Consider the following 266543-nt stretch of genomic DNA (forward strand, 5'->3'; position numbering starts at 1 on the left):
TCATAGGACAAAAGAGTACTAACCATGAAAGAAAAAAATGGATAAAGGAGACTTCATCAAAAGTAAAAATTTCTGCTCATCAAATGATACCCTTTATAAAATGAAAAAGTAAGCCACCTGAGTGAGAGAAAATAATCAAAATACATATATCTTTTTTTTTTTTGAGGAAGATTAGCCCTGAGCTAACTACTGCCAATCTTCCTCTTTTTGCTGAGGAAGCCTGGCCCTGAGCTAACATCCATGCCCATCTTCCTCTGTTTTATACATGGGACGCCTACCACAGCATGGCTTTTGCTAAGCGGTACCATGTCCGCACCCAGGATCTGAACCGGTGAACCCCAGGCCACCAAGAAGTGGAAGGTGTGAACTTAACTGCTGCGCCACCAGGCCTGTCCCAGAATACATATATCTGACATGAACTTTATATACAGAATAAGTAAATAACTTCCATAACTCAATAATAGAAAGACAAACAATCCAATTTTTTAAATAGGCAAAAGACTTGAAGAGATACTTCACAAAAGATACTGGAATGGCTAATAAGCAAATAAAAAGATGCTCAACATCATCAGTCACCAGTGAAAGTCAAAGTAAGCCCACAACAGGATACGCATCAGAATGACTCACATTAAAGTCTGAAAATAACTACATATTGGGAAGATGTGGACAACCAGAACTCTCCTACATGTAACATAGTACAACTACTTTGGAAAACAGTTGGGCAATTAAACATCCTCTACCCTATGACCCAGTGCTCCCAGGTCTCCCCAAGAGGAATGAAAACGTGTCCACACAAAGACTTGTACATCCATGTTCATGGCACCTGTATTCATAATAGCCCCAATCTGGAAATAACCCAAATATCCATGAACAGGAGAATGAATGAATAAATTAAGGCCTATTCATACAATGGAAAACTATTCACCATTAAAAAGGAACTAATTACTGATGCATGCAAGAACACGATAAACCTCAAAAATATTATGATTAGTACAAAAAACCAGACACCAAAGAGTACAAATGATTCCATTTATATGAAGTTCTGGAATAGGCAAAATTTAATCTATGTTCACTGGTTGCCTCTGGAAATTAACTGGAAAGGGGCATGAGGGAATTTACTGAGGTGATGGAAATGTTCCATATTTTAATTGTGGGTAGTGGTTATATAGGAATATACTTTTGTCAAAACTGTATTTTTGAGGGGCCGGCCCCGTGGCTGAGTGGTTAAGTTGGCACGCTCTGTCCACTTCAGTGGCCCAGAGTTTCGCCGGTTCGGATCCTGGGCATGGACATGGCACAGCTCGTCAGCCCATGTTGAGGCGGCGTCCCACATGCCACAACTAGAAGGACCCACAACTAAAGTATACAACTATGTACTGGGGGGATTTGGGGAGAAAAAAGCAGAAAAAAAAAGAAGAAGATTGGCAACAGTTGTTAGCTCAGGTACCAATCTTTTAAAAAAACGCAAAACTGTATACTTGAAAATTCATGCATTTCACTATAAATTAGACCTCAATAAAAATTTAATCGTTTTAAGTAATACATCAATTATATATAAACTGGATGTTTTAAAGAATTAAAACAATTGTTTGGTTAAAAAAATTATGGTTAGCATCGTACTTAATGACAAAATATTGAATGAATGCTCTTCTCTTAGTTTAAGAATAAGACAAGAAAGTCCACATTGCATTGGTTTTAGCCAGTGTAAACAGGCAAGAAAAGGATACAAAGATTGGAGTGGAAAAAGCAAAACTGTAATTATTTGAAAATGATGTGCTTTTGTATGTAGAAAATCCAATAGAATGTGTAGATAACTATTAGAATTAATAAGTAAAATTAGCAAGATCTCTGGATACAACAAGCTCAGTATCCAGAATTAATTATTTTTCTACACATTAGCAATAAATGATTAGAAAATAAAGTTTAACAAAAATCAAACACCGAGGAATAAATATAACAAAAGATGTGCAAAACTTCTACACTGTAAACTAGAAACCAGTCTGGAAAAAATGAAAGAGGAACTAAAATTTTTTTAATGGATTTAAATAAATAAAGAGCAATACCATGTTAATGAATTAAGAGACTCAATGCTGTTAAGATGTCGATTCTTCTCCTAATTTTTTATAAATTGAATGCAATACTAGTCAAAATCCTGCAAGGCTTTTTGGTAGAAATTGACAAATTGATTCTAAAATTTGTATGGAAATGCAAAAGAACTGGATTAGCCAAGACAATCTGGAAGAAGAGCAGAGTGGAAAGACTTATACTACCGAGATGTATTATAGCAAGACTTATTATAAAAGCAACATACACAAGTGCATATAAAGCCACGGTAAGACATTAGCACAAGCACAGGCAAAGAGACCATTAGTACAAAACAGAGTCCAGAAACAGACCTACACATATATCATCACCTAATTTACAATGAAAGGATGACTGCAATTCAGTGGGAAAATGATGGTGCTTTTCAATACGTGGTGCTCGAGTAATTGGATATTCATGTAGAAAAAATGGCATCTTGGCTCCTATCTCAAACATACCCCCACATTAATTTGAGATGGATCATAGGCTTAAGTGTGAAAAATAAAAACAATAAAACTTCTAGAAAAAAATATAGAAGGATATTTTCATGGCCTTGGGGTAAACAAAGATTTCTTAATCAGGACACAATAAGTACTAAACATAAAGTGAAAGATTGATGTGTTTGACTTCATTAAAATTAAAAACCTCTGTTCATCAAAGGATGCCATAAAGAAAGTCGAAAAAGCAAACCATAGAATACACAAACAACTTCTGTTAATTAATAAAAACATAGTCAAGCAATTCAGGTTTTAAAAAATAGGCAGAACACACTTCCCAAAAGACGATATCCAAATATCCAATAAATACATATGAAAAAGTGCTCCAATCATTAGCCATCAGGAAAATGCAAATCACAGCCACAAGGAGATAATGCACATCTACAAGTATGGCTAAAATTTTAAAAACTGAAAATTTATGATGGGAGCATATGTTGGTATAATCACTCTAGACAGCTTCTTTCTTTTTTCGAGGAAGATTAGCCCTGAGCTAACATCTGCCAATCTTCCTCTTTTTTCTGAGGAAGACTGGCCCTGAGCTAACATCCGTGCCCATCTTCCTCTGCTTTATATGTAGGACGCCTGCCACAGCATGGCTTGACAAGTGGTACCATGTCCGGACCTGGGATCTGAACCGGCGAACCCTGGGTCACCAAAGAAGAATGCACACTTAACCCCTGCGCCACCGGGGCAGCCCCTGGACAGCTTCTATGGAAGATAAACACAGTCTGCCTTATGATCTAGCAACTGCACTCCTAGAAACATACACGAGAAATATGAATGTTTATTTCCAGCAAAAAAAAGTACAGCCAAAAAACTAGAAGAAACAGATGTCCATCAATAGTAGAATGGCTAAATTGTGTTATAGTCACACAGTGGAATTCTCTACAACAATGAAAATAAATGGAATACTGCTACTATAGCAATATGGGTGAATCTCACAGGCACAATGTTGAGTGAAAGAAACCAGACACAAAAGAATATGGACCATATAATTCCATTAATATGAAGTCCAATAATAGGCAAAGAGAAAATAAAAAGAACAGACAGAACAAATCTATGGTGAAAAAAGTCAGAAACATGGTTACCTGTGGGGAGGGCATGGGGGGGCTGCCTTCTGGGGATTGAAAATGTTCTGTGTCTTGATCTGGGAGTGGTTACACCATATACCTATGGAAAAACTCACCAAGCTTTAAGATTTCTGCCCTTTACTGCATGCATGTTATACCTCCATTTAAAAGTTTTAAAAATATAGTAAGAGGATATTGTTACTTACTGTATGCTAATAAATTTGTAAATTTAGAAAAAGTGGGAAAATTCTTTAAAAAACACAACTTACTAAATCTGACACAAGAATAAATTAAAAATCTGACTAGTCCCATATCCATTAAGGAAATTGAATCAGTAATTAAAAGCCTAGTCACAAAGAAAACTCCAGACCCAGATGGCTTCACCAGTAAATTCTTCCAAATATTTAAGGAAGAGAGATAAAACTTATACAATAAACTCTTCCAAGATTAGAAAGAAAAGAAACACTCCCCAATTCATTGTATGAGGCTGCCGTAACCTTGATATTGAAACATGATAAGGATATTACAAAGAAAAGAAAATTGCCAGTCTCTCTCATGAAAAGAAATGGAAAAAAAAATCTAAACAAAATATTAGCAAATCTAATACAATAACATATAAAAAGAAGAATACATAACTACCAAATTGGGTTTGTTCCAGCATGCAAGATTGACAACATTAGAAGATCAAGCAATGTTATTCACCTCTTTACCAGAATAAAGCGCAATAACCCACACGATTATCTGAATAGATGCAGAAGAGGAACTTGAAAAATTCAACACCCATTCATGATTTTTAAAAAAGAAAACTCTTAGCAAAGTAGGAAGAGAAGAAAACTCCTTTAATCTGATAAATGCCAAAATATCAAAAGCTTTCCTCTGAAATAGAAAAGAAGACAAGGATGTCTCTATCACCACTATTTAACACTGCACTAGAAGTTCTAGTCAATGTAATAAAGCAAGAAAATTATATAACAGGCACAAGGATTAAAAAGGAAGAAAATTATTATCATGATTCACAGATAACAGTGCATATAGAAAAAATATATAAATGTAACTATATATTATGTATATAGGTCAAATTAGTTAACAGTATTGGTCAAACCTTCTATATTCTTACTGATTTTCTCTCTACTTGTTTTATCAATTATTGAGAGAGAGGAGTTAAAATCTCTGGCCACACTTGTGAATATGTCTATTTCTCCCGGGAGTTCTATCAGTTTTTGCTTTATGTATTTTGAAGCTTTGTTATTAAGTGAATAAATGTTTAGAATTATAACCTCTTGTAGAAACGACCCTTTTATGGTAATGAAATGGCCGTCTTTATCCTTTGTAATAATCTTTGCTCTGAAATCTATTTTGTCTGATATTAATACAGCCCTTTTGGTTAGTGTTAGCCCGACACATGCTAGATTAACATAGCCATTCTAGCATTCTTTTGATTAGTGTTAATATGGTCTATCTTGTTACCTTTTACCTACTCGTATCTTTATTTTTAAAGTGAGCTTCTTGTAGACATATAGTTGGGTCTTCCTTTTTTATCTGCCTTTTAATTGGGTTGCCTAGACCATGTATATTGGTTGTGATTATTGACATAGTTGAGTTTAAATCTATGATCTTGATCGCACAACTGTATAATTTTACTAAAACTCAGGTGGACCACCAGGCTCAGTCACTCAGGCAGTAGGCTGGGACAACCGTAGAACTTACAGTTTCATTTCTCTTCTCTCAGGGGTCATTGTCCTGCGCTGCCTGATGTCTACTGTCGGAATCCCACTGTTTCATACGTTGGAATCCCACTGTTTCATATATTTTGTCTGGTTTTCTAGCTGTTTCAGGCAGGAGGGTATATCCCTGTTACTCCATCTTGGACAGAAGCAGAAGTTCAGATCGTTCATTTTAGAAATTCGTGTCCCTCAATTCTGTGAAGTTTTCTTGTATTTTTTTTTGTCGATTCCCTACCCTCTTCATTGCTGTCTTCTCTTTCTGGATCTCGTACTAGTCACATATGGTACCTACTGGACTGGTCCACGTAAGTATTCTATCCTTTTCTTCCCACGTATTTCTCTTCTTGGGGGACTGTGAAGAGCAAGGGCCTTGTGAATTTTGTCTGCTGCTTCTCACCAGAAACTAGAACAACACTTGGTACATAATGGGTGCTCAACAAAGTTCATCTCTTTGTCTTTTTGTGCTCTCTGAGTGATTTCTTTTTTCTTTCTTTTTTTTTTTTTCACCTTTCCAACTTTTCTATGGTAGATTTAATTACCAAGAACTATTTCTTATTCTTTATGGCTCTTTTTCACTGCATTCTATGTTTTTTATAACTATTAGAGGATATTAATTATTGGGAGGGATGTGTTTAAGTTTTGTTTTGTTTCGCTTTTTCTGTTTCCTTAGCTTTTCTTTTCCCTTGTTTATTTCGTCTTTCTCTTTCATGCTGGGAGTATAGCAGCTATGGAAATGCACCACCCAGATCTCACTTCAAGAGGGAATTTGCAGTGAGCGCTGTCAGCTGACAAACTTCAGCTGCAACGCTTTCTGGATCAACAGCGTCTGAACTGAGGACACACTTTCCCCAGGCAACTCCAGCCAATTACCAAGCACGGTGGGGAGTCTGAGAGCCTGGACATTTCAGCCCAGCAGGGTCTCCTCTACGGGCAATCTTTTCTCTGAAGCTCTGGCTGAGATGCTCTCCGGAGCTGCACCACAGTCTGAAACTCTTCCCGCCTAATCCTCTTTCCTTCCCCCTCTTCTTTCACACATGTCAATCCTGCATCATAGGCTGAAGACTTTCCCTCTTCTCTTCATTCTTCGTAATCAATTAGCCCCAACAAATCTCATGCACTTCTAACTCCATTTGGTGTCTGTTTCCTGGAGGACCTGACCTGACATACCAGTTTCCTTCATTTGTCAAATGATCCTTGCTCAGCCATTTATATTTAAGGGAAAAGCATTAAAAAGCAGACTGGAAGTTCCACAGACATGAGTGAGGCTTTTCTACCGGTGTATTTTGCCTTTCAGTGGTTGGGCAAAGAGCCAGCTGTTTCACGGGGACCCTCCGAATGTCAGTATAGGGAACCTTTCTTTGGAGCCTTTCAGTTTCTACAGATAAGAAACTTCTGATCTGCCTGGGGGTAGCAGCCTTGTTTCCGCCTTTCTGTGCAGGGCAGCGGTGGAAGGGGTCAGCTGTTCTTCCACTTCAGGCCTCACCTCTGCCCCTCTGCCCAGTCTGGTGCCTCCAAATCCCCTTTCCCCTCATGGTCGTCTGTCTTCCTCTGTTCTGGTCACTCAGTCTATGACTCTTCCTCGATCTGCTTCCAATCTTCCCAAACATTACTGAAATCCTTTATCTGCTGGGATATCATTTTCTCTGCCCTTGTGGATTTATACCTTCCTTCTTTCTTTACTACCATATCAGTGGGCTCTTAAAAGGGAAAGGAGATGCAGTTCCTCGCCACTAACTAGAAGCCCCACATCTGATTTACATTGTCCCACGGCCATCCTGGCTGCTTGGTGGAGAATGGACTGTACAGGAACACGAGGAGAAGCAATGGAGTTGGTCAAGAGGCCACTGCCATAGCAGAGGCGAGTGAAAAGGATGAGTGGGACTAGGATGGTGGCAGTGGAGATGAAGAGAAATAGATAATTCAAGACATATTTAGACAGTGGTTTTAAAATATATCCACGAATTCTTTCACTCGCATCCCGTCAAGAGATGGAAATTAATTCTCCTGCCCTTGAATGCGGGCTGGACTTAGTGACTCATTTCTCATGAATAGAATATGGCAGATATAAGTGTGTGACTTCAGTACAAGATCAGAAAGGGCACTGCAACTTCCTCTCTGCTCTCTCTCTCTCTCAGATCACTCACTCTGGGGGAAGCCAGCTGCCATGTTTTGAGGACACTCAAGAGCTCTACGATGTCCACACGGCAAGGAAGTTAGTCTTCTGCCAACCATCAGCACTAACTTAACAGGCATGTGCATGAGCCCCCTTGGAAGCAGATCCTCCAGCCAGGCAAGCCTTTTAAATGATGGCACCCTCACTGACATCTTGACTGCATATCATGAGAGATCCTGAGCCCAGCTGTCACTTGCAGATTCTCGACCCAAGGAAGCATGTCTTATGTGAGATAATAAATGCTAACTATTTTTAGCCACTAAGTTTTGGGAGTTATATGTTACACAGCAATAGATAACTAATACAGGGAGTGAAGGAGAGAGGAGTCAAAGACTTATTCTGGGTTTTTGGGCTTGAGCAACCAGGTAGATGACAGCACTATTTACCGAATAGGGAAGCCTGGGAGAGGAAAAGGATGAGAAATCACTATGTTGATTTTGAGGTACCTTTTAGACATCCAAGTGGAGATACCAGGTCAGCGTGGATTATGAGTCTCCAGGCTAGAGAAATAATGAGAGTCCTTGATATGGGGCTAGTGGTAAAGCCAGGGACACCCAGAGAGAAAAGATGAGGGGTCTTGGGACCAAGCCCTGGGCCCCCCAAACTTTAGAGGCAGGACAGAGCAGAAGAAATCAGACTAAGAAGAAGAGGTCTGCAAGGTGGGAAGAAATCCAGAAGACAGCAGCAACTCAAAGCCGAGAGAAAAAGAGAGCTTCAAGAAGGAGAAAGAGATCAGCTAAGGGACCGGCAGCATAGCAAGAAGTTCGAGGGGCAGTTCCCCCCGGTGACAGCTCCTTCAGAGAAACCAGGCTGAACAGTAAGCCCAACAGTACATTCTTGAGTGCCCACCAACTGCCTGGCACTTTCATAGATTTTCTTGTTGAATCACCACAGTAACTCCAGAAGGTAAATATCGTTCCCTTCGTTTCACAGATGAGGGGACTGAGGGGCAGACAGGTTAAATGATTTGCTCAAGATCATCCAGTTTGTGGAGTGGCAGAGGCTGGGGTGAAACTCAAGCACGTGGGACACCGAAGGCCATAGTCTTGACCACAAGAGGAGGGCAGAATGCAAGGGACCTACCTTTTCTTGCTTCTCACCATGAATTGCTTTCCTAAATTTTCTGTGCCCTTGGGGAACCTAAGCGAATGTGGGCCCAACAGGTGGGTGTTCCCCAGAGAGTGAGCAAAGAAAGAGGGGTGGGCAGAGGTGGGAAAGGCAGGGCAGGGGCTGGGAGATCTGTGTCTTTTGACTTTAAAGGAGCATCATGCAAATTATATTCAAAGCAATATGCAAATGGATGTAAATTGCATTGCAAATGAGCATCTGTTCTTTTTGAGTCAACAGCTCAGGCACTTTTGGGCGAGCCCTCCCCAGCTTTCTCCCAGGGTTGTCCCGGGTCAGGGCCCCTTGTAGGGTCCATTAACTAAACTGGAGAAGTAACATGTGCCTCCCTCAAGGCAAACTGGGCCCTGGACAGAAAGGACAGCGCCACCTACCATGTCCAGCTGAGTCATTGATTCACACATTCATCTGACAAATACTTGTAAAGTGCCTTCTCAGTGTAAGGTGCAGGGGCAGGTGCAGTAGACAAGCAGAAGACTCATTATTTCTAATTTCTGGGAACATATTCTTTGGAGGGGAATAAATAGATACAGTAAAGACTCCAGCATCATCTAGAGTCTACGCCCAGGTTTCTCAACCTCAGCACTATTGATATTTTGCACTGGGTAATTCTTTGTTGAGGCGGACTGTCCTGTGCATTGCAGGGTGTTTAGCAGCATCCCTGGTCTCTCTCTACCCATTAGATGCCAGTAGCACCCCCTCCCCAGTTGTGATGACCAAAATGTCCCCAGACATTGATAAATGTCCCCTGGGATGGGGGGACCAAAATCACCCTAGCTATGACCCTGTGGCGATGAGTGAACTCAGGGGTTCACCTTCAAGGACCCAGGTTGCTCCATATTTTTACCATTGTGTGTATTTTAACCATTGTGGAGGGCAGTCTTTCTCAAATTTCTCATCTAATTCCTTTCCTTCAAACATGACCTTCCCTTGACGCCCAAGGCCCCCACTCGGAGCAATCCTGGGGAGCAATCAAAGTCACCCCCAAAGTAAATGGCCTCAGCCTCAAGCCCTTCAGGTTTGCTTGTCTGCTTTTTAGCATCATCCTACCTCTTCTTCCCTTGTCATCAAGTTGTCACCTGTGGGACTGCCACTGCCGCTCCTATCTCTGCCGGCCCCCATTCCCTTTGACTGATAGCTTCCAGGAGCTAAGACATTAGATTTTGCAGATCAGTGTTTTCCTCACTGGGCTCTGCCAAGCACTGGGAGGCCTGCAGGGCCTCTGGGAAGCCTCTGGGGGACTGCGGGAGGGGTAGGAGAGGCTTCCCAGCGGCAGGAGGAGGAAAGCAGGCGGGTCTCCTGGCCCCTTGGCTTCCACCACAGCAGCTGGACTTTTCCTGGGTTGGTTTCTCTCTGCTTCTGCACAATATCCTTTGGACAAAGAGCCCCAAGGGTAAAAGGCGTTTGCACACTGCTCACCTAGACGGGGGTGTCGTGAGGAGCAGAGGGCTCCCCAACAGGTAAAATGCCTGTGCTTTGGTGCAGAGCTTGATGGTATCCATCATGGCTGTTTGGAGGCCCTTTAATCCCCTTCCCAGCTCCTTATTACAGGGTGTATGGTGGGGATGCCGACAAAAGGGTCTCACCTTGCACAGAGGCCAAGCCCTCTGTGTATGTGCAGGGGAATGGACCAGAGAGGCAGACCAGGCCTCCAGGCTTCCACATCAGACCATGACTCCTCCTCCTGAGTGGAGGAGGCAGCAAACCCCGGGACACGAGGGCCCCTAATCCCCCCAGATAGCAGAACAGAGAGAAACTGCGCTAAAATAGCAGCAGAAAGAACGGAGGCAAGACACCAGGAAGAACCTCCCAACTTGGCACCTGCGGGAGGAGCAGTTGGGAGCAGCTGTGGAGCAGGCAGCCCTGGGGCAGGAGGGTGTCTGAGTTGCAGGCTGAGGGATAATCACACACACCCTCCCACACACACCCTCTCCTGGCCCCTGCCCCCACCCCGGGCTGAACCCTGCACAGATAAACCTGCAGGCCCAAAACTTGGCCAGGGTTGGGGAGGAGGGTCTGGGGCCAAGCCCCATCCTGCCATCTCTAAGGCCTTTCTGTGGGAGCCTTGTCAGACTGCAACAGAATGTGTGGGGACCTTGTTCCCCAGGGGCTTGGGGGATGGAGCAGGCTCTCTCTTCTCTCCCCTGACCTCCAGGCCCCACTGAACCCTCTGGACACAGGCACAATCAGGCATTTCATGCCTCCCCAGGGTCAGAATGAAAGGCCTGTGTCTGTCTGCGCTCCCCGCCCCCCATCCATCTTCAGAGTTTTCCATCTGCCCTGGGGCCAGAGCCTCATCTTTCTCCCCACTTTCCCCCTTCTGCTCACTAAGTTCTTTACAAATATCTAGGAGCAGAAGGGATTGCTGTCCATACTGTGTACTGCTTGTCACTAATTCAGGTCTCTAACATGCCAGGGAGGGCGGGAAGATGTCGATGGTCCTCTCCTGTCACTCATAGGAACACAGAGAACTCAATGACACCCCAAGGTCACACAGCACCAGCCAGACTTGCCATTCTTCTTCCCATCTCCTCCCTCCCACCCTGTCCTCCTCCACTGTTTGCCCGGGTTTGGGGGACCTGGGTAAGAGGATGAGTTTCTTGCCACTTCCGCATGGAGCCAAAGGGCTTTTTCACACTGGAAAATCCCCAGACGCTGAAATGACCAAGACCTGGAAGAGCCGCGGAACCTAAAATGCAAATCCAAATCAGAGCTCAGCCTTCCAACGGCTGTGTGCCCCAAGGAAGGGAGGCTCTCTGCAGGCTGGGGTGCTGATCCCTGACAGGTTCTCCCCACCCGCACCCCAATGCCGAAGCCAGACAAGCAGCCGGGAACTGGCGTCACCATTCTCCAGTCCCCCAGACGCTCGTCCCACCGCCACCACCCGTGAGCAACCATTCCGGGGCCTGACATTCTGTCAGATTCACACCACCTCCCGGGGCCCCAGCCAGGAGCACTTCCTGGATGAAATATTAAACATGCATATCTGAGACAGCGCCTTAACTAGCGACAGACTGCACGACCACAGCCTGGCGAACGAGCCGCATGCCGTCCGGGGGTGGGGGGGAGAAGTATATATAGATATAGACTTTGGATCTATCTGTACGACGTGTGTGTAAGGCAGAGAGCAGCAGGGATGGAAAACTACTGCAGCAGCCTCCAGCTGGGGTGGCCTGAGGTCGGCGGGAGGCTGGTGGGGAGGGAGGGTCAGGAGGATCCCCACAGCCGAGCTCAGAGTGGGGGATGACAAAAGCCCTTTGTGCCTGGATTCTCTGTGGCCGGGCCAGAGACTCAGGGCAGGCGAACAGGCACTTGGTTTTGGAGAAGGAAGTTGGTTAGAGGCAAAGCCTCAGAGAGGAGGAAGAGAACGGTGAGACAGAGGAGGCAGAGGTCTGGGGAGACACAGGGAGAACACCCTAAGTCCCATGGGGCGCTGGGGGCTCTCTGACATGGCACCCGCATTGGCCAGGGTGTCATGGAGCTCATGTGGCATTGGGTCAATGGGGTTCCACCTTGATCCTGATTGACATGAAGTTGACGATGCTGTTGCTCAAACTTTAATGTGCATACGAATCACGAGGGTCTTGTGGACAATGCAGACTCTGATTCAAGGGGTCGGGGTGGGGCCTGAGATTCTGCTTTTCTAGCAAGTCTCGGGTGATGCCAGTGCCGCTGGTCCACTGACCCCAATCAAGCAACCACAGTCTACAAGGAATTAGAACAGCAGGGAGCTCACTTTGGCTCCGATGAATATAGAAACTACCAGAGTCCCTGGGGACCCAGGGTGCTGATGAAGATGGTGTTCATGGTGTCCAGCAGGTCAAGAAATTTGAAGCATATGGCACCTCCCTGGGCCCAAGCTGACATGGAATTCCCAGCCCAGAGTGTCATAGCACCCACAGCAGCCCACATGAAGAAGCAGTCCACAGGGCTCCAGAAGGACCAGAGCTCACAGGGCCTGGAGGGACATGCAGCCCAGAGGGGCCTGTACTATAAGGGGACCCACAAGGAACTAGACGGACATAGAGCCCACTTTGGCCTGGGGTGACAGTGAGCTCACAAGGACTTGGACTAACATGGCACCTGAAACAGACCCCTGACCTAAAGAGGGCCTGCAGCATGGGCCCCAGACATAGCAGGAGGCTCTCCGAGGACTCCAGAATTCACAAGACAGGGAGGGAGGGGCTGGAGGAGCCTGCAGAGGGGAGCAGCAGGAGCCAAGGAACGCCGGCTTTGCTGCTGGGAGCCTGCTTGCCGTGGGCTGAGCGGTACTTGGCTGGGCCCTGGGCTGGAAGGTGTTGAGAGAGAAGGTGCTGCTGCTGCGGCTGCAACAGCTCAGACGGAGGAGGAGGCGGGAAGCTGGAGGAGGGGCAGGCACAGGGCTCTGGCACAGGGAGAAGCCTGGCACTGGCAACAGCCCTGGCATCATACACAGGGATGTGGGAGTTATGGGGCTAGAGCTTAGGGACCCTGGGTCAAGGGGTGTCCAGCACTGGGGGAACAGACAAACAGGCATCTCCCTGGTTGGGGGACTCGTGGCCCAGAGGAGTAAGGATTCTTGCCCCCTGGAACAGGAGGCCCTTCCCATGCAGTCAGGTCCCTGGGCACAGTGCCCCGACCCTGTTGTGTCCTTCCCCAGGGGAAAGAAAAAAACAATGCAGGTTCCCCTTCCCCAGGTCCTTGGCAAAGATCCTTCATCACTATCTGGAGACAGATGTCCTCCATCTTTTTCTTAACTAAAGCTCGCCCTCACTCCTCCATCTAATCAGACGTCCCTCAGGCCTCTTCCCCAGTGAGGCGAGAGGCTACTCAGGGTCCACCTGCAGCTTCTCTTTATGGCCAGGGGAAGGTGAGGAGGCAGGGATGGAGAGAGGGGTGTTGCTATGAAGTCTTGCTACAGCAGATCTGGTGGTATCAGGCAGGAGGGACACCAGCCTTTTCAACAAGGGAAAAAGACATTTTTCTTGACCAAAGCCTCAGACAGCTGTTCCAAGCAACATCTGGCCCCCTACTCTACTAGCCTCAGGCCAGGATACCCCCAACGTCTTTGCCTCTCTGCCTGGCTCCCCACCCCCATTCCTGGTCCCTAGGATGAAGTCTCCCCGACTCCCACTCCCTTCTTTAGGCCCCTCCCCAGGGCAGGTGTCAGGAAGAGGCAAGAGGGCTCCTAGATCCAAGGGTACCTTTTGCAGCCCCCTCCAGCTCCTCCACCCCTGCTATCTTTCCCCATTAGCCTGTTACTGCGGGAGAATTGATCCCTAACTCCACTCCCGCCTGCACGCTGACCTAGTTACTGCCTCAGTGCAGACGGGACACATCCTTACACGCTCCCAGACACAGGGCTGCTCAGGGCCAAAAGACGCACGCTCAGCGCACGCGGGATGGCCTGATGCAGGGACCTACGACGTTCATTCCCAAACACACACAGACTCACGCACACACGCGGGCATGTCCGGAGGCACCTCCCCGACTCAGGAACACACCAGGGACCCACTCACAGACACACAAGAACAAGGCTCCCTTGTTCACAGGATCAACGGACAAGTGTGGACAGACATACAGGCCCTCATAAGACATAGACAATTCCCTACAGGGGTCTCCATCTCCCGCCCCCAGGTCCCCATCCTCTAGGCCAGAAAAACACCAAAGGAGGCACATGGCTCCCCACGCCAGCCCTGCTGCCATGCTGCCACAGCATGGGATCGGGGATCACCCCAAACCCAAGAATGGATCCCCAGTCTCCCCTCCTCCCTCGACGCACCCACCTTATGGAACTGCAAGTGCTTCGATTCCCTAGCCAAGACCCTGAACCTCCATGGGAGGCACCAAGGGTGAGGGACACTTCCTGTCTGGTTTCATGGCAATAAATTTAAGGTCACATGACCACAGTCTGAGAAGACATCAAGAAGTGGGGTAAGGCAACCCCACTGTGGGGCCCTGAGAATCTTAATCCCTCTTACCTGTTCCTCTGTTAAAACAAACACACACAGGTGGGGAATATGAAAGCCTTTGTAAACGCTCGGGCCCCATGACATAAACATAAGAGATCATTGTTTATTCTGCCCCTTGATGTCTGTGCGGTGGGCAGAGGGGACCTCCCACCTCTGCCTCCCAACAGCCTATCCTGTGCTGCAGGAAGGCATTCGGCCCAGCGGGGAAATGGGGACAAAGCCCAGGGAGGACAGGCTAGGGGCAGAGGGAAGGCTCACGTCACCATGCGTCCTGCCCGCACCCCTCATATTTCACAGACTCTGGCTCTTGACTCCCAGAATGTCTCTCCAACCCACACCCTGCTGTCATCCAGGTCCCTGCAAAACCAGAAAGGTAAGCAGCCGCCACAGACTCGCCCCCCTCCTTGCTCGGCCCTGCTTCTTCCACCAGCTGCTCTGTGCCCTCCTCAGCACCTCCACGCCCTCCAGCATCTCAATGTTCTACTGAATTCTTGCCCCCCGCCTGGCTTTAGCTTCCTTCCCTGTCCAACCCCTGGATCCATCACTTCATACCCTCACTCTCGTGGTCCTTGACTCCCTCTGCCTGCAATGGGAAGAACCCTTGCTCTAGCCTCCCCTCCCCCCCCCACCCCCCCCCCCGCCCCCGCCTGCTGCACTCCTGGACCCCAGCGGCTAGGCTCGGCTGGAAAAGCCCCCATACCCAGGAAGCTTGGTGCCTCCACCAATTCCCAGTTCCCAGCTGTCTCTGGAGCGTTCGCAGATTCTTTCTCTTAGCCTCACACTCTCCCTGAGCTCATCAGACCTCTACCCAACTCTTTCCCTCCCCCACTGCACCCCTCAACCTAGTCTCCCACTTCTCAGAGAAAATGGAAGCACTCTAGAAAGTACTCCTATAGCCCTGCGCCCACAGCTGCCAACTTGCCTTTCTCCACACTCGTCTGCTTTTCTCTCTCACGCGCGTGTGTGTACATATGTGTATATGTGCATGAGTCAGAGCACGTTTCGGAACACACATTTCCTCCCTGTCCCCCTGGGTCCCAGCCCCGGCCCCTCCACAGAGGCCTCGCTCCCTCCCTCATCCTTTCCCCAGTGTCTTCAACCCCTTACTCTCCCCCAACTCCACTGTAATCATGCTTGATCCTGAGTCCCCTTCTAGATCCTTCTCCATCGCTTTCCTTTCCTTCACATCCAAGTTCCTCAAAAGAGATGCCTGCACTTGCTGTATCTACTTCTTTACTTCCCGTTTCGCCCACCAGGCCCCCGAAAGGGCTCACTGGAGTCACCAGTGACCTCCTAGCTGCCCAGGCCAGGGCACCTTCTTCATCCCTTATTTCATCTGATCTTTGTGCAACATTCAACACTGCCCCCACTTTCTCTTTCTTGATACACTCTCCCCCCTGGTTCTTATACTGGTTAGGATAAGTTATCGTCTATTAGTTAGGCTAATTTTCACATTTTATTTTAATTTTGTATTGTATTATTTAGGCTATTAATTTTTTATTATTAGTTGTATTGGTTGGGTTATGCTAAACTCTATTACTTAGTTAGGCTAAGTTGTATTAGTTAAGACAAACTCCTGTAACAACAAGACCCAAAAAATGACAGCAGCTCAAAAACGTCGTTTCTTTCTTTCTCGTGTTCCGAGTGAACGTTCCTGTCATTCGGAGACCCAGGCTCCTCCGTGGTGTTGCTGCACTGCCCCCTAGGGCACTGTCAGGGACTCGACGAAGCCGGCAAACACCATGCTGGGCTCCAGCCTCCCGCAGGAGGGAAGGGAGCGTAGAGAGGGTTTGCCTCTGGCCTCAAAGCCCAGGTGGAGAAGGGCCCAGGCCTCTTCCCGGGGCTTCCCACTGTGGGGATGACGTCACACAGCCTCCCCCGACTGCAAGGGAAGCCGGAAAGCGAGTCCCCCTGGGCAGCCATGGGAGCAGAGGTTCTGGAGGACGACCAGCAGGGGCGGCCAGAGCTTCCCCAGAGTCCCTCCTGCCCCCTGCCATTCCTCCCACCTTCATTAGCGTCCCTCAGGGGTCTACTCTTGCATCTCTTCTCACTCAACACACGTGCCCTGGTCATTCCTGTCCAGTCATCTGCTGACGACTCCAAACACTTCTGTCTCCAGCCCGGATCTCCTTCTTGAGTAGAGACCCACCTGGGCACCAAGGCCAAAGGCTGGGATTCAAGCCAGACTCCTCCTCTCCTTCCCTGGGCACTCAACTCGCCACCGAGGCCTGGCAATCCTGCTTTATAAACCCTCTCCTCCCCATCTCCCTGCTGACTCCCTCCTCTCCTCGTTGCTCACAGCCTCCAAACTGGCCTCCCTGCCTCGCTTGCCCCTCAGCGCTTCACACCATCCTCCAGTGAAATGCGGGGATTCACGGCCCAGTCTGAGCCCTCTTCTCTTCTCGCTTTTTAGTCTTCCCCTGAGCCCCACATCCAGCCTCCTCTGTCCATTCCCACAGACACTCACACGAGTACCTCTCTGGCCCTCCCCTCTTCTCTGAGCATCAGACCCAAACATCCACTTGGATGCCTCCAAGGCACCTTGGACTCTACACATCCAAATCCAGGCTCAGGGTGTTCCCCACCGCGCCCCGCTCACTCCACAGCGCAGCGTTTCCTGTCTCATTGTCAACCAGTGTCTAAAGCCAGAGTCCTGAGATACACTCTTGTCACCTCCCCCTTCCTCATCCCCCGGATCTAACCCTCACCACATCTGGTCAATTGTATTGATACAAATACAAACACAATTGTATTTGTGTCCACTTCACTCCACATCTGCACCCCCACCCCTGCACCCATCCTCCTGGCCCAGGCCACCCTCATCTCTTGCCTGGCCTATGACAGTGGCCTCCTAGCCAATCGCCCCACATCTGTCTTTGTCCCCATTGTCCACACTGATGCCACAGTGATCCTCTCCAAATGCAAATCTGATTGTCGCAGCCCTGCTTAAAACCCCACTCTGGCTTCCCAGTGCTCTCAGAAGAAGCCAAAATTCTTACCTGGGCCTGCAAGGCCCTCCGAGATGCGGCCTGCCCCTGCCTCGGCCCAGCCCCTTCCCGTGACTGTGACTCTAGGCTCCGGCTGCACAAATCTCGCAGTTCTTTGATGAACCTGGCTCCCTCCAGCCCCTGGACCGTTATCCATGCTGTCCCCACTGCCTGGAACACTCTTCCTCCCCCTCTGCTTGTGGTTAACTCCTAGCCAGCATTCCAAGCTCATCTCAAGCATCCCTTCCCCAGAGAAGCCTCTTCTGCTCTCCCCGACTAGGGCAAACACCCCCGGCACAGCCCCAGCCCGGCCCTCCTCTCCTTCACAGCACTTGTCTCAGCTGCGTGACTGTTCCTTACGATCAGTGCCCATACTGCAAGCTCCAGAGGGCTTTTGCTCACCACTGTCTCTTAGTACCTGACACAATGCCTGGCACATAGTAGGGGCTCAATTAATATTTTTGGAGTAAACGAAGGCTTATGGCCACCATGGTCTGATTGGGTCATCCCTCAGGGGCTCCCTGTCACCTTCAGAATAAACTCCTTACCCTGATATACAAGACCTTTTGCGATATAACCTCTGTCTTGTCACATGCACCCTGTGCTCTGGGCAATATGATCTGTTCAAGAGCCCACTCCCTCAAGCCTCAGTGCCTTTGCTCTGCCCACTTTGCGCTCTGTCCTCAGCAACCCCAGGCCTTCTCCACTTCATTCATTCCTCCCTACCCTTCAAGACTCAACTCAGATATCTCCTCCTCTGGGAAGTCCTCCCTGACCCCTCGGGGCTCCTCCCACACACTCCATCATTCCCTCAGCCTCCCTGGTCACCATCTCCACGTGTCAGGCTGCACTCAGACTGTCTGCTCACTGTCTCTCTCCCCAACTGAGCTGTGAGCTTTGGGGAGAGGAATAGGAGGTTTTAGCCATTTTGAAGCCCTTAGGCCATTGTCCAGGACATTAATGCTTGAGTAAACGTTAGCTCCCTTCACTTCTCTTCACCGCCCCTTCCAATTCCTTTAAAACTGTGCCACACAGCTTTCTCCATAAAGCTAAAAGCTGGAAACAACCTCAACATCCATCAACAGAATATGGAAATCCTAGACTATTCCCACAATGAATGCAATGCTACGTGGCAACGAAAAGACTGAGTGACTGCTCCGTGCAACCACACGACAAATCCCACACGCAGAAGGTCAAACAGAAGAAGCCAGACCCAAAAAAAGAGTACCTTCCATTGCTCTCAAGGCCAGAAACAGGCAAAAGGAACCTGCAGTGATGGAGGCCAGCACGCTAGGCGTCTCGGCGTCGGAAGGATTGATGGCAGTGGGCAGGCCGGAGCCCCCCGGCGGGAATCGTTGCTGACCGAGACCTGGGCGGTGACCACACAGGCACGCACACGTGTAAATGTTAGTCAGGCTGGCCTTGCGTGCATGTTAGAGTAGGGAACTTTACCTCTATTTTTTTAAGTGCTATAATTTTGCAATAAATCATCATGGATGACAAACCTCCTGTGTCTGAGAGTCATTTACTACTACAAAGTCCCCTCATTTTAGGTGGTGATGCTGAAGCCCAGAGAGGGTACACCACTCAGCTGGAGTGGCCCACTACATCTGTGGAGAGTCCACGCGCTAAGGAGGGGATTGCATGTCCTGCTTTTCCCACACAACTCCTCAGCGGCAGGTTGCTGCTGGGTGGTGAGACATGGCAGCAGTGTGGGCATTAAGAGCACAGACTCTGAGGGGGCCAGCCTGGTGGCGCAGTGGTTAAGTTCGCACATTCTGCTTTGGCAGCCCAGGGTTCTCCGGTTCGGATCCCGGGTGCAGACATGGCACTGCTTGGCAAGCCATGATGTGGTAGGCATCCCACGTATAAAGTAGAGGAAGATGGGCACAGGTGTTAGCTCAGGGCCAGTCTTCCTCAGCAAAAAGAGGAGGATTGGCAGCAGATGTCAGCTCAGGGCTGATCTTCCTCAAAAAAAAAAAAAAAAGAGCACAAACTCTGAGGGCACAGTTCTGTAGCTGTGTGGGCTTCACCTCCCTATACCTCAGTTTCTTCGTCTGCAAAGTGGAGATAATAATAGTAGCTATCTCACGGTGTTCTAAGGATTAGATGTGTGACTAAGCGTGAAGCACTTAGAACAACGCCTGGCTCCAAGTAAGTGCCATGTGAGTGTTTGCTATGATACCGCTATTAGGGGAAAACCCAGTCAGACAGACCAGAGTTAAACTCTGCACCTCCACTGGCTGTGTGACCTCAGAGAAGTCAATTAACCTCTCTGACCCTCCATTTCCTCATCTATTAAACAGATTTTTTAATATTGTTTTAAAAGCAAAATGAGGGGCTGGCCCCGTGGCCGAGTGGTTAAGTTCGTGCACTCTGCTGCAGGCGGCCCAGCATTTCATTGGTTCGAATCCTGGGTGCGGACATGGCACTGCTCATCAAACCACGCTGAGGCAGCGTCCCACATGCCACAACTAGAAGGACCCACAACGAAGAATATAGAACTATGTACCCGGGGGCTTTGGGGAGAAAAAGGAAAAAATAAAATCTTAAAAATAAAATAAAATAAAATAAAAGCAAAATGAGGGGCCGGCCCAGTGGTGCAGCGGTTAAGTGCGCACATTCCGCTTCTCTCCGGCCCAGGGTTCGCTGGCTCGGATCCTGGATGCAGACATGGCACCGCTTGGCACGCCATGCTGTGGTAGGTGTCCCACATATAAAGTAGAGGAAGATGGGCACAGGTGTTAGCTCAGGGCCAGTCTTCCTCAGCAAAAAGAGGAGGATTGGCAGCAGATGTCAGCTCAGGGCTGATCTTCCTCAAAAAAAAAAAAAAAAGAGCACAAACTCTGAGGGCACAGTTCTGTAGCTGTGTGGGCTTCACCTCCCTATACCTCAGTTTCTTCGTCTGCAAAGTGGAGATAATAATAGTAGCTATCTCACGGTGTTCTAAGGATTAGATGTGTGAAGCACTTAGAACAACGCCTGGCTCCAAGTAAGTGCCATGTGAGTGTTTGCTATGATACCGCTATTAGGGGAAAACCCAGTCAGACAGACCAGAGTTAAACTCTGCACCTCCACTGGCTGTGTGACCTCAGAGAAGTCAATTAACCTCTCTGACCCTCCATTTCCTCATCTATTAAACAGATTTTTTAATATTGTTTTAAAAGCAAAATGAGGGGCTGGCCCCGTGGCCGAGTGGTTAAGTTCGTGCACTCTGCTGCAGGCGGCCCAGCATTTCATTGGTTCGAATCCTGGGTGCGGACATGGCACTGCTCATCAAACCACGCTGAGGCAGCGTCCCACATGCCACAACTAGAAGGACCCACAACGAAGAATATAGAACTATGTACCCGGGGGCTTTGGGGAGAAAAAGGAAAAAATAAAATCTTAAAAATAAAATAAAATAAAATAAAAGCAAAATGAGGGGCCGGCCCAGTGGTGCAGCGGTTAAGTGCGCACATTCCGCTTCTCTCCGGCCCAGGGTTCGCTGGCTCGGATCCTGGATGCAGACATGGCACCGCTTGGCACGCCATGCTGTGGTAGGTGTCCCACATATAAAGTAGAGGAAGATGGGCACGGATATTAGCTCAGGGCCAGGCTTCCTCTGCAAAAAGAGGAGGACTGGCAGCAGATGTTAGCTCAGGGCTAATCTTCCTCAAAAAAAAAAAATAAAAAAAGCAACATGATGCATGCAAAGCACCTGACACCTGTCCTAAATTCCTTGTGTGCAAGGACCATGTCTGTCACATCCTTCTCCCCACCTCCCAGCACTGGGAGGCATTCAATTACTTTGGAGAATTAATCCCTTCCCCACCCACCCTTTGGCCAGCATCCTCCTTCTGGTGCTAGCAGATAGCAGCATCTAGTGGACAGCTCTGGAACTGCATTCCGGTCAAGCGCCCCTCACCAAGCGGCTGTGCAGTCCTTTAAACAAGCCTTTTAAGATACACACGTTGCATTGGACAAGTATTCATTAAGTGCCTGCTGTGTACAGGACACGGATCCAGGACCTAAAGAAAATGAAGCAAGACATACAAGATCACTGTAGAGGGGTGCAAGAAAAAATCAGAAACAAGAATAACCTTGCCATCAATACCCTAACTTTTTACCTTAAAGAAAATATGAACACTAAGTAGGGGGACTTGCCACCCTGGACGGCATCTTCTTGGGCAGTTTCTACGATCGCTGTGTCATATCAACAACTCTCAGTAAAGGCCAAAGCAGTGAAATGAAAGCTCAGGTCAGAACGGGGACTCCCAGGGGAGCCTGACTTCGCTTCCCAGGTTCTCCGTAAAAGGGGGAGCTGGAGGGTTCGATTCCAAAGCCCGCATCCTTTCACCACACTCCACTCCCCCCCCCCAGACGTAGAAGAGTAAACAGGATCTAGAGGTGGCCTGGATCACAGCCAACTGGTCAAATCAAAGAAGACTTCATGGAAGAAATGGCATTTCAGATGGGATTTGGAGAATGAAGGTGAAGAAAGGGGTGGGTGGCTGGGGAAAGAAGGGCATCCCGGTGTGATGGGCCACACAGCGTACAGAGTGAAGTGACAGGGATACACTACACAGGAGAGTTGGGGCTAAATCACAGAGGGCCCCAAATGACAGGCCAAGAAGACTGCATTAATAAAATCAGGGGACCCACTGAGTGAGAAGATAACCTGATCCGAAGGGATCAGAGAAAAACCAGACATCCAGAAACTAGTTAGGTGGCTACCGCAATAGGCCAGACTAGACGTCGTGGGTGCTGCACCCTGATGGAGAGGATACCAGAGATACTGGCGAGGCGAGAAGCAGGGAGAGGTTCAGAAATAGATAGCAGTGGGTCAAATGGGAGGACCCAGGTGCAAATTTAAGGTGCTGAGCTTTGGGGAGGTAATGGGGAGGAAGGCAGAGCTGTAACCAGAATGTGGACTTGGCCGGGGGGACTGAGGCGGACATAGGGTGTAGACAATGAGCTTGGTCTTCAACAGGGAAAGTACGAATTGCCAGCAACTCCTATGGGAATGGGACCAAAGCTCAGGAGAGAGGCTGGGCTGGAGGGAGAGGAGGCAGGGACAGACAGTCACTGGGAGTCACTTACCTATGCGGGTGCAAGCTGACGACTTGGGAGAGGAAGACAAGGGGAATCACGAGGGGAGCTGTGGGGGCGGAGGGTAGACACCATCTGGACATCATCGGGCTCCCTCTTTTTAGAGCTTCCTGAGGACAGAGGAAGAAGAGGAGGCACAGAAGAGGAGGCACCTTTGAGGGAGAGAAATAAGAGAGCTTGGTGAGCGTCCAGCGGTGTCACAGGTCACCAAGAGATCCAGGGGTCAGGGCGGCCGGGAGGCAACCATTGGATTTGTGGTTGGGAGTTGCCAGGAGTGACCCTGGAAAAAGCAGTTTCAGGGGGCAGAAGTCAAGCCGCAAAGATTTAAGAGGCAAGAGGCAGAGGGTGTGGGGGTGGTTGAGGCTCCCAGGAAGAGGGAGGTGATGGTAAGCAGGGCTGGACTAGGGTGAGGCAGACGAGGAGCCTTGGGAACAAAATTTAAGGAGACATCAGCTCAGGGTCGTTCGTGCAAGTAGCCTTGATAAGCAGGGGCAGACACCCAGCCCCAGAGTTGTCAGAGATAGAGGCCCACGGAGAGAGACCCTCTGAGACTAAAGGAGAAGAGATGACCCAGTAAGGGAACTTAGAGACCCAGACAGAAGCTAAGACCCTTCGACCTCCACATCCCGCCAAATACACGGTGGCCAGTGGCAGAGCCTCTGAGGGGAGGGGTGGGAGGAAGGACGCACACCGACAATCGAAAGTCCGATAAACCGGGAGCAGGGGCTGGGGACCCTGACGGAGACCCAGAGAGGCGAGGAAACCAGGGAGGGAGGGAGGGAGAGCTTCCCTCCCCGCTCAGAGAGTGTTGAGGGGAGGGGAGTCTCAGCATTCTTGGAGTCAGCCTGGGAAAAGCAAGGGGTCCAACTCCAGCATTTCCCCAGGGCGCCCCAATTCGGGAAGACCTGTGGCCCTGGCTCAAGATGGGTGACACCCCACACCAACTCCGCACACTGCAGCACATGCTTCCTTCCCCCAGAAAGTCTGGGCAAGTTTCTCCTTGCGGGGACTCAGTTTCTGTGGTGGGCTGAATGGTGGCACCCAAAAAGATACATCTGTATCCTAACTCCCCTCCCTTCAGAACCTGGGAATGTGACCTTATTTGGAACCAGGGTCTCCGTAAATGCAATTAAATTAAGGTCGTCAGACGGGATCATGCGGATTATCTGGGTGGGCCCTAAATCCAATGACAAGTGTCCTTATAAAAGGCAGAAGAAGAGAAAGGCACGTGAAGGTGGAGGCAGACACTGGAGTGATGCAGCCGCAAGCCAAGGAACGCCTGGAGCCCCCAGAAGCTGGCAGAGGCAGGGGAGCGATTCTCCCCTCGGGCCTTCGGAGAGAGCACGGCCCTGCTGACCCCCTAATTTCAGACCTCTGGCCTCCAGAATTGTGAGAGAATGAATTTCTGTTGTTTTAAGCCACCAAATTTGTTGCAATTTACGGCAGCCCCAGGAAACTAATACAGTTCCCTATTCTGTAAAATGACTAGAAAGTTTCTAGGGACCCTTCCAGCCCTGAGATTCTCCAAATTAAACCATTCAGCAAGGAGGGAAGTTCCAGATCTGGCCAAAAGGTGTGTTTTTAACTCACTGCCCAGCCCTCGTCCAGGTGGAGGGCTAATACTTTCACTTACGAGAAGAGGAGGGAAGCCAAATGAACGGCATCACCTCCCACTCCTGGGAGGAGAGTCCACAAGGAGTATTTCATGACCCAGCACTCCTTCCTCCTTCAGCCAAGCTCACGCCATCCCGACCAGGCTGGTCAAAAAGGCCAGAGCTGACCTGGACCACATTATTAACAGCAAGGAACTTTTTAAAAACAGGATTGTGCCTGCCTGCATTTCTCCTTGCAAACATCACCCTCTCTTCATCGCGACGCCCTCCCCACCCCTCACATCTGCTCTCTCCCTCTGCCTTCCCCCATTCTTGGGGGGCAAGATAAGACGGATACCCCTGAAGCACAGGAATGGAAGGCACTCTCTGGGCCCTCCCCCCTCCTCCCCACAACACAGCTGGAGGGGGGAGGGGAGGTCAGCAGGGTTCATAAAGGCCAGATGTTGAGGAGAAAGAGAGCAGTGCCCACCCCACGCCCACCCACCCCACCCCCACCCTCACCCCCAGCGAAGGAAAAATTAAAAGAGACAGCTTTTAAAACAAAACTTTTGTGGTCCAAGACAGTTTTTCTCAAGAATCTGCTCTACGCAAACAATAACAACTTTTTACAAAGCATTTTCACAGAAAAGGAGACAAGTCCTTCCCCAGTATCGTATGTGGGAATTGCTCCTCCCTCAGCCCGTTTTGGGGGAAAAGGGGGCACTATTCACTAGTGTAGGCAGAAGGGTCACTGGGTCCCTCAGTTGTTGGGCAGAGCCACAACCCTCGGGTCCCCTTCACACCTAAGCGTGGAATCTCCCTCTGAGCTAACCTCCCCTGACCTCACCTGGGTGGAGGAGAAAGCGATTCCACTCCTCTGGACTCTAGAGGGTCCTCCTAGCCCGAGGGCGTGGTCCAGGCCTCTCTCTCCCTTCCCCCCCTAGAAAACAGAACCTCTGACCTCAAAACTAATCCCCTGGCCCTGCCCACTTCGGATCCATCAGGTCCCTGACAACTCCCGAAATGCCAGAAGTTAGGGAGGGAAGCTGAAGGTACCTCTGCCCAGTTCCCATCCAAACCCAAACTTTGCCCCTTCAAACCCCACTGGACCTCGTGCCTGGACCAAGAGCCCTTTCATTTACCCCTTCACAAAAAGCAGCTTGTCTCTACCCGGTAAGGGGGCTGAGTGTCTTTGGGTGTCCCAAGAACGGACCCAGGCCTGCCCTCAACCTCCACCCCCTCCCATCCACAAATCGGTGGAGAGGACCTCGAAAGGCAGCTTGTTTGGTCTGATTTTATTGATTTCTTCCACCTTCCATTACTTTCCCTGGGACGTCTCTGGCCCCTTCCCCAGGCAAAGTTTGCACTTTTGGAGGGGAGGAAGGCCCTCAGCCCTGCCCCTCCTAGTACCGGGAGTAAACTAGAGGAGGGGGCTGATTTATGGGGGCGGGGAGGGAGTCCTCTTTTACCCATCAGACGTTATAAACTGAAAGCAAACAGGGAAAATTGAAGAGGGTAACTCCAAAACTGGACAAAAGGGAAGAGTTGGTGGCTGAGACTGAAGACCTCGCTCATTAGGGGTCACCTGAATTGGGGGGCCCTGGGAAAGAACAGGAAGGGGGTGATCTTCCCCTTGCCCAAGCTGTCTCCTCCTCCGTGAACGCTGCGGTGGTGCTTGGAGATCTAGGGAAGGCCTGAGGGGAGTGAAGGGTTAAAAGCCTGATGGTGGGGGTGGGGGATGCCCCCAGGGAGCTGCCAATCACCTCCCCACCCCCACCACAGCCCCCTCATCCCCAGGCTCGCCCACAGAAACAACCGGTTTGTCCATCACCAAGGTCTCTCTCCCTCTTTTTTTTCTTGTCTTTGAGCGGTAGCCTCCTTTGCTCCCCCTGGGGTGAAGGCCCTGCCCCCAGAGATCCGAGATGGAAGAGGGGAGGGGCTGGAATCTATGTCATTAAGCCTTTTTCGGTTAAGCCTTCTCCTGACGCCAGCCTTTGGCTCGTCTCCAAAGGATGAGGATGAGGGGGAGGGGGTGTCACTTCAACCAGTTAGGTGCTTGAAGATCACTGTCATTTGAGGTCCCTCTGACCACAGGCCGTAAGCCATAGAGGGGACAGGCAGATGTGAGAAGCGAGGCTCGACCCTCAAGCCCGCAGTTTGGCTGTGGCCCCAACTTTCCCCCCTTGGCAGAAGAGGTCTCGCGCTCAGAGTTCCTCCAAGTTGATCCCCCAGAATTTGAGGCCGGGGGGCTCAGGGACAGCGGGCCCCCCTATCTGCCACCTCCAGAGCGGGTGGGCAGGCGGGGGCTTAGAGTCTCCCTGGAGGCGAAGTGAGGATGCCGGCCCTAAGTCTCCGTCCTCGCCCACCACCAGGGCCGGGGGGCAGGGGAAGCAGTCGAGGAGGCTGAAGGTGCTCGCGGTGGGGAGCGTCGGCGCTGGGCGGCGGGGCTGCGCGCTGCGATGGGGGGGCGCCGGCCGCCGGCGTTTCTTGGCGGCTCCTCGGTTGGGCCCTTTTGCTGGCGGCCGTTCGGGGCCCCGGCGCAAACTCGGAGTGTCGAGGGCGAAGCCCTTCGCGTAACACCAAAGTTTAGACCGGCGGATCAGACGATCGAAATGTTCCTGGCGGAGATCGCCGGGCGCGGCCGGAGCTCCGCTGGCCGTCGAGGGGCTGGCGGCTGGTGCCTCGGGGGCGGCCTGCGGGGAGTTTTCATCGACCGCGGCCGTCTGGCCCGGCGGAGGCGGCTCCGACGCGGGCCCGGGATCCGCGGGCTCGGTGGCGAGGCCCGCAGGTGGCGGCGGAGGCCGGGAAGCGGGCTCCTGATGCGGGCTGGCGGCGGGGCCAGGCTGGGAGTCGAGAGCCGGGGCTGGCCTAGGTGGAGCCGAGGCAGAGCTGGTCGGAGATTCCCGAGGGCGCCGGGGCGCCGGGCAGCGGCCGGGAGCTACGCCGGAGCGAGCGCCGAAGTGCGGGAAACTGCCTCCGCCCTCTTCCTCCTCGCCGCGGCCCCGGCACACGGCGGCGTCGGCATCCTGGCCGGCCGGGCAGTTTGAATCGCTGGACCGCCCGGCCTGTCCCGCGAGGTGCTTCAGGCCATCCGGGGACCAGCTGCCGGTGCACAGGGGGTCGCGAGGGCCCAGCAGCACCGGGGCCCGCGGCGCCAGCTCCCCAGGCCCCAGGCCCATAGAGGACGCCCGGGGTTTGGCAAGGGCGCAGAAGGCAAGGGCACGCAGGCACAGCGGAGAGAACTCCTGGGTCCCCCGACGCGGCTTCCGGGGTGTAGGGGAGCAGGGCGACCCTCGCGGGGACGCCGGCACTGCGAGGCGGGGAGCGGGGCACAGAGTCTCCATGGAACCGCCCGGGGGGGTGCCCACTGCGGGGGCCCTGGTCCCAGCGGCGGGATGCCCTGGCTGCCCGAAGAGCCCACGGGCGAGGGGAACATCGCCCCCCCTCGACGGGGAGGTCTCTGCTCACGGGCGCCCCCGGCCCGCACCCCTGGGCCGCGGAGCTCTGGCTCCCTCCTCGATCTCGTCACGCGGCCCTCCCGGCGGCCGGACTCCTGGGTCCCTGCGAGTCCCGGCGCGGTCGGCCGCCCTTCCTGCCGCCGCTTTCCCTGCGCAGCCCCGGCGGGAGCCCCTCTCGAGTAGCCCGGAGCGCAGAGGCTGGGGAAACAAAGCGGCCGGCGGCCGCGGGAGGCGGGAAGGACCCCGGGCCCGGCACCCGGTGCCCGGGCCCAGGCGGCGGGGAGGGCGCCTTCCGCCCGCTCGGCTTCTTTCTTCCCCGCTGGCTCCCGGAGACCGCGTTATAGAGAACTGCCCCCTCGCTGCCCCAATACCAGCGCCGGGGCCGCGAGCCCGCCGCTGATTGGGCAGCACTGCCTGTGACGTTAGCCCGGACCCCACCCCTCCGGCGGCACCGCCCCCGTCCCCATTCCGCACACAGACACACACACGTGGACCCGGCGCGGCTGCGGCTGGGAGGGGGCGAGGACGGAGAGCGCGCGGGTGGGATCGTGAGGGGCGAAATGCGCGGCTGCACGTGGCCCGGTGGCGTCTTGGTGTGCAGTCGTCGCAAAGCAATTGTTTTTTCCCTTAGCAGTCACGGTTTTCGAATCTGTAAAATGGGATTGTTCCTATCTACCTTTTGAGGCTACGTGAATCAAGGTAGGTGAATCTCAGAAACAATGTTGATGGAAAAGGTGAAATGAGGCGATGGTGGTTTGCAAGCTTTGCACGGCAGGGACTCCTGCAGGCAGAGAATGTTCCCTACCTCTCTGTTCCTGTCCCCAGAACAGTGCCTGGCACACAGTGGACTAAAAAAAAGTCGAATGAGTAGTTAGGAATTGGGTGTGTGCAAGATGAACAAAGGAAAAAATAAATTCGGAGGAGGAGTATTATTACGCCCACGGAAGACGATAAATAGACTCTCTCGGTACCTGCTTCCATTTCTCTAATGCAGTTTCTAAGTGGCCCCTTAACCAAATTCTGCAGGGCTAGCTGTGTAGCCGCCCTGAATCCCAAGACTCTGCCCTCTGAGGCCTAAGCTGCCAAAATGGTTTGAGGAGGCCAGAGGAGGGGACACACAGACCCTCAATCTTATCTCCCCCAAAGAGAGTAAAGGAAAGAAAAAGTGAATTCCCACTAAAAATCCTGATAAGGGAGGACAGCCTCCCTGCAACACGTTCTCTTTCCTTACCCTCCTTTAGTTTCTGTAGAGCTTACTGTTACACAGAAGTCTGTGAATGTATTCTTTATTGTCCATCTCTCCCATTAGTCTGGAGATGAGCTGATGAGAATTTTGTCTTAATCACTACTGCATCCCCACTGCCTAGAACGGTGCCCGACATAATAGATGCTCAGTAAATATTGGTAAGTCAATGAATCCCCAGAATATTTCTCTCTTGATAAAAATCAGGTTATTGGAATATGACTGCCTCCCATCCCCAGAAATATAAAGAGACATTGGTGTGAGTACATGGAGTAAGAGGGTGTGTGTGCAGAGGGAGGGTCACAGAGACAAATGTCTCATTCTGGGGCCAGGGTAAGAGAGGGTTTCTGTTAGGGGACAAATGACGCAGCTTGCTTCCTGGCGCTCCTGGTGGTGACAACAGAAGCATTGTTTTCCTACATTTCATCAAATAATATTTGGGAGGAAAGGGACCCAGAAGGTCTGCCTCCCCTACCTCCCTTTTGCAGAGGCCCGAGGTAAAGCCCCCAAGGTGGGGCAAAGACTTGAGGAACAAGGAGTGTGGTGTTCTATTGCTCAACACACCCCCTAGCATCTTCTGCTGAAGTCTTCAGGGAAGTTGTCATGAGGGGGGACCCTGGGGTCCTGCCAGTCTAGACTCCAGGGTTCCTGAGTGCCCCAAGAGCCCTGGCCCCTCCCTACACACACACAGGGGGAAGTTCTAGAAGGATGATGATCTTCATAGCTGTCTCTTCTGGTCGACAGTGCTGAGAACACTTATTCTGAGACAGTAGTGCCAGATTTCTTTTGCTTCTGGGGCAGAGGGGCATTGCTTCAGTCCCAGCCAACACCAGCCCTACTTAGCAGCTGAGATGCCTGGGGAGAGGTCTTGGCCCCACCTGAGGGAACCTGGACTGGGAAACTCCTTTTATCCCCTAGAGTCTCATTCATATTTTCATTCCTGCACCTAGCACAGTGTTGACACAAGGAGAGAACACTCAAGAAATTTTTCGGTGTGAAAAAAAATGAATGAAGCTTATATAACAGTGTAGATCAATGGCCTCCTCCTTCTCCCGCTCCAAAAGCTACCAGTCCCCCAAATCTGAGTTTAGGGGCTTTATTGGGAATCTTTACTATTGAGAGTCCTTCCCTGGAGGAGGAATCCCCTCCATCTCCACTTTCCCTTCTTCCTCTTCCTGGAATAGGACACCCATACAGCCAGGAAGGCAAAGCCTTTTGTAGACCTGGAAGTGCTCTACAAACATTTGGAATGAGTGTGAGTAACTCTCCAGCCGAAAAGACCTGGAGTCATCTAGCCTCCTTTTTCAGAGAGCTTGGGCTGAGGGTGCCAGCTGTGCAACCCTGGGAAGGTCACCTAGACATTCTGGGTCTCAATGTCCCCATCATGAAAAAGGAGACAACAGTAGCGTCCTCACAACATCGTCAGGAGGGTGGAAATGTGATGAGAGCCGGCTGGCTCAGCTGATGCAATTCCTGTTGCCTACAGTAGAGGGCACTGGATTCCGTTCTCAGCCTGTGGGATGAGGAGGAAACACCCTTGTCCGGAGCCCCTTCTCTTCAGAGCAGAAAAAGAGAGCCGAGGCTGGATGCTGGGTCCCATCTGACATCTCCGGAATAAAGGATAGGAAGGCCCCCGAGGGACCTGGAAGCCAGCCCTTCCCCTTCGTGGCCCATCTCGGTCTCACCCAAAGGCCTGTGTTTGCGGATTTGGGAGCAGGGGACCTGCCCGGTTGCTCTTTCCCTGCGAGAAGACACAGCAGGGAACGGGCCCCAGACATCCAGCCCAATAATAATAACTTCTACAGCACTGACTGCATTCCAGTCTCTGTTCTAAGCACTGTATGTTATTAATCTCCATAACAATTCTATGAGATACTTTTGTTTTTAAAAAAATTTTACATAACATACATTACCCATTTTAAGTGTCCAATTCAATGATTTTTAGTAAATTTACAGAGTTATACAACCATCACCATAATCCACTTTCAGAAAATTTCCTAAGAGAACCCTCATGGCCACTTGCAGTAACATCCTGTTCCCGCCCCCAGCCCCAGGTGACTAATCTACTTTCTGTCTCTATAGATCTCTCTTTTCTGGCCGTGTCATAAAAATGGAATCTACCATATGTGCTCTTTTGCATCTGACTTCTTTCACAAAAGCCTAATTTTTTGAGATTTACCCAGGTTGCAGCCCCTATTAGTAGTCTGTTTCTTTCTATTGCTGAGGAGTATCCCATGGTATGGACACACCGAATTTTGTTTATCCAATCACGTTTGGGTTGTTTCCACTTTTCGGTTATTACAAATAATACTGTTATAAACAGTGGCATACAAGTCTTTGTATGGACATATGTTTTCATGTTAGAGTGGAACCACCAGGTCATATGGTAAATTTAGGTTCAACTTTTTAAGAAACTGCCACACTATTTTCCATACTGGCTATATCATTTGACATTCCTATGAATGTCCATGTTATCAATGAGGAAATTGAGGGACAGAGATTTTAAGTGACTTGCCCAAGGTCACACTGCTAGCAAGTGTCAGAGCCAGGACTCAAACCCAGGGAGCAGGGTCCTGAGTCCACACTCATGATCCACACTCATGACCATAAGTCTACACCATGACAATGAACCTAAGAAGGAAGCCATTTCTTACCCCACCACGCTGTGGCTAACATTTTTGCTCATCTTGCTTCCAGAATTCCCTAAGTCAGATTCTATTCCATCCCAGTAGGGCTGCATCACCCCCAAGCCAACACCCACACTTTGCTCTACACCCTCTGGAAATTTGCACCCACAGTTAATAGCTTAAGTTCTGGACTCAGATGGCTCTGTTCATATTCCAGACTCATCCTTTTACCAGTTGTGTGATTTGGGGGCAAGTTACTTAACCTCTGCTGGAGTTTCCTCGTCTCTAAAATAGGAATAGCGTCTGCATGCAATCGCAAAATGTTTGATTATGGAAAATTTCAAACCTACACAAAAGTAAACAGAGGGGTATTTAATGAACCTGCATGTACCCAACACCCAGCGTCAACACTTACCACCTTGTGGCCAACCTTGTTTTACCCTTGCCCCCACCCACTTCCTCTCCTACTCCCATTGGGGAAAAAAAATCAATTTTATTCAGGTATGACTTACACACAATAAAATGTGCATTTTTAATGTACAGTTCAAATAGTTTTCACAAATGAATACACCCATGTAACCACAATTCAAATATAGAACACACCCTATATTATCTTGAAGCAAATCCCAGACATCATATAATTTCATCCCTAAATATTCCAGTACATATTTCAGCTCCAAGATAAGGACTCTTGAAAAATAAACATAACCCCAATGCTATTATCAAACCTAGAAAGAATTGTTATCCATTAAAATCATCAAATAGCCAATCAGTGTTCAAATTTCTAATTATCTTATAATATTTTTTCTTTACAATTTGTTTAGTTTCTTTGAATTAGGATCCAAAGAAGGATTTCAAGTGGTTGATATGTCTCAACTCTCTTTTAATCTATAAATTCCTCCTTTATCTCTTTTTATTTTCTCCTTCCAACGTATTCATTGAAGGTACCAGACTGTTGTCTAGATTTCCCACAGTCTGGAATTTACTGATTGCATCCCCATGGTGTCATCTAATCAAGCAATGTTTATTTAACAATATTTATTAAGCATCTACTATATACGGGATTGCCAAATTTAGCACAAAAATACAGAACTTACTTATTCTAAAAAAAAATATTTGTTGTTTCTTTGTAATCCAAATTTAACTGGACACCCTGTGTTTTGTCTGGCACCCCTGTCTACACGCCTATCGAGTGCTCAAGGCACAATGGTGACCAGACAGACAACCCTCCCACAAGTCTACATTCTAGTAAAGTAGGGTGAGCCAGGTAATATACAAGCAGACAATATTCCTTCTGGGGATACCGTGAGGATTAAATGAGAAACCATACATTTAGCACCTGGTCCACAAAAGCCCTTGATAAATGCAAGTGCTCTGGGCAGTAGCTTAGCATTTTCCCCTCCTCCTGTTTCTTCCCTCGTCCCATCCCTGCTCCACATCCCCCCAGGAATTACTCCAGGCTTGCCCTCCTCCTGCTATTCTCCCTCCACATGTCTATAGGTAGTTCATTCATCTACTCACTCCGCAGTCACTGAGCACCCACCTGTAGCAGGCCCTGGGGACTCAGAGGCAATGGGGGAGATGCACATTACAGGCTAATTTGAGAAGGAGCAATAGAGGGATGGCCACCCTTGGAATGGTAGAGGAGGGAAATCTTTTCAGAGCGGGTAATCTTCCACTTCCATCATCTAAAGGATGAGCAGGGATACGCAAAGGAGGCATGAGAGAATTCCAGTGAGGAAACAGTATGGGCAAGGAACAGAGGCAGGCAAGTGCCCGTCCTGTGTGCCACCAACTACCAGCCACCAACATCTTTCCCTCCTGTTAAGTAGAGGGATGCCCTGGCATTGGTCCTGTGCCATCCTCCTGCTCAGAGTCAGCCCTTATCTCTCTTGCAGAGCCACTCCCATCAGCGTGTCTCTCCCATTAAAAAGTCAACTCTTCTCCTGACCACACAGGCTCTAGCCCCATCCCTCTCTCCATCCCTTCACAGCCAAACTTCCCCCAGGAACTGTCTGCACACTGTCTTCCTTTTCTCACTTCCCACTTACTCCTCAACCCGCTTCCATCTGCTTCCACCCCCACCCGCCACCAAAATAGCTCCTGCTGAGGTCCCAGTAGCCTCCATCGCATCAAAACTGGCAGGCTCTTGTCAGCCCTCCGTCTCGACCTCTCAACAGCATCCCACGTGACTGGCCACTTCCTCTTTCCAGGAACTTTCCAGTCTCCCGCCCTCTGGGCACTGTGCTTTCCTAGTGTCCTCCTGCCTCACCAGCTGCTCCCTCTTGGTCTTCAGCGCAGGCTCACTCTCCCCTCCTCAGCCCAAACGTCGGGGTTCCTCAAGGCTCGGTCCAGAACGTCTCTCTTCTCTCTCTGTACACTCGTCTGTGCTCGCTCTGCAATTACCATCCGGCCAACGGGAGCTTTCCTCTCAGCTCTGACCAAGACCGCCAGTGCCCACTCAGCCTCTACCTCAGGCATTTCAAGACCCCTGCAAACTCAACTTGTCTCAAATCATCAGCGATCTGCCTCTGCCACACCTTCTGCTTCCAGGGAAACATGTCCCAATATATGGTTCCTCCATCCACCCACTTCCACAGCCAGAAACCTAGGCGTCATCGTGGCACCGCTGAGCCAACACCTCAGCAAGTCACATCATTACACCCCATGTCTGCTTATTCCCACCTCCATCTGACTCGAGCTGGCAGCACCCCTACATCCTGCCATGCTCTCTACATAGACACTAGTTATCTAAGCCACAAATTGGATTGTGTTACCCCTGCTCAAAACCTTTTAATGGCTTCCCATTGCTTTCATGATGAAAGTGAAATCATTAACTTGGCTCATATGTAGGGTTACCTAAGCCTGATAACCCCACCCACAGGTCCTCCTGGAGAGGGCCGGTGGGTTCCCTCACCTTCCACCTCCCCTGTCCTGTCCTCTCTCCCATCAGCCACTCTTTAGTGACGAAACAACAAGCCCTCACTCCCCCTTAGCACATGTTGTTTCTTTCTTTCTTTTTTTTGCTGAGGAAGATGTTCCCTTTTTTTTTTTTTTTTTTTGCTGAGGAAGATTTTCCCTGAGCTAACATCTGTGCCAATCTTCCTCTGTTTTGTGAGTCACCACCACAGCATCACCGCCAATGAATGGTATAGGTTTGCACCCGGGAAAAGAACCCAGACCACCATAGTAGAGTGCACCAAACTTAACCACTAGGCCACGGGCTGGCCCTTGTTCCTTCTGACTGTAAACTTCTCCCCACCTCCCTTCTCCTGTGCCTGGCCAACACCTGCTCCTATCAAGAGTTCCACTGACTCATTCCTTCCTCGAAGATAACCTCTCCCTACCCCTCCAGACTGTGACCAGGTCAGCCTTCATCATTATCCCGCCTCAAGAACTGGATAACTTTCCTTCAGAGCATTTTCATCTGCCTGTCACTATTCGTTAGTGTGATTAACTGATCATTCACCTCTCCCCTACCACATTCTGTGCTTCATGGGGACAAGGACCACATTAGATTTTGCCTTAGCCCATAGCTGTACACATAGGGGGCACTCAAATACATTTTTAAAAATCTTCTTTATTATGCACGTTTCAAACCAAAAGAGAAGTAGAAAATAGTAAAATGAACCCCCACATACCCATTACCTAGATGGGTAATTATGGTAATAATTATTAACATTTTAGTATATTTATTCATTTGGGGGAAATATTTTAAATGATTTAGAGTTTGCATGGCAGTTCATCCCTAAATACTTTGGGAAGTTTTCTTACTACAATATTACGATCACATCTTACAAAATTAACAATAATTCCTTAATATCATCTAATACCCAGACCATATTCAAATTTCCCTAACTGTCCCCCAAAATGCTGGTTTTGCATTTGGTTTGTTCCAACTAGGATCTAAATAAGGTCCACACATTGCATTGAATTTTGTCTCTTAAGTCTCATTTAAATCTCAAATAACTTTGTGGTCCCCCACCCCCATGCCATCAAGTTGTTGGATTGCTAAAGTACTTTAAGTAAATTACAGACATCATGCCCCACCTTCTCGATTTCTCTGATTGCTTCCTGGTGGTGTTGTTTATCCTGTATTTCCTGTAAACTGGAAATTAGATCTACAGGCTTGATTAGATTCAGGTTGACTATAGGGGCAAAAACTCTCCATGGGTGACACTCCCTCCCTCATGCTGCATGACGCTGGGGAGTCCTCAGTGCCTGAGCTCCACTCTCAGTGATGGAATGTTGACCAGTAGGTCCCATTGGTGACAGGTGATCCCTTTTTGAGAAGTTGCATTTTCTTCCTTTGGGGCCAACAGGTAATCTGTGGGATGATAACTTTGGAATGATTGTGTTTTTAATAAAGGAGTGAAGGTCAGTGTGGCTAACAGTGGTGAGGATGGTGGCAGGAACCAGAACTCAAAGGGCTGAATGCCTTGATAAGAAATTTGGACTTTGTCCTGTAGGAAAGGGGATTATGGACCACTTTTAAGCAAAGGAAGTCAGGTGATCAAACTTGGGCCACATGAAGGGAGTAGGAAACTAGCATTTCCGAATGCTCAGCCTGAACCCAGCTCTACACTATGCATTTGGCATACTTGATCAACATGAAACCTTCACTGTGCTTAAAAGAAAAATGCTATTTTACAGATGAGGAAAATGGAGGCTCTGATGGGGAAGACCTAAGGAAGGCAGTGACCACAGGTTGGACAGGTGTCTGAGGGAGAATCAGCAGCACTTGTAACCAAGTGGCCAGGGGGAGGGGAGATCCAGGAGCCATGGCTGAAGCAGAGGCTTCCTGCACGTCATGGTGGAACACCTGAGAGAAACAGGTTGGAGGGGAAAATAATGAGCCAGGCTCCTAGCTGCCCAGATGTCTCCAAGCCGCTCTCATGAGAAATGGTGTTTATAACATGACAATGTCTATAATTTGGCTTCCGGCATGACTCGATAATTAGCTTAAGTTATTGCTCATTGGCATTTCATTCACAGCAAGGACTCTCTTCCATTCATTCTGATGAGGGCTGTTTCCTGTGAGCCTTAGAGGGTGAGTGTGAACCTGGAGCTGTGCGGTCTCTCTCAGCTCAGTGGGCCAGAGACTGAAGTCAGGAGGTGGGTGGGATGTCTGTTCTCCCAGCTAGAGTCTGTCTGTCTCTGGGACTTGGGGGTGTGGGCTCCCCTTGGACAGGGATCTGCCTGAAGGTGGGTTCCTGGAACCTGCACATTCTGTGCCCAGCAGGAGTATGCTCCAGAGATTGGTTCCAGGAGCCACGTGGAGGGAACAGGGACAAGGAAGAAGCGAGATGAGAGGTCAGTTGGGAGGCAGCTGCCTAGCTCAGCAAGAAGGATGCTGAAAAAGGGCTGTATTTAGGGGAAGTGGGGAAGCATGTCGATTTAAGAGGTGTTGATAAGGTCGATTTTACGGGACTTGGTGGCTGATTCAGCGTGAGGGAGAGAAAAGGGTGAGAAGGACCCTCAGGTTTTCATCTCAGGAGAAAGCGGAGGTTATTGACTGAGGTTACAAGACAAGGGGTGGGTCCGGGGATGGGAGATGTCAAGTTCCATCTTGCTCTCAGTTCCCGGGAGCCAATTCTAATGAGTGTAATGCCAGGAGACCCGCGACAGGAGATCTGGGACTGGAGAGCAGTCAGGGTCAAGCCACGGGCACACGGGTCAAGGTGCGGCTATCGGCACAGGCGTAGATAAGCTTTTCCAGGGAAAGTCATGTGGATCCAGAAGACCCCTGCGGGATGGGCAGGGGGAAAGGACCCCAGCAAAGGCGGCTGAGAAATGTGGGTGAGTGAGCCGGGCAGGGCGGTCACGGGAATCTAATGCCACGGGGAGGTTATGTGGGACAATGACTGATCAGCTACTGGCCTTAGCAATTCTGAATGAACCCGTCATGGGTCTGAGAAACCGACTCTGGCTTCTTAGCAAAAACAGAGAACACAAAGGATCACCTGGAGGTGGAGCCTAAGAAGCAAAAAGCACAGCTGTCTCTCAGCAAGAACAGGCACAGGACATGGTACCCCACCCCCACTCCGCACACCAGGAGCAACGCCTGCCATCAAGACGGACCCCCACCAGCCTCTGTTCTGCTCACTTGCTCCTTAGAGCAGAGCATGAAGGCATCAGATGGGCGAGGATTGGATCATGTGCCCATAGCTCAGTGCCCAGGGACGAAGACAGAGGCTCAGAACTCCCTCCTTCAGTTCTTTCAGTAAATATTCACTGAGCACCTAGGATGTGCCCGGCACAGGTCTAGGCATTTGAATACAGCAACCAAATCCACAGAGATCCTTGTCTTCCTGGCACTGACATTAGAGGGGAAAGACTGATGACAAACCACAGAGAGAAATATGTGGCTAATGTAGAAGGTTGAGGACAAAGAGAAAGTAGGAGGAAGATCAGGAGTGGTGGGGGGCACGGGCTGCAAGGCGAGGCAGTCAAGGAGAGCCTAATGGAGAAGGCAGGAGCCTGCCGGTGTGCACAGGAAACAGCAAGGAGGCCGGCGCCACCGCTGCAGCAGGTGAGCACAGGGAAGAGGGGGATGGGGCTGAGGGGGTGGGGCAGCAGACTGTAGGGGACCTTGCAGGCCCCTATAAGGATGTGGGCTCCCCTCTGAGCACAGTGGGAACTCCTGGAGGACTTGGAGCTCAGGAGTGACCTGATCATCTCCCAGTTGAATGGGATCACTCTGGCCACTGTGTAGGGACTAGGTGGCAAGGACAAGGATGGAGGCTACCACAATAATCCAGGGGAGAGAATGATGGCGGAGACCGTGGGAAGTCCTCAGATTCTGTGGTTATTGTGAGGTAGAACTGGCAGGATTTGCTGACAGAGCGGACATGGGAGAGGAATCAGAAATGATTCCAGGGGGCCGACCCCCATGGCCGAGTGGTTAAGTTTGAGCACTCCGCTTCGGCGGTTCTGGGTTCGCTCGTTCACATCCTGGGCACAAACATCACACCGCTCATCAAGCCATGCTGAGGGAGCGTCCCACATACCACAACCAGAAAGACCTACCACTAGAATATACAATTAGGTACTGGGGGCCCTTGGGGACAAACCAAAAAACAAAGAGAGGAAGATTGACAATAGATGTTCATCTGGGGCCAATGTTCCTTACCAAAAAAAAAAAAAAAAAAAAAAGATTAAAAAGAAAGAAATGATTCCAGGTTTGGGGACTGAACAACTAGAAAGACTCTGTCATCATTTGAGATGGAGAAGGGTGTGGGTGAAGCAGTTGGGTAGGGGTGGGGAGGTGAGGGTAGATGGAAAGTTCTAGGGTAGATGACCCTATGGGGCATTCCCCTGAAATAGGAAGGGGGACACTGGACAGCCAAAAACTCCAGAAAACATCCAGGACAAGTGGTTGGTAGTAACCTTTGGCAGCAAAGTTTCAGTGGGGATGAGGGGGAGCCAGAGAGTAAAGAGGAGTTGGGCATGTGGAGACTGCACCTGTAGTCTCCCGATGGACGAGCAGAGCAGGGATGGGAGACAGAGGGACCCAGAGACAAGGCCAAGGGGGTGGCCTTTTGGAGAGAAGTGGCCTGAGCCCATTTGGAGGCTGAGGGGAAAGAGGCAGGTGAGGGAGAGGTTGCAGATCAGGATAAAGAGACCCCACAAGAGGGAGGAGAGACGGTCCCAGCCAAGGCTTGGCCTAGGAAAGCAGACGTTCAAGCTCAAGGCACTGAGGGCCCGGGCCAGGGTCAAGGAACAGAGAGAAGGATCCCAGAGATGTTTTGGCAAAAGAGGTGGCCAGGCTGACAGCAGGAAAGTGGGACGTGTCAAGCCCAACTCCAGGATTTTGAATCCCAACTCCGCCATCATCCTTAGGCCTCCCACGTCCACCTGAGACCCGGCTCATCTTCACACCACTTCAGCCCCCAGGCCTGGCCCTGCCCCTGCTGTCACCAAGGTCTGCTGCATCCCAGAATCCTCAGCTCTCTGAGCACAGCCTCATACCTGAACCCAAATCCACGCGGCTGCTTGCTCTGCTTCTGCTGCAGGTCACAATTGGGGGCCACTGCTCACTTGCTGTCCCCCAGCCCTGAGTGGCCCCCTCTCCTGCTTTCCACCTGAGTCCCAAACTCAGCAATGGTTTTGCTTCCTGTTTCAGAAAGAAAATACAGTGCCGAGCGAGAGAAGCCAAACACAAAAGAGCACATATTGTAAGATTCCACTTTTAGAAAGCTCTAGAACCAGCAAAACAAATCTGTCATGATCTATAGTGATAGAAATAAGGTAAGTGTGGCCTGAGGCTGGGGGAATGATTGCCATGGGACATGAAGGAACTTTCTGGGGAGACGGCAATATTCTGTATTGGGGTGGTGGTTACATGGCTGTACACATTTGTCAAAAGTCATCACTTGTACACTTAAAATGTGTGCATTTTAGGGGCCGGCCCCGTGGCCAAGTGGTTAAAAGTTCTGCACACTCTCCTTCTGCGGCCTGGGCTCGCGGGTTCAGATCTCGGGCGCAGACCTGCAACATATATCAAGCCACGCTGTGGCGCCAACCCACATACAAAATAGAGGAAGACTGGCACAGATTAGCTTAGGGCTAATCTTCCTCAGCCAAAAAAAAAAAGTGCATTTATTATGTAAATTATACTATGACAAAATTTATTTAAAAAAATAGAGTGACAGATGTTAACTAAACTTCTTGTGGTAATCACGTCACAATATATACATTTATCAAATCAGTATGTTGTACATCTTAAACTAATATAGTGTTTTATGTCAATTATATCTCAATAAAACTGGGGAAAAAATGGAGAGAACTGAAAAAATTTTCTAGAAAGGGAAAATACATGCTATCAAGCAGAAAATCCTACACACACACATTATCTGTCCCCATCCTTCACTTCCTCCCTTCTTTCTGGGAGAAGCAGAGTGCCCCCTCTGGTCAGCCCAAGCCCAGGTGCCTGAGTCTGTCTGGTAAACTGCAGGCCACGCCTCCCTGACCTTGCATCCTCCCCTTCTGCTGTCCTGTCTCCCTCCAGCTCACAGCCCAGCCCAAAGGAAGGTTGTCTAATTCACACTGTCTCCCCACCTCAAGGAATCCACCGCCTCCCCTTCCACCATGCTGGACCAGTCGCCTCTCTCTGTGACACTTGCCCTGCGGGCCACTCCCTCCCTCCTTCCTCTCTGCTCCCTGGTTTCCCTGAGACCCCTTTCTCTGGGGTTCCTCCTCCATCTCTGGACACTCCTTCTCATCCTCCTTGCCTAGCTTCTCTCCTTTCCTCCCCCTCTTAAATGCCAGTGTCCCCTGGGCCTCTGGCCTTGTTCTTCTGCTCTCTGCACCTGCACAGCCTCCCAGCGTGACCTCACATGCGTCAGGGCTTCAGTTACCATCTATTGCTGACAACGCTCAAAGATACCTCTGAATATTTTTTCAGAGTACCAGGGATACAGCAGAAGAGGTACACAGAACATTGCACATGCTTCAAAAGCCTTTTACAATTTTTAAAGTGATATATATATCCAACTGTCTTCTGGGACCGTCCACTGGACCTCAAATTCAGCAAGGCCCAACCTGAACTCAACGACTCTCTCCAACCCTGCTCCTCTTCCCTCCTTCAGGAGTCCAGTTGTTTAAGGCAGAAACCTGGAAGTCACCCTCCCACTCCATCACCGCCAGCTGTCAATCACCCCTCCTCTCAACTTCACCCCTACACATGCCCTCTCTCCATCCCCGCTGACACTCCAGTCCAGGTCTGCCTCCTCACTTCCAGAGACCTTCAAACATTCATCCATCCATTCATTCAACATTAACTGTCTACCTACCATGTGCCAGACGCCAATCCCGGTCCTTGAGTGAACACAACACACAAAAATCACTGCCCTATGGAACTTATGTTCTAGTACTTGGCGATAATTTCAGAAGTCACTCCATCTTCCGCCTTAACCCCTCTAACCACCAGAAGTCACTCCATCTTCCGCCTTAACCCCTTTGACCACCAGAAGTCACTCCATCTTCCGCCTTAACCCCTCTGACCACCAGAAGTCACTCCATCTTCTGCCTTAACCCTTCTGACCACCAGAAGTCACTCTGTCTTCTGCCTTAACCCTTCTGACCGCCAACTCTGCTACGGCCACAGTGAACTTTGCAACATGTGCATCTGCTCAGCATCATCCATGGGACCTCATGCTCCTGGGTCAAGTCTGGGCCATGTGTGAGGCGCCCTGATCCCTTCCCTCCTATCTGCTCTCATGTCCTCTTCCCTCCCACCCCCAACTTTCCATTCCTCCTTCACTGAACACTTGTACCCGCTGAACACAGCAGGGCTCTCACAATAGCGTGTCCGCTTGCTGGTCCTCAGCTGTGATGCTCTTCCTCGCCTGGCTACCCAGCAAACTCCTGTCATAGCTCAGACCCTGCCTCCTCCAAGAAGCCTCGCCCTACTTCCCCAGGCAGATGCTGGAGCTCCTTCTGCAGGCCTCCCTCTGTACGTGGTCCATCCCCCATTACAACACATATCAACAGCATGGCATGGTTCACCTGCCCACCAGCCAGTCGCTCCTCTCCACCCGGAGCGCCTGCAAGGCTGCAACCTCCTTTGATCCTTTCTGCAGCCCCAGTGCCTGGTCCGTGATCTGGCACATAGTAGCAGTCAGCAAACAGGGGTGGATGAAATCAACGACAGCAAACTCGTAGTAGTGTCACAGATAGAGAGAGGTTTGGGGAGAGTTCTGAACCAGCCCCAGAACAGCTCCCGTACTGATAATTTAGACGGACCTCATGGGTAGAAGCACCGTTCAAATTCTGCTTCTGCACCTACTGGCTGTGTGCTCTTTGTGCTCAGAGCTTGTTTCCTTCCCTTAAAATGGGAACAAGGACAGAACCTATCTCAGTGTTGTTGCAAGGGGCATGTTAGATGCTTAGCATAATGTCTGGCACATCAGCTCTCGTTAAAAGCGACCTGTTGCCCTTATCACTGCTGTTGTCATCACCACCATCACCACCACCAGAGGTATCCATCCTCGCCTCCTGACCCTCCCATCCCCCTAGCGCTGTTCTCCACTATTTCCTCCCTTCTCATCTTGCAGTCCCTGCTTGACCCACTGCGGTTGGCCTCCACCCCCTCTAGTGCCGGGAACTTTCCGGGGCTGAGGTCACCAGGGACCTCTTCCTTGCATAACTCTTTCTTCCCTTGACCTCTCAATGGCATGTGACCCTGGCATCACTTCCTCCTTAAATGTCCCTCTCTGACTTCCATGACGTGAACTCTCCTGCTTTTCTGGACAGCCTTCTGGGTCTCTCCAGTTGAGACTCTCTGCTGATCCAGACCCAAACAATCGACTGCCTACTGAGCATCACCACCCCATGTGCCACAGTCACTGGACATCGGCATGTCTAAAGCAGTTCCTCACCAGCTCCGCACCCCCATCCCTACTCCTGGGTTCTACTGGTGAGTTGACAGCCACATCCCCTCCACCAAATCCCCCCAAGGCTGCAGCTCTGGGAGTCATCCCATCAGTCTTGCCTTGCCAAACAGTCTGAGTCCTGGTTTTAAGACTCTCATACCTGGCCCTCCTCTCATTCCCTCTGCTTCTGCCAGAGTCAAACCCTCATCTCTCATCTGGACCCATACAAGTCTCCTACCACTCACTATTCAAGTGTTCTCTTTGGACCAGCAACACAGCATCACCCGGGAACAGGTTAAAAATACTGGATCTCAGACTCCCACCCCAGACCCACTGAATCAGAATCTGCATTTTAACAAGACCTCCAGGGGATTCACACACACTTTAAAGGTTGAGAATTGCTGTCCTAATGAATTTCCCAACCTCTAGCCTCCCCTCTACCCTAACCAATCCCACACTTGACAACCGATGTGCAGATTTGACCATGTACTCCTTACTTAAAAGCCCCTAGTGCATCCCCACTGCTCTCACGACTAATTCCAAATTCCTCAGCAAAATATGCAAGGTCTCCTTAATCTGGTTTTTGCCTTAAGGCCACTCCTCTAACCCCCCTCCTGCTCTCCTACCACACATGCAACCATGCAGTTGCCACATGCACAACTTCAATACACATTTTGCTGTTTCCTACCTTTGTGCCCTTGAACACGCTGTTCCCCCTGCCTGGAATGCTCTTCTGCCCCTTATCTGCCTGCAAACCCTCCTTCACCCACTTGGTCCCAGCTCAGGCCTTCCCCGACTCCATAAACACAGTTCCTTCCTGCCTGCCTGTGTCAGCACTGTTCTCAGCACGATCACAGCCCTTATTTCTTTATATGTCCGTCACTCCCACCATCCCGGTGCTGTGTATCTCCTAAGGCCTACCCAGAGGACTCAATGAAGTGTTCGCTGAAAAACTGAATAATACAACTTTCTCAACTTCTGTCCTGAAGGCAATCATAACAGGAGGAATGAAGATTAGACTTCAGGAGGAACCGGGGGAAAAGAGGAACCCAGCAGGGCAAATGTGCTATTCATCTGTCATCTCTTAGCCTGGAAACTTCCCCAGGAGCAGAGTCATCAATCACAAAATGTTAACTCCAAGGGGATTTTCAAGGTCCAGTCACCCAGCCAAATGCCAGAGTAGGCAACTGCTTTACCCAAGGTCGCACAGCTGGATAGGGGTGGGGCTGGGACTAGACTCCAGGTAGCTCTGGAAAAAGTTTGTGCAGGTGGCTACCTCATCTCATGAACCTCTTCCCTTCCTACCCATCTTAACTCCCTAAAGGAAGTCCCTTATGCCCTCACATGGTCAAAGGGACTACCTGGGCTCACTCATAGCTCTTAAAGCACCTGCCAGGACCTTGATTGGCTGGAGTTGCCAAAGCCCTGAAGATTGGAGGAGGGGATCCAATTATTCCCATTTCACAGATTGGCAAACTGAGACAGCAAGAGTCTGGGTCACACTGCTAGCTAATGGCAGAGGCAGGATTTGACACTAAGTACTGTGCTCTCCCTGTACAAAGATGTGAAAAGCCAAACCTCCCACCGGAGCAGAGTCACTGTTTACAATAATCACCACGACTGGCCCCCTAATGCCTGGGAAATCCCCTCCTCCCACCAGTTCCTCTTTAAATCGAGCCTCTATCCCTCTTGCACAGGATGTCTGACTTAGGAAAGAACCCTACACTCACCCTGGCACCCCCACCAGGTTACTGGGGAGAGCACGGCACAGTCATAACCTTTGACGGGGAAATCACCCTCCGCTGTGCCGGCACCTGACAGTGTCACTGCTCTCATCAACCCTGAGACTGGTACTACCAATCACATTCTGAGATGGGGAAATGGAGGGTCCCAGATAAAGCATTCCTAACCCTCAGTCAAAGCCAGTAAGCGGCTAGGCTGGGTCTCGAACCCTTGTTTTCCTGACTCTAGCGCCCTCTCTTTCTGTTTGTCCACGCCAGGCTCTCCTACCCGGCAGGTAAACCACCTGAAGCTTCGGACCGGCTGGGTCACCTCGGGAAAGTAACTTAACCTCTCTGAACGCCCCCAAGGTCAGAAAGCTTTGCTTTCGGGGGAGAAAGCGGTATGCAAACAAGACGCATACGAAACACACACCGCGGGCGCCGGCGCAGTCCTTTCCCGGAGCCTGGGGCTTTCTAACGGGGAACGCGCGCCCCCAGCCCCCGAGACCGGCGAAACCAAGCGCCGAGCCGGCTAGCAGAAGCGAAACCTCAACACTCTTCAGCCTCCCCCGCTCGGTTCCGGGAACCGGCGAGCCAGGCTTCGTGGAAGCGCGCCCGGCAGCCGCGGGCCTCGGGACCGCCCCGACCACAGCCCGCAGTCCCGGGCCGGGAGGTGCGGGGGCAGGCGCGGTCGGGCCCGAGCAGCTGCGCGACGCGCGCTTCCGCCCCGCTCGGCTCCGGCGGCGGCCGCGGCGGCCCCACAATCCCCTTCTGGCTCCGGGGACGGGCGGGGCGGGGCGGGGCGGGGCGGGGCGTGCCGAGCGGGCGGAAATAATTTTCTGTTTGGTCCTCTCTGCCCCAGTCCCTTAGGCGCGGGACGCGTGAGACGGGCGAGGATGCCGGAGGCGGGAAGCGAGAGCGGGAATGCCCAGCCCTGGCAAGCTGAGAGGGGCGGAGAGAGGACCAGCAGAGATTGAGCGCCTACTGTGTGCCTTAGCGCTTGACAACAGGACTTTCGTTAGATCTTCACTACAGCCCTTGCCAGAGGGAGTTAATGCCCCATTTAAGAGGGATAAACTGAGCCTCTGAGAGGTGAAGTCACTCGCCGAAAACTGCACAGCCAGGCTCAGCGTGACACCCCAAATCAGGGCTCAGTTACGCCAAGAAGAGCACGATGAGCTTGAACCACTGGTTTGCCGAGTCCTGTTCTTGCTCTTTTTGTGTAGACAGACACATAGTAGGTGCTCAGGAAGATACTGGAAGATGGAAAATGAGCTTGACAGCTCAGCCCCGGAGTACGCGCCGCGAATCCAGCCCAGCCCGCGGGGCACCGGGTTTCCCCAGACCTCAGAAGGGAACTTTTGCGATGGGCGGACATCTCAGTTCGACACAGGCATTCGACAAACACGTGGTGGCGGAGCCCCAGCCCTAGCGGAGGACAGACCGGATTCAAATCCCAGCTCTACCGCTATCAGGCTGTGTGACTTTGGGCAAGTCACGTCATCTACCGAACCTCGGTTGTACCGCCTACAAAATGGGGATATTAACATCCACTTCCAAAGGGTTGTGGGGAGGATTAAACGAAACAATGTTTCTAACACACTTACTAAACGCACAAGTATCGTCGCGCGTTCATCCCGCAACCTTCAGGCGGTGCACCCGTTCGGGATGAGGACCCGAGACTAAGGCTCCTCGGCCCCAGTTCCCAAGTCGGCCACCCCTGGACGCACGGACCGACGGGCCTTCCAGTCACCCTCGTCCGGCGAAACCCGAAATTTCGGGCACTTCGGCCGCGGTTGGTCCCGAAAGCAAATATTCAAATATTCCGAAACTGGCGCATGGCTAGGGCTGACATTTTTGCGTTTAATTTTCTTGAAGTTTTATTCTTGTCTGTAAAGGTAATTCGTTAGACCCTCCTAAGTGAGACTTCTCGTCTTTGTCTTGTTTAACTTTTCGTAAGAGCGAAGTTCACAAAGCAGACCAAGAATCCGGGCGCGTGGCGGTCCTTGTGGGGATCCGGGTCCGCAGACCGGCCCCCGGCGAACCCCTGGCTCTCGGCGCCCTCCCCCGGGCATGGCAGTGGCAGAGACAGGCCGCCCCCGACCCCGGCCCGTTTAGATGGAGCCTCTTCGTCCTGACAGCCCTCTGGGATTCCCGTGTCCCTGCAGGAACGAGGGGAGGTGGGGGCTGCAGCCCAGAATTTAGCATCCCCGACCTCCCCAAACTCCAGCCTTGCTGGGATTAAGGGAGCAAATCCCTGATGCCACAGACCAGGTCAAGGACAAGTTCTCCCCCGCCCTATTCCCCCCTCCTGGGCGGGGATTCACCCCCCCTTCCGGGATGAAAGGTACTAAATAGACGCGAGGGGAGGGGTGGCGGCGGGCTCCGGCCCTTGATGTTCCGGTTGAACAGGTGCTGGTGAAAAGGAGGCGGTCCCGACGGAAGAGTCGGCCAGGGGGGCATTGCGCCGAAGGAGGGGCAGCCTCCTCCACCCTCAGTCCCCCCGCGGATCTTCCCCTCTCCTCTCAGCCTGCCCCTCCCCCGCAGGAAGCGTTCCCGGCCGTAAGGTCTTTGAAGTGTCACTGAAGCCCCCAGGGCTGCTTTCTCCCCTCCGCCACCCCACCACCCGCTGAGAGAGTGTGACCTTTGGTCCCTGCGGGCGTCCACCCCCCTTTAGGAAGTAGGAGAGTCAGATTTCGTCCCTCTTACCCGCACCGGTCTTGGGGATGAAGCCTTCGGGCTGACGCCTCCTCACTTCTTCCCCAGACCCAATTTCAGAGAATTTAATCTTTTGGGGCGCTGTGTGTGAGTTTGTGTCGTGTGTTTGTGTGTGTGCATAGAGGTCAAGTGTAACCGTGTTGTTCGTGAGCACTTCCGTAGTCGTGGGTCTCTAACTCGCGGGAGTCTCTAAGCGCGCCTGTGGGGCTGGACCTGGGGTTTGTGTCACTCTGGGAGGGTAAGGTGGTGTGGATGGATGAGGCTAGGAGTGAGTCTGTGTGTCTGTGAACGCCTCCGTGTGCCTCTGAGGGTTCTGAGTCCCTGTGCGCGCTTGCGTGTGTCTGTGAGCTGGACCGGAAGCTCCCCGAGGGCAGGAATACCTGTTGTGTTCATTGCTCTAGCCCAGCGGCTGTACGTAGTCAGCATTCAACAAATGTTTGTTGAATGAACAAATGTGCGTATGTGTACCCGTCAGAGGGGCCTCTGAGGAAAGAGCCCACGAGGGGCCATCCCAATAGACCCCCGGACACGGAGGGGCGAGCGGCCCCCGTCGCTCCTGCTCCTTCTAGCGCCCCTTCCATGGTCTCCATCTCCGAGTTTCTATGGGGTTGAGGAACAGACGCAGAGACGAAGACATGGGCGGAGGGGCTGGAGGGAGAATCGGAGACCCGGGACCGAGACGGAAGGGCAGGCAGAGGAAGGGCTCAGGAGCGCCAACCCACAGCCATAGAAAGGAAAAGAAAGGGAAAATCAGCGCGGAGCGAGCGAGCGAAAAGCTCCCTACCAAGCCAGGCTTTTGTTCCCTGAACCTAAGACTTTACCCGGCGGCGGGCGGCGGGCGGCGGGCGGGCCGGGAGCGAGCGAGCGGAGGCGCGCGGCCATGGCGGCCGCGGCCGGGCAGGGAGGCCGGGGGGGCGGCGCGTGAGCGGGCGGCGCGGGGCGGCGCGGGGCGGGCGGGCGCCCGCGATGTGCCACTCGGCGCCTCCCCCGCCGGGCCCGGGCTGTGCGGCGGCCGGGCGGCCCTAGCAGCTGGGCGCGCGGCACGGAGGGGGCGAGCCCAGCGCGCGGGTCTTATTGTTGGGGGGGGCCCGTCGGGGCATGAGGGCGAGAGCACGGCGGGGGGGGCGGCCAGACAGAGCGAGCGAGGAGGAGGAGGAGGAGGACGCCGAGGAGGAGGAAGGAGGAGGCAAAGAAAAGAAGCGGCGGCGGCGGCGGAGGCGGAGGAGGAGGGAGCGAGGAGGCGCGCGGCCCCCCGCTCCCTCCCTCCCCCCTGACCCCCGACCCCCGCCGGCCGGCCCCCCGCCCCAGCCCCGGAGGGAGCTCATGGGAGTATGAAGGAGATGGTAGGAGGCTGCTGCGTATGTTCGGACGAGAGGGGCTGGGCCGAGAACCCGCTGGTCTACTGTGATGGGCACGCGTGCAGCGTGGCTGTCCACCAAGGTACGGGGGTGGCCCGCGGGGGGCGACGGGACCCCGGGGGCGGGGCGCGCAGGGCGCCCCCGGCCGCGCCCTCCAGAGACCTCCCGGGGCTCGGGCGCCCCTCCCCCACCCCACCTGAAGGGAAGGGAGGCGTCGGGGGGCTCCCCCCGCCCGGTCCTGGAGGACCGGGTCAGGCATTGTTTTCTTGCCTATTGTTCCAGTCCCACGCCCCCCACCCCAAGTTGAGGGAGTTTGGGGACAGTCTAGGGGGCAGTGAGTGCACTCTCCGCGCCCCACACTGCCAGTGTCGGGGCTGCCGGGTGAATGTTTACCTGCTAGGTGTCCCCTCCCGCCGGTTATTTTGGTCCCGGCTACAAGAGGGAGAGGTCAAGGGGGGGTCATCCCCCCTCCCGCTTCCGGATACTGGGAGGAGCGGAATTGGGAAGGGAGGAGAAGGGTCCCACGGGAGAGGGGACTCCTGGAATCCTCCGGGGAAGAGCTGCGGATAGGAGAGCGGTTGTGCAGGGGGCCGGGAATCGAGAAGAGGGAGGTTTGGAGTTTCCCCCAGCAGCACATGGTTCGGGAGTTAACTCCTTGAGGAATCTTGCCGAGGGCGCAGGCTGGCATCTCCCGCCTGTCTGGCACAGCCAGCTGGGCACCCCCCTTCCTGGGACAGCCCTTACTGCTGTCGCTGTCGGCTCTTCCTGCCACTCTTGTCTCGGTTACCTGCACTGCACCTGCCCTCGGCCTTGACTTTTGACCTATGCTTCTCATAGTTAGAGGCAGAAGATGAGGTCCCTGGACCACCGACTTCCCCGCCTCTTCTCTTACTGGCCCTTTAAGAAATGCCCCCCCCCCCCCATAACAACAAAACGTGTTTGACTATCTTAAATGTTGTCCCTTTGGTTTTCTCTATTCCTGGTGATGAGAACTGGTCCCAGGCAGGAGATGGGAAACAGGTCCAGAAAGGGCGTGGGGGGGAGGATCTTCTAGAAGTTTAAGGTCAAGGACTCAGACTTCCCGCCTCTGCTTGGAGTGCTTGGTTGTGTGGTTGAAGGCTGGCTGCGTGCTTTTGGGTATTCCTTGTGGTCCTGCCGTCTATTGAGTGACCTCCAGACAGGAGAGTAGCCCCCTCCCCAAAGTGGCTCTAGTCCTTTAGACTCACCCCCTACGCACAGTTACTCTGAGAAAAGCCACTGCTGACAGATTTGCTCCGTGATTCTCCTCCCCCACCCCCAGCTTGCTATGGCATCGTCCAGGTGCCAACAGGACCCTGGTTCTGCAGGAAATGTGAATCTCAGGAGCGAGCAGCCAGGGTGGTGAGTCCCCCTCCTGGACACCTGAGCATCCCCTCCCGGATGAGCTAGGGGACTCTGAGGCTGAGGCGAGGGTGGGCCTGTCACACAGGACTTCCTGTTTCCTGCACACCTATCACCAGCCCCATCTCTCCCTCAGCTCCTCCCTCACTCTGCCCCACCTCGGCATGGGGCCTTTTATTTTTGTTTGCTTGTTTGTTTGCACTTTTTATTAGGGAAAGTTTCCAACCTGTACAAAAGTAGAGGCAATACCATAATGAACCTCGTGTCCCCATCACCCATCTTCAACAATTATCACTCATGGCCAATCCTGTTTCCTCTAGACCCCCTCCCATCACCTATACATCTTTTTTTTTTTCAGTTGAGGTAACAGTGGTTTATAACATTACATCAATTTCAGGTGTATATCATTGTATTTTAACTCCTGTATAGACTATATCATGTTTACCACCGAAAGTCTAGTTTCTATCTGTCACTGTACAGATGTCCCCCTTTACCCCCCCCTTCCTCTTTGGTCACCACCACTGTATTCTCTGTATCTGTGTGTTCCCCAGAGACATCTTATCGTTTCATCCTGGGGCCCTTTGAATGTGTTCAGGGAGGGCCCAGTTCAGCAGATCCCCCACCCCCTTTTGGAAAGCCCCTCCCAAATCCCTGTGCCCCCTTGCATTGGCAGAGGTGTGAGCTGTGCCCACACAAAGACGGGGCATTGAAGAGGACTGACAATGGAGGTGAGGGGGGCCCTGAGCCCAGGGCTTATCTGTTGAGGTCAGCAAGGCCCCCCGAGCAGGGCCTGGGAAGGCAGGAGTGGACTGGGGTAGGGCGGGAGTGGAGGCTGGGTTTCCCTTCCCTGGTTGGCACTGGAATCTGATGGGAAGGCCATGGAGGAGGGTCTGCAGTGTGGGGGTGTGAGGGGTCGGGGTCTCAGGCTCGCCATCACAGCTGAGGCGGGCCCCACACCGCCCCAGGCTGGGCCCACGTGGTGTGTGCCCTCTACATCCCCGAGGTGCAGTTTGCCAACGTGCTCACCATGGAGCCCATCGTGCTGCAGTACGTGCCTCATGATCGCTTCAACAAGGTCAGCGGCCCCTGCCGTGCCCCGTACCAGTCCCCTCCCTGGCCAACCATGCCCGGGTCCCTCCAGCTCTCTCTTCGTCACGTGTAATTTGATTCTGTCCAACCGACATTTTCAGGGAACTCAGGAGGTGGGTGGGCAGCTTCCGCTGATGGACACCTGCTCATGTTCTGGAACTCAAGTGAATAGTAGGCTCCCTCGCAGTGGTACTGCCAGAGGGTGGACATTAACAAGCAGTTCACTCCTTCGTCCACTGCACACATTTTACTGAGTGCCCACTATGTGCCAAACCTGGGGCAAGGCACACAGTGTTCAGTATTAATCAAGACATGTGCTCCCTGCCTCATTGAACTCACACTCTCCTGTGGGAAGACCGTAAATATCAATAAACAGGCAAATAAAGTAAATGCATTTTGTGGCAAGTGCTATGAAGAAAACAAACAGGGTACTGAAATAAAGACTACCTCGTGGGGGGCTTACTTTAGATAAAATGGTCCAAGAAAGACACATTTAGGTTGAGACCTGGGGATGAGAAGGAGCCAGCCTTGAGGAGGATGGGGTTCCAAGTTCCAGGCAGAAGGAACAGCATGTGCAAAGGCCCAGAGGTGGGAAAAAGCTCACCAGCAAGGCAGACACAATCCATGGCCTTACAGAGCTCCCCATACAAGGATTTCACTATCCAATATAGTAGCCACCGGCCACATATATGTTATATATTATTAAATATTATACATACAAATTATATAGACTAAAATTAAACACAATTTAAAATTCACTTCCTCAGTCACACCAGCCACATTTCAAGTGTTCAATAGCCTGTGTGGTTCATGGCTACTGTCTTAGAAAGTGCAGTATAGAACATTTCCATCATCACAGAAGGTTCTGTTGGATAGCGCCGACTAGATCAGGGGGAGAGGATGGAATTGAGGGGGAGGCCAAAGGATCCCTCAGATAGGAGGAAGGGACGACCCCACTGTGTCCTACAGACTTGTTACATCTGTGAGGAGCAGGGCCGGGAGAGCAAGGCAGCCTCAGGAGCCTGCATGACCTGTAACCGCCACGGATGTCGACAAGCTTTCCATGTCACCTGGTGAGACCCCTGCCTGCCCTGCCCCACCCCCAGGGTTCTCGGGGATCCTGGCCGAGTGTACCAACCCCTCTGAGGTTTGCTATGGATGGCGGCTACATGGGCTCATCCTGATTGCTGTCTCTTTGGTGATGACGGCAGTGCTTTTCTTGGATGATCTTGGCTTTGCCTCAGTAGGGGTCTAGGAGGGTGGGAGGGAGGTAGCTGGGCTGCTCTGGGGCCATGCCCTTCTTAGGCTGACCTCTCTCGGTTAGCGCCCAAATGGCAGGCCTGCTGTGTGAGGAAGAAGTGCTGGAGGTCGACAACGTCAAGTACTGTGGCTACTGCAAATACCACTTCAGCAAGATGGTGAGTCTCGTCTGCCAGGTGTGAGCGGGTCAGCAGCCCTGGTTCAGAGGGCGTGGGCTTCAGGCCAGGTTGGTGCCTGGTGCTAGGAGGACAGAGATGGCAGGAAGCCAGTCCCTGCCCTTGAGGAGCTCACCATTCGATGAGGAGTAAATTAAAGTACAGCTGAGGGATATGAATCAGAGCTGAACCACGCAGTCCATCCCAGAAGACAGCTCAGCCCCAGCCTGTCAGAGTCTGGGAGGCTTCAAGGAAAAGGAAGCAGTTAAGCTGAGTGGAGGTGGAAACAATAAGAGCCAACATTCACGGAGGTTGCTGTGCCCCGGCCTCTGTACTAATCTCTTTACATGTGTTATTTTGTATAATCCTCCCAACAACCCTAAGCACTAGGTATACTGTATTTCCCATTGTACAGATGAGTAAACTGAGACCCACTGAAGTTATATATCTTATCTCACCGCTGGCGGATGGGATTCAGAACAGGAAGTCTGATTTGAAAGCTCCTCAGGAGCCTACTCAGCAATAACAGGGAGAAAGGAATCAGAGGCCGAGAGAGTGGCGTGGGCAGTCCTGAGATGAGAGGGAATTTGTGAGCAGAACAGGGAGTTTGGGGCAGACGAGGCAGGACATGAGGTAAAAAAGCTCAGGCAGCGCCAGAGCTGGACTTGCTTCTGCCCCAGGCTTCAGGGGCCCAAGGAGAGGCTGGAGAAGCGGTGCTCTCCCGGGTTTGTGGAGAGACCTGCATGTCCTAGAAGCTGTGGGGCGTCCTGGAGAGGCAGGCTGTGGTCTGACTGGGAGAGCAGCTTGGATCTCACCCCCAGGCCCCAGGCTCGTAAGGCTGCTTGTCAGCAGGAGGGTAACATGATCAGATTTGTTTTTTAGGAAGATTACTCTGGCAGCCACTATGAAGCTGGATCTGAAGGGCCAAGGTTGGCGGTTGGGAGACAGCTGCGAGGGCGGGTGGGGGGTGGAGGGATGAGGCTGGACTCTAGCACCGTTTCTGGCTCCACTTGCCTGCATGGAGTGGTGGCCGAGAAGGAGGAGTTGAGGGTAATATGTCGATCTAGGTTCTCGCCGCTGGAGCACCTGAGAGTGCTGGGAACAGGGAGTGCAGTGAGCTTCTGTAGGGTTGGCGTATGTCCTGGTCTGCCCAAGACAGTCCCAGTCTGTGCCAGTTGCCCTGGTGTAATTAGTAGTTCCCCCTTTCATTTTCAGAAGTGTCCTGGCTTGGATCATAAGTCATATGGTCACCTTAGTTTTAGGGTTTGATGATGACTTAGGACAAGGTAGGGAGCTCAGTTTGGTTTATAGGTGGTGCCGAGTGGGGATGTTCAGGTTTAGTGGCTGTCAGACCCCCAGGCAGGGTGGTAAGGGCAGCCCCAGGTGTATAAGGATGGGGCTGGAATTCCCAGGTGCCCGCCAGGGTAGGGTGGGTCAGGGTGTGAAGGGAACCAGAAAGGGGAGTGCCGAGAGCTCAGCAGGGTAGGAGCGCTGTCCACTGCTGGGGAGTGGGTGGGTCAGATGAGGCCTGAAATTACCCCTTGGATTTGGCGATTGGGAGGTAGTGGGTGACCTCAGAGGGAGCAGCTGCAAGTCTGGGGCGGGTGAAGCCATCAGACAGGGCAGAGGGGAGTCTATTAACAGTGAAGGGAAGGAGGGGGCAGGCCCTGGCTAGGAGGAGGGGCGGCACGAGGGTCATTTGAGTTTTTCCTGTTGTGGATGTTTACTTCCCCCCTTCTTAAGGGCAGCAGGTCCTTTGGGACAGAAGGAACCACTGTGGTGGAAGGCCAGGAACAAAGGAGAAAGAGTGATGACTGGAGCAAAGTGCCTGGAGGGAAGGATGGGGTGCAGAGTACAGGGGAGTAGGGGCTCCCCACGAGGGCCCCCCATACATCCTCTACCACAGGGAAGGAGGCAGCAGTGGGCCGTGGCCCAAGCTGCTGGGGATGGGCCAAGAGGGCTCCCTGGAAAGAGATGGGTGGAGAGTAAGAGACCTGGGCCCCAGTCCTACCTCTAGCCGGGCCTTGCTGGGGCCAAGATGCCCCTGGCTCTTCTGGGCCTCACTTGCCAGACCTGTGCACCGGATGAGCCAGCGGAGGAAACTCTAGGATTTTAGGCTAGGGAATGCCCTTCTGTTGAGCAGAGTGTTGGTTTTTTTTGTTTTTTTGTTTGTTTTTGAGGAAGATTAGCCCTGAGCTAACTACTGCCAATCCTCTTCTTTTTGCTGAGGAAGTCTGGCCCTGAGCTAAGGTCCATGCCCATCTTCCTCTACTTTATATGTGGGATGCCTACCACAGCATGGCTTTTGCCAAGTGGTGCCATGTCCACACCCGGGATCCGAACCGGCGAACCCCGGGCCGCCGAGAAGTGGAACGTCCGCACTTAACCGCTGCGCCACCAGGCTGGCCCAAGCAGAGCATTGTTGAGGATACAAGATCCACTTAGTGACAGGCAGGGTTTGGGGATTGGCCCCCAGGGTCACTTGACCTTAAGGAACCTTTCCCTAAGCTAGTGAGAAGAGGTTTGGCAATTCTTCTCAATTCTCTCCCCAGAAGACGTCCCGGCATACCAGCGGGGGCGGTGGAGGAGCAGGAGGAGGAGGCAGCAGCGGCACAGGGGGCAGTAGCAGTACCTTCATCGCTGGCAGGAGAAGCCGGTCAGCCTCACCGTCCACCCAGCAGGAGAAGCACCCTTCCCACCACGAGAGGGGCCAGAAGAAGGTGAAAGTCCTCCTGTCTGCCTCTCCTGCCCACACTCACACCTCTTTCAAGAAGCCACCACAAGGTTCCCCCAGGGCCTTGGGGCCTGTCCCCTTCCTTCCTCTGAGGGCCAGGAGGGGGCTGAGGAAGTGATATGGGAGGGTCACAGAGGGTGAGGTGAGAGCCTGGCTTCCCTGGGGCTCTTTGTGTCCTGTGGTTCCTGTGTCCTCCCCATGGCATGACAGTGTCTGCAAAGCCCCTAACACATGGCCCTGCACATTTGCACACATCTCCACAGTCTAGCCGTGTGTCAGCCCAGTTTGTAAGTGTGCCACACGTCACAGTGTCCCTGGCTCCCATCCCTCTGCACAGCTCTGTGTCCCAGGTGGACACACTTGCAGGTGTGTGCTCACGTGTTTGGTGCTCTGTGTCACTGGCATGATAATGGGACAGGCTATTTTTAACAGGCAGTTAATGAGGGGGAGGGGCTGTTGGCTCAGAGGAACCTGCCTGAACCACTCCTGTCCAGCCAAAGTCCCCTAGTCCCTCTGTAGGGGGGGATGACACCCACAAAGCCCCTTCTCTGAGCCACCCACATGTCATGTTTATCCTCACCCAAACTGCCCCCCAACACCAATATCTGGTCACCTCTCCCTCCCAGAGTCGAAAGGACAAAGAACGCCTTAAACAGAAGCACAAGAAGCGGCCTGAGTCACCCCCCAGCATCCTCTCCCCGCCTGTGGTCCCCACTGCTGACAAGGTACTGCTGCCCACACCAGGAAGGATGGCCACGGCAGTGGGAGGGAGCCCAGGTGTGAGGGGTCGGGGTGAGCCAGGGAGCCGGGCACCGCCCACAGCTTCAGGTTAATGTGCCTCAGCTCCCCACCCCAAACCCCGGTTCTCCCCCATTCTAGCCTAGAAGGGGCCTATGCAGCTCAGTGCCACCAAGCACTGACCAACCAGGAGAGTGAGGGTGGGGTGGGGGGTACCGCCCTGCTGCTGGCTGCCAGATGTTTACATCTGCCTCTCTCCAGACACAGGGCCTCAGCACTGGGCTCTTGTCTGCGGGTACAGTGTTCGGGCTGGTTCTCCAGGTTTCTGGGGCCTGGTGCCCCAGAGATAGGCAGAGAGGACCCCTTCGCTCTCTCCCTCCCCGACGTCAGGAGGATGCCAAGCCTGTTGCCTAACCAAAATCCCACTCCACGCAGAATGGAGGGGCTGGGAGTGCGGCCCAGAGTGGCATGGGGGACAGTCCCCTGGACAGCACCCTGAAACTCCCACTCATCCCACCCTTCCCAGTCAGGGCTTGGTATGTCAGGCCTGTCTCCAGAAATGGGCAGCATCTGGATGAGCAGCCGGCAGGCCCTACCCAGGCTAGTGAGTCGCTAATCCAAGCCAGAGCAGCCCTCCCTGCCCCTCCTTCCACCCGCCCTCCCCATGGAAGGACAGGGGACTGGAGAAACTCTTTCCTTCTGTCGCCATTATTGCCCCGTTCACCTCCCGCTGCCTCTGGAGGTTGGCAGGGCTCTGGGCATCATAGCAGGAGGCTCAGATATCAGGTTTCCAGGGTGATGTTGCTGTGGCAACTGTGCCAGTAACCCTCTCCCCACCCTGCTTCCCAGGGCTCACCTGGAAAAGCTTGTCACCTATGCCCTCTGACCTTTCCTTAGGGCCTGCAGGCAGGTGGAAAGAGAGGGCCAGAGATCTGGGTATCCCCTTGGATATGTTGGAGCATTCTGCCCATCCCCCTCCACCCACCCCAGCATTTCAGCTACCCCTCCCCCTGGCCCCTCTCCTCCCTTGCTCTCAGAACCACATCTGGCTCCCTTCAGAACTCCAGCTGTTGAAAAGAACAAAGAGGAAGACAAAGACAAGGGCTCCGCCTAGGGAGGGGCAGCACAGGGTGGCTCTCATTCCCCCATCCATCCTCCCTCTGGCAGTTGTTCCTTCAGCACTCTTTACTGAATACCTTGTCTCCACCAGGAGGAAAGGCACCATCCCTTTTAATATGAAGCCCTGACTCACTCACCACATGCCAGGCTCTTCCAGAACAGGGGGATGGAAGGGGTGCCTGGGGATTAGTTCATTTAATCCTCAAAATAATCCAATGAAATAGGTATTTTTTAACCCCATTTAATAAATGAAGAAACTGAGGCACAGAGAGGTTGAGTAATTTGCCTAAAAGCACACAGCTAGTAAGTGGTAGAATTGAGATTTGCACCCAGGCAGCCTGGTTTGAAGGCCTGCACTCTTACCCACTGCAAGACACTGTCTCTGCAGTATATTAATAGCAGCCACCACTATCAGAATCATTGTTATTGACCCCATACTACGTATCTGCCATTGTGCTCCTCATAACTCTCCAAATAAGCATAATGAGCCCCGTAAGGACACTGAAGCTTAGTGAGGTTGAGAGACTATGCAGCATAACACGGTGGGCAACAGCAGAGCTGGCCAGGCTCACAGCCTGTGCTGCCCGACCCCAGAGCCCGTGTTCTTCCACCCACCGCCTGCCGCCCTCAGCGAGGTTACTGGGGGCCTCAGAGGTGGGGACGGTATGTTTCAGTACAGTGTGGCAGTTGCTGACATGGCTGATGTGGGTATGAGATGCCCTGAAAATAAGAGGACAGTGACTTGTTCCACCCCAGGTATCTAGGGTGGCTTCACGGAAGAGAGGACTTCAAGCTGGATTTTGAGGGACGAAAAGTTTCCCAGGAAGAGTAGGGACAGGCTCTCCTGGCAGAGGGCTCGGCACTGCCAGTTCAGATTGTCTAGGAAGGGCACAGGGTGACCAGGGAACTGGTGTCCACCAGGTGGCTGCAGCTCAGGGTGAGCAGGGAGGGAGCGGTAGTGACTGGGGGGCCCAAGGGTGGGGCCAGGACAGCTCCTTCTCGCTCGGTCCCTCTTCCCCGCACACACCACTTCTCAGCACAAGTCTAGCCCTCTCAGCCCCCCTAAGTATTTCTTAACTGAATGACTGGACAGATGAGCACATCAGCACAGACTCTGGGACCGTTTTCATCTTTCCCCTGCCTGAGGTGAAGCACAGACAGCTCCGTGGGTTCAGAACACTCCCCTCTCTTCACACCCAGAAGTTCCACAGCTGCCTCCCCATTTCCCTGGTCTAGGGGCTCCCACCACCATCGCCCTGCCTGGAAGTCCTTCCTGAAGCTAACTCTGGGCTCTCCTAGTAGAGCCCCAGGTCCTGTGTCCTCCTGCTCCACCCCCAAGTTGGGGTGAGCCCAGGCAGCTGGGCTTGAGCCTTCCTCTGTCCTCCCTCCCTCAGGTCTCCTCCTCAGCTTCTTCCTCCTCCCACCACGAGGCCGGCACTCAGGAGACCTCTGAGAGCAGCAGGGACTCGAAGGGGAAAAAGTCTTCCAGCCATAGCCTGAGTCACAAGGGGAAGAAACTGAGCAGTGGGAAAGGTGTGAGCAGCTTCACCTCCGCCTCCTCCTCCTCTTCCTCCTCCTCTTCCTCCTCCTCTGGGGGGCCCTTCCAGCCTGCAGGTGAGTGTGGGCATCCTGGAGGAGGTGGGAGCCCGACAGCTTTTGGCCCTGAGCTTTTCTAGCAGAGGCCTCTGCATATGGGTTTGCATCTCATTTGCTTCTTAAATCGGTTCAAGTTAAAGATGGGGGAATCCCCACCCAGTGACTCCTCTCCAAACCTTCCCCTCAACCCTTCCTTCCTGGGCTGGAACTTTCCTCCCCTCCCTCTCATGGCTCACCCTCCCACCCCCGGAACAATGTTCCTTATCCCCTACACTTGTGTAGTAAAGTGCCATCTGTAAAGTACCAACACTAATGTTAGCTCTTGTACTCTCTCCAGTGGTCCAGTGAGGTCGTAGGGAGGGAGTTATTCCCCTCCTACTCTATCACAGGTGGGAAAGCTGGAGGGGGAGGACACTCATCCCAGGACACAGAGACAGTGGTGGAGCTGGACAGGAAACCAGGCTTCCCCAACCCCCAACCAACTAGTGCATGTTGGGAGTGGGAGGGAGTGAGGGGATCTGGGGTCCAGCTGTAATTCGGTTTTCCCTTTATGCAGTTTCGTCCCTGCAGAGCTCGCCTGACTTCTCTGCATTCCCCAAGCTGGAGCAGCCAGAGGAGGACAAGTACTCCAAACCCGTAGCCCCCACCCCTTCAGCCCCCCCCTCCCCCTCAGCCCCCGAGGCCCCCAAGGCTGACCTCTTTGAGCAGAAGGTGGTCTTCTCTGGCTTTGGGCCCATCATGCGCTTCTCCACCACCACCTCCAGCTCGGGCCGGACCCGGGCCCCATCCCCTGGGGACTATAAGTCTCCCCATGTCTCGGGGTCCGGGGCTTCAGCAGGCAACCACAAGCGGATGCCCACCCTCAGCGCTGCCCCTGCGCCTACCGAGGAGACCCCTGAGACAGGCCTGAAAGAGAAGAAGCACAAAGCCAGCAAGAGGAGCCGACATGGGCCAGGCCGGCCCAAGGGCAGCCGGAACAAGGAGGGTACTGGGGGCCCAGCCGCTTCCTCCCTGCCAGGTGCCCAGCTGGCTGGCTTTACCGCCACCGCTGCCTCACCTTTCTCTGGAGGTTCCCTGGTCAGCTCCGGCCTGGGTGGTCTGGCCTCCCGCACCTTTGGGCCTTCCGGGAGCCTGCCCAGCCTGAGCCTGGAGTCCCCCCTGCTGGGGGCAGGTTAGTGACCCTTGGGGACAGAAGGCATCTCATGCCAATCTAGTATGGGGACAGAGGCATAAACATGCAGTTAGAAGGAAATGTGATAGAAACTGCTCCAAAGGGCAGGGATAAAGGATGGAGATGACAGTCACCTCTAAGACACTCCTCCCTAGCCATCTTCTGCATAGTTGTAGTGGGAGAGATCAGGATAGACTGCCAGTAGGACTTACCAAGTTTTCGGTGGGGAATTAGAAAAGCTGGGAATTCCTCAGGCCTGGGCAGGGCAGTGTAATAAGCAGGCACGTAAAGCAGATGTCACCAAGGCAAAAAGTGACATCTTTGCAGCAAGAGAGTTAGGTATGTGAGGCCAGATCCAGAGGAGTGCTCTCATTGGGGAGGGGCCGTCCCAGCCACCTGACTGAGGAGGGGCCTGGGGACGTGGTGACTGTAAGCTTCCCTCTTGTCCTTCTTGTGCCTGTAGGCATCTACACCAGTAATAAGGACCCCATCTCCCACGGTGGCGGAATGCTGCGGGCTGTCTGCAGCACGCCCCTCTCCTCCAGCCTGCTGGGGCCCCCAGGGACCTCGGCCCTCCCCCGCCTCAGCCGCTCCCCATTCACCAGCACCCTCCCCTCCTCCTCTGCTTCTATCTCCACCACTCAGGTGAGGCCTTACTCCTGAGCCCCTCCATCCCTGGGCAGGTGGGGGACAGGCTGCCGAGGACCCCAGCTCTCCATGGGATTTTGAGATTGGGCTGGATCACCACCAGAACTTCTCTCTGGTTGTCTCTCCTCCCCAGCACACCTGGTCCCCTCCACCCTGGTACACACAGTTGTGCCCTAGATCCAAGAATAACCACCGGGCTGGACTCTACCTCCTTTCCCTCAGGTGTTTTCTCTGGCTGGCTCTACCTTTAGCCTCCCTTCTACCCACATCTTTGGAACACCCATGGGTGCCGTTAACCCCCTCCTCACCCAAGCTGAGAGCAGCCACACAGGTATGTGAGTCTCTGACCCCACTCCCCTTTCTTCCCAAAGGCCTGAGGGGCACCCATCATCTGCATGTCACCCAAGAAAGGATGGGAGGGCTTTCTGGCTGCCCCCTCCCTCTGGCTATTGCCCACCCTACCAAAAGAAAATATTTCACACACAGCAAACCACTTTTACGTTAAAACCAGTTAGGGGGACAGGCAGGGCAGGGAAGAATTACTACTGTTCCATCTCACAGAAGAAAAAGACAGAGAATAACGACTTGCTCAAGGCAGTTGAAGGAGGCAAAGACATAGGGGAACTCAAATTCTGGCCTCCCGACTCCAAGCCCAGTTTGCTCACGGCTGCAGCATAGCTCCCGCCGCCGGCCTATTAGTGAGTCCTTGGGATCAGCGTTTACAGACAACCCACCCGCTGGGCAGCTGCTCCCCGGGTATTTAGGAGTTAAGGGGGCGGGTCACAAGTGCCCCTCCCTTTCCCTAGAGAATTAATCCAGCCCCAGAGAGCTGATTGGTGCAGAAATACCACCTGGCCGGCTAGGGGGCGGGGCTTGCCTCTCGGCCGCCAGTTCAGGTAGGCCTTCTTAAAGGGGTCAAATCCAATTCCAGAAAAGAACCCGAGAGTAGGGTGACTATATTTTCCAAAACCCAGAACGGAATTGTGTGGCCCAACAAAGGGTTTTGCCAACTAACATGTGAGTTTATGACTATAAAAAGTCGCACAAAACTAATAACAGCTACAATTATTAAGGGCTTTCTGCAAGGCAGCTAAACCCTTCAGCTTACCACCTCACATTTACCTATTACCTTATTTTAAGCCACACAGCAGTCACTTCAGACAGGTTAGTTACAAGCCCAAGGTCACATGGTAAGTATCAGATCCAGGTTCAACCCAGGACTGCCTAGACTCCAAATTTCTATTACTCTGAGGCTTCCATGAAAGAAACTGGGAGGTGGATCTGAAAGTGGCCAGACAGTGGGAGCCTTTCTGCCTAGAGAAAGGGGAAGACTAGATCCCATAGCTTTGCCTCCCAAGGGGCCAGGTTTCCAAGCCAGGGCCCCCAGCGCCTTACAAGCTAGAACTGCCAGTCTGGGGTTGGGAGATCCTGGGTTAAGGTCCCAGATCCCGCACTCACTTTCGAGGCGGGGACCATGAGGCCAATGGCACCCCTTCCCCGCTGATCCCTGCCCCCTTCTCCTTCCAAGAGCCAGACCTGGAGGACTGCAGCTTCCGGTGTCGGGGGACCTCCCCCCAGGAGAGTCTGTCTTCCATGTGAGGGAGGGGTAGCGGCTTGGGGGAGGGCCTGGGAGCGGGGCTGGAGGGACACCTGGTGAGGAGGGGGTGGAGAGGCGGGCAAGGGAGGGAGGGGGGTCCGAAGGGAACACACTGGAACCCCTGAGGGGAGAGGACGGAGGGAGGGAGACTGGAGTCGGGGCGTGAGGTAAGCCTGAGCCCGGTTTTCCCTTCCGACCCCAGGTCCCCCATCAGCAGCCTCCCCGCACTCTTCGACCAGACAGCGTCTGCACCCTGTGGGGGCAGCCAGTTAGACCCAGCGGCCCCCGGCACAACTAACATGGAGCAGCTGCTGGAGAAGCAGGGCGACGGCGAGGCCGGCGTCAACAGTGAGGAGGGGTGGCGCTGGGCTGGGGGACCACCCCAAGCACCCCCAGACTCGGTCACCCTTCTCCCCGAGGTCCCCAAACGTCTTTAAGGTTCCGTCCCTCGGCCTCGCCCCAGCCTTAACTCCTGCCAACCTCAGCTTCACCTTTAACCCCTGCTAAGCCCTGCTCCCGGCCTCGCCCCCTCTGCACCCGCCTTTGGCCCTCGCGCCCCCTGGACCTTACCTTACTAAACCCCAACTTCCGCCCGCCTCTTCCCTCCCCATCTCAAGGCCGCGACCCTCAGGCCCCGCCCCTAGTCCTCACACCTCCGGCTCCCCACGTCCCGCCTCTCGAAGCTCACCTGTGTCCCTCGGTAGCCGGCGCCTTCTCTTCTAGGTTTCGTCCGATTTCCTCCGCCAGGTCCCGCCCCAGGCCCCGCCCCCGGCGCTCTGGCCCCGCCCCCAGCCCGCGCCCCGCCCCTCCGGGCCTGCGGGGCTCAGGCGCTCTCGCTCTTTCTGCAGTCGTGGAGATGCTGAAGGCCCTACACGCACTGCAGAAGGAAAACCAGCGGCTTCAGGAGCAGATCCTGAGCCTGACAGCCAAGAAGGAGCGACTGCAGATTCTCAACGTGCAGCTCTCTGTGCCCTTCCCCGCCCTGCCTGCCGCCCTGCCTCCCGCCAACGGCCCTGTCCCTGGGCCCTATGGCCTGCCTCCCCAAGGTAAGGGGATCCCACCCAGCCTGGGAGTGGGGGCCTCTGGCGGGCGGTCCAAAGTGGCCTCGACTCCAGCCCCTGACCTCCTTCCCTGATGCCCCTCCTCAGCCGGCAGCAGTGATTCCTTGAGCACCAGCAAGAGCCCCCCGGGGAAGAACAGTCTCGGCCTGGACAACTCGCTGTCCACGTCTTCCGAGGTGGGCGCCGCGGGGAGGGGCACGGGGGACGGGCAGGAGGGGAAGGCGCAAGGGCCTCCTGGTCCCATCTCCACCCTGCAGCTATTGGAGGCCGGGCAAGGAAGTGATTGGCTGAGCGATTGGTTGACTGATCCATTCATTCCTTCCTTAAATAAGCAATAATCACGAGGTGCCTACTTACTGCCAGGCACTGGCTAAACAATCAGTGAGGGAAACGCACACAGTCCTGCTCCTGAAGAGAGGCTAAACCCAAGAAAACAACCGAGAATTACAGACCTGGAAAAGTGCTAAGATGGAAATACTTTGAGGGCTGTGAGGAAGAATGGGGGTGGATTCTTCTGTAGATAGGAGGTGGTTAGGGAGGGCCTCCTTGGGAAGTGTTTGCGAACGTTCACTACAGTGCCTCACACGGAACAGTCCCTGTGTAACTGGTGGAGTTTGGGGGAGTAGTTGCTATTGTTACATTGTGGTTATTATTGAAGTCAAACAAACTGGCTTCTTGCTCCCCTGCCCCTTACTGACTGATGGGCCATAATAATCACAATAATAACTAACATTAATTGCACACTTGCCCTTTGATGACAGAGGGCATGTCTCCTGTGTGAGACTTTTAAAGCATTGGTTTGTTTAGTCTTCACAGTGACCTTATGCAGTAGGTACCACTGTTACATGCATGTTTTGAGGGAGTAAACTGAGGCAGAGAAGCCACCCAAGCCTGTGGAATAGTGGACATAGGAATTGTGGACATAGGATTTGAACCTGAGCTTTTCGCTCTGGCTGCTGTTCTCTTGACCGCAGTTACTTAGTCTAAGAATCCGTGGCTTCACCCATGAAGTGGGAATGACAAGACAGGACAGGTCAAGCAGCAGCAGCGATCCTGGGTCTGGTTCACGAGAGGGTCACTGCTGTCACGAAGGGACTTGTAGACATGATTTGCGAAGACTATTTGGATTCTTAGCCTTTACCCTGGCCCTGCTTCTTCCTCCTGGGTGGCTCTGCCTGGGGGTGAGGTGGGGGTGACTATGCTCTGTGAGAATGCTGATGGGTGCTGGGCCGGGGGCCAGAAAAGTCCTGCTGGCCCCCTGCCCTCTGACCCCTCCCTTCCCCCTCCCTCCCCAGGACCCACACTCAGGCTGCCCGAGCCGCAGCAGCTCGTCGCTGTCCTTCCACAGCACGCCCCCACCGCTGCCCCTGCTCCAGCAGAGCCCCGCTACTCTGCCCCTGGCCCTGCCTGGGGCCCCTGCCCCGCTCCCGCCCCAGCCGCAGAATGGGCTGGGCCGGGCACCCGGGGCAGCGGGGCTGGGGGCTATGCCCATGGCTGAGGGGCTGTTGGGGGGGCTGGCGGGCAGCGGGGCCCTGCCCCTCAATGGGCTCCTGGGGGGGTTGAATGGGGCTGCCGCCCCCAACCCTGCGGGCTTGAGCCAGGCTGGCGGGGCCCCCACGCTGCAGCTACCAGGTTGTCTCAACAGGTGAGGGAGAGCTCAGCCTGGGGAGGGGAACGGGGAGGCTGGCTCTGGGAGGGACTCCCCCAAACACCCACCATCCCCCAAAAGGCAAAATGTCCCCCAGTCTCACAGGCTGTAGAATCTAGTCACCTCCTGCCTCGGGTACTGCCTGCATGTTAGATGGGAGTGTCCTCTGGATGGTAGCTCTCCAGGTTCAGATCATCTGTTGATTTATTGTACCCAATCTAGGTTTTCCTCCTGGCAACCTTCTTCCATCTCACTTGTCTCCCCCCAGCTGCCCTCTCTGAGCTCTTCTGTTTCTCGTTAGTCCTCTAAAATCGCACATCCCTGCCTCTCTCCACCTGGGTCTGAGGGAGCCCAGGAACTTGGCGGGGGGGAGGAGTGTTTCCCTGTCCCTTCCCATGGTCTGTGTTTTGTCCCCCTGCTCAGCCTAACGGAGCAGCAGAGACACCTCCTGCAGCAGCAAGAGCAGCAGCTCCAGCAGCTCCAGCAGCTCCTCGCCTCCCCACAGCTGACCCCGGTAACTCCTCTCTTCCCAGGCCGTCTCCCCGCTCTCCCTCTGCTGGAAGGTCCCATCTCAGAGGGTCTGGGCCAGCCTGGGGAGGACAGGTGTAGAAGGGAGGGAGGGCAGCCCCAGGCAGGGCTGATACTGCACCTGTGGGCCAGGGCCTGGCCCCTGTGGAGCCTGTGGGGGCAAGTAGAAAAAGGTTGCTCTCAGGGGCCCCTGGGCATTGGGGAGGGGATGCTGGAGTAGCCCCAGAGCACATCCTAGTGTGAGGATCGGGAGGGCGCAAGTCCTCAGTTACTGAGCATTTCCAGTCCCAGCCCCAAGGATCTTCAGAGAGCAACTTCAGGGTCACTGTGGAGAGGTGGCTGAGCAGGTGACACCCCCTCAACCAGAGCAGCCCCTTTTGGGTCTCTCTCTCGTATGCCGGGTTCTGCTAAGATTTCCTTTGAAGGAAATTGTTCTGCCTTCTAAAAAGGAGGGAATTGATAAAATGGAAAAAAATAATCATTTTCATAGAAAGAAACATTAGAAAGATACACAAGAAACCAATTCAGGGGCTGGCCTGGTGGTGCAGTGGTTAAGTTCGCACGTTCCGATTCTTGGCGGTCCAGGGTTCGCCGGTTCAGATCCTGGGTGTGGACGTGGCACCGCTTGACAAGCCATGCTGTGGTAGGCGTCCCATGTATAAAGTAGAGGAAGATGGGCATGGATGTTAGCTCAGGGCCAGTCTTCCTCAGCAAAAAGTGGAGGATTGGCAGTAGTTAGCTCAGGGCTAATCTTCCTCAAAAAAAAAAAAAGAAACCAATTCAGCTAGTTGCCTATAGGACCCAGGTGGGAACAGGAGTAGGAGCAAGATTTCTTAAGGTAAACCTTGGTCTGCTGTTTTGGTTTTTGGAACACTGAAAATGCTTTGCCGATGCAATGCAAAAATAAATGAATCTTAAATGAAAACTAAACAAACAAAAAAAGGGAGGGAGTTGAAAACTATTGACCTAGTTTAGTATTTCTCAACTTGGGGTCATACCACCCCTGAGGGCCTCAGTTGTCATAGCAACTGAGGAACTGATTTAGTGAGGGAATGGGCCTGGGGATGTTGAATATCCTGCACTTGGCCGGTGGTACCCCAGTTGACAAACACTGATGGTATGCAACCACTCCTTTGTTCAAATGGGAAAACTGAGGCCCGGGAGTAGGGAGTTAGAGACAGAACCTTGACTGTCTCCTGGGTCTCCTGCTTCATGGTTCCATTGTGATGGCATGGAGCCCGGGCCAAGCAGGGCATGCTGGCCCCAGGGACCACTGGCCAATGAGCAGTCTGGCCCCCTCGCAGGAACACCAGACTGTTGTCTACCAGATGATCCAGCAGATCCAGCAGAAGCGGGACCTGCAGCGGCTGCAGATGGCCGGGGGCTCCCAGCTGCCCATGGCCAGCCTGCTGGCAGGAAGCTCCACGCCGCTGCTGTCCGCGGGCACCCCTGGACTGCTGCCCACAGCATCTGCCCCACCCCTGCTGCCCGCCGGAGCCCTGGTGGCTCCCTCACTCGGCAACAACACGAGTCTCATGGCCGCAGCAGCTGCGGCCGCAGCAGTAGCAGCAGCAGGCGGACCTCCAGTCCTCACTGCCCAGACCAACCCCTTCCTCAGCCTGTCAGGGGCGGACGGCAGTGGCAATGGCCCCAAAGGAGGGGTGAGTAAGGGGCCCTGGGCTGTCCTGTCTTCCTTCTCTGGGATAGGCAGAGGTGGATCATCAGAAAGCACATCAGAGGCATCATCAGAAGGAGGAAGGAGGCCACCCTTAGGTTGGCCAAGCGCCCTGCTCCAGACCCCGGGGCCTCTGCTAGCACGGGGGTGCCCTCCTGCAGATCCAGGAAAGATACGCTCTGAGTGTGAGCTAATAGTAGAAGGACCTTTAGAAAAGGCTATTTCCTCTCTGAGTGGACTGATTAGGAAAAAATGAAGCTCTGGGTGGGCCATTTCGAGAAAGGTCCTCCCTCTTTCCTTCTGCTGACAGCACACCGCCAGAGCCCAGGGTGCTGGCCTTGGCTGGCACTTGCCTGCTTAGCTGGGTGCCCTTGTGCAGGGTGACTTCCCCACACACACGTTGACCTTGGTGTGCACCTGCCACAGCCCATGCCAGGAGCATCAGCTGGGCTCCCTCGCTGCAGCCTACAACAGCTTCCTTGACCCAGGAAGCTGTTCTCAACTGGGTGTTAGGACCAGACACCTCCCAAACCCGCAGCCTCCCTCTCTCTTTCCAGACCGCTGACAAAGGAGCCTCAGCCAACCAGGAAAAAGGCTAAATCCACCCATGGCCCTCCTGACCCTCCAAGTGGAGGGGGCAGATCCTGGCCTGAGGGGTCCTAGCCTGGAGCAGGCACCCGCGCCCAGACACTGGAGAGCCCCAGCCCACATCCTGTGCTGAGGCCCGGGGAGTGTGAGGCACTCCTGGTGCCGAGCGAGGACTGAGACCAGAGGCGAGCCCCTTCCATTGGCCCCTTCCCTCTCTGCACTGACCCCTTTGTGAGGGGCTCAGAGGGAGGACAGGCTCCAAGCCCGCCTAGGAGCCCCCACTCTCAGTGAGTGTTTGAGGTCTCAGAGAGCAGAATGGGCCATGGCATAAGTGGGGGTTGGTTGGACCCTCCACATAAAATGGATCAGCACTTGAGTGGGGAGAAGAGGCGGGTAGGCCCTGGGCCTGCCCCTGCGTGGAAGTGGAAGTCTTTTACCAAGAAGGGTGGCCCCACTTTACCTGCAGTTTCTTCCCAACTTGGGCAGATGGCAGGAGGGATCCCTTGGACTGTTTCTGGCCCGTCCCCTTTCCCTGCCCCCCAACAAGGGTCTCGAGCTGAGCTTGTAAAAGCCCACAGACTCGGGGACTGAGGAAGGGACAGGATGGCATCAAACTGGGCCCAAGCCTCCCCACCTCTGGTTCCCCAATGATGGGTTGGGGGAGGGCAGGGGGAAGAGGCCCAGCCCACTTGGTGCCCCGCCCCTTTTTGCACTATTGGGTTTAGGAGTGCTGAGGCTGGGGAGATGGAGCTGCCTGACTCAGAGAGCGTGTGTGCGTGTGCGTGCTTGCGTGTGCATGTGTGTGTCTCCCCTGGACCTGGGGCAGCTAAGGGCAGGGATAGGAGCAGTGCTCAGATGAGGCAGCACCAGAGGGGGGGCTCCCAGCTCTTGTTTGCACCCTCCCCACCTCCCCAACTTTGGTCCCTTTCTGGGGCATGAATGGTTAACAGAAACCGAAACAGTACTCCAATATTGGAGAGTAATGGGGCCTGGGGGCTTAGAATCAGGGTAATATCCTGCCTTCCCTCCCCCAGCCCCTGCATAGTCTCAGTGCCCCCTCAGAGCTCCCCTTCCCCCACTGATAGTTGGTCTTGCTTCCCTGGCACAAGGGGAGCCCCAGGGATGGGGATTGGGGGATGGGGCAAGGGGCGGGCGGTGGGGGTAAAGTGCCACTTCCTTTAATGAAAACCTCCCTCCCAGAACTAACCAGCCTACTCCCCTGCACCTCCCCCCACAACCAGGGGACACTTAAGCTTAAGCTGACCTAACAACTGTCCCTTCACCCACCAGCTATTTTCCCCCGGGCTGTAGTGGGAAAGTCTCACCTTAAAGAGTCCCCCGCCTGCCCAGGGCCTTTGGTGGCAAGGCGGAGGGGCAGCGGGACAGCCAGGAGAGGGGCAGGGTTGAAGCCTGTGTCTGTTTCAGTTGCACTGGGGTTGGGGCCGGGAGAAGGCGTTTCCAGCTTTCCCTGATGCTCATGTCTTGTCAGTCTCTTTGCATGTGTGGATTTTTGTGTGTGTGTTTCTGTTTGGGTTTTTGTTGTTGTTGGTTTCTTTTTTTTAAATAAAGAAAAGAAGATGTGTATATTTTTGGCAACGACAGAAACGTAGTGCAGATATATTTTTGCCTGTGCTGCTCAACTGGTTTTTTTCTGATACTGAAAATAATATTCCTGTTGATAAGACTTTGTAAGATGTTAGGGAGCTGATAATGGAGGGGGTGGGTGGGAATCCTTCAGAGGCAATTTCTTAGGCACTTGCAAGGGCTGGGGGGAGGGGGGAGGCAATTGTGATGACCTCAGAAATACTCACTTTTTATTAATGCTAAATATCAGTTAGAAAGAAATGATAGAATTCAGCATTTTATTCATCTTTATCTGTTAAGCTCTCTAACTCCCTGACCCCAGACCATTGAAAAGAAGAAGAACCTTCAGAGATTCTTAGAAGAGTTGCTCATTCACACCCATGCCCTCACCCACGGCTGGCCCACTTAGAGCTGAAGTCCACTTCTGTTCTGGGTGGGAGGGAAGTAATCTTCAAGGTTGCCGTGGTGGCATGATTTAGTGCACTGGAACCAAGACCTCCTCCCTCCCTCCCAGCACCCAAGAGTCTGGGGTTCTCATCTCCAAGAGTATGTTTTCCAACTTCCCCAGGCTGGGGTGCAGCGTCAGGTAGTCAGGTTAGATTTGAAGAAGGGACCCAGGCTGGGTATGGATTGGTGCTGTCCCTCGATTCGGGGTGGGGGGTGGGGGGCATGAGAGGTAATACATTTTGTTCAATTGAGGGAGCTTTATAATAGGAAAGGTCTGGAGATCTTCAGAAGGGAGCAGGGTCCCAATGCCAGGCGGGGACGGCTATACTGACCTCACCCTCCTCTCCCAGCCTCAGTCGCTTTTTCCAGGGTGAAGTTGGATGGAGAGTGAGAAGGGACGCAGACTTGTAGATGGCTCTGTCTAGGGGAGGGGAGGGATGTGGTTTGCAGGGCGGAAGTCGAGCTTGAAAATGCATGAGAGTGGAGCTTTGTGTCCTCACCCTCAGCTCAAGGTATGAGTGGGTATGCATGCAGGGCCGCTGTTCTGTTTGGCCTGAGTGTCAGAGCTGGAAGGGACCTGTCTTTAGAGGTCCTTTGAGCCAGCTCCTCGTTTCGCAGGTGATAGATCCAAGCCTAGGAGGAGCAGAGGCTCGGACAGAGCCAGGACCAGCCCTCAGGACCCTGGCCTCCTGGTCCTGGCTCTCTCGCCCCACTGTACCACCTCCATGAGGCTGTCCATCTGTCCCTGTGTGTGTGATGTGCAGTGTGAGTGGAGTGCAGGGCTGTGCCCCGGCTGGGAGGGTATGTGTAGCACTGATGTCTTAGCTCAGAGCTGATGGATCCTCTCTATAGACAATGACACTTTAAAGCTTGCCTTTTTTTTTTTTTTTTTTTTTTGAGGTTTTCTTATTTGTGTGTGAGTTTTCCCCCTCGGGCTCCTGGGTCTACTGCCGGCTCCAGGTGCCGTTACCTTGAGGCTGATGAGAGCACCCCTGCCTGTTCCTGTACTGAGTTCTAGGAAGCACTCCTGGGAAGGGCCTAGACCAGTGAGGGGAGCCACAGCCAGGGGCCAGCTCTGAGAAAGCGTAACCTTCCCCACACTTCTTTTCCCAAACTGGAAACATGGACAGATTTTCAAAGGCACAGGCTCCCCGTGCCAGCTTCCAGCATCTTCCTTGTGCAGTGGACTAGAGTTAGGGGCAGGCAGCCTGCTCCTGATTCTCCTTTATCCCACTTATTTTGTCAGGGAGAGGTGCATGGAGGGATCAAGGTCACTTCAATTGGGAATTTGGAGGAAGATGGGGCACAGTCCCCTGGCTCCCTCTGGTCACATCAATCCCAAAAAGTGTCTGCCTCTCCTGACCATTTTGACTTGATCTACTGAAAAGTTGGGGACCGAGGGGTGACTTTATTGCCTTTTTTTTCACTTCGGGATTTGGGTCATAGGACTGGAGAACCCAAACCCTGACTCCCACTCTTGTGCCCCTCTTTCCATCCCATCCTGTCTCAATGTAGCAGACCCTTCCCAGGGCGCAGGGAGGGGAAGCCGCAGTTCGCAAACCCAGGGGCTCCTTTTTCATTCTTTCTAAAACCTTTATATCCTCAGCCCAAAAGGCAATGGCCACTCCTGCCACCTCCAAGCCTGGAATTGTGCATAACCCGGATCTTGTATCTTTGTATAACGGATGTTATTTGTACGAAGGGCGGTTCGTAAACAGCACTTGTTCTTTTAATAAAAGAATGTTTTACAAAAAAAAAAAAAAAATCCTAAGAGACCCTGCTTTGTCTGGCTTTATTGAAGGGAAAGGAGGTGGAGCGCCGACTGTGGGCGCCTTGGGAGGGGAGGGGCATGGTCTATTACACTTCTTTAGGCACTCAGAGTAGTTTACAGACCGGAATGCACAGAATACCCGGGCTGCCTGCTGAGAACGGGTACCTGTGCCCCACCCACAACAATGTAAGGCGTAAACCTGGGCCGACGGAATCTGTTAAAAAACCAGCTCCCTGGGTGATGAGATGGACTCCACAGCACTTCTAGAAACACTGCCTCAGACTCGGCCAGAGATAACGGCTCCCAGGAGGGTCCCCGCTCACCCGGGGGGGTTGCCCCGGGAGGCCCAGGCAAGGAAGGGAGAGGCGAAGCTCCGCGCAGGTCATTCCGGAGGCGTGCCAGGGAGGGGGCGCCAGGACAGTCCTCTTTACACTCCCGGGGGGACCCGAGTTGCTGTCGGGGTGGCACCTCTGCTCGGCTTCCGGAGGCCAGGGCTGGACCGGACCGCGCAGGCCGCCGCCCCACCCGCGCGGAACCCGTGGCGTCTTCCGGGCCGAGGCGGGGCCGGGCCGGCCGGGGGGCGGGGGAGCGGGAAGGTGACCCGAGCGCGAGGCGGGGCCGGCGGGGCCGGCGCGGCGTGACGGGGCGGGGCGCAGCGCGGCGGAGCTGACCAGTATGGGCGCCGTGGGTGCTCTCCTGTGGCCGGCGGCGTGGGTGAGCGCCCTGCAGCCCCGGGCCCCCTCTGGCCCTCGCCCACTGACCCCCGCCCCCGCCCCGTCCCTCCTGCCCCTTGGCCGAGCATCCCCCCATGTCCTCGCGTCGCCTGGTGCTTTGCAGCCCTCCCTGAGCGCCTGCTGAGTACCAGCACCTCCCCTACTTCTCTTGTGACCCTTTTTTCTTACCCTCTCATTTCTCCCACGCTAAGCCCTGTCGTCTCTCCCCTCCCAGGTGACTTCCCTCTGGAAGTCCTCCGCTTTCCATTGACTTTATTTTTCTGTTTCCAAACCGTCTCACGATGCCTGCGTGCCTTGCAGAAGCTGCACCAGAGGCGGGACATCTCCTCCTGGCTGGTAAGCACCCCCAGTTTCCCCCTCTCTCCGCGCAAGTCTCCCAGGCCCAGTGGCCCCAAAGGTAGAGAGGACAGAATGGAACCAGAAAGGGTCAGCCCTGCTTCCCAGACTCCAGCCTCCGAATTCCTGGCAGTGGCCACCTGCTGATGGCTCGGGGGAGGTAGAGTGGACAGGAGGGCACAGGGCAGGAAACCAGGCTTCCAGGCTGGGAGCTGTGCCCGATAAAGCAGGCCTCAGGTGCACTTGGCCCGCTTAGGCTGGCGGGATCCTGGCCCTCCCCTCCGTAGCACCCAGGTGGGAGCCAGGGTTTGAAGGGAAGGCAGCTGGCCCCGGGAACCTGAATGTCTGCGTGGCCTTGAAATCTATCTGGAGCTCAGGGTCCTTATGGTGTCCGAGGGGGAATGTCCTTGCAGGGTGGCATCAGATCAGCCTCCTGCAGAGGAAGCCTGCCACAAGCCAGGCCAGTGGGAAACTGGACAAGGCCACAGGCAGGCAGGTGCTTCCAGGGTGCCTCATCTTCCCTGCCACAGGCCAGATGGTTCCCCAAAACCCCAGCCAAGGCTGTGGTGGCCCAGAAAACACCCATCAAGGTGGAGCTGGTGGCTGGGAAAACCTACAGGTGGTGTGTGTGTGGCCGCAGCAAGAAGCAGGTAAGAGACCTTTCCCCTTCCCCTAGACATATGACACCCTTTGTTGGGGACAGCACGGTGTCTCCTGGGAGTTCCAGCCCAAGATGTTCCTCTTTCTCCCACACATGCCTAAGGGACAAGGGAGGTTAGGGGTGAAAGGATACTCTTGGGCCAGTGCCACAGCAGCCTGAGCTCCCTGTTCTCCGCATCCACCTTTGAGATGAGGGCAGAGACAGAAACTCCGTCACAAAGGCAGGTGGGTGATGCCCGGGGGTTCTGCACTCCTCTAGCGCTCCCTCCTTCTCAGAGGCAAGGTCGGGGCTCCCGCTCTGAGCACTGAGAGCTCGCTTGTCTCTTCCCGTCTCCTTCCTCCTTCTGGGAAGCATCTGGGCCAAAGGTTCCCAGGGCTCGCCCCTACATTGAGAAGACCCTATGCAGGCCCTCCTACAGTGTCTTCTCAGGCAGACCCTCCCCTTTCTCAGTTTATGTGACATTCCTGGTTTCGTGCCACAGCCTGTTGTCTTCTCAGTCTGCCTGCCTGCTCCCAACTTTTCTCCCTTCTGCCCCAGGAAGCTGCCCCATATTCTTAGCCTCTGGGCTGAGCTCTCAACTGTGTTCCTCCAAGGGGCGTGGTGTGCTGTCAGCAGCCCGGGGTCCCAAGTCTGCTTTGCCAGATTTGACATATGAGCAGGTCCTCATGAGGGTGGGGCAGCGCTAGAGAATGCCAGCCCCAGTGTGGCCTAGCCCAGGTAGGCACTCTGTGCCTCTCTGCCTCTTGCCCTCTGGGACAGGTTGCTGACTTTTATTTGCATACTTCTCTCATCTCTTCTCCTACCCCACCCTGACCCCAAGGTCAAGAGGCCTTGGTTCCAGCTCTGCCACTAACTAGCAAGACAAGGCATCTCTCTGGGCCTCAGTTTCCACTACCCAGCTTCTGCTTGAACAGCTGCTGGGATGGATGGGCAGGATGGTCCCGCACCAGGCAGCCAGTCTGCTGTGGGACATGCGCTTTGTCCCTGTAACACCCACTCCGTATAACATGCCCAGTTGTTTCCTGGAGCCAAACAAAATTGATACCGTAGGCTTAAAGCACTGTGATGCACACAGGCTCTCTCCCACCCAGAGAAGTTTTTTCCCGAGAATATGGGGAAGGAAATGAATTTCATGAGCCAATGTAGACTCAGAACCATTTAAAAAAACCTATCAGGTAAACATTGCTGTTACCTAAGGCCCCATTTCGCCTTGAAAATTCTGTCCTTGTGTCCTGCTCTCTGGGTCCCCTAGAGACTAATGCTATAAAAACTCTTACTGAACACTTACTGTAGGCAAAGTGTGTAATAACCAGTGTTTATTTTATTTCCTTGGGACAATTCTACTCTTATTACCCTCTCATTACAGATAAGCGAGGTAAACTAGTGAACCAGGCTGTCAGCCTCAGAGTGGAGCCCCGCCCTAGCAGGTGGGGTCAGGTCTCTTAACTTCTTTCTCTCACCAGCCCTTCTGTGACGGCTCCCACTTCTTCCAACGCACTGGCCTGTCCCCACTCAAGTTCAAGGCCCAGGAGACGCGCGCGGCGGTCCTCTGTACCTGCAAGGCCACCCAGAAGCCCCCATACTGCGATGGCACCCACAAGAGCGAGCGGGTGCAGAAGGCAGAAGTGGGCTCCCCACTCTGAGGGGGTGGCTGCCGCCCAGCGCCAGGCCTAGAGAGGTACCCCCATCGTGGGGAAGGAAACGGAGTGCTGAGCCCAAGAAGGGATCATCCAGGGACCCCGCTACCCACAGCTGGCTTGTGAAAAACGTGCTCCCTGTAACTGAGGTCTCTAATCTGGGGACCTCTAACCTGGTCCAACGCCTGCTGGTAGATGAGATGGCATTAAACAAGCATGCCTGCCCAGAGTGCTTTTCTTGTCACTCGTGTGAGGCACATGGCCTGTCCGGGACCTGGGCTCCGGGCACCTGACCAGCCACAGGGAGGGGACAGTTCATGTTCATTCCAGAGGGGGTCCCCTGAGGCAGGCTGAGGCCAGGGGACCCACCTACCCCTTCCCTCTCCCCTCAACCCCAAAGAACCACAGGCTTCGGAGAGTATGCAGCATTTATTACAAAGCCAGGAGATACAAATGGCCCAGGGCAGGAGGAGGGGACAGCCACAGCACCTCAGACACACGACAGGGTGCAAACACAGACAAACCCGTCGGGGGCTCCCCACCCCAAAAACCCAGGTTATGAAAGAGTCTGGCCTCCTCCGCGATCTGCTCTATGTACAGTGGAGGAAAAACAGGTGGGCAGGGATCTGGTGGGATCTGCCCAGGGGACAAACCACTGACCTCTCAGGATGAAGGGGAGGTCAGAGCTTACAGGCTTCTGTCTTCTTGTGCTTTTAGAAGCCTCTGTCACTCTTTCCTGACTCAGCCTCAGCTGAGGGTGGCGAGGGAACTAGAGGGCTGTTTGCCTTTGGCAAAATCTGGGGTCTGTGCTTATCCAACATTAACCCCGCTCCACCTCTCCCCTCTCGGCCCCCAAGTGAGACTTGACCACCAGCCTTGCTAGCGTGGGTTCCTGGGTGGGGGCAGGAGGGGCGAAGTGGTTCACAATGCTAAAGCCACAGTGGAATTCCAAGGGCCGAGGCCTCCCGTGGCCTGAATCTTCTCTTCCACAAGATAAATGATGCACAGGCCACACACACAGGAAAAAGAAAGAAAGGCAGAACTATCTATTCTTTGCACAAAGTTTCCACTGTAAGAGGAGGAGGTAAGGGAGATGCCATCTCCACCGCCCACTCGCTCCTCAGAACCAGGGATAAACTGCATTGGTAAAAGGCACTGTCTTAGCAATTCTGTGGACATTCAACAATGGCCGGGGGTGGGTGTAGGGGACTGGTTGGGACAGGATGGCAGCCATGATGGGGAGAGGGAAGGTGGACCCCATACACAGCCAGTTAGTTGTGCCTAAAACTTTGGGGGCTGGTGGGGCCCCCCAACACCTCATCTGCCCTGGGAAACAGGAGGAGGATGGAGTAGAGCTTTCCTGGGCCTCAAGTGGTCCTCCAGGCATCCCCCGAAAGAGAGCAGAGCAAATTACACAAGACCCCCTAAGAATGAACACCCCCATCCCCACACATACACACACACATAAAGTTTGTTTCCTGTGGCATTTAAATTAATCTGGTTGGTCCATAGAAAATAAGTATGTATATTTGGTTTTTCCTATGTACATATATATATAGATTTATTTATAAAACCCGCCTCCCACCCCTAAGGTGGGAGGAGCTGGGGAAAGTAGAAGAGGTGGAAAAATGGGCCCAGAAAAAGTGGAGGAGTGGAGAGGCGTGGCTGGCAAAGAAGGGAGAGGGTCCCTTTGCTCAAGTTAAGGGGGGCACAGGAGCTCCGTTGACAGTCATCTTGCGCCCCCTGCTGGTGGAGGATGGTGTCTGCAGGCAGTTCGAGGTGCCCCCGTTGGCAGCTGTGGTGGCCCCACTGGCTGTCGAAGGGGGAGTGGGGGAGGTAGGGTGGGTGGCTGGGGGCCCGTGGGAGCTGGGAGAGCCATGGGAGGGGGTGGCTGGGCTGGGCAGGGAGGAGGAGGTGGCCGGCAGGGTGGCAGGGCTGGGAGCCTTGTCGCTGACTGACTCACACTCAGACGCCCCGCTGGTGTTGGTGCCCTCGGAGGGAGTGGGTGCTGTGGGCAAGGTGAGCCGCTTGCAGGCCGGCTGGACACGATACTTGAGGGGGAGAGGGCCGTTCTGCAGGGAGAGTGGGGGACAGAGGCAGGGAAGGGGAGGGTGTCAGGAGAGAGGCTAAGCAGACTGCCACCCACCTTCACCCCACAGCGCCTAAACACTCAGAAAAGGGAAGGTGCGACCTTGGAGAGGAGAAAGAGCCGGGAGAAAGGAGGAGCCAGGCCAGAGATACAGGGGCACACAGAGACCCAGAGAGACCAGGTAAGACCAGAGAGAAAAAGGAGAGAGGGAGGCCGAAGAGCAGACAGCAACATTTCCTCTTCTACAGCCACCAGACCCTCTTTTCTGACCCTAAATCAGGGCACATAATCTGCCCAAGGATCCTTTTCTCCTCCTAAGTGTGGGAGGTCATCAGTGAGATGGCCTGGAGGCTGACCTGGTATGGTGGGCCATCCTGGACATGTCCAGCTCATAGACAAGGGATGAACTGTCTGTGACTGGAGCAGGGCGGACCATGTGGTCACGGTGGCCACAGACCAATGTCACACCCTGCAGGGGTCCGCTCCCAGCCCCGCCCCATCGGGCACCACCCTGCCCAGCTCACCCGCCGCCAGGGGTAGATGTAGGCGATATCCATGAGGGTGTAGTATTCCTTCAGTGGCTCGTCCTCATACAGAACCTCCACCTGGAGGACAAAAGGCAGGACACCATGACCCTGGCTGGGCTCGAGGCTCCAGCCATGTGGCAAAGAGTCTCCAGGCTAGGAGTCTTGGGGGATGGGAGGTGGGGCACTGGGGAGGGGTGACTTGCAGGTGGTCCCTCCTAACTCTGGGGTTCCATGGTGTATTTGACTTCCCTATCAGAGTTGTCCCAACATAACTCCTGACTACCACGTGGGAAGGGATCCAGAGAAGATACCCACATCATTAACAACCCCCACCTCCAGCCACCCTCACAGCTATCTGGGTCTCCTTACATCTCTGACAGGTACCCCGGAGGAGCTAATGGGCAAAGAAAAGGCGTAGGTGAGAAGGATCTCGTGGGACAGTGGCTCTCACCCAGGCTGCACAGTGGAATCACCCACGGAACTTTAAAAAAATACCAATGCTTGGATCTCACCCCCTGAGATTCTGATTTAACTGGTATGATACGAGCCGAGTTTGAAAGCTCCCCATGATTCTGACATGCAGCAAAGTTGGGGATCCACTGTCCTAGAGCCTTGATACTCAAAGTGTGGTCCATGGACCAGTAACATTGGCAGCACCTGGGAACTTGCTAGAAATGCAGAATCTACTGAATCAGAATCTGATTTCAACAAGCTCTTTAGGGGATCACAGACACATTCAAATTTGAAAGGAATGTCCTAGAACTCCACTGGAATTTCAGACTGACCTTCCTTCAGCCAGCTGGCCCTAGGTAAGACCTTGTATTTTTGCACACGTACCTCTGCCACAGTTCTGAGTGTGCAAGCATGCATGCACACACACACACACCACCTTGGTCCCACACACCTCTACACACTGACTTCGACAGATGCAGACTGCCCCACCCTAATCTTGGTTTCAATTACCCTTCTACTCCGGCTCAATTACACAACCATGCAGGCCCTTGGGGACATCTGGCCAACCCTGAACAATGTCTGGGATGCACAGATTGTCAGACACACCCCCCCACACACACACACTCATTTTTTGAAAAGGCCCAGGGACTCACCTTGTACTTGCTGGGCACATCCATCTTGTTGCGGAGAAACTTGGCAAGATGCATCACAGTCATGGCTGCTGGGCATCGCAGGAAGCGCACCCCTGTCTGCTGGGGGAGAGGCACCCAAGGGCTGGGGTCCACCCCATGCACTCTCTCCCTGCCCACATCCCACCATTGGGCAGGCCCCAGCACTCACCTTCTCCTTGTCCCCATCCCCATTCTCCAGGGGACCCTTCTTCTCCTCCCGGTCCCTGGGGAGGAGAAAGAATGAAGTTAGGGAGACGCTGGAGCAGACAGGATTCCCTAATGCACACATCCAGAAGGCCCTCCCCAAGACACCCTTCCTCTCAGGGGAACGGGGCCAGGGTGGGAGAAGGGGGTGACCCAGCTTAGGACCCCAAAAGGACCAGCTGTAGATCAGACTTGCCTGACACCTTCGTAGAACTCAATGGAGAGGCTGACTATCTCATCGTCGCTCAGAGCCCCCTTCTCCTGCTCCAGAACCTCACCACGGTCCTCATTTGAGCCATTGGGGACTACAGAAGGAAAGAGATCTAAGGGGTTGGCCTACGATTGGGGAAAGGAGCCCCACCAAGGACCCAGGCATCTCGGAGCTCGGCAAGGTGAGCCCAGCCATGTTCTGGGCTGGGGAGGCAGCATGGTGGTGCGTGGAGGATGGACAGCCTAGTGTGTCCAGCCTTCATGCCTGGGGCAGCACCCCACACTCACGTGGCCCCTGGGAGCACACACACACATGTGAACACACTCACCTTCTGTCAGGGGGTACGCTGCATAGAAATCCCGCCGTCGTTTCATCTCATCTGGAAGAGGGAAGGAAGCAGGGTGAGGAGGGAGCAACAGGCTGGGAAGTGGGGGGCAGTGGGCAGAAGGAAGGGTATATGGATACCTTTAAAAAGCCCGGGGACCAATTTGTAAACGATGTCTTGGAGGGTTTTGTCAGACCTGGAAAAAAACGCACAGGGGCCTATCAGCACCTTAGCTTGATCCCTCCAGCCCCAGAGCCCACTTCCCACCGCCTTTCCTTAGATTCAGGGCTCAGGCCTTGGGGTCCCTGTGGGCCTGGTCTTTCCCCCTCCAGTATTTCTCAGCCTACAACAAGCTGGATACAACCCAGAGGGAGGGAAGGGGCCTTGGGTCCATGCCCAGTGCTTATGCCCCATCTGCCACCTTGGCTACAGGAAGCAAGGAGGGCTAAGGAACAGAGGACAGCTGCCCCAGAGGATCGGCAGGGGCGGGAGGGACAGTGCCAGGCCCACCTGATGCTCAGCAGCGGTCGGGTTTTATGGACCTGCACATCGCACATGGGGCAGTACTTGTTGGTCTCCAGGTAGCGCACGATGCAGGTTTTGCAGACTTGGGGGTGTGGAGAGAGGGAGGAGAGTCAGAGCCCTCTCCGAACCCGAGACAGCCCCCACGCCCCCTGCTCAGGTTCAGATAGCCCCTCTTCTCCACCTTGTCCCCACATTCAGGCCTGTTCAAAGGCCCAGCGTGGTCCTGTTTTGCACAGATGGCAACTGCCCCTTATCTATCCTTGGGGGAGGACCAAACTTATGTGTATGTATATGTGTGTGTGTGTGTTAGGCTAGTGTCACGGATCATGCATAAGGTGAGCCCCAAGTCCCAAGCTCCTGATTCAGCACAAAACAACAGCCAGCCTTTAGACATCTCCGGGGTCCTTGACCCCTTGCCACCAAGCCCATAGTGCACACGAGGGGCACGTGCACCTTCAGGGGGTGAAATTTTGGCCCCAGAGATTTCAGATGAAAAGTCCCTGAAATGAACTTCTGGGCTGAAACCTCCAGTCTCCCTTCCCAGGCAGCCTCTCTGACCGGAGGACCCCACAAGATACATGGACATGTGTGCTCATCAGGGCAGGGGCTGTGCTCTGCCTTCCCTGGGCAGTGTTCCTCCAACCTGGGCAGAGGCCGGCCATGCCGCCCCCTCTGCCCCGCCCTAAGAAGCAGCCCCTCCACCAACTCACAGGAATGCAAGCACTCCACGATGGTGGTGGCATCGATGAAGTACCCCCCGCAGAGGGCACACATGAGGTGAGGGTTCAGCTCTGTGATTTTGATCCGTGTGGTCCGATGCATGATGCCGGGGTGGGGGGCAGGGGGGTTGGGGAGCGTCACCCTGGGAAGTGAAAGTAGAATGAGAAACACAGAGATCCAAGAGGCCCTCCCATGCAACATCTCTCCCTGAGCCTGAGGCTCTTCCTCTGTGCCCTCAGGGCTGGACTGGGTGAAAGCATGGGCCTGGGTCTTTCTGGCCCCTCTGAGTGTTCACTGGAGATTCATGTAACCTTGAGCAACAAGGTCAGGCTCCATCTCAGGAGCAGCAGGAAAGACTGAGGTTAGACCACAGGAAGTAACTACCCAACTTTTCAGAGGATGTGGGGAGGCAGGAAAATGGAAGAGAACAGAGTTGTAGAAAATCTCCCTGATCCTAAGCCATATTCACTCAAGTGAGTGCTGGGAGCTGTGAGGAAACTTAAATAACCCAGTGCCCTGAACCTCAGCAAAATCAAAGAAAGAAAAGAATAAATTACCCGTGCCCCTTGCCCCATCTACACAGGCACAAGGCCCCTGACTTGATCTTTCCCATCCTACTCTCCTTCCATCCCATCCACTCCTTCACGAGGAAGCCTTCCCTGGAAACACTGGGGTCCCAGGCTGCCCCAAGTTTGAAGAGGGCACCCCATCACTTGTCCTTCCAGCTCTGTACCCAGCCCTGGCCCTGCAACAGCAACCTGGAAATCCACCATATGCTGACCATGCAGGTTCCAGAATGTCCCCATGTGGGCACTGCCACCCACAGGCACCTCCTCTGCAGCCTGTCCACAGGCTATGCAGAGACAGACCACAGGCTCTCCTAGATGCCTACCAAAGCTGGGCAGAAAGTTCCCCGTACCCAGCCCCCTGGAGCACCCAGCCAAGCCCTGGCAGGGTCCAGGGAAGTCAGGCAAAGCCCAGCTCTGGATCAGCCGATGTGTTTCCTTCTTGGTATAGAAATCAAACCTGCACCTAGAAGGGACAGCCCCTCCCTCTCTCCCTTCTTTCCCAGAGTAAAAGCCCAAGAGGTGGGGCTTGGGAGGGTGGCCAAGCCCAACAGCTCCTTTACAACACACACCCTTCTCTCCTTTCCAGAGAGATTTCTAAAGCCACTACATTGGGTTTTCTAGGACCAGAAATTCACAGCCAGGATCAGCAGTTTCTATAGAGACCCCAGGATGAGTTTGGCCAGGACCCAAACAGCCAACAGAGGCACAGGGAGCCTGGCCAGAGATGGAAAGCGATGGAGAGACACAAAGGTCACATGTGGGAGAGACCCCAAGGGCAGGGCAGACAGATGGGAACAAGCAAGCCAGAGGCCAGTGGAGACGCAGTGGCCGAGAGAGACCTGCAGACCCAGCCGAAGGAGGAACAGGGGTTCCCGCGCCACACAGGGCTGCCTTGGCCGGTCCTCCCTGCATGGGTCCCCCCTTCACAATTACGCAGAAGGCTTGTTGGCTACTCCACTGTTTGGTCGTTTCCATAGTAACCTTGTCCCTGGCAAGATGCCTAAATATTATTACAACCATCCAGAGGAGAGAACAAACTCCAAGTGGCTGTCTCACTGAGCGTGTGTTATAATCCATCGGACGTGTACGTGCCGTCTGGGCCTCCAAAGGTACTTCCTGTGACTACTAGTCCCGTGCGTGTGTCTGCGTGTAAATAAATCTCTGTGTGCGTGTACAGCCAGAAAGAAAACATTTTGGGGTCTGGTAACACTGGGGGTCCAGGTTGCTATCAGTGAATCTCATCCCCCTTCTCTTTCTCTCTCTCTCCCTCTCACACACGCACACAAACACGCAGGCGCTTCACACTGCCATAGCCACCTCATTCACACACGCTGTATTTTCAAAACAGACACTTGCTCTTAAGAGCTCCTATCCAGTTCCGCCTGGCAGACTGTGGCCTGAGCACACAGGAGCTCCTAGGCAAATGGCCACGCCCCCAACCTCTGGCTTCTGCAAGCATCTGTGAGAATTCAGACCAAGACTATTCCTCAAGCCCCTTTCTGGATGCGTGGGTAAACAGACAGAAGAGACATGGTGCTTAGTGAAGGAAATGTTCCTCCTTCTCCCCTTTAAGAAATGAGCCCCCCTGCCACACTCCCTGCTCCCCGACCCCATCCCCAGGGGCCTCAGCCTATTACCTCTGGGGCTGGGGGTGGGGAGAAGCACTGATTGGTTCCGCACCTGATTGCCATGGTTACCTGCAAGGCCCTGCCAGCAGGTGCCAAGCACAACTGTAAACAGGAGCTCTGTTCTTCCACTGCCCCCCCTCCCCAGGCCCCCCACCCCATGAGGCCTCAGGGCCCCACATTTCTGACACCCAGTTCCTCCCAGCTGCAACTGGCTGCTGCGTCGTTGCCGCAGGAGGAAAGAGAAGAGGGGTGATGGGTGGCTGGACCTCCAGCTGTCATCATTTTAGGGAACAGCCTGAGGGAGACAGCGAGGGAGAGAGAAATCCCAAAAAGCAGAAAAGGGAGCCCAAGGGCCATGTGGAAGTAGGCTTTGGGGACTTTAACAGGTCAGTCTCAGCAACATCCCCACAGAGGACACAAGCACTGTCTCCTACCCCCAACTGGGGACCAGTCCTTCAAAATCTTCTGTCCCCAAACCCCTGTCTTTGCCCAGGCCTGGGGCCTCGGCTACAGTGGCAGGAAAAGAGCCTGATCCGCACCCAGCCCCCAGCCCCAACTCCTCCTCCACATTCCAGCCTGGCATTTGTCTTTCCCCAGCCTCAAAGCCCCCTACTAATAGAGACCACGCCCCATGGCTCCATTCTAAGCAGTCTCTTTCTGGAAGCTCCTCTGCAATTCAGGCCTCTCTGGCTGTCAGTTTTTTCACTTTCCCTGCAGAAAGGGCCAGTCTGATAACCCAGAGGTTGCTTCTGCTCCTCCGGAAGCCCAGCTACAGCATTCCTTGCTCTGCCCTTCCTCCACATGACATTAGCCCAGCTCCCTCTTGGAAGCTTCCTTCTGGGTCTTAGGAAGTCACTCAAGGTCACATCCAGACATCCAGAATTGCAGAGATAAAAGAGATCTTAGCATCTTGTCCGGGGTCTGCCCATGGCCGAGTGGTTAAGTTCGTGTGGTGAAGTTCGTGTTCTCCGCTTCGGCGACCTGGGGTTCACCCATTCGGATCCTGGGCATGGACCTATGCACAGCTCATTAAGCCATGTTGTGGCGGCATCACACAAAGAAGTACTAGAATGACTTCCAATAAGGATATACAACTATGTACTGGGGCTTTGGGGAGAAAAAAAAAAGAGGAAGACTGGCAACAGATATTCGCTCAGGGCCAATCTTCCTCACCAAAAAAAACAAAGAAGAAGAAGAAGAAAGCATCGTGTCCAATCCTTTCATTTTACAGATGATGAAACTCAACAAGAAGTGACTTGTCTAAGGTCACACTGCAACGCAGTGGCAGTCCAAGGACTAGAAACTGCCTGACTCCCATTCAAGTAATCTGTACACACTGGCATCCAGGCCAGGCTCCCCACACATCTAGGGAACCAGTAAGCCTGACTCCATCCAGGTGGGTAGAAGGTAGAAGGACTCCAAGTTCTCTAGAAGACCACTCAGTGAGCCTTCTGGGAGAGGTCAAAGTCTGGCCAAAACATGACCATGAGCACACATTCTCGCCATGAAGCAGGAAGAGAGGGCAGAGGCTAACCGCCTCACCTATTTCCATGCACAGACAGAGAAACTGAGGCTGCATGAAAGCAGTGAGCCAGAGTGTCCTGGGTCCTGGGAGTCCCTTCCTCTCCCAGCTGTGTGGAAGCACAGTGTATTTGTCTGGGGGGATGGGGACACTGTCAACCTCTCAATGTTCCCTGATCCTTGACCCCCGCCATGGCCATCAGAACTGCAAAAGGCCTCTAGCTCCTGAAGCTGGCTCACCCTACTCCCCTCCCCCTCCTTTCCCACCTCTCAGCTTCTTAAGATCAAACAAAGACAAACACCCAAAATATACACCCAGAGCTACAAGTGCCAGATACACACATGGATGCACAGCTAGACACACCCCCTCCATCTCTCTCTCACACTCACACACACACACACAACCAGACACTTGGCCAGACACACCCCATCACACATACGGCCAGATCAGAGCCAGGCCCACACTGTCGAAATGCACAAGCCCCTGCCCCCAACCCCCCATCCAGAAGCACACAGTCTGACATCCCTAAACCAGAGCTGCAAACACACACTAAGCTTTTGTGCATCCCTGGTCCACCCAGGGTAAATCAGAACATAAGTCTTCCAGCAACAAAGGCACCGCAGCTCCCAACCCCTGCTCTGGGGGCCAGAGGCTGGGGGAGTGGGGCGGGCATCTGACCTGCACAAAGATATAACCTATAACCTTTCCTGGTCAGGCTCTCTCCATTCCTATGGCAACAGTTCCATCAACCACGATCTCTCAGGCAAGGCCAGGAGCAGCAGAGAGCCCCCCCTTCCTGCCCACCCCACAGGACTTCAACTTGAATCCCACCCAGCTACACAGGGTCTAGATCCTGAGTCCCAGGGCTCACCTGGAGTCTGTTTCCTGCCTCAAGCCAAAGACAGCTCTAAGGCTTCAGCTCCAAACCAGGGAACCCCTGGGAAAACCTCCCCACCAAAAAGCTGCAACAGAGCTGGCTTTATGCTCCTTCTCCAAGTACTAACACTTTGGAACAGAGTGGAGAGGGGGAGGAAGGAGAGAAATTAGAGTTTCAGGAACAGATACAAACTGCAAGAGGCCCAGAGAAGGAGGCATCACAAGGGAGGGGGAGACATCCACGAGACCCCCTCCCCAGGGACAGGGAGCCCTGGCGAGACTGAGGCAGCGTTGTGGGGGTGCTCTGAGAGACAAAGCCCGGGGGAAGCGCGGGATAACACTTTCACAATATTTACAGGGGAATTCACCACCACCAGGCCATCTCCCTTCCCCACCTCAAGCCATCCGGAGCAATTCTGGGCAGATGGGGGCAGTGGGGGAGGGGGAGAGGCATGCCTGGGCCCACGGTGGAGACAGGAGGGGCAGGGGATGTCTGCTTGCCGAGGGGTCCCACCCGCTCAGAGCTGGCAGCAAGAGGGCCTGGGGAGGGAGGGGGCAGCCTGGCTCCCCAGGGGAAGAGGGGCCAGTCGGTGAGACCCCTCCTGCCTCCGCTGGCGATGGGAAATACCGCGATAAATCTCCCCCCAGCGCCATTCTACCCGCTCCGCCCTGGCTTCTGCGGGAGCCTGGGTCAGAGGATCAGGGACCCCAGTTACCCGGTGGCCGCTCCTACCTTCCCTAAAGCCAAACTTTCGGCGGGGCCCAAGGAGGGGTGTTCCGCGGAGAAAGAGGCTCTGCCGAGGTGTTTCGGGGAGGGGGCGGGGCGCCCAGTCCTGGGATGGGGGAAAGGGACCGGCTGGGGGAGGTGCCCGAGAGGACCCGGACCCCGGCGGGGAAGAGCGCCCTCCCCCGGTCCCGCAGCAATCAAAAAAGCATGTCCCCTTCCTCCCGGCCTCAAGTCCTCGCGCGTCCACGACGCCCCAGTCCCCACGGAAGAAGCAGAGGGCGACCCCTCCCCAGAGCGAAGGGGGTGGTGGGCCGCAGCCTGAGGCTGCTCCGGCTCGGGGGGAGGGCTCAGGGGGCAGAGATCCACCCCAGCGCAGAGCCCCAAAGCCCTGTGGCTGAATCGGACCCTCCCCCTCGCTACCTCGGGAGCAGGTCTACGAGGGGGCTGCGACACAAAGAGGTGGTGGTCGAGGGAGACGCCAAATCGTTAAAAGGGGGAATCCGCTTCGGCCATCTTGGAAGGGAGGAAAGGGAAAAGGGGAGAGAAAAAAGGGAGAAAGAAAGGCGGACGGGGCGAGCGAGGATAGGGGCTGGCGGGGGTGGGGCGGAGACGCGAGAAGCAGGCCCGGCTCGGAGCCTCCCCCTCCCACAGGGGTTTGCAAAGAAGGAAATATCGGCCCCTCATCCCAATCCCCAAATGGTTGCGGGGTAGGAGAAGGAAAGGAAGGAGGAGTCCGCCTCTGCTTACCTGGGTTCGGGGTCCGGTGGGTCTCGGGGAGGGGGGGATGGGAGGGAGGGAGGGAAGGGAGGGGAGGGGGGCCGCAGCCGTGTCGCTCGCTCTGGCGGCGGGAGGGGAGAAACCTACGGTAAGAAAGGAGTTTGTGAAAGCGGCTTGGGGTGGGAGGGAGAGAGGGGAGGGGAGGGGACGGAGGGGGGAGGGGAGGGACCGGGACTGGAAGGGGGGAGACAAAATGGCTTTTTTCCTCCAGACAAGAGTAGGTCCCGCCCACTACTCACCCACGTGACCTCATTCCTTCAGGGTGTTTGCGGAGAGGGGAAGAGGAGGAGGGAGAGAGGCTAACAACGCTGCCCCCCAAGCCGGGGGCCGGGCCCCAAAACTAGGACGCGACCTCAGTCTTCCCAGACAGCCCCTGACCCTGGTGGATGTATCCTCTGCTCTGTTACCCTCCGCAACTAGTCCCTCCTCCCCCCAAAATATGTGTGCTCCCCCCCACCCCCTGACCCTGCGATTCCCGCCCCTAGCGAGGCGCCTGGAAAATGGTGAGATGAGGACCGGGCTGAAAGGTGGCTCGCCTGGCAGTCCTCCACGCCTCGACCAAAGGGCGCTGGGCTCGGGCTCGGGTCGCGACGCCTCCGGCCAGGCGTCTGGGTTATTTTCATTCACTCCAAGTGACATTCCCTTAAAATTAGTAACTGCATCGGTGAGAGAGCGTCTCCCACCCCCCTTGCCCCTCTCAGCGGCCCGATCACTGGCTCTAAAATGCAGCGCCCCGGGACTCAGCCGGGGCGCCTCGGGGAGCAAACTGCCGGGGAACGGAGGGCGAGGCCTGGGGGGACGTCTCATTGAGGGGCTCAGGTTTGCTGTGGTGCAGGCTGGCCCCCCGGCGTGTTGGGGCGGGGAAGAACGGAACGCAGCCTCAGCCGGGAGCCAAGCTGAAGACGGGGACGCAGGCTCCGGGCCCGGGGCACAATACGCCGACCAATCTCGAGAGGCCAGAAAGGACTAGAAAACGAGGCTCCAGGGCTCTAAAGTGGGCCCGCGCTTTTTTCCTGCCTCGCGCTGATTCCCGCATTTTCCCCCCGTGCGCCGACTGCGCTCGGCGCTCTGCGCGGTCGGTGCGCCTCCCTCGCGGCGGCGGCGGGAGGAGCCGGGGGAGCGCCTCGGCGGCTGGTGCCCGCCGGCTCCGACCGTCGCTCCAGGCTCCTCCCAGCGCTCGGGCTCGGGTCCCCAGTGGCTCCCGCCGGAGGAGAACGCGGATGGAGGCTTGGAAAAGCCAGGAGGAGCGGCTGAGGCTGGCGCCGGGGAAGCGCATCGATACTCCGTTAAGGCGACCACCGTGGGCCTGCCTCATTATGACGGTCGAGCCGCTTAATCGAGGTTTCTTAGGAGTGGTCACTGTGTCTGTCCCTCCAAAGAGCTCGATTATCTGGCCAGAAGCGCTATTAAGCGCACTGGCGGTGGGTGATTCGAGTTAGGAAATTAGGAGACGAATCTTCCTCAAGCTTCGGAGCACCTGCCTCCTCTTCCTCCTTCCCTCCTTGCTCGCAGCCCAGGCGGACCTGAAGCTGGGGCTCCCGGACTGAATGCTTTCACCCTTTGGCCGGCGACCAGGAGACCTGCGGATACTGGCCGCCAAGTGACCCCAGCTTCAGCCTTCGTGGCACCCCGGCTGAATGGGGGCAGGGAGGAAGAGAAAAGGCGGGAGAGATTTCCGCCCAGAGGGGATGGTCTGAGAACCCGCGGGAGAACGGCCAGGGGAGGATCTGGCCACCTTCTCCCCTGCCCTTGCACGCGGAGACCAGGAGTCCACCGCCCCTCATTTGAAGGGGGCTTGGCGTGGGCACGCCCACTGTCCCTAGGGCAAGTGAGTTGCTGGCATCCAAGGAAGATTCGCGCATCTTCCTCTGTCCCCCAATCACCCTGCAGGGAGGGGAGCGCAGCAGGGACTCCTAGTCTGCCACTCCTTTCGGGCTAGAAGATCCCAGGCAAGACAAACCTGTAAGGGCTTCTCTAAGATCTCGGTCTCACCCACGATCCCACCACACGGGCTACCTGGGAGCGGGGTAGGATATCAGCTACTAGGAAGAGAGCTGACGCCCCTCTGAGTCCCAGCCGGAGCCCTTTAATCCTGGAGTGCTGCCTGAAGGGCCACCGTGCTCACCAGGGGATCCCTTCTCTTGTTCCTCAGACAGTCATTAAGCGCCAGTCAAGAGCAAACCATAAGTCAGAAGAGACATGCTGAACACCCCACTACCCACTAAAACTTTATTTTAATCAATTCCATCCTAGGCAACCGGTCCTCACATCCCTGGCCTTTCTGGTTTATCAGGAGAACCTTCTGACCCAAACTTTCTCATATCTGAAGTTCTCTGGTTTCCTGACAAAGAACCACCTGTCATGTGCCAATGTCAAATACTGTGCTAGGCACGGAGGATAGAAAGCTGATGAGGCAAGCTTTTGCCCTCAGGGCACTCACAGACCAGTGGGCGCAAACCCAGAGGGTTACACAGCCTTCCCTGGTAGCTGCCACGGCACTGTGTATCCCTCCGCTTTGCCCCCACTGGCCTGTGAGCACCCGGGAGGGCTTTCAGAAGAGGCCTCCTTTGAGCCCCGTCTTGAGGGGAGACCACACGTCGAAGGGAACTGCTTGAGAGAGTCCTTTGCTTAGCCCCTCCGTATAAGTGGAGGCTCCCACCCCACACCCTGAGATGCGCCTCTGGCAAACATTAGGTGCCAATGCTTCCCCCTCGTTTCTGTGTTAGTTGTAGTCTCTCGGGCTGTCCTCTAGCTGACAACTACTCATCAGAAGAGTCACAGTGTCTGACAGACTAGAAGCTTCCAGAGGGCAGGAACCCAGAAAATCTAGGTAATTATTTCCGGCACATACCAAAAGCTACTGCGAGGACAAGATCCCCTTGAAGGTGCTGACAGTGGTAGGAGAGGGCGGCTCTGCTACTGATTTCATGACTTTGACCTCTGCATCCTATTCTCCTTCTCTCTCCCCAAAACAATGTTTTTTGTCAGTTTCTGCTTCTATTTCCCCATCTTCCTCCCCACTTCTGTGTGTGTATTTCCAGAAAAAAAAATGTTTTGTTGTTGTTTTCCTTTTTCTGATGCTTCCCATATTAACTGCTTCTGTTTTCCCTCTCTCCATTTTCTCGAGGTCTTCCTTCCACTCACCGCGCCTGTTTCTCCGTCACCTTCCCTCTCTCGCTGTATATCAAGCTATGTTCTCCCTTTCTCATCTTTCTCTTCATCCCTCAGTTTGTCGCTGCCTTTGTCTCTCGCGGTATTTTCTTCCCTACCAAATGTAATATTTCGAGATTGTAACATCGATTGAGGCAGACAATGGAAAACTGTCCAGCCTCCACTGCAAATTCATTCTTAATCCTACGAAAAATGCAACCTATTGCACGGTGAGACAAAAACCTCTGTCTGCTTTTCCTGCTTGGGGGCGGGGTGAGAGGTAGGCGGTGGAGGGAGGTGCTGGAGAAATTATCCCATCATTGACAGAACAATTACGAATTTTCAATCACAATGACTCTCTGATTTGCTATGGAAAAAGTGTTACCTCTGCTATTTCAATACAAAATTTGGCTCTTTAGTGGTTGGGAGAATAACGCTTACTTTCGCTACTCACCCCCCCCCCCCCCGCCCTTCCTACTAAAAGGGGAGAGAGATATAGCGTCCCTGGGTGGGCTCGAACCACCAACCTTTCGGTTAACAGCCGAACGCGCTAACCGATTGCGCCACAGAGACTGCGACGATCGCCAGGGTGGCAGTGAGCCGAGTCAATGGGAGTGAACCTGCGACGGTACAGGAGGCAGGAATGAAATTCTGCAATGTGGCAAAAGTCAGACTCCGGGAAGAAAGGAAAGGGTCCCAATCCAGGGAAGGTAGGAGGCGGGACGCGCACGCCTCTCCTACATGGGCTCTGGGAGGGGCCGTCACCGGTTTCCTAGGGTAAGGAAGATATGGGAAAGCCCGGAACGTCCCTTTTTAGGGTGACCCGAGACTTGGAGATAAGTGAAGTCGACTTGCCGAGAGTCCCCAAAATCATAATAACCTTCGCCCTCCAAACCCCTTTGCAGCTGAACCCCTGTAGCCGCAGAATACCCGCGACGCCCTCCCTCAGCCCCCCTGAAACATTAAATATGCACTTAATGGGTGCCTCCTAAACACCAGGCACCGTTCTAGGCCACTGAAAGTCCAGAGCCTAGCATAGTGCCTGGCACACAACAGATGTAAGGATTTCTCGAATGAAAAAATGAAACAAACTAGCGTGAGTAATACGCCCGACCCACACAGCGTGCTCATAAGTAACGCTGTGGCGTTAAAGGTGGGCCGCAGGCCCCTATCTCTAGCGCCACTGGCCCACGTGCACGCACGTCCCGGCCAGGTTTCTGGCGTCCTGAGTTCGGGTCCGCCGCGATCCCAGCTCGCACCGCGACGCCGGGCTCTTCCGCACTCACAGTGACTTTTCACTTTCCGCTTTCCCAGTCTCCGTTTTGGCTTCTCAACCAAACCCCTGATCTGATGACTGACAGAAGGCTTAGCCAATAGAAAGCCAAAATATCCCGGAAGGGTCGGCCTTTCAGCCGGTAGAGAGAAAGCAACAAGAGTGGTTGCGCAGTGAGGGTGTTCGTCCGGTTGCTGAAATTGTGGCGGCTGGAGGTTCTCGTACACTGCAGTCATGGTGAGATGCGGAGCGGGGAGAAGGGACATGGGGTAGGGGTTGAGGAAGGAGATGGCGTCGTGGGAGGTGTGGAAGGCGGAGAGGGCGTGGTGGTCGATTGAAGGAAGCAGCTCCAGTTTGATGGGGAGCGAACCGCGGCGAGGACCCAGGGGGTGAATGCGGCTCCTCGCAGCCGCCCCGCGCTAATCTCAGGGCTGGATTCGGGACGTCCGGGCGCCTCCAGAGTGGAGGACGGTGCATGCGGGAGCCTCTGGATCAGGGGCTGCGCCGGGGGCTAGGGCCGCGTTTGGTCCCTCACGCTGAGCACCTCCGCTCTGTCTGCCCCAGTCTATTATGTCCTATAACGGAGGGGCCGTCATGGCCATGAAGGGGAAGAACTGTGTGGCCATCGCTGCCGACAGGCGCTTCGGGATCCAGGCTCAGATGGTGACCACGGACTTCCAGAAGATCTTTCCCATGGGCGACCGGCTGTACATCGGCTTGGCCGGACTCGCCACCGACGTCCAGACAGTGTAAGTGGTGGGGGTCCCCGCCCACACCCAGGCCTCTTCTTGGACCAGCCTTGCCTGGCGTCTTGAGTGGCCTGGGTCAGTCATCTACCAAACAGCACCAGCGAACCTGAGACTTTACTGGACCCCTTGAACGATACAGAGTTGTAGCCTAACCAACTTTTACCAGCATTTCCTCTGTGCCAGACTGTGGAAAGCAGCTTACGTGCATGGATTCATTTAATCCTCTTAACGACGTTACAGTGTTGCTGTCCCATTTTGCAGATGAAGAAGCTGAGGGTCTCAGTGTTTGGCCCAGGATGCAAGCTATTGAATGTCACCCAGGATCCCAGTGCAGGTCTCCCCCAGGCCAAAGCCTGTGCTCAGTCCTTAAAGAACTTCAGGTCTAGTTGACAGACAAGGCAGGCATAGATGGGAAAGAAAACTAACCCATGATGAGCTGGTGCATATTAACGGCCAGTTATCTAGTTGCCAGTGGTTCTGTGGTTTGAGAGAAGGGAGAGTCTGGGAGAGAAGTAGGTAGCTACTGTGATGGTCTAGGTGTGAGGGTCCTGCTCCTCGCGGGATGGTAATGGTGGGAAAGGAGAGGAAGGCGTTTCTGAGAGTTGTTCCTGACCAGCTACTTGGAGATTGTGAGGCCAAAGAGTCATTCACTGAAGTTGGGGGTCTGTCATTTTTATCTGTTTCTAGTAACTGGTGCTTGGCATGACGGCAGTCTCGAAATGTTTTCAAGGTGATTTCTGTTTTGAGTATGTTGACTGAAATATAGAAATTGGGAGGACTAGTTTCGGGAGAAAAGTGATGACTTTGATTCTCACACCAATTTTGAAGGAACGACGCGAGCCAAGTAGAAACATCTTGGGAGCAATTGAGGTCTTGAAATTATATCTCAGGGCTAGAGAGGCATTGGTGATATGTTAGGTCTATGGGAACAGATTCTGAAGAGACACAACATATAGAGGGAAAAAAATAAGCTGCGCTTTGAGAGCTGAACTGTATATTTAGCAGTGAAGGAAGAAGAGGCCAGAGGAAGAGAATCAGGGTGGGGTTTCAGGAGGGAAGATGTGGTCACAGGTGGCAGGTCCTGCAGGAAGCTGGTGGCCTTAACAGCGGCAGTGCCGGGACTTAGTTCTTAGAAGATCGGAAGAGTAGTTCGCTAATGTGGGTGGAAGCTTGTCAGAAAATTTTCTCTCTCATTTCCCTTAAAGCGCCCTAAGTCTCAAGGACATATAACTTGGAAATTCTTCCTGGGATGTAAGCCAGCCAGCTCTTTCTTTCCAGTCCTGGTGGAATCAGAGAATGATAGCTTAGAGTTCCTGTCCTTGTGAAGGCCCCCAGCAGACTTCCTCTCTCCAGTCCCTGCCGTTCTGCTCACTCCATTTCCTTTTCTCACCAAGTTTGCTTGTTTGTTGGCGGTAATTGCCAGTTTTGCCAGGCCTCATTTTCCTCACCTGTAAGGTGAAGCTCAGGTCAGGTCTAAGGCCCTTTGTTCTGGTGTCCTGTGACTCATGGCTTTGCTTCCAGGAGGTATGGCATTGGTCTGCTCCCTGCAGGGGCCTGTCCCTCAGCTCTGAGATGGCACTGGAGGAGATGTGGCCTTTTTCCTAGGCACTTTCCAGTCCACTAGTGCAGTAGCTGCTGCTTATTAACACACATAAGCCTTTGCAGTTTTCTGAGCACCTTGTCATGCACCCGTCTGTTATCTCACCGTCAGGTGATTTAGTTGGTCCCCATCCTATGGATGGAAGAATTGAGTGAGAGGATGAAGGCCCAGCCCGGGTCAGCCCTCAGTCCACTGCTCTTTCTAGTAGAAGCTGCCATGACTATGTCTGCAGCGAGACTCCCACCTAGAGTGTAGAAGGAGCTGTGCATTTTATTGTATGTAAATAATTCCTTAAAAAAGGGGAAAAATCCACTTCCTAACTCCGCTTTTCTCCCCTCAAAAAAAGTATGGGGAAAAAGGGTTAGCCGTGTGGCATGTCTACATGCAATGTGTTGGACAAGTCCTGAAAGTGGACATGAGGCTGGACTTCTGGTGAGAAAACCACTGGGAGGGGCTGGCCCTGTGGCCGAGTGGTTAAGTTCGCGCGCTCCGTGGTAGACGGCCCAGTGTTTCGTTGGTTCAAATCCTGGGCGCGGACGTGGCACTGCTCATCAGACCACTCTGAGGCGGCATCCCACATGCCACAACTAGAAGGACCCACAACGGAGAATATACAACTGTGTACCAGGGGGCTTTGGGGAGAAAAAAGGAAAAAAATAAAATCTTTAAAAAAAAAAAAAGAAAAGAAAACCACTGTGAGAGGGAGAGAGGAGTCTCGGTGTGGGCTGAGATTGTGGTCCCTATGTACCTCCTGACCTCCACAGGGTGGACACCAGGGGACATTCAGCAGTGACTTACTAACTCCCTTTCTCCTCCTGCCACAGTGCCCAGCGCCTCAAGTTTCGGCTGAACCTTTATGAGCTGAAGGAAGGTCGGCAGATCAAGCCTCAAACCCTCATGAGCATGGTGGCCAACCTCTTGTACGAGAAACGGTGAGTGGAAGTGTAGCTGGGGACTGGGGGACTGCAGAAACCTTTGATTGGCCAAGTAGGTTGTAGTATGGAGGGGGTGCCCAGGACGGCAATTCCTCCTGTTTCCCTGTTTCGTATTAGCAGGACGATATCCTTGTTATTTTAGGGGTCTGTTTTCTGTGGGCCTGCCTAACAACCAAATAGAAAAGAAAAGCCTAGTTCAGAAGAAGGCAGAGAATGCGTATAGCAGATGAACTTGCTTCTAGGCAACAGAATTAACCCCACTGGAGATGCCCTGGCGTCTCCCAGCCAGGAGCCACCCTTACTCCAGAGCTCACTGTGTCGGCCTTAGATTCTCTGGAATACATGGAACCTAGGGTTGGGGTATGTTAGTTTTTATCAGTTCTCTTTGAGGACTTTATGATGAGAAAAGAAGGGGCTTAACTGTAGAATTCAGTGCAGAAGCTGGGATAGAATTGAAGGGAGAACCAACCCCATAGGCGTTTCGCCCTGTACCTCTGGGCAGAACCGGTGGGAAGAACACAAATTGAGCTCTTTTTTTCTTTTTTTTTTTAAACTTTTTATTTTAAAATAATTTTAGACTTTATCAAAAAAGTTGCAAAAGTACCCTTTGTTTTCAAAACTAAGTCTTTGTCATTTCCGTACTTGGAGCAATATTATTGCCTTTTTAGCATTAAAAAGTTAAAAAGAAAAAAAGGGTTACCTTTTTTTTAGTGTGTGTTAATATTCTCAGCTGTGAATTGTCTACCATGTGTGGTAATCATGTTTATCAGACTCCCAAATTGGGAAAGACTTAACAAAAGATTTTTTTAAACTCATTTATCTAGGGGGAAAAAGTCTTATAAAGTTGTAAAAAATAACTCACATTTCGGTATATATTTAATGGCTCTTGTTTATTGCAAACAATAAAATTACAGGACATTGAGGGTGACCTGGAAAATTCTAGGTTCCGATCGGCTCTAGTCAGGAGCTTTCTCTACAAGCCCAACTGAAATCAATGATTTTCCAGCATGTTAGGCTAATGCAGTGATTTGCAAAGTTGAGCAATGTACAGACCCTTTTTAAGGAGAAAACTTCTCATGGACCCCAGAGAATCCATCAAGGCACCTCCGTTTGTGAAACACTGCCAGGAAAAGTTAACCCCTGACCTTCAGGTGACACCTTGGCATCGGCTTCTAGAAGTACAAATGCACACCCTGAACTGTCTTGTTGTATTTAGCTTTAAGGTTGTTACCCAGATAATACACACTATTTTTATATTAACTTTATTTTCAGTTTAATGAGAGAATAATGCAAAATTTTAAATTTCTTATAGAAATTGATACCCAGGGATCTGTTTGAGAAACACTGAATCAAAGCATGCTGCCCCAACCCCTTCTTCCACCTTAGAATTATTATGAGTTTTTAGAATTATTTTTTACAGCACTATAACTTAAGATTGTGCCCTGAGAAATTACTAGGAGCTGATATAAGATATATGGATAATGCCTTTTTACTTACTGTTTCTATTGAGTGTAGTGGCCATAAGTTTTTGAGTATTTTATATATAAAGATCCCTAACATCGATTCTTCTCAAAGTTCAGAGTCTAGAACAAGTTTCTGATAAGCTGCTATTTCCTGTCGGCAGACAATGAAAATAGCCCAGCTCACTGAGCATCCTTCTTTGCCTTGCCTGCTAGGCGACTCAGAACATAACTTAGTATTTAGTCTGAGTGTCTTGTTTCTGTTTTAATGGTTTAGTTTTATTTTTCAGTGTTTTTCCTATAAACTGCTTCAAATCCTTTTTTGAAAGGAGTAGAGGTATAAATGTATAGATAGAGGATTGAATGGTGATACGACCTGGCTCAGGATAGGGAAGATTAAAAGAAAGCAGAATTCCTAAAGAGAAGAGAAGGAAGAGAGGATCAGGAGTAAGGAGGATATGAAGGTAAGTGTCAGAGAAAAGAAGAAGGAAAAAATCTTAGAGCGTTGCCAGATGCCAGGAGAAGGGGAGAGGGTTAATCAAAGCTGGCCACAGGGCAAGGGGATTTTCCAAATAGGCCCTCTGTTTTCCTCCCCGGGTCTGGGCCCGGGTCTTGTCTGAATGTCTGAAGAGGCCTGAACAGGAAAGTGCACGTCCGTGAGTTCTGGTCTCTCTCTGCTCCTGGCCCCCACAGGTTTGGCCCCTACTACACTGAGCCAGTCATTGCGGGGTTGGACCCGAAGACCTTTAAGCCCTTCATCTGCTCTCTAGACCTCATCGGCTGCCCCATGGTGACTGACGACTTTGTAGTCAGTGGCACTTGCACAGAACAAATGTACGGGATGTGCGAGTCCCTCTGGGAGCCCAACATGGTGAGTCGGTGGCATGGAGTGGGGCTGGGTTCTGAGGTACATCAGGGAAAAATGTATTCACCTGGCAGATAATGGGGGCGATGGTACAGGTAGCAGAGAATGCCACAGCTGCTGAGCCTTGGGAGGGTGTCCAGAAACGCCATCTGCCAGGGCCCTGGTGCGGGTTGGTCGGCTCCAGGGAAGAGCCCCTTCTGTTAGAGACCCCAGTCAGATATTCACTTCAACAACAAGTAGTTCCTCACATTGGGTTTACAGGGTTCTCCCACGTGTTGATTGAACAAACATAGAACAATGTTGTAGGGTTAGAGGCAGCCCAACAGAATAGGCCCTGGAGCCAGGTTGTCTGGGTTGGAGACCCCAATCCAGCTACCATTTAATTAGTTATGTTCTTGGATAAGTCACTTCGCTTCTCTGTGCCTCCCTTTCGTCAGCTGGAGAATGGGGGTGATAATAGAACCGACCTCATGAGTGGTGGTGTGAGGAAAACATGCACAGATTGGAACCGTGCCTGACAGTGAGGGTTGGCTGTTGTGCCAGCTCTGCCATGCTCTGGGGACACCAGATAGTCTGCCTTCGAGGGCTCACTGCAGTCTAATGAAGCAAGGTGGACACCCCAAAACCTGTTAAAATGCAGTTTGCCAGGAAGAGGAGGAAAGAAAGGGCCTGGTTGGCAGAAGGAACAGCCTGTGCAAAGATGAGGAGCGGCCCGGGGTGTGCGGTGACTGGAGAGAGCTCGCTGTGGCTGCTGGAGTGGGGGTAGAATGCGTGGTGGGCGAATGATGGAGAGGGAGCTTGGGGTGAGACTGAAGTGCCCTGAATGCATGCCAAGGAGTTTGAACTTTCTTCTTTGGCATGGTGTCAAAGGCAGTAAGACACCTGACGAACCGTAGACCCGCACGTGGGTGCCATCAGCTATTGTAGTCACGTGCAGGAGGCACTGAGGTCCTGAGCAAAGCCACTGGCAGTGAGGGAGCCAGCAGCCAGAGTCTAGAGGACTTGGTCCCTTAAAGCGGAAGTGAAGGCGGTGGAGATATGAGGACGCCTGAGTTTCTAGCTAAGCCGCCAAGACAGAGGATGCAGGAGAGGGAGCAGGTTTGGGGAATGGATTCATGGTTGGACAGGCTGCTTTTTGAGGCACCTGTGGGACACCCGGGAGATGAGTCCCTCAGACAGCTGATAAAGCACAGAGGAGCCAAATAGGGATTCTTCTCCCCATTTTACAGAAGAAGAATTGAGGCTTGGTGAAGGGACATGTGACGTGCCCAAGGTCACACTGCTGGTTAGTGGAGGAAGCTCAGGGCTTGACCTTTGCATTACATAACCCTGCTTCCTTCTGAGAAGGAGCTGAGGGGGCTGCCCACCTCCAGGGAACCATCCCTCACTTCAGGCACCAGAGGGGCCAGAGCTGGGGACCTTGAGCCGAGAAAAAAGAGAGTTAAGGAGCCAGACCAAGTTAGGGTCCGAGGCTCTTTGGATTAAAAGGCTTCTGCTGTTTGCAGGATCCAGAACACCTGTTTGAAACCATCTCACAAGCCATGCTGAATGCCGTGGACCGGGATGCAGTGTCAGGCATGGGAGTCATCGTCCACATCATGTGAGTATGCATTGGGAGAAGTCTAGAAGCTTTGCAGACACCTGTCTCTCCCTCCCCAACAAACACCCCATCTTCCCAGCCCCCTGGTCAGGTGTGAAATAAGAAAGGCGCTTGCAGCAATCATGGGATAGCAGAAATCCATGCTTCCCTGAGTGGCAGCTGGGAGCCTACCCAGATTCCCCTGGCCCTGAGGCTCCATGACCCCAAGTCTCCTCCCCCTGCTCACAATGGACATTTCTTTCCTTCCTTAACAGTGTCCCCAGAGTCTCAGGGACCTGTGTGGGGATGAGCTACAGCAGGGCTACTGCAGACTGATGGACATTCTAGGCAGCTCCCTCTCTCCCAGCTCCCACCAGTGTGGAACCCACAACTGTACTGAACTGGGAACTATTTCCAACCCCCAGCCAGCTCCCTAACTGCCATCCCTTTTCAGTTTGTTTGGGGCTGTCTCCAGGAACCTGATTGGATGGACTAGAAGGTGTCCTTCCAACTGCTTTACTTGGGTACATCCCAGAATAAGCATTTAGACCCTTTTATTATGGGGTAGCCTGCTTAATTACTGTAAAAAACAGATTGGGGCTGATAGAGAGAATTTACCACCCCAAGGTTCTTTTATGTTCATTGGAGTGAAACCCATCAGACCTCCTTCCTAAGCCACTTGTTCTCCAGGCCTGGGGGAGCTCCTTCCCTTCTTCAGCTAGCCCTGAATCATCTCCACTCTTGATGGTTCCGCCTATGGGAAGCCTTCACTGGAGTCTCCCCATTTCTCCATTCTCGCCTTCCCCACCAGAGGCCGAGGAAACAGGCTAACGTGAACGTAACGTGAGCAGAACACTTAGGCCTAGGGCTAGGACAGCCTGTGCTCTGAGTCTGGATGAGTGTGGACGCTTTGTCTCTCTCTCTGCAGTGAGAAGGACAAAATCACCACCAGGACACTGAAGGCCCGAATGGACTAACCCTGTTCCCAGAGCCTACTTTTTTTTTTTTTTTTTTTTAAATAAAATACTGTTTCTTCCACTCCTGCTTCTTTGTCTTTGAGTCTTTTACCACAGGTCTGTCCCCAGCTGGGCAGTCGCCCACAGCTTCTCAGGGTGTAGATCCGCCCTCGGGTTCTCTTCTTGACTTGCAGCGTCCTGCACTGGGCACCAGCGGGGACGATATCCACACGTCACTGGTTGAGGGCCTGCTGCTCAGCCCTTGCATGCAGTGCTTTACACATTCTGCAGTTCAGTCACTGTAACCACTGACAGTAGTTGATAGCATCCTTGTTTAGGGGCAGGTAAGTGACTTGCTCAGGGCCACTTTAATAAGCAGTAGAGCACAGATGTAAACCAGCGCTCCAAAGCTTAGAATCCTTTCCACTCAGCTCTACTGGGAAACTCTCAAATCTTTTCTCATTGTTTCAGGTAGAACTTTGGCCAAGTACCCACAGGTAATACCCTTATGGATCAGTGTTTCTTCCCCTCGGCTGCACACGGGTCCCCTGAGGAGCTTCTTTCTTGTTTTTTTTTTTAAAGATTTTTTATTTTTCCTTTTTCTCCCAAAGTCCCCCGGTACATAGTTGTGTATTTTTAATTGTGGGTCCTTCTAGTTGTGGCCTATGGGACACCACCTCAACGTTGCCTGATGAGCAGTGCCATGTCCGTGCCCAGGATTCGAACCAGTGAAACCCTGGGCTGCTGCACTGGAGTGCACAAAGTTAACCACTCAGCCATGGGGCCGGCCCCCTCTCTGGGGAGCTTCTAAAACCCAGATATTTTGATTCCATCTCTCAAGATTCTGATTTAATTGGGCTTTGAAAGGGGCCTGGGCACTTGTCTTTTCTAAAAGTTCCCCAGATAATTCGAGCTTGCAACCTGTAGTAGATGCCCTAGTAAGGGGGAAGTTGGTATAGCATAGTGGTTCCCAAACTTTAGCCTCTATCAGTCACCTGACAGGCTTGTTAAAACACACTTTCTGGGGGCCAGCCCTGGTGGCCTAGTGGTTAAGTTCAGTATGCTCTGCTTTGACGGCCTGGGTTCGGTTCCCAGGTGCAGACCAACAACACTCGTCTGCAGCCATGGTGTGGCAGTGACCCACACACAAAATAGAGGAAGACTAGCAACAAATGTTAGGTCAGGGTGAATCTTCCTCAGGGGAAAAAAAAATTGATTCAGATCTGCAGAGGACCTGAGAATTTATATTTCTGATTCCCAGGTGCCACTGACGCTGCTGGTCCAGGACCACGCTTAGAGCTAAATTTTAAGCTTCAAGAGTCTAGATAGAGAACCTGAGGTACACAGAGGTGACCTGTTCAAAGTCAGCCACATAGCTGTTCAATGGAGAGCTGGGACAGGTGTGTGGCTCCCTGCCAGCACTGGTTCTACGCAGCTGGCCAAGTGAAAGGGTGGAGGCTTGCCCATTCCTCAGTGTTGTGCTGGAGGACGGCTGGCAGGCCAGTGTAAGCCGCTGCCTGTGCTCTTAGCGGCTGTGTATTAACTGCATCTGAAGGAGGACTCACTTCCAAAAGACACACGTGACAAATGTGTACACAAAACTTTCTGAGTTTTATTTTTGCCTCGGGTTGGAGATTCATCTTAACATGCATGCATTTTAAAACAGTAACAGGGTCTCGAACTGTTCCGAGCAGACATTAGACAAGCACAGGGGGTTGAAAATTCCTATTTAAAAAATGGAAATTGCAGTGGGAAATTGAGAAGTCACACACATGATGGGCCGGTAGTTCATCCTGCTCCCCCAAAAGGTGAATCTAAACTTCGTTCACATTTTTTTTATTACATGACCTGACCCGATGCTTGGGTGTGCTGAGCAGCACCGGGCCTCCCCACAAAGGTTGTTGGTTCCCACTTCCTCACAAAATGGCTCTGAGCAAGGGGAAAGGGCTCCTCTGGAAGTTTCTTCCCCAGCTTCCGAAGGATCTCAGCACAAGCCGCAGGAGACAGGCGGGCCTGTCTTCCCTTCGCAAGCGGCCATCTCAGAGGAAGGCTTGGGCACGTCACTGCCCCTGCAGATGGCTGGTAGATTTGGGGGCAGTTGTTTGAATGTGTTTTCCCTTTGATTCCTGTGCTCAGGCTGCACCCCACTCCCCACATTTGTCAGAAAGAAGTGAGGTCCCTAGAGCCGGGGGAGCCAAGGTCTAAGGCCAGAGCTCTAAGAGTGTTTAAACACTGTCCCTTCCAGCCCCTAACACTTGAGTAGCTCAAACGCTGGGGAGTGCTGAAGGTTTTTCTTTCTCCCAACTTGAATTGGTAGAAACAACTGGGGGGTGGGATTGGCTACTGAGAGAAGTCCTGGGTCTTTGGTCCAGCTTCCCAGGGCAGGCCCTGGCAGACTGTGAAGAGGGGAAAGTCACTAGGGCAGGAGTCTGTAGTCCCAAGCCCCGAGCACGGCCAGGCGACCTGTTTGAGGCCTAAAGCACAGGCAAGAGAAACAAGTGAAGTAGGAAGAGGGTGAGGGGAGGAAGAAGAGCTGCCTGTGTGAGAGAGTGCCACTGAGAACAGCCACAGGGGCGACTCGTGGCACCTGCCACAGACCAGTAACCCCTGAGCTAGATAAGGAGAGATGGAGCACTGCTTCAGTCTGTGCTCCTGCAACTGCTGGCTTCCCTGCCTGCCCCGTAATCCCCACACCGCAGGCACAGGGAAGGAGCTTGCACTGGGGGACAAAGACTCAGTGGTTCATTAACAGGAACAAGGGCCAGAGGCCTTCACCTAGTGGTCTAAGCGGAGTTTTCAGACTCCTCACGTTGGCTGGGAGACCACAGTTTTCTCAGCCATGGACTTTCAGAGAAGAGGGGTGGGGCAGGACGGGAGAAGCTGGGACTGGTGAAATGGTAGAGGGAGGGAAGGGAGACGAATCCCGCCCTCATCCCCATCTAGGCCTCACCCAGTCAGCCATGTCCTATTCTTATACCTTTGTCCTTGGGAGACCCAAAGGTATTCCAAGATGGCGTAAGACGATTCAGCCTTTCTTCATGGCTCCAAAGAGGGAGGTTGAGGGCAGGCACTTCCCCTCGGATGCCTTACTGCCCAATGAGGGAAAGGCGGGACTTGGAAAAAAGAGTGGGGGCAGACAAAAGCTTGGGGATCAGTTCACTTTCTCTACATTCAGACTGCAAACCAAACATATCTTCATCATTACAAAAAGAAGAGCAAGAAAACTTGTATAAACCAAGATAAATAGCTTTTAAACATTTGAGTGCCAAAGGAATTAGAGGGCCAAACCAATCTGAAGATAGTACAGAAAATGACCTTTAAAAAGAAAAACCTAAAATCCACCAAACCACAGCTCAAATGTTTCGACCCAATCAACAATACTGTCAGAAGAACAAAAAGCATTTAAAACAGAATGCTACCTCTCAAAATGTAAACAATATACAAAAAACCCCACAAAAACTCAATGTTAAAGAAGTTAGAGACCTGGTAGCTCATCTTTAACTGATAGATGGTGTTACGCTTTTCGTACACATTATGGCAACATGATCAGCAGACCAAATGCAGAAGCCGGTGGGAGCCCAAGCCTGTGGAGGCTGCTGGGAGACAGCCTGCCAAGCTTCGGAGATGCTGGGCCTGACTAGGAGCAGATCCAAATTTTCATTCTTGATTAGGAGGTGGGGAAATCAAGTCCAAACATTATTCCTACATAATCCCTTCCTAAGTCAAATCTGTTTTCTCCATGAGCCACTTGGTTCCAAGTTCTTCTCCAAGTCACTTCGTGGTCTCGCTGCTGATGTTCAGAGCTACCTATGGCCCCTTCCTGGGGCCAGGGCAGTTGTTGGAGCCCATCTGCCTCTTCCAGAAGGGTTCTGGCAGCCCCAGTGAAGTCCAAGAATGCTGTCTCCATTCCTCACTGACACAATGCTGCAGGTAGGGCACCGAGACGGTGCTGGTTCCTGCTCCAGAAGCTGAGCTTGGCCAAGTTTGGAGGGAGCCACAAGAAACCAATCCATTCATTCAAAATGGTTCCACAAACTTTCTTCCCATGTGCGGGGTTATCTACAAGTTTTACCATATCTCATCCCAAATGCCCAGTTCCTGGTGAGGAGGTGAGAAGATGCAGGAATGTACCTCCTCCAGTGCAGGGCCGTTTTCTCTCCTAGCCAGACCAGACTGCTCTGATGGCATCACGGACCCACATACATGGCTCAATTCTGAGGCCTGGGTAGCAGGCTCAGAAGGTGGGTGGAGATTCTGAAGGAAGCTGCAGGATGGCACTTCTGAGGAAGCTGTGGGTAGCAGAATTGCTAAGTCTGGTGGGGGGCATCACGGAAAAACAGCCCCGGGGTTGCAGGCCAGGTCGAACCCCACATCAAGCCTCCAAATTGGATTTCCCGGGTCACACCCTCCAGAGACTCAGAAGCAACCTCAGGCTTGGCCACCACACTCCAAGATGGAGGGCGCCAGTCCCTGCTGGCCATAACCATCCAGGTGACAAACCACAGGCACAAGGAGTCAGATTACCTACATGGTAGCCGTGGGGCTTGAAGAGGTATCTCTGCAAGGAGCACCCCAGGTGCCTGGAGATCTGCCCCCAGCTAAAAGCTCATCTACAAGTGTGGGTGCCTGGAAGAAGGTCAGAAGGAAGTCACTGAATGGAGGACACAAGACCTCATTTGATATTCATCAGTTTCCGGGGTTTCCCCAAGGGAAAATAACCACTTTAGCACGAGGGTTCTGTCACATCCAAAGGTGCCTTCCTCTTGATCCAGTGGGAAGCAGACTTTAGAGAGAGGACATCTGAACTCCAGGGGCCGAGAGAGCCCAGGGGCTTTGGCGAGGATCACAGGGTTCTCTGAGAACCAGCTGTCCAAGAGCCCAGCAGCTCCCCCACCCCCTACCATCCCATGAGGATGAACTCACTCCCCTTTGAGGTCTTTGATTCCGATCCAAGATGCCTGACGTTGATCTGGAGTGTTCCTCCGGGGCAACAGCATTAGATGGAGGAATCATGTAACATTTCACTCAGCTCTGAGGTGGAAAGGTGGAAGAAGCTGTGCATGATACTCCATAAAATTAAAAGGTTAATCCAGACAAGATCAAGTGCAGCAGGGCTGAGGTGTCCGACCTCCTCTCCTGTGGCATTAGAGCACTTTGCTCTGAGGGACCCTTGGCTGGGTCTATGGGGTGCCTCTTTAACTGAAGGGAACTGAGCAGGGCAGGGATGGGGAGGGTGGATAGGGTGATGACATACATCATTATCAATAGCAAACCTGGGGCAACAAAGTTTCAGAAACAAAACCTAAATAAACCCACAAAGTCATCTCTAGCCCCAAGGTATCCTAAAAGGTTACAAGGTAACAAAAAGGAAACCCCTTTTTAACCTGGGTCAAGTGGAGGGAAATCAAGGGTAAGCAGGTGAGGCTACATCCTGTGAGCACACAGCACATCCCCTCCTCCCCAGCTAGTCTCTCAGTGTCACAGGCTGCAGTCTCATTGCTAAAGCCCTCCCCTACCCCCCAATCTGCTCCCCACCCTCCCATCTTAGCCCAAATGCACCCTCTCCCTCTTTCAAGCCCAACCCCACATCCAGCGCTCTGGCTCTGGCTGAAGGTGGAAGGTAACTACGTCAGGATGTTGGACATGAACTCGTTGAAGCGTTTGGAGTACTGCTCAGGGTTCACAGTCGAGATCTCGGCCCCCGCCTGTAATACACAGAGGCTGACTCAGGTCTAGCTCCTTGGCCCTAATCAGGGGGCTGTGCCTGGGAGGGGCCCGGGTATTCAGAAGCCTCCGGCTCCACATTAGAGCTGAACACCAGACTGGGCAGGCCACAAGAAGTGTTGCCATGTCTCAGAATTGCCCTGGCCCCAGTCCTCTGAGTCATAACCAAGGACTGCACCCACTGCGGCAGGAGCAAGGCAGATGGGAGGTGGCCGAGAGGCTCCAGATCTCTGAGGGGCCCCTGTGTGGAGAACAGTAGCTTGAAGTCCATGGGGAAACAGGCCTCTGGGGAGAAGCACAGGCAGGTAAACAAAGCTGTTACCAGCAGGACGGGCTCAGGGCCCTGAGAGCCAGAGAACCAGGGGAAAAACAAGTTGGGCATACTACCCGGCTACAGGGAGGGGGTGGGTGTAGATGGGAGGGAGAGAAAACAGGCAACCAGGCAGGCTGCTCTTCTGGTTCTCTGTCCTGGGGGTGGGGGCAGGAGAGTGTCTCCTCAGAGCACGAAGCCCACCCTCCCCAGGTGTTGGAAGACCCCCCACTGGGCCTGGATGGAGACAGGGAGCACTCACCCCATGTTTCACCGTCTTGGCAGCATGTGCAGCTTTCTTCTTAGCATCATACGGTGTGAGGATATCGATGATGGCCATGAAATATACCTCCTTCTTGGGGGCACCTGAAGGGGGAGGGGAAGCAGGAAAGGAGGAAGAGGCAGCAGGGAGAAGAGCAGAAAGTAGCTGTGTCCACAGCCTTCAGATAGGAGATCCAGAGGCCTCCCTATCATTTTGGATCTGACAAAAGGAATGACTACTGGAGTCATTCGCAGAAGCTTTCATAGCTCTTCTCTTATTTGACTTTCACGGCTACCCTGTGGGGTTGACATGACAGTATTTATGAGCTTTTGTCCATCCCATGAACCAGAGCAGAACCATGCCTCAGATATCCAGGACAAGCAGAGGGGTGAAGGAAGCCCTGACAGAGAAGGACCCCAGGGCCCCAGAAGACAAAGTTACTGGTGGTGACCCAGTATAGAAGCCTGGAGACAGAAAGAGGCCAAAGTTCACAATTAATAAGGTAGAGTCCAGATACGCACAGGGGCGTCTCAACAATGGACCCGAAAGGGAGGATGAGGGCCAGGGGTGGGCAGGGCAAGCGCAGGCTCCTACTTACTTTCATGGCTTTTCATGGCATAGACATCAACAGAGGGATCGAATTCCCCAGGACCAAAGAACCGAGGGAAGCTGAGGAGGTTGCCAGGACTGTCTGGAGGCGTGCCATAGGAGCAGAGCAGGTTGCCGCCCATCCCATCGTTCTCACACTCCTCATCCTCTGCCCGCTCCTCCACCTCCATCTCCTCCTGCTCTGCCCGGTCCACATCATGGATGCCCACTAGAAGGCTGTAGTCCATGATCTTCAGCTGGGCCAGGAACTAGGGGAGGTGGGAGGAGGAGAGATGGAAGGAAGAGGTTACATGGAACATCCCAGTGGCATCTGGAAAGGGGAGAAGAAGTATTCAACTCAATTCTCCAATTCTGAAATACAACAGCGAATAAGACATCAGTCTCTGCCCTGGATGAGCTCAATGTTTAATGGGGAAGACAGTTATTCCACGAGGGCAAGGAGCTGTGGGAGTCCAGAGCACTGGGGAGGGCCTCCCTGAGGAAAGGAGGAGCTGAGCTGAGCTGAGCCTGACAGGTGAAGAGGAGTCAGGCAGGGAGAGGCTGCGGGCCTGAAGGCAGAGAAGCGTGGCAGGAAGAGGGACGGCCCGTACGGTCTGGGATCACGAGAAGCCATGGCGAGCTGAGGAAAGAAAGAATGGAAGGTTGCACTGCGCAAGAGCCTGGGGAGATGGGTGCAACACTGCAGTGTCTTTCAAACCATGAATCTCAGTCCATTATGAGTCCTAAATCCAATTCAGTTGGCTGGGTCTAGGATTTTTTTTTATTATTACTAAATACCACAAAATAGGATAGAAAATATCAGGGTGCCTAACAGGAAGAAAGCATGCATAGTACTTCAGTCTGTGTGTTGTGTGGTACGTACGTTGGGTTGCAAGGTAAAATGCACTTCTAACTGGGAGTCGTAGGCAAAGTTTGAAGAACTATGCAATTCAGCTTCTTTACCAGTCAAGAGTAAAAACGGGGAGAAAAAGAAAAGGGAACACGACATAAGAATGAGAGTCAGAGCCAACCAACATTCTCAACACCTTCCCTTCAGGTCAAAAGAGGCCATGTGGTACTGAGGGAGGAAGCTCACATCGTGTGGCTTCCCCTTGCCGAGTCTCAGTTTTCTCATCTATATAATGGGTATTGTGAGCAGGAGGATCTCTCAGGTCTCCTGATCTAGGACTCCAGCACTTGGAGAAGAACAGAGGGTGGGAATGGTACAGGATGGAAATGGCCAGCTGGCATGCCAGCTTGGCTAGTAATGAGGCCAGTCATTGGTCTAAATCCTATGTGAACAAGCCAGCAGCCACCATCAGCCACGTGCCAGGCATTCTGCCACGGTCACAAACTGAGCCTGCAGCACCAGGAAACTGTCCCACTGACCACTGTGACTAGAGAACTAGGAAGGGAATCATAATAGGACCCGAGCAGCTCCACGCACAGACCGAGAACACAACGAAAAGCACAAGAAGCCCTGATGATAGATCAGCAGAATCTCCTCGGTAAGGAAAGGCGGGGCACCATTCCACACCCCTCTAGACAAGACCTTCTCAAGGCCTAGGGAGAAGGGGTCAGGGCCCCAGAAGAGAGGGAATCCATGAACCACACCCCCTCCTACCCCCTGAGAACATTTACAAAGCAACATACAAGTGAAAAATAAACTATGTAAACTGCCTTAAATTCTTCTTAGAAGCAGAGTAGGGAGGAAAGAAGGAAAGGGAGGAGAAAGACTCTGGACAAAGTGAGTATCAGCATCAAGGCACAAATACAGTAGGGGGTGATTACAAAAAAGCTTCTTAGCAAAAAGAAGTTTGTAAAACCCATGTTCACAGCAGCGTTACTCACAATGAAGCATCCAAGTGTGATGGTTAATTTTATGTGTCAACTTGACTGGGCCATGAAGTGCCGAGACATTTGGTCAAATACTATTCTGGGTGTGTCTGTGAAGCAGTTTATGGATGGAATTAACATCTGAATTGGCAAACTGAGTAAAGCAGATTGCTCTCCCGAATGTGGGTGGGCCTCATCCAATCAGTTGAAGGCCTCAATAGAACAAAAAGGCTGATCCTCCTACCAGTAAAAGGGAACTCCTCCTGCCTGACTGCCTCTGAGCTGGGACATCAGTTTTTCTCCTGCCTTCAGATGCAGACAGAAACATCAGCTCTTCCTGGGTCTTGAGCCTGCCAGCCTCTGGAGTGAAACTATACCATTAGATTAGCTCTCCTGTGTCTGTAGCTTGCCAACTGCAGATCTTGGGACTTGTCAGCCTCATTAGTCATGTGAGCCAATTCCTTATAATAATCATCTAGCTGGCTAGAGCTACAGCCTATTGATTCTGTTTCTATGGAGAATCTTAACTGAGAGACCAAGTGTTCAGTGATGGATGAACAGGTAAACAAAACGTAGTATATATATATATATATATACACACACACACACACACACAATGGAATACTATTCAGCCTTAAAAAGGAAGAAAATTCTGACACATGCTACAACATGGATGAACCTTGAAGACATTATGGTAAGTGAAATAAGCCAGACACAAAGGACAAATCTTATATGATTCCACTTATGAGGTTCCTAGAATAGTCAATTTCATAGAGACGGAAAGTAGAATGGTGGTTGCCAGGGGCTGGGGGGAAGGTGGAATGGGGAACTAGTGTTTAATGGGTACAGAGTTTCAGCTTGGGAAGATGGAAAAGTTCTGGAGATGGATAGTGGTGACGGCTGCACGACAATGTGAGTGTACTTAATGCCACTGAACTGTACACTTAAAAATGGTTAAGACAGTAAATTTTATGTTATGTGTATTTTAGCACAATAAAAAAAATAAAATTTTTTGAAATGTTTGTAGAGTTTGTTTTTAATGAGCAGGCTCCCAATTTATTAAAATAGGAGACACCAAGTTATCAGGTGATCCAGAGAGCACAGTCGCTACTGAGCACCTGTTCTCCCCAGAGGAACTTCTCCACAGGAACTTCTGGCCGGAAGTCCCATTCCAACCAGAAGGGCGCTGGCAAGGGGAGAATCAGAGTCAGAGAGCCACAGGGTTGGTGGATCTTAACAGCTGGTTTCCTGTCGCTCTGATGGCCGGATGCCCCCTCCACTATGGGGAGAGCACCAGAAAAGAAGTTTGAAAAAGGTGCTGCAATAGATGAGTGAAGAGATGAGGGAAAGTGTCTCAAGCTGAGGCAGGAAGGTTCTACTGGCACAAACTGTGTCCCCCAAATGCAACGTTCATCTGCACTAGCTTTAGGTTGCAAATAACTACCCACACTGCTCAAATCATCACCCTTCCTTTGTTCATATTCCTGAAAAGTAGTGAATTCCATTTTTCTTAAGGTTAAAGAGGCTTCTGCTCTGGGGACAAGAGAGGGCCCTGTTCAACCAAGGTGACCATGAGGGTTAGTAAGTACCTCTACGTCCCGTTTCAGTTTTTCCAGGAAGTTCTTTTTACTCTCCTCTCCCACATGCAGCTTCTGCCCTTCATTGAGGAAGTCATTGTCTTTGAATGTCGGCAAGTCCTTGGCCTGGGAGAGCAATAGCAGTGTTAGGCTGGGTGGCCCGATTCATTCATAAGGAGTCCTCTGCTGGGGCAATGGCACAGACAGGGGAAGGGTCTTTAGCACACAGACGGCCAACCTGCTGAATCAACAGCTCAGCACAGGAGGCCACCGCCCCGGGCTGCGGGCAGGCAGGGATGGCAAATACGTGGCATACGGGACTGACCGAAGTGTGCCTTCCTGCTGAGCCTGGACTGCCTCAGGACTCAGGCAGCCACTCACTGATTCAGGCTGGACTGTGAGATGGAAACTGCCGGCCCTCCAGGACCATGAAGAACCCAGCAAGGGCAGAGCTAAAAGGCTAGAGACCAAGGCCTAGGCAGAGGATGAGGACAGGCAGGTGCTTAGTGACACAGAGTGTTTCACGTGCACAGACTGCATGATTGGGAACTGGGCTAGAGGCTGTGGTGGAGGAAGGGACAGGATGGCCGGCAGAAGGTGTCTCTGATTCCAAGTGACCCATTCCACACTTGATCAGCACAGGTCCCAGCATACCTTCTCCTTGTCACTCGCTTCCCTGGCAACAGTGGAACCCTGAAAGGATAAAAGCCATCAGGAGAAGTCCAGCTGAGGCAAACTCCACTGAGCGAGAAAACATGCAGCTGTCTTTGGGGAAAGGAGGCAGGTGAAGCGAAGCAGCCTGGTTAGAATCCGAGAGGGGCAGGAGGCAGCAGCTCGTTCGCTTCCTCTGTCACAGACCGTTCACAGAGCTCTCGCTATGCATGAGACAGCCGCTCAGGAAACCTGAATCTGTAGGAGATTCAGTCCCTGCCCTCAGGGAACCTTCCTTCTAACAAGGGAGCAGTAGTTACATGAGGAATTAACCCATTAATGACAGTGATGCTAAGTGGGCAGGGGAGGAGGGAGGACACTGAGGCATGTAGCACAGGGGCAGGGCTGGGCTGGTGAGGTGAGGGGCAAGGCCCGCCTCCTGGAAGAAGTGATGTGAGCTGAGCTCAGAAGGGAAGGTAGGAAGGAATTAGGTGGAGGCAGAGAAACAGGCAGGGAGGGAAGAGTCCCGGCAGCCCGTGGGAGATCCTGGGGGAGGAGAGCACAGGCTCTGCAGGAATGGAAAGGAGACCATGTAGCTGCAGCAGACAGTGAGGGGCAGTGAAGTGACGGAAGTCAGGAAGCCAGGTTCCAGAACAACGGAGCGCTGTGGTTCACAGTCACAAGTGTGTTCTTTTTGGTGTCTAGAAATACACTTGTGCTGTCAGTCCATGGGGCCTGGACAGATGCCAGAGTGCGTGTGTCAGCACAGCCTGTGCCCATACTGCTGCCCTCAGTGTGTACATCCCACTGACAGGAGTTGAAGAGCATCACTTGTTACATAAATATGGTAGATTTGGGGCTTAAATAATCTCTTGTTACTGTCACCTGGACTTCAAACAGCCTTTGGCCCACAAGAATTAGGCATATCAACTCCAGAGTCACCTGTGCATGTCAAAACATATGCTCTGGCTTTCCCAGGGCACATGTGGAGGTTGAAGTGGTGGCCCCTCCGAGCCTCGGGGAGAGGGCAGCCAGAGACAGAGCTGGAAACACAGAGCCCTTTACCTTGAGGTCATACTTGCGGTGGACAGTGAGCCGGTGGCTGAACACGTTCCTGGTGACCACCATGTAGGTTTCTACGCCATCCACAGTTAGGCGGTACATGCCCAAGAACTGAGGCAAAAGGGTGTTGCCATGACACTCCACTATGAACTAGAAAGGAAGAGAGGACAGGAGGCAAAGTGAAGGAACTATGAGGGTGCCAGGATGGACAGGGCTCTCCCCAGGCTGAAACGCTCCTGGGATTCGAGCCTCTAGATTAGTAGTTTTCATATTGGGTTCTTGAAGTCATGGGCATTCCCCAGACTTCCAACAGGCAAAGCCACCCCCATCCTCAACTGGCATGGCAGAGTGTGAGGCTGAGCAAGCAGTGCACAGCCCCTTTGGTTTCATTTTATTGGGGTTCCACCACAGGAAAGCACTGATCTAGGCCTTGTATCTCCTCTGCCAGCCTAAAATGGGAAAGCCAAAGGGCAGAGAGGGGATGAAGAGGCAGGTTTGTGACCCAGCTGTCTGGGAAAACAGAATGGCTCCACACCAGAAGCTCTCACCCATGCTATGCCCTGGGGTTTTCTGCTGTAGCTCCCAAAGACCAGAAATCCCTGTCACCACTTCCCAGGTGTCCCAGAGAGCAGCCAGCTTTCCCTGAGGAGCCAACTAGGCTTAGGACAGGCCCTCAGATGGTGCCACCACACCCCTGCTTTTCTCATGGACAGGGCCCAGAGGAGTGCGGAGTCAGGCCGGGAAAAGAAGCAACCCTGCCGAGCCCACAGGACCTCTTTTAGAAGAAATAAGGCAGGTGCCAGAGCGTGAACACTTCGCAACTCTGACAAGAAGTAGCTGTTCAACTGGGACTGTGTCAGTAACATGCCTTCATTTCTCTTTTTTTTTCAAGTAGGCACAGAAACACCTCACAGAAACATGGTGCTGGGAGAGGGCCAACTGCTCGGTTATCAGGAGGCATCTGCCAGGACCAGAGAGGACCAATCCCTCCCCACGAAGCTCCAGCTCTTCTCCCTCTTCTAACCCGTCCTCCACTGTCCAAGCTCAGGACTCACGATACCTGGTGGTATTTCTTTAAGATGTTGTGCATCTCAGCCACATCCTCACTTGACACAGTCTTGATGACAAAGCGCCGGTCATAGGTGGTGAGGAAACGTGTGCCACATCGGCCCTGGCTGTCACTGTTGATAGGGGCACTACGCGTCACTGAATTCTGATGGACCAAGAAAAAAGCGGGCTGGTCTTGGAAGGAGAACGAGGACTCTGACTTCTGCTGAGTCTCCTCTCACAGGCCAGATTACTCTAAAGCCAACAACACTGAGACAGATGGGACCTTATTCACCCCTTCTCATGGGAAGTTCACATCTCTCCCAAAAGTCTTCTAAGAGTGACAAGAGTTGTTCCTTACCACCTGCTCCTAATCCTTGACTAGGATGGGAGGAGGACTGTGAGCCATTTCCTTTCATTCTGATCCCAGAGAGCTATGCTACAAACTAAAACTCGGTGCCAGACGTTAGGTGACTGGATTTGAACCCCGACACTCACACGTGATATGACTTTGGGTGAGCCATTTAACTTTTCTCCTCCTAAGTTTCCTCACCTGGAACACAAGAGGCTGACCAAGATGATTTTCCCAGTCTCTTGGAGTGACAAAGACAAAACTTAGGAGGAGTTTAAGAAGTCTAGCATAAAGAAGCAATGGATACAGTCATCTCTTTTCCCTGTATGTACCCTGATGCTGTAAAACCCTTCCCAAAGCAGCAAGTTGGTCCTCACCTTTCCGTCCAACACTTCTCCCCTCCCCTCAAACTCCTGCTTGTCGGTACAGGGCTATGAGGCAGTTCTGGGGAGCTTTTCTGGTTCTGTCCCTGCTCCTTCTTGAGGCCCCATTACCATTAGGATCAGAGGACAGCAGAAGCCTCAAGAGGGGGAGTAGGGGAAGGTGTGTGTTAACCAAAGGGATGTGTTCCCCAAGCAGATGCAAGAAGATCTTTGGGAGGCAAGGCAGAGAGGGAGATCCCAGATGTCCTGTTCCCAAGAAAACACACGTGGGGATCTGCTCACCGAAATGCTTCCTCTCCAAGCCCTTTCCTCCTCTCTTACCTAGGATTCTACTCTTTCCCTTCACCTACTGCCTCCTCACAAGACCCTGGGGGAGGAGGGAGCATCACCTTGAGGGGAGAAACTCAAGTTTGAAGTCATGAGGGGCTTTCTAAATCACAGGAGCACCCCGCAAAACAGGGTGTCCCCAGTCCAGAAATGTTGAGTAGACTACATCCCTGCGGGCCTCATTCTCCCGGCCCGGTCCTCCTACCAGGAAGACTGACAGGCCTCAAGCCCGTCTGGGAAGTACATTTCTACTGCCACCTCCTTTCCAGGCAGCATTTCCTGACTCTCTAAATCATTGGTAGCCCAAGAGTATAGAGTCCCCTCCCTGAACACGGTCCTCTCTGCCCCTACTTCAGTCCTGAGCACAATCATTTGCCCACAAGGTTATCAGAGAAGAAATGCAGACACTGAGAGGATGTGGTTAGATGGCCAAGCAGAAGGGAAGGAGCCACAGTGGAGGGAAGATGTCTGATCAACCTGGGGATGCAATAATGGCAAGATGCTTTCAGAAAACCTCAGGGTCCAATCAGGCCATGATTTACCTCAAGATTGGGTCCCAACAGAGGGGCTGGAGGGACCTCCCAGTCCCTCCTAGATAGAGACATTCCTGTTCGTTCAAGTCCCTGCATCTCCTCCTCAGGACACGCATCTTTGCGGCAGGCCCTCCGGAGTGGAGGAGGGAGGCGGGGGAGGCTCACCCGAGGCCCATCCCGCTTCTCGAGAACTATTCTCTGAAAGGCTTAGTGGGAGTGAGGAGGGAGGAATTACAGTATTTTAAAAGATTTGGGCGTCCATTTTAGATTTCACTAGGCTGTACACTCCTTTCTCCCCACAGACAATTGACGCTCAGCTATAGTTCTTACTGCTACACAGGTGAAGTGGAAACTTCTCCCGCCTTCACCACCAGGCTGTCTACCAAGGAAGGCGCTAGGGGAGAAGTAACAGAAACCATGCCAAAGCCTCTGCGGCACTATCACCCCCCGGAGAGGGCAGTTGCCCTGCCTTGCCTATCCCCCCCCCCAACATCAGACAGGGGACAAGTTTAGGAGGTGGCACTCATACCTGGCAAGAGGTTACACTACCCTTGAAGTCTTCCTTTTCTAATCTGTCTTATCTGCTTTAAGAGGCCTCATCTCCCGCTGGCAACAATTCTCTCTCTTTTAAGGCAAACTACGAAGGAGAAGGGTTCTTCAGCCTAGACTGGGAATGTCAGACTAAAATGAAGCAGCTTTCACAGACCCCTCTCCCTCCCACTGCTCTCCCTCCCGGGGAGAGGAGCCTGAGCCTGCGAGGCATCATCAGCACTTCTAAGGCCCTCAGCCCTGCAGAGCCCACCAACACTGGCAAAGACTGCCTGGGCTGGAGCACAACGTGACAGGAAGACGCAGCACAAGAACGGTAGACACTTTTTTTCTCTCCTTGTCCTGTGGCTTCCTGACCCCACTCCATTTTCTGACCCTCCCAGTTTTGCAGGCATCTCGTACCTGGTAATCCTGATCATCAATCCCAAACCTCTCCCGGAGATTTCGGAACACCATGGGGCAGTACTCCTTAAACTTAAAGCGGCTGGGGAGGTTCTCCCTAGGGAAGAGCAGAGACATGTCGGTGAACTTCTCCTTGCTCACCTAATTCTCACATCAGGACTTCTCCAAGTGTGGTCCACAGGTTACCTGGATCTGAACGATCTGCAGTGCTTAAAATGTAGGCTTCTAAGGCCTCAGAAGTTCTGCAGGTGAGTCTGGAAATCTGCATTTTTAACAACCACTCCAGGTGATTCTGAGCACATAAAGGTTTAAAAACTTTACATCCCTTGTGTTCACTTTGAAAAAAATTAATCTAGCTGTATACTTACTATTTGTGTTCTTTTTTTGAGTGTATGTTATCTTTCAATAAAATTTACATTAAAGAAAAAAACCTTACATGCCGAGAAGTGAGACTGAGTGTAGGCCCCACTTCATAAGCTCTGTACTTGCTACAGGTGGGTGCCTGCACGTTCGCAGCTGCTGTGACGTGAATGTCAGTCTAACGGCTAAAGGGAAAGCCTTTCTCAAAGGGCCCTGTCCTCTGAGGATGTGCCTATCAAAACATCCTGAACACGGTTACAGCCAGGAAACCCTGCCCTAGGCTTCTGTGTGACAGAGGAGAGGGGTGCAGTAGATCGAAGAGGTTCTCAGTCAGCTGACTGGGATCCCATCTTTCAGTAAAGCCTTGTTTGCTGGCTACTGGTACCAATCTCAACTCTTTCCACTCCTCGGTCAATCCGCAGACTCTCCCCAAGGAGGGGAGAGAACCACCTTGAAGGGATGCCTCCTCCAAATCCTCCATCTTTACAGTAGTCACTCTGCTTGCGAATTTCCTTTCAGAACTACGTCCCTCTGGTTACTCCAGGATGACAGACTTCAAGGAAATAAAAAGCAGTGGCTTCTCATGCAGACAGGGGCCTGGTCTGCCTTACGTACCCCTGTCTTCTAATAAATAACACTGCAGTCTAATAACCAGCACATAAACAGTCATTGCAAGGACAAAAGGAATAAAGAAATATAAAAGAAAATAAAAGATTGGATGCTCTGCTTCAGGCCAAGATGTCAAGGTGGTGGAACTTCACGAGAGGCCATGGACCCTGAAACGGGCAATGGTGCAATGCCCACTTCCAGAGCCCTGACCTCTGAGACAGAACCACCTCCTTGCCTGCCTCAGAGCCGAGGGCTGCCTCTCCTTCCTTAGCTGGTGTGATATTGTGATATAATAAGAAACATATATTTGGTCTTTGTCCCTTTTTCTTGCACAGAGCTCCTAAAACCCTTGGAATTTCCTAAGTGACAAGAGCAATAAAGGTGTCTTTTGTTATTCATAACAAGCCCCTTTCAACCACACCTGAGTTTATGTTAATGAGGTGAATTTTGGAAAGCCTCTAAGGATGGATGCTGGTTGCCAGGGGAACCTACCAGGATTAGAGGGTTGGAACTTTCAGTTCCACACCACTGACCTCCAGGGAGGGGAGAGAGGCCGAAGGCTGAATCAATCATCAATGGTCAATGATTAAATCAGTCATGCCTTCATAATGAAGCTTCCATAAAAATCCAAAAGGACATGGTTCAGGAGCTTCCACATTGGTTAACACATGGAGACTGGGGGAGGGTGGTATACCCAGAGAGGGCATGGAAGCTCCCCACCCCTTCCCACATATCTTGCCCTATGCACGTAAACCGGTAATCTACTAAGTAAACTGTTTTCCTGAGTTCTGTGAGCTACTTGAGCAAATTAATCCAACCCATGGGGGAGGGTTGTGGGAACCTCTGACCTATAGCAGGTTGGTCAGAAGCACAGGTGACAATCTGGATTTGTGATTGGCATCTGAAGGCGGGGGGGGGGCAGTCTTGTGGGACTGAACCCTTAACTGTGGGACCTGATGCTAACTCCAGGCAGACAAGGTCAGAACTGAATTGAATTGTAGGACACCCAGCTGGTGTCCTACAGAATTGCTTGACGTGTAGAAAACCCACACGTCTGGCGTCAGAAATGAAGTGTGGTAGTAGTGTGAGAGTAGAGGAGAAACAAAGGAGAGTTTTTCTCCTATAAAGGTAGTCACTTAGCAAGCAGCAGCTATGAAGGCAGATGGCTTCTAGAATAAGATGCTGTTATTACTTACTATGGCAGAGAGAGGCCACTAAGGGATGTTTTCAAATCAAGCTTCTCCTCCGGGCTAACAGTCTGGGAATGGTGGGGTGACAGAGCCCAGCTGGTAGGATGGTGGGGACTGTGGGACAATGGAGAGTGGAACCAGGATTCAAATGCAGAAAGGAGGAAAACGGGGCAGCAAATAGTTCCTAGGGTGACCCACAGTAGGATGAAAAAGCAAGGCCTCCGAGGGCTTAGAGCCACTCCAGTCTGTGCCAGGTGAGATGGCTGCTCCAACAAAGTCTGAGACAACCTTCAGATACCGGTGTTAATTCAAGAAGACATAACGAACAAAATGGGAAGACGTACTTCAGATAGCAGCCCTGGGCACCATGCTCAGCCTGCTGTTCATGGATCAATTGGAGAGAAAAGTTTCACTGCATCCCAGGCCAGGAACATGCCTGGCAGCTTCTTGCCTCAGACTAAGATCAAGATAGGGCCCTTGCTGTCAGCCTCACACTGGATATCTCAGCTCCTGAGTAGCTCACTTTTACCTAAACTGGCCGTGGATGAATCACCGTGGGCCAGACACATGCCCCAAGGGACACTGGAGGTAGGCTGATAAAGGAGTGAGAGGACAAGACAACGCAAGGTGGAGGCACATAATGAATGCATTTTCCCAGCCAGTTTTTCAGCTCTGTGACCCAGGTGTCACTGTCACACCCTGCCAGGTGCTGGCTTGGCTAGCCATGTGCAAGGTTTCAGAAGCTCTCCGCCTTGAGGGAAAGGACTGCCCACAAAACCTGAGCCCACTCAGTTGGCAACTTACTTATTGAAGAGATGATTGTCCACCTTGATCTTGCTGTACGCTTTGAAGTCATCCGGCATTAGCATGACAGGGACAGGGACATTGCTCAGCTCATTAATCTGCAAAGCAAGGGCAAAGTGAGGTTCTCAGCCAGGAGGCCACCTGCCTCAGAGAGACAATATGCTACAATGTGGATGCCACCATCTCACCAAAAACATGTCCATGGATTCCCTCCCCGTTGTTTTTTCTGCTCTTCTCTTCAAATAACTTCCCAACCTCATCTCTACCCACAGAAATCCTCCCCACTTGATAAGGTTCAGCTCAAAAGGCACCTCATCTGTGAAGCTTTCCATGATTCTCTAGACCATAAACGTTCTTTCCCATCTTGGAATTCCTGAAGCATTGTTTGTATCCAATATCTTTTAGGCATCTCACAGCCTCCTTCATATTGTAGTTAATACTTATAAACCTCACAAGCTTGCCTGCTAGACTATAAGCTAGGCAAGATCATATTACTGATTTTTTGGAAGCAAAGATCATCTAACTGATCTTTGGAGGCCCACAGTGCTTGGCACCATGATTTGCATATGGCAGGCACTATATAAGCATTTGTCAAATGCAATAATAAATGGATCAATGAATAAATGTCACCCAACCTACATGAGTATCAATTGAAGCCTTTGAATCATCATATAAATTGCAGGTCACTCAAGAAATCAGCTTGGGGTAGGAAAAAACCTGGAGGGGTTTAGTGTGGGTGTATAATGCATCTCCAAAGTAAAGGATTAAATTTAAAGTGAGCAGAAGAGGTACACATCTGGCCACTGGCTCACTCTTACTCTCCTGATTAACACAGGGTCCGTTCCTAAAGCCATGTCCTGCCTTATGCTGAACTGCGGGAGATGGGGCAGGCTGCCTCGCCCCACTGCAAACAAACCTTTTCGTTGTCTTTCATCCCCCTTCAGGGAGATGGAGGCTGGACAGGGAGCTAGCTTCCCACTGGTGCAGAGCTGAGGGGGCAGAAACTGCCCTTTTCCATCCCCAGCTGAGCCAATTAGCGGTCTAATTAGCCACAGATGTCCTCTCCCATCACAGCAGAGTATTTGACCCTCAACTCAGTTGCCACTAATGCATTCAGGATTTACAGAGGAAACCTTAGTCCTGACTTAATGGATGGGGGGGGGGGGGGCGGGCAGGAAGCACAGCCTTGTGTCTCCCAGATACTTTCCTTGCAAATCCTATTATCTCAATGAGGCCCCATGTGGCAGCGAGGGAATAACCCAGAGTCATTAGGACTCTTCCAGGAGCATAAATGGGGGGAAATAGCATTTAATTTGCTGCCCCTTTTATGTTCCAAACCTTTTAAGAAATGTCAGAAGATAGAGGAAGTTGAAGTTAATGCAGTAACCGGGCTGGGGAACCATACCTTCCTAGAGCTGGTGAAAAACCCAATTTACTCATGGGGAAATTAAGGAGGCGTACCTATGAGTGCACGTGCATGGGGAGGGGCAGTAGGGTAGTACCATAAGTTGGCAGTGGAGCAGAGGCTCAATAAACTGCTGGCAAAAACTGACTGGCATAGACACAAGAGTATACAATGTATGATTCCATTTATATGAAATTCTAGAACAGGAATCTGTAGTGAGAAAAATCCAGTAAGAGGTGGCCTGGGTTGGGCTGGGGGGAGTTGACTATAAAGGGACATGAGAGGTGATTCTAGGGTGACAGAAACGTTCTATATGTTTTGGGTTGATGATTACATGGGTACATACATTTGTTGAAACTCATCAAACTGTGCACTTAAAATTCTCAGCATCCAGGTCTCTGATACCCACCATTGGCTAACTGGACACAAAATAAAAGGCCACGCCAATTTGCATTCCAAAGGATGCTCACAAGAAAAGCTGATTCTTAAGTGTGTGCCTACGGAGGAAACCATTCCACCTCCTCATTTTTCTGCCAAAAGAAACAATTCATAGTAGCTGTCCCACTTCCCTTTTCCTGGCATATTCAGTTTGGCTCGAGAGTTAAAGTTAGGAAGTTCACGGCTCTTATGTAACTCTACCTTTTCTAGCTCATACCTGCATGTTAGAAGGAACATACCACTGGCTCAAAGAGTATGGTTATTTACTAAAACATTCTAGTATCTGTACTAATTGATTCTGGGTTAGTCTAAAATCCAGACTCGGTGCCAAGGCCAGGGCTTGATACTGAGAGAACCAGAAAAGACTAAACCCTTGCTTGAGAGGGGTCAACTGCCCCTTAGCCAGGGTGAATTAATCTAACAGGAGCTACTCAGGACTGCTCTACTCAATAATTCTCTGTGTAATTCTTACTGCAGTGTAGTTTGAATGGCTTTAAGACAGTCAGTTTTTAGTTCTCCCTTCATCTCTATTCTTGACTATACAACCCAATAGCAGGAAATTTGTAACTGAGATAATACATTGGTGAACAATCCATATATCTGAATTATGTGGACTCACCCCTCATTTCCACTGGGCCACATGTAGATGATTCACTCTGGGGATTAGCGGTACTATTTTCTTAGTTGTGCTAAATTGTATATCCCCAGAGAGTTCTATTCAATTTCAATTGGACAAGCACTTACTGAAATGCCTACAACATGCTTCATTTCATGTTAGGGAGGCGGGGGCAGGCAGCAGGGGAAATGCTGCACACACTGTGCACACGAAACAAGTAGGAGGCTTAGCTCATTACCAGGGAGATGAGACAAACTCACGAGACAGTGAAACTCGAAGTCAAGCAGTACACAAGTGAGCGAGAACACAGGGACAGAGACGCCCAGAATAGCAGACGTTCAGAGGAGGGCAAGGTTAGTGTGCTCAGAGAGTCAGACTCCTGGCCCTTACACATCAGGCTAGAAACAGGGCACCTAATGCCCCTCCTGGTATTGCCAAGAGCACTCAACACTGGAAGAATCCACAACAAGATCATGTTACGCCCCTACTTAAAAGTCTTCCAGGCTCCTCACCAACCTCAGGGGAAAGTTTTAACTCCTTAGCTGGCGTTTAAGATTTTTCCTGATCTGGCTCAGACTGCCAAGTTTCTTTTCAGTTTACTTCTACTCAATGTATCGAGGGCCTTACTATATGCCAGTACCGTGCCAGAAGCTGGGGATACAAAAACAAAAAGACATGGTCTCTGTTTAGCTGGGAAGACAGACAACAAGTAACTAACACAATGTGATGAGTGCTACAGAGCTATGAATAAAGGGAGATGGAAACACAGATTAAGAAATGGTTGATTCTGCCTGCGAGTGGGAGTGAAAGAGTTGGTGGCTAGAAGAGGCTATAGAGAAACCCATGTGAGAAAGGCCGAGGATAGTAGTTGAAAGGAAGGGAATCCCAGGCCGTGGGAACAGTCAGAAGCAAGCCTCAGAGTTGTGAAAGTATACTGCCCATTGTGGGGGGGTGGGGACTGGAGGTTGGCAGGGTAGGACAGAGGTACTAAGGAGTGAAGGGAGATAATACAGGAAAGATAGGTGAACAGCCTAGCATATTATCAATATCAATAAATAGCAGCTGCTTCTATTTATTGAATGCCTTTAAGTGGCTGGTGCTTTACATTATATATTATATATTACATATATCATATATACTCTGTTCTATGCTATTATTTCCAATACTTAATAGTCACATAAAGTAGTATTAATCTGATTTTGCAAAAGAGGTCCAGGGTACCTTGCTCAAGGTCACAGAGACAACGTGCTCCCAGGTGTGTCTGGGCTGGCCTTCTTATGGATAGCTACCTTGACTGAGGCAGTGTTTTCCATTCCTTGCCTCTAACCTAATAATCTGCAAGGAAAGTGTTATGCTCATTTTATAGGAGAAGAAAATGAAGCTCAGAGAGAAAAATCACTACTACAAAGCTATCCTAAGGGGCAGAGCCTGGATTTGAACTTAGGTGTGTCCACTCTATGATAAATTTGGACTTGACTATGCAGGCAATGGGAAGTCCTCTCAGGTTCAAGTCTGGGAATTAACATGATCAGATGAGTGATACAGAAACGTAATTCTGGAATCAAAATCAAGTAAGGATTGGAAAGGGCAAGGTTAAGAAGCAGCAAGACCATTTATGGGGCCATTACAATAGTTCAAGTGATAGGCTGCGGCAGTAAGAATAGAAGAAGGGATAAAGCTAAGAGAACCATCCAAGATCTGGCTAAAAGACACTTCCTCTGAGACAGCTTTCCTGTCTTCGCCAGGCTGAATTAATTACTAATTCCTCTGTGCATCTTTATATTTGAAATGTCACATTCACTTGGGTAATTATTTGTTTACATGTTTGATTTCTCCACTAGGCTGTGAGCCCGTAGAAGGAAGAGATTATCTTATTCATTTTTATGCCCCCAGCACAATGACTGTCACATACTAGTTGCACAATAAATGAAGGATGCCGGGATAGATGGCTAACACTAGGATAAAGAGAAGAGAGACAGCAAAGCTAGTGTGCCCATGCCAAAGGCTCGTGATCTGGACGATGGGAAAGATTACTATTAGCTATTGAGGCTATGACCTCAATAAAGAGTCTCAAATGCCAGGGGGAGAAGAACAAACTTTATTTGGTAGACAAAGGGGAGTTGACTAAAACTTCTGAGGCAAGAAAGGTCATGACTAAAGCAATGTGTCAGGAAGCTGTGTCTTTCCTTCACTATCTAGCACACTTCTGGGCCAACCTTTTTCATCTTCAGCAGAAGTGCACTTGTGGAATGGAGACTCATTCAAATATCATGCGAAATACAATACATTAGGATGCTAAGTATGTTGTATCTCACGTCATGTAAGTGGTTTTTGGATTATCCACATGATTAACTCCATGAGCCATTAGCATAAATAATGAGGAGGCTAAACCAGCTGAGTGAACAACAACTTAGGAGCAGAGAGTTCACTCTATGCTGATCCTACCAGAGATGAAAATTCAGTCACTCGTTCCAGTCTGGGGAACTTCTGATTTCAGAAGCCTCCACTTCTCTGTGTGACCTTCACAGGAATTGTTACCCAGGAGGCGTAGGCTGGGCATGCAGGCTTCCTGACGTGTCCCAGGAGTTCCGCGGGTGGCTCAGCAATGGGCTGGCCACCACTGACAATCATTTATTACCTGCCCCATCAGAAAACATGATGTGCTTGGAAACACACTCCCGAGACCAAGGAGGTCCAAGCAAGACATGAAACTCCAGAGAGGAAGACAGCAAGAACAGAGAGCCAGAGGTGCCACAAATCTACCTGGGTTTATTCCTCCTTTTGACACCTTGCTCCTTCCCCTGCGTGAGTCCCACTGTTCCCTGTGACGTGGGAAGGCCTGCCGAAGGACAACTTCATCCAAAGGCCTCATTAGTGCAGGAATATTTACTAAAGATTTTTAAAGTAGCAGGGCAAGAGGAAAAGGCAGGTAAAGGAGGTTCTGGGTCTGCATTAAGTAAAGAAAATGAGTGGACAGAACAGGGGTGGAATGAGGGAGAGAACTGAGCAGACTTAAGAATGAATCTGTTCCTCTCACCATATACAAAAATTAACTCAAAATGGATTACAGACCTAAATGTAAAGGCTAAAATTGTAAGAGTTTTTCTTAGAAGGAAATATAGGAGTAAATCTTCATGACCTCGGGTTAGGCAAAGTCTTAGATATGACACCAAAAGCACAAGCAACCAAAGAAAATGGATAAATTGGACTTTATCAACATTAAAAACTTGAGCTTCAAAAGAAACCATCAAGGGGTCAGCCCTGTGGCCTAGTCATTAAGTTCAAAGCGCTCAGCTTCGGCAGCCTGGGTTCAGTTTGGCTCCCAGGTACGAACCTACACCACTTGTTGGTGGCCATGCTGTGGCAGCAACCCACATACAAAATAGAGGAAGACTGGCACAGATGTTAGCTCAGGGTGAATCTTCCTCAGGAAAAAATAAAAGGATACCATCAAGAAAGTGACAAAGGGGGCCAGGCCAGTGGTGCAGCGGTTAAGTGCACATGTTCCACTTCAGCAGCCTGGGGTTCACTGGTTCAGATCCCGGGTGTGGACATGGCACTGCTTGGTACGCCATGCTGTGGTAGGCATCCCACATATAAAGTAGTGGAAGATGGGCATGGATGTTAGCTCAGGGCCAGTCTTCCTCAGCAAAAAAGAGGAGGATTGGCAGCAGTTAGCTGAGGGCTAATCGTCCTCATAAAAAAAGAAAGTGAAAAAGATAAGCCAAAGAATGTTTACATGGATAAAATATTTGCAAATCCTATAGCTGATAAGGGACTTGTATCTAAAATACATAAAAAACTCTTATGACTATAAAAAGACAACTCAATTTAAAAATGGGCAAAATTTTTTTTTAAATGGGCAGAGGATCTTAACAGACATTTCTCCAATAAAAATACACAAATGGCCAATAAGCACATGAAAAGATGCTCAACATCATTAGTTATCAAGGAAAGACAAGGCAAAATCACAATAAGATAACATTTCACACCCACTAGGATGGCTATAATAAAGAAGACAGATAGGAGCCCGCCCCATGGCCGAGTGGTTAAATTCGTGCCCTCCACGTTCCACTTTGGCGGCCCAGGGTTTCAGCGGTTCAGATCCTAGGCCGGGACCTAGCACTGCTCATCAGGCCATGCTGGGGCGGAGTCCCACTTAGCACAACCAGAAAGACCTACAACTAGAATATACAACTATGTACTGGAGACTTTGGGAAGAAGAATAAAAAAGAAAAAAAGAAAAAAAAGATTGGCAACAGATGTTAGTTCAGGTGCCAATCTTAAAAAAAAATAAAGACAGACAATAACAAGTGTTAGCAAGGATGTGGAGAAACTGGAACTCCACCCTCCAGCCCCCATCCCCCCCAACTGCTGATGCAAACATAAAATGGTGCAGTCACTTTGAAGAACAGTCTGGCAGCTTCCCAAATGGTTAAACACAGCTACCGTCAACTGCTCCTATTCCTTCTGATCACCTGGGGGAGGCTTCGCATGTACCTGGTTCCTGAAATGGCCAACAGGTATCAAGCCAGGTCTGCCTCCTCTGGTCTCCATGCCCCTCTCCGAGGCCACCTCTTTCCTAACTCCAGACCCTCTGAACTATATTTCATCTGCTAAAACACTGGTTTTCTCTCTTTATTAGTTCTCCCCTGACAGAGTCAAAGTCTTCCAATTTTTCTCCCTGCCCACACAGTGTTCCTCCAGAAAGACCATGAGCTGCATCTGTCCACCAGAGGAGCTCCTGTTCAACACTGAGCTCAAAGGCCTCTTTGTCCACCTAGAAGTAAATCAGCCACCTCATCAGAGAGTAACGACTTCTGCTATAAAGACATATCCATCCTTCATATCTCATACACCATCAGCCACAGACTACCGTGGCCTAAATGCCTAAATGGGTATGAATCTATAGAATCAAAGAAAAGGTAGCATCTGAAAGCTTAGATTGCAAAAAGTTGCAACGGTGGGCTTCTGAAGGAAGGCTAGCAATCCACCAAGAACAATGTAGTCCTGACCCCTAGAGAACTGCAGATTTTACGCCCTTCCTCTGGGGAGATGCCTCCATTTCCCAGATGAGGAACCCTAACTGCTAGACCTTCTTGCAGGTCAAGATGAAGCAATAAAACTGGGACGAACTGGCCTCTGAATCTCAGCCTGTCCAGGGCAGTGGTGCCCAGTGCCCCCTGGTCCAGTGCCCAGTGGTCCCCTGAGGTACTCGCTCATTATCCCCAGAGGCATGGATGGGTCTTGCTGAAAGTCAGTGCCTCTCCAGCTAGCCCTCAAACAAATTTTCTTAACGTTAGCAAAATAGAAGGTGACCACCTAGTCCTAGAGAGTAGGAATCAAAGATATCTATCTACCTGCCGTTCAGAGGCTTCCATCTGATGCCCACATTTGGGCAGACTCATTGCTTGCCTATCAGAAAACCAAGCACCATACACACTCCTGAGCATACATTCAGGTTCTCTAACAAGACCATAACTCCCATCTATCCTGGCACTTGGCTGAGACAGAGAACAAGGAACGGGAGTCAAAGAAAATGAGACCTGCTACTCACGCACCACCACTGGCCACCACAGCCCACGGTGCTGGACAACGAGCTGCCCCTTTTGCTGTGGCCACAGGTGAGCTAATCTTCCAGCAGGGGACTCCATTTCTTTATGTATACAATAAGGGACCCAAAGTCCCTTCTGGCTAACTGTAATATTCCTGACTCTCGGACCTGTACCAGTTCTTTACAGACAGGATGCTTTCTAGGGAGAAGCAGGCTGCAGAACAAAACCAAGGATTGACTTCCAGACAGGGACACACGGCACACATTTTGATGACCCAGTTTCCTTTGCAATGTTGTCAGATGAACCCTGAGGCAGCAGGAGGAAGAAACTCTGCTGGACTATTGGCCTGAAGCAGCCCCCAGAGGTCTGGGCATTAAACCAGTGGTACTCTCTACCCTGGCCATGACCCTCACTTCAGTGAGGTTACTAAAAACAGTAACCCACCCAAGACCAAGAAACCAACAAAGACTTCACCATACCCAAGTGCTTTAGAGATAAAGATCTAAAATCCTGGCTCAGACTATGAAGTTCATCAATCTCCAGCCAAAGGCTCCTCTACCAAAGCAAAACAAAAAGTCTTGCCGACCCCAGGTCCTTCTGGCATCATTTGGTCTTGGAGGCAATTTCAAGTGATCAGGAAAGTCAGGGAGCCTAAAAAACTGGAAACCACAGGAAACCCAAGCCAACAGCTTCATTTTCCTCATTCCAAACTTTTAGTTGGTGAAGTTGGTGTTTCAGGTCCTTTTACTTCTTCGGCTCATTCCTGGCGCAGGAACTCACAATGAAAGGGTCAGAAGTCAAGGAGCAAGTGGTTGGAGGAGGAAGAAGAAAGACTCTAAACAAACAGGACATAAACAGAGTCGTCCAGCTCAAACACTGTGCTAGGTTCCAACTTCCTGACAGGGACCATTGGAGAATCTCAAAGCACTCCAAGGATCCAGGGGACCTCTTTCTCATGTTAATCATATTCATCATCATGCCTTTCTTGACCATACAACAGAAAGCTCAATAAATGAGAAGGGAACGTCTCTGACGACCACAGGAGAATGCAGGAAGACACATTATTTCTACTATGAATAGTCCTCCTTATGATCAGGCCTCACCTTCTTTCAAATGGTTACATTCTCTCTTCTCCCTAACCCAAGAAGACCCCTGGCAAAGTGTGTTTCAAGGAAGCCTGTGCTGCTCCAGTTGATACATCTTGTTCAAGAAGAAAAAAGGAAACCCAGGGAGGTTTCCACAGCCAGGGGTAAGGAGGGCTGGAGGATGGGAAACTTTGAGCAGTCACACCAACCAAACGACCAGAAATAGAGGAATATTCAGGCAGGTCGATGCCACTTGCTCTGTCCACTGGACAGGGGGCTGGTAGCCAGTTCGAAGGAACAAGGGGGAAAACCCCTCCAGCAAAGAGGGTGAGGCGAGAAGAGAGGGAGAAGGGATGAAAGCGATTCCACTGCGCCCAGGCCTTCCCTCTGCGCTCCACGGGCTGCCCGAAGCGAGCACGCCAGTCGCAGGACGCTCGAGGGGCCGGAGGGAAGGGGAGAAGACGACAGCGCACCGCCGTCGGCGACACCAGGCCTCGCGTGGCGCGCGGGAGTGCACGCGCGGCCGGGACGGCGTGCAAGGGTGGGGTGGGCGTGCAAGTGGCTTGGCTAGGGGTTGCAGGCGTCACTGGCAGGGCCCGCCGGGCGAGGGCCGGGGGATGCCGGGGGCGTGCGAGCGGCGGGGCCGCGCTCGGAGGGGCGCGCGCGGGGGAGCTGGTTACCGTGTGGTTCACCCCCCACATCAGGACGCTGAGGATCGGCTCGCTGGCCCGGAATAGCTTCACTTTCTGGCACACGAAATGCTTCTTCTTGGTCTTGGTCTTGCTGGCGCTGAGCGGCGCCACCGCCACCGCCGTGGTGCTGGTGCAGTTGGACGACATGCCCGGGGCGGCGGCGGCGGCGGCGAAAGGGGGGGCGGCCGAGACGGCGCACAAGCCAGCGGCCCCAGGCCTCCCCCGGACCGATCCCCACCCCCGCTCCCTCAGCGCGCCATGGTCGCGCCCGTCCCGTTACCTCCCCACCCCGCCCCGGTGGTTCCGTCCGCCCCACGCCCCGCCCCCTCCGCCCCGCCCCAGGGAGCCGGCCGGCCCGCGCCGCACCCCACCCCCGGGCGCTGCCACCGCCCTGCCGTCGCCAGGCCCTCGCCTCCCCGCCTGGGTGGTACCGCCCGTCCCGGGGAGGCAGCGGCTGCCCCGCCCGCCCCTCCTCCCCGGGCCTGACAGGAACCGGGCCCGCCTCTGCGCGCCGCGAAGCCCCGCGCGGAAGCGGGGAGGGGCGGGGGCGGGGAAGGGCTCGCTGTCTACCGCGGGCGGGCCTCCCTGTCCCGGCCCCTCACAGCCGGGCTTTGGCTCTTTCCCTCAACCTGACGTGCCAAGATGGCGGCGGCGCCACTGCTCCGGAGAGGGGGAGGGGGGGGAATGCGAGGAGGGTGGGACGTACCATCCCCACCCCGGGGGAGAGAGGAGGAACGCAGCAAGGGAAAAAGGAAGTCCTGCCGGGAAAACCAAGGAACGCCCCCTCGCTCCACCCGAGCGTGGATCTTCCCACTCCCCAGGGCCTCGGGCGCGTTCCACCCGCGGGACACGCCCCTCTCCCCCAGGGCCAATGGGAGGAGCAGGCCGGGAGCCCAGGGTTTTATGAATGGGTCCTGTACCCACCTACCTGCGTCGCCGCCTCCCGCCAAGGGGTCGAGTTAAGAGACGGCTGGCAAGTTAAGACACCTATCCTACAGCAGAGACTCGTAATCGTCTTATTCTCTGGCTCACTTCAGGAAATCTTTGAGTAACTGCCTACGCTTTGTTACATAATTCCTCTTGGACGAAGGATCTCCAGATATTCGACACAAATTACGGGTCAATACTGTTCTGTGTGGGAATTCGTAAATTCGGTACTCAGCACATGGTTGCTCTTTAAACAGTTACAAAAATAAATGGAGACTTTATTACCAAGTAATATAATAAAAGATAATTAACATAGGGAAGCAGGATGAGGTGATTAAATGAATAACAAGTGTATGTTACTTTCTCTCTGGAGAAAGACTGGGTTTTAAGCATTACAGTGCCTGGCATAAGTGCTCAAAAATATAGATCCAGTTTTTTTGGGGGGGGAGATTGGTCCTGAGCTAACATCTGTTGCCAATCTTCCTCTTTTTTTTTTTTAATCCCCAAAGTCCCCTGGTACCTAGTTGTATATCCTAGTTGTAGGTTCTTCTAGTCCTTCTACGTGGGATGCAGCCTCAGCATGGCTTGATGAGTGGATCCAAACCAGGGAACCCCAGGCTGCCTAAGCAAAGCGCGCAAACTTAACCACTAAGCCACCCTAAATTTGTCTTAAGCAGAATTAGGAATCAGCAGAACAAGGAACTAGCCCAGCTAATGTGTGGGTCGAGAGTGCCTAGAAATTCATAGGTCAAATGAGGGCTTCTGGTGAAAGAATAGAAAAGGAAAAAGAGTAAAGACAGGAGATTGGTCCCATGAGTTTTTGGTTTTTTTTTAATACCTGACTAAAAAATAGTAGCAAACGACTCCTGAAAATCTAGACATGTAATAAGATTACTACATGATAAAGAGGAAGCCATGAAATAAACAGCTTCCATTTTATTTTAAGAGCCAGGGAGCATACTGGCAATTTGGTCCTGACTCCTAAAATCCTTTGACTTCACCACTGCACTGTCCAAGTCCAAGACTCTAAGCATCGTAAAAGGATCGATACCATAGATCCTATCAATAAACCTAGGTCTCTCCTAAACTAGCTGGATGTGCAAAGGGAGAAAAAAATGGTGACCTGCCTTACTGTGTTACTGGGGAACAAGATACAATGTGGTTCCATTACATAGTACCTACCAAACAAGATATTCTCACAAAACTTTTTTTAAAAAGCAGGTAAAAATTATACATTTGTACATATACACACTACACTTTTACAGTTCAAAAGATAGTCCCAATAGTTCAACAGTTCATTTGGGACGTTTTTGTATTGTTTTTCCTTCTGGATTCTCTGTCATTCCCTTGGCTCTGCCCTAACCTGACATCATTCTGTCACATTATCTACTAAATCAAGTAAATGTTCATTCACCCCAGTAAGCACAATCTACCTGGGCGGCTCTGGAGAGAGAGATTTCTGAAATGTCCAGACTACACTGAGACTATAGAACAGGTCTGTTCACACAGGTGGGAGGGAAGTGGCAGAGTAAGTACTACAACCACAGGAAGCAACCTTCCAGAACAGGATGAGCGCTCACACCCAGTGGTCCAGTGCCCACCTATTAAAAACGCAGTCAAAACCCACTCTCCACCCAGTAACAGTTACTGAGAGTCCCACAGAGCAAGTCACACTGGTTCTCAAAGGAGCCGTTTCCAGAATCGATGGAGGAGAGTCACTTTGAACAGTGGTGGTTTGACATCTGTAGAAGAAGCCATTTTGAACTCTTATAAAGAGAATTTTTAAGGGGTCAGCAGCCTCCCTGGAAAGTTCAGGAAAGCCAGCAAGAGAAGGGACGGTCTTTCATCTTTTCATAAAGTTCTTCTCCAGAGCTACTGACGTTCTCTGTAGAGAGTAAATATTCCGCTTCACCCGATCCTCCAGGGAGGAGGTCGATGCGCTCTCTAGCTTCATGCGGCTAGGAAGAGAGGACAGGCGAGGGTAAGGTCGGTCAACTATCTGGCAGAATTAGAAGAAACAGGTTGCTAGCCATAAAACAACTGTAGAAACGCAGCTCTTTTAAGCCCACATAGATAACTTTCGAGTGATTCCATCTGGAACTAAACTTTTTAAATCAATGTCCATAAAGGAAAATGTATCTCTTTTGGAAAATAAGTCAAAACTTCATTGGAAAAAAGCTTCCTGAGCCATGTACTCTTATTTAAAAGGAAGGCCAAGGAGATTCAATGAAAATACCAATTCACTCCCCCCCTCCAATCAAACTGTGTGGCCAGAAGCTGGGAGTAGTAACAAAGGAGATCTGGAGGCTGAGCTCCGTGTTCTCTCTGCACCGACACAGAAACACTGGGAACACAATGAAAGAACCAGCTGCCTGACTGCCTCCTTGGGACCATTGCCATGAAAGCCGTTAGGCAGGAAGAAGATGCACTCACTGGATAAACTTCCCGTCCCGGGAGTCCAGCTTCTCCAGCCTCTGCTCCCGTTCATCGTCCTTAGCATGCCTCTTGAGGATGTTCAGCCTCTCTTCCTCCCGCCACTTGGCGTTTTCCATCATCTCTTGCCGTTTTCGCTCTAGTTCCTCTGATGAGAGCTTTCTGTTGAACACAAAAACCATCCTATCAGGGCTACTTCTCTCCCGGCAAAAAAATAGAAACACCCCAGGGAGAACAGAAATCAGGTGGGTCTCCAGGTTCTCCAGCTCATTGCTCTCTTCCCACAGAAATGCCGAAACCAGTGCCGACCTCAGCACGAGTTTCCTTCCTTCCTAACATCTTGGTCAGGGGATTTCATCCAAATTTCAACGACTTTTAGTAAAGGATTCCACACTCTCACTCAATAATCTCTGGAGTGATTATTCTGAAGCATTAAAGATGAAATAAATTGAGAATTAATCAGGAGCCTAAATCTATAGCAATTATATTTCAATTGTTTGCTCAACAACTTACAGAAGAACAGAGGACTATTATCCATGTGACTGCTCACATCTACCACCTACCCACTGGAGAGGCTTAGAAATTCATGGATGCAGCCATCAGTATACCACCTTAGGACTTGACATTTAGTATCCGTAGTAGAATGACAACACCCTCTTTCAAAAAACTTCACTAAATAAAATATATAAAGTCACAAAGAGAATGGAAGAGCAGATAACACTGGATAAGGGAGTGAACAAATTATCAGAAGATGGCAGTGGATGAAGGAGTGGAACTACTTTAACAGATTAGAGGAACCTGAGTCCTAAGTGCCTGATACTAATCAGAAGCAAAACCCAGGAAAGCCTCAGAGAGGGCAGGTACCAAGTACTTCGGAGGATGGCAGCGAGGATAGGGCTGAAAACAAAAGGACTATTTAAAGTCTGCGGAAGAAGCAATTAAGACACCCTGGGGTACTCATGTCTCACTCGGGGAAGCCAGTGACTGCTCTTCCAAACATCTGCGGAGACCCTCCAGAGGCGAGACTCCCCTGGTAATTTTTGGAGACCTAAACCAGTCAGGAGATCAGAAGATGCAGAGGCATCAGGCACAGCAGAGGAAGCTGGCAGGGCCACCAGGGCAAACCAGAGTGAAATGGATGTCCACATACTCAACACTGAGACTCAAGCCCCTGTGGGATCAGTGCTGTCTCCCAGAATGCCAGCAGGCAGACTTACAGATGCTACTCAGGCAACCGGAGTATTTTTCTCTGGAGAAACTTAATGGTTCCCGACAAGAGAACTAAAGATACTGACATCTGAGTGTCCCCAGCTAAAAACCAGTTCAAACCCAATCTCCCACCTGTAGACAAGCCATGCTCATACATAATACAGTGATTTCAGCTGTTTAGTGCCTTGCTCTTAAATATGGATTGATGGTGAAATATCACCAAACATTTCAGGAAAGCCTCTAAGGGGAAAGATAGAGAACAAGACAAATGGACAAAGGACCTCAGAGAAAAGAGGACAAAGCACAAAACAAAACTTTAAAAAATTTTGCAATTAAAAATCTCACTCAGAGATAACAGGTGAAAGATACTGCCTCACTGAAATGAGAATAGGAGGCTTTTAAAAAGGAACAATCAGATAACATGAAAGAGTCTTAGAAATTAGGGAGAACAAGGAAGTTAGCAAAGACTAGTGGGTAGGTCCAGTTAAGTTTGGAGCACTCTGCTTTGGTGGCTGGGGTTCACAGATTTATCCCAGGCGCTGACCTAGACCACTTGTCAGCCATGCTGTGGCGGTTACCCACACACAAAATAGAGGAAGACTGGCACAGATGTTAGCTCAGGGCTAATCTTCCTCAAGCAAAAAAAGAGGAAGACTGGCAATAGATCTTAGCTCAGGGTGAATCTTCCTCAGCAAAAAGAGGAAGACTGGCAACAGATGTTAGCTCAGAGTGAATCTTCTTCAGGAAAAACAAAAGAAGAAGAAGTTAGCAAAGAAATAGTACAAGAAAATTTCCCAGAACTGAAAAACATAGGTGAGATTTAAAGAGGCAAATATTCACCCTAGAAAAAATGTAAAAGTCATACAAGAAAGGAAATGTAACCTCAGTATTCTGCTTGGCAATGAAAATATCAGTGAACAATATTTACACATCATAACAACATGACTCTACATACTGATTAAACCAAAAATTGTGATATACTCATAACAGAAAAATGGAGGGAGAAGAAACATGGGAATGGGAGTAGATGAGAACTCATTTACTCTGACCTCATTTATGATAATAGTAAAAAAAATCTAATATCTAAAATTGATGAATTAAGAGACAGCAACATATGCATATTTTTTAGAAACAGGGAGCTGCCAGAAGAAACAGCTCAAAAGTTGAAAGTGGTTGCCACTGGGCAACATGACTAGAAGTGAGATCAGGCAGTGCAAGGAATGGGTGGTTTTCATTCTAAGACTTTTGATAACTTTTGACCTTTATGTGTCTATATTATTTGATCAAAACAACTTAAGAAATTGTGCCTCCATAATGATGGTAACTAATGCAAGAATAATAACCCCACTTTGTATTTCCTATTGCCACTTTTATTCTGGGCAATTTACAAGCCCTATAAGAAGGAATTTCAGCCACTTCCAGGGTGTGACTTTAGAGTAGTGTTTTTTTGTTTGTTTTGAGTATATATAATTTTTAATTATAAAAGTGTTACATTGAGTGTAAGAAGGGAAAGCACTGAAAAATAATACAAATTAAACGGGAATCCCACAGGTCCACCCAGAAAAATTTAAGAGAAAAAATATAGTCACAAGAATCGCTTTAAATTAAGAACCTTATTGCAAAAGAGAAGCTTCATCTTTTCACCTGACAAAAAAGTTGTTTTAGGTCACTAATTAAAAGAAAACATACACACAAAAGAAAACAAAAATTTTTAGGGCGAGCACCAGTGGCCTAGTGGTTAAGTTCAGCGTGCTCTGCTTTGGTGGCCCGAGTTCGATTCCGGAGCACCAACCTACACGGCTCTGTTAGTGGCCATACTGTGCTGATGGCCCACATACTAAAAAAGAGAGGAAGACTGGCACAGATGTTAGCTTAGGGTGAATCTTGGCAAAAGAAAAAAAAAATTTAATTTTCACAGAATTCTCAGGCTCTTGAGGAAATATCGTGACACTCAATCTGAGAAACACTGATTAAACAGTGCTAATAAAGGTTTCACAGCCATAATTTTTCTCTTTTTGTCTTAATTCAGCATCATCTTAGTTAATTCAAAAAACCTCAATTACCTGGAACACCAAAGCAAAACATAGAGCTATCACAAAATCCATGCATTAAAGCTTCCAGGTGTTTACTCTCGGGAGGGGGAGCTCTTGAGGGCTCTAACATTTTACATCACAAAGTTCAACAAAAATTCTAAGGGCAATAAGAAAGGCTGACAAAGTAAGACAGATTCAAGAGATGTCAGACGGCAAGAGAGACAGAAAAACCACCCAGGATCTGAAAAAGCTTAGTCCTTTGCTGACCAAGAGCCTTAAAATATATCACAAATACACTCACAAGCACCCATCCCCAAGAGCAGGATGAACTACAGCACCGCTGAGGAACTGACCTAGCATCACCAATAAAAGATTAAATTATGCAAAACCTACTCTGTCTGGGAAGCCAGGGAAATCTGCAACATATTTTGGAAAGTTGCCAGTTGAAACTAAACCTTTTAATAAAGTTTCTGTTCCGGGGCTGGCCCCGTGGCCGAGTGGTTAAGTTCGCGTGCTCCGCTGTAGGCGGCCCAGTGTTTCGTTGGTTCGAATCCTGGGCGTGGACATGGCACTGCTCGTCAGACCACGCTGAGGCAGCGTCCCGCATGCCACAACTAGAAGGACCCACAACGAAGAATATACAACTATGTACTGGGGGGCTTTGGGGAGAAAAAGGAAAAAATAAAATCTTTAAAAAAAAAAATAAAGTTTCTGTTCCTTGGAAACTTAGAGCATCAGGCAATCAGGAGTTCAAAGGGACCTGAGAGTCCGCCTCTCTCCTAACAACATAGTGAATAAAAGAGGGGTAGACTCTCAGTGGTTCTCAGTGTTGGCTGCGCCTTGGAATTACAGGGGAGCTTTAAAAATACCGATGTCTGGGCCCACCCCCAGAGACTATGACGTAATAGGGCTGGGTAAGGGGATTTATTTTTAAGCTTCCCAGGTGATTCTAACGTACAGCCAATTTGTTTGGACAGTAAAAGGAAGTTCACAAAAGTTGCCCATCGCAGCTAAACTTCTACTAAGAGCAACCGAGACCCCTAGAAACAGCCTTTCATGGGCACAGCCAACTCCCCTCAGGTCCCAAGACTGTAGGCCCGTGTTCCATCTCACCCACACCACACCCAACTCAAACAGAGAGTCTGTCTTAGGGTGTCTGCCTTCAAAGAAAGCACTCTGCTTCCCTTTCAGCTTGATGCCTCAAGAAAGGAACATTCTCTTGAGAAACACTTCTCTGTGGAAATCTCTGTGAGAATTAGCGTGTTTACAGACATCAAGAGAAAGTCATTTCATCAATTGTTTATCAAGTCAAACTATTTACTTTGTCCTTTCAATGTGCCTCGCATGGTGGGGGGGTGGGAGCAGACTGTTGAAAGTTGACAAGAAGAAGAAAAGTTGGATGGACAGAAAGGTGATACAGATTGTCCACTTGCCCTGGACGGAGCCACTCCTAGACTCAGGCCTGCAGAGTCTGAAGTGAATCTCCTGGGCTCTTGCCTCACCTGGTGTATCCAGGAGCATGCCGCCTTTGGTAGACCTCCTTTTTAGGTGAAGGGCTCTTAGTCCGGCCTCTCTCTCTCCTGTTTACCTTAGAATTGTGCCTATAACAGACACAGGGCAGAGAAGAGAAAAGCCTTTTTAATACAGGGGCTTTTATCATGTCCCTCAAACAATGGAAGAAGAGCTAACAATCTTAGAATTATAATCCAAATCGAAGAGAACAGAGGGCAAAAGCGGAAGAAAAACAAAGGCATAAAGATACATCAGATTTGATAGTAAACTCATTCCAGAGATTCCACATATATAAATATGTAGTTCCAGGGGCCTGAGCTTTACATTGAGGTGGAAAAAAAAATGATGTAAAGGAAGTAACAAAGACATTTGGAAAAATTAATAAACAGACATCACGAAAAGCAAATATCCACTGTGACCAGGCCCCTCCATTCACGAGGCATTTCCCAGTGAATTCCCACACTCACGGTTTGCTTGGCCTTGGGGACCGTGATCTTCTGCCAGGGGAGCGAGACCGCCTGTCCCGGGACCCTGCTTCTCTGGTGCTCTTCTTGCTGGCATGTCTGGGAGGTGAGTGGGAGGAGCTTCTGGATCTGGAATGATTTTTCAACCCGTGGACTCCCTTTTGCTCAGCCATCAGAGGACCCTGTAGTCCCTGGCCATGGTCAGAGTTCCTGATCTATATCAAGGAAAGGAAGAGAAACTATTCATAGAAAAATCTAGCAGCTCAGGAGAAAATGCAGTGAAACAGGAAATGAACGAGCACTGAGGTTCTGTAAGGAGCCACCCGAGTATACCAATCCCATCACACAGTTACCACAGTGAACCGAACAAACTTAGAAGAGTGATCTTCAGAATCCCCTACAAGAATGGACCCACCCAACCCTGCACACTGGCTTGGCTCTTTGCTGCAGCCCACAGAGGAGCAAGATGCAGAGCGTGAAGGATAGGACCTATGGTTAAACATACTGAGGGAAAAAAAGGAACCAGAGGGATGTACATTTGTCAAAAGCAATCAGCTTGTACACTTAAAATGTATGCATTTCTTGTAAATTTGCAGAGGGATGGGCAGAATGCATAAATGTCCCACTGGCTTAGCCTCTCTGCTCAGAGGGCCTTCAGCCATGGTCAGATTCAAGGATAAAGAATGGGCCTGTTCCCCAGCAGCCCCAGTCTTTGCTGTCCAAACTCCCTTCTTCCTACATGATGTTTGATTGGCTGCTAAAAATGCTCTGTTTCCAAAAAGGCTGTCAAGGGCGGCACGTTCCATGGTCCCAGTCACTCCCTTTGAGAAGCCCACATGCTTACCTGTAAGCCATATCCAGGGACTTTGGGCAAAACAGAGGAAGAATTTACTATCTTCTTTTGAGATCTAAGAGATAAAAACACACACTTACTTAAAAAGAAAATGCATAAAGGTTCAGTTTAAATCTTTTGTGCTGAAACATGCTTCCTGCTTCAAACCTGACCTTGCCCACCTCCTAGGTTTCACTTAGGAGCGTGTCTCTCTATCTGCACTGTCTTTGCTGGAAGATGCATCAGCACAGTCATGTTTTTTCCTATGAAAAACCGTGGGCCCAGCTTTTCAGCCCCAATGCCTGAACACATTCTCCTCTCACCTCCTGCTGCTGTTCCAGGGACTAACAGTGAGTCAGCAGCAACAATGCTGGCTGCTCCCACAGAGAAGACACACAGAAGGGGCCCAGATGGGCCCATTAATGCAATTTAAAAGAGGAAAAAAGCCTACATAAAAGCCACTTCGGTCTTGGAGGAATCACAAGCTGAAATGAAAGTCACATCCAGGATGTCTGACCCAAGACCTACAAGGCTATAGTCAGCTCTGTTAAGGGGTCATGCGACGATCTCTAAGGAACTCTAGTGCTGGATGGCAAGCTCTGGGGACACAGGGCCCAGGTCCGAGTGTTCACCACTGAGACCCCGGGACCTGGCAGTTCGCAGCACAGAGCTGGTGTTCAGTTACTATCTGTGGAATGAATGAGTGAATGCACCAGTGATAGGGAAGCCTGCCCACACGCGCTCACCTTCCCCGGCTACGCTCATCCTCACTGCTGCAACGGTCGCTACTTGAGCTTCTGTGCTTATGTTTCTTGTGCTTCTTTTTCTTCTCCTTCTTTTTCTTCTTCTCTTTTTTTTCCAGACTCATTTGTAACTAGAAAATGCCCAGAACATAACCACATAACCATGCAAGACTATTTAGACCCATCAATCCCTCTGAGGGGACTGCATCACAAACTACCAGACCCCATGCCTCTGGGTCTATGTGGGTCCAGGACCCTATCAGAGGTTCCCTGTCAACAAGAGGGGGAGGGTCTTAACCCTGGTTGTGCACAAACGCCCCCTAGAATACTGAACAGAATCTCTGGTTGGGGGGCTAGGAATTTGTTTTCGCTTTTTTAGGTTTTTTTTTGCTTGAGGGAGATTGTCACTGAGCTAACATCTGTACCAATCTTCCTCTACTTTATGTATAGGATGCCACCACAGCACAGCTTGATGAGTGGTGTGTAGGTCCACGCCCAGGCTTCGAACAAGTAAGCCCCAGGCTGCTGAAGTGGAGCACACGAACTTAACCACTACACCACTGGGTGGCCCAGAATTTGTGTTTTTAAACAGTCCCCAGAACCACTGCCTAGGAATTTCCATTCTGACACAAGAACTCCAACTCCAGAGAAAGCAATCAGGACCTGCAAGATCAATCTTTAAATCTTCCTTCCCAACTGATCTGAAAAAGCATCACATAATATGTCACGTGAATGATAAATGGGCCCAGGAGGCTAGATTCTACCTGATCTCCCGAACACACTGTATGATCATGCTTTCCACAGGCATACCCCATTCCCCTCTTTTCCTGGAAAAATGACATCACACAGATCTTTTCCAACATAAAAGAGGAAATCAAGCTTAATTAAGCTTGATAATTTAAGATTGTGTAAGATCACCAGAAGTCTCTTAAAGACAATAATTTTAGGGGCCGGCGCCATGGCCGAGAGGTTAAGTTCGTGCGCTCTGCTTCAGTGGCCAAGGGTTTTGCCGGTTCGGATCCTGGGCGTGGACATGGCACCACTCATCAGGCCATGCTGAGGCAGCGTCCCACATGCCACAACTAGAAGGACCCACAACTAAAAATATACAACTATGTACCAAGGGGCTTTGGGGAGAAAAAGGAAAAATAAAAAATCTCTAAAAGAGAACAATTTTAAAGGCCATTCTGTTTTCCTTCTTGGAAGGGAGGAGTAAATGGAGAGAAGTTCTTGTGTTAAGCAGCTAAAAGCTACTCTTGGTGCTTATTTGATACACTACTTACCAATTCTTTGATCTTCTTCATTTTCACAGGATTATTCAATACCTCTCTTTTTTTCTCCTCCTCCTTCTTCCTAAAGAAAGAGAGGAAATTATAAAAATCATGACCATTTCTTTTGGGAAGGGGATTAAGTCATTCATTCTCTTCTCTACAATTCTACATAGCAACGTTTTTTGCAATTGCACGCAGACAGGCCCTATGTCACAATCTACATGATGGTGTGGAAGCGGAAATCTTCTCCAAATCTGCATAAGGGATTGACTATTGTGGGAAAGTCCACACTGGTTCCCTGGGGTTCAAAAAAGTGAGTTTGGTCAGTTTCTTCTTAGCCTTCATGCTCACAGCTTCCCCGACTATGAGCATCAATTGGTTGCTATGTATCAACTGACTGCAACATTTCAATACCACCTCCACTGTTTAGCATGATAATGGCCTGGGAAATGAGAATGGATTCCTCTTTCAAGAAGTCTTACCCTTATACACATATTGTTCACAGGAGGGGAAATTGGTCAACCTTCCTGGAGAACAATTTGACAACAGCCTGCACATACTCTGACCTCACAAATTCTTAAGGATTTGTTACTGTAAGGAAATAATCAAGGAAGGTCACTATAAAGTTGTTCATGTTATAACAGTGAAAATTTGGAAACAAGTTAGGGACCCAACAAGAGAATATTAATAAAATAAATTATGGTATATCCATACAATATAGAATAAAAAACGATGTTATAGAAGCATAGTTATCAATATAGAGAGATGTTCAATATATCAGATTAGGTGAAAAGAAGAGGTTTATAAAATAATACGCACAATACTTGTACACCAATGTTCATAGCAGCATTATTCACAATAGCCAAAAGGTGGAAATAACCTAATGTCCACTGACAGATTAACAGATAAACAAAATGAATATAATAGATTTTTTTTTTTTTTTTTGCTGAGGAAGATTCACCCTGAGCTGACATCTGTGCCAATCCTCCTCTATTTTGTATATGGGTCACCACCACAGCATGGCCTCTAATAAGTGGTGTAGGTCCATGCCTGGGAACTGAACCCAGGCCACCAAAGCAGAGAACACTAAACTTAACCACGAGGCAACAGGGCCAGCCGCAGTGGAATATTATTTAGCCTTAAAAAGGAAGGAAATTGTGATACATGATATAACATGGATGAACCCTGAAAGACATTATACTAAGTGACATTAACTAGTCATAAAAAGATAAATACTGTATCATTTCACTTATATGAGGTTCCTAGAGTAGTCAAACTCATAGAAATGGAAAGTAGAATGGTGGCTCCTAGGAGCTAGGGGGAAGGAGAAATGGAGAGTTATTGTTTAACGGGTACAGAGTTTCAGTTGTGCAAGATGAAAAACTTCTGGAGATTGGCTGCACAACAATGTGGAAACACTTAACACGACTGAAGTGTACGCTTAAAATGGTTAAGATGGTAAATGTGACGTTATATGTATTCCACCACAATTTTTTTAAAAAGAAGGAAATTCTGACACATGCTACAATAGAGATGAACCTTGAAGACACTATGTTGAGTGAAATAAGCCAGACACAAAAGGGCAATTACCATCGATTCCATTTCCATGAGGTAACTGAGTAATTACATTCACAGAGACAGAAAGCAGGATGACGGCTGCCAGGGGCTGGGGCAGGAGGAAGATGGGGAGATACTGTTCAATGAGGACAGGGTTTCAGTTCAGGGTGACGGAAAAGCCGGAGATAGACGGCGTTGATGGTTGTACAACCACATGAATGTACTTAATGCCACTGAACCATACACTTAAAAATGTTACAATGGTCAATTTGATGTTATACATACCCATACCTTACCACAATTAAGAAGCTAACAAAATAGGAAAAAACATTTGTACGTACATATACAATATCTTTATAGATACATAGGCAAAATCTTTAATATATAAATAACTTTAAAAGCATTTCAAAAGAAGAAATATAAATAACAAAGATTTTTCAATGTTCAACCTTACATACTTAACATAAAGTGATGCAAATTAAGCCAAAAAAAAAAAAATACATACAGCATGATCTCATTTAGCACCCAAAGTGCAGCTCTACTTTGGTCTGTTACATATTAGGATTTCAGTAAGATTCTAAAGTTTCTTTTTAAAGTGTTCTGCTGCAAAAAAAGGGGTGTGTGGAGAAGGCCACCCACCTAACCAACTCTACACATATCCCAAATTTCCAAGAAGCTGCCAGCCTTTCTCACCTTGCTTCTATCTCCTACTTTTGTTTAAGGGCCAAAGGTAAATGAAGAAGCCTGGGCTGGTCCATTTGCCTCTCTCTTCCCCTATGGCCTATAGAGGCACCCTTAACAGAGCTCCTTCCCAACATCAGGAAGCCCAAGCGGAGACAAGTCCTCTTACACAGCAGACAAAGGCCAGGAGGAAGCCGACTGTGAAGAGAGGGTATATAACACCTCTGCTAAGCATCTCTGTAGCAAAACCCCCTTCCCAGCCCCTCATCAGTACCTGATGATGAAGAGTGGGTCTTCCCGGATTTTGCTGGCCATGTCAAGAAGAGAATTAGCACCCGACGGGGCAAAGATAGAGCCTGGGAGGAGTCCTGTCTCAGAAGAACAGCCTGCCTCCTTCTCCTCCATCTTCTCAAAAACGTATTTGTCAATGGGGCGTCCCAGCAAATACTCGTCACGGTTTACCATCCCACCAGGACCCTGGTACATCCAGTCCAATTTTTCTTCTTTTTTCCTAGTTCAAGAAAAAAAAAATACAATCAAAGACGATGCAGACTTCTGCAAACCTACACACAAAACCTGAACACAAGGGATCAATAACCACAGCTGGTCAGAGAACTCATTCTACAGGCACCCAGCATGGACTAAACATGGCACTCCATGTGGCGCACAGGAAGAAATGGTGCTTGCCAGCATGGAGCTCACCATTTAGTGAAGAGACCATTTCTACACACCTACAGCAGTTTATAAGGAAAAACAGTGCTCCTCAACCTAGGGCATGGATCTTTGCTCAGGGCTTCTCAAGTCTCCTTTACAAAGTCTTTATATTACGCTTCCATTTCAAGGATAATCTGAAACAATAAACATACTCTGGATCATCTCATCACCAAGAACAATTTCTGTGTCCACATATGCAGTCGTGTTAACCGTGTTTTGGCACAAGCAGGAATACTACATTTGAGGGGATGATGAGAAAAGACCAGAGATAATCTAATAAGTAAATTACACTTTCAAGCCAAAAGAGGGTGGACAAATTATGTCACAGTATCCTGCCAAACAAATATTGCCCTGTGGTTCTGAGAGGAAAAAATGGTGAGAAAAATGGAACCATCACACAACAGACAGTAAAGCTGGATTCATAACAGCAAATGTTGAAGCAGCCAATACCACATTCACACCACAAGCAGCAAAGTGGCTTCATCAAAATGGTATTATCTATAACATTCAATTCAATGTTTCTGAATATGACTTTTTTTTGTTTCATTTGTATATTTATTTTTGTTTTAAGATTTTATAACAACTATGAGGATAAAGAATGTCTTCCTAGTTATGTCTTTGGACATTTTAATAAGAATAATTTAAACCAATAACGGAGGGTCATAACTCTTTAGATTTTTTCTTTTTTTTTTTTTTTTGAGGAAGAATGGCCCTGAGCTAATATCTGCCACCAATCCTCCTCTTTTTGCTGAGGAAGACTGGCCCTGAGCTGAGATCCATGCCCATCTTCCTCTACTTTATATGTGAGATGCCTGCCACAGCATGGCTTCATGAGCAGTGCCATGTCCACACCCAGGATCCGAACCGGCGAACCCCGGGCCACCAAAGCAGAACATGCAAACTTAACCGCTGCACCACTGGGCCAGCCTAGAATTTTTCTTCCTATTAAAAGGATCAGTTTCAGAAACATTACTGTCTATCATTAAGAACTGATTGTGGGCCACTGGGGTCAGAATCCATCCGGCTTGCCCGGCCTCTCTCACGCCACAGGAGTCAAGATGGAGGAGTATGAGCTAGAGCCGTGCCCTGGTGAACTATGGAAGACCATGATGGGCCTTTACCATGGGAACCATAGGTGGCGGGGTCTTTCAAGCAACTGAAGGTTTTTGTCATTCTCCAGTAGGAATGAACCAGAGACTACAAGGGAGTTTGACAGCTATTAAAACCAGGTCTCCACAGTTGGGAGGTAGCTTTGCAGTTTGGGGAGGTCTGTGTTCCATGACTGACTGCAGTATGGTTAGAGAGAAAGAAGATCTGTGGAACTCCATCACCAGTCTGCCTCAACAGGAACCACAATGGCAGCAAGAAATGGACGAGTGGCTATGGTTGTTGGGTCAGCTGTGACGGGTGGCATTCTCCTAGATTCAACTGGAGGAGCTGGTACCTTGTTGACAAGAATTGCCTTTGCGTACTTTCCCAGTGGTCCTTAGTTTACTGAGACCCCTCCCGGTTGCCTTCAACCCAGTTACCACCCTCACCTTTTAGAGACTATGGACAATACCAACAGGATTTCTTTCTCAAGAGTTTTTTTAACAGAATGAGCTGCAGTTCAAGAAGGATTTTTGGAAGACCAAGGTACAGTCTGTTTTTCAATCATAGGACAACTATGGCCAAATAGGCTATATATAAACGAAGAGATTTTTAGCACATTTTTCTATTCAAAGTCACATGGGGGAAGGACAGGGAGGTGTGAAAAGATAATACATTTATTTATTCAGATTGGATTATATTTGTGATCAAAATATACATCTAATAGCATTAAAAGAAAATATAATAAGCGCTTACAAGATGAAGGACCAAAAGGCAAATAACAGAGACACATAACCATCATTTCCTTGGGAACTTCTCTGCCTGGTTTTGTGTGTTCTGTTATTCAAACAAAAACTCCTGGAGGGGGAAAAAAGAATTGATTGGGAAAGGCAGACTACACCAGATCTTAAGGAGGTCTGGGCAGGAAGATCAGTGAGACTAGAATATTCTGAGCTCATTTTCCTGAAGGGGAGGATAACATAACGGTAAAGAGCACTAGCTCTGGAGTCAGGCAACATGCACTAAAGCCAAGCAACTTCTCTAAGCCTTGGTGTCCTCATCTGTAAAATGGGGATAAAACAGCACCTACCTCCCAGGATTCTTGGGGATTAAATAAGTCAACGGATTTTTAAGGCATTCGGAAGAGTGTATGGCACAAAGTAGTACTAAATAAACGCTAGCTGGTGTTTTTATTATCTATGTATGTGTTTGTCTCTCCAGCAGGTTTTCTTAAACTCCCAGATAGCTGGGACCACAGTTTACTCACCTGTGAATCCTAGACAGTAACCTAATGATCACGTGTTCAATGTTTGACATTTCATGGGCAATGGATCTTGAGCTAGGCAGTAGTTTTTGAAAGAAAAGCAGGTTGTAGTGATTGGGTAGGGAGGATTTTAAAAGGACACGTCAAAGATGACTGGTGAGATCATGCCTATGCATGCCTGACACTAAGAGGGATAGGGACGTTGGGAATAAATATTCATCTATTCATTTGTAAACATTTACTCAGCATATTTTCTATGTGCCAGACAGTCGAGTAAGGCCAGAAGAATGAAAAAGATTCAGGCAGCTGAGTTGCTCACAGGCTACTGGCTGAGGCACATAGGTCAACAAATTACCAAAGGGTGCCAATCAAGAGTTAAGCATGTGTTGAGGTGACTCTGGGACACTCAAGTAGAACTGCCTGGTAGACAGCTGAACACACAGAGATATAGGAGTTTGTGTGGGATCAATCTGGGAGTCATCAGCATGAAGCAGACAACTGGCGCTGGAGGAATGAAGGAGCTCTTAGAGAAAGAAGGGAGGAAAGCAGTGAGGCTCGGGGAGCACGAGCAGTTAGGAGATGGAGAGAAAAGAAGCTAAGTAAGTGAAGGAAAGAGAAGAGATGATATGAAGAGGTAGGAAGACCAGGAACCTGTAGGCAAAGAACCAAACATTCCTGGGGAAGGGCAACTGGCTCAAATACAGAAGAAAGGATACGAAAAACAAAGACAGATACTTCTATAAACTAGTATTTTCACAGCTCCATCTAGTCTTAAAAGGGTTCAACTAATGTCAGTCCCACTCAGGCCTTCTAGTAAGAGAACATGGTGTACAGCTGGGATCCAGAGCCACAGGACTTGGCCTGGCTCTACCACTAACCAGCTGGGTAACTGCGCAAGTCCCTTCTGTGCACTGCCATATCCTCCTGTCTAAAATGGAGCTAGGAACCACCATCTCTCACTGTTACTGTGAGTTTTAAAATGAGAAAACATTTGGGGTAAAAGCCATATAAAACCAAAACGATCTACAGATTTTTGTTGTTGCCATCATTAAGGATATGGATCAGGTTCTCAACTGAGGTTGCCCATTAGGATCACCCAAGGGGCTCTTAAAACAGACAGATGCCCTTGCCCCACATGCCCCCTGCTGCTCTTAGGGCATCTGCTTGGGTGGTAATGACACCCCTCTTTATTAATCTTCCAAGAACACCCTAGAGTGCCAGGGCTGAGAAACACTGGAATAGACCACAGTCTAGAAAAAACACAATTTCCTAACATTATCAATAAGTACTAAAGCAACACTCTATTGCAAAGAGAGATTTGGAGATCCAGGATAATATGTGTATTAAGGTTTTTATTTGTTCTAAGAGATGCACTACAAACATAGAAAAGATTATCTGAACCAGAGGAATGAATCATTAGATAGCAAAAGGCTTTTATTGGTATTTCATGGGTCAAATTAAAAACATGACACCGTGCAGAGAACCAGACAAGCAGTCAGACGGACAAGCAGATCTAACGCATCTGCAAGCAGAGACCAAGAAAAAGACCTACATGCTGACCTTTGTGTTTTGTAAGGTTGGATGATCTGTGGGGGGACAAAAAAGTCCAAAGAATATAAAATCACCTTCCTCCCATTCACAACAGACAAGCAGGCATGAGGGTCAGTAACAGGGTAAACGTTTAATGCCCAGCTCTGAATCTGTTCACACTCTGACCTCATTAATTAGACTCTGCAAAGCCCACATTTCTGACACATCTGGCATATCATGCGTAATGCTTTGCTAAATAAAAATTTAAAAATAACTTTTCACCTTTGGTAGTGGGAAAGTAAACTCTTATAACTAATGGGTATTCAGTCTAAAATTGATATCTCTTTTAAAATCAAGGGTTCACGAAATCTAAAACTTCACATATAACAATGTGTGTTCACCTTATAAGCTGCCCAGGAATTAATTCAAATGTGTGAAATTTATTTAATTTATAATGTAAACTATATAATATACATAAAGTATATAAAGTAAAATAATTCAATGTGTGTCTATGGTAAAAAAAAAAAGTATAAAATTTCATTCTCTTATCTCATTTTATGTATGAATGCCCTAAATATATTGTGTTCTATTTAAAAATTCTAAAACTCCATTTATTTATTTATTTTTTAAGACCGGCACCTAAGGGGGCCAGCCTCGTGGCCGAGTAGTTAAGTTTGCACGCTCTGCTTCAGCGGCCCAGGGTTTTGCTGGTTCGGATCCTGGGCGAGGACATGGCACGACTCATCAGGTCACGGTGAGGCGGTGTCCCACATGCCACAACCAGAAGGACCCACAACTAAAAACATACAACTACGTACTGGGGGGATTTGGGGAGAAAAAGCAGTCTAAGGTTGGCACCTGAGCTAACAACTGTTGCCAATCTTTTTTTTTCCTCCTCCTCCTCCTCCTTCTTCTTCTTCCCCCCAAAGCCCCCAGGACATAGCTGTATATTCCGGTTGTGCTGTGTGAGACACCATCTCAGCATGGTCCGCACCCAGGATCCGAAAGAGGGAAACACTGGGCGGCTGAAGCGGAGTATGCGAACCACTCAGCCACCGGGCCGCCCCCTCAGTTTATTTTTAAATATTCCAAGTTTCATCCTTAAGTCAGAATGGCCTTCTCTCTAACCCATTATCCTGCAAGAATGTGATCTGTATCTGCTTAAGTTCCAAAACGCCATTTCCATGAATTGAAGCTGAGTCTCACACACACACAACCCTGTCACAAATCCTCCTGTCATCAAATGATTAAGGAAAAGCCCTGTACATCCAATGGGAGAAGTGTGCCACATGCCACCAAGAATGCGCGAACTTAACCACTTGGCCATGGAGCCGGCCCCTCCTATCTTATATTATACAAGAGGAAACTGACGCAAGGTAAAATAAGGGTGACCGTCCACAGTCACACAGCTTTTACTGACAGACACACCATCCATCTCCTTCCACGGGACCTCACTGCCCTCCTAAAATGAGCCTGCAACACATAAGCAAACAAAAGCAGGACTGAGGGCTGGGCACACAGTGAGAGGCAGGGTAGAGGCCACCATCCTCGGTCACGGTTATCTGTCAATCATCTACCACAAGCTTGGCCTACACTAAGCCCTTTGCACGTTATCCCATTTGATCCTCAACCAACATTAGGAACTGGGTACTCTCACTCTCCTGGTTGTACTGAGGTAACCAACGCTCCCAAACTTGCTCCCAGCTACACAGCTAGCCTGATGTGTGCAAAGCCAGCCTTAGAACCCAGGTCAGTCTGACTCCAAACCCATGCTCTTAACCACCTTTTACGCAACAACTGGACGACACACCTGCACCTGAGCCAGACCTGCAGTTCCCAACACACTAGGACACCCCCAGCCCAAATCGCCCCACTGCACCCTCAGCTCCTCACTTACTTGACAGCCCCGACATCCTCTGCATAGCGCTGCATCTCTTCCCGGGCCCTCTCCTCCCGCAGCTCCCGCTGAAGCTCCTCAATCTTCTTCCGCTCAGCCTCATGCTTCTGCTCAGCCTTCCACACTTTTTCCACATTGCGGAGGGTCTGCGGGTGCCAGCTCTTCTTCAGATTCTGTGGTAAATGAAAGGAGGGAGAAACAATTCAGGGAGTGGGTGGGCGGTGAGTGTAACTGGCCTTGCCTCACCTACCCCTCTATACCCTATTCCCGCCAAGGCAGGCATGTAAGGGCAAGATGTCTTTAACAATGGCAAGGTTGGCACCCAATAATCTCTCACACACCAGGGGAGTTGTTGTTCAAGTACATAAAGCTTCAGGATAGAACAGGCCCTTCCTGGATTCCCTTTAAATACTTTTAACCTGAAATGCATATAAGTCTGTCTTCCACTGGCCACACCTGAAGTAACAGTTGGCGAGGACAATACAGGAGGAATGCAGCAGGAAGCTGGGAAGGTGTAGACTCCGAAAGGCAACAGAGCAGTGCCTTTGTCACTAGACATTCATTCTTATTAACACAACCTTCTTTTCTTTGAGTCCACTTAACCTGCCTTAAACTCAAATGGTGTACAACTCTACCTAGTACCTCTTTCAATCTTCCTTCCCAGGAATGTCCCCTTGGTTCTGATCTCTCCTTCACCCTCAAGGTATGCTTCTCCCTTTCTTCCTCCCCATGAACCACTACTTTAGTTCAGCTTCCCAATTAGGGAAGGTTTCCTGGAGAAAGTGACATTTAAGGACAATTATAAATTAGCCAAGTGATGTGGGAACAGGCGAGCAGAGGGGAAGATTTCCAAACAGAGGGAACAGCACACAACTGCCGGCCCAGTGGTGAGAAAGAACACAGCACAAATAATTCAGTGTGGCTGGAGATGGAGTGAAAGCTGATGGGGAAGGGGCTCAAGATGAAGCCAGCTAAGAAACAGATTAAGGGACTTAGAAACCACGTTAAGGAGTTGGACTTTATGCTGTTGACAGCAGGAAATACTAAACAGTCATATGCAGGTGAAGCGCAAGACTAGCTAGCAGGTGAAGAATAGACTGGAGGCGACCAAGATTGGAGACCAGGAGACCAGTTAAGAAGTCTAAGTGAGAAAATGTACACAAGGTACCTGGCATTTGTGATATCAACCCTGATATCAGTTCCCCCACATTAAACCCAACATATGTGGAGTTAAAACCAAAACACTCATTCCCTGCTTACTCCCTGGCTTCCTGGCTCCAGAATCCACTATCCGCCATAGAGACACACATCACCAAGGACAAGCACCTGGATTCATTATCTCCTCCCCACAAAGAGATACAGGCTGGTAAAAAAGCTGCTGACCAGCAAGGTCATGGGCTCCCTCCTCTCTGCAAGTAGTCTCAAAGCCAAACACAGGCTGGTGGGAAAGTTCCAACCAGCAAGGCCATATGCTCCCCCTCCCCTACCTAAAACCCCAAATAAAAACTCTTCCTTTTAGCTTTTCGGGGAGTTTGGGATTTCAGCGTTAGCTCCCCTTTCTCCTTGCTCAGCGCTGTGCAATAATAAAATTCCCACTTTCTTCCACTACACCCGGTGTCAGAGATTGACTTGCTGCGCAATGGGTGAGCAAACTCACTTCAGGTTCGATGTCATGTGGAAGGTGTTCAGTCAATGAGGTCTCCCTTTTCTACCTTTTCTCCCACTTCTTGTCCTTTCTTTCCCCTCATTGGGTCGTTCAGTCCTTCCTTCCTTCCCTCTTCCCACCCCAAACTTGTCCTACTAGTCCTCCTCTCCCTCCTTTAACATGGCTGATTTTGCCCCCCAGGGAACATTTGGCAATGTCTGGACATATTTTTGGTTGTCACAACCAGAGGAAAAGGGTGGTACTGGAATCTAGTGGCTAGAAGCCAGGGATGCTGCGAAACATCCTACAATGCACAGGACCTCCCCCCCGACCCTGACACACACACCAAAGAATTGTCCAGTCCAAAATGTCAATAGCACTAAGGTTGAGAAACCCTGAATTAAAGCTTTCCTGTCCATAAATGAAGCTACTCGAAGAGTACGCTAAATTAGACAAACCCTGAGGGAGTCTTGGAACTCCTTCTCATTGATAACACCTACAAACTGTAATAGAGCTACTGGACAGATGGCTAAACTGATCTACTTACTAATTCAATTAGCTACACTTTCAAAAGGTTAGCATTTTTCTGACTTTGCACCACGCTCTTGTGAGTACATTTGCCCTATTTGGGGCCTTAGCCCCCTACAAATGAACTACACAGTTTAAGAGAAATTGCCATATAACTTATATTAAGTGTTATGAATTCAGAAGAAAGCTCTGTCACTACAGATCAGAATGCAGCATTGAAGGAGAAGCAGAAGTCAGAAAGGCAGTCATGAAGAAGACCCCTTCAGGCTTAAAATGGACTCCAGGACATGGCTCAGGAAAGAGAATGGGGCACCAACCACGCCTACCACTGCCCCAGGACATGACTCTGAACTCCTGAGGAAGGGTGATGTATCCCCAGACAAGACGTACAAAATAAAGCGTGCGTGACCCGTCCTCCATATCTCCCTCCTTTCCCAGACATGGTTCCAACCGCCCCACTCCCGGGCCTTCCCAGAATTTCCAGCCCGGAGAGCCCCCGCCAACAAACACACAAACACCACCTGCCACCCTTGGCGACACATCTCGCACACCTTCTCAAGTCTCCGCCCGGTCCCTCCGTGGCCTTAGTGACCCGTCCCCTCTCCAGAACTACGGCTCCCTCCGGCCGAAAGCCAGCCTGCGTTGCCATGGTGACCGACTCCCACCCCTCCAAATTCCGTCCCCAGCCCCAGTCCGTCTCCGGCCTCAGTCCTTCCCCGCCCAGGTCCTCACCCCCTTACCAGATCTCCGCCCCCCATGATGGTGGAGACGTCTCCTCACTACACAGTTCTGGAAGACTTAGGAGGGATCCAGAGGAAGCGTAGAGAAATAGTGCAGGGGCGACCTCCCGAGATCTGGTCTCGGGGGCCACCGGCTGCCAATTTCACCGTCGGATCTAGAGCCCACTTCCGGGAGGGCGTACTATTACCGCGTCGGCGTCGCGGGACGATGACGTTTAGTACTCGCTGTCGCGCAGCCTGGCGGTCGCGTCACGTGCGGTTTCGCAGTTTGAGGCAGTTTGATATCGCGGCATCTGTGGTCTCATTTTGGACGCCTTGGGTTGGCACCTCGTCAGATTTTCCGAAAGGTGTGTTAAAACGCTGCAGCTCTGCCGGGTTCCAGTCGGCCTTGGGGCTCGCGCGCTGGTCTGTTGCCATGGCAACACAGCACGGCATGCCCCACCCCCAACCCCACCCCCCACCCCCCCGAGGACCCAGCGTGGACCAGCCTAGGCCTCATTGCCCCCGCACACACCCCGCACCCTGGTTTTCCAAACCTCTTTCCAAGCTAGCACCCGCCTCAAACGTCGACGGAGGGCCAACTTCCTTACTCCAGGCCTGTTTGACGGAGATAAGTAGAAACCATGGAACCGAAATTCCGTCGGCTTCCCTCCACCAAACCTAGAATCCGCCAGCTTCCCCAGATCCTTTCCCCTCATCTGCGATGGAAGAGTCATTCCTTCTACCTAAAGCCTGGCGGTTCATCTGCTCTGGATCCCCACCCCTCACCTCTGGTATTACTCGATTCCTCTCTCTCTCTCGTCTATCTCCCTCAATATTAGCTCTTTGTCATCAACATTTTAGACACGCTCAGTTGATTTTTTAAAAAAGCAAAAGAAATCCCATGTCTTTCCCTAGCTGCTGCACTCTCTTCTCCGTCTTGACCAAACTTGAAAGGAGTTGTCTCCACTCAGAAGACAAAATGCCTCCAACTTCATCTTCCACTTAACCTCAAACCTCCACTCAACTACTCTCCCTGTGATCCTAAGTAATCTCCCTGTATTTACATCAACTGACACATTTCATCCTCATGTTGACCACCCCTAACCTTTAATATTGAGGACCACTCTCTTCTTATTGAAACACTTTTTCCTGACCTCTCTCCACCACTCTCCAGGGTTTGCTTTTCTTCTCTTGACCCATCTCAGGGAGCATATTTTTTCTTCTTCATCCTGTCTCTTAGGGTCTATCTTAGGTCTTCTCACACTCTGTGCTCTCCCTGTGTGATCTCATCTACTCACCCAGCTTCAGTTACCATACCATCTATATGCTGATGCATCTGAAATTTGTTGTCTCCAGTCATATCCCTCTTTCAGGCTCCAGGGTTTTAAGCCTGGCTGTTAGGCCTTTCCAGGTGGACATTGGGAAGGCACACAAACTGCAATTGTCTCAATATCCCCACCCCCCATCCAGCTCTTTTCTCCCCTATCACCCCCACTTCTCCATCTAGGCATCATTCTAGACCTCTCCCTCACCATCTTATCAATCAACAAGACGCTGACTGCTAACCATCTCTCAAATCTATCCACCTCTCCGTCACCATTCACCACCAGCCTGGTCAGGCCACCATAATCTCTCACCTGGCAGGAGTCTCATTTCTCTTCCTTCAGTTTTATCCCTTACAGATCTATGCAGTCCTTTATAGCTAAGAGTGATCTCTCTAAAATGCAGATCTGATTGTATTAATCCCCTGCTTCAAAACCTTTAATAGCTCCCCATTATTCATAATATAAAGCCCACATTTTTAACATGTCAGGCCGTTCATGACCCAACCCTTCTTACCTCTCCAGCCTCATATAAGATTTCCTTCCCCTCATTCACTGCACTAGAGCTAAGCTTCTATTTCCTTGGCCAAATACTCTTAACAAAAACATTTTTTAAATAGGTAGTACATTGTAAATATGTTTTAAAAGAAACAGAAGGCAATGCAGTAAAAAAGTCTCCCTCCATCCTTACATCCTCCTCACTCAGAGTTCATTTATCCCACGTTTCAAGTACCTTTATAATTTTATGTTAAATATTTATGTTTAAGTCTTTGGTCCATTTGGAATTTATTTTTGTGTATTGTCTTTCTAGTTGGCTATGCATTCACCTCAACACCTTTACAGAATTTCATATTTCCCCCACTAGTATGAAATACTTCTTTATCATATACTATATACTTCTTTATCATATACTATATTCTCATTTCTGGCTTCTCTATTCCATTCCATTAATCCATCTATTCATGTGCTAGTACCAAACTGTCCTAATTGTTATAGCTTTGTTTTAGTGACTGGTAGGCCTACTTCTCTCTCACTACTCTTTTTTTCCTGGAATTTCCTGGCTCTTTTTACAGTTTTCTTTTTCTTTCTTTCTTTCTTTTTTTTTTTTTTTGAGGAAGATTAGCCCTGAGCTAACTGCTGCCAATCCTCCTCTTTTTGCTGAGGAAGACTGGCCCTGAGCTAACATCCGTGCCCATCTTCCCCCACTTTATATGTGGGACGCCTACCATAGCATAGCGTGCCAAGCAGTGCCATGTCCACACCTGGGATCTGAACTGGCGAACCCCAGGCTGCCGAAGCAGAACGTGTGCATTTAACCACTGTGCCACCGGGCTAGCCCCTACAGTTTTATTTTTCCAAATGAACTTTAAAGTCAGCTTGTCCTGGGCCAGCCCTGGTGGCCTAGTGGTTAAGTTTGGCACCCTCTGCTTTAGCAGCCCTGGGTTTGGTTCCCAGGCACAGATCTACATCATTCATCTGTTAGTGGCTGTGCTGTTGTGGCAGCTCACATTCAAAAAGAGGAAGATTGGCAGTAGATGTTAGCTCAGGGCAAATCTTCCTCAGCAAAAAATAAAGTCAGCTTGTCCAGTTCCAGAAACAATCCTGTTTGTGTTTTTATTGAGCGATGTATTAGATTTATAGATTAATTAGGAGAATTATATTATAGCACTTATTACTCTGTATTGTAATTGCCTGTATATTTGTCTATATCCTTGTAAGTTCCATAATGCAAGGACCTTAGTTCCCCTTTGTGTCTCTTATGCCTGGCATAATTTCTGGCACATAGACTTGCTTTCCATCCATTAAGCCATTCAGTGCATTTCAAAGTAAGTTGCAGACAACAGTACACTTCCTCCTAAATACTTCAGCATGCATATCATTAACCAGAGTTCAATGTTTGTTTACAGTGTTTGTTTTTCATTTGATGTTAAAGTTATGTAAAATGGAAAGCGTAAACCTTAAGTGTACATCCACTAAGTTTAACAGATGCGTACATCTGTGTAACCCAAACCCCCAACAAGAAATGGAACGTTAGCATCATCCCCATAAAGTTCTCATTCCCCTTCCCAGTTATTCTCTGTCCCCCGCCCCGACCCCACAGACAACCACTTGCGATTTTTTTCCACCAGAGCTTAGTTTTGCCTGTTCTAGAATTTTATACAAATGGAACAATACAAAATATACTCTTCTGTATAAGACTTTTATTCAGCAAGTTTGTCAGATTCATCCATCTTGTATCAGTAATTCACTCCTTTTTATTGATGAGTAGTATTTCATTGTATGACTAAACCACATATTTTTTTTTTTTTTTTTTTTTTTAAAGATTTTATTTTTTCCTTTTTCTCCCCAAAGCCCCCCGGTACATAGTTGTGTATTCTTCGTTGTGGGTTCTTCTAGTTGTGGCATGTGGGACGCTGCCTCAGCGTGGTTTGATGAGCAGTGCCATGTCCGCGCCCAGGATTCGAACTAACGAAACACTGGGCCGCCTGCAGCAGAGCGCGCGAACTTAACCACTCGGCCACGGGGCCAGCCCCCTAAACCACATATTTTTAAAATCATTTTCCTGTTGGTGCGCCCCAGTCTGTTTTTAGCTTTGCCTCTTATGAATAAAGTCGCTATGAACATTCATATATAGGTCTTTTTGACAGCATGTGTTTTCATTTATCGTGAGTGAAATCTTGGGAATGGAATTGCCAGGCCGTAAGGTTAGTATATTCTAGTTTTATACAAACTGTCAGATCTTTTCCAAAAATGGTATACCATTTTCCATTCCCACCAGTTTGATTGAGAGTTGGTGTCTGATGTTGTCAGTCTCTTTAATTTTAGTTACTCTGATGCATGTGTGGTGTCACGATGTGATTTTAATTTGCATTTGTCTGATGACTAACGGTGTTGGATCCTTTTTCACAGGCCAACTGGCCATTTGTATCTCCTTTTATGAAATGTCTCTTCAGATCTTCTCACTGTTTCTTAATTGGGTTGTTTACAGTGTTTTTACTTTTGAGCTGTAAGAGTTCTTTATATATTCTGGACACCAGCTCTTTGTCAGATATATATTTCGCAAATAATTTCTCCTAGTCTGTGGTTTGCCTATTCATTTTCTTAACAGTGCCTTTTGATAAGCAGATATTTTAAATTGTGGTGAAGAATAATTTATAAATATTATTTTTATGCTTTCTGTGTCCTCTTGTTAAAGAAAAAATTACTCCTGATACTTGTTAAAGAACAACGGTGAGGAAGATTTTATTTAAGGAGTGGCTATTGCAATAGGTATAGGGACCACCCCAGTGGGGTCTTGCAGCAGGGGAGAGAGATTGGGCTCGGCTCTGAATACAGCAGGAGCAAGTGGGGATTTTCTAGCCAAGCAGCAGGGTGGGGGTTGGTGGATGGGAAATTAGTAAGAGGAAACATCAGGGGCAAGGGAGGTTCACATTCTGGCTAAACCAGCCTAGTAGGATTCTTACTGAAGGCAGACCAGGGTGATCAGACATCACCTGTGGGATGATGGAGGATGTGGGTCCCGATCAGATATTCAGGGTGATCAGATATGGAGGATGGGGATTCTGATTCTGGCAAAACCGACTTAGCAAAATTCTTGCTAAAAGTGGGCAATGCATCCAGGAACACGGAAGTCAAAAAGTCAAGGCCTAGTTGAAAAACAACTCAGGAGAGTCTGTCTAAAGTTTGTCATCCAGAGAATCCTAGCCAGGGAAACCAGCCATGTGATTAGAGGATTGGAACTTTGAGCCCCACCCATGACTGCAGGGGAGGGGAAAAGGGTTGGAGTTGGAGTTAATCACCAGTGGCCAGTGATTTAACCAATCACGCCTGTGTAATGAAGCCTCCATAAAAAACCCCAAACTCAAAGAGTTCAGGAGCTTCCTGGTTGATGAACATGTGCAGATGCTGGGAGATAACCGGGAGGGTAGACCACCGGAAAGGGCGTGGAAGCTCAGCACCTCTTCCCACATATCTTGCATCTCTTCCATCTGGCTGTTTCTGAGTTGTATCCTTTTATAGTAAACTAGTATTTAGTAAGTAAACTTCCTGAGTTCTCTGAGCCATTCTAGCAAACTGTCAAACCTGTGGAAGGGGTCATGGGAACCCATGATTTGTAGTTGGTGGTCAGAAGCACAGGTGACAATCTGGACTTGCAATTGGCATCTGAAGGGGGGGTGGGGGCAGTCTTGTGGGCCTGAACCTTCAACCTGTGGGATCTAATGCCAGCTCTAGGTAAATAGTGTCAGAATTGAATTGTGGGACACCCAGTTGATATCCACAGAGAGTTGGAGAATTGCTTGGTGTGGGCAAAAAAACTCACACCTTTGGTGCTCAGAAAAATTGAGTCTGTGAGTAGGAAGAAACTGTGTTTTCTTTTCTTTTTCTTTTTTTTATAAAGATTTTATTTTTTTCCTTTTTTTTCTCCCCAAAGCCCCCCCGGTACATAGTTGTATATTCTTCATTGTGGGTCCTTCTAGTTGTGGCATGTGGGACGCTGCCTCAGCGTGGTTTGATGAGCAGTGCCATGTCCACGCCCAGGATTTGAACCAATGAAACACTGGGTCGCCTGCAGCGGAGCGCGCGAACTTAACCACTTGGCCACGGGGCCAGCCCCATGTGTTTTCTTTTCATATATAAAAATATAATTTTTTGTTTATTAACCTTATATTTTACAACCTTGCTAAATTCACTTATTCTTGTGGTTGGTTGTTTTTTTTAGGAAAATTAGCCCTGAGCTAACATCTGCTGCCAATCCTCCCCTTTTTGCTGAGGAAGACTGGCCCTGAGCTCACATCCGTGCCCATCTTCCTCTGCTTTCTATGTGAGATGCCTACCACAGCATGGCTTCCCAAGCGGTGCCATGTCCACACCCGGGATCCAAACCGGCAGACCCAGGACCACCAAAGCGGAATGTGTGAACTTAACCACTGTGCCACTGGGCCGGCCCTATTATTTTTTTGCTAATTTCTTCTCCGTCATTTGCTCATTTGGGGACTTATCTTTTCTCCCCTACTGTTCATTTGTCTTTTCGCTGTACTTTCTAGGAGATTTCATCATACGACCTTCCAACTTTTTTGTCGGCTTTTTAATTTCACTTTTCTCATGTGTTCAGTTGCTCCTTTGTTATTACATCCTGTTCTGTTTTTGTTGTTGTTGAGAAAAACTAGCCCTGAGCTAACATCTGTTGCCAATCCTCCTCTTTTTTGCTGAGGAAGACTGGCCCTGAGCTAACATCTGTGCCCATCTTCCTCACTTTATACGTGGGACACCTGCCATAGCATGGCTTGACAAGCAGTGCATGGGTCCACACCCAGGAACCGAACCAGTAAACCCTGGGGTGCCGAGGCAGAACATGTGAACTTAACTGCTGTGCCACTGGGCCGGCCCCCTCCATGTTTTTTTGCTGCTGTTTCCTTTGGTTTGGACTCCTGTTGAAGACATTCACCAAATAACTGACCCTCCATAGGGTAAAGGCCCCTGGAAGCTCTATGTTCTTGGAAAGGGCTTGCTGACTGGTGGACTTGCTTATTGGTAGTCCCAGAGTTTTCATTTGGGAACTTAATGTCTATGGAAGTGTCTATGAGTCACCATCCCCCCACTCCTTGGGCCATTTAGTTTCTCCGTAGAAAAATCCTGAGATCTCTCACCTGGGATATATGCCTTGATGCTTGCATTTTGGGAGCAGGACAAGGAGGAAGAGGGGAATTGACCCCACTTTTCTTTTTTTTTATTTTTAAAGATTGGCACCTGAACTAACATCTGTTGCCAATCTTCTTTTTTCCCCCTTCTTCTCTCCCCAAAGCCCCCCAGTACAGAGTTGTATGTTCTAGTTGTGGGTCCTTCTGGTTGTGGCATGTGGGACGCCGCCTCAGCACGGCCTGATGAGCAGTGCTAGGTCTGCGCCCAGGATCCCAACCGGTGAAACCCTGGGCCTCCAAAGGCCGACTTAACCACTCGGCCACAGGGCCAGCCCCAGACCCCACTTTTCAATAAGCAGACTTTCACTTAATCCCCACTGACCTTCTGAAAGCCCTTGGCCACCCAGTTGGAAATGGAGGGGTCTCACAGTTTCAGTTTCTGCAACAGATCTTTCCTTTGGGACTGGAGATAAAGATTAAGGACCTTAACTGCTCCTTATGCAGACTTTCACCAAAATTCCCTATTTGCAGCCCACCCCTTAGCCCTTCCTGGTGATGCCAAGTTGTCTTCCCAGGGAAGTTCACTTTCCCAGGTCCCCCAAGCATTAGACAGTTCTCTTCTCTGTCCCTCTCCACAGCTCTCGCTCTTGGAAACCACCATTCTACTTTCTATCTGTGTGAATTTGACTACTCCAGTTACCTCATATAAATGGAATCATGCAATATTTGTCTTTTGTGTCTGGCTTATTTCATGTGGCATAAAGTCTTAAAAATTCCTTCATGTTGTAGCATGTGTCAGAATTTCATTCCTTTACAAGGCCGAACAATATTCTCTTGTATGTATATACCACATTTTGTTCATCTACCCATCCATGGATACTTGGGTTGCTCCCACCTTTTGGCTATTGAGAGTAATGCTGCTATGAACATGACTATATAAACATCCATATGTGTCCCTACTTTAAATTCTTTGGAGTATATACCCAGAAGTGGAATTGATGGGTTATATGGTAATTCTATGTTTAATTTTTTGAGGAACTGCCATACACCTGGAGAGATTTTTTTTCTTTTTTAATTTTTTTCCTTTTTCCCTCCAAAGCCCCCCGGTACATAGCTGTATATTCTTCATTGTGGGTCCTTCTAGTTGTGGCATGTGGGACGCTGCCTCAGCATGATTTGATGAGCAGTGCCATGTCCGCGCCCAGAATTCGAACTGACGAAACACTGGGCTGCCTGCAGCAGAGCGCGAGTACTTAACCACTCAGCCATGGGGCCAGCCCCCACCTGGAGAGATTTTTAAACTATTAATGCCTAGTAAGATCCAGGCCTCCTTTTTTTTTTTTCTTTTTTATGCTGAGGAAGATTTTCCCTGAATTAATATCTGCTGCCAATCTTCCTCTTTTTGTATGTGAGCTGCTGCCACAGCATGGCTACTGACAAATGCATGGTGTAGGTCTGCACCCAGGGAACTGAACCCAGGGCCACCAAAGTGGAGCATGCTGAACTTAACCACTAGGCCATTGGGGTTGGCCGTCCATATTTGTTTCTTTATCTCCTAGGTAATTTTAATGTGTACCCAAGATTGAGAACCACTGCCAGATCCAACACTTAGGTTTCAACTTCCTCTTCTCTGAGTCACCTCTTCCCCTATTCCTTTCTATCTCTGAAAACTGTTTGACATGGTTCTTCTGTTCCCTCTCCAGTCCTCTTTGTCTTTGTGGAGTTATACACTACTATTGTTTTGGCTGAGTCTTGGGAGGAAGTGGAGATAAATACACATGTTGCATAGGCCTTGTTTCTCTATGACAATTATTTATACATGAAATTTTTTTCAAAGATTGGCACCTGAGCTAACAACTGTTGCCAATCTTCTCTTTTCTTTTCTTTCTGCCTTTTCTCCCCCAACCCCCCCAGTACATGGTTGTATACCTTAGTTGTGGGTCCTTCCAATCATGGCACATGGGACACGGGACGCCGCCCCAGCATGGCCCTACCAGTGGTGCCATGTCCGCACCCAGGATCTGAACCAGTGAAACCCTGGGCCGCCACAGCAGAGCGTGTGAACTTAACCACTCTGCCACGGGGCCGGCCTCTGTACATGAATTTTTAAATGTACATACATGTGACCTATCTTTTGGGTTGGAATTCCTTAGAAGCAAATGCTTTGGAGTGCTTGCTCTCTCTTTATAGTGGCCAGGAAAGAATTTTCTTGCATTCATTCATTTACTAACTTGTTCATACAGAATGCCCACTACATGCTTGGCACACACTGGATGCTCCATATAAGATGGCAGTTGTCTGCTGAACAGTAGACGTAATTCTACCAATGCACACATTTGGTCAAATGAAAGCTGTCTCTTGTTTCCTGCCCTTTTTGTGGTGTCTCTGTTTTGACAGACAGATGCCAGGACAATATTTAAAGTTGTTTTCAACACACCTAGCCACCTCCACCTTTTTACCCTAGTAATTAAAAGACCGCCCTTTTAATTAAGTGTTGCAACACTTAACACAATTTAGACTTATTGCAGCAGGAATAGAACCTTTTATCACACAGCAAGAGTCCCAACCTCAAGTCCTACTGTTTCTCATGGAATCAATCAATCTTTTTTGTTTCCTAATAGTCTCCTTCGTTCCCAATAGGAACCCTGGTGGTTTGGGATCCAATTCTACCTGATGTTACTGAGGAAGTTTTTGAGAACGGTCAGCTGAAACTCTTGCAAGTTATCTAGCACAAATTAATCATTGAAGTTCGGAAGAAGGGGCTTGCTATTCTAGTTTCCCTTCCTTTTGCTCTCACAGTGCCCTAGCTACAATATTCAGAAGGTGAGAACAGGTCACAAATGAACTGAGGAACGTCTAGTAGTGGGGAATGGCAACCGAACAGGCTGGGGGCGCTGAGAACTCTGGTGGAGTGTTTCACCACAAGGCAGCTAGTCCCTACTTCAATGCAGTGTTCTTCCCAGAAACTATCCCCTCTATTTCTAAGAGACTACTTAAACCGAATTGACATCAGTTTTAGAGGCTTGTTTGTTGTCATACAATGTACAAAATTGATATCTGAAATGGTTTTATGCCACTTAATAAGAATTACTTAAATGGAGAGAGCACATGCCATTCTCCTGGTGCCGTGCTCCGGCTTCACGGACTGCGCCTCCGTTTGCCCCGAGTGTCGGATGGGAACTGCAGGTGTGCGCAGTTTGACAGCAGCTCACAAACACGTCAGGAGAAACACTGAACCACAGGTGAAAAAATTATTCCCTTTTCAATCTTTTTCATTCCTGAGTAACTTAAGGGAAAAGTTTTATTTGGTGTCGGCTCTCTAACACTTTTGAACCCTCTCTTTTTACAATCAGAGAAAGCAGACATAAATAGCTAGTTAGTGTTTAATAATATTGCATTTGACTCTCCATTCTATTTACGGCAATTGATAGTGATTTTTTTAATAACAGCTTTATTGATATAATTTATGGATGCAATCCTGCACAATTCAATGGCTTTTAGGATACTCACAGAGTTGTGCAACCATTACCATAATCAATTTTAGAACATTTTCATCACCCCAAAATGAAACTCCATACCCATTAGCAGTCACTCCCAATTTCCTCCCAACCTCCCCATCTCTAGGCAACCACTGATGTACTTTTTGTCTCTATCTATTGACCTATTCTACACATTTCACATAAATGGAACCACACAACATGGGGTCTTTTGTGACTGGCTTCTTTCACTTAGCATACTATTTTTCAAGCTTCATCCATGTTGTAGCATGTATCAATATTACATTCCTTTTTATGGCTAAATACTCCTCCATTGTATGCATGTAACACTTTTGATTTATCCACTCAAAGGCTGATGGACATTTGGGTTGTTTCCACGTTTTGGCGATTATAAATAACGCTGCTATGAACATTCATGTACAAGCTTTTGTACAGATGTTATCTTTACATTTCTCGAGTATATACCTAGGGGTGGAATTGCTGGGTCATCTGGTAGCTATGTTTAACCTTTTGAGGAACTGCTAGACTGTTTTCCAAAGCATTGATTTTCTTAAAAATTTTTTTTTCAAATAAATTTAAGTAAATATTGAATACATATAAAACAACTACAAGGGGCCAGCCCAGTGGTGCAGTGGTTAAGTGCACATGTTCCGCTTTGGCAGCCTGGGGTTTGCCGGTTCGGATCCCGGGTGCAGACATGGCACTTCATGGCAAGCCATGCTGTGGTAGGTGTCCCACATATAAAGTAGAGGAAGATGGGCACAGATGTTAGCTCAGGGCCAGTCTTCCTCAGCAAAAAGGGGAGGATTGGCAGCAGATGTTAGCTCAGGGCTAATTTTCCTAAAAAAAAAAGCCGGGGGCTTTTCAAAAAAAAATAAAATAAGACTTAGGATTTGAATCTCAGATTGAAAGGGATCACCAAGTACATCAGTGAAAAACTTGAGAACATCAGAAACAAAGATCCTAAAATTTTACAGAGAGAAACAGGTCACATACAGCAAAAAGAATGACATTAAATTTATCAAGAGAATCTAGGAGATAATGATTTGCAAACCTCTGAAAAATATTTCTCAGCAAGAATTCTATTCCCAGACAAACTCTCTCTCAAGGGTTCAGGTAAAATAATATTTTCAGACATGCCAGAACTCAAACATTTTACCTCCCATCTATTCTTTCTCAGGAAGCTCCTAGGGGTTATTCTCCACCATATAAAGAAGAAAAGCAAGAAAAAGGAAGACATTTCCCAGCAAACAGAGAGAATCCCACACAGAGGACAGGGGCGAATGGAATTTCCAAGGCACCAGCTGGGTGGCAGGTCTAAACAGCCTGAAGCAGAAGGATGATGGGTGTCAGGAAGACTGTCCTGAAAAAATTAACTTGATAGGTTTGGACCAGGTGAATAATCACACTGTGAGGCTGTTTAAGGATTTGAAAGTAATTATCCACAGACACAAAGAAAAATACACAAATGAAAAAATGAGGTAACTATCTTTAGGGAAAAAAGTTTTCAAGAAAGGAAATGTTTGGGGCTGGCCCGGTGGTGCAGCGGTTAGCTCAGGGCTAATCTTCCTCAAAAAAAAAAAAAAAGGAAATGCTATCACAGTATACATAGACTCAATAGTAAATCATATTTACACGATCACGATAATGTGAACTTAATTGACATACAAAATTTTGACCTCAATAATTTTAGCAAATGGAAAATAAAAGGGTGAGAGAGAGCAAATCCTTGACCGCTAAAATTGGAAACCGATAAATTATCACGCTGTCTCCTTACAAAAGTTTCTTCCAGGAGGAACAAAAGGTGCAGTAGTGATATATCCATTTTTGCACCCAAACGCACCTCCAATTCTGGGGGAATAACTTGTGTTGTCAAACTTGGTGAGGCAACATTATCTCCTCCCCTTCCTGGCGGGAAATGGCACATGCATCACATCATGGTTCAGCCAATCAAATGCTTCCGCTTGGCATTTTGAAACTTGAGGAATTGCTCTGAAGAGGCAGGTGCAGCTGGAACAATACTTACAGGGTAGGAATGAGTGCCCAGGGTTGGTGGCACCAGCAGCAGACACTTCCAGGGACAAGACCTGAGCTGGATTTCCCTCCTCCCCCTCCCCTCATAGTTAATCGCTTTCTGAGTTAGGTTCTCCAACCTTCCATCAACTCTGTGAGTCTTCACCATGCCTCTAGTAGACTCCTTTTCTGCTTCAAGTGGCCAGCGTGGATATCTGTCCCATTCTAAGAACTCTGACCCGCACAATAAACAACTATGAAGAAAGGGCCCCTAACCATGCAGAGAGGAGATTGCACAGTGTCGCAAAAAACTGGTCAATAATACTCTTCAGATCAGGCAGAAAATCCCTTTAAATTGTAGGAAAGCTTTGGTTAGAAACTGTCTAGGAAAAGTAGGTAGGTTTCTTTTTTTTTCTACAGGGGAAGGGTCTCCCTAATCTAATATCTGTTGCCAATCTTTCTCCTTTTTTCTTCCTCTTACTCCCCCAAAGCCCCAGTACATACTTGTATATAGTCCTAAATTCTTCTATGTGAGCCACCACCACAGCATGGCTATTGACAGATGAGTGGTGTGGTTCCATGCCGGAAACTGGCCTGGTCCACCAAAGCAGAGCAAGCAGAACTTCCACCACTAGGCCATCAGGGCTGGCTCAATAGATAGGTATTTTTAAAAGATACCTCTCTTTTTTAATCCTCTTCTCCTCAAAGCCCCCCAGCACATAGTTGTAGGTCCCTCTGGTTGTGCTAAGTGTGACACCACCTCAGCCTGGCCGGATGAGAGATGCCATGTCCGTGCACAAGATCCGAACTGGAGAAACCCTGGGCTGCCAAAGCGGAGCGCGTGAACTTAACCACTCAGGCACGGGGCTGACCCAGGATATCTCTCTCTATGCTCTTCCTCTGACAGGTGTGTGTGAATGTGTCAACTTCCACTAGACTGAAAGGTCCGAGGACATGGTCCCTCTTTCATCTTTTAATTCACCTCAGCCTTGCATGTAATAAGCTCTCAAAAATACAAGGTGCATGAACGCCTTTATCTTTGCTGTCGTACACCAGCAGGGTCCTCCAGGGGTCTCTCCTAAACGCTCCTTTGGAATGTAGGAGTAACTAGTAGCATTTGAGGACAAGGAGTTGAGAGACTTTCCTCTTCTCTAGTAACTCTGTGGCTAGGAGTTAAGAGGTATTTACTTAAAAGAAGAGAAGGGGGCACCCAGATTTGAACCGGGGACCTCTTGATCTGCAGTCAAATGCTCTACCCCTGAGCTATACCCCCATGGCCTGCTGTGGGTTTCTTCTTTGTCCACTTATGGTGACTCAATACAATCAGGTTCCACCCACACTAGAGCTCTGACAAGCTTTGTGTCCAAAAACCCCACCTTCTTTTGTATCCACCATCTGCTTTGGCTTTTCTCCTGGTCACCAATAAACTGGGTGGGGGCACTTGACAAATGACATCCTGGAAAATAGCTGAAAAGGAAACTGACACAGCACTCATAGAGAAAGCGTCCACAAGCACAGTATCACTGTGTCAGAACCCTTGGGCTTCTTTAAGAAGCACTACCCCCAGATAGCACCTTGCTTACACCCTGCCTCCTGATGAACTGAAGGGGGAAAGGAGAAGGAAGATGTCAGTCCTTTTGGATGGGATGACTCTCTCAGGAAAATCAGGAAATCCTTCTCGGGGCAAACACCAATCCCTGTGGCTGCACTGCCTGCTCTGTTCTCGATGGAAACAGTAGCCAGCTTCTGACCTGGGGCCCTGCTCATGCCTGGGGAAGAGCTTTGCTGAGGACTAGGTAGCATGGGTCCCCCTTATCATACTGGCAGGGGGGAACTGAGTCCTCTCCTTTCAAGCTGGCACTGGTTGGCACAGAGTGTGAGGGCACAGGCCTGAGACACCTCTTCTCCTCTCACCTCCTCTCCGTACGGTAGGGAAGCTGAGGCTGGAGAAACCGCCTTGCTCCCTCCCTCAGCCTCAGGGAAGAAACAGCACACTTGGAGGCACAAGTAAAAAATATTTTATATAAAGAAACACTGAGAGCTCATCTAAACATCTGTCTTAGATATTCCGGTGGAGAATTGTGAAGGGAAGAGATGCTGTTAGAAGAGAGGGAACTGGGTGACCTCTCCAAAGACGGACGGGCGCTGGCGGAGGGCTGGGGTGTTCCTGCGATAGCCAAACCGGCCATTGAACCCCTGGATCACTTTCAGATCAGCATTGTAGTGGTCATGCCCCGTCACCTGCTGGAGGGAATGCCCTTGGGGGCGGACAGAGAGGCCTGAGCCTGCATTCAGCCCCTTCTTGCTTTCCCCACTCCCATAGGGTTGGTATAGGATGCCAACCCAGCCACAGTCACCACGCTCCCCACGTCCCAGCAGAAGCCTCAATCCTCAAATATCTCGAGCCTCTTGACTGAAATGCCAAGGGTTGGTGAAGTCGAGGAGACAGATGGCTTCTAGAAACCAAATCTCATACCAGGAATAGTTTGCAGGAGGAGTGTGAATGGTATGTGTTAGGACAGGAGGGGCCAGAAACTTGGGCTTGCCTGAACTTGCCTTGCTCCCAGGAGAACTGGGAATACTTCACCCTTGACTTTGACCCATCTGGAGAAAACTGATGAGCTCAATTTGGCTCAGTGTTACAAAGGGTCATGTGACTAGAGCATGGCCAAAGGGTGGTGGAATTGGAGTGGGAGGAGGGCTCACCCTGTCAGAACAACATCTCTCAACTCTTTCTTGCTCTGGTAAATTGGGCCTGGAAAATGAGCAGGACACAGCCTGCTCAGGGAGCAATGAGAGGAACACAGGCTTCAGAGCTGGCAAGAGTGGAATTCCAATCCCAGCTCAGCCCTTCTTAGCAAATCACTTTAACCCCCCAAACCTCAGTTTCCCCGGCTGTAACATGGGGGATAGCGTGATGGTAAAAAGCACCTGCCATACAGTAGGTGCTCAATAACTAAAGATAGGTAGCCTTGTGACACCATCTGCTCATGTATGAGAAGAAAAGCTGGAGGATGCAGTCCTTGATCCTCTTCCCCCAACCAGGTCTCTTTATGGCCCAGTTTCTCTCTCTGAACTTAGGGACACACTCCACTCTTCCTAGGTGGGACCATGGTAAGGCTGGAAAGCAAGGTGGCACTTGCCTGCCCCTGCCCAGTTTCTCCTGTTGAGGTATCTCTGTCCTTGCCCGAAGATGTGGAAATAATCCACTATCCAGCCGTCTCTTCCTGTGCCGCAGTGATCCTGAGAGTGAGGGAGAAAATACAGAGGACTGTCAGCCATGATGCTGAGAGGTGCACAGCGCTAGCTCCCCTGGGGCTTGCTGAGGGGAGGGTGAGGTGGTCACAGCCAGGTGTAACAGGGCCAGACAGATTAAATATAAATGTACACATGGACCTATTGCCTCTCAGGGACAGGCAGCGGAGCTTGGCAGTTAAGGCCCCAGTGTCTGCAGCCAGACAGACTCGTTCCAATCCCAGCTCTGCCACTAACAAGCTGTGTGACCTTGGGCCAATGACGCAGCTTTTCTGGATCTCAATTTCCTCATCAGTAAAAGGAGGGTTGCTGTGAGATTTAACTGAGATAGTTCAAACAAACGACCCGGCCTAGTAAAAGTTTAATAAACACATTATATTTGAATGAAAGCAATACCTACCACAAACGGTGGTTGTGATGATTGAATACTTATAAAATGGAACATAGAAAGTTTCAAAAGTGTGTACACCATATTATTTTCAAAGCTTTTTTAAAAAAATTTTTCCTTCTTCTCCCCAAAGTCCCCCCAGTACACAGTTGTGTATTCTAGTTGTGGGTCCTCCTGGTCGTGGCATGTGGGACGCCGCCCCAGCATGGCTTGCCAAGCGGTGCCATGTCTGCACCTGGGATCCAAACCCGGGGAATCCCGGGCGTCAAAGCTGAACGTGCACACTTAACCGCTGTGCCACCAGTCGGCCCCAGCCTTCAAGTTTTTAAATCCTTGAGTTTCTCTCTTTTTCCCCCCAGATTCTGGCTCCTTCTGTCATAAAAGTTACTTGAGTAGACAGCAAGTACACACTCAAGCATGGCACACACTGAAGGGTGTCCCTATACATGTAATGCACACACGTACAAACATCTGGGACCACAAAAAAACCCAAGGTTTGCTCACAGAATAACCTCCATTAAGCCCTTCTGTCCCCTTCTCATACCACTCTGACATACATAGGTACAAATATTGGAGGCAAAAGTGTTGGGAAAAAATTGAAGCCATCAGCAAATAGCCTCAGAATCTCTGATTCCGGGGAAGTACCCACGAGGGAAAAGGCCTGGGGAGAAGGCAGGGCCCAAGGAGTTTTGCAGGTTTCCTTCGCATCAGCTCACAGGTCCAGAGCGAGCCTCTCTATGACGTCACCAGACAGAAAGCGCCGCTCCTGCGCGTCTAGGCAGTTCTCTGTGTCTTATTCACGGACGTCACACGGATTTTCGCGCTCTCAGAGAATTTGCGGCGGGAGATCACCCCCAAAGGGCGGGGCCATGACGTCAAAAAGAACAATGAAACTGATTTGTATGGGAGAGGCGGGTTATTTTTTTTTTTAAGATTTTTTATTTTTCCTTTTCCTCCCCAAAGCCCCCCAGTACATAGTTGTATATATATATGTTTTCAGTTGTGGGTCCTTCTAGTTGTGGCATGTGGGATGCCGCCTCAGCATGGCCCAATGAGTGGTGCCACGTCCGCGCCCAGGATCCAAACCGGCGAAACCGTGGGCCGCTGAAGTGGAGCGCGCGGACTTAACCACTCGGCCACCAGACCGGCCCCAGGAGAGGCGGGTTTTAAGCCCGGTTCGGAAGGCTTGCAGAAACTCAAAATGAGATCATTCTCCCGTTCAGGGGTGGAAGGCGATCCTGTGAGCTCAGTGATCTGGCGCTCAACACCTGTCATCCACTTTCTCCAGTTCCGAGTTTTCATTAAGAAAACCGAAGGGGTGGGAGTGGGGGGCATCCTTGGTGGCGAGGGCGCTGGAGTGAGACGCCCGGATTTGGGAAGTCAGCCCCGCCACCCGGGCCCACCTCCGCGGGCATAGACATTGGGTCCTTTGGGGCGCTCCTATACCTGCTCAGTTTTCCGCAAAACGGGCGGAACCACGTGGCTCTGGAAGTACCGGCGGGCGTGGTGGTCCTGCTGTGCGTTGTAGGGCGGAATCGCCGACCAGAGCTTGGGCCTCAAGCGCTCGTAGGTGCGGGCCATGGTGCTCACGGCCACCCCATCCAAGATGAAACTCTTCTCCAGCCGCAGAGGACAATCACAGCAGTGCGCCATCCCAACAGCTGCAGCCTCTGAGGGCCTTCCTGGTGGGAGTGCAGGGTCCTAGGCGGGGGCTCCCCTGCGCATTGTTACGTGGCGTCAACGACCACTGTGACACAAACACTATTGTGGGGTAGGTTCTCAGGGCTATGGGGGAAGGAGCTTGCGTAGCCCTGAGGGGAGGCCTGACCGGGAGGAAACTATGCAAGAGGAATCAGAAATTGAAGGGCTGGAGAGGAGGGCATTACTGATGGGGGGTCGTGTGAGGGCAATCGGGCCCAGCTCCCCGTTTTCATTGAAGAGCAAGGTTCTCTGCTCCCACCATATTATATACATTTCCCTAACGCGGTTTCCTTGACAAGCTTGTCCCCAGAATGGATCAGGAAGAGTTCAGATAGCTCTACGTCCAACAGAACTGGAAGTTGAAGCTCAGAAATGGAGTATTTCCTAAATCCATTTAGTGGCAGATGCAGAGCCTGAATTCAGGTCTCCCGACCTCTAGGAAGTCCATTTAGAACACTCTCCCCTGCCCATTCTTTTCATCAGCTAGTATTCCTCTTTCTGTTAAAAAATTTAAATTTTTCTTTTAAAAAAAAACAGTAGGTTGAAACATTACTATATTTTTCTAATTTTATGTATATACAGTAAGATAAGAGCAACGATTTTCTCTGTTGTGACTACAGGTGATTTTTAATTCTTTATACTTTCTACTTCCCAAATTTTCCCCTTGAGTAATAAACTTCTTTTCCTGGGAAAGATTCGCCCTAACATCTATTGCCCGTCTTCCTCTTTTTTTTCCCCTCTGAAGCCCCAGTACTTAGCTGTATATTCTAGTTGTAAGTCGTTCTAGTCCTCCTATGTGAGCCGCTGCCACAGCATGGCTACTGACAGACGTGTGGGTCTGTGCCAGGGAACTGAACCTGGGCCGCCGTATCAAAGCGCCTTATACAAACTCCTCTGTTCCTCAAACCAACTCTCAGGTGCTGTTACCCTCCTTCACAGATGAGGCCACAGGCTCAGGGAAGGATTCTTTTATATTCACTATCAATATTTTTATTATATGAAGGCACATTATTAGAAAAAGTTTGCATATATCCATACACAAAAATCACTCATCCTAGTAATTAAATACTCAGCATGCTTAATCGTTCTACTCTATGACAAGCGCCTATAAATCAAATCTGAAATGATAGGAAATAAGTCTACAGCTTGAGTCCATTCTGTTGAACCTTAGAAAGAACCTGGAGGATGTAAGAGGACAAGTAAAGGGGAAAAATGACAGGCCCAGCCCTAACATCTCACATTTGAAGTAGGAAGGTGAGAAATTTCATACACATCTGTCACACAACAGGATAAAAAGGATTCATTTTTATGGAGGGCCTGGGAGCTTCTTGTCACATTAAAGACTTGAAATTTACCAGGCTGGATGGTGGGGTAAAGGAAGACAGCTCTGTTTTAGAAACTTCTGGATTTCTTTAATATTCTTAAAACCTAGGCTGGCTGTCTAGACAGCATCAATTCTCAATCTTGGCTGCACCTTGGAATCTCCTGGGGAGTTTTAAAAAGTGCAGATGCCTGGGTCCTACCTCCATAGTCTGACTTAATTGGTCTGGGACATGGCCTGAACAGCCAGCCCTGGTGGTCTAGTGGTTAAGATTTGGCACTCTTGGGGCCGGCCCTGCAGCTCCACTTGGGCAGCATGGGTTCATGGGTTCAGATCCCAGGTGTGGACTATACCACTTGACAGTCATGCTGTGGTGGTGACCCATATAAAAACTAGATTGGCAACAGATGTTACCTCAGGATGAATCTTCCTCAGCAAAAAAAAAAAAAAAAAAAAGATTCAGCACTCTCACCACCACAACCCAGGTTCCTTTCCAGGTCAAGGAACCTTCCTGCCAGCTGTCATTCTGTGATAGCTCATGTTTCTGCGATTCTGTTATGCCACTGGTATTTCAAACACCAGCAGGGTGGACAGGTTTCAACAGAGGTTACAGACAAGACGAGGCAAGACCTGGCCACACACTTGTGAAAGAAAAAACTAGCCATGAAAACCCTATGAATAGCAGTCTGATACTGCACCAGCAAGTGAGAAAAGGGTGCAAAAAAGACCAGATAGGGTTCAACTCTGCTGTACACAAGGTGACTAGAAGTCAGAAGTGACTAGAGGCACCAACAATAGCCTGAACACATTTAACTCCTCAGGTTGAGAAGCACTCTGCTCTCTAGTTCTGGTATATTCCATTCCAAACCCTGAAGGACAAAAAGAACTCATCTCACCAAGCAACTATGTGCTGGTCTTCGTGTACACTCTAATCTTCAGCCTTGCATTATACTCAACTTACAGATAACACTGAAGGCCGAGTATTTTCAGATACTAGACATATGAACACAAACTTTAGTCTAAAAAGCCTGCTCTAACATCTTTACACCAGACTATTGACCCAAACCAGCTGAGTACTCATTTTTCCCAGACCCTGAATGTCACTCTTACAGTTCGGGGGAAAGAAGCTGCAATGTTCATCTCTTAAGGCAGAATTTGCCAGGGTTCACACCTGTTGTGCTGGCATAATTATATCATCTCTTAGTATTCTCAAACTAGGGTTTGTGAGATATGTTATATGGCCATCTTGTCACAACATTTTGATAGCAAAAAACCTGCAGATACTATTAGCAACTTAATCATCTTCCATGAGAGCAAATTTACATGGCAATTACCACATTAGATTTTACAAATATAAACTCATTTACACACCAATTTACTCAAAGAAAACTGTAAAAGTGTGCACATACACACGTGTACCTGGTCCCCCTCACATCACTCTTTGAATCCACGAGTGTGTCCAGGATCTGACCATACACTCTACCTTATCTCAAATACCTAATGGCAGAGCAGTTACCTGTCATTAAGCAGCATCCATTCCCTGCAATTTGTTTTAAGGATTCCAAGCCCAAATAACTGAAGTTTTTATAGCAGAAATGGAAAGTCCCAGAAGTTCTGGGCACTCACAAAAGTGCAAGGACTGTGTTTCTCTTTTTTACACATGCCCACAGAAAGTGTGCGCTGAGTAGTTTCATTTTACAAAGGAGACAAGGGTTAGGTAGTGTCAGTAAGAGTGACATGTGGAAATGAAAAGGAAGGCAAGCATTGGGAGCACATAACTTTTAATGGTTTTTTTCCCTTACAAATACATGGGAGAATCATGCAATGCTGCCAGCATTGGATGCAATCCTGGGCCACAAGTCTGCACACTCCTTTGCAACTGGTCCTGTGATGGCAGAACCTGGATAAAAAAAAAGAACGAAGTGATCGATAAGATTAGAGGGTCCTTTGCTCGCATTCCTAGACCCAAGAGCTAAGTCATCCTGCAATCTTAAAGACCTGAGGGACAACAAGGAGCCCTCCTTACCTTTCATCTCTCCTTTATTATTTACTATGACCCCTGCGTTATCTTCAAAATAAAGAAATACGCCATCTTTTCTCCGGTATGACTTTCGTTGTCGAATTACCACTGCTGGATGTACTAAGAGGGAAAAAAGAACAGCAGTCATTAACCTGTGCCACCGGAAAAAAGCAGTTCACACCTCGTAGTTCCCCAAACATCGTCCCTTCGGACATAATGTATACGCATCATTAGTTTTGCATTTCCTAACACCAAGTGTGAGAGACAGTGGAAACACCAATCATCCCTTAAGTAAAGACCTTACTCCAAGTCAAAACTACCTGCAGTTCCTTGCAAGTGTAAGTTTGCACTCTTTTGGGAGGACAATTAGCAACACACCAGCAGAAACCTGGCCAAGCACTTTCTATACTCTTCCCCACTTCATCCAACAGGTGGGCACTGTTAAGATCCTAATCACAGAACCGGGAATGGGACCCCACCCCCAGACTGAATGAGTGGAGAGACCAAGCATTAACTCCTCATTAGGCAATATTCCAGCCCAGTAGATATCAAAATCTCCAAGAAAGTACATACCTCGATCTAAAAACTACTGCTTTGAAGAATTTGTTGGAATTAAATGTGTACCATGTGTCAGGTTTTACAAATGTAAACTCGTTTACACACCAATTTACCCAAAGGAAGCTTGCCATTGCTAGCGAGCACATGTGCATACACACTCATTGAACTTCATGAGTATGCCCAGGATCTCGGCCATACACTCTACCCTATCTCAAATGCCTTTCTAACTGCAGGGCATAGGTTGTTTTAACAGAGCAAAAACTTGGAATTAACCTAAATAATGTCATGGCACATGCACAGAACAGAATCATTTAATGGCTATGTACACCTGCAATTTTTTGTTCGTAAGATAATCATCTGTAAAGCAAGAACTGGTTATGGGAACATAATGGTCCCATTGACAGAGGAAAGTTTAGAAGCTAATTTTTTGCAGAGAAGTCAGGAAAAAAGGACATACAACAAAATATTAACAATGATCATCTTTTGGAGGTCTGAGAGTTGGGTAACTGAAATTCAACTTGCATTTCTTCAGTAATTAACCCTTATGTTTAATTTCTGAAGAACTGTTTTCTAGGGTCATAAGTAACTTTTTAAAACCTACCTGCACTGAAGGGAAGTTTCCCAGACCTTCAAGACAAAGCATCCACTGCACTTGAAAGAACTAGAGCCAGACACACCTGGATGGAAATCTTGACTGACTAACCTGGAAACCTCGAACAAATTACTTAATCTTCTGGAGTTCAAGTTTTCCTCTTTTAAAACAGGGCTAAGTTATATGTCTACATTCAAAATCAGACCATGGAAATACAGGATTTTTCATAAGGACAGGGATCCTGGCTATGCTTGAGGCAAGTATTATGTATCTACATACACAGACAGCCTCTGATCAAGTTTTTAACAACGGGATACACACTAAGACACAGGTAACTAACATTCATGAGTGCCTCCTCTGTTGGACACTCATCTACTTAGAACCATTTAAATTCTCACAAATGAATCTAGTGGATAAAGAAGGCCACACAAATCCAGGTCTCTGGACTTCCGATTCTGTCCCTTTCTACATCTCTGTAAGTTATATATGTCTAAGGTAAAGGGATGTATTCACTTCGCAGAAACAAGGACCAAAGAAGACACAGAGATGGAAACTCACAACTATTTCTAAAATCATCAGTGTTCTCTGGTCTGTCCCACACTGATTTGAGACAGACAGCACATCCTGCTGCCATCTCACCCACAGTGATGGCGGACTGCTCTGCCCTTCCCTGACGGCTCCCGAGGCCACAGATCAGACCCAGCAAGCGTTCTAAGAGGGGAGCCTGTCCACTGCATGCTGACCCCAATCTACACATTGATTCATCAATGCTTAACCACAATGCTACTTACTCCTTGCCCACCAAGTCCTCAAGTGGATATTAAAGGTGAACACAGTCAGACTTCTGACCAACAGGCTAAAAACTGGGTAGTGGGGCGACGGGCGGCAGACGCAGGCCTACAAGAGTAACTGATATACGTGGCTGAGCCCTGCTACATTTGCACTGTACATCAAGGAAAGGCGAGGACTTCTCAGGAAGAACAACACTAAGCAGGCACAGGAGTAAGTTCAGGAGCTGAAAAGTTCAAGTGCACTGAGTATCAGCAGCTCTAAAGCCAGCAAGGACACAAGTCAGAAGTGCCCCGAGGCCTCCCCTTTTAATTCATATACCTAGTGGGGAAACTTTTGGGGGGCAGCCCACAATTAAGCAATGAGCACCTCCCTGTTTTAGATTCCATCAGAAGAGATTTGGAAGTACCTATGCCAAACTTTTGACAAGTACGATCTTGAATTAATCTCTTCTATAAAAAGAACCTGCCGTAAAGCATGAAAAATATCACCTCTAACTCTGCACTAGTTAATAGGCCAGACGCTCTACATGCTCATCACCTGAATCTCACAGCCGCCTGAGAAAGTATTCAAGTATCATTATTCCCTTTCAAATTAGTAGTTCCAGAAAAGGAACCTTGGTGACATAAGTCTTAAAGCTATGATCTCACCTGGTTGAGCTCTAAACCACCTATGAAAAAAATACATTTACTAAGTACCACCATGTTCTTTTGTAGCCAAGGAAATCAGCAATGAACTAAAGCCAGTTACCTGCTCTTACAAAACTTAGGTAAATGTTATGCACACAAAAATTACCACCCACATTAAGGATTTCTTTGAGGGGTGGGGAGGGAGGGTGTCAGCAAGTGAGCTGAAGAAGACTGGATCGGAGTCTTCCAGGCAGGTGGCATAGGATGCACAAAGGATCTGAGGCACAAAAAAAGGGGTATAGGTGAGAGCGAGATACCAACAACTGAAACGAGTAGAGAGCTGGGGAGGGCGCCGTTAGGGTGAACTGTAAATTCCAGGACAGGGCTTTTGCTTCTCTAGGTACCTGAGGTGGTCTATAACTACCTGCTGAACTTGCTGGGGGAAATGGCAGGGATATGCAAAGCCGCCAGCTTACACTGGAACCCAGTGAAGAACTTAAGTAGAGAAGAGACAAGATTTACATTTTTGAAAGCTGGGCCATGGCCACAGTGTGGCAATTACACTTAAAGAGTAAGAAGGCAAGACGAACACAGTTAAGATCAGGCAGTGAGAGAACGGTCTCTGAGACAGCAAGAGCAGAACTTCAACTGCACGTGTTTCTGTCCCGCTGCCTCTCAAAGGATATAAAGCTGTAAGAGGCTTTGAGAATGGTAAAATCGTTGTTCCATTTTCCAATGAAGAAGTCCTTCAACTGTCCACCAGGCGATAACAAAAACTCGGTCCCTCTACTCACCCTTCTTTCTGAGCTCTGGTTTGCCTTTCTTGACCGTGGCCATCACCATGTCACCCACACCCGCAGCAGGCAGTCTGTTCAGGCGTCCCTTGATCCCCTTCACAGAGATGATATACAGATTTTTAGCTCCTAGAGAAGGATGTAAACAAAAACGAACTTTCTTGAGGGCCTATCCGGCAGTTCTGCCGGTGGAGCATTCCCCCCCCCCCCCACTTCCAAAGCCACTCCGCTCACACTCGCAACCAGTGAGTCCCACGGTGGAACACGCTGTCACACCGCCGATTGAAGCGAAACAACACCACACGCTGCCGCTTCACCCAAAAGCGGTGTTTTCCTCTGCCCCTTCTTGACGGCTCAGTGGGTCATCAGCCAAGGCCCACCGAGTGCTTTTAAAAGGGGGGGTCGGCAGGGCGCGGCCGTAGGTCTCACCTGTGTTGTCAGCGCAGTTGATCACGGCTCCTACCGGGAGACCCAGGGAAATCCGGAATTTCGCACCGGAGGACCCACCACGTCCTGTGGGGAGGAAGGGAGACAGGAGGGGTCATGGTTGCGAGTTGCCTTCACACTCTCAAGCTCTGAGTTCATCCGCCCATGCTTTGGGAAACGGTATACATTCGCTGTCTCTAGGACTCCACTCCCTCCCCATGTGCCGCCCAGTTCTCCTGCCAAACAGCCAAGTCCTATCACCACCCTTACGTGGAGACTAAGGGGCCCGGAAGACTCAATCCTCGCTCCAACTTTTGCACCACGTAGTTCTCCCTGCAAGGCGGCAGACCACACACGTCGCCCGCTCTGCGGCCTAAGCCAGTCCAACTTCAACCCCATCACTGCGGCGCTGGCGCGGAGCGATCCCGCGGAGCTCGGTCTACAATCACGTCCGCATCCTGCCAGCTCAACTCTCCAGGCACCCCCGCCACTTTCGGGGCCCCGTCCAGTGCTCTCGCGGTGCCCCTCCTCTCCCTCTCCGGCCTAGAGGAGAGCAAAGCACCCCAGCTGCCTATGGCTGCCACTCCCCGCGAGGCTAGCAGCCACCTCGCGACAGATGGCGAAGGATTCCCCCAGACCGAAAAGCTCACCTCGCTTCGACATTTTGAAAGCCGAAAAAGGACAGAAAGGAAGCAGGTACAAAGGACGCTGGGATATGAACTTTTGACGCCCCGCCCACTCTCATCACGTGACCCGGAGCTCGCTCCAGGCGCCTCTCAGCGGAGGTCGCTGTCTTATTACGCAGTAAGTCGTGGACATCGGCTTGAGCTCTCGCTGCCAAGTGGGAGGGCGAGGGCTTGGTGGCTGCAAAAGCGGATGACAGCGTGTCTTGTCTTTACGAGCTCGAAAGTAGTTGGGGACACAGAAACATTGGTTTGTTAATTTGCCCAACAACTTGTTTGAGCACTTAGTATGTGGCGGGGACTTCGCAGGACACTAGAGGTTCGGAAATGATTAAAACGGTCTGTGTTGTGTAGAGGCTTCCAGAGAACACAGGGCGTGGATGGCCGAGGGAGAAAGAGGTCTAAACGGTTTCCTTAGGATGTCATGTAATCGAGAAGTTCCAATCTAGCGCCAGAGATAATTCCATAGATGTGTGCTTGATCTCATATCCATCTGTATTTTAGATGTCTTGCTTTATTAATGACCCGTTTTCACAGCTTCAACCTCCCCCATTCTTCTGGCTTCTTTCCTTCTGTCGATATGTTCATTCAGATATTTATTGAGCGCTTACTTGATGCCAGATGTCCTGGGCATACGTGAGACTTCATCAGGGAACAAAACAGGTAGACATTCTTGCCCTTATGGAGCTTACATTCTGCTGGGGTGGTGGTGAAGGTGGATATTAGACACTAAACAATAGATATAATTATGGTGTATAGTATGTTAGATGGTGATAAGCAGTATGAAAAAATAAAAGTAGAACAAGGTAACAGGCATCAGGAAGTGGGAGGAGGGGCAGATTGCAATTTAAAATAGAATGTTCAGTGTGGGCTTCATGGAAGAAGCTGACATTAGAGCAGAGACTTTAAGGTGAAGGAGTTAGGAATAGGAATGTCCAGGGAAGAGGAGCCAGATCGTGTAGGGTTTTGTACACCACTATGGAATTCAGCATTTATGGGCTGAAATGGGGAACAATTGCCAGTTTCGAGCAGAGGAGGGACATGATCTGACTACTATGTCAGAAGGATCACTCTAGTTGAGACTAGACTGGGAGAGGACACAGATGCAAGTAAGGAGATCTGTCAGGAAGCTCTTGCAGAAACCCAGAAGAGAACCAGCCCTGATGGCCCAGGGGTTAAAGTTCCATGCACTCTGCTTAGGTGGCCTGGGTTCAGTTCCCAGTGTGGAACCACATCACTCGTCTGTCAGTAGTCGTGCAGTGGCAGCAGCTCACGTACAAGAACCAGAAAAACTTACAACTATGTACTGGGGCTTTGGTGAGGAAAAAGGAAGAAAAGGGAGGAGGATTGGCAACAGATGTTAGCTTAGGGTGAATCTTCCCCTGCAAAAAAAAAAAAAAAAAAATCAGCAAAAAACCCAGAAGAGAAATGATGGTGGTTTGGATTAGAGTGATAGCAGTAGAGGTAATGTGATGTGGTCAGGTTCTGGATGTGTTTTGGAGGTAGAGCCAAAAAAATGTGGGGTGTGAAAGAAAGAGAGGAGTCAAGATGTCTCCAAGGCTTTAGGTCTGGGCAAGTGGAAGATGGTACTGCCATCAACCGAGATGGGGAAAGCTATGGAACAGGTTGGGGGGTAAGAGTAGGAGTTCAGTATTGGACACGTTGAGTTAGTTGTCAGACAAGAGATTCAAATAGCAAGTTGGACATGTAAGCCTGGAGTTCTGGAGAGAAGGAGATATAAATCTGGGAGTTGTCAGCAATAAGTATATTTAAAGCCATGATAGTGGATGAGATCACAAAGAAGTAAGGGTAGATAAAGAAAACCATGGACGAAGCTCTGGGGCTCTTCAACATTAAGAGGTTTATAAATTTAGGGGTCGGCCTGGTGGCTCAGTGGTTAAGTTCACACATTCTGCTTCGGTGGCCCAGGGTTCGCCGGTTCGGATCCCGGTGCGGTACATGACACCGCTTGCTATGGCAGGCATCCCACATATAAAGTAGAGGAGGATTGGCAGCAGTTAGCTCAGGGCTAATCTTCCTCAAAAAAAAAAGTCTATAAATTTATAAATCTCTCCTATCACTCTTAAAATGCCTTGACTTCATTCTGCCAGCTTCTCTGGCTACCAGTTTCTCTTTCCACTTCTCAAACAAATTCCACACGTTTCTGAACGTATGATTTCTTTTCCAGATTTGTCTCTCTTGATAAATGGAATCATCATCTATCCAGGTGTCCATCTGAGACTCCTTTTCAAGTTCTTTTCAGTCTGCCTGCTACATGTTTCTCAAGTCTATCCACTTCTCTCCATCTCCTCTGCTACCATTCTGGTCCAAGCCACCTCCATCTCTTGCCTAAACTACTTCTGAAGGCTCCTATTGGCCTCTGGCCTCTATTTCTCCTCACTCCTTCCACTCACTCTTCATACAATGGCCAGGAATAATTTTTGAGAAATATAAACATTAGGATGTCACTCTCCTGAAAATCCTCCAAAAAATTCTGTTGTTCTCAGAACCAAAGTTAAAATCCATATCATTTCCTACTAACTGCTGATCTGGCATCATCTTGCCTTGTCAACCTCATCTTGCACCATGCTCTCTCTTGCTCTGCAGGCTTGGTTTTTTAGTCCTAGATACTGGACATGTTCCTGAATACCCAGAGGCTTCACACATTCTTGGAATATGCTACCCTGCCTACTCTCATCATGTATTTCATGTCTATTGATTTTTCAGATCTCAGCTTAAATGTCTCTTTCTTAGCGAAATCTGCCCTGACCCCCATACTAGGTCAGATACCCTTCTTATAAGTTCTCTTAACATGCTGTATTTTTCCTTCATACTATTATTTTTTTCTTGCGAAGAGTCACCCTGAGCTAACATCTGTTGCCAATCTTCCTCTTTTTTTTTTTGAGGAAGATTAGCCCTGAGCTAACTACTGCCAATCCTCCTCTTTTTGCTGAGGAAGACTGGCCCGGAGCTAACATCCATGCCCATCTTCCTCTACTTTATACATGGGACGCCTACCACAGCATGGCTTTTGCTGAGCGGTGCCATGTCCGCACCCAGGATCTGGACCGTCGAACCTCAGGCCTCAGAGAAGCAGAATGTGCGAACTTAACTGCTGCACCACTGGACCGGCCCATTTTCTTTCTTTCTTTCTTTCTTTTTTTGTATGTGAGCCACCGCTGCAGCATGGCCACTGACAAACGAGTGGTGTAGGTCTGCGCCTGGGAACTGAACCCTGCCTGCTGAAGCGGAGCACGCTGATCTTAGCTACTAGGCCACCTGGGCCGGCCCGTCTTCATACTATTTATTACAACTCCTAGATATATATTTGATGATTATTTGTTGAATGACCTCCCCCCTCCCCTCCCCGCCCCAACTCATCTGTAACTAGTCTATAAGCTGCATAAGGGCTGGGTCCGTGTCCTTTTTGTTCAGTAGTATATCCTCAGCACTTATCATAGGGCCTGGCTCAATAAATACATGTTGATTGATTGCTGAACAAACGAAGAAGTTGACCTCAGTCGTCTCCATATGTCAGCATCCTTGCATGAAGAAGTTTTCATTCATCTATGGCAAAATTAGAAATATTTGGAAAATATAGTGTTTCTTATAAAGCTACATTTGCTTAATTTAAAGGACTGCCTATTATTCTGGAATTATCTTCTTTCAACTTTTTTGGTGTTAAGAATGTTCCTTTTGGGGCCGGCCTGGTGGTGCAGCGGTTGAGTTCGCACGTTCTGCTTCAGCGTCCCACGGTCTGCCGGTTCGGATCCCGGCTGTGGACATGGCACTGCTTGGCAAGCCATGCTGTGGTAGGCGTCCCACATAGAAAGTAGAGGAAGATGGGCACAGATGTTAGCTCAGGGCCAGTCTTCCTCAGCAAAAAGAGGAGGATTGGCAGCAGATGTTAGCTCAGGGCTAATCTTCCTCAAAAAAAAATTTAAAATGTTGCTTTTAATCCTATATTGGCTTTCCACCCTCCCAATGCCACCATTTTTTGTTGTTGTTGTTGTTGCGTAATTTCAAGGGTTCATGAAAACCAAAGGTCTGGGAAACGACCTTCTAGTGCTTACAGGATAAAGCCCAAGCTCCTTAGAACAGCATTGGAGTCTCTTCCTGAAATGGCTTACCTTCTCCCTGGTCTCATCTCCCATCACCTTGCCTCTTACACTTCACGCTCCAGCAACACCAAACTGCTTAGGATTTCAGGACTCTCTCTTGCGTTATCCACTACATGTCCTTCAAAACTCTGCTCAAATGTCATCTCTTCCGTATGTCATTTCACAACCCCAACATGCTCTCCCCCTAGCCACCTCTTTACTTAGAACAGTGATTCCCAAATATATTTCATCTGAAGATCCCTTTACATTCTTAAATTATTGAGGACCTCAAAGAATTTTTGCTTATATAGGTTGTATCTATTGACATTGACTGGATTAGAAATTTAAATTGTGAAATGTTAAAGTATTTATTAATTCATTTAAGATAATAAGCCCATTACCTGTTAAAATACATAGCATTTTAAAATGGAAAATAACTACATTTTTCCAAACAAAAATAATTGAATGAGAAGAGTGGCTTTGCTTTACATTCTTTTGGAAATCCCTTTGATATCTGGCTTAACGAAAGACAGCTGGATTTTCATGTTTCCACATTTAATCTGTTGTGATGTCACACATCATATAGCCTCTGGAAAGCTCCACTTTATACTTATGAAAGAACAAAAGTGAAATGAAATAATGTAATATTATTAACTTCATTGTTCTTGCTAGTAAGAGTCTCAGAGACATCCAACAATAGCCAGACCCCACTTTGAGAACCACACAGATGTACAGGACACCAGAAATGTTGCAGATACCATATTGTACAGTAATTCCTCTCTATTCAATTCGCCTTCAGTATTAGAAGGTGAGATTCATGACGCTGTACTTGATTGCTTTCTGTATTCCCGGGACACACTGGAGAATGGACAGGGTTACTTACTACTCAGTTACTGCTTTTCTTTCGGACCATCTTGAGGGTGTTATGGCTTAAAAGTGAAGACACCAGGGGGCACCCGGATTTGAACCGGGGACCTCTTGATCTGCAGTCAAATGCTCTACCCCTGAGCTATACCCCCTCTGCTGGAAAGAAAGAGATTACAGCTTAATTGTAGTATTTACTGACCAGCCATTGCCTCTGGTGATTAACAGTGGTTTGTTATTTCTGATCAGCTGTTTCAGGTTTCCTGAAGGAGATACTAAAGAACGAAAAGAGGATTACAGAGGCGATTCAGACCCAAGTGATGGGAAAGAAGGGCGACATCCATACTGACCCAGGCTTGAAGTCCTGTGGGGGTATGCGGTGGGATTCCTCTCTTCCATCAACAACAGCCTTTTCTGCCTCTAGCACCTGGGAATTCTTTGTCTGATTTCCATCCTCCCTGCCTGCAACCTGAGCAGCACTGAATCCGCAGCCTGAGGCTTTGCGCATGAGAGGAGTTGCTTCCCTTGTCCTTCCCAAGACCCTCTCTGCTCCTGTACTAGATGTGCCCCCATTGTCTCCATTCTCTCCAGCATCTTCAGTCACTTCCTCTCCCCTGGCTCCTTCAAACATCAACAGGTTTCCCCTAGATTGGAAAATCCTTCCTTTAGCTGTGATCACTTGTCCATTTCTTCTTTCTCACTACTAATTTTTAAGACAGTCTGTGACTTCATTTCTCTCATTATCAACTACCTATCTCCACAGTTCTGCTACTCTGTTCTTTTGCTTTCTCCGCTGTCAGTTATTTTTCCCTTTGGAGTTTCTATCTTGTTTCTCTAACTAGACTGTAAGTTCCTTGAGGGCAGGGATCATATTGCATTCCTTTTTGTACTCCCCGCGGTAGTTAGCACAGTTTCTGGTTCACTGTAAGCCGTAGGTTGTACTTGCCAGCCAAACCACAATCCTAATTAAATTCAACTATCGCATTACACCAGGCCTGCACCCAAGCAGGTGAATGTTGTTGGAGAAGAGCTCACAAGTCTGAGTCACTCCACAATGTCAAACAGGCTCTCTGTCTAGTACTCCTACACCATTGGCTGACTAGGTTCACTTTCTCACTCTCCAAAAGGATTATTTCACCACTTTCTCCTATCTCAAACCTCCCACACCTTACCTCTCCTCCTCACTCTCTTAGCTGAAGAGCTGGCCTCTTCCTTTTTGAAGAAAATCAGAATCAGTCAGAAGCAGTGGTGCACTGGTAAATGGCTAACAACTAGTTCCAGGGGACCTGGTTTGTAGCCAATTCCCACGGTACAAATACTCCCACTTGCCAATTTCAAACTACCAAAATGAAATCAACTGGCTTTAAAAATTCCTGAAAATTTAACCATCAGTTCTCACAAGCTGGTATGAGCCAAATCTAGCTTGGATCGACTATCTCCATCAATTACCAGCTATACATGGACAACTCCCAAAATTATATTTCCAACCCTAAACTCTCCCGGAACTCCAGAATTAACTGGATCTCCAAGTGCCTTTTTAACATCTCCTCTTAAAAGTCTGTGGAGCACCTTAAACTTAACAGGTTGACCCCGTACTAGAATGTGAAGTCCATGAGGATAGGGGGCTGTACTTTATTACTTTCTAAGAGTTTTAAAAAGAAACTCGATCTTTTTTTCTAAACTTACTCCTTTCTCAGTGTTCTTTATCTTAGGAAACCACACCACCATCCACTCAGATAGTGAAGACAAAAAATAAGAGTCCTTCTTGGTTCTTTCTCTCACCTTCCTTGAGCCATCCAGCACACAGGAAGCACATGGCTCCCGGCCTCTGTCAATCTGGACACGTGCACTCCTCTCCAGCTCTGCTGTTTCCACTGTAGGCTAAATAATGGCCTTCCAGATGCATCCACATCCCAATCCCTTTGTGAATATGTTACCTTACATGATAAAAGGGACTTTGCGGATGTCATTAAGTTAAGGATCTTGAGTTGGGAAGCTTATCCTGAATTATCTGGATGAGTTCAATGTAATTACAGGTCCTTATAAGAGGGAGGCAGCAGGATCAGAGTCAGAGATAGAAGATGTAAGGATGGAAGCAGAGATCAGAGGGTGAGGAGATGCTACCCTGGCTTTGAAGATGGAGGAAGGGGCCGTGAGCCAAGAAATGCAGGCAGCCTCTAGAAGCTACAAAAGTCAAGGAAACTGATTCTCTCCTAACACCTCCAGAAGGAATGCAGGCATGCCAACACCTTGATTTTAGCCCAGTGAGATTGATTTTGGAATTCTGAACTTCAGAACTGTAAGAAATACATTATGTTGTTTTAAGCAAATAAATTTGTAGTAATTTGTTACAGCAGCAATAGAAAACTAATATACCACTGTAGTTTAAGACATCACCGCCATCTCTCACCTGCACTACTGCCATAGAATCCTAACCTGTCTCTCTCTGTCCACGCTTTTTTTTCTTTTATTGCGGTAAGAACACAACATGAGGGGCTGGCCCTGTGGCTGAGTGGTTAAGTTCATGCGCACTGGTTTGGTGGCCCAGGGTTCGGTGGCCCAGGGTTTTGCTGGTTCGGATCCTGGGCACGGACATGGCACCACTCGTCAGGCCATGCTGAGGCAGCATCCCACATGCCACAACTAGAAGGACTCACAACTAAAATATACACCTATGAACGGGGGGATTTGGGGAGAAGAAGCAGAAAAAAAAAAAAAAGATTGGCAACAGTTGTTAGCTCAGGTGCCAGTCTTTTAAAAAAAAAGAGCACAACATGAGATCTACCCTCTTAACAGATTTTTAAGTGTACAATACAATATTGTCAACATAGGCACAATGTTGTATAGCAGATCTCTAGAACTTATTCATCTTGCATAACTGAAACTTTATACCCATTGATTAGCAACTCCCCATTTCTCTCTCCTCATCCTTGGCAGCCACCATTCTACTCTCTGTTTCTATGAGTTTGCTTTAGATACCTCATCTAAGTGGAATCATACGGTATTTGCCCTTCTATGATTGGCTTATTTCACTTAGCATAATATTCCATGTTGTTGCATATTGCAAGATTTTCTTTTTTTAAGGCTGAATAATATTCCATTGTATGTATGTATTCTTGACTCCCTGTGAATCTTCCCCACAGCAGTGTGGGTGATGATTTCAAATCCCTCTGCTCAAAACTGTCCAATGTCTGGCTTTTCATTCATTTGGAATAAAATCCAACCCCCCTACCTTGGCCTACAAGGCCCTCTGCAGCCCTGGCTACTTCTCCAACTCTCTTGAATCTCTCTCCCCTTGTCCACTTTCCTCCAGCCACTTGGGCCGTGGGGCCTTTGCAGTAGCTGCTTCCTCTACTTGGAATGCCCACCCTCCACAGATGGCCAAATGACTGCCTCTTTCATGTCATTCGGGTCTTAACTCTAAAGTCACCTGCACAGAAAAATCCTCCATGGCTATCCAACCTGAAATAGCCCCCTGGAAGCTTCCTAATACATCCTCTTGGGGTTTTTGCTAATCATTTCCCTTCTCGACTGGGAATTTCCTTGTTTATTCATTCGTGCATTTGTTTCTAGTCTGTCTCTACTAGATTTTAAACTCAGTGAGAGTGAGAACCTTTGTGTCTTTCTGCTGAAAGTATGTTCTGCACCTAGAGTGGGGCACATAGTAGTTGCTCCATAAAAAGAGAGAGGGACCAGTAGAGAGTATAGCTAGGCAAGGTCTCTCAGTGGAGATGTCTTTTTAGCTCGTGTTTGTATTCTTTTTAGAGAGACCAGAGGAAAGGATTCTCTATTCAGTTTTGTAAGAGGTTGTTCTCTGACTTCTTTGGGTAAAGAGATGGGTGGGATTTTGGATAAAGAATTGAACCTAGAAAAGGCAGATTGGTATCCAAGTTCACATGCTTTCAAAATGCCATCTCTTCAGCTAGTCTTTTTATTTTATTCCTCCTTATTAGTAAATTCAGCATCACTTAGCAAGAAGACTGATTTTGAATAGTTTTAGTATGAAAAGTTTGACTGATATAAAAAGAGCTTATCAAAAGCTCACCAGCAGAGGGGGTATAGCTCAGTGGTAGAGCATTTGACTGCAGATCAAGAGGTCCCCGGTTCAAATCCGGGTGCCCCCTCATCTGCCTTTATGTTTTCCACAACCGTTTAGGCAGAACCCAAAATAATCTGAATGTCTGCAGATTGATTCCGAATCCAAAACTCCCTGGAAGATCCACTCAGGTATAACTCAAAACAGCCCTGATGTCTGCCAGTTCTGAACCCAAAACTCCTTGGATGATCCTCTTGCTCTTCCCCCTGCCCGGTTTTCCTCCCTCAAGTGTTCCTAGTACCGGAGAAGTAGAGAGCAACACCCTAGAGTTTGCACTGGGATGACTGGACTGCGTCTGAACTGTATACCCCAACCCTGGTGAAAAGCCCACCTGTACCAATAGGTAGAAAGAAGGTGCAGAACTCCTGTAACCCTACCTCCAAGATGTTCGAGATCTACCGATTTAATGTTATAGTTTCTTTGGGGGTAAAAATGGAGTGCCGGGGAGGGAGAATGTTATTTTGCCTAGTTCATACTCTGACGGGGAAGACTAGGAGAACAGAAGTTCAGAAGGTTTATGTAGACGCGAAGTTTAACAGTACACAGCAGAGACATAAGATCGAAGGTGAAAAGTGGATGGCTTTCTTTTTCTTTATATTAGCTCAACGCCAGGGCTTTGGCCTGATAAACCTACAGGTATAAGTTTAAGGCCTGGCGTGCAGGAAAGGAGTGAAAAGCTGGTTATTTCTCAGGTCTGGGCTTTGCACGAGACAGCGGCTCTGCTCAATCTCCGTGTCCAGCCTCGAGATACATCTCACAGTAATGGGAGCCGGGGGGGAAAGAATGCGTTGGAGTATTCCCCCGGGGCGGAGGGATGACACAACCAGATTCCTGGTTTAAAATATCGCAGCTGCCCCCTGACCTAGGCAGCATGCCTCTCCCTTTCTCCTTTCTTTTTCCTTTTTTTGGGCAAAACGTAGTAGAGGGGGATGCCTTTGCTCTCTTCACACTTATCGTTTTCCTCTGGCTCTACAGTGACACTGTCACGCAGCCAACAGATAACTCCCCCACCTTTAGGTTATGAAACTCCATGGTCTTGTATTACTAGTTCAGTGGTTCTCAAAGCATGGTCCCCTGACCAGCAGCATCAGCATCACCTGGAAACTTGTTAGAAATGCATATTCTCGGGGTCCCACTCCAGGCCTACAGAATCAGAAACTGGGGGTGTATTAACAAGCCCTCCAGGTAAGTCTGATGCACGCTCAAGTTTGAGAACCACTACATTAGTTTATATCAGTTTGCATCAGCATCTAACTTTATTTTTGTCAATTAAAATGAGCTTATAGGTGTGCCTTGGCCATTTTAACGTTCTCGAAATGCTTTCACTCTGCCTGTGTCATGAGCAATAGGGAAGGGTGAACACAGCAAGTCCGTATCACCGGTAATAAAGTTGAAGTTGGAGAAAGGTTGTGTCTGTGGGTTTCCCTCTCTTGACTCAAACCCAACCCCACTGGAAACGGAACGGCAACTTGAGGGAGTCATTTTGTCCCCTGAACCTGGCGCCTCGAACTGCCTGACACATTTGAGGCTGCTGGCGGCGGCCGCGGAAATTCCGACACCTCTGGAGCAGGTAACGGCGACGCGCAGCTTTTGTACATGATTTATGCACGTACCCACCCCTCCTCCGTCTGCTGAGTATAAAGCAAAATCGAAAGCTTCCGCTAAGGTTGGAAAACGAGGAAGGGATTTTGAAAAAAATTGTCTTTCTGTTTTCTTTTAACCTAGGACCCAATGTTAAAATACTGGTTACGGAAGAAAGGCAAAGCCACCAAGGGGGCACCCGGATTTGAACCGGGGACCTCTTGATCTGCAGTCAAATGCTCTACCACTGAGCTATACCCCCGCGCAGCTCCTGCGCCTGGAGACGGCTCTTTTGGGTGTTAAGACACTGTTACACTGAGGCTAAGGAGAAAGGAATGAAGGAGGCAAGGGGGCCAAGCGGAAAGAAGGCGCCCAGATCCGGGGAACCTCGGGAAGTTGCACGGCGGGGGCTTGGGGGGGGGGGATGGAGAAGAACTATCCCGGGCTGCGAGGCGCTGAGTCCACGCGGGAGGGACCCGTTCCGCCCTACAAATGTGGAAAAGGATGAGGGGGGAAGGGAAGCTAACTGAGGGGCGGAGCAGGGGGTTCCCGTCTGGTCCGCAGGTTCACGCCAGTTACCGACGAGTACAAAGAAAAGTCCTCGAATCTGGTGAATCTGGTTGGGCGTTCTGGAGGGTTCCAACCCCACCCTCGATGGGTGTGTAGGGTTTGGCCGCCTCCCGCAGTCCGGGGGCCCCAGATGTGCGGCTAGACTGGCTTCGCGCCGCCTCCAGCACGGGAAAGGCCCTGGGCAAAGCCGGCTGCCCGCGCCTGGCTTCCGGGCGCGCCTCTCCAAGTCACCTTCTGCTTGAGAGCGCAGGGGCGCAGCGGGCCTCCGGACACCCCCGAGGCGCGCACCCCGGCCTCGCAGCCCTCCCCGGAACCCGCCCCCGCGCAGCCACACGTCGCCCGGGGAGCGCGCCTCGCCGCGCGCGCCCCTGCCCGCGCCTGCGGCGCGTCCCCGCCCCGGTGCAGCCCCTCCTCCCCACTGTGTTTATTAGGGGAAGGAGGGCGGAGGCGGAGGCCAGTTCCCTAGCTTCAGCCGCCGTCGCCGCCGCCTGTGTAGCTGCAGGCGCGGCCGTCTCTCGCCAGCTCGCTCCGGGGAAAGAACGCGCGCGAGCTCGGGCGTCCCCGCCCCAGCCTTTCCCGGAGCCATGAACCCCAACTGCGCCCGGTGCGGCAAGATCGTGTACCCCACGGAGAAGGTGAACTGTCTGGATAAGGTGAGCCCCGGAACCGGGAGAAGCGATTTTGCAATCTCTGAGCAGGGATCCAGATGGAGGGAGGAGAGAGGGGCCGGGTCTCTGCTGCTCATTCCCGCGATCCCGGGAGGAAGTAAGGAGGGCGGTGTCATGGGGTATGAGGAGAGACCCCAGTGTGGAAGCCAGGAGATCCGAGGCGAGGCGAGGAGTCCATGCGTGGCGGGCAGCCACTACTGGAGAAGAGTAGGCTCTGTGCCCCGGGGTTCGGAGGACGGAAGAGGAGTAGGGAAGCCAGGCCCCGGGGTTGGGGGTGGGGGGTGGGGAAGGTTAGGGGGGCAGTCCCGCTCCCTAGGGCCTGGAGAGTGAGAGGAGACGGCCGCTCCCTCTCCCCGCGGCGCCGAGCGCCAAGTAGGCGGAAGCGCGGGGCGGCGGGGGGGCGGGGCAGTGGCTGGGGGGCCCCGCGAAACCGTCTGCTGTGCCCCCGAATGGCCCGGCTTCCTGGCCTGGAGACTGCGAGGCGGGGGCTAATCACTCGGCGAGCGTTGCGTCTGGTGAATTGAGCTTCGGATAAGGACCCGAGCCCCACTGCGAGACCCCTGTTTTTGGACGACCTGCAGCCCCCTTGGTGGTTTAGCGGTTAATGGACCAGCAGACCTCCTCCGGAGCTTCCCAGCCCCCACCTCAGTTTAGAAACCAGCTCCCGGTGCCGGGCCGCCCAGCCGGAGCGGGGCGGGGTCGGGTGCTGGAGTAGGGTGGGCGGGGGCCGCTTCCCAGAGACCTCCTGAAATTGTGCTCAGAGCCTGAGACCGGCTTGTAGAACAAAGAGCTAACTTTTCAAAGCAGGTTTCCCCGATGCAGGGTGGGGTTGGCTGAGTTCGGGGGAAGCCAAGCAAAGGAGGAGGTGTGTGGGGGGAAGGGGAGGGTGGCCTTCTGCAAATTCAGTGTCCCCTGGGGGCCCTTAAGCGTCGTCTCCCCTCCCCTGCTGGACTCATTCATCTGGTTGCCATTATACTTTTGGAGGGGGGCGGAGAGTTAGAACTGGGTGTTTCCAGCAGTTTGGGGTAGGATCCAGTCCTCTTTTAAGCTCCCTAAGATCCTAAGGCCAGTCTGCCCCCTCTCTGCGCCTCCTCCCCATACTGGAGGAGAGGCCTCTGTGATTGCCCCCTCCTCGTCCTACCTTTCCCCTACCTCCCAAAGCTGCCTCCAAGTCCGAATATTCCCTCCTTTGCATCTGAACTGGCAGGGGTGGGGGCCATGGGATGGAAGAGGGGTGCAGAGCCCTGAGACCAGGTTCACTGCCCACCCGGAGCCAGGTTTTGTTTGGGAAAGGACAGTTCATTGGATACTTTTAGTCTCTCCCCTCCCCCTGGGCGTTGGAGCTTCCTTAGCGACCTTTGGCCTCTGAGTCAGGGTGAGGGGGTGGTGTTCTGAGGTTCAGAAATCCATTTGAACTTGCTCTTGGAGGAAGGGGGCTTATGGGGCTGCTGCTGTTTCACTGCTTCTCTTGGCCCTGGCTGGGCAGGAGGAGAGGAGAGCCATATTGTGGGCACAAGGGATGTGGGTGCTGACCTTCCCAATGACCGTGCCAGCCTCTGGAGGGCAGAACTTGAGTTGGAGGCACTAGCTGAAGGACTCTCTGTCCTTGCACACTAGGTTTTTTTTCCCTTTTCTGGTGGTAGGGGTTTCGGCCTCTGCGTCTTGAGTTCCCTGTGCCCCCCTTCTCCGCAGTCATGAGTTGGGAAGAGGCTGTGGGCACTTTCATCCATATAAGGCAGAAACAATATATGATGGAGGCATTGCTAGCCCGGGAGTTGGAAGACTTGGTCCTAGTTCCTGGTCTGCTCCTGCTAGCTTTATGAATGGCTCTAGGCCTCGGTATTCGCTCCGTCATATGGGTAGGGTGATGTCACTTCCTTGGAGGTGGGGCAGTGCACTAAAGTGCCTTCCAAAGTGCCCAGGAGTGGGTGTGGTATAGGCTGTGCCCTCCCTACCTCTCTGGGATACTCTGTCCAGTCCCACACCTGGCTCCCCTTGTAAGGACCTTTGATGCCGTATGTCAGAGGGGAAGGGGGCAGGGCTCCTGCAAAGTGCCCTCCCCCCAGCTGTTCTCTTGTCCTAGCTGGAAGAGGACATTCAGGGGGGGTTGCCCTGGGAAGTGGGAGTTGGTGATTTCTCCTTCTTTATAGAGCTCTCTCTATAGGAGGTGGCCCTGGGAAGACCTTGACCCCTGCACTGAGCAGGAGGCTTGGAATATCCAGATATCAGACTATTGGTCCCAACCTCCTCCAGGCGGTAAGGACAGGCACTTGGACTGGGGACCTGGTGCCTGGAGGACTGAGACTTGGGGGGGGGGGACATTAAGTCCCGTAGGTGTGGCTGCTAACCAGCTTCCCAAGGCTTCCCGTTTACAATAGGAGAGAGTCAAATTAGCCTCACCCATTTCACTATGATTTCCCTACGGCATGTAGCCGGCTCACCATGTGACCCAGAGCACAAGCTACGTCCTTGGTGTTAGCCGTTTCTCCTCCCTGGGCCTTATCTCCCAAAGGCTTAGGTGGGTAAAGGCCATGTCACCTCTGATGGCCACCCTGCCCCCAACCTGCAATACCCAGTGTGCTCTGCATGCTGAATAAATATGTATTGCTGATGACAGAGTTGGAGGAAGGAGGCCGAGATTTGCTTTCCCACAGGCTTCTGGGATTGCAGTTGGGGGAGAAACAGGGTGACCTCATTCACTCATTCATTCGGCAAATATTTATTGAGCACCTACTCTGTGCCAGGCCCTCGGCAGAGCTGCTGCAGGGCCCTTGGGAGGGGAGAGAGGCTGTCTCAAAATGTCCTCTACATTCTGAGAGAGGTGAGATTTTGTCCCACACCCTGTTGGGAAGCATTTGTATGTGGGGACCTGTATTGTCAAGAATCTTGCCGTGGCCTCCTGCCCTGGCTTGCTTTCCCGGGCTCCTGAAACAGGTAGAGACATTCGGGAAGGGCAGAGGCTTGGTGGGCCACCATTTCCCCTGGAACCCCCCATTAGGAGGGCTCTCTGCCTCTGGGTGTCTGAGCCACCTTCCACCTCAGCCCCACAGTGGGTAGCAAGGTAGCAGGAGGCTGGGCTGGACACAACAAAGGGGACAGCTGGGACGTCCCATTTTCCTAGCCGAAGCTGAGTACCTCACGATCACCTTGCGACCATCCATTCATAGTAGCGACTACTTAACGGCGATGTGCCAGGCTCAGTCTTCATGGCAGCCTCGCAAGACAGATGTGATTGCTCCTGTAAATTATGAACCCCATAGACGGAGGCTCAGACAGGTCATGTGGCTCATTCCTCTCTCAGCCAGAGCTGGAATTCAAATCTAAAGCTCTTTGTGCTCCGCTCTTCTACCTGGTGTGTTTGCAAAAACTACTTTTACTTACACTATCTCATGAGTGTCCCAAGTGGTCCGCCCCTTCCTGGCCCTGGGGTCTTGTGGGGAACTGGGGTACTAGGAATAATCCTCTGCCCCTGGGAATTTGTGGAGGTACAGCCAAGGTCTGTGCCTTTCAGCCAGAGGCCCAGGTGTCCAGCTGAGCTTGGCTGGTGACCTGGCCGGGGTGGGGCTGGTGTTACCCCTGAAGGATGAGAGACTGTAACCCCAGACGACAGGAAGGGAGGGGAGGGTGTCATACTCCAACCCTGAGTCATGGTCACCCCAGGCAGCCAGGGTGCAGAGGGCAAGATGCCAGGCTGCCACACAGTGACCTGAAGCTCGCTGTAGCCCCTCAGCCAGAGCTGGGAGGAGCCGCTTCGCCCACCTCCACGGTGATTCCTGGGTTCTTGCTTCTGCCCCCATCAGCCTCTGTTTGCCTGTCTGTGGAATGGGTTGCAGCTTTGGAGCTGCAGGCAAGGGAGTTGAGGGCGACTCTGGGCCTGGGATGTGGGCTGAGAGGCTTCGAACAGGCACTAGAGGTCTGTTTTTTGCAAATAGGGAAACGATGGCCTTCCAGAGCAGCGTTCTGGAAGGATCAGAGTTGCGTGCCCAGAGGTGTGCTCTGTTCCCCTGAGCTCCGCATCCCGGGAATGCTTCTTTGAAATCTTACCTGGGGCCTCTAAGAAAGAGGGGACTCTTGCTCTGGGATAGGGCTTGTGGGGCAGGAGAGGAGGCAGACAGGATCCTTTGGGGTTGTATTGACTTATTTCCTTGACTGTGCCTTTCCCCAGAGCCAACTGAGACAGGGATGGGGTTTCATCTTGAGGTGGGCCCAGGCTTGGCCCACAGGGGCTGTTGAGTGACTCACCATGCTCTGCTCCTCCACCTCCCCCAGCTTTCCTATCCCAAAGAGGACACAGTGGCTGGAGCTGCTGGATTTTCTTGAACCTTGAACCTTCCTCCAGACAGCAGAGGGAGGTGACATGAAGCAGCCAGGGGTGCCAGGCATTATCCTAGGCTTGGTGCCTTTGATGTCTCATAACTCCCCCCATGAGGGACCATAGTTTTGGCTCCACTTTACAGATGGGGAGACTGAGTTCGGTAGCTCCCCTGAAGGCAGTCGGTCCACTCTCGTTTTCATTATTCTGCTCCGGATCCCCCTGTAAGGGAATAGGTGACCCCCACCCCAGCCTCTAATGTGTCTCACTGAGAGCAGGGCCTCTCTGGGGGTGATGGGGGGTCAGAGCTACTGATGGAAACGTGCACCATCCCCTTGTATGGAGGCTCTCCTTGCTCTCGGTGGCAGCAGGGAGGGATCTTGTGGAACCCCTGGATTGGGCTCTGGGCCTCTACCCCAGCCTTGTCAATATACCCTGCCCTTCTTCCCAAGGGGCTTGGCTCCAGGGTGGGGACCTGCCTATTCTGCTAGGATAGGGAGTGTCTCTCTCTTTGTCTCCCCCAAGTCAATCAGCAGGCAGTTTTGGAGGTCCCCAGTCCTAGGACAGTGCGTATTCCTGCGTATGTGTGTGTGAAAGTGGGTCATGGTCTGGATTCCAGAGAATGTTTTTCCTGGCAGGCCCCTGCGGGGGTAGGGGAGGCGGGGGCCCAGGCAGGGGCATGTGCAGCTGAGCAGGCAGAGGCCAGCAGACTGGGTGGTGACAGCACTGGGGCACTCTGCCAGCACCTCCCAGGCATTGGGGGAGGGAGAGGGGCTGTCGTTTTGGGGGTTTGTGGGGGCGGGGACTGCCCTGTTCGAGTTTTCTGGTGGGTTGTATGTGTTGGGGTGTTGCACCGGGAGGAGTTGGGACTGGGCTCCAGGATAGGCCCCGGTGGGCGGGGGCCAAGCTTAGGCCAGTCATCCTTTTGCTTCCAGACTTCCAGGTGGCCTTCTTCCCAAAAGAGAGGTACTCCTATCACTTCGTTTACTATTCCACCATTGGAGATTCCTTTGGATCTCCTTGACAGGGACAGTACCCTGTTAGAAAGCGATAACCCCCACTTACCCCATGGTCTCTGGATGAAGTGGGCCGGGAAAGAGGAGATGGTATCCCAACCTCTCAGCTTCTTTTTTCTGTCCCCTCCTCCCAAGTGTCCCAGAAGCATCCCTTGGCTGGGAAACACATTTTGAAAAGCACTGCCTTGGGGGAGTTCTTTGACAGATGGCTGAGAACCAGCCCTGAGCTGGGTCCCTTTGAGAGTCTCCCTGGGCCCTTGCCTGGCTCTGGTCTCCTTTTTTTTTATTGCTTTTTTTCCCCAAATCCCCCCAGTACATAGTTGTATGTTCTAGTTGTGGGTCCTTCTAGCTGTGGCATGTGGGACACCACCTCAAAATGGCCTGATGAGCGGTGCCCTGTCCGCGCCCAGGATCTGAACCGGCGAAACCCTGTGCCACCGGAGCAGAGCGTGCGAACTCAACCACTCAGCCACGGGGCTGGCCCCTCTGGGCTCCTTCTTTGAGAGATCAAGAGTGTCTCCTTTGATTGCTGGGAAACAGGGCAGAGACAGGCCAGCCAGGTCATCCAGGCGGCCCGGATTCTGGGAGTCCTGGAAGCTGGGCTCATTTGGTGCTGATCCCAGGGCCTTGTCCTGGGCTGCCAGGGGCAGATTTCTATCTCATTTACATAGGTTTGCTTGAGCATCAACGTTTCTCAGGATGGGGTCACTCTGTTGCCTCAATTCCCTTTCCCTCATGGTCTTCAACTCTGTTCCTCTCCATCAGCCATCCTGGATTGGTTGCTCCCTCCCTGGTCCTTGGGCCTTGCTGAAGTCTTCCTGTCATACATTCTCACTCACACGCGCTGTAGCTGTGGTTGGGCACAGTGATGCCCCGCCTGCGCCCCAACGCACACAAACCTCCAGTGTGAGCTGCTGAGCCCCTTGGCTCAGGCTGAGGTTCCTACCTGCCATGCCCAGCACCTGATGTTCGGTCCGTAGAGGTGCCAGGTGCTGTGTTAAGGGCTTGGTGGGTGATTTCTCGTTAATCCTCAGCAGTCCAGGAGGGGTGGGTATCATTTCCATTCTAACAGACATGGAAATGGCTCAGAGGTGTGGGCCCTGACTTGGTCACCCAGCTAGTCAGGGAGGAGGTTTGATGTCCACTATGGGGGGTCCACTCTAAGGCTTTTAAGCAGAGCTTTTCAGTGCATCGGTGACCACCTGCTGGGTGCTCTCTTACCTGTTATCTGGCTGAGGGGTGGGAGTGGTGGCTAGAGCTGGGGCACCCATCCCCTCCTCTGGTTAAGGTCCCGCAGTGGGAGGTGTCAGAGCTGGAGCATCATCCGGGCTCATGTGTGTCCAGAGGCCAGGAGTGTCTGGGTCCTGGGCCTGGCTGCGTGGGGGCTGGGCCCTCCTCCTCTTCTCTAGGCCTTTTTAATGCTGAGGAGCTGCCCCAGCGCTTAGAGCAGTGGCTTCTTAGCAACCCTGGTGCCGCTTTGCATAATCAATGAGGCTTCTCCAGCCTGGGGCAGGAGTGGTGGGGGAGGTGGAGCTGACCTTCTGGGGGTTGCTCGCCACTCCTTATAACTGGCCTCTTCCCCACTCACCTCCATGTCTGCTCTTCTCTGCCTCCTGACATTCAAATGGCTGACTGCGGAGGAGTGGGGAAGGGAAGGGGCGTGTCATCAGCTGCCAGAGCCTGTGACCTGAGATGTCCCCGGCTCACCCGGAGTGGTTCTACATTCTCTGCACAGCCGCGCGTCTGGGGCAGTCCCCAGGATGGAGTGCTCCTTCCTAGGGCCTGAGCCCCGCTTCCTGACGTCCTGGTGTCTGATGATGTCCTCCCTCTGCTTCTGTCCCCAGTTCTGGCATAAAGCATGCTTCCATTGCGAGAGCTGCAAGATGACACTCAACATGAAGAACTACAAGGGCTATGAGAAGAAGCCCTACTGCAACGCGTGAGTCCTGCCTCGGGCAGGGGCTGGGCGGGCACTTCGGCTCCCTCCCCGCTTCTTCCTTCCATTCTCATAACCACCGGCTGACATTGCTGAGCGCTTCCACACGCTGCCTGATAAGTATTAATCACATTCGTCCTCACCGATGCTGGTTGAAGTAAGGGCTGTTATTCCCATTTTACAGGGAAGGAAACTGAGGCTTGGGGAACGGAAGGGACTGTCTCAAGATGACATGGCTAGTGAGAGGCTAGTTCAAACCCAGTAAAGGGAGCAGGTTCTTTCCACTGCACCTGCTGCGGGGTCTGTCAAGAATAAGTCACCTGCCCTGTTTCTGCCCAGTTGTGTTCTCTGCTTCGCCCTCCCTCCTTCCCCTCCCCATAAAGCTGTAGACTCTCTCCTTCCCTCACCCGCCTCCTCCCCAAGGGTCTGAGCACTAGGCTTTGGGGGCCCCTGGCCTCAGCCCTTCCTGGTCATTTTTTGAGAAGTAGGGCAGCATGAAGGTGTGGCCTGGCCTGGGGCAAATGTCTTCCCTACCTTGTGAGGGAGGCTGTGGAGTTGTCCTGGCCTCTGTTCCTTCTGCACTGGGACCTGCAGCCTAGCCTGCTGTGGGGAGGGGGGTCCCCCCATAACATCCCATGCAGTTCCAGAGAAGGCAGCACCTTCCATCTTCGGGCTGAGCTCAAGCGGAGCAAGTGCAAACCAGGCAAGTCCAAGCACGTACAGGACCTCACAGCCGTCCTAGCAGGTGGGGGCTTCGGAAGGTCAAGTCACTTGAAGTAGGTGGTCAGATCAGTATTCAAAACAGTTCGGTATCTGACTTGAGTCCAGGTTGTTTGTTTTTTAAAAATTTTCCATCCGGAGGCTCTTTGCAGCTGAAGTTCACCCAGGAGTAAAAATTTGGGACTTGTCTAAAAGGGATTGGGGCTTAAACCTGTTTGAAAGGCAGTTTCTCCCTTACTGCATCCCGCTCTCCTGCTAATACCCCACCCTCATCTCCTTGGGGGTTTGATCATTTGTCAGCATTTATTGCCTGCCGGCTGCTGCCTGCCAGCCTGTGCCAGGTGCTGGGGAAACAGATTTCTGATAAAATCTCACACCCAAGAAGCAGCACGGAGTGTTGTCCCTTCTGGGAGGGATTAGGGACGCTGGGAAGGTTGCCTGGGGTAGGAGGAGGGTCACTGCTCTGTCCTGGCTCCTCCTTCAGCTGCCCCTTCTATTAGCTTCCACTGGTCCTCTTCCCGGTCCAACCCCTCCCACCCCCCAAGGGAAATGGGACATTCTTAGAATTCTTAAGGGCTCAACAGGAGTCCTGATTCTCTGCCACTTCCGCTTTCCCTTGGGGAGTGGGGTGGGGTTCAGCAAAGCCAGAGGCCAGGGCAGTTAACCCCTTGCTTGCTGGACCACTTCAGGCTATGTTCTGGGCATGAAGGCTCCTTAGGGGACAGCTTCTTGAGCCTCCACCCCTCTGCCCCTCCAGGCAGAAGGCTGGCAGAGCCCTGAGCCTGGTGGGTGGCAGGGACCTATGCTTCTACACGTCCCTTCCTTAGACTCCGGTAGCCTAGAATTCAGTGAGCACTGGGAGTTGGAGAAAGAAATCAGAGGCTTGTCCTTGTTTTCTCTGCATTTTCTCAGCCTGCTGCCAAAGTCCCAGCTTACTTTTTCCACCCTCTTCTGGGGAGGCTGCAGCGAGTGGGGGTGGGGAGCAGGGTTTGGGAGCCCGGGGGAGGCAGAAGATGTCACGCCCCTCCCTGAAGGCTGCTTCCCCTCTCTCTCCCCTGGCCCCCAGCCACCGAGGCAGGTTGACCCCTCTCTGTTCCCCCCCCCCCCCGCCCCACCTTTACACCGATAGCCTCTGCCTGCCCAGGTGACCTTCGGTCCAGCTGGGATGTTCTGTGGGAAGGAGCCTGGATGAGGGCTGAAGCTTGGGGGATTGGGGCCTGGCTGTGTCTCCAGCTGTAGTAGTGCCTTTTCCCAGGCGCTCACACTCCCTCAGCCAGTGTCTGCTGAGCAGCTGGTCTGTGCCGGCGCGCCAGACATGGGATTCCGGGGTAAACCAGACGCAAGCCCGGCCTGCAAGGAGCGCCCTCTGAACCTGTCTGAGCCTCAGTTTCCCCATGGTTATGAAATCCTACCCAGGGATGCTGGACCCTAGACCCAAGAGTACTGAGCACCTGCTGGGTGCTTGGCCCCGTGCTGAGTGTCCACTCCCATGCCTTCTTGTTTCTTCCTGCCTGCGGCCCCAATCTCCACTGACATTCAGCTTCCCGAATCCTGGGGTTTGCAGGGTGTAGCTTTGTCCCGATTCCCATTCTGGCCTTGCTTTGTGGACCTCATGTCTGCTTCATTCCTGGCAGCACCTCCTGCTCAGAACCCTGAGGAGCAGGGAATGTCTCCCTGCACTTTGCCAGGGAGTTGGGCCCCCGGGGGCAGGAGCGTGTGGCTTCCATGTGCAGGGAGGCCTCTGCGCTCTGCCTGTCTCTGGCTGGTCCCTGAGCCAGGGTCTTGCAGGGGGTGGTCAAGAGAGAAGAAAGCTGTCTGTCTTTCCCCAGTGGCTTCTCAAGACAGATTTAAGTTGTGGAAAGTGACCGTAAGCAGCAAAAACGCCTCTTCTTGGGCTGGCCCGGTGGCGCAGCAGTTAAGTTCGCACGTTCCGCTTCTCGGCAGCCCAGGGTTCGCCAAAAGCCATGCTGTGGTAGGCGTCCCACGTATAAAGTAGAGGAAGATGGGCATGGATGTTAGCTCAGGGTCAGTCTTCCTCAGCAAAAAGAGGAGGATTGGCAGTAGTTAGCTCAGGGCTAATCTTCCTCAAAAAAAAAAAAGCCTCTTCTATTTCTCTCCTTGCACCAGATTTGTTTTGGGGCGAGGCAGGGGAGAGAACACAGACCAGAGCTCCCAGCTGGGCCCCCCAGCCCATGGTAAACCTCCACAGACAGGCGCTTACTCCCTTTCCTGGTGCGTACCCAGACGCATGTGCCGCCAGGCAGGGGATGGGGAGAAGTGCCCGAGAGTCGAATTCAGTGCGCTGTGTTTGTGTTCACACTTCCTAGGCCAGAGCCACCCAGGCCTTGCTATGGCAAGCTGGAGGTGTGCGTGCCTGCTTTGGCACAGTAGCCAGCAGTGGAAGAACCACTATTAATCTCATTCTTTCTTGAGGCTTCTAGGTAGGTGAGGTGCTTGATTGGTTAGAGGAATATTCATGCCCTTGATTATTTGTTTCATAAGCTACATTTTCAGAAAGTGAAAGTGGGGCAGATGTGTCCACACAGACAAACCTGCCCCTTCGTCTCCTTGCCGATGGTCTGGGAGTCTGGAGGTCAGGGGCCAGTGGGGATGGGAGAAATGTGCCAGTTCCCTCCTCCTCGAATGAATCAGTGTGGGGGGCCGGGGCACGAATCAGCGGAGGCTGCAGACCTGAGGTGGCTTTACAGGCCAGGGAACCAGTTTTGGGGTGTCAATTGGGGAGTGGACATGGGTTGAAGAAGAAAGAGGGGTCCTCAATTGCAGCCTGCCCCTCTCTGCTGACTGCGGATATCTGGGGTCTGCCCTGCAGTTTCCTTGAGCTGCAGGCTGAGGGGTTGAGGAGGATGGAGGTATCTCTGGTGAACCAGGGCTGTGGTCCTGCTCCTTCCCCTGGGCCTCAGAGAGTGGGCTGTGGCCCTGCCTGGTGGGGCTGGGTGCTCGAAATGTCTCTGGATTCTAGCCAGCTGTCTTGAATTCCAGCTGCTCTTAGGGGCTGGGGCAGTAATGGGCAAATCTAGGACTGGGGCCTGGGGCTTTCTTGCCTTTCCAGAATTCTCTGCCTCTGTCTGGGAAAAATGGGATCAGATGTCCTCAGGAGCTGGGGTAGCACCTGGAGTGGGAGTGGAGGGGTCTGTGTTTGGGATGGGTGAGGCAGGCTCAAAGGGGCATCCACAGTGGCCAGATGTGGCCTCTAGGCAGCCCCTGCACCTCCCACTGCAAAATCCTTACTCTCAGAGATGTCAGGGCCTTAAGGAACCTCGCCTCACTTTGCTTCCTGACTCCTCTGTTTTGTAGATGAGGAAACTGAGGCCCAGGGTTTCCATGCCTTACTCAACTTGGCAGAATCATTTCTCTTTATGTATTGTCATCAGGGGCAGGTGCCGGCTTTGATTTTTCATTTTGTCTGCAACCCCTGAGGGCTGGTAAGTTCTTCTTCACGTCTAGCCTTGATCTTTCTGGCTGCTCATTTTTTTTCTCTAGTCAAACAATGCCTCTTTGTTGCTTCCTATCCCCACCATTTCAGCCCCTCAGGCCTGGGGACTGGTGAGAAGCTGGGTTGGAAGGGAGCCCTCCCCGCTGCCCGCCTGCCCGCCCATGGGCAGTGTTCCCAGCAGGGGAATCAGCAGCTCCTTCCAGAGGCAGGATGTAGGGGCTGTTTTGTTTTTTTTTCCCTTTTGGTAAAACCAAAGACTCCTTGTTGCTTTTGTTGATGTAGTTTTGTTCCTCCTTGAATAAAAAGCTGTGGTTTTTGAAGGGGTCCCAGGCTGGAAGGGGCGAGGTTGCGTGTCGAAAGAGGGAGCCGGGCTTTCAGGATGTCTGGTCTGTTCTTGTTCTGCCTCTGGGACGCAGCTGATGGCAGCGCCAGGAGTGCCCTGCAAGTTGTCCCTGTCACCAGGAAGCCCCTAAGCAAGAGCCTTGCAGCTTCTCACCTCCTCCCTGTCCTCATAGTCCCTCAGAGCACGAAGGGGACTCCGAAGTCTGCAGGGATAACCCACGAGGGGAGGGGCCCTTCTCCTGCGTCCCCACAGGTCATTGTCTGGACTCTTCGGACACCTGTTTTAGAAAAGGTTTAGGGAGTAGGTGGCTTCTGACTGGGGGTTCTTTTGTAATGGCCGAGCTTGGAAACTGGTTGGGTTTGGAAGATGAAGGACTTTGTTCTCCACCCACCCTGCCACGCACATCCTTCCTAGAGCCCTGACGGCTGGGGGTGTACCGGGGTCCCCCTGAGAGACAGATGTCAGCTGCCCTTAGCTGGCGGCACAGCTGTGGTGTAGGGGAGGGTGCAGCGGGCAAGGTCTCTGTCCTTGACGCTGAGCCTCAGTTTTTTTATCTGTGAAGCAGGCACGGTGATAACGCCTGTCTTTTCTAGCCCAAAGCCTTATGGCGGATTTCAAGAGAGAATGTGCACAGGATACAGTATTTCAAGAAGTCACTTTTTGTGCCTGTCAGTTCTCCCAGAGGCCTAGGCTGCTGCCAACAGCTGCTTGATAGCCCTGCACCATCCTTGTTCTCGCCCTCAAGGATGCCAGATCCCTTCCGCTGCCCCCAGGCTTCCTGTCCTGGGGGCTCTCTCCATGCCTCTCTCTTTCCCAGAGTAGCTATCAAGGGTGGGGAGGGGTATCAGCAGAGGGCCCACCCCTTGGAATAATTAACAAGGGTGGGTGCAGGCTGGCCCACAGAAGGGACAAAGAACAGCTGTGCTCTGGACCGAGCTCCAGGCCAGGATTGGGATGCCCGCTTCTCCCCACCCTGGCCTCTTGTTCTCTCACCATGGCCCAGTCTGTTCGTGGGGCTGGGGTGCCAGTGGGGTCACTAGCCGGGGCAGGTGGCCCCTCGTCTGTCTCAGTGCCTACATTGGCGTACACATGCATCCATTCATCTCACCTGGGATCTGAGGGTGATGAGGGGGCAGCTTCACCCCGAGGGCAGAGAGGGAGGGAAAAGGTAAAATTCCCAGCACTTGTTTCTGGAAAGGGGTCAAATCAGTTGGAGCCCTCTTCAAGGGCAGTCATGTTGGTGGGGGAGGGGCCCAGCACTAATATTCTTGTCTCCTCCCTGCTAAAAACAAACTGTGGCACCTGTCTGCCTCATCTAAATTGTCTGCGAGCATCCTACAGACACAGTCTCCTGGTTTTGCCCTCGTGGGCTCCTCCGCTGTTGAGGACACCCTTGCTGTCTGTGTCTCTTCCCCCACCCCCACAGACTCTCTCTGCTGCTCTGGCTGCTCTCCTGCCTGGAGCTGAAGATGAGGTTGCCATGGGAACCTGAAGCGCAGCGAGCAGGGGAAGGAAAGGCAGGGTTGTCTAGCCAGGGCTGGGGACTGTGGGGAGGGACAGGGTTGACCTAGCAGGAGGAACATAGCTGGTGCTGCGTGTCTGCCTTCTGCTGGCCTGGGCTTGGGGTTTAGGAGCGGGGGTGTGAGACTGGAGGCTCTGGATCTCCTCTTTAATCTGGTTAATCTGATGCAGGATTAACGCCCCCCTCCTCCTGCCGGATTAAGTCGAGTCGACATCTAGGCTGGTCCCCTCTTCCTTTCTGATGGAATTAGTGTTCTGGCTGTAGGGGGCTGAGATCTGGGGGGTCACAGAGGCTCCAAAGAGAGGGTGAAATATTCGCCAACCCCATCTAGAGGCACTGCATTTAGGGGGGTCTCCTGAGACCCTTCTGGTGGAGTATAGGGGGTGTGTGAATGTGGCCTGTAATGTGAACTGTCACGTGTGGACTTGCTGGCCTCAGTGCAGGAGACATGCGTTGCTGCAGAGAGCCCGTCTGTAGATTCATCGTGTGTGAGGGATAACAGCGTGTGTAGGAGCAGGGCAGGGGCGCGTGTCGGGTGCATGCGTGTGGCTGTCCTTGGGCCACTGGAGTTGTCACTCCCTTTTCACCCTGTACAATCAGGCAAGTGGGAAACCCCAGGTTTGCAGACTGGCTCCCGAGCACATGTATTTGCCAAGCCGGCCAGCCACCCTTCCCCACCAGATGCTCCCCAGCGCCATCTTCTCAGAATTGACCCTTCGGGCTCGGGGCCAGAGCTGCCCTGGAGGTCTTCTCCTCCATCCCCTGCTTCAGGACCTAACCTCCCTCTGCCACGAGTCTCTACTTACAGATGCTCTCCTCACCACACCTGCCACCCCACGATGCTTTCAGAATGCTCTGATTTGGTGGGAGGGTCATCCCTGAACCCTCCCTCTTAGGACCTCTGGGCCAGCCAGTTCTGCTGGAGATCTTACTTAGATCTCTCCTGCTAGTCTCTTTCTGGTCTCTGGGAGCAGACTCCTGCTTGATCCTCCCTTTCTCTGGAACTGCAAAGGAGTTGTGAATGGAGCTCCTCAGCTGTGGGTGCCCTGGCTGTGTGGACCCAGGCCAAGCCTGGGGGCTGGGCCCACAGCCTTAGCTTCACCTTCATCCCGGGGCCATTTCCATTGCCAGCTGCAGGCACCTGTGTTGGCTTTTCAGTCTCCTCCCTCTCTCTCTCCCTCTGCTGGAGGAGCTGCGGGCCCGGGCTGACCTGGGAGGCAGGACCCAGGTGGGCAGTGGAGGCTAAAGGGAGGGGCACAGCTGGCATCACCTAGGTCCAGGACAGTGAAACTAGCCCAGAGGGAAAAGGATTTGCCAAAGTCACCCAGCGACTCCGTGGCAGGGCCAGAGCCTAGCCCTGTGCCCTTTCTAGTCACACCCCCCTTTAGTTTAGTTCACCAAACCGCACGTCCTGCCCTTCGTAAGTGGTGGCCGAGGGCTGTGTTAACGGGTAGCTCTGGCTCAGGGTGGTGCAGGCGGCTGGAGAACACGCCAGGTTTGGTGAGCGCTCAGAGGCAGGAGGGCAGCTCACATCCAGCTCCAGGGCCAGGGCGGCACATGCCTGGAGGGAGGCCGTCCATATCTTACCTGGGGACAGCCTGCGAACCAGGCATCTGCCGGTGGTCACAGCTGTGATGGGGTGTGGTCACCTAGGGCTAAAAATGGCCAGAGCTCGGCTCCTGCTCAGAGAAGCCGCCCACCAGTCCCTGAAATAGTTGAGAACCGTGTGGAGCCCCAGCCGCTTCACATGCCAGTAGAGACACACAGACCGCAGTGACTCAGGCTGCCTCTCCTCCGGCTGATTTGCTGGGGGACTTTATGAGACCCGGGGGCGTGGAGGAGGTCCCAGTGCTAGTCCCAGCCCAGCCTCAACACCTGGCGTGACATTTGTTTATTCAACAAATATTTATTGAATACCAGCTTGGGAGCTTGGGATAAATCAGTGAACCAGAGGAGCTTGGGATAAATCAGTGAACAAAAGAGACCAAAAAATGCCTCAGCTCATAGAGAAGTAGTGGAGAGAGAAGACAGGAAACCGATGTGATGAAGAAGTTAATTATGAAGTCAGTGAGGTGCCCGCCGCCAGCCCGCTGTTCCCTCCTCTGGGAAATGAGGGCTTGGACCGGACGGTCCTGGAGGTCCCTGCAGGCCCAACTCTGAGGGCTGCCCTGGTTCTTGCTACCTCCACGCCAGCCCTCTTTCTGGGGGACAGACCCCTGGTCTGTCCTGTGTCTGGAGATTGGAGGGTTTGGTTCAGGCTCCTGGGCCCTGGGGGGATGAGGTGCGAGTCTAGATGCCACCACTTACTGGCCTGTGCCTTGGCCACGTTGTTTAACCTCTCCGAGCCTCACTTCTCCTACCTGTCGAAGGAGATAATAGGGCAGTTTTGAGAATTTGATGAACTAAGACATGTATGCCCTTAGCACAGGGCAAATATCAACTGTTGTTACAGTGTTGTCATCTGTCACCCGAGCGTGGCCTCTTTTCTGACCTCAAGCTGATCCCTCCAGTTAAGTTGAACCTTGTTAGCTATTTGAAACACAACTGGATGTGTGCATTTTCTCTCTCTCTCACCACCTCCTCCAGGAAGCTCCCCTGGATACATGTGTCCCTTTCTCCTTTACTTCTGTCTCTGTATCCCTCCTGGCCTCCTCTGCCTGGTTGGTCTCCCTGTCTGGTCTTAGGTTAAAGCTTTGTCTTGACCCCATGCCCATTCTCCCCAGTCTGGCTGGGCCCTCCTGGGGGGTCCCGGCCCCCTCAGCCTCTCCAGGCGGTAGATTCTAAGGCATGGATTATCCTCAACAAGGGTGATCTGAAACCCACAGACAGTGTCCCCATGGCCTCCCTTTGGCTCAGGACAGTTCTCCGTGGCCGGCCAGCCACTCGGGCCTGATGTGTCTTCCCAGGTCAGCCCAGGCTGAGTCTGAGAAATGCTTGCTTCCCCTCGGCCGTGGGCCATGGATGGTGGTCCTGCTGCTGGGGCAGGGCCAGGGGCTGCCCACAGCTAAGAGGTAGTTGCCAGGAGAGCGTCAGGTCTATGAGAAGCCTAGAGGTTCATGCCCCTTCGCCACAGTAACCCCCACTCTGCTTTTTCTGTCCTGCAGACACTACCCCAAGCAGTCCTTCACCATGGTGGCTGACACCCCGGAAAACCTCCGCCTCAAGCAACAGAGCGAGCTCCAGAGTCAGGTGAGGGGGCGGGGCTGGCGCCGTGGCCTGGCAGGGAGGGGGGCTGTTGTAACCCCTGGATTTGGCAAGGGCCCCCTCCCTCTGTGGTTACTCAGCAAGGCCAGGATGCAGAAATCCTAGCACTTGCCCTACCTCCCCTCCCCCGGTTGCTTCATATTTCCTGACTTTATCAAAGGAGCGTGGGAGAGCATGCTCCCCTTCCTACCTAAAGTGGGTTGAGGGGTGTGGGTGTCTGATTCCTTCTGCTCTGGGAGATTTCACCTCGGGCTCCTGAAGACCACCTCTTCTAGGAAGCTGTTCCCTTCTTCCTCTCCGCTCACACCCACCCTCAAAGGAGGGAACCCACCTCTCCAGGCTCATGCCGGTCTGAGGCCACACAGCCCCGCTCTGCAGTCCTCTCCCCAAGCCCCTCCACGCCTCAGAGGGTAGGTTGTGAAGGGGAGCTTGCCTGGGGGTCTCTCGTGCCTTTGTTTCCTTGGGCCTGATTTTCCTCAGTGCCTACTGGGTGGGTGGGGTGGACACGGCTGCAGTTGGGGAGGAGTCGGGGTTCCTGTCCTGCGGAGGCCGTGAGGAACAAGAGAAAGGTCCAGAGCCCTGAGACCAGAACAGCTAACCCTGCCTAGGGCTCTGGGGGGGCTTCTGGGACAAGCCTGGCCTGGACTGGGGGTGGGGTGGGGCAGGGCTTCAGCAAAGACTCCTGGGGAGCCTAACCAAGAGGGCAGGGCGCCCAGGGCCAGGAAAGTGTTGTGGAGGATCCACCTGGGCCACAGAGGGGATCTGATGCTTCCAGAGCGGGGCTCCGACTGCCTGATCTTGATGTCACCTCCCTGGGTCCCTGGCTCCCAGTAGGTCACATGAGGGTGAGCCAGCCCTGCACCGCCTGGGGCTTCGCATGCATTCTTGCATTTAACCCTCCAGCCACCCTGTGAGGGGAGGGGCTGTTTTTCCCATTGTACAGATTAGGAAACCAAGGCTGTGGACGTGAAGGGACTTGCTAAGATCATAGAGGTAGCAGCAGAGATAATAGCAGTATTGACAGCTGACGTAGTAATTGCTTAATGCTCTGAGCATATCAGCTCAGTCGTCCTCGCAACGGCCCTGTGTAGCTGGCAGGATCATCCCCACTTCACGGAAGAGGAAATGGCTGCTGATGACTTTGAATGCCCGTCCGTCTAACTCTGGGACTTGCGTTCTTTCCAGTTTTCCATCCAGCTCCCTAAGGAGAACTGTCTCTACCTTCATAATAAACACAATAGTCCCTTAAGCTGGTGAGAACTTTTGTAGCTTAGCAAGTGCTTTTGGTTCCTTTACCTCATTTGTCCTTGACCCTGCTCTGGGGAGCTGAGGCCAAGAGACACACACAGTAAGTGAGGTCTTTGCTTCCAAATACAGTGACCTTGACTGTGTGCAGCCGGGGTGGGGTTTGAGGCTCAGGCCTCCCGTGTGTCCCACAGTGATGGGGAGCAAGTGAGGAAAGCTAGTTTGTCCCTCGCAGCAGCTCATAGATGTCAGCCCGGGTGGGCCCCCCTCCCCCACACACACACACTGTGGCGGGAAAGCTGCCGTTCCTGGGGAGCGGGTGTAGATACCAGACCTTGGCCAAGAGGAGGGCCGGGTGGCCCAGTGGGCAGGAAGAGGGTAGAGACAGCCTGGGGCCTGGGCCTGGTCTGCACAAGGAAGACCGGCCCAGGCTCCCCGTCCTATAGGGAGCCCACTAGGGCCGGGGGTGGAGGGGGCTTCACAGCGCAGGCAGGCCAGAGCATCGCAGGGTAACCTGTACTCACCCTATAGCTTGAGAGGGCGGTCAGAACCCTGAGTGCTGGGACCTGGGACCTGGAGGAAGCAGTGTGGGGGGGGGGCAGCCGGTCTTTGGGAAGGTGCAGGCCCAGAGGTGTGGGATTGTGTGCACACGCTCAGGCAGGGGCAGGAGACACAGACCCACAGCCCTGCTTTCAGGAGGGGGAATTCAAACCGCCTAATTCTCTCCCCCTTTGCTCTTTTTGCCCCTGGAACCCGATCCCTGAGGGGCGGGGTCTGTGGGAGGAAGCCCCTCCTGCAGGGGGTCTGAAGGCTTCCTGGGCACCCTGCGCTCCCTGCTCCTTGGGGGGCCTGGGCCCCTGCTCGCCTCCTGGGTTTCCAGGCCCCTGGCTCTCAGGCAGGCTGGGGACATCATGACGGTGGCAGTCACTCTTCCTTAGGTCCTCACTCAGGGCCAGGCCCTGACCTCAGTGAAGCCTCACATCCTCCTGAGGAAGGAGGACATGGTTATCCCCTTTGTGCAGAGGGGGACACTGAGGTTTAGAGGCCACGCCACTTGCCCTGAGGCGGACGTCAGCTCTTGGTTCTTACGGTTCTGCAGCCACAGCACCAAGCCCTGGCTCTCGGGCCGCAGGTGCACACATCACCAGTGGGTCTGGGGGCTTGTAGAAGGCAGTCTCCGCCAAGGGGCTTTTGGTTGGCAGTTGTTGGTGGGACCCCGGACTCCTTGGGGCTGGGGCTGGGATAGGCTGACAGCAGAGGCAGGGGCCCTGCCCACCTGCAGGCCTGGTTTTGCCTCCCATCGCCTCCCCAAGCTGTGCGGTCTATGCCTGACCACCCGCCTCGCAGTGTCTCTCCTCTTGGTAAAATGGGGACAGCATGCCCAGCTGCCTGGAGGGCTGGGGCTGGGCCCGATGCTCTGAGGCTTGGAAGGGCTGAGTGGGCCTGGCTGGGGGTGGTGACAGGTTCTGGTTCCCGAGGCCCCTGTGGGGGCAGGGCCAGCTGGAGCCGCCTGTGCTGGCAGGAAGGGAAGTGAGAGCCCATCTGCAGCCCTGCCCCACCCACAGGGCGTTGGCTGCTGTCTTTCCAGGGTCCCCTCCTGGGCCTGCATCATGCGGCTCAGCCCCTCTCAGTCTCTGGGAAGCTGCCTGTGCTATTTCAACTTTGTTTTCCTATCTCTAGATTGGTTCCCAAAATGGTACTTTGGGTGTCTGGGACACCTGGAACCTCCCCTGCGGGGGAGGTAACCACAGCGCTGACCAGAAATGACCCTCTGGGTGGTCCTGCCCAGGCCTGGCTGAGCCAGGGAACTGACAGCTGGGGCCCAGCTGCCCGCCACCGCCCCCCCCTCCCCCCCCCCCCGCAGCTGTCCCACACCACCCCCCAGCCCCAGGCTGAGTAGATGCAGCAACTTTGGGCTGGGGCTGAGCTGGGGGTGTCTGTGCAGCCCCCTCAGCTCAGGCAGAAGTGCAAGGAGAATGTTCCTTTTCATTTTTTCCCTCATCGTCACACCTCTACCGTCCTGTGCTGTCCCAGCACAGTGTGGGAAATGCCACAGGGGACAGGACAGTGCAGCAGAGCCCCGTGCCATGCCCTGGGACAGAGTTCCCGTTCTCCTATCTTGGATCCTGTGACCAGCAAGGCATACCCATGTCACTCTTGCCTGAGCTGGCTGAAGGTCAAATCCTAGATCTGCCACCACTAGCTGTGTGACCTTGGGCAAGTTATTTAACCTCCCTGAGCCTTAATGCTTCATCTGTAAAGTGGGGATTACCTCTCTCCAAGGGTTGTGAGGATGTTAGTATATATGAGGCATTTAGAACAGTTCCTGACATAGAGCTGGCACCCAATAAATGTTTGCTATTGCTGTTCTTCTGGAAAGGAGAGGAAATGCAACTTGGGCATGATGAAGCTGAGGAATGGACCTTTTTTTTTTTTTTTTATTAATGTTATGATAGATTACAACCTTGTGAGATTTCAGTTGTACATTTTTTTTTTTTATTAATGTTATGATGGATTACAAGCTTATGAAATTTCAGTTGTACATTTTTGTTAGTCATGTTGTGGGTACACCACTTCCCCCTCTGTGCCCTCCCCCCACCCCCCCCTTTTCCCTGATAACCACTGATCAGATCTCCTTATCAATATACTAACTTCCACCTATGAGTGGAGTCATATAGAGTTCGTCTTTCTCTGACTGGCTTATTTCGCTTAACATACTACCCTCGAGGTCCATCCACGTTGCTGTGAATGGGCCAATTTTGTCTTTTTTTATGGCTGAGTAGTATTCCATTGTGTATATATACCACATCTTCTTTATCCAATCATCAGTTTCTGGGCATGTAGGTTGGTTCCACGTCTTGGCTATTGTAAATAATGCTGCGATGAACATAGGGGTGCAACGGACTCTTGAGATTTCTGATTTCAGGTTCTTAGGATAGATACCCAGTAATGGGCTGGCTGGGTCATAGGGTATTTCTGTTTTTAACTTTTTGAGAAATCTCCATACTGTTTTCCATAGTGGCTGTACCAGTTTGCATTCCCACCACCAGTGTATGAGGGTTCCGTTTTCTCCACAACCTCTCCAACATTTGTTGCTCTTGGTTTTGGATGTTTTTGCCAATCTAACGGGTGTAAGGTGATATCTTAGTGTAGTTTTGATTTGCATTTCCCTGATGATTAGCGATGATGAACATCTTTTCATGTGTCTATTGGCCATATGAGGAATGGACCTTTTGATGATGGCTCCCAGAACTGGCCATTTTCATTAGCTCTTCTCCCCATCTGCGTGTGTCTAATTGTAAGACTGATTTCTTGTTTGGTAGAAGGGGCAGGTTACCTAGTGTGTGGGCCCAGCACATAGTAGGCACTAATAAGTGGAAATTGTTGGTATAGTATTTTTTTTTCAATAATTTATTTTTTTTAAAGCCATGACCTTTCCCGCTTCTCTTGGGTCAGCGAGGCAGTTATTTTCCAAATTCTGCCGCCTGTTTGTTTGGGGATTTTCTCTCTTCAATTCATTCATCGTTTGCCCAGTAAATACTTATTTGTACCTGCTGTTTGCTGGGTTGCTTGACAAACAGGAGAGATCCAGGGAGAATAATTAATAGATCTACGTATAAAAAGGAGAGTTTTGTTGGCCAGGGTGGTTTGGGCCTGAGGACCCTCAGGTGTCAGTCCTGGCCCTGCCTTGGGCGCGTCCAGGGTGGGAGGCCCAGGCGGCTCCCAGGCAGGGAGTCGTCCGACCACAGCGCTGAGTTGCACCCAGACCCTACCAACAACTGGGTTGAGTGACCTTGGGCAGGTCCCTTCCCGCCTCAGAGACCCCTGTCACTTCCTGGTGAGCTATCCCACATGAGGGCCAACACTCCTGCTTGGGTGACAAGGGAGCCCTGTTGGAGGGACTCTGGGCAGGGCCCTTCCCACGCTCCTGGCTCCCCACCCTTTACCCCTGCCACCTGCTCCAGCACCAAACGGCCTCTCGAGAGTCTTCCCCACCTAGATTCTCCATAATCAGGGCCTGCAGGTGCTTAAAAATGGTCACCAACTCCAGAGCTGGGAGGGCTTTTAGAGATAGCTGAAAAGCCTGCTGATCAGGGGACCCAGAGAAGGAGACTGACTTGCCTAGGGACACACAGCAAAGTGGTGCTGAGCCCAGGCTCCCACCCTTTCTCGGCCCCACTCCACCCAGCTCTGCCCTGCCGTCTCTGGGCCCCCTGTGCCAGGAGTGGCATGAGTTATCCTTCCGCATCAGGGAGGGAGAGGCAGCTCCTGAGCCTGGGAACCAGCTGATGTCATTGCAGTGTTGCCATGGTGATTATTCCCCTGGATTAGGGGCCTGACCCTTTGAGGCCAGGAAGTGGAGGAAGGAGTGGAGACTGGCAGTTCTTCAGCACTTTAATGTTGACAGAGCACTTTCACACTTGGGCATCGGTACATGCTGAGCCCTGCCGTGTGCTGCTTCAGAGCCGCTGAAGTCTGCACCATTGATTGGAACGGGTGGTACTGTGATCCCCATTTTACAGATGTGGAAGCTGAGGCCTGAGAGATTACATTATTGGCCCAAGATCACTTAGCAAGGGTCTCCGGGGGGACTGAGCCTGGCTTAGTACCAGCTCCCTCTGGCTCTTTGCCCATGCTTGGTGATAGGAAGCCTCCTCCCCATATTTTAACTGATTCTTATGGCAACCGTTTTACAGTTGAGGAAACCTAGGTGGGAGGTTTTGGATTTGGGGCTTCTGCATCTGGAGCTCCGTATTTTTGCTTCTAAGTGCCTTGCCTTCCCTGATGCCCCCTTCCCAGGGTTCCCCCCAACACTAATTGTCGCCTGCTGGCCAGGCCTTCCTGGAAGAGCTGATGCTGGGCTGTCCTCGGCCCTTGGGTGGGTTGGTACCTGTACCCACTGTGTTAACTTCTGGTCTGGTGGGAACTGGCAGATCCAGGCCTTTGTTTTTAGTCTGGATCAGAACAAAGGAGGTTCTGGAACCTTTTAGGAAGAAGAACCCCATGGATGGGTGAGCCAAGGCTCCAGGGGATGAACAAGGACCCCTGACCCCTGGCAATGTACAGAGGAACTGACAGGTGTGGCCATGGCTACGTTCGTGTGTGCTGTCGGTCGGGTCAGAGTACAGCTCAGCGCTGCGGCCAGATGCTTCCATGCCTGGGAGCTGCCTGGGCTTGTCATCCTGGAAATTCCCAAGGTCCCAGGCCTCATGTCCTGGGCTGACCTGCTTCCAGGACAGTGCAGCCCCCATGGAGGAAATCCAGGCAGCTGGTGGGGTTTGGAACAGCTGGCTGCCGAGGAGGACAGTGAAGGCTCTGGAAGCCAAGGAACATTTCTCTGTCTCATGGGCATTTCCAGCCTCCATTCTGTTCTTCAGAACACCCAGGGGAGGACAAGACAGTCCTCGTATTTCAGTTTCTTTAGAGTTCAGAAGTCCTTTCTGATGTCTGACTTGAGTACTCGAGTTTCGGTGGAATTCTCGGAAGAGACGGGCAGTGGTAGGGTGGCAGGGCCTTTCCCCTGAGCTTGGAACCCTGTTCTGAAGTGCTGTCTGTCCCCCACCAATTTCATCTCCTCCCGTGGCGTTGACCTCAGAAGCTGGCCTGGCAGGCTCCAGGAAGCCACTGGGGCCTGTCAAAGGCTCATTGATTGAGTTTTCAGAATGGCTGTCTCACCACCCTCCTTTCTGGACGCCAACTTTGTCCCTTGGCACAGCTCTCACTCAGCTGGTCGCTTAGAAACTCCCCCGGCCTCTCCGCGGGTAGGGCTGCATCCTGCCTAGGGTGAGGGCCGGGCGGTCTTTGGAGCTCTGGAAAGAATCTTCTTCCTATAGCTTTCAGGCAGGATGGGCCGGCGGGGAGGGATCAGGAGTTAGGCAGGCAAGGGTTTGCATCCTGGGGCTCTGGACCTTGGCTGCTAAGCTGTGTGACCTTGAGCATGAGACTTTGTCCCTCTGTGGCTCAGTGTCCTTTTCTGTAAAATGGAGCTAATGATGGTGTATAGTAAGACTCAAATGGGACAGTGTGTGTAAAGCATCTGGTGTGGGGCCTGCCACTCCCATTGTACTGTATACATACTCGTGGGTTATTATTATTAGTCTGACTCTTTTTGGCCAAGGCTTCTGCTTTGAGCTGGGAAGTGGATGTCCCTACAGGGGGGATTTCCGTCAGGGTCTCTCTCCTGGCCAGTTGCTGCCTCAGAGGTGGCCACAGGCCGGGGCCCCCTCTGCTCCTGCTGGCTTGACTCCAGCCCCCTCCTCGGCCCTCCAGGTGCGCTATAAGGAGGAGTTTGAGAAGAACAAGGGCAAAGGCTTCAGCGTGGTGGCGGACACGCCCGAACTCCAGAGAATCAAGAAGACCCAGGACCAGATCAGCAACGTAAGTGCCCCTGCTCCCCGTGCTTCCCACGCTGACCACTGCCCTCCCTTCCCGTTGCCTCCCTGCCAGTCTGGCAGACATGAACGAGGCCAGTTCCCAGTTCTCTGTGGCCCTGCTCTCCTGGGCGGGCCTGGCTGGCGGCTGCTTGAGCAGAGGGAAGGGAAGGGTTTGGAGTTCCCACATGCCTTTCTGTGTGCACCCCCGGACTCCCCTTTGCCACCCTCCGCCCACATGGCATTTCCACCTTGAAAGGACTGTACTTTTGGGGGGGTGCAGGGAGGGTCTTATGTGCCGAATCAACCTCCCCCACTCTCTGAAGGTTTTTTTTTCCTGGTTATGGTGGGTGTTAGGGTACAGACTGGCTGTTTTGTCTGAGCAGAAAGGTCAAAACTGGGTGGCAGAGGTGGGGAGAGGCCGGCCTCCCCCTTGTCTGCTTCTGGGTGCTGACTTGTAGTCATTTCCGCTCTCCCCCAGCCTCCTCCCCCACCTCGCTTGCTCTTCCTTCCTGTGTAAAAACCCCAGCCAGCTTTGCCCGCTGGCCCCGCACGCCCTGGCCTGGGCCCTCCTGGGCCCAGGACAGTCAGCACTGGCTGTGGCAGGGCTTGGTGTGGAGAGTGGCTGCTGGATCCACAGGCCCCATGGCACCTGTGGCCAGGGAATAGGCCTTGATTTCCTGCTTGGCAGAGCCACAGACCAGCAGCCTTGTGGCTCTGGGCTTGTGGGGAGGCTGCCTAGAGGGTTCGGGTATGTGGGGGCAGGGCACTGCTGTGAGCCACAAGCACAGGATATGGGCCACAGGCCAGAGGATGGGTCCTGGGCACAGAGCGGCTAGGTGTGCCCAACCAGCCTGGGCTATGAGGTCCTACAAACGAAGGACTAGGCAAGTGGTTGTCTTCATGTTGGTAACAAGAAGGGGTTGGTGAGTTGCGCAGTGTCACTCTGAGCTCAGGGACTCGGGATGGAGGCTGGGAGAGGGCCTGGGTTTCAGGTAGCCCACCTGGCATCCGCCCCCTGGGCTCCACATCCCTCCCCACCCCTCCACCCAGCCTCCTTGGTAGGGTGCTCCTTCTAGAAGTTGGCTGGGCTCTGCTTAGAGTGGATTCCAGCAGTGGCTCAGGGGGGTTTCGTGAGCCAGGGCCCAAGCCAGTAGAACCAGCCATGGCCCAGTCTGTGGCTGTCGAACTTTGACTGCAACCGACAATGTGAAATACATTTTACACCAGGACCCCCCAAACAGGCGTGTTTGTTCACTTAGAGAGAAAACAGGATCAAAACTTTGGTGAAGGAGTCCCTACTACTTGGAGTGCATTCAGATATTTTCTGTTGTGTTTTGTTTTGTAAAGATGCTGGTTGAGCCTCAGCTAAACGGTTTCACAACCAGGTTGTTGACCCGCAGTTTGAAATGTGTTGCTTGAGGAAATGGAGTGCTTCCCTTGGGCTGGGAGGGCATGTCCTTGAGGGCTGTAATCCTTCCCCCCCACCAAACAAAAGCCTGTCTCAGTTGCTTCTTCATCAGCCTGGGCCTGGCCTCACCCCTGGAGCTTCCCCCATGTTGCCCAGACCTCCCAGGGGTAAAGAAGGGGTAAAGGACGTTCTGTGTCTTGGAGGACCTTAGAGGTCTGTGTCTGCAGGAAACTGGGAGGGAGGGGAGGCCTTGGGTGATGGGGAGAACCTGGGATGGCTCACAAAGTGGGATCTTGACTCTTCCGCCTCTGTGGCTTTTTACTGTGAAGACTTGCCTTTTATCGGATGCTTGCTCCCCGCCTACCATGCCAATCCCCCTACATTCGCTCGTTGCTTCCAGCCTGTGGGTTTTAGAGGGGGAGGAGACAAGCAAACCCAGTCATCCCTGCCTCCCTTTCAGGAAGGCTTCCAGAATACTCCACTTCCAGCCTATTGCACCCTCTCTTCTTCCCTCCCCCGCACTGGTTATTGGAGGGGTTGTCTGAGGAGCCCTAGTAACAGAACTCAGTGCGGCTGAGACATCCACACCTCCGGAGATAAGCATCTTCTCCTTAACCACAGGGCTGCAATTAGCTGATTGTCCTCTGCTGGGAGATGGGGGAGGTGGCTTGAACCTGACCTGCTTCTGCTTTTGCAGCTTCAGCTCGGGCCTGTGAGGTGTGACCACAAAGCTGGAAGGCTCGGGTTTAGTGAACGCAGTTAGTCTGTTGAACGCGGGCCTCCAAACGACTGGACTAGAATCGCTGGGGAAGGTTTATTGAACCTGTGGGCTCGCAGGCCTCCTCCCCAGGCCACCTGAATCAGCATCTCTGGGAGGGTGGCCCAGGAACCAGCATTTTAAACACATTCCCTGGGTCGCTGTGGTGCTCACTGAAGTTTGAGAATCATCACCTAAGAGTCCGAAAAAGCTTCCCCAAGCCCTGAGTGAGAGGCGCCAGGCCTGGCCGCACCTCAGAACCCCCAGGGAAATTTAAACCACACTGAGAGCCATTAAATTGTCCCACCTCCAGAACCGTTGTGGGAAAGATGGTGTTGAGAGCCACTCTTTTTGTTTTGTGTCCAAAATAGTGTTCCTGTATGTAGCTTGTCACTCACTTCCCAGGTTAGCACCAAATGACTCCTGGCAGTTCCCAGAGGTCAGACCATCCTGCAAAGAGATGAAGGTTTGCCTCCCTGGAGGAATATGCCGCAGACTAGAGGGTTTACCAGCGAGAGCATTTTAGAAACAAGTGTCTGGGGCCGGCCTGGTGGCGCAGCGGTTAAGTGCGCATGTTCTGCTTCTCGGCAGCCCGGGGTTCTCTGCTTCGGATCCCGGGTGTGGACATGGCACCGCTTGACAAGCCATGCTGTGGTAGGCGTCCCACGTATAAAGTGGAGGAAGATGGGCACAGATGTTAGCTCAGGGCCAGTCTTCCTCAGCAAAAAGAGGAGGATTGGCAGCAGTTAGCTCAGGGCTAATCTTCCTCAAAAAAATTTTTTTTTTTAAATATTTAAAAACAAGCATCTGGTCTCCCTGGGTGGTGTTTCAGCGCACTGGGTGTCTGTGATCTGTCCTCAGTCCTGCCCAGAGGTGAGATGGTGAGCGGGTAGAGCCAGTGACTGGAGGGATCCCAGCCTCTGTCCTTCAGCGATTGGGTGGGCCTCGCTCAGCCTCGGTTTCCTCATCTGTAAAAACGAGGACCCTCGGCCGTACCGTCAAACATGCTTGCGAGGAAAATGTCAGGTGCTTGGCATTTGATAAATGGTTTCCATGATTGTTACTTTAAAGGCAGACCTGTCTGCTTTCTAACTGTGGCTGAAGGAGGGACGTGGAGTAAGTTTGGTGAAGTGTGGCCATTGTCTAGTACTGAGAATGTGTAGAAAGTTTGGAAGCAAGATCCTTGTAAGTTACACACCTGTGGTAATTGTGTCCTCATTAAAGGCATCAAAGGGGTGAGAAGACAAGGCCACACGCTCTGGGGTGAAGTTTACCCCTTTGGCATCCTGGCTTCCAGTCAGGAGCTCCCATGGCTGTGATGGCCGGAAACTTTAATTGCTGAGGCTGCCTTAAGGGGGCTACTGTCTTCAAGTAGAGAAGCTCTGCCTTTATTTACCAACATGTTTACTTATATGTTGATTTTCTGTATATAATTTTGAGTCGGTTCACTTTTTCTGTGAGACATAACACCCAGTAACACATACAGTGAACACCTGCGCGCTCACCATGCAAGTCAAGAAGGAGAACATTACTGCACCGCGGTCAAAACAGAGTTTCCAAAGTGTTAAAACCTAACTGATGTAGTGAGCCCCTGTCATATATGTAACTTAATTATCGGAAACCAGCGGGAGGATGCGACAGGCAGAGGTGATGTCTAGTCAGTGAAAGAAAGTGCTGGATATAGTTAGATACAGAACTGGTTAATGTCCTACAGGACCATAAAGTCATAAACTCTGGCGATATGCTTGCTATAGGCAGAAATCCTTTGCGTTTCTCTCAGTCAAAAATAATTAGCATATATTCCTTAAGTTAGCTTCAGTCTTTGAGTCTGGGCCTAATCAGTAGTAGATGGAGAAGCCAAACAAAATTCCATCCCCAGAGTCAAATGGCCTGAAGGCAGGCTTGTTGGCCAACCCTGAAGTTTAATTTTTGAAAGCTTGTGCTGTTCTTTTCGTATGTCACTGTGCATTTCTGAACACTATAGTTTTGTTTTTCCTGATTTTGAACATGTAGTATGTATTCTTTTGTGTCTTGCTTCCTTTTGGGCAACATTGGGTTTAAAGATTCATCTCCATGTTTGCATGTAGCTGTAGTTCATTCTTTTCTGTTGCTGTATAGTATTCCGTTTAATGCTTATACTGCATTTTATTGATTCTGGTGCAGATGGACGTTTGGATTGCTCCCACGTGCTATGGACATCCTCATACATATTTCCTAGTGTTAATGTGGAGTGGAGTTGCTGGGTCTCAGAGTGTGTGTTCCTTCAACCTTACCAGATAATGCTGAACTGTGTTCCCAGTGGCTGTGCTGGTTACCCTCTGCCAGCAGAGACGAGAGGTCCTGTCGCTCTACGTCCTTAGGCTTGTTCCTCACAGCCATTTTTGACTGCGTGTCATGGTATCTCATTGTGGTTTTAACTTGCATTGCTCTGATAACTAATGAAGTTGAGGACAGATTTACGTTTATTTTAAAAACAAAATATTCTTAGTCTCTTGTTTTTTAAAAAAACAAATGGGTTTTTTTTTTTAGATTGGCACTTGAGCTATCTGTTGCCAATCTTTTTTTTTTTTGGCTTCTTCTTCTTCTCCCCAAAGCCCCCCAGTACACAGTTGTATATTCTAGTTGTGAGTGCCTCTGGCTCTCTTATGTGGGACGCCGCCTCAGCATGGCCTGCTGAGCGGTGCCATGTCCGCGCCCAGGATCCGAACCAGCGAAACCCCGGGCCGCTGAAGCAGACCCCGCGAACTTAACCACTTGGCCACGGGGCCGCCCCTGTTAGTCTCTTAATAGGGAGCCGTACATCATGGTGGTTGAGGACTAAGGATCTGATGTTAGGACTGGATTCTGCCTTACCCACCACTTCCCCACCCCCTGAGCCTTGGCTTCCCCATCTGTAAAGTGGGGATGATGATGGTATGCTGTTCTCGGGCTGACTGAGGAAAGGAAATGAGTAATGCCTGTCAGGGCACAAAATAGGCCCTCAGCAAATGGGACACATTGTTGTGAAAAATAGACTCTGTCCAGTGAGTTGATTATTCCACTGAAAGCTTGATGCTCACCCATTAGCTGTGACGTAGAATCATGTGAGAGCATCGTGTGGAGAGTCAGACTGTTGTTTTCCACCACAATCAGGGGAGCTGGGGGTTTAGAAAGCAGGACAGCAGCTAGCAGAGAAAATGTGTTTTCTTTAGCTGTGGCATGGACCTGGAGTCCTGGCTAGCAGGGGCCTAGATGTTTGGGGAGGGTCCTTAGGCCTGGGCCCTCAACCCACCACGTGCGCTTAGATCTCATGGGCACAGAGTGTGACATCCTTGCATGGGGACCCAGGACCGTTCTTAAGCTGGGGCTCTGCTGACAGTTTTGGGCCATGGTGACTCCTGTTCAGGGCACTTAGAAGATCAGACTTGGGTGAGCTTGGAGCAGGGATCAGCTAGGCCCTTGGAGTCTGGAAGATCTTTCTCTGTCTTTCGGATGTGCTAACACCCTTTAATGTGCCTGTTGGAGAGTGAAAAGGGTGCTGTTCATATTTATTCAGAACAAACAACATGAACTCAGCCTAGGAACGTGGTCACCCTGCTCCACATCTGCCCTCAGGAAAGGCCCGTCCAGCTGTGACTCTGTCCTTGTGTGACCAGCCTCGGCCCTTACTGAGCAATGGAAGCTCTGCCTCTGGAAGTCATTTAACTTCTGAGCCTCATTTCCTTCTTCTGTAAAATGGGAATTGAAATGTACTTGTCCAGCTTATTTTTTAGGGTGATTATTATCAGGGCCAAGGGAGGTAATGTGCAAAGAGCCCTTATGAACTTAATGTGAAGAGTTGAGCAAATATGAAGATTATTAGTAATAACAACAGGTGGTACCTGCATTGGTGATGGGGAGGGTTCTTTTGTGTCTCGGCTGCCGCTGGACCATTCACCCCAGCCACCTGGCCCTAGTTTTAAATATTTATCCACATGTAGTGGCGTGTCCATACTTGCTTTCAATTCTAGAGTTTGGTTAGGTTCCTAGAGCTGGTCAGGAGCCTCAGGGCCACCTGGGAGCAAATGGTGCTATGGCCTCATTTGCAGATGAGGAAACTGAGGCCCAAGGTCACCTGAGTGAGTGAAGGGCTCATTATCTCCCAGGGACGAGGCATGGGAGGGATGCTGCAGCCCATGATGAAAGACTGAGTCTGTAGGACGTTGCCAGAGGATAGCACCCTGGGACCCAGATAGGCGATCACCCGATCACTAATGCAGATAGAGTCACACCCAGAGAAGGGGGCTGTCACTCAGGGTAGCTGGGCCCCCAGTGCAGGCCTCTGTCCACCTCCTCATATGCACTGTCCCTCCTCCGGTCACCGGCTCCTGGGGTCAACCCTCTTCATTAGCAGAAAGTAAACACGGGAAGCTGACCTTTGCCACCTCAAGACAAAAGTTGGAAGGGCGGTTGCCTTGTGAGCCTGGAAGCCTCAGGAGAGATGTCCCCTCTCCTTGTCCTCCCACACTCACTGGTGGATGGGGGTCACTGAAGGAGACCGACTTTATGTCCTTGTCTTAGGAATATGAGAGCGGGACACTGGCCCTGTGTCTGAGAACTCCACCCCTGGGTGCCCTTCTGAGTGGGAGTTGGGGAGTCCAGTGCGTTTTCAGTCTGGCCAGGACTGGCTGCCTCCCCCTCAGGAACAGGCTCAGCCTGCTTCACCATTTGGGTGTGGGTCCCTGCTTGGGCTTGAAGGGAAGGAACAGGGAGAGGAGGGGGCTGGTCCTGATCCAAACCCCAAAGTGAGGTGCTTCTCTGCCACCAGTCTGGTCCCGTCCTGGACTTTGCTGCTGCCCTGCCTGTGCTCCCGCCCAGGCTGCAGTGAGGAACCATCATCCAGCCAGCAGAGGTGATGCAGGTGTTCCAGTGGCCACGCCTGCAGACCTTTAGCCCAGCTACTAATGTGGAAGCCCTGCCCAGCCTAGTGTGAACTCTTGCCCTCCTTGTAAAGCGAATGCCCGGGAGCGGGAGAGAAGGCAGCAGAGAAGTGGGAGTGGATGGCCGAAGGGTCGTGCTTTGGGTTGGGACAGTGCTGGTCAGACCTGGGCCAGGGGCTTCCAGAGCACAGGATCGCTGCTTCCTTCTGCTCCAGGAAGCAGGACGGGCCTTGCCGTCTCCTGTCCCTCACCCCTACTCCCACGCTGTTTCCACTGGGAGACTTGCAAGGCAGGATCCCGGCAGACAGGAAGTGAGAGCCAGCTTCAAGTCAGGTGGTCTGAGGCCTGGAGAGAAGCAGGGCCTGGGCCTGCCTGGGACAGGACAGTTTCCTTCAGGGTCCTGCTTTCCGAGTGTCCTCCTCCCCTACCCCCCCGCCAGCCCAGCACTTCTAGAACACCCAAACCATGGCCTCCGCACCTTTCTTGGGTTGCTCCCTTCCCCACCAGTGAAAAGTGAGTAGACCCCGCCAGAGCTCTTCAAGGTGGGGTATGGGCATTATGTGCCCCTGAGAGTGCAGAGAATGCAGAGAAAAACCTTAGAACTCCAGGCTCTGGTTCTTTGTCATCTCAGCATTTTTTTTTTTTTTTTTTTTGAGGAAGGTTAGCTCTGAGCAAACATCTACTGCCAATTCTCCTCTTTTTTGCTGAGGAAGATTGGCTCTGACGTAACATCCATGCCCATCTTCCTCTGTTTTATGTGTGGGATGCCTGCCACAGCATGGCTCGATAAGCTGTGCATAGGTCCGCACCTGGGATCTGAACTGGCGAACCCCAGGCCGCCAAAGCAGAACGTGCCAACTTAACTGCTGTGCCATGGGGCCGGCCCCTCAACCTTTTTTTTTTTTTTTTTTTTTTTTTTTTTTTTAAAGATTTTATTTTTTTTCCTTTTTCTCCCCAAAGCCCCCGTGGTACATAGCTGTATATTCTTCGTTGTGGGTCCTTCTAGTTGTGGCATGTGGGACGCTGCCCCAGCGTGGCCCGACGAGCAGTGCCATGTCCGCGCCCAGGACCCGAACCAATGAAACACTGGGCCGCCTGCAGCGGAGCGCGCGAACCCAACCACTCGGCCACGGGGCCAGCCCCCCTCAACCTTTTTTTTAATTCATATTTTTTTGTGTAAGTTTTACAGTGTAAATTCTATATTTATAAAGTGATACATTTATGTAATTTATAAAATAGATCTAATTTGGGAAGATTGTGCTAAAATATATTTTACCATCAGAGTGTGCAGAGTATTTTGGCAAGCGGGGGTCAGCAGACGTTTTCTGTAAAGGGCCAGATAGCACGCATTTTAGGCTGTGTGGACCGCAGGGCCTCTGTTCCAGCTGCTCAGCTCTGCAATTGGAATGGAAGAGCAGCCGTAGGTAAACAAGTGGGTGTGGCTGCATTCCAGTAAAACTTCATTTGTGGATACTGAAATCTGAATTTCATAGAAATTTCATGGGTCACAAAAGAGAATTCCTCTTGATTTCCGCCCCCCTCCCCCAAACATTAAAAAAATGTAGAAATCATTCTTGGCTCGTGAGCCCAGGGCCCTCAGTTTGCCAACCTCTGCTCCTGAGGCGGCTCTGGACTTACCTGGGGAGCTTTTCAAAAATGCTAGGTTATTCCAGAACCCCAGCCCTGATGTTGTAGATTCTGTGGGAGGCCCTGGAACCTGCATTCTCATAAGCAGCTCAGGTGGATAGGAAGCAGACAATCTGAAGAACAGATTTTAAGAAATGCCACGCTGGAAGGTCTCCAGGGTCCTGATGTGTTCAACTCAACCAGTCCTTGCTGAGCGCCTGGGGTGTGTGACTTCCTTGGGTCTCTTTTTGCCCATTTTTGGAACCTGACAAGAGAAGGAACCCATCTCAAAGATAACGACCCACACACAGGGAGGGCCCGGCATTTCTTGTCCCGGGGTGCTGGAGTCCTCAGCAGAGCGTCGCTGGGCCCCGGGCTCTGGTCTCTGTGAGGTCATGCCCACAAGAGACAGAAGCGCCCAACCATTAGAGGGTGGGCTCCGGAATCTGCGTGACCTTGGGCAGCTCACTTTGCTTGTCAGCGCCTTAGTTTCCGTCTTGTCTGTGAAATGGGGACTGTAATGTGCCCCCCCCATAGGTGCTGATGAGGTAAAATGAGCCAGGATGTGGCACTCCCGGCACAGTGCCTGGCACCTCGGAGGTGCTGGGTAAACAGGAGTCGCTGCTCCTGCTGCTGTTGACGGGCAGAACAGGGCAGCCCCCAGCCCCTGCCGCGGGTGCAGAAAAATGACTGCTCACCCTTGTCTGGTGCTTTCATTTGCATGGACTTTGTACATCGTCATCTCACTGCCTCCTCCAGCAACACCTGAGGTAGACACCAGTGTCCCACTTTACAGAGGTGGAAACTGAGGCTGGGCAAGGTTAAGTAGCTTGCCCAAGGGCACACAGCTGGTGAGCCCCCGGATGAGAACCCGGCTCTCTGTCTGGAGCCCTCCAGGACTCTCTTCCATCCGGATCTTGAGTGGCAACAGGAGGGGAGCTTTGCCTGGTTTGCTGTGATCCTTCACCGAGCGCTTTCTGCCCCTGTAGATCAAGTACCACGAGGAGTTTGAGAAGAGCCGCATGGGCCCCAGCGGGGGCGAGGGCCTGGAGCCCGAGCGCCGAGATTCCCAGGGCAGCGGCAGCTACCGGCGGCCCCAGGAGCAGCAGCAGCCACCTCACCACATCCCGACCAGCGCCCCAGGTGAGCGTGAGGCCTGTGGGGGCAGGGGACCTGAGGCCAGGCCAGCTTCAGGGTGGAGGAAGCCTCATTTACACACACACACACACACACACACACACACACACACCCTCGGGCCCCATCGGGTCAGGCCTGTGCTGGGCACCCCGGGGATGGGGGAGCCGCAGCCCCAGCAAATGAGCACTTATGGTAAGCTTTTGAGAAGTGAAGGTTGAGCAAGGGCGTGGGGGTGGAAATACGTTGTTCGGGCTCCACGGAGGAAGGGGTGGGCTCCAGGAGGGCCGGGTTTGGCAAGACAGTGTCTGAGCCCCGTCTCCTCCTCTCTCGCAGTTTACCAGCAGCCCCAGCAGCAGCAGGCGGCGCAGTCTTATGGCGGGTACAAGGAGCCTGCCGCCCCGGTCTCCATACAGCGCAGCACCCCAGGCGGGGGCGGGGTGAGTAGCGTTGGCCAGAGGGGAGAGGTTGGAGTTTGGAGGCCGGAGGAGGCCAGAGGTGGCTGGGCCTACTGGACAGAGCTCATAGATTGTCCTTAGAAACCCCCTGGAGGTCGTGGCTTCCCCTGACCCTTGACCCCAGATTGTCACTTGCAGGTGACATGGATCTCAGTCTCTGCAGACCCTTAGGCTGGGATCGGGGTCCTGTGTTACAGGACGAGTTACCTTGGGCAAGTCACCCCCACAACCGCCCAGATTTCCTGACTCCAGCTCCCTGGGAGCATACGACGCCCCTTCCTGCTTGGGGCCTTTCAGACCCGGGCCCTGCTCCCCGCTCTTCACGGGGATGACTGCCTGTGTGCTTAGGATCTAAGCTTGCCCTGCCTCTGAGGGGCCCTCCCAAACCGCTCTGTGTCACGTGGTGTCCCCTGACGTCTCTATCACTCCCCCAGCCCCGGTTTCCTTCAGAGCACTTTTTCCAACTTAAAACAGTTGTTGTTTGTTAACTTCGGTCTGTGTCCCCCCGGGCTTGAAGCTCTGTGCGGGCAGGGCAGCGTCCCTTGGGGGTCACCTGCTCCGAGCTAGGCACAGAGCAGCCCTCGTCAGCATTGCTGAATAAATGAATGAGCGGAGTGGGAGCGGGCCAGCTCAGGCCTACCCGTCCTTAGAGTTGAAGTGCCCTGTCCATAAGTCGTGCTACTCACCCCACTAGTGGGTGCACTGGGCGCCCATCCTGAGCTCCCGTCCAAGCTCAGCTGCTCTGTGCCAGGCGCCTGGGAATTCACAGTAGCTCGTGTAGGAGCAGGACAGACAATCCTCAGAGAAATAAAATCGCCTGAGACAAACGGCCCGCTGGAGCCTCGTGCTCTGGACACACAGGTGAGGGAGTGTCAGTGCTGTCTGGGGTGCTAGGCTGGCCCGGGAGGTCGTCCGAAGGATGAGATTCCAGATAGAGCAGCCAGTCCTTGAGATACTCACTAAACCTGTCCCAGACAGCAGGCATTCGGCTCTGAATGAAAGACCACCTTCCTGCCCTCTTGGAGCTTCCTTCCGGTCAGGGAGACAAATAAGAAGGCAATAAGTAAGTAGGTATATAATGTAAGGCCAGGTCATGGCACGTGCTGTGAAGAAAGAGACAGCAGGGTGAGGGGAGAGAGAGCAGCAAAGTCCTTAATAAAGTGAAGGAGTGAGTGGTGCAAGAACAGCCATTGCAAAGGCCCTGAGGCAGGCATATGGTAGGAAAATTCAAGGACCAGCAGGAAGGCCGAGGGGACTAGAGAGGGGAAGGGTAGGAGATGAGGTCAGGTCAGGCAAGGACACAGAAGCCACAGGAAGGCCTTTGTGACTGGGAAGCTATGCAGCGTGATGGGTTTGACAGGTTTTTAAAGGATTGCTCTGCAGCTGGTTGAGAAGAGCAGTGGGAGGTGGAGGGCAGAGGCAGGGAGGGGAGTGAGGGGGCTGTGCAGGCTGCAGGCACAGATGGCGGACTCGGGCCGGGGCAGAGGCAGCATGCGTGGTGAGAGAGACCGCACTCACTTCATGAGGAGCGTGACCTCTTCTCCCACAGCCTTCGGGGCTGCTGGAGCTCGTCTCTGCTGTTTGAAGATAAAAGTTTGAATTTAGTGCTAAAGAGGATGGGGGCCTCTGAAGGACTTAAACCGGGGGAGTAACACAGTCAGGTTTGCATTTTGGAAAGTTGCCCCTGAGATCACCGTGGGTGACCCGTCGGAGGGGGCCAACCAGAGGCCGGAACAGAAGGTCGGAGCAGAGGTTCTAGCAGTGGGGTGGAGCGGGGGGCGGATCCAGGAGTGTCCTGAGGGGCTCGTTCAGCCCTGGACCAGTTGGCACTTGGGCTCCACTCCCGGGCCCCACACAGGTCCCAGGGCCTGGCCCCACAAAGGCTGAGCTGACCCCTAGAGACAAGTTGATGTCAAGGGCAGTGAGGGTCAGAGGACGTTAGAATCTTGCCTGCCTCCAAGACCACTGTTGGATTTCATGTGCTTTTATGGGACATTTCCTAGAGCTGGGGCTTAAGCACAAGACTTTGGCCGAGGTTGGAAGGTGAACCTGATAGACACCTCTTGTGTCACCTGGAGGTTTTTCATTTTTCTCCCAAGAATAGGTCTTTGTCCTGAACTTAGGAGTGAAGCCAGACTCATCATAGCTTCAAAAAAAAGACAGATGCTTATAATAATATAGATAATAACATATAGGGCCTGTCCTTTTTTTTTTTCTTTGCTGAGGAATGTTAGACGTGAGCCTACATCTGTTGCCAATCTTCCTCTTTTTTGCTTGAGGAAGATTAGCCCTGAGCTAACATCTGTGGCAGTCTTCCTCTACTTTATATGTGGGTCACTGCCACAGCATAGGCTGACGAGTGGTATACATCCATGCCTGGGATCCGAACCTGTGGACCTGAGCCAACAGGCAAGGGCACCACTACACCAACCGGGCCGGCCCCTAGCATACAGGGCATGTCATATTTTTAAACATGGCCCGGCATCTTGTCTGTTGGACCTAAGCATTCTTGTTCCGAGAGGTGGGGCAGAGCTGTTGTAACCTCAGTCCCTGTCTTGTGCCTGGTCCTTAGTAGAAGCCAGAAACATTGTAAAAAGCGTGATCACTCTCAGAAAGTGACACACAGAAGTGAGAAAATTCGTGGCAGAGCTCAGCCCTTTCTTGTCTCCTGGGTCCTAGTTCGCTGCCACCCAGGCCCTGCTCTGGGGTCCCAGAGAGTCAGAGAGAAAGGCGCAGGCCCCTGGGGAGCCAGGCCCTGGGCTGACTGTGTCCCCACCCCTGCAGAAGCGGTACCGTGCTGTGTACGACTACAGTGCCGCCGACGAGGACGAGGTCTCCTTCCAGGATGGGGACACCATCGTCAACGTGCAGCAGATCGACGATGGCTGGATGTACGGGACCGTCGAGCGCACCGGCGACACGGGGATGCTGCCGGCCAACTACGTGGAAGCCATCTGAGCCCGCCGGGCACCGCGCGCCCCCATCTGTCTTCAGTGCATTCCACGGCATCGCATCCGTCCTGGGCGTGACCTGTCCACCCTTCAGTGTCTGTTTTTTTTAAATCTGCGACAGCTTGTTTATTCCTACCCTCCTCCAGCTTCTTTTGCCAACCGAAGCCTTGTTCTGCCACTTTCGCGGGCTCCTTCCTCGGGCAGGTTTTTCCTTTGACCAGCTTCTCGGTTTTCTCTCTGGATGGAACAGGTGTGGACTTCTCTGGGGGGGTGAGGCCGGTGAGGCTGGTCTGGAATGGGAGACCCGCTGGCCCCCAGGCCTCTGCCTTCTCTCTTTTCCGCCCCCTCAGACCCTCCTGCCCACCTCCTCACACAGCCAAACATTCCAGGGCTGGGGTGAGCCCCAGACCCCCAGGGCCCCCAGGGCAGGGCTTCATACATTCCCGGGAGTGAGACCCCACTGTCCTTGCCCTTGGGCTGGAGCTGGGGACGGGTGGGGGGCTGCCACGGCGTAGGGACCAGTGAGACGGGCTTCACCTCTGCTTCTCGGGTGGGCCGCGGGCCCTCCAGGGAGTCTCTCACAGCCTCCTGCTCTCAAGGACAACACAGGAGAGTGAGGCTCCCGCCTGGGACTCCTGCATCCTCCCTCGCGTGTTTCTTCTCACACTGTGATTCTGCCTGCCTGCCGGCGCACGGCAGCATGGGCGAGGGGCTCCCCGGGAGCACGGCTTGGGTTGAGTTCTCACCTTTCTTACTCTAGGGACCCCTGCAGGGAGGAGGCGAACAGGGTCTTCTCTCCCGCAGTCCTTTGCCCTCCCCCCAGCCCTGATCTCCAGGGATCCTGGCTGGCCTCCTTGGCTGGAAGCTGGTTCTGAAAGGTGGGCAAGGAAGCCTTAGGCCTCTTGGCCTTCAGCCCAGCCCCTGAGATCTGAGTTAGGTGGGCCACTCCTCCCTACTGCTTGTGGGAAGATGTCTCGGGCCATCTATAGCCTCCCCTCCCCGGCCTGGTGCCAAGTGGACTGGAACTGTGCAAAGCCACAGGACCCTCTGTATCTCCAGGACTTAGTGTGTGGGGTGGGAGTGTGTGTGTTTGCGACAGGCTAGTGTGAGCATGAGTGTGAGCCTGAGTGTGAGAGCAGGGGCCAGGGCACGGGCCTGCAGGAGTCTGGGCTTATGTGAGGGTGCACAGAACTGCCTTCCCCTGATATCTTCCTCAAAACCCACAGTGAAAGGGGAGGGCCCTAGGGGAGAGAAGTTCCTTGTTCCTTTGGAGTGAAAATTCCTCCTTTCCTTCCATCCCCAAATAGAGGAAGCCGCCCGCCCCCGCCCCCAGTGTGCTGGGCAGAAGCAAGGGGATGATTGAGGAGTTGGGGGGCTGGTGATGTACTTGCTGGAGTACGGGGTGGGGGGACAGCTTCGTGCCTCCAGGCACTTTCTCCTCCCCCATCTCTGTCTTGGGCTGCAGAGTAAGGGGCCAGAGGCCCCTGTGCCACCCACACTGTGGTGCATCACTGGGGGCCTCTCTCCCCAGGCCTCCCCCTCGCTTACTTAAAGCCCCCTTGGCGCAGAGGGAGAGGGTCCCAGGGCTACAAAACTGGAACCACAGACCCCGGGATGAGGAAGGGAAAGATGGTGCTATCTCCAAGTCCCTTCTCCTGCTCGGTGGTGGCTGTGACGACCCTTGCCTGGCTTCATTCATCTCTGGGCTTTCTTGTCACCCCTCTGTGTCTCCCCCTCCTGTCGTCACCCTGAGTCCACCCAGGCCCCCAGTGGACATCTTCGCATCCTTGTACCCTGCAGGGGAGGAGGGGCCCGTAGGCGCATTCAGCAGTCAGGTCCTCACTGTGAGTTGACTTGGGAATATTTACCCCAAATCAGAGGGTTGAGGAAATGACCGGAGGAGGAGCCCGGCCTGACCAGCCCCTTTTCCTCAGCCCCAGCTGAAGTGAGGGCGGGTGGAGTGTCTTATACTGGGCTATTTGGGGATGAGGGAGCAGAGAGGGAACAATTTGGGGAGCCTTGTGGGAGGCGCTGGTCATTCCGTTTCCTCTTGATCTCAAAGCACAACATTGATTCTGGGACCAAAGTTCAGAGACACATCCTGTTGGAGGACCTGCAGTTGGGAGGGTAGTGAGAGGCCAGGAGGAGGGCCTGGAGGAGCAAGAAGCAGCCTGTTTTCACTCAGCTTAATTTTCCATCCGAAACAAAGCAAGCCAGCCACAGGGACCTTGCCACCAGCCCCTCTACTCCTCCATCCTTAAAATAGGGGACCTTTGCTTACACACCCCCAGGGAGAGAAGGGACTGTCACACTGGTGCTGAGGGACCCAGGGGCTGCTGGGAGTCCTTGTTCCTTTCCAGAACCTTCCATCCCTAGAAGAGCACAGAACCTGAGGGCTGGGCTGAGTCCCTGGTCTTTTCTTACGGTTCGCAGAGGTCTTTTAGCCAATCTAATCCCAGGAAAGAAGATGCATCAAAACTAGAATGTGAATATAACTTTAGTGGACCAGTAATAAAATACAAGAAGCCCAATGGTGAGAAAAGCAAATTCTCAACACTGCTTCCTGTTTTCTTCCTCATGTCCCTCCAGGGAAAACTACTTTATTGCTTAATTTCTGCCTTTTCCCCCTCACATATGCACTTTTGGGCCTTTTTTTTAATAGCTGGAAACAAAAAATACCACCCCACAAACCTGTATTTAAAAAGAAACAGAAATGACCATGTGAAATTTGCCTCTGTCCAAACATTTCATCCGTGTGTGTGAAGCCGTCCATTCGTCCTTTTATATGGGGTGGTTGTCTTTTCTTGGTCTGTTTTGGTCCCCTCCCTCGTGGGCTTGTGCTTGGGATCAAATCTCTCTGAACATTTGACTTAGACCACAAGTGAATCTTTCTCCTGGTGACTCAAATAAAAGTCTAATTTTTACCTGTGGACTTGGTTTTCTCTCTGGCTCTGAGGTGCTGCCGTGAGTGTGTGTGTCTTATCTGTTTGGGGCTCTGGCTCTGAGGTGCTGCCGTGTGTGTGTGTGTCTGTCTGTCTCTGTCTGTCTTATCTGTTTGGGGGCGGTGGCCCGTCGCCCTCCTGAGAGCCCTGCAGCCCTTCAGGGAGAGAAGGACCCAGGCCTTGGCACCTACTTCCTCCTGGTTGAGAACTCCCCCCAAGTCTGCTCCTGGCTACATCCTGCCCGGCTTGGTGACACTCTCAGAAGCTTCCCTGAGCTCCCATATTCTCAGTCTTACTGCTGAATTCCTTCACTGCACCTGGCTCCCCTCTGGCCAGTGCGCTCACAGGGCAGGTAGTGGGTCTGATTTGTCTTTCAATGCCCAGTGCCTGACCAGGGCCAGGCACATAACTGCCGCGCAAATAGTTGTTGAATTAATGAAGAAGCTCAGCTTGGGGCAGTTTTAGCTGGCTGCCAGTGTCTGCACCTAGCAGGAGCTCGCACGTGTTTGGGGAATGAAATGACAGGACTGGGGCAGTCTGCCGTGGGATAAGACACGGGATGCAGCTGTCTATAGAGTGGTCTGGCAACCCAGAGCCGTGTTCACAATGCCTTATGATCATCTTTAACACACGTTTTCTTTGATCTTATGAACAGCCTTGTGAGAGAAGTAACTACCGCGGTGTCCATCTTACAGGTGAAGTTCACAGAAACCCAGAAAGGCAGTGGTCTGGGGGAAGTCGCACAGCTAGTGGCAGGGCTGGAGGTTTTAGGCCCTCCATTGTGATGCTCGCAACCTCGTGATGTGACCTTGCCCCAGGGGCCTTGCACCCAAGCCCTTTGCACCTCTCATGTTAGTATCACCTGTGCTGTGCACTTTGCTCCGGGTGCCTTGGGTCTGGCCTCTGACCGGAAGGCCAGGTAGCCTCGCCTCTTCTGTGGGGTTGGAAAGGGGACAGTGGTAAAGGAATCCAGACCCTTCTGCCCCAGCTCTATGCCACCAGTCAGCCTTGTGTCCAGCTGCTCTGTGCGGAGGGGCAGTTCCTAGTGAGGCGTCCTCTGGCTTCAGGAAAGCAGCTCAAGGAGCAAAAACTGGCTTTCCCTGAAGTGAGCCTTTGTCGTCAGCAGAATGATGTGCGGAGTCAGCAGGGTGGGGCAGTGTAGGGAGTGTCGGAGGCAGCGCTGGTGGGATAATTAAAGACAATACTGACACCTGCTCCCCATCCAAAGGCGCTGCCTGCCTGACATTTTCGCAGGAGGAAAATGAGAAGCAGGGAATGAGGGGGCAAATTGTGCCTCCCGCTGGCCTGCCCCCTTTTGTGAAGCTGCAGCCCCTTCTCCCCGGGAGGCTTCGTTCACCTTCCTGAACTGTTTGGGGTGGAGCCAAGGACACTGCCAAAGGGAGATTTTTAATTTAACAGGAAATAAGACTCGTAAAAAGGCATAAAAACAACACAAAACATAACTGAGTCCCCACCACCCTTTCCCCTCAGGAGAGGCCACCCGAATTTGCATTTCTGGATGCTCTTACTGGACAGGGATGGGCCTGAGAAGTCTTTAGTGCCCCTCTGGGTAACACCATGCTGAGCTCTCTGAAGAGGACACAAAAGAGAACAAGAATGTGGGTAACGACCACAAAGAGACAAGGACTAGCTGGAGGAGAGACTGCCAGTGCTCACACTGTAACTGGAGTGCTCTGAGCAAAATGCATCGCAAACTGAGCAGAGCAGGTAGGGCTGGGGGGCGCCTCAGACTGGTGGGGTGGGCCGGTCTGGGGCGAGAGAGGAGTGTGGTCTCTGGAGTGTGCAGAGTTAGTTTTGAATCATGGTCTCTGCCATTTCCAATGAAACGTTAGACAAGTTCCTGACTGTCTCTGAGCCTCATCTATAAAGACTTGTAGGGAGGTTGAAATTACACCACACGTGCAATATCTGGCACAGTATAGGAGTCCCATAAGCGTTAGCTCCATCCCCAGAGATGCCAACTGACACTCATACGAGACCTTTGTCCACATCCCTCCATAACGTGACCTTTACAACTTGCCAATGGCCCACCCAACTCCCAACCATTGTTTTTCTGAGATAATTTGCCAAGGATGTGTGAGAGGAAAAAGGAAGAAGAAAGGCCGTCAGGAAGATTCATTCGCAGGGGATCTGGATAGAGATCAGATCTCCTCCTATGTCCGTATCATGCAGACTCCACTTAGACACTAAGGGGTGGGATTGGGTTCCTGGGGAGAAATTGAGCCTCTTGGGTTCTGCCTGGTCTAAACCGACACTTCCTTGGTTACCCACTCCTGGGCTTTGTGATTGGTTGGCTGTGGTGTGGGGGCGGGGAGGGCAGGGAGGAGGTAAGCTGCTGATGGAGCTGCAGCATCCCTGAGTCTCCCGCCCTGGGAGGAGGAGGGGAAAAGAACACGGGCTGAGCAGTGGAGGGAAGAGGGAGCCATTTCTCTCCACTAACTGCAACCTCTGTGTTTGCAGCTCACATTTCCCCGGAATCCAGAGGCCTCCTCAGCCAAGGACTCCACAATGCTGGATATTTTCATCCTGATGTTCTTTGCCATCATAGGCCTGGTCATTCTGTCCTACATTATCTATCTGCTCTAGCGGCCTGTAGCTGCGGCGGGGAGCCCACAGGAGAACAGCTCAGGGGGGAAGGATGAAGCTGGCTGGCCAAGCATCCTGCTTTGTTGACACACCGGTGGATTTTTGCTTCTGGTCGTCATTTCGGGTATTGATTCAAAAACAAAATTAAAAGAGATCTTGTTTTTCTATTTTTTTCTCAGATGCATTGATGTAGCATTTCTCAAACCACTCTGAAAAGAATAAGAAATGCCACCTTCTTTCTGTGAGACCTAATTTAAAATAATGGTTTTTAAAACGAAAAGTAAAACCCACAATGCAAGGGATTTTTAGGTAGAGAGGATTGGGAGTGGTGTACATGGTGGGAGGGACTATTATTTCCTAATTTTTTCTTCAATTAGGTGCTCAAACTCCAAACTACCCATTTTCTTCCAGTAATTAAAGGTAAAACACATCTTTGTATGTCGGCAGAGTGGTGTACAATTATGCTTGCGTAACTGCGTCTACAGTTAATTAGCGACTCATTCTCACTTGAGGATGGAATAGCAAATGAAATTTACTTGGGAGTGGGATTTTGGGGGACGTGTCTGTTCTCTCCCAATTGTGGGGTTTGGCAGAGCGGAGAGAAACTCCTAATTCTTTCCTTAGTCCGTGACCGGTACTCGGGAGCTGACGCCTTTGCTGCTATTCCTATCTGAGCCTTGTTTTTTCTGGGTTTCCTACAGCTCCTGGTCTCCAATCCAACAAGAGGCCTCTTATCAACAGCAGCAGTCCTACTGCCCAGCAGACCTCTTCCAGAGCCTCCCGGATACGGTTAACCCCTGTCAAGCAAGGGGCTTTTGAGCTCAGAGGCACAGGCGCTCGGCTGGGACGTGAGGAATTCATGGGCCCTGCTGGCAGATACTGTGTGCGTGTGAGAGTGTAGATAGAGGGTGTTGAGAACACAGAGCTGAAATGTGGACTCATTCAAGTTACCATGGAGAACTGCTCAGAATTCATTTTATAGGCTTTCCTTAGGTCTAAATACAACTGTATATTATGCTAAAATATATTCCTTCCTTTCCCGCTCACACGCAGGGTTTCCCCTGTAAATTCAAGAGCGCGCTGTCTCTGTTCATCTATGAGACGTCACTTTATCACTCACTGTCTCTACAGATTGCACACTCTGGGCTTGTGTGGTTTCCCTGTCTTACACTCGAGCCAGAAGGAACTTGTCATTTGAGTTTTTAAGATTTATCGTATCTTCCCCATTCCATACCACTTCTGCCCCAGCTTCTCATTTTAAGAGAGAAACAGTTAATTATCCTCATTCTTTGTGCCTGGCTGAATTATAAATTATTGAAACAAGATGGCTATACTTATCTTATTATTTGGGAAAAATATCTCTCTTATCCCAAAATAAACGATTTTTATGTTGTCAAATGTTCCTTTTCTGGAAAAAAACCTTTCAACATATTTCTGTCCAGTTAGGGTGAAGAAACCATGTATTTTGGAGGCCAGGGTAGACTTGGCCCCAAATCTGTAGTATCTATTCTTTTGAAAAATCTATCATAATTGTTATACATTTGATTCTCCTTTCTAGCTTAAAAATAAACAAGGAGAAAGATTAACTTAATAGTTTTTATTCATACCATCATGTTCAATTTCCATGTTTTAAAAAGACATAAGATCGAGGCAGTATATGTCACAATTAAAATGGAAAACTTGCATAAATTCTGGCCAAGAAAAAACACTGTTTTGGGAGATTTGTCTTGGCAACAAATTATGTGACCTTCAATAAGTCATTTAACCTTCAGGGTTTCATTTTTTCCTGACAAGTGAAAGAGTTGGACTAGAAAATTGTTAGTGTCCCTTTCCACTTAAGAATTCTCCAGTTCTAGAATGATTATCTTTGGAAGCTACATCTTTGAGATCAGAATTCCCACGGAACAAACTCTTAATAGTTTGCCAGTAGTTCCCTTTTCTGCCTTCCCCAAATGACATTTTATAATGAAAACTCAACTGCAAAACTTTTTTTTGGCACCAACAGCCACATTATGAGGAGAAAATGACAATATTTATTTACCCAAAACGTATCTCAGTGATAATTTGCCTGAAGTGTTCAGGGAATATTGACAAATGCAATATTACATGGGGGTAATCTGACAGACACACTAATGCAAGAAGCATGGCTCTGAGCACTAACGCCTTCAGCCATGGTCTTCAGTTACCTGTGAAGTCCTTGACGTGACCTTTCCCGTTAAAACCTTCCTCTGACTCTTTGGCATAACCTCGTGTTTCAAACTGACATGTTCTACTTCGAGTCAAGATAGCAGCTCTATGTCCTTGCCTAGGTAACGAGGGCAAGTGTCAGTATTTTGGAGGGGTCCAGGTTACACGGTTAATTATGGTGGTGTAAATCTTCACGGTACAGTCTCTAACCAAGCTTGCTCTGGAGTCTTTTACGAGGTCGAGGCTCTTCAGTCTGTATCCATATAAAGTCGAAACCACTAAGCAATTCAGGGAAAAAATCAGCCAATTTCAGTCATATACCAGTGATATATAACACTGATATTCAGCACAATATAAGGAATGCAAGATTACCCATCTTTTCAATTAGTTGTAGAATAGCATGGTTTTAAAAAATAATTACATTTTAGAAGAAATTTCATGACTCTGTGCCTATGTCAGTTTATAACAGAGTCTTATTGTGTTCATCATTTTGATAAAAAGTTTTTAAATTTCACATTTAAACTATTTGTATATAGACATCCTAAAACATAATAAAACACTGAAAAAAGTTACTTCCATAATATAAAGTTTTGTATTAATTTTACAATCCGTGTCAGGGTGATCTTGTCCTCTAAAACAGGAACTGTACTTGGCTCACATCAGTTTTAGATCACTTACAAAGAGATGAGTGTGGCGTGATGCTGAGAACCATTCCACGAATGTATGGTTTCTTGATAAAAATAAGGGGTTTGTGTGGAAAAGTGACATATTTTATTTTAGGAGAAAGGATATATTTTGGGAAACAGGTAAATAGTGAAAAGACAATTGTTACTAAGTTAGAACCACCTAAGACTCATTGTTCTGGTTGTATGGAATCAAATTCAAACTTTCTGAGTTTGAAACTTAGCTTGATATGATTTATTAAATTTCAGAAAATTTGTTTGCTTTTAAAAGGCTTAAAATTAGCATTATTCAAACTTCAAAATCCCTTAAAAGTATCATTTTAATTTTATATTACTCAAAAATAAAGGGAATTTCCCTTAATAAAGTACTTAAGCAGAGGTGAAGTGGAAAATTGTAAATTATATGCTTTGGCTTTATCACACTCCAAATATTTGCTAAGCCTAGAATGGCCTCTTCTAAGTCAGTTTTGCTCCCATCTATTTTAAACAAAAATAAAACCAAAGTCACATATAAAAGAGGAAACAGAAAGTCATCAGCACAACTTCCATTATAAATGCAAACATGCTAAGGCAGATACATTTAGAAATATTTAAGAACTTCTTTGCTCTTAGAGAAACACTGTTAAGATCTTGTAGTTATGAGAAATTGCAGGTAATCCACAATACTTAATTACATATTTTGTTTTTTGAAACTGGTGTTAAACTATGATAATTGTAGCATTTCTATTTTAGCACCAATTGGAATATTAACTGCTTGGGAGTTTGGTGTCCAAATAAATAGTAGAACAGTATAGAATACTGTTCTACTTATAGATTACTGTTCAATTTATGAGTTTTTGCTAGTCGATGAAACTATTTAATTTATTTATACACTATAATATTAAGCATAAATATGTATACATAAATATATAGCTAATTGAAACATTATTTTATATTAAGATATTTCATTTTTTGATCATGGTAAAGCTTTAACAGCTTAAATAAAAATAAGTTCCTCCACAAGAAACAATTTAAAGGAATTACACACTCAATGATTTGCATAATGACAAACTCTGAACAAGTTAGAAATGTTTCTAATTTTAATTTTATTAATATGAATAAATAACAAAGTAAATAAAACAGCAAATATTAAGTATTTAAATATAAAAGACATTTTACCATAAATACAATACTTTAAAAATAACAGTGCATATTTTTCAGGTTTTTGTGCCTTTAAGAAAGTAGTGATCTTAGAATGTCAACAAGTATTATTTTTTTCTTTAATTTAAAAGCCTTTCAAGAGCGGAACTAAGTTTTCGGGTTTTTTTTTAAGTCTCTAGTTACTTGAGGGATTTTCTAGAGTTATATTTGCTTTCTTGATGAAAAATGTGTTCTTAGTCCTTTGGCACTTTTTTTTTAACCTACAGAAGACTGTCCAGTAGAGCTGCCTTTCAGGTCGTCTTTCCTGTCTTAGTGATGTCTCAGGAAACCAAGGAGCATATACATGTCCATAGCCTTTCTTACAGGTTTCACAGCTACCTGCTAGTGGAATTGGTAAAGAAGTCACAGTGCTACAAGGTATTCATAACCAAAGAGGCTTTTGTAGCAGCTTCGTGTTTTCACCCTCCACTGTGTTTATTGACGTAAAAGTCTGTAATCATATAATTGAGTACTACTCACTCAAAGAGGTGAACTCTGAAGTAATAATCACATGGTTTTTAAGTTGACATAAGATGGTCCTTCCAGCTGCACCTTCTGCGGGACATTCATGCTTGCTCTAATCTCCAAAGGTGAATAATTATCCTGGCAATAAAATCTTTGTTATTAACAGAGGAACTGAAAGCATGAACGAAGTCATGAGAGGATGGGAAAGCAGGAAATAAGGTGCCTATTGTTCCTGCTGTGGAGAGCAGTCTGATCAACCACCGCGGCAACTTCTTGAATGCTTGAATTTACTGCCTGCATTGTGAATATGTTCAAGTCAAGGGGTCAGAAGGGCATGAGAAGGAATTATCCAAAAAAGTGTTAACAGTAGATGTTCTGTGGTTTCTTAAGGCACGGAGTATTTATCACAAGATATAAACTTTACATTAGTTTCTATGAAAAGTAGCATCATTAGCTTGTTATTAGTATTTTTGTGGTATGGTGCGTGTGTTTAGAAACAATAGTAAAGATAAATATAATGATGTGTTGTTGAGCTTGCCTTCTAGTGGAAGTAAAAACCATCCTACAAATCAAAGTCAAAGGAGACTGAGGAAGTCACTATCAGAAGGAAAGAAAAAGCTAGAAGCCCAGGTTAATCTTCTAATTTAGAAAAAGGTACAGGATAAATTGTCTCGCCTGCTAGTAGTTTACATTATTGTTATTATGACTGTCCCAGAGATAGAAGTGAACAATCTTCTAGGGTTTTCAGGCTATTCATTTTGCAAATGCTCCTTTTTTGTGCCATACGACTGCCTATAACATCACTTAAATATCAATACTAATGAGAGTAATACAAGTTTTTGCAAGTTAATCTCTCACTTTAAAATTTGATATCATGCTTTATTACTGATGACAAATGTATTCAGCAAAAAACTGGACTCTCAAATCGAAGAAACTATAAATTTGGTCTCATATGTTATTTTTATCTATTAGCAATTGATGAGGAATTTGTCAGTTTACTTCTTCTGGGTAGCAAGATGGTATCATTTATCTACTGCACCCAAAGAATGAATCACATTTCTTATGTTCCAAATTTCTGAGGATGGTGAGATAATCTCACAATCATTGAGAATAATGCAATTATGTGATTTAAAAAAAATTTACAGCAGCAGTCGTGTCAGTTCAAGTGTGTAATGAGCTTCAAAATCCAGATCAAAAATGTTTTAAATGAAACCATGCTTCTTTTGTAAACTTGCTGAAAATAACTGCTGTGGAGATTTGGGCAATTAAAGGAATTCAAGGAAACCTTACAATGCCAGATTTCTTTCTCTAAGAAAATTAAATATCTATTTAGTAAAATATTAAAATATTCACTATTTATATAAAAATTTTTACTTTTTTCATTTATTTTTCTTTTTTCCTCAAATAATCTAATGGGCATATATTCTCAACTTGGAATCACAGATGTTTTGATAAATAAATGGATTAGGCTTTCCAAGGCATATATAGGAAAAACAGTGAGAGAGGAAAAAGCAAAAGCTAATTAAGGTGTTATTTTGTACTCTGATATCTGCCAACTTTTTTTTCAAAGATTTTAGTTTTCCTTTTTCTCTCCAAAGCCCCCTGGTATATAGCTGTATATTTTTAGTTGTGGGTCCTTCTGGTTGTGGCACGTGGGATGCCGCCTCAGCATGGCTTGATGAGCGGTACCATGTCCGCGCCCAGGATCCGAACTGGCGACACCCCGGGCCGCTGAAGTGGAGCACTCAAACTTAACCACTCGGCCCCCTCTGCCAACTTTAATCTTTATAATTTGGTTGTGAGTGAATTCTTAAATTAAGAAGAAGAAAATGAAACCAGCATTAAAGGAAGGTCTTTGTTTCTGTATAAATATGCAAAGGCTAAACTCTGGAGAAAAAATTCCTGCCACCAAAGGAATTATAGCTGGACAATCCATCAAAGAAAGGCAGTTAATTTTTGGCCCACCAAAATTGAAGGTTAGTGCTTTGCTACTGAAATATAGTAAAATCTTACCTCAATTTATATTTTCTCCACAATTTTCACTCTTCCTCAATCCCATGAATCTCTTACTGAGATTTCCCACAATTTATACCCCACTTCTGTGGGTAATCTCCATATCTTCTAGAGTTTCTTCCCTTCATCACCTCCAGAGGTGAGTTAAGTCAAGGGTTTAGGGAAAGAAAACCAGTCTGAGAAGTCCAGTGGGAAGGGGTGTGTCTTCATCACAAGTAAAGTGATCAAACCCCAGGAGAAGAAAATGGGAGATCCAGGAAGGCTCCAGCATTATTTCAGTCCTGTTAGACACTATTACTTTCTAATTTAATAGTAAAAGTAGTGGTGGCAAATGCTAGTCAGACTGAAAATAGTCCTGGAGCTTCTTGGGATCCATTTACTTGAGCAAAGAAAACCCCCATACTCTCATGGGCCTCTCTAATCATCCGTGCTTCCGTTTTTCCTTCAAATTCCACTCTTTAAGATAGAGAGAAAAGCTTTAGGAAGAAGTGAAAATTATTTGTGAAGATTGTTCTGGCAGCAGAATAGCTACTTCCTTTCACTTTGTATTTTCTCTTATTTGTAACATTTTACTCTAATCCCCAGGAAAGAATAAAAGATGATTTGATTGTATGAAGACGATATATGTCTTCTTCTATTTATATACTTTTTGTATGATTTGTCTTAAAGAAGAAAATACATGTGTGTGCGTGTTTATATGTATATATACATACACATATATATGTATGGATATGTATACACACACACATATTTCTTTTGGTTTTTGATTGGTTAATTCAGGCAAAATGTGAACAAAATATAATGTTCTTTGTAATCATATGCCAAGAAGGTGATAAAGAATGTGATTCATATCTGCATATTCCAAAACATCATATTGCAAATCTCACAAAACATTTTAGGCTCTTCTATACAACCTAGGCAAAGTGAACAGATACAGACTATTCAGTGAATTTGAGTCTGCTCTAACTATAAAACAGAATTTTCTCTTGCTTCAAAGATACACACACAGAGGTTGGCTGGCCCCAGATTCTTGGACATTAATGTTCCATTTAATTTGGTATTAGGTTTACCAAAATCTGGAGAAGCACAGCTTATTTTCCAAAAAAACTCAATACATTCTTGAGTTTGCATGATATTTTTATCTTAATAATGGTGTAAGCAGTTCCTTCTAAAATTCTATGCAGCTTTTGAATTCTTAGGTTACTCAGGTGATAAAAAACGTCCCATGAATGCTATTCTTTGAGTGTGAAAAAGTAGTACTCTTTTAATTATTGGTTCAGTGAGGTATTCTCTAAACGCAAGGCTTTCTGAGTATTTAGGTAGAGAGAGGATTCATGGTCAAATACAAGACCTCCTTATGGAAGTTAGCCTGAGCATGCACAAGTTGGAACAGATTCAAAAAGCTTCTGTCGTCTTCATCATGGTCTCCTATATGCCATACACAGGAATGGACAATAGAGAAAAGAAAATGACAGTTAAATTTTTAAATATATGATTTATTTGAAACATAACATGTTCCAATTTTCCCTAAGAAAGTGTGACAGAAAACTAGTTAGTGATCTTTACTAAGTCAGACATTAACCACTGACATCATGGAATTTTATAAAAGCGCTGAATTAGGAGTCAGAAGAAAACGATGCTAGTCCGCACTTTATTGCTTCTAACTTTACGACCTCGGGCAAGTCAGGGAATTTCTCCAAGCCTTAGTTTTCTCATCTGTAAAGTAGGGTTAATTATCTTGTGGGCTACCTAATAAAACTGTAAGATAATATATGATGAAACTGCACAAATACAAGATATTATTATGATGATTATGATAGTTGGTAAGTGAGCAAGTTAAAATTTTTTTCTGTGCAAAATTGAAATTGGTTCCTTTCAGAGCAGACTCTTCAACTTTATGTTTTTCACTAAAACCAACACCAAATTTTAAAAGTAGCAAAACCAGGAACTAAATATATCTCATGGGAAAACAAACAAACAAAAAATGTCTGTTTCTTTTATTCTTAGTTTAGAAATAAAAGTCTACCCAGAATGATCTCTGTCTTAAGTGAAGACTAGTATGCATTTTACTCACATCTTTGCACTATCTCCATGCATACTCACCAGACATAATTGACTGCATCATTTCCATTATAACACATGCAAATGCATTTGCCACACTCTGAAGGAAGTTATTTCTTTCCACTGGAGTGCTAAAGACATTACAGACTTTTTGCATCATTTTCACTGCCCAATCCATGCAGTATAGTTCTTTCTCGCAGACCTGATTTAGACATACAAAGCATTATGGTAAATTTTCATGTGAAGAAAGCTGTAGAATTTGAAAATGATATTAACAATGAGGGTTTACAATTTTATATAACTTATTACACATGACATTATATTGAATCTATAAATGGGAAATGCTCTTATAGCTAATGCTCCTTTGCTTTCCAATCGTACAATTTTATCAGGAAAAAGTATGAAGTAAATAAAAGACTGGGTCAAGACTATCGTAGAATATCATTTATTAATGTAAGAACTGATATTGAAAATAGTTATTGAATATATGAAAAATAAGACTTCTGTTCATTCATTCATTCAATAAATATTTATTGAGCACATGCTAAGAGCTAGAGATACAATGGTAAGCCACAAAGACACGGCCTCTATTTTCCAGGGGTCCAATGAGGGTGACAGACAAACAGGCAATTTCAAGAGGCAAGAAAACTTTATGGTATTATCAGCTTTCCATCTTGAGAGTTACAGGGATTATTTGTCTATTATTTAAAAGATAAATATTTAAAGTAAAGATTACATGTTCATAGCTAAAACTGACAAAGGAAAAAGGTTTATTTACTAACATTCTAAATGGTCAATTTAACTAACATAGTCAAATAATGTACAGCATGAAAATAAACTATATAGTGTAACTAAATAATGTTCATCTGACAGGAAAGATCTATTGACTACTTACTGTGCGTAAAGCACTGTACGAGGCACTATGAAAGAAGTGAGTGACACAGTGCTGGATTTCAAAGAACTTGCAATCTATTTTGGGAAATGACTTACCCCACACGTACAATGGCTTAAGAACATTATTAGTAAATGCCAACAAAGGGAAGACAAGCAGGCAATTTAGGGAATATTAATGATCAGAGTTGAGATGTTAGGGGGCTGGCCCCGTGGCCGAGTGGTTAAGTTCGTGCGCTCTGCTGCAGGCGGCCCAGTGTTTCGTTGGTTCGAATCCTGGGTGCGGACATGGCACTGATCATCAAACCACACTGAGGCAGCGTCCCACATGCCACAACTAGAAGGACCCACAACAAAGAACATAGAACTATGTACTGGGGGGCTTTGGGGAGAAAAAGAAAAAAATAAAAAAAACTTAAAAAAAAAAAAGAGTTGAGATGTTAATCAGAGAAGGCTTTCTAGAGAAGGCTTTTCCACCCCTAGTGACTTCCTCTCCATTTCATTCGCTATAGCACTGCCAAAGTGACCTTCCAAAAATATAAAACCGATCATGTCTTTTCCCTTCCTAAAATGTTTCAGCAGCTCCCTGGTAGGGAATGTGTTCAAGCTCCAAAGAATGGTCTACAAGGCCCTTCCTTACCCAGCCTCTCCCTTCCTATCTAAACTCACCTCCTCCTCCTCTTTTGCACATTTAACCCTTCAGAAATAATCCCGAACTGCCTACAGGCCCCTGAATATAGCCATGCAGTTCCAGTTCTCTCCCTCTTCTTTTTTTGCATGAATCTGCATAATTATTAAAATAAATATTTACATTGAGAATAGTTAATTTAGTAGCTATCTTCACATCTTAAGAAGAGCCACAGAGGTTTCATTCAAGTTTTAGCAGTTGAGTTGATCAAGATACTGTCTCTGCTTCATAACAAATGGATTACAGGGGCCAGCCTGGTCGCGCAGTGGTTAAGTGCGCACATTCTGCTTCGGCAGCCCGGGGCTTGCCGGTTTGGATCCCGGCTGCGGACATGGCACCACTTGGCAAGCCATGCTGTGGTAGGCGTCCCACATAGAAAGCAGAGGAAGATGGGCATGGATGTGAGCTGAGGGCCAGTCTTCCTCAGCAAAAGGAGGAGGATTGGCATCAGTTAGCTCAGGGCTAATCTTCCTCAAAAGAAAGAAAGAAATGGATTACATTCAATAACTCCTCACAACAGCCAAATGGAAGATTATTCCATTGCTTTTAAAGCACTGGTTGAGCTGGCATCTGTGATGGTAGCCAAATAAATGAGATTTCTATGTAACACATGCAGGTACATGCTTGAAGAATTTGCCCCTGCTACTGTGTGGTGAACTCCTCCTGTTCACTTTTCAAAGCCTGTACCTGCTGGGGTTGGGGAGGCCTTCTCTGTGCTCTCCACACACCCAAGGCTGGCTCCTCTTCTGCTACCTCTGTTTGTATTATTTTGTACACAAGTTTTGCACTTATCACACTGAATTTATTTATATACACTTTGATATCTCTCAAAAGACTGAAAGCAGGTTTTGGTCAGAGATTTTTTTCTATTAATTTTCACAGGCCTAGCATCGCACACAGTGTATGGTCTATGGTAAAAACTCAATTTGTGTTAACTGAATGATATTAAATATATTTTTAAATTTTTTTTTTTGAGGAAGATTAGCCCTGAGCTAACTATTGCCAGTCCTCCTCTTTTTGCTGAGGAAGCCTGGCCCTGAGCTAATATCCGTGCCCATCTTCCTCCACTTTCTATGTGGGACACCTACCACAGCATGGCGTGCCAAGCGGTGCCACGTACACACCCGGGATCAGAACTGGCAAACCCCGGGCCGCCAAGAAGTGGAACATGTGCACTTAACCACTGCGCCTCCAGGCCGGCCCCTATTTTTAACTGTTTTATTTTGAAAAGCATTTTAACTACACAAAAGTAGAGAGAATAGTATAATGAACCCCCAGTACCCATTTTCCACCTTCAACAATTACCAATCTTCTTTCACCTCTACCACCATTCACTTCCACATCCTCTCCCTGCTTCCCATTGATTATTCTGAAGCAAATCAAATGGTATGCTTTATTTTTTTTAATGGAATTTGAAAAAAAGAATATAACTTGGCGGAGCTGTATAGTGACAATCTAGATATGAACTGAGGAGAGGTTAACATAGGGAATGATTCTAAATACTATAGTTTATTACATATATTTAAAAATTTTATAAAAATATATACTTATTTATTTTTTCAAAATGTTTTGCATATATTTCAGTTCCTTCAGGGCAATTCCCTGGGTGGTCAACTATAATGTCAAACAACTTGCTAGAGAAAAATTTATTTTTTACTTACCAAAGCCAAAAAGACCATCAGCCTTGCCAGTTCAATGGCCCGTCCATTCACAGCTTTACTGGCCATGAAAGTGAAACAGATGTTGTTCCCACTTAGGATTAGGAGACGTGCATTATTCTCTAGAAGCCACTCACGGGGAACCACTTTTATTAGAGGAAGAGCAGTTATTTAATTAGAAATTACAGAACAGCTACAGTAAACATTATTAAATACATGCAATATTATATCACTTTATTAGAAATACAATTAGTGCCAAGGGAAAAGCTCAGGAGAAAATGCTTTAGTTTTTCAATTAAAGGATTCAGCTGGAGACCTAGATTACTGCCAAGTCATGGTAGCTCTTACAAATGTACTAGTAATACAGACAGAGCATTTCTCCTACACATAGATCAACAGGGAAAGTGGTCTAATCCTGTGAAAGGAAAGAAACCTTGTAAACTTTAGAATCTAAAGAATTATGCAAGAATGGGAAAAATTGTTCCACCTCTCCTGTACCAGCAGGAGAGGGCTTTCTCACACAACCGAGGAGGGGGTTTCTGAGAACTTGCAAAATGAGCATATTATGAAGCTTTCAAATAATAATAGTAACAAATACATACTTATAAAATTTGCAATTGAAGAAAAGTAAGTTTATTATATGCATTCTCTTCAAACATAATGCCAAATTCTTTAAATATTTTAGATCATTTAGTTATTTCCAAAAGGTAAGTCATTTGTTACCTAAAGAATTAGCCATACAATTCTATAACTGTATTCTAATAACAAATTTCTAATACTCTATATAGTAAATACATATTTTTACCTGATAGTTCATCTACAAGACTGATAACATCATCTGCTGTCCACTCTTTGGTGCCTGTGTCATATAATAGTTTAATAGCATCGGCCAAATCTTTCAGACTGGAATCATCTGTAGGATCTTCTATCATTTTCTGCCAAACCACCTGTCCTGAATGAGAATTGAAACAAAACTAGGCTATGACAGAATAGTTGGCTTTGTAATAAAGACTTCATGGATTATTTAAAAAGGAAGTTGGATTGCATAATCGAATCCATTACTTATACATGCTGCTTTCCTTTTAACTTTCATAATGAAAGGTCAGTTCTGATAATAGTGTAAATGTGAATGTCTCTCACTGATGTGATGAAGCACAGCGACAATAGCTAAACGAAGTAAAGAAAAGGTAGTTTTGGGGCCGGCCTGGTGGCGCAGCGGTTAAGTTCGCACGTTCCACTTTGGCTACCCGGGTTCGCTAGTTTGGATCCCAGGTGCGGACATGGCACCGCTTGGCATGCCATGCTGTGGTAGGCGTCCCACATAGAAAGTAGAGGAAGATGGGCACAGATGTTAGCTCAGGGCCAGTCTTCCTCAGCAAAAAGAGGAGGATTGGCAGCAGATGTTAGCTCAGGGCTAATCTTCCTCAAAAAAAAAGAAAGAAAGAAAGAAAGAAAAGGTAGTTTCACCAAGCAAAATAGTGCTTCTAGTTCAAAGATAATGCTACCCCTATAACAGAAATTGGAATAAACAACTGATGTAATCTTATTAAGATAAATGAAATCTGATGTCCTTCTAAAAGGAGGGTATACCATATTTGAGAATCTTCCAAACATTTCTATCAAAACAGAGTAATCCTGTCAATTGTTTTATTATTTAGCTATGACCAATTCTCCTTGTGAATTACACACAATGAAATTGAATCCCAGATTGGCTTCCTGCTGCTATTCAACATACTGTAAACTGGTTACCTCCTACATAAGGCAATGTGAACTGAAGAACTGCAAGTTAATTTAAACATTAATCTAAGCAAATCTTAATCAGAAAGGCAAAAAATTGCAAAAAATCATATTACACACCCCAAATTAAGTAATACATCAATTCTGACTACTACTTTGCTTCAGTGGCACTACTAGTCCCCTCTAGAAGCAAACATAATCTGAAGTTAATGTTTAATCTTAAATGTTTAAATTTAAGATAATGTTTAAAAATGAAAAGCAGCCATTTCCGTCGAGATGAGGAGAACATACTTGGTAGGGCTTGCAGGAGAACGGCTTCTGTGTTGAAACTTAAGTTACACACAGGCTCATGTAGTATACATCTATGAAGTCATGAGCCACAGTTTAGTCACTAGGAATGATGAGACCGAGCAGGTACAAAAAGATACGCTTCCTGAAGTAAAAGCAATTAACCAGTTTTGTAACATACACCCTTAAAAACTGGATGCTCACCATCTTGAGGAGATATTGGTCCAAAGATGATATACAGTAATCTTGCCTGATTCACCATTGGCCATGGTTTTAATATACGCGTCAACCAAAAGGCAGAATCACTTCGATGTGTCCAGTGATCAAGCAGAACGTTCCTACAGAACAGTCTGATCCTTAACTCCAGTTTTCGGGCACCTCCTATGAAGACAAAAGAATTGTAAACCATTCTTTCTAGAAAGGTTGGTGTGCATATTAGATAGGTCAAAGACACGTTACTTCATTTTCCTCTGTAAAAATGTTAGATTATCAAGGGACTGTTTTGTTTAAACAGCTCTATTAAGATACAATTTACTTATCATACAATTTACCCATTTAAAGCGTACAATTCAATGATTTTTAGTATATTTAGACATGTGCAGCTGTCATCAAGTCAGTTTTAGAACATTCGATCACCGCAAAAAGGAACCTTGCTCTTTTGGCTATTACTCTCCTATTGCTCCATCCTTTACCACCTCCAGCCCTAAGTGACCAAATAATCTACTTTCCGTCTCTATAGATTTCCTTATTCTGGACTTTCACATGAATGAAATCATACAGTATGTGGTCTTTTGTGACTGGCTTCTTTCACTTAGCATAATGTTTTCAAGGTTCATCCATAAGGTGTGTATCAGTACTTCATTTTTATGGCCAAATAATATTCCATTGTATAGCTATACCACATTTTGTTTATTCATTTACCCATTGATAGACATTTGGGTTATCTCCACATTTTGGCTATTATGAATAATGCCGATATTAATATTCATGTACAAATTTCTGCGTGGACATATGTTTTCATTTCTCTTGGAGATATATCTAGGAGTGGAATTGCTGAATCACATGGTAAGTCAATATTTCATCATTTTAGGAACTGCCAGACTGTTTTCCAAAGTGGCTGCACCATTTTACATTCAACCATCTTATTGAGTATGAAGTACTATCTTGTGTTTTTTTAACAGCTTTATTGAAATACGTATAATTTACACACCATACAATTTACCCATTTAAAGTATATAATTTGATATTTTTAAATACATTATTCATTTTTTTTAATTGTGGTAAAAGGTATATAACAGAAAATTTGCTATTTTAGCCATTTTTAAAGTGTACAATTCCATGGCATCAATTACATTCACAATGTTGTTCAACCATCACTATTGTCTATTTCCAAAACTTTTCATCACCTCAAACAGAAACTGTAACCATTAAACAGTAACTCCCTCTTCCCCCTAGTTCCTGGTAATCTCTAATCTACTTTCTGCTTTTATGAATTTGCCTGTTCTAGGTACCTCATATAAGTGGAATCATACAATATTTCTCCTTTTGTGTCTGACATTTCACTCAGCATGTTTTCAAAGCTTATGCATGTTGTAGCATGTATCAAAACTTCACTCATTTTTATGGCTGAACAATAGTCCATTGTGTGTATCCACCACTTTTTGTTGGCCCATTCATCTGCTGACGAACACTTGGGTTGTTTCCACTTTTGGGCTATTGCAAATAATGCTGCAATGAACATTGGCGTCCAAGCATCTGTCCAAGCCCCTGTTCTCATTCCCTTAGGTATATACCTAAGAGTGGAATTTCTGGGTCATATGATAATTCTACATTTAATTTTTTGAGGAATGGCCAGACTGTTTTCCATAATGGTGGCACTATTTTACATTTTTATACCGTTTATGTTCAAATTATTTATAGATAAGACAAATGTAAATGGAAAGTCTGCCAATGATCTAAGGCCATATATAAGCAAGTACCCCTGATTTGTTAAGCCAAGTAACACAGAAATTTAGAGAAGACAGATTACTGCAGGCCTGGGGAGATCAGAAAAGGCTTTATAGAGAGGCCAGGCAAATGGGATCCTAACGGATGAGGAGAGAGAGCACTTCAGGAAAAAAGACAATGAATGAAAGGTATGAGGTAGAAGAGGTATCTGAGACACAGTGGGTAGAGCAATATGCCTAGTCTATATCAAACTGATATACAGAATAATGGACAATAAGTTTGAAAAAGCAGGTTGGGATCAGAATGTGAAGGCCAGTATAAATAGTTTGAACTTTATTTTGAAGCTATCAGGGAGCTAATAAAAATTTTTGATCAAGGAGGGACATGAATTACTTTTGTTATTGTTTCATTGGTCTTCTAAATCTGTCTTTTTAATCTATAATTTGTTTTACAATGAAATATTTCAAGATGACAGAAAGGCAGAGTTACCATAACAAATACTGTATACCAATCACCTAGCTTTATCAAAGCTTTACTTTTTGCTATATGTGCTTCAGATTTTTAAAAATAAATAAAACATTATAGATACAGTTAAAGCTTCTTGTATCTCGCTCCCAATCTTCTTCCCCTTCCTCCCCAGAGGTAATCACCATCTTAAATTGGGTTTTGTCTTTCCTGTATCAGTCAGGGTTCTCTAGAGAAACAGAACTAATAGGATGTGTATAGAGTACATGCATAGAGAAGAATTTATTTTGAGGAATTTGCTCACACAACTGTGGAGGCTTGGCAAGCCGAAAATCTGCAGGGTAGACGATAGGCTGGAGACCAGGGAAGAGTTGTGGCTCAAGTCCAAAGGCAGTCTCCTGGCAGAATTCTTTCTTGTTTGGGAAGGTCAGTCTTTTTTTATTAAGGCCTTCAAGTGATTGGATGAGGCCCACCCACATTACTGAGGGTAATCTACTTTACTCAAAGTCTACTGATTTAAATGTTAATCTAAAACGTAACTTCAGAGAAACATCCAGGATAACATTTGACCAAATATCTGGGTACCATGGCCTACTCAAGTTGATACACAAAATTAACTATCACATCTCTCAACTACGTTCTTATACTTTTTTACATATGTATGTAACCATAAAGAATATATAGAATTATTTTTCATGTTTTTAACATGTATATAAATAGTAACATATTGAAAGTATCATTTGGTAATCTGTTTTCTCAAGTTATATTTTGAGATGTATCCCTATTAATACACATGGCTCTAGATATTCATTTTAACTACTAATAGTTTTAATTGTATGATTATGCCACAATTCACTTATCCGTTCTCCTGACAATGGGCATTTAGGTTGTTTGCAGCTTGTCATGGTTACATGCTGCAATGCTCATTCTGATACATGTCTCCTGGTGCACACTGTGGGAATTTCTCAGAGTGAAACTGCTATAGGGTTCCATAATATTAAAAATATGAAACATTTCAGGTATATATAAAGGATCAAAGAATACTGTAATGAATACCTTGGTATCCTCCACCCAGGTTAAGGAATAAAATATTATGCATACAGTTGAAGCCCTCTGAGTGCTTCTCTTTCTCTAATCACATGCCACTTTTGTCTCACTATCCAATTCAATCTTCATCATTCCCTTACATTTCTTTGTCCTTTGACTACAAATGGATGCCACAACCTATTTTTAAACACACTTTTGAACTCTGCTTTTTTTCCGTTTTAATCTCAGTATAATGTCATTTCTGAATTGTAGTTCTTTACCTGGTTTGCTGCAGACAACAGTCTGCATCTTGCGGGACAGATTACTCAGTTCACATAAGAAGTTGTAAACACGATGGCACTCAAGTTCATCCCAACCTGCTGTTAAAGTCTAAGGATGATAAAATAAAGGAAACATTGCAGATGTTCAGACCATCGAATCAAAATGTAAGTCACTATGGCCTTATGTGCATAACTGTTATAGCACATGAGCGAAGTGATGTGCAATTTTTATCTCTATAGAACTGTCGAAATTAGTAAGAAATTTTACATAAACAAAATCTAGAAATCCTTCAAAATCCAGTTTGTCTTTGGTTGTAAACGGTGTATCTTCAGAGAACTGCCACATGGTACTGAATCCTGAACTCTGTTAGTATGAGGAGAACAATAAAAGCCCAAACCCTGGGGGACAGCTTTAGACATCTGACTCACAACCACACTTGGGCTTAGTTTTCGACTACAGTAGAATCCCTCTGATCCCCTCTAGCTATCATTTATGATATTGCTTACAAATAATAATGATCTCATTTTAATGTGACAGTTATGAGCATTTATTTATAATATTTGGATGTGAACAAGCAAAAACTTTTTCTTAGGACAAAATTTAATAAGTATCTTTGGGCAAACCAGAATGTACAGTTAAACATATATGAAAAGGAAATTCAAATGGTATATCACTATAATTAGATGTTGAAAAGGTTGATTAATCACATAAATCTTTCTTAGAATAGTTGAACTGGACTTCAGTAGTTTAAAAATTAATCTTATTCTCTCTGGATGGACATACAGGAAACTGCTAACATTGGCTACTTCTGTTGAGGGGAACTCAGTGGGCGAGGGACAGGCCTGGGAGGGAGACTTACTTTTCACTTTATGTCATTTTGTACATTTTGAATTTTACATGAATACACGTGCTCATATTACCTGTCCTAAAACAAACAAACAAAAAGCAAAAATCTATCTTGGAAAATGGCAAGTAGAAGAGTCTATACCCCTGGAACCTGGGCGTGCAGATGGTGGCTGGCAGGCTGGGATATAAGCAAGATTGTTGTAAAACTGTTATAAATCTCATAAGGTTGTTGTAAGTTTTAAATAAGTTAATACATGTAAACTGCTTAGAATAGTGTAATATACTAATAATATATTATTAATATTGAATAACATTAAATTATGCTATCTTCTTTGTTTACAATAAAAGATTGCCAAAAATGTTCTTAAAATCATATGGTTGATTTCTTTTTTCCAGCTTTATTGAGATATAATTGACATATAATATTGTATAAGTTAAAGATATACAACATTGTGATTTTATATATATATTATATATATATAATATATATATATATTGCAAAATGATTACCACAATAAGGTTAGTTATATCTATCACCTCCCAGAGTTACAAATATTTTTTCATACAGTTGATTCCTAAAATAACATCTTAAATACTAGCCCAAGATTTAAAACTAATTATACACACACACATACACACACACACACAACCCCACACTATTTCCAGTCTTTACAATTGGCTGAAAACTTTGAGGACATTGGTATAGAGCAAATAAAGGTTAAACATGTGCTACCAAGGAGAAATCCGAGAAGAAAATCTGAGGTGGCAACACACTATTAGATTCATACATTCTCAAATTTTTACAATTTTATTTTGTTCTCTTTTTAGATTATCATTACTTTTATTAACCTATGGAAACATAGATTACATGCTCTACTTGTTAACAGTTCAAAACATTTCTTTCCTTCTTTTATTAAAACAATGTACCTGTAAAAACATGCCATAACATGGTAATCCTAAACATTGCATAGGAGCTGCACAGCCATTGAATTTAAAACAGGAAACCTGTAAATAAAATAACTATTAATTCCTCCTTTTCAATGGAACTGTACAATGATTTGACATTCAAATTTAATGGAGATATGCAAGAATTTTTTCAGTATTAACTGAAAATAACTAACACACTAAATAACTGATTAGCATTGTGTTATATAGGAGGGAATTATGAAAGAAAAATAAAACAAATTCTCTCTGCCTTCAAGGAGCTCACAAGTTATTTAGGATAATAAGATATACACACGTGAAATTGTTTTGATAATTCAGGTTAGAATATGTATAAATGCTAAAATGACTGAATAAGCACTACATCAGACACTATGAAAGCAGGGAAAAGATAAATTTGGGAATGGTCAAAAAAGCTTACGAAGGATGTGAAACAAGCAACGTCTTAAAGTAGGATTCAGATATAACACATGGAAAGGATTGGTGAGGGAAACAACATGCACAAAGTTGTACAGAGGCAGGAATAAAAAAGATTTCTTTGGGAAGAAAGATATAACCAGCTTAATTAGGCTCAAAGCAGTAGGAAGTAAGGTTGCATTGTAAAAGAGAACCCTAAATACCAGCTGTGGACTTTGGACCTTATCTTGCTGAAATTGAGTAGCCACTGAAAGATTTGTAAGCAAGAAAATTAATCTGATGAAAGTGAGGCTTTCAGAAGAACAACCTTGATTCAGCATACAGAATGTCTGGGGGAGTGGAGAAATGGATGGCAGAAAGATATCTGGAAAGCTGCTGCAGTAATACAGACCTGAACTCAATGCAAATACTGACATGAAAAAAGCCAGTGCAGCAGAAACAGTTTGCATACTATTGAGTGTACAACTGAGTAGCCAGCACTGTATGTGTGTTTGAGTTTTTATAGTAAAACTCAATGTCTTATGTAGAGATTATGCCCAAACACACTGACATACATTTCCAAGTCATAAATTATCATAAAAGGTTTGTCACTTTTTATATTAAGAATGCTTTCCTAAGTTTTTGTATATTTAAACAGTAAGATTTTAAGATTTGAAATTATTTCATTTTAATAAAGTATCTAAATCATCACTTTAAAACATCCTCAGGATTCCCATGTGGGGCAAAAATATTTTTATACTCTGATAAAGTTAATAACTTAAATGATGCACTTAGTTATATATAAAAATTGTTTTATAATAAGTAAAAGACTACTATACTACATTTTGGTGTTTTATAATCTTTAAGTACTTGGAAAGTATTAGATTATCATCAGTCAATTTTTCAGTACTAATTCATGGTTATACTAATTAAAGATAAATTTTAAATGAGTATAAGAAATTAATAATAAAATATCTTTACTGGAAATCAAGATTGTGAACTAATTCAGAAGTATGATCTTACTTCTGCAAGTATCTTGTGAATGTACTTTAGTCTTTCCTTTGTGGGTAGCAGCAACGTACATCTTTTAAACAGTAGACCTGAGAAAGCAAGAGACACATGAAAAAATGAGAACCACAATGCAACTAATTTAAGAATATCTATAAAACACAGCATAATGTTTCCTGAGGGTCAAGTATGGTATACCATAGTGGACTGTGAGCTGATATGATTTTTAAGAGGAAGTTTGGGAGGAAGGGTGCAAAACACTTATAATATATGATGTTTACCAAGTGACTCTGACGCCCACCTAAGAGCCACTGACATAAAATCTCTAAAAAAATTGTGAAATTGATACAACAGGACAAATATGGAAAAGTATTTAGATCTAAAAAGATACAGTAACAAGACAAAAAATACACTAGGGAAACTTCACATTGTCTTTTTTTTTCCCCTGCTTTTTCTCCCCCAATCCCCCCAGTACACAGTTGTATATTTTAGTTGCAGGTCCTTCTAGTTGTGGCATGCAGGACACTGCCTCAATGTGGCCTGACCAGCGGTGCCGTGTCTGCACCCAGGATCCAGGCAGTTGAAACCCTGGGCCTCCTAAGCGGAGCGTGTGAACTTAACCACTCGGTCACTGGGCCGGCCCCTCACATTGTCTTTATTCCACAGAAAACATATTCCAATGTCTCTAGAAATTAACCTTATGTCCATGAAGGAAAATATTTTGAATTGTTAATGTAAAACATGGAAAGAATGGGAAAAGGGATTTTGTATTCCTTTCTCCAATAAAAAACCTTAACGTCATAAATACTTAAAATTCAGAGGTTAGAAGTCATTTTTGCTAGCAGAAAGCAGCCAGTTTGGATGAAATATCCATTCCTTCCTTCAAATATGTCCTTTTATGGAGCTTGCATGTTAAGAATGTATAGAATTTTGTGTTCAAATATTTAAGAAAGGAAAAAAACACCCTTCAGCTTCCCCGTGAGATACGTAACTTGAACTACAGTGACAGGAAGTGTATGGTTTGTTTCCTCTAACTTTAAGTGTTGGGTTTTCCTAAAATGGCAATACACTGTTAACATTTCTATAAGGGCAAATGTCCTCAAACTAAAAATAAGATATGTGGTAGGAAAATAAATACCTGAATATCATGACTTTCTTCAGTTTTTATATTCTCTGCATTTACTTTTTAATGTAACATAATAACTACTTTATATAACTCTGTAGAATCTATGGGAATCTAACTTATTTTTAGAAGCTGCTATGTTTGGGTAACATACGACCAGAATTGAGTTTTAAACATAAACCCTCCTTATTTTTGTACATAAAAAGCCATTTTCAGTGTTTGGTTTTTAGCTGAGTTCTTTTCCTTTCCTGTTTTGGCATCCATTCCCATGGCATATCATAGCTGGGGAACTGTAAGCTATAATTGTAAGCTGGTTGCCTTTTCTAAAGTAAAACTCCTATTTTTAAGGGTTGCAATTTACCATAAAAACCAATATTGGCTGACTTATTTATTTTTTTAACACAGGTGCTCTGCTATACCCTTTAGAGACCAACTTTTTAACTTTGTTCCCACTAAAACAGAGTCAGATGTAATGTGCTTTCCACACTGGCCATCTGCTCTGTTTTGTATGAAGAAGCAAATTAAAATTTATAATCTTCAGAGTGCAGGATTCTGAAAATGTTATTTTATGTCTGAAAACAAGAACAGATCAGATAGGAATGGCAGTACGAGAAAACGGTGAGTACATCAAACATTTACCTAAAGAATCAGTCATAAGCCAGATGTCTGCAGCAAAATTAAATGGAAGGTTGAAATCATTACACAAATAAAACCGTTTTAGAAAGCTAGCTATTAAGATCAATATATACTTGTATTTTTTAACTGAATTATCCACATAATTGTCTTAATGCTTTTTTTGTTTGTTTAAATAACTGAGCCTTGGTTAGGGAGAAAAAATTCTTTCAGATCAAAACCAAACAATAATCTCTTTTACCCAGGTACCGTTTTCTCTGCAACTAATGGATGTTTGAAAAAAGATGTTTACAATGACAAGTAGCAAAAAGTAATTGCCATATTCTGTTACAGATTTACTAAGCCTGATCATAAATACTGAAACCAATAACATTGTAATAAGATTACATATCATTCATTTAATCTTATTAAATATACTTGCCAAATGCAGTTTGAGTATTTACACACCTGTATGATCTTATTGTCTTAAAGCTAGGCACCCTTGGGCTACTAAAAGGTAACAATCACTTAACTTACTATTATGCCTTTATTTAAATCTCAACGTCGCTTTGATTTTACTGCCATGCTTGGTTAATTATAAGGTGTTTTCATAATTAAATTCGTGTCATTAGACAGTCAAAATTAGAGTTTTATTTCAGCCCTCTTAGAGAGAATGAAATCAACGAATGGGGTGAAAGACTCAAATGACTACAAATCAAGGGAAGAAAGATTATACAGAATTTCCTTTGAGAAGGTTAATTTAATCATAGCATAATGATTTATTAGTGTGTAGAGTGCTTAAAGAAAAGAAAACCGTTTTTTCTGATAAAAGAATAAGTGATCTTCTATAATAATGTATCTAAATTTCTTTTCTATTTTAAGGACTAGATTATGGTTGAAAGGGAAAAGAGGTATAGAGATAAAACTCGTTAGATCCCTAGGAAGCAAAGTATAGAAAATATATCAATTTCCTAAACTGTTAAGCCACCTCGACAATAAGCATTGATGACATATCCACGTGAAATCACAAGAACTGACACTTTACCTTAAAGTGCATTCTCTCATCATCAAAGATAAGCGTAAGGGACTGTTGTTAAGGGAAAGTCCTCATACTGAAGAGTAAGAGTATCATTGAAATAGGCACATTTTAGGAAATAGTCCATTTCTCATGGGCCTTACAGAATTGTATAATAAAATCCCCTTAATTAAGTATAGTTCTTGTTAGAACTCTCATTATAAATCACCTAGAGATCTGTAGTGTTCCAATATCGTGGAGTCTTGTCTTCCGCCAGGCAGCTCAAGGTTGTGAAAGTCTTGTAGTAAAAGTCTTTTGCTTCCTGATGAGGTTGAGATGTAATTAATAATACGCTGGCTGACTGTTTTGGACACCATGCTTAGCATGCTGATATCCTTCACTACCAAAAGAAATATATACACACATGAAATGAGCGGCTTAAATACAAGAACACTACTATTAGTACAACACGTTAACTTATAAGTTAGCTCATTAAGAATAATACGAAATAATAAAAATAAACATCGTAAGTGAATAAAAAAGGGGAAAATCTTAAAATCGTTTTAAATCCAGTGCTCAATGAATTAGAAACATTTTGGGATGTAACAGACAAGTTACCATGTCATTATAATCAAAGACATGCTTTAAAGAATTTGAGTATCATAGTTTCTCGTTGTACCCCCTACCTAAGAATGACGAAATTTTAGAAAATAAACTTCATGTGAACACCATTAACATCCTAGCAGGCCCTAAGATGGCAAACTAGTTCTTGGGAAAAATTAAAATATTTCAGTGTCTATGTAGCCTACTCAGAGTCCCCAAACCTCACCTGACAAATATCTTAAGATTATTAGGAATATTTCCAACGGCAAGGCTTTAAAATTTCCAAGTGTTGATAAAGGCTGAAAATCTGAGTCATGGGTGTTGGAAAAATAGCTGGATCGACGATTACTACGTCTATATTTCTGGTTGGGAATCAAAGTGAAACTGGTATTTCTTCTAGATGCCATCCTTTTTCTTATCTCATGAATTTATCCTGGTTAGAAAAACAAAGTGCAAGAGACAAAAAAGAAAGGAAATTATAGCAATGAAGAGCTGTTGTTTTTTTAAATGAAGAGGTTGATATTTGGGTGGGCAATAATTGTCTCTCTATATTTACAAAACTTTCAGTATGATGTCCAGTTTATGGAGTTCCCACCAGTAGAATCCATTCGCCTCAGCATGAAATGAAATATTAAAAAATCTTTTCCCTCTGGGGCCGTCCCTGTGGCCTAGTTGTTAAGTTTGGCATGCTCCACTTCAGTGGCCCAGATTCACGGTTTGGATCCTGGGTATGGACCTACACCACTCATCAGCCGTGCTGTGGTGACAACCCACATACAAAAAAATAGAGGAATATTGGCACAGATGTTAACTGAGGGCCAATCTTCCTCACCAAAAAAAAAAAAAAAAAAAAGACAGATAAATGAAAAATAAAAGTTCCAATCCCCCTTCCCCAAAAAAGATTTTCCCTCTTAGGCAAATATTCTAGTTAGATTAAGAGTTTTAGTAGAAAATGAGACATATATTTGGCTGAGATATATTCTTTTTGTTTTGCTTTTTTGTTTTTGGGTTTTTTTTTTTTGAGGAAGACTGGCCCTGAGCTAACATCTGTGCCCATCTTCCTCTACTTTCTATGTGGGACGCCTACCACAGCATGGTGTGCCAAGTGGTGCCATGTCCGCACCTGGGATCTGAACCGATGAACCCCGGGCCACCAAGGCGGAATGCGGGCACTTAACTGCTGCGTCACCAAGCCAGCCCCTGAGATATATTCTAAGAAGAGAAATATGCAAAATTTTAAAAAGTAAAAGATTTAACACAAAAAAACAATATAACAAATTCAATATCTGTCAATTAGTATGTTGCTTTTACAATCTTTACATTCTAAAAAAAATCAAAGTATTAATATAGCCTCAAAAATTTGTAGTAATGTTTTTCTATTTGTTTCAAACTGAATACTGACATGTTCTTTTGTTAGAAACAATAAAACAAAGAGATAAAAAATAGACTTTAAGGTTAGAGCTTTTGAAATTTACTAGCCCTAACAGATTACGAAGGTTGCATTACTATTACCAATTATGTGCGGTATAATACACAAATAAACAGGGAAGTTAAAGTTTTGTAAAATTACTAAGACCAGAATAAATACATGAATAATAATTTTTCCTTCAATTCTACTTTTGATTAATAATAGTAACTGATAAGTCTTTGAAAGGGCCTACACAACTCGATTTCAAAATGAACATTTCCTGGAGGGAATTTATCAAAATCACTGATCATTTACTTACACTAAAAAATAATTCTTTAAAAAATATTACTCTTTAAATAATAATAATTATTATTCTTTAAATAATTCTTCAAAAGAACATTCCTCATCACACACAGTGACTTCGAGTCACTGTTGCTCCAATTCAGAAAAGATACACGGACGTAACCATAACTACGACTCCAATCTAGGCTCCCTGTTTCTGAAGTAACAACTAAGACATTTCATCAGAGCTACAAATACATCCGACCAAAGTGCACTTTCTCCTCTTGTCACAAAATTGCTAAAATCACATTGTTACTTATTCATCTAAAAGGTTACATTCCGACTTACATCAATTTAAAATCAGTTAGATATTTGAAAACATGCCCAAGAAATTTAGTGCTGAGCGAAAAGCATACTGTGAACCTCCTTTCAAACCATCCCGCAGCACTGCGCTTCAGCACTCGCGGAGCACTTAAAATTAGTAGGCATTTTTAAACAATCGTTAAAATTACGCAAGTAATGTACGTGCATTGTCAAAAAGTTTACAAAACACAGAAAGAAGAAGAAAATTAAATTCACTCGTAAATACTTGGGTTTACATCATGCCAGAATTTTACCTATATACAAATATTTCTTTTTAACAAAAGAGGAGGCTCGCTGTTCGTAGCATTTTGTAATCTGCTTTTTCCATTGTAATTTGTTATTAAAATGGTAATTTCTCTCCCTGCAATTAGATATACTTCTACAAGCACATGCATGTAATACCCCCAAGCAGAGGAATCTAAATCCTTAATTTAAACCTCCACGAGGTTGTTTTTAAAGCTTTTTCATTATAACAAATAGAAATCTGGCGTAGGATTTGTCCTGTTTCTCTGAGGAAAGTGTAAAGTGGGCCTGGGTGGGGTCTGTGGGGTCTTCACTCCCTGTCCCCTGATACCTGGGGACACTTTAGTGTGTCAACCACTGAGTACATATATTTTCAACCCTCTGAGAGGATTAAAACACAGTGGCCCAAATTCTTTGCAAACTGGAATCTCCTCTTAACAATTCCTTATTTTCCTCACTGAGACCTCAACATTTTGGGGGGAGACAGCAGACTTTTCTGAAAATCCTAAAGGTGTAATCCCAATTGATTGCTGGTTTCCTCTCACCCCCCATTAGAGAGTGAGAATCACAGACCAAAATAATAGTAATAGAATGACTGTTCACTGCCCCGTTCCACCCCACTCATTCCTGACTCTGTGAAAGGCTTTGGGACCCTCGGGATGAACTTTTTCCCCCTTCCAGAGAAAACCGTCTAACAGCAATTCCCCGGGGCTTCTATCCTGCTGGAACCTAAGAAAGCCCCCTCAAGGGACCCACGCCGTCGCCCGGGTATTAGCCCCGAACGCCTCCAGAGCGGTAACCTAGGGGAGGCCAGAACAGCGAAACTGGCCAATCTAAGAATCAAACCACACTGTGGTCTCTTTTCCGCCCCCTCCAGTCCATGAAAAGATGAAACTATCTCAAGAAAGTACTGGGGCAAAAAAATCTCTTTTTACCACAGATTTGGATAGTTTGCCGCCTAAAGAATCACAGGAAAATGGGATTTAGTCGTTTTGCCCCACCATCCTCCAATTTCTTAAGCTTTCAAAAAGAAAATATCTCCTCAAGATTTTCCCGCCGAGAAGACGGAGGGTCCGGCGCCCGCCGGCTCTGGTACCGCGTTCCGGGTTCCCAGGCGCCCCCCGTGGCCTCCCGGAGAGCTTAGAATCCTCCCAGGAGCCCCAGCGGGAGGGAAGCCCCGCCCCCTCATGAATAGCAAGAACCCCGGCTCCCATGGTGCCCTCCTCCCTCATGAATATTTAGAACCCTCTCTGGAGAGCTCCCCGGGGAGGGAGACTCCGCCCCCTTATGAATAGTAAAATTCCCGGTGCCACCCCATAGGGCCCGCCTACGTGATGAATAATTAACGAGATGAGGTCCTCTGAGTCTGCACCGAGGCCAAAGGCACCCTTTGCTTCTGGCTGAAGACAGGAAGGGGTGGAGCCGTTAGGGTCTGGGGGAGGGGAGGGTGCAAAGGAGGAGCCCAAGGCTGATGCGCCTCAAGTCTGCTCCAAACCACTTCCTTTCCCTTCAACCTCGTTTTGAACCAATATTTGATTTCCCCACCTCCACCCCAGTAGGGTCAGTGACAAGGGCTTTCATCAAAACTTCTGTTGGAAAAACTCTCTAAACATTCCTTTTTAAACCTATTTCCGTGCCTAGAATCAAAGGAGCATGAGCGCCTCAAGCTTCTCAAGATGGAATCCAAGACTCATCTTTCTAGCTTGGCCCTCCTCCGCTGAAGATTGAGTTCTCATTCATTCAGTAGCTATTTATTGAAACGTGTTCTGCGCCAGTCACTGGAGTAGGCCCTAAGGATGCAACAGAGAGCACGACACTTAAGTTTCCTGCCTTAATGGAGTTTATGAGTCTAACGGGAAAGATAGGATAGAGACAAAATAAAAGCGCCACAGATGGAGAGTAGTGTTATGGAGGAAGATAGGATATTGAGGGCTGTGTGTGCCTGCTTCCGAGGGGCTGGTCAGGAAGGTCCCTTTGAGGAGGTGACATTTAATTTGAGTACTGATGGAGGAGAAGGAGTCAGATGGAGGCCTGAGGGGAAGGGGAACAGCAGGGAAGATTTTGGTACATCCTAGGAATTTGCAAGCCTGGCTGGCTGAGTTTAGTGAGCAAGTAGGACAGTGGCATCAGAGAGAACGTGAAGAGGTGACACAGATGGGAATATGCAGGACCTTTTAGGCCCTAAAAAGGGACCATTTTAGAACCCCTGGAGGGCTTATATACTCCAGCTTTTGGAAACCAACTCCACATTATATCTGACAAATTAATATGTACCCACATCCTTCATTAAATAAAATATATAAATAACTACATAAAAGTTGAATTGAAACTTTGGATTAGTTGACATGTTATATTATGGAGTCACAAACATTTATTAATTTTGACTGAAATTTTTTGGAGCCAGTTCTTTTTTCCCCCGTCTCAAACATTTCTTATAGGTCTCTGACAAGGGCTCAGCTCCTAGGCAGTGGGCCAGGAGTGCCTAATGGATACAAAGTTCCTAAGTGGTGAGAAGTTTAGATTTTATTCAAAGTGCCTTGGAACATCATCAAGGAGTTTCAAACAAAGAGTGATATGAGCTGATTTACATTATTTCAAGATTGCTCTGGCTTTTATGTGGAGAATGAATGAGGCGGGTGGGAGTGGAAGAGGTAAGGTCTGTTAGGCTGTTGTTGCAGGACTAGCGTGGTGGCCCTGGAGACAGAGGTTGGAGATATATTTTGAGGATAGAAGTAACTGAATTTGCTGATAGATTGTATATGGGGCTTGGAGGGAAAGGAAGGAGATGGGCATGAGTCCCAAGCTTCTGAGTTTAATAAGTGGGTGGATGTCAATCTCATTTATTGAGATATGCAAGTGGGGAGGAGTTTTTCTAGTGGAGAATTCAGAGTTTAATTTTGCAGATAGTAAGTTTGATATGTCTATGACACACCCAAGTGGAGATGTCAAGGAGGCAGTCAAATGTATAAATCTGGAGGTTGGAGGAAATGCTCTGGGCTGGAGACAGAAATTTAAGAGTTTTCTATATTAGAGGAATATCAACATTCAGAGATTGGGAAAAGGAGGATAAGTTCTCAAAGGAGATTGAAAAGAAGTATCTAATGTATTAAACTGGAAAAAACCAGCAGAGTATGGATTCACAGAAGCCTGAAACGCAGTGCTTCAAGAATGAGGAGCGGGCTTCAAGAATGAGGGCTGTGCCGTGTGCTGCTGAGTTCGGCAATGTGTCTGTCACATGAGTACTGCAGGGGTCCGCTGGATTAGCGATTCAGTTTAGGTAGAAGTACTGGGGGTCCACCTTGTCATTTTCCATCTCAGGGCCTACGGTGACTTTGCCTTTCCAGCCACATCAAACTCAAGTCCCTCTGCCATTTCTTCAGTGTCCTCTATTTCTCCCCCATTTGCTTGTTCATTTGTTAGATTTGATCCATGCCTATTTGCTGCCGGCCCAGTGTTAACTGCAGTGCAAGTGCAGGCTCTGCCTTCTGGTGGCTCCTGGTCATAAGCACCCAACCTGGACTAATACGTATTCTGTTCCTTCTTAAGGAAACAAACGCGCTACTCCAGTGGGGATGAGGGGGAGGAGGAATAAGAGGTAGGGGGAGTATTTCCTCTTTTACCCCCACCTCTTTGTGCTGAAACTTCCATCAAAAATGACTTCCTTCCTTTCTAAATCTTCCTCCAGGACCCACTTTAAGATTCACACACACCCTGCATGAAGCTTGTTTCTTCAATAAATACGCTTTCCCTCCTGTGAACTCCTTAAGATGCCTTGTATCTCTTTTAAATGCTTCACGTACGGAAGAAGGACAGATACACAGATGGATCTATCATGAGCCTCCAGAAACCTAAGCTTCAGGGCCTCCTTACTGGCATGGCCCCTTCCAAGGCCCCGTACTTAATTTGTATTCATAACAGCAAGTGAAAATTGAAGACATATTTGCTGATGGACTCCGAATTCACTAACTTCAAATATTTGTTGATTTATTAAGCTTGTTTTGTTTATAGAGATTTATATGAGAATTTTGATTACCCATTATATCATTCCTTTGCCCAAAAGCCTTCAGTAGCTCCCCATTGCCTCTAATTAAATAAAAGCTTCCCAACTTGGCCTTCAAGGCCTGCTTCAGTGTGGCCAAATTTTATTTCTCCAGGCTTATGTCCCAAACTCTCCTTATTTCCCCAAAACGGAACCCCATGCTGTCACCCTGGTGGTGGTGTTCACACTGATTTCTCTGCTCAGAAAGTTTTCTCTTCAGACTCCACCTTTTGACATCTTAAGATAGCCTTTAGGCCCTTGTTTCTGGAAAAGAGGTCCCTGGACCAGCAACATGACCTGAGAGCTTGTGAGAAATGCAGAAACTCACACCCCGCCCCAGACCTGCTGAATCGGAATCTGCATGTAAACAAAATCCACAGTCAAGTTTGAGATATACTTACTTAGGCCATGTCACAGGCCACCTCCTCTAAGAGTCTTCAAACTTTTAAAATCCCTATAATGAAAAACGTTTTTCTTCTTTTAAACCTTTTTCATCCTTTGCTGGTACCTCTCTATGGGTTCTTCATTCTGCCTTGAACTGTGGTTCCTTATATACAGGTTTCCTTATCCTGTGAGTTTGTGAACTCTTTGAAGTCACTAACAATGGAGTCTCAAATTAGAGATGAGTTAGTTAACTTGGTATTTTTCTCAATGCCCCTGCTGCACCCGCGTCCCCCTCCCCATGCATGCCCACACAAACCTAGGTGGTATTGGTGGTGTTTTAGTTGATAGAATTTTGCAAGGATCCAAATATAAACTGACTCTCAAATGTGCCACGTGTGGGCAGGAAGATCACTTGCAATTATTTACTACTTAATAAAATGAGCATTTGTCTATTAGTTTATGTCATGAAAGTCTTGAATAGCATTCCCTTTACCTTTGACTGCCGCCATAGCGATAAAATTATATCTTCAGGGGCCGACCCGGTGGTGCAGCGGTTAAGTGTGCACATTCCACTTGGGCGGAATGGGGTTTGCTGGTTCGGATCCCGGGTGTGGACATGGCACTGCTTGGCAAGCCATGCTCTGGTAGGCGTCCCACATATAAAGTAGAGGAAGACAGGCATGGATGTTAGCTCAGGGCCAGTCTTCCTCAGCAAAAAGAGGAGGATTGGCAGCAGATGTTAGCTCAGGGCTAATCTTCCTCAAAAAAAAAAAAAAAATCTTCATCCCTGAATTCCAGAATAGGAGGAGAGCTGCCCTAAATTATTCAAAAACAGGTGGTTGCCTTGAACATTCTGTAAAAACTTCTGAGGAAGGATATTCCATAAAGTCCTTTGATTCCAACAACATACAATTACAAAAGAGTGTCAATATCCCCACAAGAAATCAATGTTCACTGCAGAAAGACGTAAAAATATACACAAATCCCTCTTCCCATCCCCCTGAAAAATCAGCATAATCTTTCTATCTGGAGGTAACCCCTGATAATACTTTGTGACGTTTTCTTCCTAATGGGATTTTTCTTGGCCAATAAATACGGATCTATATTGTTCTTTTTACTAGTTATGTAGTGCTTCACTATAAAGATATACAAATTTGTTTAATTAGTTTTACATCGTTGAATTGTTTCCAATTTTTTGCTACTTAATGCTGCAAGGAGCACTTTTCATCTTAGGATAAAGTTTTTAAAGTAAATTTCTGGTTTTAAGAATGTATCACTTAAAATTAGGATAGGCTTCAAGTGACAGAAAACTCCAAACTACAGTAGCTTAAACAAGATAAAGTTTATTTTTCTCACATAAACAAAATCCAGAGATGAGCAACCAGGGCTGGTGTGGCAGCTCCACCGTCATCTGGACCCCAGGCTCCTTCTCTCTTGTTGCTCCATGTCCTCAACCTGTGGCTTCCACCTTTCAGCCCAAGATGGCTGCTTGAGCTCAAGCTGTTATATTCACATTTCAGCCAGCAGGAAGGAGGAAAGGGGGGGAGAAGGAACTTCCTCCGGACCCTTCCTTTGACATGGATTTGGCCGGAACTTAGTATCACATTTACTCCTAACTGGGAAGTATTTCAGAGGGCCGTGTGTCCAGCTAAAAAATAGGGATTGTATTACTATATAAGAAGGGAAGAACAGATAGCAGGATACAAGAGGAGTCTCTGTACAAAAGGTAAGCACATTTTCCGTTTTTGGTACATTTTGTCTTCTGGTTTCCCATCCCTTAAGCAACAGTTTTTTTAAATGTCTGAATTAATCTAAAAACAAACGAAACCAATTTCCTGTTGGTTCTTGTTAGAGAAGCCTCGTGATGGACTTCTGTCTTTTATATAATTGAAAATAGTGAAAACCACTTCTAAGTCCCTTCGTTGGACAAAGTCATTTTCTGTCTGGTTTGATTTCCTTAGTGTTTCCAAATCCTGTTCCATCCTTTTGAGACATTTCTTGTCTTCTATTGAGGTCGCTTTATTTTGGTCCCTAAGTTTGTTACCTTTTCTTCCTGCTAAATCATAATTGTTTGAATTGAATTGAAATATGGTAATTTCCATCCTATGCTTTTGTACATTTATTTCTTTAAATATTAAAAGTAAAGTCCAACAACTGGTGATTTTTTTAGCTTCTCTTTTGTGCTCCTTTTTTACTGAAAAGATGGGTATTTACTTTTTAGTCTTTATTTTTAAAGTCTAGTCAGCTGAATCACAAAAATTGCTAGCCAAAATAATGAGACAGATTCAAGTGATTTGCATAGGGAGCTGGAAAAAATATACTAACAAGAAATAAAAATACATATAAACTAACGGGATGTGGAACGAGGGGCTGTTCCACAGAGTCCTTAGGATGAAATATGGAGACAAGATTTCAACCAAAAATAGGCAGGAGAATGCAGAAATTCTTCACTTTTTGGACAAGGAGACCAAGGTCTTGGGAGTTAAGTGTCTTTTCCCAAAGTTTTCAACTCCAGCATCTGGCATGAAGCCAGTTCGAGTACTTACATTTGGGTCACCTCAAATTTTACTTAGAAAAGTGCTATGTTAACAAGTCGACTATAAAATAATATGTACAGTATTATACTATTTTTAAAGAAAAACTGTACATATAAGTATATAAAATACTGGAAGGAATGACACTATTAGTGCGTCAGCAGTAGTTATTTTACACGGCAACATTAAGGGTTTTTTTTTTCCTTAAAGATTGGCGCCTGAGCTAACAACTGTGGCCAATCTTTTTTTTTTTTTTTTTTTCTGCTTTATCTCCCGAAATCTCCCCTGGTACAGAGTTGTATATCTTAGTTGCAGGTCCTTCTAGTTGTGGCATGTGGGACGCCGCCTCAACGTGGCCTGACGAGTGGTGCCATGTCCGTGCCCAGGATCCGAACCAGCAAAACCCTGGGCCACCGAAGCGGAGTGCGAGAACTTAACCACTCGGCCACAGGGCCGGCCCCTAAGGGAGGTTTAAGTAAGTTTCTTTTTCTTCTGTGCATTTCTGTGTATTCCAAGCTGTCTGTATCAAGCCTATATTATTTGCAATTATTTAAAAAATTTTTTATGCACTGTTATATATTACTTTACCATAAATGGAAGAGATGGGGTAGGATTGGAAAGTAGTTTTGGATTTTTAATGAGTATGGTATTAAGTAAGTGTATTCAAATATCTAAGCCAGTTGATAACTCTGTCTGGGAAATCATGAGGCAGAAGGAACAAATAGAAGTTAGTGGGCATTCCCTCCTTTCTCAAAATCTTTTCCTGATCTCCCTTCAAAAGAAGCCCTCCCCCAAGATTAGTTTTTAGAAAGGTGTAGGATTCTGATTTTATTACCCTTGAGATTGCATCAAGCTCCAGGCAGCTATACAACAAAACCCCGAGATAATTCAGATTCAGATATGAAGAGACTGGCTATGGGCTCCCACCCTCTGAAGCTGACTCAACCCTAACTGGCAATAAATTTAATTGTATATTTTATATTTTAGGATTGAATTATTTGGGCTGCACTTTTACTGTTATGATGGGAATTCTGGAAACGGTTTTAATTGTTTGAAAGATTAAGGCCAATGAGCCACAGACTGGGAGAAAATATTTGCAAAAGATGTATCTGGTGAAGGACCGTTGCGCAAAATATGCAAAGAACTCTTAAAACTCAACTATAAGAAAATGAACAACCCGATTAAAAAAGGAGCAAGAGATCTGACTAGATACTTCACCAAAGAAGATATACAGATGGCGAATAATCATATGAAAAGATGCTCCACATCGTATGTCATCAGGGAATTGCAAATTTAAACAACAGTGAGATCCCATTACATACTTAATAGAATGACCAAAATCCAAAACACTGATACATCAAGTCCTGGTGAGGATGCGGAGCAACAGGACCTGTCATACATTGTTGGTGGGAATGCAAAATGGTACAGCCACTCTGGAAGACAATTTGGTGATTTCTTACAAAACTGAATACATTCTTAGCATATGATCGAGCAATAGCGCTCCTTGGTATTTACCCAAAGGAGTTGAAAACTTGTGTCCACACAAAAACCTGCACGTGGATGGTTCCAGCAGCTTTATTCACAACTGCCAAAAACTTGGAAGCAACCAAGATGTCCTTCAGTAGGTGAATCGATAAGTAAACTGTGGTACACCCAGACAATGGAATATTATTCAGTGTCAAAAAGAAATGAGCTATCAAGCCATGAAAAGACATGGAGGAATCTTAAATACATATTACGAAGTGAAAGAAGCTAATCTGAAAAGTATCTGTATACGTATTGTATGCATATGTATTGTATGATTCCAGCTATATGACATTCTGGAAAAGGCGAAACTATGGAGACAGTTAAAGATCAGTGGTTGCCAGAGGCTAGGGTGGAGGGAAGAATGAATAGGCAGAGCCCAGCAGATTTTTAAGGCAGTGAATCTAATGTGTATGATACTGTAATGCTAGATACCTGTCATTAGACATTTGTCAGACCCATGGAATGTACACCACCAGGAGTGAACCTT

The 266543-nt window shown here is 49.3% G+C and overlaps 11 protein-coding genes, 1 long non-coding RNA gene, 6 other non-coding genes and 1 pseudogene across 49 annotated transcripts; 7 read left to right on the forward strand and 12 right to left on the reverse strand.

Annotated features, from left to right (window-relative positions):
• Positions 1 to 25572: 25572 nt before the first annotated feature.
• Positions 25573 to 28062, reverse strand: EPOP (elongin BC and polycomb repressive complex 2 associated protein). The gene has a single exon (XM_014833938.3). The coding sequence runs from the start codon at positions 27634 to 27636 to the stop codon at positions 26497 to 26499; it is 1140 nt and encodes a 379-aa protein (XP_014689424.1). The 5' UTR covers positions 27637 to 28062; the 3' UTR covers positions 25573 to 26496.
• Positions 28063 to 48625: 20563 nt separating this feature from the next.
• On the forward strand, positions 48626 to 71583 carry MLLT6 (MLLT6, PHD finger containing). 5 transcript variants are annotated; one of them, XM_044746143.2, is made up of 20 exons: positions 48626 to 48874; positions 50093 to 50172; positions 50846 to 50900; positions 51138 to 51247; positions 52231 to 52334; positions 52586 to 52679; positions 55229 to 55396; positions 56037 to 56135; positions 58662 to 58881; positions 59420 to 60034; positions 60498 to 60679; positions 60905 to 61013; positions 62211 to 62277; positions 62482 to 62627; positions 63128 to 63325; positions 63428 to 63516; positions 64636 to 64985; positions 65412 to 65502; positions 66821 to 67177; positions 67749 to 71583. In XM_044746143.2, the coding sequence occupies exons 1-20, from the start codon at positions 48766 to 48768 to the stop codon at positions 67788 to 67790; spliced, it is 3285 nt and encodes a 1094-aa protein (XP_044602078.2). In that variant the 5' UTR covers positions 48626 to 48765; the 3' UTR covers positions 67791 to 71583. The 5 variants fall into 5 exon arrangements, with proteins under 5 accessions (XP_044602078.2, XP_070339221.1, XP_070339220.1 ...); XM_070483120.1 differs by having other exon boundaries at positions 58662 to 58800; XM_070483119.1 differs by having other exon boundaries at positions 55232 to 55396.
• An 86-nt stretch (positions 71584 to 71669) lies between these two features.
• CISD3 (CDGSH iron sulfur domain 3) lies at positions 71670 to 75181 on the forward strand. Of its 2 annotated transcripts, none has more exons than XM_044746144.2 (4): positions 71670 to 71931; positions 72616 to 72651; positions 73182 to 73301; positions 74776 to 75181. In XM_044746144.2, exons 1-4 carry the CDS (start codon positions 71827 to 71829, stop codon positions 74953 to 74955), a joined length of 441 nt encoding a protein of 146 aa, XP_044602079.1. In that variant the 5' UTR covers positions 71670 to 71826; the 3' UTR covers positions 74956 to 75181. The 2 variants fall into 2 exon arrangements, with proteins under 2 accessions (XP_044602079.1, XP_044602080.1); XM_044746145.2 differs by lacking the exon at positions 71670 to 71931 and adding an exon at positions 72175 to 72295.
• A 182-nt stretch (positions 75182 to 75363) lies between these two features.
• Positions 75364 to 87191, reverse strand: PCGF2 (polycomb group ring finger 2). Of its 21 annotated transcripts, none has more exons than XM_070483138.1 (13): positions 86744 to 87010; positions 86417 to 86509; positions 86003 to 86102; positions 80665 to 80816; positions 79940 to 80036; positions 79570 to 79625; positions 79433 to 79483; positions 79090 to 79198; positions 78859 to 78913; positions 78672 to 78767; positions 77563 to 77643; positions 76913 to 77021; positions 75364 to 76758 (listed from the first exon to the last, which is right to left on the reverse strand). In XM_070483138.1, the coding sequence occupies exons 4-13, from the start codon at positions 80774 to 80776 to the stop codon at positions 76679 to 76681; spliced, it is 846 nt and encodes a 281-aa protein (XP_070339239.1). In that variant the 5' UTR covers positions 80777 to 80816; positions 86003 to 86102; positions 86417 to 86509; positions 86744 to 87010; the 3' UTR covers positions 75364 to 76678. The 21 variants fall into 21 exon arrangements, with proteins under 21 accessions (XP_070339239.1, XP_070339233.1, XP_070339227.1 ...); XM_070483132.1 differs by having other exon boundaries at positions 75364 to 76762; XM_070483126.1 differs by lacking the exon at positions 86417 to 86509 and adding an exon at positions 87013 to 87191 and having other exon boundaries at positions 75364 to 77021; positions 86744 to 86856.
• Positions 86577 to 99422, forward strand: PSMB3 (proteasome 20S subunit beta 3). The gene is made up of 7 exons (XM_014833885.3): positions 86577 to 86759; positions 91238 to 91433; positions 91761 to 91945; positions 94370 to 94477; positions 96634 to 96811; positions 98311 to 98405; positions 99313 to 99422. The coding sequence occupies exons 2-7, from the start codon at positions 91431 to 91433 to the stop codon at positions 99359 to 99361; spliced, it is 618 nt and encodes a 205-aa protein (XP_014689371.1). The 5' UTR covers positions 86577 to 86759; positions 91238 to 91430; the 3' UTR covers positions 99362 to 99422.
• Positions 90423 to 90496, reverse strand: TRNAN-GUU (transfer RNA asparagine (anticodon GUU)). The gene has a single exon. It is a non-coding gene; the product is annotated as a tRNA-Asn (tRNA).
• Positions 99423 to 100932: 1510 nt separating the features above from the next.
• On the reverse strand, positions 100933 to 128011 carry PIP4K2B (phosphatidylinositol-5-phosphate 4-kinase type 2 beta). Of its 2 annotated transcripts, none has more exons than XM_014833697.3 (10): positions 127686 to 128011; positions 117907 to 118004; positions 114944 to 115040; positions 112411 to 112563; positions 111354 to 111500; positions 110292 to 110330; positions 109650 to 109763; positions 106235 to 106493; positions 105637 to 105740; positions 100933 to 105045 (listed from the first exon to the last, which is right to left on the reverse strand). In XM_014833697.3, the coding sequence occupies exons 1-10, from the start codon at positions 127842 to 127844 to the stop codon at positions 104965 to 104967; spliced, it is 1251 nt and encodes a 416-aa protein (XP_014689183.2). In that variant the 5' UTR covers positions 127845 to 128011; the 3' UTR covers positions 100933 to 104964. The 2 variants fall into 2 exon arrangements, with proteins under 2 accessions (XP_014689183.2, XP_070339242.1); XM_070483141.1 differs by having other exon boundaries at positions 100933 to 105349.
• An 861-nt stretch (positions 128012 to 128872) lies between these two features.
• Positions 128873 to 151161, reverse strand: CWC25 (CWC25 spliceosome associated protein homolog). 2 transcript variants are annotated; one of them, XM_014833859.3, is made up of 10 exons: positions 150767 to 151161; positions 147854 to 148026; positions 141634 to 141870; positions 139134 to 139203; positions 137854 to 137981; positions 137120 to 137183; positions 136279 to 136490; positions 135802 to 135900; positions 131058 to 131219; positions 128873 to 130582 (listed from the first exon to the last, which is right to left on the reverse strand). In XM_014833859.3, the coding sequence occupies exons 1-10, from the start codon at positions 150782 to 150784 to the stop codon at positions 130468 to 130470; spliced, it is 1278 nt and encodes a 425-aa protein (XP_014689345.1). In that variant the 5' UTR covers positions 150785 to 151161; the 3' UTR covers positions 128873 to 130467. The 2 variants fall into 2 exon arrangements, with proteins under 2 accessions (XP_014689345.1, XP_044600211.1); XM_044744276.2 differs by having other exon boundaries at positions 128873 to 130623.
• Positions 143001 to 143829, forward strand: LOC106826493 (mitochondrial import inner membrane translocase subunit Tim17-A pseudogene; annotated as a pseudogene).
• Positions 151162 to 164420: 13259 nt separating the features above from the next.
• On the reverse strand, positions 164421 to 164492 carry TRNAC-GCA (transfer RNA cysteine (anticodon GCA)). Its single transcript has one exon. It is a non-coding gene; the product is annotated as a tRNA-Cys (tRNA).
• A 506-nt stretch (positions 164493 to 164998) lies between these two features.
• On the reverse strand, positions 164999 to 168588 carry SPMAP1 (sperm microtubule associated protein 1). The gene is made up of 3 exons (XM_014833518.3): positions 168309 to 168588; positions 166363 to 166462; positions 164999 to 165477 (listed from the first exon to the last, which is right to left on the reverse strand). The coding sequence occupies exons 1-3, from the start codon at positions 168513 to 168515 to the stop codon at positions 165320 to 165322; spliced, it is 465 nt and encodes a 154-aa protein (XP_014689004.2). The 5' UTR covers positions 168516 to 168588; the 3' UTR covers positions 164999 to 165319.
• Positions 168589 to 171648: 3060 nt separating this feature from the next.
• On the reverse strand, positions 171649 to 176442 carry RPL23 (ribosomal protein L23). The gene is made up of 5 exons (XM_014833858.3): positions 176343 to 176442; positions 175696 to 175779; positions 175267 to 175395; positions 171911 to 172024; positions 171649 to 171784 (listed from the first exon to the last, which is right to left on the reverse strand). The coding sequence occupies exons 1-5, from the start codon at positions 176353 to 176355 to the stop codon at positions 171702 to 171704; spliced, it is 423 nt and encodes a 140-aa protein (XP_014689344.1). The 5' UTR covers positions 176356 to 176442; the 3' UTR covers positions 171649 to 171701.
• On the reverse strand, positions 175532 to 175665 carry LOC123276568 (small nucleolar RNA SNORA21). The gene has a single exon (XR_006513073.1). It is a non-coding gene; the product is annotated as a small nucleolar RNA SNORA21 (small nucleolar RNA).
• A 4980-nt stretch (positions 176443 to 181422) lies between the features above and the next one.
• TRNAC-GCA (transfer RNA cysteine (anticodon GCA)) lies at positions 181423 to 181494 on the reverse strand. Its single transcript has one exon. It is a non-coding gene; the product is annotated as a tRNA-Cys (tRNA).
• A 3897-nt stretch (positions 181495 to 185391) lies between these two features.
• Positions 185392 to 185463, forward strand: TRNAC-GCA (transfer RNA cysteine (anticodon GCA)). Its single transcript has one exon. It is a non-coding gene; the product is annotated as a tRNA-Cys (tRNA).
• Positions 185464 to 187206: 1743 nt separating this feature from the next.
• Positions 187207 to 187278, reverse strand: TRNAC-GCA (transfer RNA cysteine (anticodon GCA)). Its single transcript has one exon. It is a non-coding gene; the product is annotated as a tRNA-Cys (tRNA).
• A 548-nt stretch (positions 187279 to 187826) lies between these two features.
• Positions 187827 to 228542, forward strand: LASP1 (LIM and SH3 protein 1). Its single transcript, XM_014833613.3, has 7 exons — positions 187827 to 188239; positions 195427 to 195521; positions 204662 to 204746; positions 212277 to 212384; positions 222059 to 222212; positions 222540 to 222643; positions 225446 to 228542. Exons 1-7 carry the CDS (start codon positions 188171 to 188173, stop codon positions 225617 to 225619), a joined length of 789 nt encoding a protein of 262 aa, XP_014689099.3. The 5' UTR covers positions 187827 to 188170; the 3' UTR covers positions 225620 to 228542.
• Positions 228543 to 229103: 561 nt separating this feature from the next.
• Positions 229104 to 232559, forward strand: LOC123276465 (uncharacterized). Of its 2 annotated transcripts, XR_006512935.2 has the most exons (4): positions 229104 to 229249; positions 230046 to 230282; positions 231036 to 231285; positions 231863 to 232559. It is a non-coding gene; the product is annotated as an uncharacterized lncRNA (long non-coding RNA). The 2 variants fall into 2 exon arrangements; XR_011493813.1 differs by lacking the exons at positions 229104 to 229249; positions 230046 to 230282 and having other exon boundaries at positions 230894 to 231285.
• A 4514-nt stretch (positions 232560 to 237073) lies between these two features.
• FBXO47 (F-box protein 47) lies at positions 237074 to 258703 on the reverse strand. Of its 4 annotated transcripts, none has more exons than XM_044746117.2 (12): positions 258508 to 258645; positions 256400 to 256488; positions 255503 to 255709; positions 254903 to 255073; positions 251939 to 252015; positions 250505 to 250582; positions 248731 to 248839; positions 245216 to 245392; positions 243792 to 243938; positions 242990 to 243132; positions 239792 to 239951; positions 237074 to 239116 (listed from the first exon to the last, which is right to left on the reverse strand). In XM_044746117.2, exons 3-12 carry the CDS (start codon positions 255681 to 255683, stop codon positions 239004 to 239006), a joined length of 1356 nt encoding a protein of 451 aa, XP_044602052.2. In that variant the 5' UTR covers positions 255684 to 255709; positions 256400 to 256488; positions 258508 to 258645; the 3' UTR covers positions 237074 to 239003. The 4 variants fall into 4 exon arrangements, with proteins under 4 accessions (XP_044602052.2, XP_044602053.2, XP_014689436.3 ...); XM_044746118.2 differs by having other exon boundaries at positions 256364 to 256488; XM_014833950.3 differs by lacking the exon at positions 256400 to 256488 and having other exon boundaries at positions 258508 to 258703.
• Positions 258704 to 266543: the final 7840 nt, after the last annotated feature.

The sequence above is a fragment of the Equus asinus genome, chromosome 13 (assembly GCF_041296235.1).
Source record: "Equus asinus isolate D_3611 breed Donkey chromosome 13, EquAss-T2T_v2, whole genome shotgun sequence".
In the NCBI taxonomy this organism is placed as follows: domain Eukaryota; kingdom Metazoa; phylum Chordata; class Mammalia; order Perissodactyla; family Equidae; genus Equus; species Equus asinus.

Excerpts from the sequence above, each read along its gene's own strand:
- MLLT6 (XM_044746143.2), top strand. The coding sequence starts at position 48,766 with ATGAAGGAGATGGTAGGAGGCTGCTGCGTATGTTCGGACGAGAGGGGC. Across the intron at positions 64,986-65,411 it reads CTACCAGGTTGTCTCAACAG|CCTAACGGAGCAGCAGAGAC; the intron begins GTGAGGGAGAGC and ends CCCCCTGCTCAG. Across the intron at positions 67,178-67,748 it reads GCAATGGCCCCAAAGGAGGG|ACCGCTGACAAAGGAGCCTC; the intron begins GTGAGTAAGGGG and ends CTCTCTTTCCAG.
- RPL23 (XM_014833858.3), bottom strand. Across the intron at positions 175,396-175,695 it reads CAACTGCGCTGACAACACAG|GAGCTAAAAATCTGTATATC; the intron begins GTGAGACCTACG and ends ATCCTTCTCTAG. Across the intron at positions 172,025-175,266 it reads ACCAGAGCTCAGAAAGAAGG|TACATCCAGCAGTGGTAATT; the intron begins GTGAGTAGAGGG and ends TTTCCCTCTTAG.
- LASP1 (XM_014833613.3), top strand. The coding sequence starts at position 188,171 with ATGAACCCCAACTGCGCCCGGTGCGGCAAGATCGTGTACCCCACGGAG. Across the intron at positions 188,240-195,426 it reads AGGTGAACTGTCTGGATAAG|TTCTGGCATAAAGCATGCTT; the intron begins GTGAGCCCCGGA and ends TTCTGTCCCCAG. Across the intron at positions 204,747-212,276 it reads AGAGCGAGCTCCAGAGTCAG|GTGCGCTATAAGGAGGAGTT; the intron begins GTGAGGGGGCGG and ends TCGGCCCTCCAG.
- PCGF2 (XM_070483123.1), bottom strand. The coding sequence starts at position 80,776 with ATGCATCGGACCACACGGATCAAAATCACAGAGCTGAACCCTCACCTC. Across the intron at positions 79,484-79,569 it reads GGTCCCCGGGCTTTTTAAAG|ATGAGATGAAACGACGGCGG; the intron begins GTATCCATATAC and ends TCCCTCTTCCAG. Across the intron at positions 77,644-78,671 it reads ATGTGCCCAGCAAGTACAAG|GTGGAGGTTCTGTATGAGGA; the intron begins GTGAGTCCCTGG and ends TTTGTCCTCCAG.
- CISD3 (XM_044746144.2), top strand. The coding sequence starts at position 71,827 with ATGGACTCCACAGCACTTCTAGAAACACTGCCTCAGACTCGGCCAGAG. Across the intron at positions 71,932-72,615 it reads GGTTGCCCCGGGAGGCCCAG|AAGCTGCACCAGAGGCGGGA; the intron begins GCAAGGAAGGGA and ends CGTGCCTTGCAG. Across the intron at positions 72,652-73,181 it reads GGGACATCTCCTCCTGGCTG|GCCAGATGGTTCCCCAAAAC; the intron begins GTAAGCACCCCC and ends TCCCTGCCACAG.
- PSMB3 (XM_014833885.3), top strand. Across the intron at positions 94,478-96,633 it reads AACCTCTTGTACGAGAAACG|GTTTGGCCCCTACTACACTG; the intron begins GTGAGTGGAAGT and ends TGGCCCCCACAG. Across the intron at positions 96,812-98,310 it reads CCCTCTGGGAGCCCAACATG|GATCCAGAACACCTGTTTGA; the intron begins GTGAGTCGGTGG and ends TGCTGTTTGCAG.
- CWC25 (XM_014833859.3), bottom strand. Across the intron at positions 137,184-137,853 it reads GATGAGCGTAGCCGGGGAAG|ATCTCAAAAGAAGATAGTAA; the intron begins GTGAGCGCGTGT and ends TTTATCTCTTAG. Across the intron at positions 131,220-135,801 it reads CATGCTCCTGGATACACCAG|AAAGCTCTCATCAGAGGAAC; the intron begins GTGAGGCAAGAG and ends TGTGTTCAACAG.
- SPMAP1 (XM_014833518.3), bottom strand. The coding sequence starts at position 168,515 with ATGGCGCACTGCTGTGATTGTCCTCTGCGGCTGGAGAAGAGTTTCATC. Across the intron at positions 166,463-168,308 it reads TTTTGCGGAAAACTGAGCAG|GATCACTGCGGCACAGGAAG; the intron begins GTATAGGAGCGC and ends CCTCACTCTCAG. Across the intron at positions 165,478-166,362 it reads GAGAAACTGGGCAGGGGCAG|GGCATTCCCTCCAGCAGGTG; the intron begins GCAAGTGCCACC and ends TCCGCCCCCAAG.
- FBXO47 (XM_014833950.3), bottom strand. The coding sequence starts at position 255,683 with ATGGCATCTAGAAGAAATACCAGTTTCACTTTGATTCCCAACCAGAAA. Across the intron at positions 239,952-242,989 it reads TGATGGTCTTTTTGGCTTTG|GTCTGCGAGAAAGAACTATA; the intron begins GTAAGTAAAAAA and ends TGTCTAAATCAG. Across the intron at positions 239,117-239,791 it reads GATGCAGTCAATTATGTCTG|GAGACCATGATGAAGACGAC; the intron begins GTGAGTATGCAT and ends TATGGCATATAG.
- EPOP (XM_014833938.3), bottom strand. The coding sequence starts at position 27,636 with ATGGAGACTCTGTGCCCCGCTCCCCGCCTCGCAGTGCCGGCGTCCCCG.
- PIP4K2B (XM_070483141.1), bottom strand. The coding sequence starts at position 127,844 with ATGTCGTCCAACTGCACCAGCACCACGGCGGTGGCGGTGGCGCCGCTC. Across the intron at positions 115,041-117,906 it reads GACAATCATCTCTTCAATAA|GGAGAACCTCCCCAGCCGCT; the intron begins GTAAGTTGCCAA and ends GCTCTTCCCTAG. Across the intron at positions 109,764-110,291 it reads AAGCGAGTGACAAGGAGAAG|GCCAAGGACTTGCCGACATT; the intron begins GTATGCTGGGAC and ends TTGCTCTCCCAG.